Below are 254,663 nucleotides of genomic sequence, written 5' to 3'. Positions count from 1 at the left end.
CTGAGTGGCTTGCTGGGCCACTTCAGAGGGCAGTTAAGAGTCAAACACATTGCTGTGGGTCTGGAGTCACATGTAGGCCAGACCAGGTAAGGATGGCAGATTTCCTATTGCAGGAGGCAATCATTAGAGGAGTTCAGCATAAAACATTCACTCATGAGCTACCTAAAGTCTTGCTTTTGCAAATCATATGGATGCAACAACAACAGGAGGCTGGGAGAATAATAAGCTTGCTGCACCCCCCGCCCCCCCTACCAATGTACTCTCAGAGGTAGTCCTAGCATCCCAAATGGGGGGCGGGGGGGGGGGGAGGAGGGAGGCTCGGTGGCACAGTGGTTAGCACTGCTGCCTCACAGCACCAGGGACCCGGGTTCAATTCCGGCCTCTGATCACTGTCTGTGTGGAGTTTGCACATTCTCCCCGTGTCTGCACGGGTTTCCTCCGGGTACTCCAGTTTTCTCCCACAGTCCAAAGATGTGTGGGTTAGGTTGATTGGCCATGCTACATTGACCCTAGTGTCAGGGGGATTAGCAGGGTAATTATGTGGGGTTACGGGAATAGGGTTTGGGTGTGATTCTGATCAGTGCAGATTCGATGGGCCGAATGGCCTCCTTCTGCACTGTCGGGATTCTATGATTCTATGTGAAGCAAGAACCTACATTTATTAAACGATATTCCAAGGTGCTTCACATCCAATGAAGTCCTTTTAAAGTGCAGTCACTTGAATGGAGGGAAGCCCATCAAACAATGTGCCGCAAAGAGCAGTGAGAAATGACCAATTTCCCAGTGTTACTGGAAAGAGAAATGCTGGCCAGGACACCAGGAGAGAACTCCCTTGCTCCTCTTCAAAAATGCCATGGGATCTTTCATGAAAGGGTGGAGAGGGTTTCTCTTTAACTTTCTGAAAATATAAATCACAGAATTCACCATGTCAGCCAGCTCGCTAAATCTGTAGGGAGCACAATTCCACAATTGGCATTTTTTTTACTTTTACATAACTTTTGATTTGCTTTGATTTGATTTGATTTATTTTTGTCACATGTATTAGTATACAGTGAAAAGTATTGTTTCTTGCACGCTATACAAAGTATACTCTACATAGAGAAGGAAATGAGAGAGTGCAGAATGTAGTGTTACAGTTATAGCTAGGGTGTAGAGAAAGGTCATCTTCATGCGAGGTAGGTCCATTCAATAGTCTGATAGCAGCAGGGAAGAAGCTGTCCTTGAGTCGGTTGGTATGTGTCCTCAGACTTTTGTATCTTTTTCCCGACGGAAGAAGGTGGAAGAGAGTGCGTGGGGTCCTTAATTATGCTGCTTTTCTGAGGCAGCGGTAAGTGTAAACAGTGTCAATGGATGGGAGGCTGGTTTGCATGATGGATTGGGCTACATTCACAACCCTTTGTAGTTTCTTGTGGTCTTGGACAGAGCAGGAGCCATACCAAGCTGTGATACAACCCGAAAGAATGCTTTCTATGGTGCATCTGTAAACGTTGGTGAGAATCGTAGAGAGTGGGACATGGAACCATGCAAACGTCCGTTGACCTTGGGCGGATCTTCCGGCTTTGGGGCGAGTGTGGCCAGAAAATCCCGCCAAAGGTTTTACAGCACAGAGACTGGCCCTTTGGCCCATCGTGTCTGTGCTGGCCACCAAGCACCTATCTATTCTAATCCCATTTTCCAGCACTCAATATGTAGCTTTCCTTGTTATGGTGTTTCAAGCACTCATCTAAATGCTTCTTAAATGTTGTGAGGGTTCCTGTTTCTACCACCCTTTCAGGCAGTGAGTTCCAGATTCCCACCACCCTCTGGGTAAAAAGGTTTTTCCTCAAATCTGGTGGTGACCAGAACTGCACATATTACTCTAGCTGTGACCTAACCAGTGTTTTACACAGCTCCATCATAACTTCCCTGTTCTTATATTCTATGCCTTGGCTAATAAAGGCAAGTACCCCATATGCCTTCTTAACCACCTTATCTACCTATCCTGCTGTCTTCAGGGATCTTTATACATGTACCCTAAGGCCTCTCTGGTCCCCTGTACTACCTGGCATTCTCCCATTTATTGTGTTCATTATGTATTCCCAAAATTTCTATCCCATTGTTTATAATACATTGACCCAGTCACAACATTAAGCGCTCCATTAGCATCTCCAGTATCCCAATTACTGGGATGGACATCGGTACCTTCACACACTCCTTCTCAAATTGGAAACTATTTTTCTCATATGTGTCTCCTTCAAGTGCTCCTTGTATATATTATCCATGACCTCATTCCTCTATCGAACCTCATCCACGCTTTCCATTCCTCTAATTCCAGCTCATTGATGCCCATTAAGCATGCTATTGGTTGTCTATGTAGACCATTCCCTAACGCCCTTTACCTCTTGTACTGCCCCTCCTTTGTTAAGGACCTTCCTTAAAACCATTTCCTTTGACCAAGTTTTAGTCGTCCCTATTAAAAGCTCCTTTGCTTCCACATCATTTTGTCCTCACGCTCCCACAAAGCACATTTTGACTTTTTCCTCTCGCTATAAATGATTGTAGCTGTTCTCTGTGATGTTGCTCTGGTTGTTATACCATTATTAGTGCTGCTGCCTCACAGCGCCAGGGATTTGGATTCGATTCCCGGTCATTGCCTGTGTGGAGTCTGCACGTTCTCCCAGTGTCTGCGTGAGTTTCCTCTGGGTGCTCCAGTTTTCTCCCACAGTCCGAAAGACATGCTGGTTAGGTGCATTGGTCATGCTTAATACTCCCTCAATGTACCCAAACAGGTGATGGAGTGTGGTGTCTAGGGGATTTTCACAGTAACTTAATTGCAGTGTTAATGTAAGCCTACATGTGACACTAATAAATAAACTTTAACTATAATGAAAGGTCAATTGTCTCTCCTGGGTACACAATCCCAATCGCAAATGCATCAGGGCACAAGCTTAATTTCACCAGCGGATTTGGCCTGCTATGCCTCACTGCTCTTTTGCCCAGATAACATTTAAAATATTTGGCAAGAAGCTTAAATCATATTCTTCAATAATATCCTTTGGAGCCAAAGCTTGAATCAAAGTCAGACTGATGGATGAAAGACTCCTCTTGGTCACCTGTAAGGGCCTTTGTTGAAGTAAGTTTGGGGCTGATAGATGTGGACTCTCAACAAAGAAACAGTCCGTGAATGACGCAAACTCAGTTACATTGGCAATCTCAGCAAATGAGACTATTACAAAACTAAGTGATGGGGAAATCAAAAACTTTCTGCTGGGAGACCGGTTTATTTGCTGTTGAGATTATGATAGAGCGAAAGGAAATTTACTCTTGATTCAAGAAGATCTGACCTGTGATTAATGACGGATGTTGTACACGCTCCAAAAAGTCAAAGCACTTTTTATTGCTTGGCACTTTGAACTTGATGAGAAGTCAGAAGAAGGGTTAGGCACAGCACATCAATCTATCCTTTCTCCTTTCCAGCTGATTGAAGTGCATTGTACTTCCAGCATTTCCTTGTTAAAAAGAAGTTTAAACATAGCTGGAGCTGGTGTATTCCTGTGTCACTTGAATGCTGATCGTGGGGCAGGTTCAACATCTGGCCATCATTTCACCAAGGCGTCTTTCAACAGACATTACTCCTGCAGTTGACATGTTTATGGGTCCTGATGCCTGTTTTAAGCATTTGGGGCACTTCAAAAAAGGGCCCAATGGGACCAGTGCTTGAACAGATTTTCCATCGGCAGCACCGGCGCTTAACATTTGTATGATAAAATTGACGTACTAATTTCAACCCCAACGTTATTCCAGCTCCAAAACACATGGATTGGAATTCTCCGAACTTGCCCACGGCTGGGATTCTCCACCACTGCAGTGAATGGAGATTTGGCTGAGCGTCAAGTTCTCCGTTCTCGCTGACAATGGCGGCGGGGTGTGTGAGACTGGTGAACTTTGACCAAGTTGAATAAGTATTATCAAGAAATGTGAGAAATGTCTCCATCGAACATTGTATAGAACATTCAATGTTTTGGAAACCTTTCCCACTAAACATAGAAACATAGAAACTAGAAGCAGGAGTAGGCCATGCAGCCCTTCGAACCTGCTCCACCATTCACCTTAATCATGGCTGATCACCGAATTCAATATCCTGATCCTGCCTTCCCCCATACCCCTCGAGCCCTTTAGCCCCAAGAGCTATATTTAATTTCTTCTTGAAACCAGACAAGCCTCAACTACATTCTGTGGTCGTGAATTCCACACATTCACCACCCTCTGGATGAAGAAATTTCTCCTCACCTCAGTTCTAAAAGTTTTATCCCTTATCCTCAAACTATGACCCCTAGTTCCGGACTCCCCCGCCATTGGGAACATTCTTTCTGAATCTACCCTGTCTAACTAACCCTGTTAGAATTCTACAAGTTTCTATGAGATTCCCTCTCACTCTTTAGCGTCAAGTGGGCGGCACGGTAGCAGAGTGGTTAGCACTGCTGCTTCACAGCTCCAGGGTCCCGGGTTCGATTCCCGGCTCGGGTCACTGTCTGTGTGGAGTTTGCACATTCTCCTCGTGTCTGCGTGGGTTTCCTCCGGGTGCTCCGGTTTCCTCCCACAGTCCAAAGATGTGCGGGTTAGGTTGATTGGCCAGGTTAAAAAAAATTGCCCCTTAGAGTCCTGGGATGCGTAGGTTAGAGGGATTAGCGGGTAAATATATGTGGGGGTAGGGCCTGGGTGGGATTGTGGTCGGTGCAGACTCGATGGGCCGAATGGCCTCCTTCTGCACTGTAGGGTTTCTATGATTCTATGATGATTCTTCTAAACTCCAGTGAATATAATCCTAACTGATTTAGTCTCTCCTCATAAGACAGACCTGCCATCCCAGGAATCAGCCTGGGAAACCTTCGCTGTCCTCTCTCGATAGCAAGGACATCTTTCCTCAGATAAGGACAGCAAAACTGCACACAACATTCCAATATTAGTGAGAAGAATGCTTTGAAGGAGAATTTTACAATGAACAAATACTTGAAAGTTCGACTTGTCCCAGTTGGTTCAGAGATCAAACCTGTAATTTTATTTTTTCCCACAATGTTTAAAATGTTTGTACTTTTACACATCCTGTCCTCTTGCGGGTGTTTATTTAGTAATTTAGACACATTTCCTGTTCCGGTTATCATATTCTAAGCCAAGCGTTTCTTTGCTAGATAACATTGATATAGAGAGGGCACAGAGTTGCACGTGTGCTTGACATCTTAGTTCAGTTTATCAACAACAACTTGCATTTATATTGTGTCTTTACCATTAATATGAAACATCGCAAGGTGTTTCTTAAAGGAAAATTTGATACTAAGTTACATAAAGCAATATTGGGACAGATGGAAAAAATCTTGGGAAAAAAAGGGGGTTATTGAAGAGATAGAGAGAAAGAAACATTAAGGAAGGGAATTCCAGAGTTTAGTGCCAATATAATTGAGGACGCTAAAGAATCCAGAATTAAATAGAGGCAGCTGTGATCCTGGAGGAGATTAGAGACATAGGGAAGAGTAAGGCAATGGAAAGATGTGAAAACAGGAAGCAAGGATGAGAATTTTGAAATCAAGTTGTTGTTTTACTGGAAGCTATTTAGGTCAGCTTGAGCAGGGGCATGGGCTTTTGGCAACATGAAGTTTACAGAAGGTTTAATGTGGCATGTTAGCCAGGCATACATCGGAGGAATTAAGAGCAAAGAACGAAGGAAAGTACAGCGCAGGAACAGGCCCTTCGGCCCTCCAAGCCTGTGCCGATCGCGATGCCTAATTAAACTAAAAAAAAATCCTCCTGTCCTTACTCGGTCCGTATCCCTCGATTCCCTCCCTATTAATGTACCCATCCAGATGCCTCTTAATGTTGTTAATGTTCTGTTTCCACCACCTCCTTTGGTAGCGCGTTCCAGGCACCCACCACTCTCTGCATAAAAAACATCTCCTGAGCATCTCCCTTAAACTTTCCCCCTCTCACCTTGAACCTATGCACCTTGTAATTGACACTTCTACCCTTGGAATAAACCTCTGACTATTCACCCTGTCTATGCCTCTCATAATTTTGTAGCCCTCTATCAGGTCTCCCCTCAGCCTCTGTTTTTCCAGTGAAAACAATCCTAGTTTATTCAACCTCTCCTCATAGTCAGCACACTCGAACCAGGCAACATACTGGTGAACCTTCTTTGCATTCTCTCCAAAGCTTCCATGTCTTTCCCGTAGCATGGTGACCAGAACTGCATGCAATACTCCAAATGCGGTCTAACCAAGGTTTTATACAGCTGCAATATGATTACCCAACTTTTGTACTCAATGCCCCGGTTGGTGAAGGCAAGAATGCCATGTGCTTTCTTAATCACCTTGGCCACCTGTGTTCCACTTTTAGGGAACTGTGGACCTGTACGCCCAGATCCCTCTGTATGTTAATGTTCCTAAGGGTTCTGCCATTTACAGTGTAATTCAGACCTAAATTGGATCTTCCAAAATACATCACTTCACATTTGTCCGGATTAAACTCCATTTGCCATTTCAGTGCCCAAGTCTCCAATCTATCTATATCCTGTTGTATCCTCTGACAATCCCCGACACTATCAGCAACTCCTCCAATCTTCATGTCATCCATAAACTTACTAATCAGACCACCCACAGTTTTCTCCAGATCATTTCTATATACTACAAACAACAGAGGTCCCAGCACTGATCCCTGCGGAACACCACTAGATGCAGATCTCCATTCTGAAAAGCACCCTTCCACTGCTACTCTCTGTCTTCTATAACAAAGCCTACTGGTGACAAAGGCTTGGGTAAGGATTTTAGCAGATGAGCTGAGGTGGGCAATGTTATGGAGATCAAAATAGATAGTCTTATAGTGATGGCACAAATACGTACTTTCAACAAATTTGTTGAGTTTTAACAGGAGATTGCTTGCATTTGCATCATATGTGTGTGATGAAGGACAATTCTTTGAAACAGGGCAGCATGGTGGTGCAGTGGTTAGCACTGCTGCCTCACAGTGCCAGGGACCCAAGTTCGATTCCCGGCTTGGGTCACTGTCTGTGTGAAGTTTGCACATTCTCTCTGTCTCTGTGTGGATTTCTTCCGGGTGCTCCAGTTTCTTCCCATAGTCCAAAGATGTGTGGATTGGCCATGCTAAATTGCCCCTTAGTGTCAGGAGGATTAGCTCGAGTAAATACCTGGGGCTATGGAGATAGGGCCTGGGTGGGATTATGGTCAGTGCATACCAGATGGGCTGAATGGTCTCCTTTTGCACTGTAGGATTCTATGATCTATGATCTGGCCTATGAATTAATTATTCAGTATATTCCATTTCATGCACAGTACAATTAGTATTCAGATCACGCTATTCTTATATCTTATTCATTAGTTCATTATTTATAATCTTAACAGGAGTGAAACAAAAATGCCACAAAAATACAGCAAGCTACAAAACACTTTCTGCTCATGTTAACTGCACAACCACTGTTTTTACAGGACTGGGCAACAATTAAATGTGATTCAAAAAGGAAGACAGGAACAGGGGGAGGGCATTCAGTTCCTCAAGTTGTTTTGCCATTCAATTAGGTCATGGCTGTTCTGTATTGTTGCCATCCCCAGTAACTGATGGAAAGAATGACAGGACAAGATTTTACATTTTAAGGATGGAGTTTCTCATGGCAGCAGAGGCAGCTCGCCATTGGCTGATAGCAGGATCTTTTGGTCCCCCCTCTGTCAATGGGTTTCCTATTTTATGTACACCAGGCCCATGGTGGGGGTTCGCCATTGACCGGGCCATTATAAGGTATACATGAGGTATACAAGTTGCCGGGTCCGAATGGGATGTACCCCAGGTTACTGTGGGAGGTGAGGGAAGAGATTGCAGAGCCTCGGGCGATGATCTTTGCGCCGTCGATGGAGACGGGAGAGGTGCCGGAGGATTGGAGGATTGCGGATGTGGTTCCTATTTTCAAGAAGGGGAATACGGATAGCCCAGGTAATTACCGACCGGTGAGTCTAACCTCAGTGGTTGGTAAACTGATGGAGAAGATCCTGAGGAACAGGATATATGAGCATTTAGAGAGGTTTAGTATGCTCAAGAATACTCAGCATGGCTTTGTCAAGGGCAGATCGTGCCTTACAAGCCTGGTGGAGTTCTTCGAAAATTTGACTAAACACATTGACAAAGGGAAGGCGGTAGATGTGGTTTATATGGATTTTAGCAAGGCGTTCGATAAGGTCCCCCATGCAAGGCTTCTAGAAAAAGTGAGAGGGCATGGGATCCAAGGGGCTGCTGCCCAATGGATCCAGAACTGGCTTGCCCAAAGGAGGCAGAGAGTGGGTATAGATGGGTCTTTTTCTAAATGGTGATCGGTCACCAGTGGTGTGCCCCAGGGATCTGTTCTGGGACCCTTGCTGTTTGTCATTTTCATAAATGACCTGGATGAGGAAGCGGAGGGATGGGTTGGTAAGTTTGCCGACGACACGAAGGTTGGTGGGGTTGTGGATAGTCTGGAGGGATGTCAGAAGTTACAGAGGGACATAGATAGGATGCAAGACTGGGCGGACAAGTGGCAGATGGACCTCAACCCAGATAAATGCGTCGTGGTCCATTTTGGTAGGTCAAATGGGATGAAGGAGTACAATCTAAAGGGAAAGACTCTTAGTACTGTAGAGGATCAGAAGGACCTTGGGGTCCAGGTCCATAGGACTCTAAAATCAGCCTCGCAGGTGGAGGAGGTGGTTAGGAAGGCGTATGGTGTGCTGGCCTTTATCAATCGAGGGATTGAGTTTAGGAGTCCGGAGATAATGATGCAGCTATATAAGACCCTCATCAGACCCCACTTGGAGTACTGTGCTCAGTTCTGGTCGCCTCACTATAGGAAGGATGTGGAAAAGATTGAAAGGGTGCGGAGGAGATTTACAAGGATGTTGCCTGGATTGAGCAGCATGCCTTATGAGGATAGGCTGAGGGAGCTCGGTCTTTTCTCCTTGGAGAGATGAAGGATGAGAGGAGACCTAATAGAGGTGTATAAGACGTTGAGAAGCATAGATCGAGTGGACTCGCAGAGGCTTTTTCCCAGGGTGGAAATGTCTGCTACGAGAGGACACAGGTTTAAGGTGCTGGGGGGTAGGTGCAGGGGAGATGTTAGGGGTAAGTTTTTCACACAGAGGGTGGTGGGCGAGTGGAATCGGCTGCCATCAGGGGTGGTGGAGGCGAACTCAATAGGGTCTTTTAAGAGACTCCTGGATGAGTACATGGAGCGTAATAGGATGGAAGGTTATAGGTAGGTCTAGAAGGTAGGGATGTGTTCGGCACAACTTGTGGGCCAAAGGGCCTGTTTATGCTGTAGTTTTTCTATGTTCTATGTTCTATGACTAGTGTGGATAGGTTTTACTGGCACCCTTCATTCCCAAGTTTTACTGGTCTTGCTTTTTGGGAATGTGAAACCTACCACTTGGTTTTCTATAGACTTTGGTCACAGGTCACATGGGCTTGTCTCCGGGCAGAGTTTAATATAATATAACCCTGCCCCCTCCCTATTCCGGGTACTCTGAATTACCTTAAGTTAAAACAGACATTTTAAAACATAACCATCTCATAAAGTCCCACATTTGTAACAGCATCTTAACTTTACATATGCACCAAATAGATTTGATAGGTCAATGTGTTAAAAGTCTGAGAGACTTAAATGACCCCTTAACACTCAATTAATGGATTTGTAATGTGTATTCGAAAGGTTCTACAATTTAGGGGCTATAACAAAACAGGGGTCATAGTGAGAAAATACAAATATGAGAGGGTGCTTTAATTATGCCTTGTCAGGTAGTGATAGTGTCCAGTTGTTCAATTAAGTTATTTCTTCCAACCTAGTATCTAGGTTGGTGAATATGAATGTCTATGAGATTGAATTTGGTACAAATTTAAAGTTTATTAACGATGTATTTGGGATATGTAAAATTAAAATTCTGGAATGTGATAAGAAAGAATGGGTGTCTTGTGCCTGGAACTACACTTAGCAATGCAGGAACAGGAGTAGGCCATTCAGGCCTTGAGCCCACCTTGTCATTCAGTTAGGTTCTGGCTGATCTGTACCTTAACTCAATTTATCCAGCTTGGATTCATATCTTTTAATACCCTTAATAACAAGATATCAATCATAATCTTAAAGTTTTCAATTGGCCTAGGCTCAAGGCAGAGCCTGATGAAACAGGCCTAAAAATGTATAGCTATGGTTTTACCCTTAAGGGTACGGGTGGGATTTTCCAGCCCTTCCTGCTGGCAGGATCTTCCAGTCTCGCCAAAGCCAATCCCCGCCATGGGGTTTCTGGTGGCAGGACAGCAAACCATGCAAATTGTCATTGACTTGGGCAGATGGAGTTTAATCTGGACAAATGTGAGGTGATGCATTTTGGAAGATCAAATTCAGGTGTGAATTATACGGTAAATGGCAGAACCTTGAGGAATATTAATACACAGAGGGACCTGGCTGCACATGTCCACAGATCCTTGAAAGTGGCAGCACAGGTGGATAAGGTGGTCAAGAAGGCATACGGCATGCTTGCCTTCATCGGCCAGGGCAACAAGTATAAAGGTTGGCAAGTTACGTTACAGCTGTATAAAAGTTTAGTTTGGCCACATTTGGAATATTGTGTGCAGTTCTGGTCGCCACACTACCAGAAGGATATGGATGCTTTGGAGAGGGTGCAAAGAAGGTTCACCAGGATGTTTCCTGATCTGGAGGGTTTTAGGTATGAGGAGGAGTTGAATAAATTAGGATTGTTTTTACTTGAAAGACGGAGGCTGAGGGGCGACCTGATAGAAATCTACAAAATTATGAGGCAGAGATAGGGTGGACGGTCAAAGGCTTTTTCCCAGGATGGAAAGGTCAACTACAAGAGGGTACAGGTTCAAGGTGAGGGGAGGGGGGGGGGGGGGGGGGGGGGGAGTTTAGGGGAGACGTGCAGAGAAAGTTTTCCACATAGAGGGTGTGAGTGCCTGGAATGCACTGCCAGTGGAGGTGGTGGAAGTTTAAAGTTTAAAGCTTATTTATTAGTGTAACAAGTAGGCTTACATTAACACTGCAATTAAGCTACTGTGAAAAGACAAGTAGCAGGCATGTGAAGTAGGCACGTTAGCAACATTCAAAACATATCTTGATAGACACACGAATGGGAGACGAATTGAGGGAGAAAAACCGTGTATGGGCAAAAAGTATGAGTCTAAATAAAGATTAGGAATCGGCATAGGCTTGATGGGCCAAAGGGCCTGTTCCTGTGCTGTATTGTTCTTTGTTCTTTGATTTTGGTGGGACCGGAAGATCCTGCCAGTGGCCAATGGCGAGCATTCCCTGTCGCGAAGGGGCTGGAAAATTCTGGCCTATGTCTCAACAATTGGCAGTTCACATCATATTCCATAGTGGGTGCTTTCCCTGTACCTCACCAAACCTCACATCAAAATTCCAACTGCATGCATTACCATTCCATTCATCTGATATGAACACTGCTAATTTTACTGTGTAAATGCCATTAAACTTGTCATGTTTTTATTTGTTCATGGGAAGTGGGCATCGCTGGCTGGGTCAGCAAATATTGCCCATCCCTAACTGCCCTTGAAGAGGCAGTTACGAGTCAACCACATGCTGTGGACCTGGAGTCACATGTTGGCCAGGCTAGGTTAAGAAGGGAAGATTTCCTTCCCTAAAGGACATTAATGAACCAGATGGGTTTTTACAGCAATCGGCAATGGTCATCATTAGACTTTTAATTCCAGAACTTTATTAAATGCAAATTTCATCATCTGCAGTGGCAGGATTTAAACCCAGGACCCCAGAGGATTACCCTGGGTCTCTGGGTTACTAGTCCAGTGACAATACCACAATGTCATCGCCTGCCATGTTTCTATTTGAAGGTCCTCTCTTCTGCTAATTATTGCTTTCTATGAACATCTGATGAGCCTCTTGTCATGCTTTAATTCGATCTTCCAAAAATGATGTTGCATTTCCATGCTTTGGCCACCGGTTGGCTCTGCTGAGAAATCCTTGGGCCAAGATATTTCAGATGATGGTGTTTCCCTTCTCGCCAACCAAAGAGTCGGCGGGAACACACATTCGTGCCGTCTCCGCCTGCCCCACAGCCATTTCACCCTAAAACGAGCGTCAATTGGCTGCAGATGGAACTTCCACCCCTCACTTGGAAGGAAGTCCCACTTTAGAAAGCTGTTGGTCAATATGATTGGCTGGCAGCTCTCTTGCCACTATAGCGCCAAGAACTGCAGTGGACAGAAGAAGAATTGCATGAAGGTGACAGAGCATTCGTCCCAGGACTGGATGGAAAGGTATGTTTTCATGGTTGCAAGGCGAGGAGGGTAGATGAAGCCTGGGGACTGAAAAGTGGACAGTTGGGGGTTTGCAGGAGAGGCCAGTGGGTGAGGAGGGATAGCCAGTGGCCACTGGCAGGAAATGGCTCTTGAGTGGCCAATAATTGGTCACTTAAGGACCTCAATTGGGGAAAGGGAGGGCGGCCGATCTGAGCCCTTGCTCTCCCCAGTGTAAAATCTCGACAAGGCCGGAATGGGTGGAAATCCAAAGGGAAGCCCATTCCTTCTACCTCATGCCACCCGCCCATGTCCTCCCCCAACAACATGCCGGTAGGGAAGCGGGAAATTCAGGCCTTGGTCTTGTAAGCTTTTCCAGCAACTATATTCATGGAAAGTGAGATGTTTAGACTCCTCGACTGTTACAGTAATTTGTGGAACTGGTTTTCTTAACACAGAAGCTTTTTCTCCTGAGCAATTGGCCCTGAATTTGAAAAATAGGAAACAACCTGAGAACAGGAGGGGTGGGAACCAAAGCAAAGGTGAATTAACTGAAGGTGAACCAGTGAGTTGGGCCAGTAAGACTCAGAGAAAGAGCAGGCAGGGTGGGATTGCTAATCAAAGAGGGTCTGGTAGACTGAGGTGCATTTGTTTCAATGCGAGAAGTGCAGGGAAGGCAGATGAACTTAGAGCGTGGATTAGTACTTGGAACTATGATGTTGTTGCTATTACAGAGACTTGGTTAAGGGAAGAACATGATTGGCAGCTTAATGTTCCAGGATACAGATGTTTCAGGCGGGACAGAGGGGGATGTAAAAGGGGTGGGAACTTGCACTAGTGGTTAAGGAGAGTATCACAGCTGTACTGCGGGAGGATACCTCGGAGGGCACATACAGTGAGGCAATATAGGTAGATCTCAGTAATAGGAGGGGTGAAGTCACAATGTTGGGTGTTTACTATAGGTCGCCTAACAGCCAGTGGGAGATAAAGGAACAGATATATAGGCAGATTTTGGCAAGGTGTAAAAGCAACAGGGTTGTTGTTTTCATAGAATCCCTACAGTGCAGAAAGAGGCCATTCGGCCCTACAGTGCAGAAAGAGGCCATTGTTGTGGTGAGGGATTTTAACTTCCCCTATATTGACTGGGGCTCACTTAGTGCTAGGGGCATGAATGGGGCAGAGTTTGTAAGGAGCATCGAGGAGGGTTTCTTGAAACAGTATGTCGATAGTCCAACTAGGGAAGGGGCCGTACTGGACCTGGTATTGGGGAATGAGCTCAGCCAGGTGGTCGACGTTTCAGTAGGGGAGCAGTTCGGGAACAGTAACCGCAATTCAGTAGGTTCTAAGGTACTGATGGATAAAGATAGGTGTAGTTCTCAAGTTAAGGTGCTAAACTGGGGGAAGGCTAATTACAACAATATTAGGCAGGAACTGAAGAATGTAGATTGGGGGCAGATGTTTGAGGGCAAATCAACATCTGGCATGTAGGAGGCTTTCAAGTATAAGCTGATAGGAATTCGGGACCGGCACATTCCTGTAAAGATGTAGGATAAGTATGGCAAGTTTTGGGAACCTTGGATAATGAGAGATATTGTGAGCCTAGTCAAAGAGAAAATGGAAGCATTTGTCAAGACGAAGAGGCTGGGAACACACAAAGCAAGTGTGGAATACAAGGAAAGTAGAAAGAAACTTAAGCAAGGGGTAAGGAGGGCTAGAAGGGGTCATGAAGAGTCATTGGCCAGCAGGATTAAGGAAAATCCCAAGGCTTTTTATACATATGTAAAGAGCAAGAGGGTAGCCAGGGAGAGGGTTGGCCCACTCAAGGACAGGGGAGGGAATCTGTATCTGGAGCCAGAGGAGATGGACAAGGTATTAAATGAGTACTTTGCGTCAGTATTCACCAAAGAGAAGGACTTGGTGGATGATGAGTCTGGGAAAGGATGTGTAGATAGTTTGAGTCATGTTGAGATCAAAAGGAGGAGGTATTGGGGTTCTTGAGGAACATTAAGATAGACAAGTCCCCAGGGCCTGATGGGATATACTCCAGAATACTGAGAGAGGCAAGGGAGGAAATTACTGGGGCCTTGAGAGAAATCTTTGTATCCTCACTGGCTACGGGGGAGGTCATGATGTGGAGATGCCGGCGTTGGACTGGGGTAAACACAGTAAGAAGTCTCACAACACCAGGTTAAAGTCCAACAGGTTTATTTGGTAGCAAAAGCCACTAGCTTTCGGAACAGGCTGTCCCTTCGTCAGGTGGGTGGGAGTTCTGATCATAAACAGGGCACAAAGACACAAACTCAATTTACATGAATAATGATTGGAATGTGAGTCTTTACAGCTAATCAAGTCTTAAAGGTACAGACAATGTGAGTGGAGGGAGTATTAAGCACAGGTTAAAGAACAGACCATTGTCCGCAGCAAACTACCCAGCCTTCAGGAGAACAGTGACCACGGCACCACACAACCCTGCCACAGCAACATCTGCAAGACGTGCCGGATCATCGACACGGATGCCATCATCTCACGCGAGAACACCATCCATAAGGTACACGGTACATACTCTTGCAACTCGGGTCTGGGTGGGATTGTGGTCAGTGCAGACTCAATGGGCCGAATGGCCTACTTCTGCACTGCTGGGATTCTATGACTTTCACACCGCTCCCCTATCCCAAAGCCAATGCCAGCTTTAAACTCAGGTGGCATGTTGCGAACCTACCGAATGCTATGCGCACTGACAATGACAGTTAGTTCACTCAATATGCAGTGAGGTCACTTTTAACTGAGAATCATAGAATGGTTACAACACAGAAAGAGGCCATTCAGCCTTGTGTATCCATGCTGGCTCCAAAGCCTATCATTACAGCTTCTGTAGTAGTTGGGAACCCTCTGAAACATGTTTTGATCCTAGTAAGGTTTCCTGGCAATCTAACTGTTATTTTCACATGTTAACTATTTCTTGGTTTATCCTTTGGGAATGAATGTTTGATGTGGAGATGCCGGCGTTGGACTTGGGTAAACACGGTAGGAAGTTTAACTTCTTACAATGAATGTTTGGCCAGTGGATTACAAGTGTAAAATTTTTCCTGATCCACTATGGTATAAAGATAATCCATACAGAAGACATTGGAAATAGGAATTCACAGTAGGATTATTTAAAAAAATATTTCTAAGCTTCATTCAATCCTTAGATGAATCATTGTGAAATTTTTTATTGTTACTTTGCATTGTTATTGGTATCAATATGCTACTCGCGTCAGTTCAACATTCACTAATGCGCACAATTTGATCTGGTGGGTGTGGGATGGTGCACAATGCTAAGAGGAATTATTGCTGCAGTTAGGATTATTCAATTAAACTACTTGCCGTTGCACAATCCCAGGATTGCTGATACTCATTATGCCTCTTCATCCTCATCTCTTTGAGCACCCACCTTCTCCAATGTCTCCAATTCTCCGGTGTCAGCTGGCTCCAAGTGTTGACTCTGTTTTTTCAGGGCGACATTATGTAGATTACAATTTGCCACCACAAATCTAGAGAGTCCCCTCAGGCCTGCACTGAAGGATTTCTCCAAAACAGCAAAACTTTTACTTTAGTGTGCCAATCATTAGCCCAATCTGAGCTTTGCTTGAAATGCAGTACCTAGCATCTGTGTGTGTGTGTGCTCCTGTTAGGTACAGTCGATGATGGCTCAGCATTTAACCCGCAGGGGATATCAGTTGAAACCAGGTGAAGATCTCAACTGTATCCAATCGGCATCTAACCGGAATAACTGGTGCACACTGTGAGCAATGGACCAACTGGGAAATCCATTGGGAAATCAGTTGGCATCCAGTTTTGACAGCCAGTTTTGGCTGTGGCTGGTTGTGATTCACTGGGAACAGTTGACTACACTGGGAATTGACTGGTCGAAATCTAGACACTGTCATTCCACATATGGTTCTCTGCATGCTATGGGTCACAGATGTCTGATGGGAATCTTGCCGTTCTATAACTCTGCCGTTCTATGACTTTGTTTAAGAAGGGTAGCAAGAATAATCCAGGTAATTACAGGCCGGTGAGCCTTATTTCAGTGGTAGGGAAATTATTGGAGAGGATTCTTCGAGACAGGATTTATTCCCACTTGGAAATAAGTGGACGTATTAGCGAGAGGCAACATGGTTTTGTGAAGGAGAGGTCGTGTCTCACGAACTTGATCGCGTTTTTCGAGGACATGACGAAGATGATTGATGAAGGTAGGACAGTGGATATTGTCTCCATGGACTTCAGTAAGGTCTTTGACAAGGTCCCTCATGGCAGACTGGTGCAGAAGGTGAAGTCGCATGGGATCAGAGGTGAGCTAGCAAGGTGGATACAAAACTGGCTCGGTCAAAGAAGTGGAGATGCCGGCGTTGGACTGGGGTAAGCACAGTAAGAAGTCTCACAACACCAGGTTAAAGTCTTGGAGATCCTCTCCACTTGGAGCCGGCAGTTTGCGATGTCGATGGTAGTCATGATGTGGAGATGCCGGCGTTGGACTGGGGTAAGCATTAGTATTCTGTAACTTGATTTCTGTGTCTCTGTGCACTGTTGGAGAACAGATTTTCACTCCATCTGACGAAGGGGCAGCGCTCCGAAAGCTTATGGTATTTGCTACCAAATAAACCTGTTGGACTTTAACCTGGTGTTGTGAGACTTCTTACTCGGTCAAAGAAGACAGAGGGTAGCAGTGGAAGGGTGTGTTTCTGAATGGAGGGCTGTGACAAGTGGTGTTCCTCAGGGATCAGTGCTGGGACCTTTGCTGTTTGTAACATATATAAATGATTTGGAGGAAAATGTAACTGGATTGATTAGTAAGCTTGCGGACAACACAAAGGTTGATGGATTTGCGGATAGCGACGAGGACCATCAGAGGATATATCAGGATAAAGACCAGTTGGAGACTTGGGCGGGGAGATGGCAGATGGAGTTTAATCTGGACAAATGTGAGGTAATGCATTTTGGAAGGTCTAATACAGATAGGAAATATACAGTAAATGGCAGAACCCTTAAGAGTATTGATAGGCAAAGGGATCTGTGTGTACAGGTACACAGGTCACTGAAAGTGGCAATGCAGGTGGAAAAGGTAGTCAAGAGGGCATGCTTGCCTTCATCGGCCAGGTATTGAGTTTAAAAATTGGCAAGTCATGTTGCAGCTTTATAGAACCTTAGTTAGGCCGCACTTGGAATATAGTGTTCAATTCTGGTCGCCACACAATCAGAAGGATGTGGAGGCTTTGGAGAGGGTACAGAAAAGATTTACCAGGATGTTGCCTGGTATGGAGGGCATTAGCTATGAGGAGAGGTTGGAGAAACTTGGTTTGTTCTCACTGGAGCCACGGAGGTTGAGGGGAGACCTGATAGAAGTCTACAAGATTATGAGAGGCATGGACAGAGTGGATAGTCAGAAGCTTTTTCCCAGGGTGGAAGAGTCAATTACTAGGTGGCATAGGTTTAAGGAGCAAGGGGCAAGATTTAAAGGAGATGTACGAGGCAGATATTTTACACAGAGTAGTGTGTGCTTGGAACTTGTTGCCGGGGGAGGTAGTGGAAGCGGATAAGGTAGTGACTTTTAAGGGGCGCCTTGACAAGTACATAAATAGGATGGGAATAGAGGGATATGGTCCCCGGAAGGGTAGGGGGTCTTAGTTAAGTCGGGCAGCATGGTCGGTGCAGGTTTGGAGGGCCGAAGGGCCTGTTCCTGTGCTGTAATTTTCTTTGTTCTTTGTTCTTTGTTCTGAAACTCAGAGCTCTTCATAGAATCTCTATAATGCTGAAGGAGGCCATTTGGCCCATCAAGCCTTTACTGACAATAATCTCACCCAGGCCCTATCCCTGTAATCCCACAAATTTACCCTGCCAGTCTCCCTCCTGCCTCTGGTTGGAGTCTGATAAATTCATTCTGTTGATGGAGAGGATATCTACGTGCATCCTGATGCAGCAGTGGACTGCAACCAGACTAATGTTACTCTAATATTGCCTGTTGGGACCTGGAGACTGAGACACTTAGGGCCACAGGTTCCAATATCATAGAATCCCTACAGTGCACAAGAGGCCAATCGGCCCATTGAGTCCGCATCGATTCTTTGACAGATGGTCTTACCCAGGCCCTCTCTCTGCCCTATCCCTGTAACGATGTGGAGATGCCGGCGTTGGACTGGGGTAAACACAGCAAGAGTTTTAACAACACCAGGTTAAGGTCCAACAGGTTTATTTGGTAGAAAATGCTATTAGCTTTCGGAGCGCTGCTCCTTCGTCAGATGGAATGGAAATCTACTGACTCCTTCTGACGAAGGAGCAGCGCTCCGAAAGTTAATGACATTTGCTACCAAATAAACCTGTTGGACTTTAACCTGGTGTTGTTAAAACTCTTACTGTGCTAATCCTGTAACCCTAGACATTTACCATGAATAATCCATCTAATCTACTCATCTTGGGACACTAAGGGGCAAATTGCGTGGGTTTCCTCCGGTGCTCCGGTTTCCTCCCACAATGCAAAGATGTGCAGGTTAGGTGCATTGGCCATGCTAAGTTGCCCCTTAGTGTCCTGGGATGCGTATATTAGAGGGATTAGTGGGGTAAATATGTGGGGTTACAGGGATAGGGCCTAGGTGGGATTGTTGTCTGCGCAGTCCTTCTGCACTGTAGGGATTCTATGGTTTACCGTGGCCAATTCACCTTTGGAGTGTGGGAGGAAACCCACACAGACGGGGAGAATGTGCAAACTCCACACAGACAGTGACCCAAGGCCAGAATTGAACCCGGGTTCCTGGCACTGTGAGGCAGCAGTGCTAACCACTTTGCCACTGTGCCACCCATATAGCTGCACCCAGTGTGCGTGTGTGTGTGTGCGTGCACCCTGCTGATGGGCAACAGCAGAAGCTACAGCAGCTGGAAGTAGCTGTCTCATTGCTTCTCTCAAGGAGAGATTACCTATTCTCCCTGCTGATTGTTAAATACATCTACAATGCCTGAATTATTAATAAATATCACAGCATGACGCAACAAGCTGTGAGTTTTAATTGAAAACACCCTTAAAATAAAATTCATTTCTGAACAAAGAGAAATACAAATCTTCCTGGAAATCTGTCCCAAATACAGGAAAAGGAACATCTGATTGTCAGATGCCCAAACAAAACAGTGCTATAATTTCCAAAGATACATCTCTACATTTGGTAATGCTGGTGTATATTGTTCAACATTGCCTGAATGTGTTTGCTATGTTGACGGAGTTGTCAGCCTGTTTAAATCTAATTTAAAGTTGATAAGGGGCGTTTACAAAGCAGACTGAAGAAAGTTCATAAGTTCATAAGATATAGGAACAGAATTAGGCCATTCGGCCCATCGGGTCCGCAGTACCATTGGCTGATGTGCTCCTCGTCCCCATTTTCCTGCCTTCTCTCCATCACCCTTCAACCCATTGGCAATTAAAAATCTGCCCTAACTCCTCCTTAAATTTACTCACTGTTCCAGCATCCTTTGGGGCAGTGAATTCCACAGATTCACAACCCTTTGGGGGAAGTTATGTTAGCCATTCCTCTGCTAATGTCACTGACTGGAATTTCCAGGTTATAGGTTACGCTCAAGGCTACTGAAAGGGCAGAATGTTCAGGCCCAGATGCGATGACCCTGCAGACTCCTGGGATATTGTAAAAGACTCATAGGTCACAGGTTCAAGGTGAAGGGGGGGAGGTTTAACACAGATATCAGAAGGACATATTTTACACAGAGGGTGGTGGGGGCCTGGAATGCGCTGCCAGGCAAGGTGGTGGAGGCGGACACACTGGGAACGTTTAAGACTTATCTAGACAGCCATATGAACGGAGTGGGAATGGAGGGATACAAAAGAATGGTCTAGTTTGGACCAGGGAGGGGCACGGGCTTGGAGGGCCGAAGGGCCTGTTCCTGTGCTGTATTGTTCTTTGTTCTTTGACTTGGTCAGGTAACGGAACTCAGCCTGAGAGCCTGTGATAAATGAGCGCACTGAGTATGTCACAGCTGAGAATCACTCGTGGGAACTAAAAGCACAATGGGGTAAAACAACATTGTGCCTATTTTACAGGCAAATGTTTTGGAAGCAAAAATGACCAATTTCAGGGTGCAATGCCCCATCTTGTATTGTGCCTGTATTACGGGCACATTTAGGTTGTCACAGTTCAACAGGCATCCTGTGTGGTTGCCTCAAGATGGCAGCAAGCTCCTTGACTATGTTAACGACAGGCCTATTAATCATTTACAGACCTGTGCAGCAATTTGTTGGTGTTCAAGGAGCAAGAGTGGGGAATTGGGCCTGCTTGCAGGCTCGATGGGCCGGATGGCCTCCTTCTGCACTATAGGATTCAATGATTCTACGTGCAACCTAGCAAGCGTTTCCTGAAGCACGCTTTTAAAAAAAATTACACTTAGAGAACAGAATTGCTTAAGATGACTGTTGACCCTCGCTCAGTTCTCCTCCATTTCCGCCTAAACAGTCCAAAATTTTCCTTCATGTCACTAGTGAACTGCCTGAGAATACAGGGGTGGTGTTGGCAGACCATAAATGAGAGCTAAGCATGAGAGTAGACCTGTGCATGCATTCTGTCAGATCCTTATTAGGGTGGCATGGTGGCACAGTGGGTAGCATTGTTGCCTCACATCACCAGGGAACCGGGTGACTGTGTGGAGTTTGCACGTTCTCCTCGTATCTGCGCGGGTTTCCTCCGGATGCTCCAATTTCCTCCCACAGTCCAAAGATGCACGGGTTAGGTTGAATGGCCATGTTAAGTTACTCCTTAGTGTCGGGGGATTAGCAGAGTAAATATGTGGGGTTACGGGGATAGGGCCTGGTTGGGATTGTTGTTGGTGCGGGCTCGATGGGCTGAATGGCCTCCTTCTGTGCTGTAGGGATTCTATTATTCTATAATATAAGCCATACTTGCTCAGGTCGGTGCCAGCCTACTGACACCAACAAATTTCCACTCAAAGTTGTAATGTTAAAAATTGGCTTTTCCATTGGGGTTTGCTTGCTCTGAGAGGAAAATGGCCGGTTATGGTAGAAGATTGGCTGATGCAGTGGACAAAATACTGGACATTTGCCTTCAGGGACCGTCCAAATTGTTGAACGTCTCCTCCATGTGCTGGACTGCAGTGATGGCACATGACGTTAGCTTGGGAAGTTCCTTGTAAATATCAGTCACAGCACCAAAGCTTCTATTTTGGCACAAGTCGTCAATCCACCTCTGGCATTTGGGTTATGGAAAATAGGAACTGTTTGAATTGGGAATTTATTGAGATTCGGGTTAAGGCAGGTTGCTGGAGCAGAGCAGAGGACACTTTGCTCTGCTATAACTGACGGTGGGATTGTTTGATGCCGATACTGAATGCCTGAAATGGAAAAGTGTTGAGTTCCCTCAAAAAAGTCATAATTAAATAGTACAATATAACTAAAATCAAAGGTATGTGAATCGGTCGAGTCATTAACAGATTCAATCTGAAGACAACACTCTTGAATTCGTGAAAGATAGATCTTTTGTTCTGGCACATGTATTCTAACATCATCCACCTGTTCACTATTTTCAAACACCAGATCACTGCAATTCTTGAACTAAGAAGCAAACTAAGTTTTATTACAGCCATTACACTTTAACTGCAAGCCAAAGTTAGGAATACAAATAATAAAAAGAACATTACCACATGAATACAATTCACACACAGTAGGATTAATGCTTGTGCTGTGCAGAAACGTTATGGTCCTTGATACATTAAACATTTATAAAGAAAATCCTGATCCAAGAATGACACTACATCACGGAGTTATTTATTTTAATGAATGCCTGCGTTCAAAATCAGGTCCCGAAAGTAAATCTAGCATTTGTGTCCAAAACACAGCTCCAGTTAAAAATCGATTCAGCTGCAGTGGTGAAGAAGTGGATAACACCATGAGTTACATTTAGAACCTTCCCTCCCAATTCTGAAAACAACTTTTAGCATCAGGCGAGTTTGTATATCTTTAGGCAGACAGTGAAAATCTCAAAGGTGAGCCTGAGAACCTTTATACCATAGAACCATCGAATCTCTACAACACAGACAGAGGCCATTCAGCTCACTGTTAGACAGTTACATGGGTAAGATGGGTATAGAGGGATATGAGCCAAATGCGGGCAATTGGGACAGGCTTCGGGGTTTACAAAAAGGGCAGCATGGACAAGTTGGGCCAAAGGGCTTGTTTCCATGCTGTAAACCTCTATGACTCTATAAAAGCGCATCCCAGCCAGGCTGTCCTCTCCGCTCTATCCCCATAATCCCATGCATTTGCCATAGTTAATCCACCTAACCTACACATCTTGGGACACCAAGGGGTAATTTAGCAAGGACAATCTAACTTGCACATCTTTGGACATGTGGGAGGAAACCAGAGCATCCGGAGGAAACCTACGCAGACACGGTGAGAACGTGCAAACTCTGCACAGTCACCCAAGGCCAGAATTGAACCTAGATCCCTGGAGCTGTGAGGCAGCAGTGCTAACGATTGTGTCACCTTGCCCCATGTTCTCAATGTTCTGATTATTATCGTTGTCTACAACACTCCTGGATGCATTGGGAATGCTGCCTTTGGCTATCGTTTCTTGGTGTGCACATGTTTCTATTTGAGAATTTTTGTTTGGTTAGACTGGCAGTTATTAAAGATTTAAAGTTCGTTTATCTTGTCCAATCATGCGATTTGAGGATTCTAAAGTTATTATTATAACATGGAACTGACAATCTTATACTTTGATGTTTTATATCAATAAGTTGGGTTCGAGTAACTGATTCCCCATTTATCATGATCTTAACCTATGCCGTTAGACAGAGGTTCAATTACCCGTCACTGTCTGTTATTTCCTCTCAGTTCACTAATTGCACACAGCTTCAAACTTGACTTGCCATGAACTGAGCATCAATATAATTTTCCCTGAGCAAGATTCACCATTTATGAACAAAGCTAATTTAACTCTGTGATTAACAGGTGGGACTATCGATATATTTTTTAGCGAGTTGCCCAAATGTGTAGCCTTTCTGGACCATCACTGGGCGGCACGGTGGCACAGTGGTTAGCACTGCTGCCTCATAGCGCCAGGAACCCGGGTTCGATTCCCGGTTTGGGTCACTGTCTGTGCGGAGTCTGCATGTTCTCCCCATGTTTGCGTGGGTTTCCCCTCACAGTCTGAGAGACGTGCTGGTTAGATGCATTGGCTGTGTTAAATTCCCCCTCAGTGTGCCTGAACGGGTGCCTGAGTGTGGTGACTCGGGGATTTTCACAGTAGCTTCATTACAGTGTTAATGTAAGCCTACTTGTGACACTATTAAGTAAACTTTAAACTTTTACTATCAAATTCAAAAAATGCTAATGATCTATATCCATTGTTCGAGAACAGTCATTCTCAGTGTCCCCTCTATGAGCTAAGAATTACTGTTGGTGAAAGCGGATGGACATTTCTTGCATTCACATGGCATTTACTATTTTAACAAAGTCAATCACCGGAATTCTACCATCCCTTAGTAGGGTAAATTGCCCTTTAGTAGGGTAAATATGTGGGGTTATGGGGATAGGGGCGGAGTGGGATTGTTGTCGGTGCAGGCTCGATGGGCCAAATGGCCTCATTCTGCACTGTAGGGATTTTATGCTTCTTTTCTATGATAAATACCCAGACGTTTTTGCTATTATCCTTGTTAATCTTCCCTGCACCCTTTCTATATCCTTTAAATAATTTGGTGACCAGAACTGCACACAGTACTCTAAATGTAGTGTAAACAAGGCTTGACACAGATTAAGCATGGCATCCTCACTTTCAATTCTATCCCTTTAGAAATAAAGCCAAAAGCTGTATCTGCTATTTTTGCAGCCTTCCTAACTTGTGACGCAACATAACTTTACTGCTATTTCAGAGCAACTGTCTTACAGGAATTGAAAGGTCAACAATCTGGCAATTGCCAACACATGTTCTCATCTTGCTAGATAATCCTAGGCCCAATGTACAGGGAAGCTGGTAAAAGAGGTGGAGAAGTAGCATTGTTAATCAAGCATAGTTTAACGGCTGCGGAAAGGCACTTCGAGGGGATCTGCATACTGAGGTAATGTGGGCTGAAGTTAGAAATAGGAGCGGTCACGTTGTTAGGAGTTTACTATAGACCCCCAAATAGTAATAGAGATGTGGAGGAAGAAATTGCTAAGCAGATTATGGATAGGTGTGGGGGTCACAGGGTAGTTGTCATGGGGGACTTTAACTTTCCAAATATTGATTGGAGCCTTTGTAGGTCGAATAGTTCGGATGGGGCAGTTTTTGTGCAGTGTGTGCAGGAGGGTTTCCTGACACAATATGTGGATAGGCCGACAAGAGGTGGGGCCACATTGGATTTGGTACTGGGAAATGAACCGGGCCAAGTGTTAGATTTGGTTGTGGGAAAGCACTTTGGAGATAGTGACCACAATTCGGTGTCTTTTGTTATTGCAATAGAGAGGGATAGGACCGTACAGCAGGGCAAGGTTTATAATTGGGGGAGAGGTAATTATGATGCGATTAGGCAAGAATTAGGGGGCATAAGATGGGAACAGAAACTGTCAGGGAAAGGCACTAATGAAAAGTGGAACTTTTTCAAGGAACAAATACTGTGTGTCCTTGATAGGTATGTCCCTGTCAGGCAGGGAGGAAATGGCTGAGTGAGGGAACCATGGTTCACAAAAGAGGTGGAATGTCTTGTAAAAAGGAAGAGGGAAGCTTATGTAGGGATGTGGAAACAAGGTTCAGATGGTTCAATTGAGGGTTACCAGTTAGCAAGGAATGAGCTGAAAAGGGGGCTTAGCAGAGCTAGGAGGGGGCATGAGAAGTCCTTGGTGGGTCAGATCAAGGAAAACCCCAAGGCTTTTTACTCTTATGTGAGGAATAAAAGAATGACCAGGGTGAGGTTAGGGCCGGTCAAGGACAGTACTGGGAACTTGTGTATGGAGTCAGTAGAGATAGGAGAAGTGATGAATGAATACTTTTCTTGTGTTCACCAAGGAGAGGGGCCATGTTTTTGAGGAAGAGAAGGGGTTACAGGCTAATAGGCTGGAGGAAGTAGATGTTCGGAGGGAGGATATACTAGCAGTTTTGAATAAACTGAAGGTCGATAAGTCCCCTGGGCCTGATGAAATATGTCCTAGGATTCTTTGGGAGGCAAGGGATGAGATTGCAGAGCCTTTGGCTTTGACACTATCCCCGTGGACAGTGAGGACCCAAAGATCAGAGGACTGGAGAGTGGCGAATGTTGTTCCTCTGTTTAAGAAAGGGAATAGAAATGACCCTGGTAATTATAGGCCGGTTAAACTTACTTCGGTGGTTGGTAAGTTGATGGAAAAGGTCCTTAGGGATGGGATTTACAACCATTTCGAAAGATGTGGATTAATCCGGGATAGTCAGCACGGATTTGTGAAGGGCAAGTCATGCCTCACAAATTTGATAGAATTTTTTGAGGAGGTAACTAAGTGTGTTGATGAAGGTAGGGCAGTTGGTGTCATATACATGGATTTTAGTAAGGCGTTTGATAAGGTTCCCCATGGTCGGCTTATGATGAAAGTAAGGAGGTGAGGGATAGAGGGAAAGTTGGCCGATTGGATAGGTAACTGGCTATCTGATCGAAGACAGAGGGTGGTGGTGGATGGAAAATTTTCGGACTGGAGGCAGGTTGCTAGTGGAGTGCCACAGGGATCAGTGCTTGGTCCTCTGCTCTTTGTGATTTTTATTAATGACTTAGAGGAGGGGGCTGAAGGGTGGATCAGTAAATTTGCTGATGACACCAAGATTGGTGGAGTAGTGGATGAGGTGGAGGGCTGTTGTAGGCTGCAAAGAGACATAGATAGGATGCAAAGCTGGGCTGAAAAATGGCAAATGGAGTTTAACCCTGATAAATGTGAGGTGATTCATTTTGGTAGGACAAATTTAAATGTGGATTACAAGGTCAAAGGTAGGGTTCTGAAGACTGTGGAGGAACAGAGAGATCTTGGGGTCCATATCCACAGATCTCTGAAGGTTGCCACTCAAGTGGATAGAGCTGTGAAGAAGGCCTATAGTGTGTTAGCTTTTATTAACAGGGGGTTGGAGTTTAAGAGCCGTAGGGTTATGCTGCAACTGTACAGGACCTTGGTGAGACCATATTTGGAATATTGTGTGCAGTTCTGGTCACCTCACTATAAGAAGGATGTGGAAGCGCTGGAAAGAGTGCAAAGGGGATTTACCAGGATGCTGCCTTGTTTGGAGGGTAGGTCTTATGAGGAAAGGTTGAGGGAGCTAGGGCTGTTCTCTCTGGAGCGGAGGAGGTTGAGGGGGGACTTAATAGAGGTTTATAAAATGATGAAGGGGATAGAGAGAGTGAATGTTCAAAGACTATTTCCTCGAGTGGATGGAGCTATTACAAGGGGGCATAACTATAGGGTTCATGGTGGGAGATATAGGAAGGATGTCCGAGGTAGGTTCTTTACTCAGAGAGTGGTTGGGATGTGGAATGGACTGCCTGCAATGATAGTGGAGTCAGACACTTTAGGAACATTTAAGCGGTTATTGGATAGGCACATGGAGCACACCAGGATGATAGGGAGTGGGATAGCTTGATCTTGGTTTCAGATAAAGCTCGGCACAACATCGTGGGCCGAAGGGCCTGTTCTGTGTTGTACTGTTCTATGTTCTATGTTCATTGGTAGATGGGGACAATTATTAAGTTCTTGGCCGAATTAATATAAATAAAGTAGGCAGCTGTTATGCATGGTTCTAAATCTCTGCTGCTAATGACTTCAATAACATTGGGATTTGGGTTTGATTATCTTAAAGCCTCCTTTTTAAATAGTTCAAAGTGCATAATTTTTAACAAACTTTCACATGAATTGAATGCTACTTTCAAACCATCTCAGGGTATGTTTCTTTCAAAAAAAATGTAATTCAATGACCCTTTAAAAATTCTGGTTAGAATTAAACTTATGTGGTGTCACCAATATCACAAATGTTAGCATCGGTCACTAGTCAAATGATATGCAAGGCATGAAGTGAACATAATCAATACTTCAGTGATGCATTACTGAAGAATAATTAGTAAATCAGTGAGCCACGATGGCACAGTAAATAGCTACAGTGCCAGTGTCCCGGGTTCGATTCCTAGTTTGGGTCACTGTCTGTGCAGAGTCTGCACATTCTTCTTGTGTCTGCGTGGGTTTCCTCCGGGTGCTCCGGTTTCCTCCCGCAGTCTGAAAGATGTCCTGGTTAGGTGCATTGGCCATGCTAAATTCTCCCTCAGTGTACCCGAACTGGGGTCGGAGTGTGGCGACTGCGGGATTTTCGCAGTAACTTCATTGCAATGTTAATGTAAGCCTATTTGTGACACTAATAAATAAACTTAAAGACTTTGTACTGGTGTGCCTCTAAGTACAACGCTTGCAATTAAAAAAACAATGCCAGTTTACGGTTGAATTATTCAATCATTGTTAAGATGCCGTGCAGTTTTATATCAATTCACTACCGCACATCTCAACTCAATCACGATTAAGATCCAAAATCAAACTGGAATAAGCAATCCAGAATTTTCTAATATGTAACTTAGCATTTTCCTTGATCAACGAGTTACACAAGATTATTTCTTCCCTTCATTATATTTTCACTAAATGAAGATGTCGGCACTGCTACCAAAGTTTAATTTTTAAAAAAAGATGCAAGATAAATATCTTCAAGATAGAACCAAACTATGCAAATTCCAATCCAAAGCTGCAATTCTCCTCCGGGCTGACAACTTGGAGACCATCATGTTTTTTGAGGCTGACTTCTTTACTGTCATGTCTGCTATCTTATAAATTAAAAGAATGTTCTGCTTTGAAGTATTCGCAACTATTCTTAAATCTAAACTAAAAAGTTTGTTTGCAAGATTAACAACACAAAAAACAACGTTGAATACAATTACAATAATAGTAGTCATCATCGATTCTCTATGCGAAGAAGTATTATATTCTGTTTTTTTGTCTCATTTATTTTCTTTCCTCTCTTCTTGAAGATATCTTTTGGAAACGCAACTTCAAGGGAGCTGGCCACCATTCATGCATGGGTCTTGGGAGTGAGTGTTAATAGGCTATTTGACTATGGCAGGAGCAACATTAGAACTGAGCCCCCACCCAATGTCCATTCCATTCCCATGATCAGGAGCAGAAATCCTTGGCTGGTGTTCCCATCTGGTTTACCCTCAGGGTCTTTAACCTCAGCCTGGGATATTCCTCTTCTGTGTCATAGACTTTCCAAATCATGAAGGGGTTTTGACAGAGGGAATAAATAGAAACTGCTCCCAATGGCATACAATTTGGTAACCGTCAGACTTAGATTTAAGATAATTGGCAAAACAACCAATGGGGTAGAATTTCTTTTAGCAGCGAGTTGTGACTTGAAGTGCATTATCTGAAAGGGTGGCGGAAGCTGATTCAGCAATAAGGTACAAAGAAGAGTTAAATAAATACTCAAAGAGAGAATATTTGGATGGCTATGGGGAAAGGACAAGTGAGTGGGACTAATTGAATAGTTCTTTTAAAGAGCTATCACCGATGTGATGGGCTGAATGGCTTCCTTTAGTGCTGTATCATTTCATGATGGTTGCAAAGCTACTTACAGATCCCTCAGGAGTGATGACTGAAAGAATTTCACTTGGAGAATGGAATTTCTGCCCAAACCAGAGAGTTTGGTGAATATTCTTCTTGGGTTACAAAGACGTTGGGTGGGATTTTCCGGCCTTTCCTGCCAGTGGGATCTGCCAGTCCCGCCGAAGGCGACTCCCCCTCCAGTAGTGGGTTCCCCGGCAGCAGGGGCGGGTGAGCCACACAAAATGCCGTCGATATTGGTGGGACTGCAAGATCCCGCCAGTGGCCATTGGTGAGCCACCTTCGCTGCTGGAAACATGCCACGGGGACAGGGGAGGGCTGGGAAATCCAGGTGTTTGTGCTTTCATGTCATATTGTGAATTACAAATGAACAAAAGTATGCTGAGAATTCAAAGAATGCCATCAAACTGGATCCTCAAAGAAAGGCACAGAAAATGTTCCAGTTGTGGAACTTTTATGCATGAGATTCCTTAGCGACCATTGGAATCTTAAAAAGCAGTTGTAATTTTATTACAATTTTGAGATCATGAAAGATTATTTGTGGTTTCAAAAGGTTAATTGCGTCATTGGTATAATATCAACAATTCATTAAAAGTAAGAGCCTCATTGGTATCTGTCTACTGTCGAACAGGTTGTGCTGACAGACAATTAACTTGCTATTTGTAACAAAACTAGCGATAGTGATATTTAAACTCGTCTCAGCCTTTCAGAGGACCATATAGTTTTGTGAATTGTTGCTGACGTTTCTGTACAGATGTTACTGGAAATTGCATCAGTTTCTGTTAACAATTTTGGAGGTTAAGTTTTCATTCAAAGAGTATCTGTTCCATTTTTGAAGAGTAAAAACTAACAGCATTGTCCTTTCATTAAAGCATAATGAAGTAATTTGGAGTGTGATCTAAATGGCTCACTTTAGCTAATCTTTGCCAATATGATTTGTGGACCAAAATCCCAATCCTCAATATATGTGAGGAAAGTAAATGTTACCACGGACTTCAAAGGAACAGAATTCATGTTGAGCCTTTCATGTCAGTAACTTTGTAGCACCATGCCAAATGAAATTAGACTATAATTTTAAGCAACTTTCTTTTTTTACCCATGACTTGATCAGTGGAATGGTTCTTTCACAAAATGTTTCTCGGTCGGTGAATTAATTAAAGTTGCAACTTAATTACTTGAATACTAAAGACTAAATGTCTGCCAAAGGAACACAACACTGCATCTGGTTTTTTTCTGGGCCTAGTTTCTAATGCTACCTCATTATGTTCCAAAGTTATACAGTTACATTTATTTAATCTTACTTATAAAATATGATTCAATGTGACTAAAAAGACTATAATTCGACTGTTTATTCTTAAGCACTGATGAAAAAAAGAGAAATGCTATCAAAATTTTCCACCTTCCACTCATCAGGACAGCTCACAAGATAAACCAACAATAAAAGGAACAACTATTTACACTGTGTGACAAGAGATTGGTTGGCAAGTGGGCTCCGACTGGTTGAGGTACTCCCATGGAGAATGTAGCAGGGAACAGTTAACTGCCCAGTTTCTGTTCAAATTCAAACCAGGCAGGTCATTATTGATTGGTCAAGGCACTGTCATGGGGAATGAACCAGTATAACTGAATGAACGCAATACAACTTGTTGTTCCCTTTATTGTTGGTTTACCTTCGAGGTGCCCTGATGAGTTCAGGATGAAAAACTTTGATAGCATGTCTTTTTTTTCAACAGTACTCAAATTCTATATCACATGTTTATTCTTACTCAATCTTTTCTTAATGCGCATCAATGAATTTTACTAACAACGCACTTACATTCTTCTTCAATTGCTACTTAAGCATAGTAAAAATGGTCTGGATATTAGCTTGCTTTAAGCTAGTTTTGTCAAACTCATCTACTTCTGAAAAACAATGAAAAGTCAAGATGTTAGACTATAACCTCAGTTGGGTGCATTCCACACGTAAATAACTACAATGCTATATACGACCAGTTTTGGCATCTCCTATTGCTCCCCACACATCGAAAACAAATTCATCTGGAAATGCAAAATCACCAAGGACTGAATCCAATGCTTCTGCAAACTCATCTGGATTCTTCTTGTCTTTTCCAGTCTCCACCATCGTGGCAGCTGAATGAGAAAAGAATAAAAACGGGGGTAATATGTTACATATCGTGGATGCAGTGGCACTTCGTACCTTCAACATTTTCTCTGAATTCTTAGGGACTGATACATACCAAAGAGGAGCCTAATACTTTGGAATATCTACGTTTTCTTTTGATTCTATTTACGATGATAGAGCAAGATTCCAGATGCCTTAGCAACAGCTGGAATCCATAAAGTGCAGCTAGGGTTTTATTAGATTGGAGATGTTTAAAGGTCAGAAGTGGTTTTAAAAGGTTCAATGCGTCATTGGTGTAATATCAGCAATTTGCTCAAAATAATAGTTTCATTGTTACCTGTCTCCTGCCAGAATAGCAACATTTCCTATTGCTGATTGACATGTGATTAACTTGCTGTCCGGGCTATAATTAGCGATAGCAATATTTACACTCGACTCAACCTTTCAAAAGAGCACTTGTATAACATTGTGGATTTTTAAGGGCATCTAAAAAATAATCTAATACTCGATCTGCTGTACACCCATGTAAACGTTAAATGATTGCTTTCAAACTGGCTGCATCAGAAGGCAATTAGTTGTCAAGGTGAGACCGACAACATGAAGGACGGGACTTTCTGTTTTTAGGGCCAGCAGGACCGGAAAATCCCGTCCAAGGTCAACGGAACTCTGCAGAGTCTGCACCCCCTCCGCCCACCCCACCTCCCCGCTGCCCCCCCCTCCCCCACCCCCCCCCCCCCCCCGCACCCCGCTCACTGCATTCCCATGGCGAGTAGGATGGGAAAATTCCCCCCGAAGTGTCCAAACTTGCTACAGGCAGAATTTTATGGTTCCCCCAACAGTGGGGTTGCAGGGGGCATAAAATTCTACTTATAGAGTCATAGAGATATACAGCAGGGAAACAGGCCCTTCAGCCCAATCCGTCCGCGCTGACCAGGTTTCCTAAACTGAACTAGTCCCATTTGCCTGCATTTGGCCCCTATCCCTCTAAACCTTTCCTATCCATGTACCTGTCCAAATGATTTTTAAATGTTGTAATTGTACCCGCCTCTATGACCTCCTCTGGCTGCTCATTCCATGTACGCACCACTCTCTGTGTGAAAAGGTTGCCCCTCAGGTCCCTTTTAAATCTTTCCCCTCTCAGCTTAAACCTATGCCCTCTAGTTTTGGACTCCTCTACCTTGGGGAAAAGACCTTGGCTATTCACCTTATCTATGCCCCTCATGATTTTATAAACCTCTATAAGGTCACCCCTCATCCTCCTATGCTCCAGGGAAAAAAAGTACTTGTGTCCTTTCTGCCATCTACCCACCTGCCCCTGACCAAGCAGCAATTTAATTTGCGTGGGCACAGCCTAGGGAGGCCCTGCCTCCTCTTGTCCCAATTGAGGTCCTTAAATGGTCAATGAATGGACACTTAATTAATTATAGATCATAGAATATAGAATTCTAAAGTGCGGAAGGAGACCATTCAACCCATCGAGTCTGCACTGACCACAATCCCACCCAGGCCCTATCCCCATAACCCCATGACTTTACCTTAGCTAGTCCCCCTGACACTAAGGGGCAATTTAGGATGGCCAATCCACCTAACCCGCACATCTTTGGACTGTGGGAGGAAACTGGAGCACCCGGAGGAAATCCATGCAGACACGGGGAGAACGTGAAAATTCCACACAGACAGTAACCCAAGCCGGGAATCGAACCTGGGTCCCTGGCACTGTGAGGCAGCAGAGCTAACCACTGTGTCACCATGCCGTCCAAAAAAACCTCTTCCTCAGTTCCTGTTGCTTCGTTTGCCAATCACCTTAAATCAGTGTCCTGGTGCAATTTTAGGCCGACCAAAGAAGAATCGGTGTAATCCCAGCAGGTTATTAGTGCCTAGCAGACTCCCCCTCCCAGGTGTCCCCTCCTCTGGCCTTTATGACCCAGCCCCACACAGCCACCCCCCCGACCCAACCTCCAGGGCGTCCTGTCCTGGCCCACATAGAGGCCCCTGACTAACCAGCACCCTGGAGTCCCAGTGTTTGTTCAATGGGAACTCGGTGTAATCCCAGCATGTATCACCGCTCCTGGGAGTACTCCTGCGACCCAAGAGCTGCTGGCCAATCAGATTTTCAGCAGCTCTGAGGCATGGGTCCCTTACCAGAAAGAGCAGGAAGCCCATTCCCAGTCAATTGGATGCCCCGCAGAGCATTAAATAGCTGCGGGGCAGCCGTTAGGTGGCTTTGGTGGCAGGACCCACCATCCAAAAAACCCTACCCCTAAAAGTTAGGACTCTGTGGAACTGAATGGAGTGTGATTCTGGCTTTCTTAGTATTATCCAAATTCTTTCTCAGTATCAAGAAAATGATGAGTTCTTTTATCACTTAGAAATAGCAAGAGATGACGGAATAAACTGTGGTTACATGTATTCCCCAAGATTGTTTGTTAGCTGCTCATATTGCTGCCCTCAGCTGTGAGTCAGAAGTACTCCTGCCTTGGAGTCAAAGACTGAGTTTGAGTCTCACTCCAAGCACTTAAATGCAAAGTTTAGGCGGATAGTTTACTGCAGTGCTGAGGGAGCCTGCTGCCATTGGAGGCGGCATCCTTTGGATGAGATGTTCAATCCAGCCCTAGTCTCCCCTCATCTCAGTTGAATGTAAAAATTAACAACGTGGCAGTATTTGAAGAGAAGAAAGGGCATTCCTTTCGGAGTCCTGGACATAAACCCTCCTGCACCAATCATAATAGAAACCCTACAGTGCAGAAGGAGGCCATTCGGCCCATCGAATCTGCAAACTGATAACAATCCCACCCAGGCCCTATCACCGTAACCCCACATATTTTCCCCACTAATCCCTGTAACCTAAGTATCCCAGGACACTAAGGGTCAGTTTAGCATGGCCAATACACCTGACCTTCATATCTTTGGACAGTGGGAGGAAACCGGAACATCCGGAGGAAACCCACGCAGACACAGGGAGAACGTGCAAACTCCACACAGACAGTGACCCGAGGCCGGGAATCGAACCCTGGTCCCTGGCGCTGTGAGGCAGAAGTACTAACCACTGTGTCACGTGCCGCCCTAAAACATCACTAAAGCAGGTGATCTGGCTGTTATCCCATTGCTTTTTGTCGGAGCATGCTGTGTGTAAATTGACTGGGGTGTTTCCTACATTACAACAGTGACGACACTTCACAAGTATTTTATTGGCTGTAAAGTACTTTGGGACATCCTGAGGTTGTGAACGGCACTCTGCCTTTAATCTTTTCATACATGTTAGCCAGCTCTCCAATTACTATAGTATCCAACCGCAGCAGAGAGTTTAAGTTAAGTTTAAGTATTAGTGTCACAAGGAGGCTTACATTAACGCTGCAATGAAGTTACTGTGAAAATTCCCTAGTCGCCATTCTCCGGCGCCTGTTCAGTACACCGAGGGAGAATTTAGCATGGCCAATGCACCTAACTAGCATGTCTTTCGAATGGTGGAAGGAAACCGGAACACCCAGGGGAAACCCACGCAGACACGGGGAGAATGTGCAGGCTGCACACAGACAGTGCCCCAAGCCGGGAATCGAACCTGGGTCCCATTTATATGTGTAGTAGAAGGGTCTGGCATCTATAGGATTAATGTAGCACTGAGTACAGTACCACCCACACTGTAATGTAAGAAGGCACATGACCTAGACCTAGCGGTGTTGGCTGGAGGTGTGTCAATGCCTTGGTTGGAGATAGTTCTACATTGGAAGACTTTAGTGGAAATGTATGTATGATATCACAGCAATCCAGAAGATACTGTACAATCAGATTGGCCAGCAGCTGTCTGAGGCAGGACACCCACCCCAATGAGGGGCAGGAGCAGGATCAATAGATTCAAAAGATAATTGGATAAATACTTGAAGGGGAAAAAAATGACAGGATAATAAGTCACATGAATTGGATAGCTCAACCAAAGAGCCAGTGCAGGTGTGATGTGCCGAATGGCTTCCTTCTTTGTTGCAGCATTCTATGGGTGGGATTTTCTGCACCCCCCCCCCCCCGCCCCCCCGCCCCCTCACCCCGCCCCCAACCCCGGTGTCTTATGGCGGCCTGTCATTGGCCAGCAATGGGATATTCCAGTCCTGTTGCTGTCAGTGGGGTCTTCCATTGTTCGCACCTCCCATGGGTTCCTACCATCTGTGGTAGAAACGGAAGATCCCACCATTGGAAACAGTCGGAAAATCCCGCCCTATGATTCAATTCCAACTCTCTTTTCACATCTTGCGCTGCACTAAAGCAGACTTTTGTCTATTTCCATAGATAGTAATTCCTGGAACAAGTCGCTAGTCTGTCTCCAGGGGCTTATGGTTTGAGGGTGCCACTCCACATAACATGTGGCTGAATTCTCTCCCGCTCTTACCACTATTGGCGTGTTTGGAAGGATTTACAGGTGGACCTCATTATGAACACATCATCCTTGGCCATCAGGTCCTGGGATCTGGGACTCGATCCCAGAGCTTCTGGCTCAGAGGCAGGGATGCTACCCACTGCGCCACAAGCCCTCATCTCTGATTCTATACTTTTCAAACAATAAATTAAAGAAAACATGAGGAAGCTTGCTGAAATGTTCTGTCTTGTTCATTGCTTGCTGGTGCACAGAGAAAAACCCAGACAATTTTCCGACAGTCAATAATGTCCTTTTGACTCCTGATCCACACTTTACCATATTAGGACTCATCAATCTTCAAATTCCTCCAGTTCATGCCTCAGTGGCAGAAGCTTTTAACATGAGAAATAGCTGTTAGCGAGCCATTTCAATTCAATTATTTCCACAGTAAAGCTGATTTGCAGGTTGACTTTGAATGGGCATGCAACAAAGTTTAAAGTCTATTTATTAGTCATAAGTAAGGCTTATATTAACACTGCAATGAAGTTACTGTGAAATTCCCCTAGTCACCACACTCCGGCGCCTGTTCAGCTCAATGCACCTAACCAGCACGTCTTTCAGACTGTGGGAGAAAACCCACATAGACATGGGGAGAACATACAAACTCCACACAGACAGTGACCCAAGCCGAGAATCGAACCCGGGTCCCTGGCCCTGTGGGGCAGCAGTGCTAACCACTGTGCCACTGTACTGCCCATATGCAAATACAAATGTTCACAAAGGCGTTTCATGAACCAAGGCACTCCACTGCATTCTTAACTAAGCTATTCGTTAACCTGTTTTGGATCATGATAAAACATTAGCTAAGAATGAATTGGAACAAACTGGATAGAATAATCCTAACTGGAACAATTTTCATTTGAACCTCACTGTTCTTTGTGATGGGACGTCTGCACAGATATTTTTACTATTTATTTTTGTCCTGAACACGGTGTACCAAAGATTGTCTCCATAAGCTCGGCCCATTCACAACCATAGGGCAGAGTAATTTTACATTACCTGGATCTTGCAACTGAAGGAGAATGTTTAGCTATGATTTAGCTACGAGGAGAGGTCGGATAAACTCGGCTTGTTCTCACTGGAATGACGGAGGTTGGAGGGGGTGACCCCCCAGGATTATGAGTGGCACGGACAGAGTAGATAGTCAGATACTCTTTCCTAGGGTAGAAAAGTCAAGTACTAGGGGACATAGCTTCAAGGTGCGTGGGGAAAAGTTTAGAGGAGATGTGCAAGGCAGGTTTTTTGACACAGAGGGTGGGTGAATGTCTGGAATTCGCTGCCTGGGGAGGTGGTGGGAGCAGATACGATAGCTGCATTTAAGGGGCAACTAGATGAATAGAACATAGAACATAGAACATAGAACAGTACAGCACAGAACAGGCCCTTCGGCCCACGATGTTGTGCCGAGCTTTATCTGAAACCAAGATCAAGCTATCCCACTCCCTATCATCCTGGTGTGCTCCATGTGCCTATCCAATAACCGCTTAAATGTTCCTAAAGTGTCTGACTCCACTATCACTGCAGGCAGTCCATTCCACACCCCAACCACTCTCTGCGTAAAGAACCTACCTCTGATATCCGTCCTGTATCTCCCACCACGAACCCTATAGTTATGCCCCCTTGTAATAGCTCCATCCACCCGAGGAAATAGTCTTTGAACGTTCACTCTATCTATCCCCTTCATCATTTTATACACCTCTATTAAGTCTCCCCTCAGCCTCCTCCGCTCCAGAGAGAACAGCCCTAGCTCCCTCAACCTTTCCTCATAAGACCTACCCTCCAAACCAGGCAGCATCCTGGTAAATCTCCTCTGCACTCTTTCCAGCGCTTCCACATCCTTCTTATAGTGAGGTGACCAGAACTGCACACAATATTCCAAATGTGGTCTCACCAAGGTCCTGTACAGTTGCAGCATAACCCCACGGCTCTTAAACTCCAACCCCCTGTTAATAAAAGCTAACACACTATAGGCCTTCTTCACAGCTCTATCCACTTGACTGGCAACCTTTAGAGATCTGTGGATATGGACCCCAAGATCTCTCTGTTCCTCCACAGTCTTCAGAACCCTAAATGAATACAATGAATAGGATGGGAATGGAAGGATGTGGACTCCGTAAGTGCGTACGGTTTTAGTTTAGGCAGGCATCATGATCGGCGCAGGCTTGGAGGGCCGAAGGGCCTGTTCCTGTGTTGTACTTTTCTTTGTCCTTCGTTATTAATCAAATCTAGGTGTGAAACATCTACTTAGGTGCTGTCCTTTCATATTGGTCAATAATCATATTTCCGCAGTGCCCAGTCACTAAGGAGTTTTAATCTAAGATGGTCTTTAAATGATTCTTTAGCAGTAATATGCTGCTCTGTGTGATGCAGTTAAGGTCCATATCTTGTTCCCTTTATAGTACAGTGGTGTTCTATGTTTTTGATTTCTCTCTCGCTGCATTCTCAGCTGGTAGCAATTTTCTCAGCATTTAAATGTCACTGAGGAGCCCCCTTGCCATAAACACCATTCCTAACCTCATTATAAAAAGAACAAAAGTAAGCCTCAAAATCTAAATCACCTGAACAAGGGGGAGCGATTCTCCCAACCGGGGAGATTCAAGCGGAGGTTGTTTAGCGGGCTTTCCACAGCCTCCACGCTTCTCCAGCTGCCGAATTCCCGGTGCTGAGCTGAATAAATGATTGTAAATGGAGATTTCCAGCTCATTAGCGGGCCTGGGACTGAAGTCTCTGGGCTTGCCAGTGACTCCCACCCCACCAGGAGTGTTTCACTCCTGCGGGCATTAGAACAGCACCCCACCAGCGGGGAGTTGGCGGCCCGGCCCATGGAGTGAAGGGGGGAGGGCCACGGAGGCTCCCAAGGAGGTCGGGGGGTTAAGGGGGGGGGCTGCTCCCTGGACATTGCCAGCTTAGTCACCCCGGCACTGCGCAAGGGGCAAAGTGGCAATTCCCAGGTGGCACCTTGGCACTGCCCACTGGGCATCGGACAGTGCCAAGGGGGTGGGGCCAGGGAAGAGGCCTAATGGGGGTGGGGCCTCTGGGGTGGGATGTTGGTGGAGGCAGGGAGTCCCCTTGCCGCTCTGCACTGGGATCAGAGAGGGAAGCCAGTGATCGGGGCTGGCCATCGGTGTGGGGAGGGAGGGGGGGGGGTGCGGTGGGGTGGTCAGCCTGCCGGGGTTCGGGGTACAGGGGGGGTCAGGACTGTGTGGGGGGGGGGTCGTGACTGCAGGGAGGACTGGTCAGAGCTGCAGGTGGGGTTGGTAGGGGGCATCGGGAGATTGGGAATGCCAGGGTGGGGGAGATCGAGGTGGGCTGTGGAGGGTGTGGTATCAGGGCTGGCCCGGACACATCCAGGAGGCCAGCGATTGGGGCATGGGGAGGGGGGTCAGATGGCCAGCGATATGGGGTCGCGGAGCTGACCAGTGATCGAACTGGTCAGTGATCGGGAGGCTGGCTGTGCACGGCTACTGCGCATGCGCCAATCTCCATGCTGACAGATCAACGCATGCGCAGTTGGCCACTCAGTGTGGTGCTGTTGGCATCTTCACCGGGAATAGGCCCCGCCCACTGATCTTTAGCGGGATTCACGCTGGGGAACTCTGTGATGCACAGAGTGTGGGAGATTCATTTTGAAAATCCCACTAAAAAACCAGTGGGATTTACTTCAGTTTTTACGCAAATTTGGCACTTAGAATTTTTAGATGGGAAAGGAAAGGTTTCCCAATGAAATCAGAAATAGGGTGGCACGGTGGCACGGTCGTTAGCACTGCTGCCTCACAGCATCAGGGATCCGGGTTCAATTCCCAACTTAGGTCAATGTCTGTGCGGAGTCTACATGTTGTCCCCGTGTCTGCGTGGGTTTCCTCCGGGTGCTCCAGTTTCCTCCCACAAATGCAGGTTAGGTTGATTAGCCATGATAAATTGACCCTTAGTGTCAGGGGTAAATATGTGGGGCTGCGGGAATAGGGCCTGGGTGGGACTGTTGTCGGTGCAGCTTCAATGGGCCAAATGGTCTCCTTCTGTCGGGATTCTATGATTCTAACTTACAGGGAACATTGCTCGCAAGTTTCTTTTTGTACTCCTTTTTTTGCAACTTCAATTTTTCTTTATGTCTTCCACTGCTGTTCCTTATACATTCCCCGCATTTACACTGTTATTTGAACTTTTATATCCTCTTTCCTTTAGTTTTATGCAAGCTGTCACCTCTTTTGTTAACTGTGGCTGCTTTATTCGGTAGATAGATCTTTGTCCCCTCAAAGGTCATATATTAATCTCAATGTTTCATTAAGTATTTTCCCACTGTCCACCTGGTGTTTAACCTGATAACAGCTTTGACCAGTTTATGCTCAATTACAATTCACCAAAGTCTAGAATCTCACTAAGTGTTAATTTTCTTCGATTCAAACATAACATTGAAATTGTTCACATTATGATCATTGTCAGATAATTGAACCTTTACTGCTATATTCTAACTGATCCTTTTGCTTCTCAAACATGCTGCCTTTGACAGCTATCTTCTGAATAAACTCAGGGAAGCCATTCTGCTCTTCCCAATCCAAATGAAAATTAAAGTCTTCCATTAAAGCAACTTTGTTGTTTGGCACAAGACTCTCCAATCTCTGAATTGGGATGTACCTTACCATTTCTTCATTGTTGTTGAGTCAAAATCGTGGAACACCCGAACAGCATTGTGGGTGTACCTACACCACATGGACTGCAACAGCCCAAGAAGGCAGCTCACTATTAAGGGCAATTAGGGATGGCCTGGCCAGTGAATCCCACATCCCTCAAATGAACTGTAAAATGCCTGGGATTTCCTATCTGCCACCACTATTGGAGCACAGTGGTTAGCACTGCTGCCTCACAGTGCCAGGGACCCAGGTTCGATTCCCAGCTTGGGTCACTGTCTGTGTGGAGTCTGCACGTTCTTCCCATGTCTGCGTGGGTTTCCTCCGGGTGCTCCGGTTTCCTCCCACAGTCTGAAAGACATGCTGGTTAGGCGCATTGGCCATGCTAATTTTTCCCTCAGTGTACCCGAACAGGCACCGTAGTATGACGACTAGGGGATTTTCAAGTAATTTCATTGCAGTGTTAAGGTAAGCCTACTTGTGACACTAATAAATGAAAAAAAAACTTTAAATCATCACCACTAGGTCAACTGCATTTCAATACCAACCATCCCACCATCAGTTTCTTGAAGCAATAAATGCAATCCTGGCTGAATCACTTAAATCCCGAAAGCAAATAAGTAAATTCACTTCCCCATATCAATGTGTTGCACTGAGGCGTCATTGAGTAACATACCCTATGAGAAATATTGGAAAACTAGCAAGCACAGTGACTAAATGCTGCTCTCACTCAGCTGAGGAGTAGAACCCACTATAATGTTGCAATTGAAGATGATACATTCTTACTTGGAGATGGAACATATTGGTCCATTCACTTGAGAAGGTATTAACAAACACCAAACACAGCAGTTTAGTTGAGCTCTAATTTCTTTTAACTGCGAGCGGTGACTGAAAGGGGACAGGCATACAAAATTTATTTTTTATAACTAAACCCCAGATAGTGAATCACTGATCATCAGATTGTTGGGTCAAATTAAGATCTACACCCAAGCTATGACAACAATACTATATTCTGTGCCCTCTCCTTGCCTTTTCTCCTATGTCATTGAGTCATAGAGGTTTACAGCATGGAAACAGCCCCTTCGGCCCAACTTGCCCGTGCCGCCCCTTTGTTTTTAACCGCGAAGCTAGTCCCAATTGCCCGCTTTTGGCCCATATCCCTCTATACCCATCTTACCCATGTAACTGTCTAAATGCTTTTTAAAAGACAAAATTGTACCCGCCTCCACTACTATCTCTGGCAGCTTGTTCCAGTAAGAAGTTTCACAACACCAGGTTAAAGTCCAACAGGTTTATTTGGTAGCAAATACCATAAGCTTTCGGAGCAATGTTCCTTCGTCAGACGAAGGAGCATTGCTCCGAAAGCTTATGGTATTTGCTACCAAATAAACCTGTTGGACTGTAACCTGGTGTTGTGAGACTTCTTACTGTGCTTACCCCAGTCCAACGCCGGCATCTCCATAGCTTGTTCCAGACACTCACCACCCTCTGTGTGAAAAGATTGCCCCTCTGGGCCCTTTTGTATCTCTCCCCTCTCACCTTAAACCTATGCCCTCTAGTTTTAGACTCCTCTGACTTGGGGAAAAGATATTGACTATCTAGCTGACCTATGCCCCTCATTATTTTATAGACCTCTATAAGACCACTCCTCAGCCTCCTATGCTCCAGAGAAAAATGTCCCAGTCTATCCAGCCTCTCCTTATAACTCAAACCATCAAGTCCCGGTAGCATCCCAGTAAATCTTTTCTGCACTCTTTCTAGTTTAATAATATTCTTTCTATAATAGAACTGTACACAGTATTCCAAGTGTGGCCTTAGAAATGTCTTGTACAACTTGAACAAGACGTCCCAACTCATGTATTCATTGTTCTGACCAACAAAACCAAATATACTGAATGCCTTCTTCACTACTCTGTCCATCTGTGACTCCACTTTCAAGGAGCTATGAACCTGTACCCCTAGATCTCTTTATTCTATAACACTCCCCAATGCCCTACCATTGACTGAGTAAGTCCTGCCCTGGTTCAATCGACCAAAATGCATCACCTCACATTTATCTAAATTAAACTCTATCTGCCATTCGTCAGCCCACTGGCCAATTGATCAAGATCCCGTTGCACTCCTAGATAACCTTCTTCACTGTCCACTATGCCATCGATCTTGAAGTCATCTGCAAACTTACTAACCATGCCTCCTAAATTTTCATCCAAATCATTAATATAAATGACAAATAACAGTGGACCCAGCACCAATACCTGAGGCACACCGCTAGTCACAGGCCTCCAGTTTGAAAAACAACCCTCTACAACCACCCTCTGGCTTTTGTCATCAAGCCAGTTTTGTATCCATTTAGCTACCTCACCCTGGATCGCATGAGATTTAACCTTATGCAACAACCTACCATGCGGTACTTTGTCAAAGGCCTTGCTAAAGTCCATGTAGACAACATCAACTGCACTGCCCTCATCTACCATCTTGATTACCCCTTCAAAAAACTCAATCAAATTTGTGAGACATGATTTTCCACTCACAAAGCCATGCTGACTGTCCCTAATCAGTCCTTGTGTCTCTAAATGCCTGTAGATTCTGTCTCTCAAAATACTTTCCAACAATTTACCCACTACAGATGTGAGGCTCACTGGCCTGTAGTTCCCAGGCTTTTCCCTGCAGCCCTTTCTAAACAAACATTTGCCACCCTCCAATCTTCAGGCACCTCACCTGTGACTATCGATGATTCAAGTATCTCTGCTAGGGACCCGCAATTTCATCCCTAGCCTCGCACAATGTCTTGGGATACACTTCATCAGGTCCCAGGGATTTGTCAACCTTGATGCGCTTTAAGACTTCCAGCACCTGCTTCTCTGTTATATGTACACTCCTCAAGACAACACTATTTATTTCCTCAAGTTCCCTAACATCCATGCCTTTCACAACAGTGAACACTGATGTATGTACTCTGTGAACAGTATGTTTTGTCCATATAGCACGCAAGAAACAATATTTTTCACTGTATCCCAATACATATGACAATAATAAATCAAGTCCAATCAAAAGAAAGTTGTTGAAGTTGAAGGAGCTCATCCATGGGGAATTATGCTGTAATAAAGGCAGGAAATAGGGCAGCATGATGGCATAGTGGTTAGCACTGCTGTCTCACAGTGCCAGGGACCTGGGTTCGATCCCGGCTTGGGTCACTGTCTGTGTGGAGTTTGTACGTTCTCCCCGTGTTTGCGTGGATTTCCAAAAGACGTGCTGGTTAGGCGCATTGGCCGTGCTAAACTCTCCATCAGTGTACCCGAACAGGTGCCGGAGTGTGGCGGAGAGGCGATTTTCACAGTAACTTCATTGCAATGTTAATTTCAGCCTACTTGTGACATTAATAAGTAAAATAAATAAATGCTGGAAAACTCAGAAGATCTGACAGCATCCGTGGAGAAACAGAGTTAACATCTTGAATCAGTATGATTGTTCTTCAGAGCAGAAGAGAGGGAGAAACGCAATGGGAATTATGCTGCATGTGCTTTACATTAATGAGAATAAATGTTGCCTTTCTTTCGCAATTTGAACATGAACGTGAGAAGTACAACTGGAATCAGGCGATGAAGCTGAATTTCCAAAAGTAACTTCCCTTAGAACCCTTTTCAATCCTTCTCATCATGATGAATGAGTTTCCATTTGGCTTAATTGGACAGCTGACCTCAAGCTCAGTAGCGAAAGGGCAGTGGTCTAAATTACTGTGCTCTCATTAAAAGCCAATATGTGCTCTGTAGAATATCTGTCTTATAAAGGAATACAACTCCAAAGGGCAGTGCATGCAAGAAAAACATCTGAGTGTAATTGAGGCCTGGAAAATGGACAAATGTGAATGATCTGGGAGGTTTATTGGCATCTTTTAAACCATAAAGAAAAACATGATCAAATGTTCTTTCTACATTCTTTCTGGTAGAAGTAAGGAACCGTGGATGATTCAGGATATTGAGGCCCTGGTCAAGAAGAAGAAGGAGGCACATGACATGCATAGGTAGCTGGGATCAAGTGGATCCCTTGAAGTGTATAGAGGGTGTAGGAGTAGAGTTAAGAGAGAAATCAGGTGGACAAAAAGGGGACATGAGATTGTTTTGGCAGATAAGGCAAAGGAGAATCCAAAGAGTTTCTACAAATATATAAAGGACAAAAGAGTAACTAGGGAGCGAGGATCAACAAAGTCATCTATGTATGGATCCACGAGAGATGGGTGAGATCCTAAATGAATATTTCTCATCAGTATTCACTGTTGAGGAAAGCATGGATGTTAGGGAACTTGTGGAAATAAATAGTGATGTCTTAGAGTCATAGAGTCATAGAGGTTTACAGCAAGGAAACAGGCCCTTCGGCCCAACTTGTCCATGCCGCCCTTTCTTTTAAAACCCTAAGCTAGTCCCAAATGCCCGCATTTGGCCCATATCCCTCTGTACCCATCTTACCCATGTAACTGTCTAAACGCTTTTTAAAAGACAAAAATTGTACCCGCCTCTACTACTACCCCTGGCAGCTTGTTCCAGACACTCACCACCCTCTGTTTGAAAATATTGCACCTCTGGACCCTTTTGTATCTCTCCCCTCTCACCTTAAACCTATACCCTCTAGTTTTGGACTCCCTACATTTGGGAAAAGATATTGACTATCTAGCTGATCTACGCCCCTCATTATTTTATAGACCTCTATAAGTTCACCCCTCAGCCTCCTACACTCCAGAGAAAAAAGTCCCAGTCTATCCAGCCTCTCCTTATAACTCAAACCATCAAGTCCCGGTAGCATCCGAGTAAAGCTTTTCTGCACTCTTTCTACTTTAATAATATCCTTTCTATAATAGGGTGACCAGAACTGTACAGAGTATTCCAAGTGTGGCCTTGCCAATGTCTTGAACAAGACAGTCCCAACTCCTATATTCAATGTTCTGACCAATGAAACCAAGCATGCTGAATGCCTTCTTCACCACTCTGTCCACCTGTGACTCCACTTTCAAGGAGCTATGAACCTGTACCCCTAGATCTCTTTATCCTGTAACTCTCCCCAACGCCCTACCATTAACTGAGAAAGTCCTGTCCTGGTTCAATCGACCAAACTACATCACATTGCATTTATCTAAATTAAACTCCATCTGCCATTCGTCAGCACACTGGCCCAATTGATCAAGATCCCGTTACAATCCGAGATAACCTTCTACATTATCCACTATGCCACCAATCTTGGTGTCATTAGCAAACTTACTAACCATGCCTCCTATATTCTCATCCAAATCATTAATATAAATGACAAATAACAGTGGACCCAGCATCGATCCCTGAGGCACACCACTGGTCACAGGTCTTCAGTTTAAAAAACAACCCTCTACAACCACCCTCTGTCTTCTGCCATCCAACCAATTTTGTATCCATTTAGCTACCTCACCCTGGATCCCATGAGAATTAACCTTATGCAACAACCTACCATGAAGTACCTTGTCAAAGGCCTTGCTAAAGTCCATGTAGACAACATCACCTGCACTGCCCTCCTCTACCTTCTTGGTTACCCCTTCAAAAAACTCAATCAAATTTGTGAGACATGATTTTCCACTCACAAAGTCATGCTTACTGTCCCTAATCAGTCCTTGCCTCTTTAAATGCCTGTAGATCCTTTCTCTCAAAATACCTCCCAGCAACTTATCCACCACAGATGTGAGGCTCACCGGCCTGTAGTTCCCAGGCTTTTCCCTGCAGCCCTTTTTAAACAAAGGCACAACATTTGCCAACCTTCAATCTTCAGGCACCTCACCTGTGACTATCGATGATTCAAGTATCTCTGCTAGGGACCTGCAATTTCCTCCTTAGCATCGCACAAAGTCTTGGGATACACTTCATCAGGTCCCAGGAATTTATCAACCTCTTTGCGCTTTAAGACTTCCAGCACCTCCTTCTCTGTAATATGTACACTCCTCAAGACAACACTATTTATTTCCCCAAGTTCCCTAACATCCATGCTGTTATCAACAATAAATACTGATGAGAAATATTCATTTAGGATTTCGCCCATCTCTTGTGGATCCGCACATAGATGACCTTGTTGATCCTTAAGAGGCCCTACTCTCTCCCTAGTTACTCTTTTGGACTTTATGTATTTGTAGAAGCTCTTTGGATTCTCCTTTGCCTTACCTGCCAAAACAATCTTGTGTCCCCTTTTTGCCTTCCTGATTTCTCTCTTAGCTCTACTCCTGCACCCCCTATACTCTTCAATGGAGTCACTTGATCCCAGCTGCCTATGTATGTCAAGTGCCTCCCTCTTCTTCTTGACCAGGGCCTCAATATCCCGAGTCATCCAGGGTTCCCTACTTCTACTAACCTTACCCTTCACTCTAAGAGGAATGTCTTTACCCTGAACTCTGGTTAACACACTTCTGAAAGCCTCCCACTTACCAGACGTCCCTTTGCCTTCCCACAGACTCCCCCAATTAACTTTTCGAAAGTTCCTGCCTGATACCATCAAAATTGGCCTTGCCCAATTTAGAATTTTAACTTTTGGGCCAGATCTATCATTCTCCATAGCAAACTTAAAACTAATGGAATTATGGTCACTGGTCCAAAAATGATCCCTCACTATCATTTCCGTCATCTGCCCTTCCTTATTTCCCAGGAAGAGGTCAAGTTTTGCCCCCTCTCTAGTTGGGCCATCCACATACTGAATGAGAAATTTCGCCTGAATACGCTCAACAAATTTCTCTCCATCCAATCCTCTAATATTATGGCTGTCCCACTCAATGTTGGGAAAGTTAAAGTCCCCTACTATTACCACCACTCTTGAGGAGTGTACATATAACAGAGAATAAGTAGGTTGTTAGGAACAAAAGAGTTGTCAGGGAGAAAATCGGACCTCTCAGGGACAAAGGAGGGGAATTATGCTTAGAACCCAAGGGAATAGGGGAGATCCTAAATGAATACTTTGCATCGGTATTCACAAAGGAGAGGGGCGTGTTAACCGGGAGTGTCTCGGAGGGAGGTGTTGACCCGTTAGAGAAAATCTCCATTACAAGAGAGGAAGTGTTAGGTTTTTTAGGGAACATTAAAACTGACAAAGCCCCAGGGCCTGATGGCATCTATCCTCGACTGCTCAGGGAGATGAGAGGTGAAATTGCTGGGCCTCTGACGGAAATCTTTGTCGCTTCTTTGGACACGGGTGAGGTCCCTGAGGATTGGAGGATAGCGAATGTGGTCCCGTTGTTTAAGAAGGGTAGCAGGGATAACCCAGGAAATTATAGGCCGGTGAGCTTGAAGTCCGTGGTAGGGAAGTTGTTGGAGAGGATTCTTAGAGACAGGATGTATGTGCATTTAGAACGGAACAATCTCATTAGTGACAGACAGCATGGTTTTGTAAGAGGGAGGTCGTGCCTTACAAATTTGGTGGAGTTTTTTGAGGAAGGAAGGGCCGTGGATGTCGTCTATATGGATTTCAGTAAGGCATTTGACAAAGTCCCACATGGCAGGTTAGTTAAGAAGGTTAAGGCTCATGGGATACAAGGAGAAGTGGGTGGAGAACTGGCTTGGCAATAGGAGACAGAGGGTAGTGGTCGAAGGGTCTTTTTCCGGCTGGAGGTCTGTGACCAGTGGTGTTCCGCAGGGCTCTGTACTAGGACCTCTGCTATTTGTGATATATATAAATGATTTGGAAGAAGGTGTAACTGGTGTAATCAGCAAGTTTGCGGATGACACGAAGATGGTTGGAATTGCGGATAGCGAAGAGCATTGTCGGGCAATACAGCAGGATATAGATAGGCTGGAAAATTGGGCGGAGAGGTGGCAGATGGAATTTAATCCGGATAAATGTGAAGTGATGCATTTTGGAAGAAATAATGTAGGGAGGAGTTATACAATAAATGGCAGAGTCATCAGGAGTATAGAAACACAGAGGGACCTAGGTGTGCAAGTCCACAAATCCTTGAAGGTGGCAACACAGGTGGAGAAGGTGGTGAAGAAGGCATATGGTATGCTTGCCTTTATAGGACGGGGTATAGAGTATAAAAGCTGGAGCCTGATGATGCAGCTGTATAGAACGCTGGTTAGGCCACATTTGGAGTACTGCGTCCAGTTCTGGTCGCCGCACTACCAGAAGGACGTGGAGGCATTGGAGAGAGTGCAGAGAAGGTTTACCAGGATGTTGCCAAGTATGGAGGGTCTTAGCTATGAGGAGAGATTGGGTAGACTGGGGTTGTTCTCCTTGGAAAGACGGAGAATGAGGGGAGATCTAATAGAGGTATACAAGATTATGAAGGGTATAGACAGGGTGAACAGTGGGAAGCTTTTTCCCAGGTCGGAGGTGACGATCACGAGGGGTCACGGGCTCAAGGTGAGAGGGGCGAAGTATAACTCAGACATCAGAGGGATGGTTTTTACACAGAGGGTGGTGGGGGCCTGGAATGCGCTGCCAAGTAGGGTGGTGGAGGCAGGCACGCTGACATCGTTTAAGACTTACCTGGATAGTCACATGAGCAGCCTGGGAATGGAGGGATACAAACGATTGGTCTAGTTGGACCAAGGAGCGGCACAGGCTTGGAGGGCCGAAGGGCCTGTTTCCTGTGCTGTACTGTTCTTTGTTCTTTGAGAAGGAGGTGCTGGATGTCTTAAAGAGCATCAAGGTGGATAAATCCCCGGGACCTGATGAAATGTATCCCAGGACACTGCGGGAGACGAGGGAGAAAATTGCGGGTCCCTAGCAGAGATATTTGAATCATCGATAGTCACAGGTGAGGTGCTTGAAGATTGGAGGTTGGCAAATGTAGTGCCTGTGTTTAAAAAGGGCTGCAGGGAAAAGCCTGGGAACTACAGGCTGGTGAGTCTCACATCTGTTGTGGGTGAGTTGTTAGAAGTATTTTGAGAGACAGGATCTACTGGCATTTAGAGGCACAAAGACTGATTAGGGACAGTCAGCATGACTTTGTGAGTGGAAAATCATGCCTCATAAATTTGATTGTGTTTTTTGAAGGGGTAACCAAGAAGGTAGATGAGGGCAGTGCAGGTGATGTTGTCAACATGGACTTTAGTAAGGTCTTTGACAAGGTACCACATAAGTAGGTTGTTGCATAAAGTTAAATCTCACGGGATCCAGGGTGAGGTAGTCAAATGGATACAAAATTGGCTTGATGACGGGAGCCAGAGAGTGGTTGTAGAGGGTTGTTTTTCAAACTGGAGGCCTGTGACCAGTGGTGTGCCTCAGGGATCAGTGCTGGGTCCATTGTTATTTGTCATTTATATTAATGATTTGGATGAGAATTTAGTAGGCATGGTTAGTAAGTTTGCAGACGACATCAAGATTGGTGGCACAGTGGACATTGAATAAGGTTATCTAGGATTGAAATGGGCTGACGAATGGCAGATGGAGTTTAATTTAGATAAATGCAAGGTGATGCATTTTGGTTGATCAAACCAGGCCAGGACTTACTCAGTTAATGGTAGGGCATTGGGGAGAGTTAGAGAACAAAGAGACCTAGGGGTACAGGTTCAGAGTTCCTTGAAAATGGAGTCACAGGTGGACAGGGTAGTGAAGAAGGCATTCGGCATGCTTGGTTTCATTGGTCAAAACATGGAATACAAGAGTTGGGACACCTTGTTGAAGTTGTACAAGACCATGGTAAGGCCACACTTGGAATACTGTGTACAGTTCTGGTTACCCTATTATAGAAAGGATATTATTAAACTAGAAAGAGTGCAGAAAAGATTTACTAGGATGCTACCGGGACTTGATGGTTTGAGTTATAAGGAGAGACTGGATAGACTGGGACTTTTTTCTCTGGAGCATAGGAGGCTGAAGGACAATCTTATTAAGGTCTATAAAATAATGAGGGGCATAGATCAGCTAGATAGTTAACATCTTTTCCCAAAGAAAGGGGTGTCTAAAACTAGAGGGTATAGGTTTAAGGTGAAAGGGAAGAGATACAAAAGGGTCCAGAGGGGCAGTTTTTTTCACACAGAGGGTAGTGAGTGTCTGGAACAAGCTATCAGAGGTAGTAGTAGAGGAGGGTACAATTTTGTCTTTTAAAAAGGGTTTAGACAGTTACATGGGTAAGATGGATATGGAGGGATATGGGCCAAATGCAAGCAATTGGGACCAGCTTAGGGGTTTAAAAAAAAGGGGCAGCATGGACAAGTTGGGCCGAAGGGCCTGTTTCAATGCTGTAAATCTCTATGACTCTATGGCTCTATGACCACATACAAAGAGCCAGCAAACTGCAATCCCTTCCAGTAAATGTCTTGCTCAATCTGTGACATATATTTTAGGTTGTTACAATCACCCAGTTTATAAGATGCTAGCTTTCGTTATATTATGTTTTGGGGTTGTCTCTTTAATTTAGGATAAAATGGAGAAGTGAAGGGGGTCATGTGACCAGAATCCTGTACAACAAGCCTGAGTGGTTTGGTTGTTACATGTTAAAGGGAAGCCCGGGTTCCTTTTATAGGTGCTAGGAAAACAGAGGTAGACTTAAGGGATTCATATTTTGTATTGTTGAATATTAGAAATAAATTAAAGTGGATTTGATTTAAGGTTGCTGTGTAAGAACTGGTTAACCTATAGTTAGATTCATGCTTGACAAAAATGTTTGTATGTGTGGGTCTTTGGTCAGGTCAAACTGTGCTTCTATTGTGCTTAGAGAGGATTACAGCGTGGAAATTAAACAGGCTAGGAGAAATATAAAGTTGTTGCTTAGTAACCATTAGGGTAATCCTTTAGGGTAGAAAGATTTGTGAGTGTAGTTTTAGCAGAATAAAGCAGTTGGATATAGAAGGATGGAGAGGGAACATCTCTCTCAGCTTTGCCAGAAGAAAAGTCACACCATAGAGTAACGATTAAGAAAAGAAGTGCAGGAGACTTAAAGGAAAACTAGTTAACGAACCTAGAGCTATAAAGAGAAGTTTCCAAGGAGTTTGAGATTAGAGGAAACAGCTACTAAAACAAAGTACTGTTCTGTAAAGACAGACAGAGCCAAGAAGTTGGCTAACAAGAAGCCAGAAGGATATCTGAAGTGATTATAATGTTTGTGATATTTTGCTGCAGCTTGTGGAATGTGAGTTGAAATAATTGTGGAAATCGGTGACTAGACCTTTGAGTATATGCAGAAACATTTAAGAAAAAGGAAACCTGAAAGGAGAGTTGGAAAACCTGGATCTGGATGCCTTGTTAAAAGTGGAGCGAAAGCTTTGTTTGACAGGAATAGTTGGAAAAACTAGAGTGGATTCTTAACGCAAACAGCTGATGGAAAGCGTTGTTTGAAAGATTTTAAAGCGTGTTTTTTGGGATTGGAGTTTGGAAACTCTCATGTGACAATCCTTTGGGGGGAATTGTGAGAGAAATCCATGGAAGATCGGTTGAGTGGCATTGGCCATTTGGTTCAGTGTGGGGGTCTTATTTTTGAAAACTGTATTCATTTGTGAAACTAAGGGGGTAGTAAAGGAGTATTGTATCATAAACTTTTCATGTTTAATAAACGTTTTTTCTTGTTGTTTAAACTAATTAGCGGTCCTGTGAGTCAATACTTCCATGTTTTCTAAAGTAAAAGTTACAATCTTCTGAGCCAGGGTTTCATTCTGAATGTTCCCATCCAGCAGTTATACCAGTTGGGATCATAGCATAGGGAAGACAATGCAAGATATCCTCATTTGGAAACAATGGCCAGGGCAGTTGTGCTGACAATTGATAGACTGCTGGGGCTGAATTCTCAAACAGATGCAAAGGCTCCTCACCTTTATCAAGAACAATGACAGAGGCACAAGTCTGGAAGTCCTGTCCCCTAAAGCCAGCTCCTGTCATTTTCACAGGGGAGGAATAGCATGAGGTTCTAAGTTGCACATTTGTGGTTCGTGGAGTCAACTGCACATATTAACTGCCTCAGTCAGACTTGATTTTCATCAGGGGGATTCTCATTACATGAGTTTGGCACTTTAGCCATGGTAAGCTATGATCTAAAGTTGCCAGTGATCTTAGGAGAGGTACTCTTTTAGACATAGTCCTGGGACACCTTTGGGAGAGGTCAAGTGACCTCTGGAAAGGGAAATGAGCCCTTTGGGATTGTTAAAAGTAGATACGATTGTGCACAACAGCAATGGCACTGTCAATAGATCTGTCAAGATATTTAAATCCCCTGCCCTTTCAATATTTGGGGAAAAACGAGGATGCAGTTTTCATTTAAAAAAATCAATGCTTGTTATTTCACTCTGTCTGCTGACATAAGGCTGAGGGCTACCATTCAAGGATTTGGGCTGCATGAATGATTTCACAACCTTTCATTATCACAGTGGAGTGTCTGTGAGTTCACAGTTTGATTGAAAGCTCCAAATGGTTATAAACTGCCTCCTCACCCAACATCCTCCAATCTCTTTCCAGGGTCACAACTCCCATTTTCAGCTGTTCCCCGGGCTAAAGGTCCAAACTGCTAGGAACCTTTCTCTGGGATCAGGTTTGTGGAGCTAACAATTGTCATTGGTTTGCGTCCTGACCCAGGAGCAAAAAATCAGGCTTTATAGAACATAGAACATAGAACAGTACAGCACAGAACAGGCCCTTCAGCCCACGATGTTGTGCCGAGCTTTATCTGAAGCCAAGATCAAGCTATCCCACTCCCTATCATCCTGGTGTGCTCCATGTGCCTATCCAATAACCGCTTAAATGTTCCTAAAGTGTCTGACTCCACTATCACTGCAGGCAGTCCATTCCACACCCCAACCACTCTCTGCGTAAAGAACCTACCTCTGATATCCTTCCTGTATCTCCCACCACGAACCCTATAGTTATGCCCCCTTGTAATAGCTCCATCCACCCGAGGAAATAGTCTTTGAACGTTCACTCTATCTATCCCCTTCATCATTTTATAAACCTCTATTAAGTCTTCCCTCAACCTCCTCCGCTCCAGAGAGAACAGCCCTAGATCCCTCAACCTTTCCGCATAAGACCTACCCTCCAAACCAGGCAGCATCCTGGTAAATCTCCTCTGCACTCTTTCCAGTGCTTCCACATCCTTCTTATAGTGAGGTGACCAGAACTGCACACAATATTCCAAATGTGGTCTCACCAAGGTCCTGTACAGTTGCAGCATAACCCCATGGCTCTTAAACTCCAACCCCCTGTTAATAAAAGCTAACACACTATAGGCCTTCTTCACAGCTCTATCCACTTGAGTGGCAACCTTTAGTCTCCAAGTTCAATGGAGGTGTCAGGAATGTTAAGTTTTGTAAATAGCTATACTTTAAACTATCTATTTAATTCCAAGATAAATTAGTTTGTGTGTCTACATAATAGCTAATTCTACCTGGATACAAGGTCCATGTGATTCACAGTGTTATGGATAGGAGCTTTGAGGGGAAGAGCACAGAAGAAGTCATTGTAAGATCAGGTTGTAAGTCATCCTAATTACTGAACTTCACAAACACAGTCAGTATGCAGTAATCCAAGAGAGAGAGAAAGTGGCACAGTGGTGGGGCAGCACAGTGGCACAATGGTTAGCACTGCTGTCTCACAGCGCCAGGAGCTCAGGTTCAATTCCGGCCTCGGGCCACTGTGTGGAGTTTGTACATTCTCCCCATGTCTGCGTGGGTTTCTTCTGGGTGTTCCAGTTTCTTCCCACAGTCCAAAGATGTGCAGGTTAGGTTGATTGGCCAGAGGAAAATTAACTCCAGTGTCAGAGGATTAGCAGGGTAAGTATGAGGGGTTACAGGGATAGGGCCTGGGTGGTATTGTGGTCAGTGCAGACTCGATGGGCCGAATGGCCTCCTTCTGCACTGTAGAGATTCTATCTAAGCAGCAAATTTCTATTTTTCACCATGCAAAACATAAATCAGAGCTTAAGATCAGATTGAAGAGGTCAAGTTTGTGATGTTTTAAACAAAACTTAACTTTATCCAGAGGGAGGGATTCCACTGTAACCCATGCTGTAAATGTCAGTTTGAGGATTAGAAGTCATTCAGCTGAATAAGGAAAAAGGAGCTGAAAATCACTTTGGGCTGGCTCCAAGAGAATAGACTGCCGACTTAAGCGACCATTGAAAGAGATTTTCTGTCATTTTAAATGTTAAATGAGGATCTTAAAATATACATTGCCTACAAAAATAGTGCTTAGTCTTGTAGCTTTTGGTTTGTTACAATAAAACTCTTAAAACTTGAAATCTTGTCATCTGACCCTTCCTCGGTCATTCATTGGAACTTTGAATTTCTTTCCAAAAGTTATTGGTCTTCATGGAAATCATGACATTTACAGAACTGACATCAGCCTGAGGGCTACCAAAGGTTGTCCAAAGATGTGAGGGTTAGGGTGCATTGGCCATGCTAAATTGCCCCTTAGTGTGCTGGGATGCATGAGTTAGAGGGATTAACAGGGTAAATATATGGGATTGCGGGGATAGGCCCTAGGTGGGATTGTTGTCAGTGCAGACTCGATGGGCTGAATGACCTCCTTCTGCACTATAGGGATTCTATGATTCTAACTATACTTCCACAGTGGAATGCCATTATCTTGTAAATTGAGTTTGTGTCTGTATATGCCCTGTTTGTGAACTTAAGTCCTCACTCGCCTGATGAAGGAGCGAGACTCCGAAAGCTCGTGCTGCCAAATAAATCTGTTGGACTTGAACCTGGTGTTGTGAGACTTCTTACTGTTCTTGTCATCTACCAGTGAAGAAATATTTATCCTGTCAATAACTTGCCAATGATGAGGGCTGTTTTTTTTTTGTTTTATTCAATTTGTTTCCTAGCTTCAAGTGCCAGAGGCTGGTCTCTTCATCCAGAACAAATAATCTAATCCAGATCATCATTACTGACTCCAGATCCTCAAACAAACATTTTCCATGCAGGCGCCGACAAGAAAAATAAACAGCTTCATGTATTCGGCAAACTCATTGTGATTAGTACAAGACTCACCCAGCTCTGTATCTCTGATGCCCATGTAACTTTCCAGTAAGTCATCCACCTTTTTAGTTGCTCGTTCTTCATACTCTGTTGGCTAAACAAATGGAAACTTTGATTATTTTCCCAAAAAAATGATAGATTTCCTTTGAAACCACAAAGCACATTGGCGCTGGATTCTCCTGTAAGCTCAGAGTGGGGCACTTTGCACTTTCGAAAATGCACACACGACTGATGAGTGATTCTGCCTAGAAACTTCTCGTTTTATACAGGGGGTAAGATTCGCTTTGACTGGTTGTGGGAGAATAGACTGCCGACTTAGTGACGAAGTATAATCATTGAAGGATGTTTTCCATCATTTTAAATGTGAATCACGATGGAGTGAGTGAGAAATGTGGTTGTGGTGGACAGCCAGTTAGAGGCGCACTTTGGTTCACCAATATATCACCCAGCTCCCAATATTGTTTGAAGGCTTCCAAATCTCACCCCTCGCCTCGTCAACCCTCCCATCCATCCAATGGCCCCCGAAATTGCTCATGCCAATTTCATATCCCCTCCATGCCCCATAAATCCTCCATAGTCATTCACCTCATATCTACCAAACACAGTGCTCAGCAGCCATGCAATGGCAACTGGAATTATTTTCAAATCATTGGAAAAAATTCAACATGTAACAATCTAATAAGATCATGAATTCAAACCCAGTATCATTGATACTGGAAAGAATAAAAAGAAACTATTTCAATGTTAAAGAGCATGTAATCCTTTAAGTGACTACTGGGTTTATAAACAAATAAGAGATCATAGCATACGCATAATCTGTTATTATAGCTTCTTAAAAGTGCCAGTCATTCTTGGATTAATAGACCACTTGCTGAGCTGAAGCAATTATTAGCTTTGGAAACTCAGCCAAGCATTCATAATGGCTACAGCTGTCATAGCAAAAACTTCCAGCTACATTTCTTGAGACTGACGGAAAAGAATGGTGTCCCATTTCCATTTCAAAGCAAAGTGCCTGCTATTCAGTGGAGAAGAGCAGATGTAGACTTTTTTCAACTTTCAAAAGTATTTTTTTAAAACAACCAAAGGCAGTCAATTTCATTCACAGAACTGAACATGACAACAGAGGCTGGCAGACCACTTTCTTTAAATATTTTATGCATAATGGCACTTTCTTCAATTGAAAAAGTACTATAATGTATGACAACACTTAGACAATGGTGGCCAGCCTAAAGGGTAACAGGATGGATGCCTATGACTCTGCATTATAAGCACATCTAGATCTAGGGCGGCACGGTGGCACAATGGTTAGCACTGCTGCCTCACAGCGCCAGGGACCCAAGTTCAATTCCCGGCTTGGGTCACTGTCTGTGTGGAGTTTTCACATTCTCCCCGTGTCTGCGTGGGTTTCCTCCGGGTCCTCCGGTTTACTCCCACAGTACGGGTTAGGTGGATTAGCCATTCTAAATTGCCATTGAGTGTCAAGGGGACTGGCTCGGGTAAATGCATGTGGTTGTGGGGATAGGGCCTGGGTGGGATTGTGGTCAGTGCAGACTCGATGGGCCAAATGGCCTCCTTTTGCACTGTAGGATTCTATGATTCTAAATACAGCATCTAACAGTGACACTTGAAGGTGTCAAAACATTTTACATTTGTCTTTCAGAATGTTTCCGACTGCTCAGCAGGCTTCCCTGGTAGCCACTAATTCTCCAAAGGGGAGTGTTTTCTAGGGCTTCCAAAACCCACACCAGTACAAAACAGTGCTTCAACTCTCCCAGATGTGTCCCTGGTTCCATCCAAAAGGTCACCCTCCCTCTTCAAGTGGGTACCCCAACGATCAAAATAGCTCTGGCAGCTTTGGACTTCTCGTGAAATATCCAAAGCCGGATTTTGGACATCCCACTAACAAAATTGGATCTGACTGCAGGCAGCTGCACTTTAACTTGTGCGGTTGCCTGCATGAACCATGGATGTGAAAACTACAACCCTCCCCCATGCCCCCAGTGAATATTACGGATACCAGGTTCAGGACTTCTGGACTGGGGCCTCCTGTGCTTTTTTTCTATAAACTAGAGACCTCTCCATTGTGGGGAAGATTCAGGCCTTCATTTCCTGGCTTCACATTTTCTGAGTTACCCCCTTCTTTTAATCCTTCACAGCCTTACAGACTAACACAAGAAGTTCTCTGCAAGCTTCCATTTCACTTTAAATGCCGCATCACAAATTCTTAAAGAGATGATGATGCAGGTTATTTTACATTCATCTTTTTGGCAATCCAGGCCAACAATTTGCTTTGTTCATTAAGCCTATCTTGAGAGTTCCAACAGTATTGATCATTGCTGACTCACACAAGCGGCAGGCTTTCTGTTTCACTGCCAGGCTGGACATTCACGACAAGAAAAGAAACTGCATGAAGCTTGTTCTAAAATGCCATGACCTGTGGGATCGGGAATCTGCTTTATTCAACATTTACAAATACAGCCATTCCCAATTTCAACCCATCCACTCCCTCCACCACCGACGCTCAGTAGCAGCAGTGTGTACTATCCACAAGATGCACTGCAGCAATTCATCAAAGATCCTTTGACAGCACCTTCCAACCCACGACCACTTCCATCTAGAAGGACAAGGGCAGCAGATACATGGGAACACCACTACCTGCAAGCTCCCCTCCAAGCCACTCACCATCCTGACTTGGAAATATATCGCCGTTCCTTCAGCGATGCCCATGTCCCACAAATGAATTTTAAAAAATTCATCTCAAGATCTAAAATGAAAGATATAGAGCTTGCTTTCACACCCTCAGATGGGGCAGGCTTACGCTTATGTAAAATATGGCATAATGATATCTGACCTCATCCTGCCTGGGGGTAGGTGATGGCCTACTGGCGTTATCGCTAGACCATTAATCCAGAAACTCAGTGAATGTTCTGGGGACCCGTGTTTGAATCCCAACAGAGCAGAAGGTGGAATTTGAATTCAATAAAAATATCTGGAATTAAGAATCTACTGATGACCATAAAACTTTTGTCGATTGTCAGAAAAACCCATCTGGTTCACTAATGGTCTTTAGGGAAGGAAATCTGCCATCCTTACCTGGTCTGGCCTACATGTGACTCCAGAGCCACAGCAATGTGGTTGACTCTCAACTGCACTCCAAGGGCAACTGGGGATGGGCAATAAATGCTGGCCAGCCAGCAATGCCCATGTCCCACAAATGAATAAAATATATGTAAGGCGAGCGGGTGCTAAACTCAGAAGCCTGCCTGCCCTTTAAGTAGAGCAATAAACCTATTATTGAGCTTGTTAAACAAAGAGCAATTGACTGCAATTGTTTTTTTGCCCACTCCTTTTTTGTTGCTCGTCACAAGAAAAACATTGGGAGGAGTTATACCAGGTATGAGGAAGCCGCACAATGGTGGATGAAAAGGTCTGCGAACAGGAAGCTGGCTGCCTTTGGCAGTATTTGGTTGTTAGTGGACTCTATTTGTTCAGTTTTTATGGACTGATGTTACAATTAAGGAGAGATAGAGAGAGCGAAAGGAGCATTTAAATTGGTGGCCGGAATTGACTTCCAGTGCACGGTCTGACACCACTCCCACTGAACCCGATTGGATACAGAGCTGCTCTGCAGGTTAATTGGCCGACATTTCCAGCAGCCGGCTGTTAATTGGCCAACATTCCCACATGCTGAAATGGAGGGAGTGGGAGCAAGCAGATTGCGCACTTTCAGTTCTGCCTCCTTTACCCACTAGTAACCCTAAAATCCATCACGTGGTTAAACATTTTTGCGCTGCATTTTTACAACAGGACATAACTTGCTGCTACATGGATTTGAACCCCTTATCACCTGATTCCTATTTATCCAGCCATAACTAGAAAATCAATGGTTTCTCCTCCCACTCCCTCACCATTCCTTGGGAGTCTCCCCAGTATCTAGCCTTAAACTCCTTCTATTTCTCATGAAAAGCTGCCACTCAGTGACATCCCCGGAAAAGATGTTCTACAAAGATGCTGATGACACCCAGTTCTTACCACCAGCTCTCTCAGCTACTTTGCTGTTTGTGACATGTTGTATTTGGTCAATTCCTAGTACTGGATGAATTGACATTTCTTCCAAGTATCATGAACCCCATTCCCTAGCCACTGATTCAACCCTCCCTGCTGGCCACACTGTGAAGTTGAACCAGACTGTTCACAACTTTAACATTGGAATGACCCCAAAGTGAGAATGTGATCCCAATACCCTCTTCATTACCAAGACCACCTTTTACTTCCATAAGATTGTCTGACTATCCATAACTTGGCTCACCTGCGGCCAAAACCTTTATCCAATTGATACCCCTGGACTTGAATATTCCAATCCTTCACTGGTCTGACTCCCATCTTGCACCCTCTGTCAACTTCAGCTCATCCCATTCTCTGCTGCTTCTTTCCTAACTCAATCACCCAAGACCGCAAGAAACTACAAAAGGTCGTGAATGTAGCCCAACCCATCACGCAAACCAGCCTCCCATCCATTGACACTGTCTACACTTCCCGCTGCCTTGGAAAAGCAACTAGCATAATTAAGGACTCCACGCACCCCAGACATACTCTCTTTCACCTTCTTCTGTCAGGAAAAAGATACAAAAGTCTGAGATCACGTACCAACCAACTCAAGAACAGCTTAACCAACTCAAGAACAGCTTCTTCCCTGCTGCCTTCAGACTTTTGAATGGACCTACCTCGCACTAAGTTGATCTTTCTCTACACCCTAGCTATGACTGTAACACTACATTCTGCACTGTCCTTTCCTTTTCTATGAACGGTATGCTTTGTCTGTATAGCGTGCAAGAAACAATACTTTTCACCGTATACCAATACATGTGACAATAATAAATCAAATCAAACCAAATCAAATCAAAATCGAATCACCCAGCACCCTATACTTGCTGGCCTACAATTGCTCTTGGACAGGCAACACTTGGATTTTAAGATCCTCATCCTTGTTTTCAAATCCGTTCATGGAACACACCCTTCCCAAGGTGCCTCCTCCAGCCCTACAACTAGATCTTGAGAATTCTTCCCTTTTGTGCACCCTCAATTTTCTTCATTATGGGCAGCCAGGCCTTGTCTGCCAGGGCCCTGAGCCCTCTCCAAACCTTTCCACCTCTATTTCTTTCATTAAGACACTCCTTTGACCAAGATTTTGGTCACCAGTCCTAACATAACTTTTGGTGTCAAATTTCATTTGACAATGTCTCCCGTGGAGAACTGTGGGATGTTTTGCTATGTTAAAGGCACTATCTAAATGCAGCGGTTGAAAAAATACATCATATCACTGAGAAGATGGAAAAAGCATCTGACTTAATTTAAATTTGAACTTAAGTTCTAGTTTTCATTGGAACTGCAGGCAATGAGGAAATTGACTTTTGTGTTCATTTTCTGTGAAGATAGACATTAGCCAAATGGTGAACAAAATCTAAAGCTTTACTTACAGCCTCTTCCACAGTTGCAGCACCTTTTGACCTTAAACGCAAAGTTTCCCTTCCACTTCCAACCTTGCCCTCACCTGTAGACTTGCCACATTTTGTCCTCTGAGCAATCATGTCTGTAAAATTCAGATTAAGAAGTTATTCATAAATTGAAAGAAGGATAGACAGTGGCCCTCGTACAGCATCAAGACTCAATTCTGTCCTAGAAATGTAGCCAATATAATGCTGAGGTGACTGTACATCCTATTCAGCCTCCGCAGAGTCAGTGGAAATTAAAAACAGGAGGGTAGAACATGATTCACCTTCACCCATTTTACACTCACACAAAGTCAAAATTACCCTGAAGACTTTTAAAATGAAGAAGTGCAGATTGAAGAGATCATGGAAAGGCTATTGGGGAAGCCTCCAGCATCATCCTCATGGGGGATTGTCCCCCCCACCCTGAGTAATGTGGGGCATGGGGGGTGTGCCTGGGTGGGTTGCTCTTCAGAGGATCGGTGCAGACTCGATGGGCCAAATGGCCTCCTTCTGCACTGTAGGGGTTCTATGATATAGGTGCATTAGCCATGCTAAATTCTCCCTCAGTGTACCCAAACTGGCACAGGATGAGGCGACTAGAGGATTTTCGCTTCATTGCAGTGTTACCTACTGGTGACACCGATAAATAAACTTAAACTTAAAAACAATGTGTTGTTCTTGTGAAAAATAATGGATGGGACTTTACAGCCACGAAAGACCAGAAATTCCTGTCCCAGGTCAATCTTTAAATGGTCCACCAAATTTTCTGTCCCGTCTGTTACAATACCTGCAGCAGGCGGGACCAGAAAGCCTCGCCAAATATTTCTTTCTGTGTTGAGATGTCAACGCAAATTAAGTTCACATTTCCTTTGAATGCTTTCAGACGTCAGTGCATCCAATTTAATATCTGTACCACAGAATGACCTCAACATCGTCTCCACCAGCACTGACATATTTAGATATAAACTTCCAAATATGGCTAATCTGCTCTGCATGCAATTGATTAAAAGCCGTAAGGACAGTTCGTCAGAAATTCAAAATATAATTTTTTTAAAAATAAGTTGGGAACAGTTCCCAATGCATGAGTTATATTAAAACTTGAGTGTTGGGTCTCCAAGGTGTCCTGTTTTCAATTATGAGTAAATTCAATCTGTGATATGCATTGCAAATCCAAGAATCTCTTTGTTTTGATGCAGGGAAGAAAATCTCAATTCCTGGAACTGCTTCGAATCAGCAAAGCGTCTGCAACATCAACCCTGGTTCTTATTTCATTCCAGGTCCATACAAAGCAATGCCTTAAGACAGCAAAATCAATAATATTTGACTGGGAGTGAAACAAGAGACTGGTAAAGATTCTGAACTCCAAGGCACTGATGAAAATATCAAGGAAAGATAATGGAAAATTTGAGAGGAAAATCATAATGTAGGAACCATCTGGGAGGCTTGAGTTCATTTAAAAAAACTATGGTTCATCCTTAAATGGTTTAAACTTCGAGGGCTGAAGGGCCTGTACTGCGCTGTAATGTTCTATGTTCTATGTTCCAATAAAGGTTATGGTGGGAATCTTCCTTCCCCCGTGGGAGGGACAGCAAGCAAAATTTGAAACTTGAGTGTCGGAATCCCCTTCCCAATGTTGTCCCGCTTCCAAGTGATCTTGTCTAAGGTGAGGATCAGTGGCTCGGTGATTAGCACTGCTGCCTCACAGCGCCAGGGACCCGGGTTCGATTCCCAGCTTGGGTCACTGTGTGGAGTTCGCACGTTCTCCCCGTTGGATCACTGTTGGATTGCTGTTCAAACATTTCCACATCTAGACACTGCTTCCACATTTCTTGCCAAGTCATCTGGGCCTAGCTTCCCTGGCAATGGAGAATGGAGCGTCCATCAGAGAGATCCATTGCAGCGGACAAGGGTCAGAGATGGTGGGGTGAGGGGAGGGTGTGGGGGAGGCTGAGGGTTGGGGAGAGTGGGAACAAGGCACTTCCCCTTTTTCCGGACTAGCCGTCCTATGGTAAGTTCATAGGTTTGGTATGGATGGGTGAATAGATGAATTTTTGTGAATGAGTGAATGGATAGGGAAGGTGAGGTAATTAGTAGATTGGGGGAGGTAAGTGGGTAGGGTGGCATGTGATAAGGTGTTGGTGGGTCTGGTAGTAGTCAGATTGGGTGAAGAGGGGCAGTCAGATTGGGAGCTCGTCAGGTCAAATTGCGGGGGTAAATGGGTGGTGGGGGTAGTTAGATCTGGTCAGGGGCGTAGGTGGGTCAGGTCGGGGGGGGGGTGGGAGCTGTCTGGATAATTGAGGGATGAGTCAGGGGGACAGTGTGAATGATTGGGGAGGACCAGTTCTTTAGCTATCCAGGAGTTAAACCACAATTGTTCTGCCTAATATTTCCTGAATAACTATTCGGGTAGTCTCACGGGATTGTCCAAAATCTCTGACTCTAGCTCAGAGTTGGAGACATTCGCAAAGGTCCCATGAAGCAGAGGATTTTCCCATCAAAGGTTCAAACTTCCTGGGCAATTCCCATGGAGATCAGCGCATTGGGAATTCCGCAGGGTCTCAATGCAATCTTGGGGCAATCTGGAGACCAGAAGATGTGGGCCAATAAAATATTCGGAGGCCCCAGAAGTGATATAACAAGTGGTAATATTTTCATGCAGTTTTATGAGTGGAGGCTTAACAGCCAACTGAATGATATTCCACCTCTATTGTATATGATATAAAGATGATTGATGATGAAGAAGATTGACGAGAGCGAAACAAAGGTGTGACGTTAGTGTACCTTTAATAATATTTTAAAAATCATGTTCTCTGCAGCTATCATAGCTTCAGTTTTTTTCATCGTGGCACCGACTGTCTGTTAAATGTCCTTTTGTTGCTGCTTCAATGGCTTAAGTAGGGTTTTGTTTATTTTTCCTCTGGGCCTCTGGTACTGTCTGGGATTTGCTTTATGACCCTGCATTGTGAGAGGGAAGACTGGTTGGCAGGTCATCTGTTTTGGACCCTTTTTGTTTCTTCATAGTGAATTCAAGGTTTCACTTTTAATTTGGCTGCTGGCTGCGGTTTTAGTTTAGAGGGGGGTGGACATCAGATCGAAAGCAGTGTTTCTCTCTCTCGCTCCCTGGTATGATAGAATCTGCTGGCTAGCTGGAGGCAGGTCTCCTGGCCTTCTGGGAGTGGAATCTGCTGTTGGTGGTTGGCTTGCCTGGAGTCTCTCCCTCCCTGGTGTTTTGGGAAGTTGTCCTGACTTCAATCTGTTCTGTATGTATATTAAGAGGGCTGCTGGAAATGACAAGGTTGGGGAGTCAGGGTTTCAATTCTCCAACCAAAGGACTAAGTTCCAGCATCACGTAAGCATTCGTATTTTCCATATTAAACCTGTGGCAAGGGTTTTGTTTATGTGATTTGTTTGGTTGGAAAGGTGTTGAGCTGTTAAGGTTTATACAATATTATCATTGTTTTTTTCTTGCTTGTAAAAGTTATTGCTAATTTTCTTTCCATACATGTTAACTGTATACTTAAATAAACTTTGTTTGATAAAAGCTCCCCAGTGGGTCAGTTGAGTCATACCAGAAAGGAAATATCTCCTGCTTACCCTAGACAAATTCAAAGTGCAAAACATATGACCCAGGCGGACTTCATAAACACTTTGGAGCTTCTGACGTGAATTATAACAATGGATTCATACAGATGAGGTTAAATAGTGGATCTTTGTTTATGGTGTGTCAATAATAGAATCATAGAATCTCTACAGTGCAGAAGGAGGCCATTCAGCCCATTGAGTCTGCATCCATTCTCCAACAGAACATGATTTCCAGGCATATCCCTGCCCTATCCCTGTAACCACACACATTTACCCCACTAATAAAATAAGCACTCTTAGTTCTTAATCTTCAGGTTCAAGTCCCACTCCAGGGCTTGAGCACTCCAATGCAATATTTTGGGGGCATTGCACTGTCGGATGTGCTGTCCCATGGATGGGATGTTAGTTAAACCGAGGCCCCATCTGCTAGCTAGGGTAGATGGAAATGATTCCTTGGCACTACTTCGAGGAAGAGTGGAGGAGTTATCACCATGTTCTGGCTAATATTTATCCCTCAATCAACAACATAACAAAAATGGTCCTTATCACATTGCCATTATTGGGAGCTTGCTGTGCACAATTTGGGTGCCACATTCTGGCATTAAAAGTTTATTCATTTATTAGTCACAAGAAGGCTTACATTCACACTGCAATGAAGTTACTTTAAAAACTCCCTGGTCGCCACACTCTGGCGCCTGTTGGAGTAACTGAGGGAGAATTTAGCATAGCCAATGCCCCTAACCACCACGACTTTCGGACTGTGGGAGGAAACCGGAGCACCCGGAGGAAACCCGCACAGACATGGGGGGGAAACATGCAAACTCCGCACAGACAGTGACCGGAGCCGGGAATCGAACCCGTTTCCTGGCGCTGTGAGGCAGCAGCCCTAACCACTGTGCCACCGTGCCGCCCATTACAACAGTGACTACACTTCAAAAAGTACTCCATTGGCTGTAAAATACTTTGGGGGAAATCTTCCCGTCCTGCCCACCATGGGAATCGTAGTGGGCAGCGGGCGGACAAGTTCTGTTGACCTCAGGTGGGATTTTCCATTTTTGGGGTGAGCGCGGCTGGAAATTCCTTCCCTTGACACATCTGGTGGTGACGAGCAGGGCTATATAAATGCAGGTCTTTCCTTTCACGATTAAAATATTCAGAACCATTCAACAACTCAATATTAGCCACGATACACACAGCGCACTCACTGAATTCTTTTGCCCTTGCTTGGTGTGTGTGTGCGTGAGTGCGTGTGTGTGTGTTTGATGGAAAACTTCTCAGAAGTACAGGGGCTTTAGATAAAGATCCATAAAGGCACAACACCATTAATTGATTGTCTCCATTGTCTCCCTCTGTATTTTGTTAAACATTTTTTGAGAATCTCTGCCTTTGACTGGGATACTGCAGTGTATTGCTAAGCCAGACACAGAGCAGGACATCTGAGAAGAGAAATACAATGAAAGTAGAAGGCAAAAGAGTAATAGCTTAATTGCTTGATCTGGCATTCCGCAAAAGCCGCCTTGAATCTTGTTATGAATTCACATTCTTCACACATAAACAAACGAGTCAAGTTAAAATATATTGTTTAAACTGAAAAAAGTGTTCTTGCAGCAGGCTCCAAAGCCAACAGCTTAGTGCAAAACTGGTTTAAACAGACTAGTTAATGCACCAGAAATTTCTCCACCCAACCCCACTGATCCCCCTTCGGGCGAGGGAGAAAAATCATGGGTCCTAGTGCTTCTCCTGTTTTTACACCCCTTGTTACCCTCCTTTTAACCCCCTCCCCTCATTTCGTTCAGATGTCCAGATTTGGGAATATTGTCAGTGTTAAGCAAAACTTCTGAACTTTTGGACTCTGATATGCCTCTATTGATAAAGTCCATCGAGATGTTTCAGTATACTTTACAGCCATGGCTTTGTCAGACAATTACATACAACTTGATCATTCGTTTGACGCAATCAGCAATGCTTCTTTGAACTTGGCCAAGTGCACTATCTGGCAGAAACATCTAAAAGAATTGAAGCTCGCAAGCACTGCAAACAACAATCCTATGTACAAATGAGGATATCTTGAACTAAGGGTGACATATTCAATTGACGCATGCTCCTGGCTTCATTTCCAAGTTTAAAAATGGCAAAACATTCCAGTAAGTTAGGACCAACCAATTCACCTGCAATAATTGTGGGTGACACGGTGGCACAGTGGTTAGCACTGCTGCCTCACAGCCCCAGGGACCTGGGTTCAATTCCGGCCTTGGGTCACTGTCTGTGTGGAGTTCGCACATTGTCTGTGTGGGTTTCCTCCGGGTGCTCCGGTTTCCTCCCACAGTCCAAAGCTGTGCAGGTTAGGTGGATTGGCCATGCTAAATTGTCCCTTAGTGTCAGGGGGAATTAGCAGGGTAAATATGTGGGGTTCTGGGGATAGGGCCTGGGTGGGACTGTTGTCGGCGCAGACTCAATGGGCTGAAAGGCCTCCTTCTGCGCTGTACGGATTCTACCATTCTACATGCTATTTCTAACCACAAAAGCCTATGTTAGCAGAAAAATTATATTTTGCATTAAATGATAAATATCTTCTCATTTTAAATTAAAGCTAATCACACCTACAAATAATAGGAAAGTAAAGTGCTGCAGATGCTGGAAATCTGAAATATAAACAGAAAATACTGGAAATACTCAGCAGACCAGGTAGCATCTCTGGAGAGAGAAAGAGAGCCAATGTTTGGAGCCCACAATCTGCTCGGGTTCTGATGAAGGGTCACTAACTTCTGTTTCTCTGCACAGATGCTGCCAGACTTGTTGAGCGTTTCCAACAGTTCCCATTTCCACTGGAGCAAAAATAGCTCCTTCATCCAGCCCCTCCAAAAAGCAATCAAACTCTTGTGAGCCTCTCATTCCCCTTCAGTAAGAAACACAGCAACAGCTGCCTGAGATCTGGTTTGGTGCAACATTAAACATGAATTTTAAAAAGAAGCAAACACATGAAGAAAACACAAACAGATTGCTGTGGAAAAATAATTTCAAAGCAATAAATTGATAATTTTTTTTAAAAAGTGTAAATCATAAAAAATGACCATCAAAAAGCACCCGCCAGGACAGTGTGTTGACTTTGATCAGGCAATTGAGGTTGGCATGCTTGAGTATGAACTCCCTGATTGAGAGCCATAAGACCATAAGACCATAAGACATAGGAGCGGAAGTAAGGCCATTCGGCCCATCGAGTCCACTCCACCATTCAATCATGGTTGATTTCAACTCCATTTACCCGCTCTCTCCCCATAGCCCTTAATTCCTCGAGAAATCAAGAATTTATCAATTTCTGTCTTGAAGACGCTCAACGTCTCGGCCTCCACAGCCCTCTGTGGCAATGAATTCCACAGACCCACCACTCTCTGGCTGAAGAAATTTCTCCTCATCTCTGTTCTAAAGTGACTCCCTTTTATTCTAAGGCTGTGCCCCCGCGTCCTAGTCTCCCCTGTTAATGGAAACAACTTCCCTACGTCCATCCTATCTAAGCCGTTCATTATCTTGTAAGTTTCTATCAGATCTCCCCTCAACCTCCTAAACTCCAATGAATATAATCCCACGATCCTCAGACGTTCATCGTATGTCAGGCCTACCATTCCTGGGATCATCTGTGTGAATCTCCGCTGGACCCGCTCCAGTGCCAGTATGTCCTTCCTGAGGTGTGGGGCCCAAAATTGCTCACAGTACTCCAAATGGGGCCTAACCAGTGCTTTATAAAGCCTCAGAAGTACATCCCTGCTTTTGTATTCCAAGCCTCTTGAGATAAATGACAACATTACATTTGCTTTCTTAATTACGGACTCAACCTGCAAGTTTACCTTTAGAGAATCCTGGACTAGGACTCCCAAGTCCCTTTGCACTTTAGCATTATGAATTTTGTCACCGTTTAGAAAATAGTCCATGCCCCTATTCTTTTTTCCAAAGTGTACGACCTCGCACTTGCCCACGTTGAATTTCATCAGCCACTTCTTGGACCACTCTCCTAAACTGTCTAAATCTTTCTGCAGCCTCCCCACCTCCTCAATACTACCTGCCCCTCCACCTATCTTTGTATCATCGGCAAACTTGGCCAGAATGCTCCCAGTCCCGTCATCTAGATCGTTAATATATAAAGAGAACAGCTGTGGCCCCAACACTGAACCCTGCGGGACACCACTTGTCACCGGTTGCCATTCTGAGAAAGAACCTTTTATCCCAACTCTCTGCCTTCTGTCTGACAGCCAATCGTCAATCCATGTTAGTACCTTGCCTCGAATACCATGGGCCCTTATTTTACTCAGCAGTCTCCCGTGAGGCACCTTGTCAAAGGCCTTTTGGAAGTCAAGATAGATAACATCCATTGGCTCTCCTTGGTCTAACCTATTTGTTATCTCTTCAAAGAACTCTAACAGGTTTGTCAGGCACGACCTCCCCTTACTAAATCCATGCTGACTTGTCTTAATTCGACCCTGCACTTCCAAGAATTTAGAAATCTCATCCTTAACGATGGATTCTAGAATTTTGCCAACAACTGAGGTTAGGCTAATTGGCCTATAATTTTCCATCTTTTTTCTTGTTCCCTTCTTGAACAGTGGGGTTACAACAGCGATTTTCCAATCCTCTGGGACTTTCCCTGACTCCAGTGACTTTTGAAAGATCATAACTAACGCCTCCACTATTTCTTCAGCTATCTCCTTTAGAACTCTAGGATGTAGCCCATCTGGGCCCGGAGATTTATCAATTTTCAGACCTTTTAGTTTCTCTAGCACTTTCTCCTTTGTGATGGCAACCATATTCAACTCTGCCCCCTGACTTTCCTGAATTGTTGGGATATTACTCATGTCTTCTACTGTGAAGACTGACGCAAAGTACTTATTAAGTTCCTCAGCTATTTCCTTGTCTCCCATCACTAGATTACCAGCGTCATTTTGGAGCGGCCCAATGTCTACTTTTGCCTCCCGTTTGTTTTTAATGTATTTAAAGAAACTTTTACTATCAATCCTAATGTTACTGGCTAGCCTACCTTCATATTTGATCCTCTCCTTCCTTATTTCTCTCTTTGTTATCCTCTGTTTGTTTTTATAGCCTTCCCAATCTTCTGACTTCCCACTACTCTTTGCCACATTATAGGCTCTCTCTTTTGCCTTGATGCATTCCCTGACTTCCTTTGTCAGCCATGGCTGCCTAATCCCCCCTCTGATAACCTTTCTTTTGTTTGGGATGAACCTCTGCACTGTGTCCTCAATTACTCCCAGAAACTCCTGCCATTGCTGTTCTACTGTCTTTCCCATTAGGCTCTGCTTCCAGTCGATTTTTGTCAGTTCCTCCCTCATGCGCCTGTAATTACCTTTATTTAACTGTAGAACCTTGGCGGGCCTTGTTGCCGCCGGGCGGCGGAGGTCCCCAGTGGAGGTCCCTCTATGGAGGGATCTCCCCCAATTATCTTGGGGACCTGGGGTGGAGGGTGTTGCACACAGCAGTTCCGTACAACCGTAGGTTTTTCCGATTCACGGGCTCCCAAGCTTGCCCCTCCTGTGGCCTTGTGAAGTCCGTGGACCATGTCTACATTTTGTGTCTTCAGATGCACTCCCTTATTGTTTACCTGAATAACCTTTTATTGATGTTTTGTTTGCACTTCAGCCCCACGCTCCTTATCTATGGGCACCTGGTGCGGAGAGGGGCGGGGCGGGATGGCAACCTCCTCGCGAACCTGCTCCTGGGCCTGGTGAGGCGAGCTATCAACACGTCCAGGCAGCGGGCGATCGATGGGGTTATCCATCCATCCTGACTGCCCCTCTACCGCGGCTATATTTGCGGCCAGGTGTCCCTGGAGAGGGAGCATGCAGTGTCCACGGACACAGTTGACGCCTTCTGCGCCCGCTGGGCACCGCAGGGGCTGGGGTGTATTATAAACCCCGAAAATCACATTAGGAGTTCACGTTTTAAGTTTCCTTTCGACTTTGTTTTTTGTTCGGGCTGTTCCCCCTCCTTTTGGGGAGCTGCCCCTTTTAATTTGTCCCTCAGTTAATTTGAGTTTGTTTATTTGGTTGGTATTGAAAGATATCCCTGATTGAGAGCTAATTAATGGCCCAATCAGGGAGTCCCACGTCCTGTATCATATTATTGACCCCTTTAATCAGATTCTAATTTGATGTTTTAAGTTTCCTTTCCGCTTTGTTTTTTGTTTCGGGCGGTTCCCCTCCTTTTAGGCAGCTGCCCCTTTTGAGTTGTCCCTCAGTTAATTTGATTTGTTTATTTGGTTGGACAAAAAGAGTTCCCATGTCCTGTATTTAAACAGAAGTGTCAGTCCCTCTGGACTGCTAATGCACATAGCACACTGTGAGCACTCTGTATGGTATGGTGGGATCTTGTAAATAAAGGAACTTTGGTGATGAGACTTTTGCCTCTGTGGACTTATTACAGACAGCTAACTAATAAAGCCTCAGGGGCAGTGCTGGAGAGAGATAGACAAGGCCCCAAGTCCTGGTCACCAGGAAAGTGTGAGGGGACTGAAGCCAAGCTAAGGTTATCGAGCACTGAATTAGCATCTGCCTCTGATGGTGCACTATCTGGATTGTCCTCAGCGGAATTCATGTGAAAGTGGTGTTTGAAAGCGACTGCTTTTCAGCATTGGTTTTCCTTTCCTCCTGACCCGGTGTGGATAGGTTTTTAAGGAGGGAGGAAGCAGAGGAGGGTGAGAGTGTGTGTTCCCACATTAAGTTCGATGTGTGCTCCTCTGAACATATGAATCAGGAGCAGGAGTAGGCCACTCGGCCCCTCGAGCCTGCTCCACCATTCAATATAATCATGGCTGATCTGATTGTAACCCCAACCCCACGTTCCTGCCTATTCCTGATAACCTTTCGTCCCCTTGTTAATCAAGAATCTATCTACCTCGGCCTTAAAAATATTCAAGGATTCTGCTTCCACTGCTTTTTGAGGAAGAGAATTCCCGAGATTTTCTGAGAGAAAAACTTGCTCCTCATCTCTGTCTTAAATGAGTTAACTATTATTCTGAAACAGTGACCACTAATTCAAGATCCTCTGACAAGATAAAACACCTTCTTCACATCCACCCTGTCAATACACCGCAGGATCTTAAAGACTTCCTCTTACTCTTCTAAACTCTAGTGGATATAAACATAACCTCGCCAATATTTTTCCACATAAGACAAGCTGTCCATTCCTTGTATTATTTGTATTATCCTAGTAAACATTCTCTGAACTTTTTCAAATGTATTTGTTTCTTTCCTTCAATGTATGTGTGTGTTTGTGTGTGTGTTTAAAAGTTTACTTATTAGTCACAAGTAAGGCTTACATTAACACTGCAATGAAGTTACTGTGAAATTCCCCCAGTCGCCACAGTGCGCACCTGTTCGGGTTAATGCATCCAACCAGCATGTCTTTCAGAATGTGGGAGGAAACCAGAACACCCGAAGGAAACCCATGCAGACAAGGGAAGAACGTTCAAACTCCACACAGACAGTGACCCAAGCCGGGAATTGAACCCGGGTCCTGGTGCTGTGAAGCAGCAGTGCCAACCACTGTGCTACTGAGCCGCCCCGCGTGTGCGCGTGTGTGCTTCTGCCTGTGTGCGTTTCTGTGTTTACGTGTGTGTGTGCGTGTCTTTGTCTGTGTGTGTGTTTGTGTGTGTGCGTGTGTGTGCATGTGTGTGTTTCTGTGTGTCCATCTGTGTATATGTGTATGTGCATGCGTGTGTGTGTTTCTGTGTGTATGTTTCTGTGTATTTCTATGTGGATGTGCGTTTGTTTCTGTGCGTGTGTACGGCTCCCTGTACGCCAATCAGGTATGGAGATCCGAATTGACATTTTTCTCCTTCCTAATCAGTGACACTGAAGCAAATTGTCAAGTTTACTTTTACTCCGACAGATTAATTGAGTACACATCAATGAATGAACTGAACTTCCCTGATGTATCATGCCAAGCAGTCTAACTACCCACAGGGTAGTTAGGGCACAGGTAATCTGTCCAGAATGATTGTCTAAACTGAGATTAGAGAATGGATTTTCGTCCTGTTTCCTGCATGGGGGTTGCAGTGTTTTTATTTTATTTATTTGTGCAACATGGGCGTCGCTGGCTGGCCAGCATTTATTGCCCATCCCAATTACCCGAGGGCAGTTTAGAGTCAACCACATTGCTGTGGCTCCGCATTCACATGTAGGTCAGACCGGGTAAGGACAGCAGATTTCCTTCCATTAGTGAACCAGATGAGTTTTTTTCACATTAGTGAACCTGTTGGGTTTTTTCAACAATTGGCAATGGTTTATGGACTTTTTAATTGCAGACATTTTTTATTGAATTCAAATTTCACCATCTGCTGTGGTGGGATTCGAACCCAGGTCCCCAGAATATTACCTGGTTTGCTGGATTAATAGTTTAGCGATAATACCACTCGGCCACTGCCTCTCCGTGTGTGTCTGTTACTAACCTAGAAGGAAGATCTGTATCTAAAGAAGATTTGAGAGGGCCACTGGTCTCTAAAGAGTCCAAGAAGTCATCTATGATGGCAATAATTGAGCCTGAGCTCTTAAGGACCTAAGATAAAGTGACAAATTAATTTCACTGTGCCCTTCATCTCAGTCTGGGGTTTTCTGCTACTATTCCAGCCTTACCACCTGCTAATTCCTGGGAATTTAGTGGGAACCGTGTTGGATGGGAGAGGAATGCATGGTCGGGTAGAGATGGAATGTTCTGGCAGAGAGACAGGGATAGCAGAGGCAGTTTCAGCACTTAAACTTACATCAGGCAATTTAACTTCAGAGAAAATGGCAGCACAGAGTGGAAAGCTCTTTTGTAGTTGAATCTAAACATGGACCCACAATTGAAGGGGTCAAATAGTATTCTGCTGTGTAAAGAAACCTGACGTCATGATTTAACTCAGTGACTGAATATGTGGCTGGCCATTTTAATCTCGATGCAGACATCTGTACTAAAGGTTTACAGCATAGCAGCAGGCCCTTTGGCCCAACTTGTCCACGCCACCCTGTTTTTATCACTCAGCTGGTCTCAATTGCCCGCATTAGGCCCAAATCCCTCTACACTCATCTTGCCCATGGAACTGTCTAAATGCTTTCTAAAAGACAAAATAGAGTCATGTACTGTAAATTTCTATGATTCAGTTTACAAGGCAGACACGTGTTGGCAAGACACTATCAACAGAATGTCATAGATAACAAATTTCACTGTTCACCATTTGGCGCCAGGGCATAAGACTTTTGGAACAGAACTACAAGAATATTATGGAGGCCAACAACTTGTGTGTCAACTAGCGCAGTCACATTGGAATCAGAACACAAGAAACACAAGGCAATGGAAAGCCTAATGCAATGCTGTTGAGTTGCTAAAGTGATATTACAACCCCCACTCCAATGATCCATCAAGCAATTACATGTTTACAGAATTTTTAAAAAGCATTTGGATAAGTACATGGATGAGAAAGGATTAGAGGGAGATGGGCCAAATTGCGACTAGCTTGGGGGGCACCATGGTCAGCATGGACCAGTTGGGCCGAAGGGCCTGTTTCTGTGCTGCATCGCTCTATGACTCTATGGCTGGAATTTTACCTCTCCGTCTGCTGCAGGAATCAGAGTGGGTGAGGGGCGGACAATAGGAAGATTCGTTGATGTCGGGCAGGATTTTACGGTTTTGGGACGAGTGAGGCCATAAAATCCCGCCCAATATATTTAAAAATACCAAATCCAAATTACAAAACCAACATCACTGTATAGTCAAAATATTTATCTATCTCAACCTACATGGAATTCAATGGCAAATGTAGGAGCCTGGTAGCATTCATTTTGATTTATTTTTAAAATTCTCACTTTCCTTGGGAAATTTTGGTAAATGGAATGTCTGGTATCAAATTCATTTTATGAGCGCTTTCTTATCCAATTAGTTTTCTTTTTGACAATAATAATGGTTTTCAGGTGGTACCCACTTTTCTCGAAATCCTGAGAGCAGCCATTGAATTGGCTGGCTCCCGCTTTTACATAGAATCTTACATAGAATCCCTACAGAGCAAAAGGAGGCTATTCGGCCCATCAAGCTTGCACCAACTCTCCAACTGAGCATCTTACCCAGGACCCCCCAGCCCCATCCCTGCAAAGCCCATACATTTATCCCACTATCTCCCTAACACAAGAGAGCAATTTAGCATGGCCAATCTAACTAACCCGCACATCTTTGGGCTGTGGGAGGAAACCGGAGCACCCGGAGGAAACCCACGCAGGCACGAGGAAAATGAGCAGACTTTACACAGTGACCCAACCTGGGTCCCTGGCGCTTGTGAGGCAGCAGTGCTAACCACCATGCCTCCCATCATTTAATGATAAACAGAGACAGGTGGAGGTGTAAAATGGAGAGGGCTGCAGGCCGATGTCGAAATTACATTTATGAAGCATCTAAATGAGCTTTTGAAACAGCAGACACACAAGATTATGGACCAAGTACTGGGAAATGGGATTAGAATAGATAGGTGCTTGATGGATGGCACAGACATGATGGGCCGAAGGGTCTCTTTCTGTGCTTTTAAGTTTGGTTACTCAACTCTATCAAGTGTCTTGAACTGAGGGATTTTACGTGCTGTTTTTCACACAGCAATGACCAGGTTAATGTTAACTTTGTGGCTGTTACATTTTAACATATATGTTTAAAATAAATCACACCCTCCTCCATGTGGGCCTCCGAACTCGCCTGCGGGTGGCATTAGATGATGCCCATGAATGCATAACCTCAGCTTGAATGTCCCTTGGTGGATTATATGCACTGAGGGAAAGCTACACTGCTGGGAGTGCTGTCCTTCCAATGAGATCTTAAACTGGGGATCTCTCTGTCAATTTGAATCCAATATCAGCTTAAACTGGTGCAGGGAGAATTAGAGGGACTCAATGAGTACAATTTACATAAAGGGCTTCAGGCTAGTTTGCTATTCACTTCAGCTATTACAGATTCTTGGAGCAGTTCAGGTGGAATCAGTAAAGGTAACTGAGTTTTTCAAGTTCAACTGGAAACGTTCCAATTTAATTTGTACCCCTGAATTATATTACCCTGTGTAATTGTTTACTGTAAAGTTGTTCCCTGGAACATTCGTTTTTTAATGCCATCACTGCAAAGGAAACCCTGGAATGAGAATTAAATGAACAGTGGTCTGTGCCTGAGAACCGGGAACCCACTGTAGCAGTGAAAATTAGAAATGTGAAAGAACTCGTTTCGCTTTCGACACCAACAGGCAGGGATGAGGGAGTTACCCTTTTAGATGTGAGGAGACATTTTCTTCTCTCCGAGGGTTGTGCGACTTTGAAAGTCTCAGGGCGGAACTGTCCCGTCCCGTCCCGCCCACGACGGGATTTGTAGTGGGCGGGATACGGACCATTCGTTAACCTCGGGTTGGATTTTCCAAGCTTGGGGGCGAGCGCGGGCGGAAAATCCCACCCTCTGCCTCAGAAGGCGGTGGGAGTGAGTTATCAAATATTTTTAAGGTGGAGGTGGATAGATTCTTGTCAGGTAAGGGAAGGAAAGGTTATCAACGGGTGGGAGGGGGTGGTCGGAGGGGGGTAGATTGGGAATGTGTAACCCAACATGAACAGATCAGTCATGATCTTATTGAATGGCAAAGCAGACTCAAGGGGCTGAATGGCCAGTTTCTGCTGCTATTTTGTATGTTTGTATGCGAGAATGTAAATATTGGGTACTACTATCAATTATTGTTCACTGTCTTTCTCTAGATAATACAAGCAACGGTTTGCTTCACAGTGCCAGATACCCGGGTTCAATTCCGGCCTCGGGTTACTATCCGTGTGGAGTTTGCACGTTCTCCCCTTGTCTGCGTGGGTTTCCTCCGGGTGCTCCGGTTTTCTCCCACAGTCAAAAGATGTGCGGGTTAGGTTGATTGGCCATGCTAAAATTGCCCCTTAGTGTCAGGGGGACTAGCTAGGGTAGATATGTGGGATTACGGGGATAGGGTCTGGATGGGATTGTTGTCAGTGCTGGCTCGATGGGCCGAATGGCCTCTTTCTGCACTGTAGGGATTCTATCATTCTATAAATCTCACAGTGTTTCTATCTTTCTTTCCTCCTTTAAGTTTTCCTTAAAAGCTACCTCTCAGATCAGGCTATTGGTCATCAGTCCTAAGACCTCCTTATTTGACAATGTCAAATGTTCTTCGGTGACACCCCTATGAAGGAGACATTTTACTATGATAAGGTGCTATATAAATACAAGTTGTTGTTGCAGGCAGTTCTTTTTTTGCTTTGGCCATGAGTTCTATTACTTACAGCAACAGGAAGGGATGATGTAGTTGAGGGTTCAAGGCCAAATCTATTTGGTTCGAATCAAAGAACAATGAAGGAGTCATTACACTGCTGGGTGTGTATGACAGACCACCAAATAGTGGTAAAAGAGGAGTAAATCTTGAGGCAAGTTGCAAGAACTTGATAAAGTTATTCTATAATAGACTGGGGAAATAGCAACCTAAAGGGGGAAAGGGGGGAGGAATTCTTGAATGTGTAAAAATAGAACTTTTCTGATCAGTTCGTTTCCAAACCACTACGAGCACATGAGAAGGGGTAAATGTTGATGCCACTAATTTACCACTCCAGCACTGTCTGTTGTGAATTTAGTGAGGATCTACACCGCTAGTAATGGAGGAATCCCACTATGCAAACGTACAGATTATGAAGAATTGATCAGACAGGTTTTCTGAGTTCAAATCAAATAAAGAGATAAGACTATTGACCCTACTTCCCAAATTTAAAAAAAGGTAAATCGTAACACTCATTCATGCATCATGGGCGGCATGGAGGCACAGTGCTTATGACTGCTGCCTCACAGCGCCAAGGACCTGAGTTCAATTCCAGGCAATAAAGGCTGGCCAGCCAGCGACGCCCATATCCCGTGAATGAATAAAAAAAATCTGTGCATAGCAAGGTCCCGCAAGTAGTAATGAGATAAATGACCAGATAGTTTAGTCTAGGTTTTAGCTCGGTGGTGAATTCTGTTATGGGTGGGTGGTTGAGTGGGTGGGGGGGAGGGGGGAGCAGCAGTGGGGGTGGGGGGGGGTGCGGCGGGGGGTGCAGGGGGCGGAACCAGTTGCTGTTGTGAGGGTGGTAAACCCAGAAGAACTTGACTTCCTGAATATCCTTCATTGTTTAACAGAAGGATGCCCCTGACTGTTTTCTTTCTGTCAGACTTGAAGCTTGTTGAACAGGAAGCCTGCAACTCAAGGCCGCAGATGTGGAGAGCAGGAGGTGGAGTTGGGTGTGGGGGGGGGGCGGAGGGGGAAGGGGTTGCAGGGAGGAATGGTGGGATCCTGAAGGTGCAGGGACAAATGTTTCAATTGCAGGGAATCCTTGCAGGCGATGTCCAAAACAATCCAATCGAGGAGGGGGCCCCGACCACGTGAGGTGTTCCATTGTGTGGGCAAGAAGTCCAGCATACGTTGGCGGTGGGGGAGGGGGGTGGGGGAGATGAGTGGAGGGGGGCCCAGCATACGTTGGTGGTGGGGGGGTAGGGGGAGAAGAGTGTAGTGGGGCGTTGAGTGACAGACAGTGGTTGGGGGTAAGGGCTGGGGATCTGATGATGGGACAAAGGGGGCAGACAGGTTGTGAGTGGCAGTTTACTGGGTACCTTCCTGGCCCACAAGCAATGAACCTTAACTCATGGATTCAGCCCTTCACGCCAACATACTGGGATTTCTGAGCCTGGAAAACATGAGTTCAAAATAGAATAACTGTTAAAATGAAAGCACGCAGCCTTAGATGGTCAACTTTCTTCCCGCAACTGCTCACTCCCCCTGAAAAATAAATCTAAAAATCTAGGTGTGGCTTTGTTGGACCAGTAATGCTCATAGCTGTGCGGCCAAAGGTAAGTTCAAAACAAGGTTATGGTATTCCACTGGATTTGCAATATGCAGGCTAAAATACCCATAGATTCCATTGTGGAATATCACATTATTATTTATATTTACATCATACAAGTCCCGTCCCTCAGACTGACAGGAGTTACATTAGTGCGAAATCCCAAGTTATAACAATAAAGGATCATTACAAAGGTACACATGAAGGTGTGGGACCCTGTGTGTATGTGTGCCTGTGCAATGTTTCAGAGGAAGGATCCTGTATGTTTCCCTTCCACAAAATAATAGGGACAGCGGTATGGTGGCACAATAGTTGGCACTGCTGCCTCACAGCGCCAGGGACCTGGGTTCAATTCCGACCTTGGGCGACTACCTGTGTGGAGTTGGCACGTTCTCCCCATGTTTATAAATAAACTAAACTATCCTTCCCCATAATAGTAGGCACGGCAGTACGGTAGCACAGTGGTTAACACTGCTGCCTCACAGGGCCAGTGACCTAGGTTGAACTCCAGCCTTGGGTGATCGTCTGTGTGGAGTTGATACGTTCTCCCTGTGTCGGTGTGGGTTTCCTCCGGGTGCTCTGGTTTCCTCCCACAGTTCAAAGATGTGTAGGTTAGGTGGATTGGCCATGCTAAATTTCCCCTTAGTGTCCCAAGATATGTAGGTTCGGGGCATTAGTGGGGTTACGAGGATAGGGTCTGGGTAAGATGCTCTGTCGAAGAATCGGTGCAGACTCGATGAGCCAAATGGCCTCCTTCTGCACTGTAATGATTCTATGAGTCGGACTTGTGCTGTCATATGAATATAGTAAGAAGTTTAACAACACCAGGTTAAAGTCCAACAGGTTTATTTGGTAGCAAAAGCCACACAAGCTTTTGGAGCTCCAAGCCCCTTCTTCAGGTGAGTGGAGAAGGGGCTTGGAGCTCTGAAAGCTTGTGTGGCTTTTGCTACCAAATAAACCTGTTGGACTTTAACCTGGTGTTGTTAAACTTCTTACTGTGTTTACCCCAGTCCAACGCCGGCATCTCCACATCATATGTATATAGTAACAGCAAAGTATAGAAATGCCCCAAACTCAACAAATCTGCTCTTCATTATGATACAGAATCAGGCCTAATAATAACACTTCCAAAGGTGTGCAGGTTAGGTGGATTGGCCATGCTGAATTGTTCCTTAGTGTCAGGGGAATTAGCAGGGCAAATATGTGGGGCTATGAAGATAGGGACTGGGTGGGATACTCTGTTGGAGAGTTGGTGCAGAGGCAATGGACCGAATGGCCTCCTCTGCACTATAGGGATTCTATGATTCAATGATTTGAAGATCCCAGTCCCTTAGGGCTAATATTTAATTGTGAAGACTGATATGTAGCAGGTGGCACAGTGGTTAGCACTGTGCCTCACAGTGCCAGGAACTTGGGTTCGATTCCCAGCTTGGGTCATTGACTGTGCGGAGTCTGCACGTTCACCCCGTGTCTGCGTGGGTTTCCTCCGAGTGCTCCACTCTCCGCCCACAGTCCGAAAGACGTGCTACTTAGGTGCACTGTGTTAGAATGTAACCAGTGACAAGTTTGTGTTTGATGTGATGTGACCAATGGCAACAAGATGTAAGGGTCAGCTGGCCCAGTAAAACATGGAACCAATCACAGAGTGATGTAATAGTCAGCTGACCAGCTGATTCACTATAAATAAGGAACTATGTAGAATTGTGGGAAGCTTGGAGTGGCCCAGAGCGAGGCCCCAAGTTTGGAGTAATGATGTTTCTTTATTAAACCCTTTCCTTGATTTATAAGTTAGAGTAAGTTTTGTTGTTGTTTCATTTGCTGCATGAAGAGACACAATTGGCCATGCTAAATTTTCCCTCAGTGTATCCGAACAGGTAGACCAGAGGATTTTCACAGTAACTTCATTCCAGTGTTAATGTCATAGAGTCATAGAGGTTTACAGCATGGAAACAGGCCCTTCGGCCCAACTTGTCCATGCCGCCCTTTTTTTTAAAAACCCCTGAGCTAATCCCAATTGCCCGCATTTGGCCCATATCCCTCTATACCCATCGAACCCATGTAACTATCTAAATGCTTTTTAAAGGACAAAATTGCACCCGCCTCTCCTACTACCTCTGGCAGCTTGTTCCAGACACTCACCACCCTCTGTGTGAAAAAATTGCACCTCTGGACACTTTTGTATTTCTCCCCTCTCACCTTAAACCTATGCCCTCTAGCTTTAGACTCCCCTGCTTTTGGGAAAAGATATTGACTATCTGGCTGATCTGTGCCCCTCATTATTTTATAGACCTCTATAAGATCACCCCTCAGCCTCCTACGCTCCAAAGAAAAAAGTCCCAGTCTATCCAGCCTCTCCTTATAATTCAATCCATCAAGTCCCGGTAGCATCCTAGTAAATCTTTTCTGCACTCTTTCTAATTTAATAATATCCTTTCTATAATAGGGTGACCAGAATTGCACACAGTATTCCAAGTGTGGCCTTACCAATGTCTTGTACAACTTCAACAAGACATTCCAACTCCTGTATTCAAAGTTCTGACCGATGAAACCAAGCATGCCGAATGCCTTCTTCACCACCCTGTCCACCTGTGACTCCACTTTCAAGGAGCTATGAACATGTACCCCTAGATCTCTTTGTTCTGTAACTCTCCCCAACGCCCTACCATTAATTGAGTAAGTCCTGCCCTGGTTCAATCTACCAAAATGCATCACCTTGCATTTGTCTAAATTAAACTCCATCTGCCATTCGTCAGCCGACTGGCCCAATTTATCAAGATCCCATTGCAATTGGAGATAACTTTCTTCACTGTGCACTATGTCACCAATCTTGGTGTCATCTGCAAACTTACTAACCATGCCTCCTATATTCTCATCCAAATCATTAATATAAAATGACAAATAACAGTTGACCCAGCACTGATCCCTGAGTCACACCACTAGTCACAGGCCTCCAGTTTGAAAAACAACCCTCTACAACCACCCTCTGGCTTCTGTCAAGAAGCCAATTTTGTATTCATTTAGATACCTCACCCTGGATCCCATGTAATTTAAGCCTACTTGTGACAGTAATGAACGAACTTTAGCTTATCTTCTACGTTAAATATGTAAATTGTCAGAAATATCTGCCTTACTTAAATCTGCAACACGCAAGAGATAAACAAGTGTAGGAAGTTGATGGGGGCAAAGGGTAGGTGATGGCATGACCAATCTTACACAAAGAACAGCATCAAAGATCTGAGGTGCACAGAGAAGCTTTTCGGTGAATTGCAATTCTTCATAAATAAATGAGAAGCTGGCGGTGATGAATAATGAAACATGTTTGTGCTCTGCTGTTACCAGTTGAAGCTACATTTAGGATATTTAGGACTTTAAACCTAACAATAAGAACTATCATCAAATCCACACTGCAGCTGGGAGACCTCTGAGGCCATCTTGAAGCAACTGTGAATATTAATCTACAATGAAACCTTTAGCAATCAGCAGCTAAAACCATTTTTCACTCTATTTTTAACCAACCCAAATTAAAAATTTAGATGCCTGAGCAATCGCCTTTCAAGATATCAGGTTAGGGTTTCACATTTATGCAAATACCGGTAGCTCAAATAGACCTAATGAGGGTCACAATTGGGCTGCTGAAGGCTGCTATAGGATGACAAAATATTTTATTCAGGAGAAGGAGTACTCTCTAAATCATTAAAAACTGTTAAATAAGAACAACTTTATGTTGCTGGACTGGTAAAGAATGAGAATTACATAACATCAATCAACAGTAAAACAACAACAAACCACGATTACATAGGACCCTGTAAAAGGCCCAAGGTGCTACGCAAGGACCTCATTTAAGCCACAATTTGACACTAAAGAGGTATTACAGCAGATGGCCAAAAGCTTGAACGAAGTGGTAGATTTTAAGGAGTGTTTGAAAGGAAAGAAAGATGGAAAGATTTAACCTGTCCCAACACAGTCAGCAATGCTTTAACTTCCTGCCCTAGGCGACATGGTGGCACAGTGGTTAGCACTGCTGCCTCACAGTGCCAGGGACCCAGGTTCGATTCCCGCATTGGGTCACTGTCTGTTAGATTTTGCATGTTCCCCCCGTGTCTGTGTGGGTTTCCCCCGGGTGCTCCAGTTTCCTCCCACTGTCCAAAGATGTGTGGGTTAGGTTGATTGGCCATGCTAAATTGACCCTAGCTTTGGGGGGATTAGCCAGGTAAATATGTGGGGTTATGGAGATAAGGGGGGGATTGTTGTTGGTGCAGACTTGATGGGCTGAATGGCCTCCTTCTGTACTCTAGGGATTCTATGACTTTCCTTGAAGTCTTACCTCCAGAGTTCCACAAGGATTTGTCGTTGGCCCCAGAGTAAGAAGGGTCACATCATCAAAGTCATATTCTCTTAAGGTTAACTTGCAGGTTGAATTGGTAGTTTGGAAAGCAAATGCAATGTTAGCATGCATTTCAAGAAAACTAGAATACAAACGCAGGGATGTACCGCTGAGGCTGTATAAGACATTTGGAATATTGTGAGCAATTTTGGGCCCTGTATCTAAGGAAGGATGTGCTGGCCTTGGAGAGGGTCCAGAGGAGGTTCACAAGAATGATCCCTGGAATGAAGGGTTTGTCATATGAGGAGTGATTGAAGAGTCTGGGTCTGGACTCGATGGAGTTTAGAAGGATGAGTGGTGATCTCACTGAAACTTACAGAATACTGAATGGCCTGGATAGAGTGGACATGGGGAAGATGTTTCCATTAGTAGGAGAGACTGGGATCCGAGGGCACAACCTCAGGGTAAAGGGACAACTCTTTAGAACCAAAATGAGGAAGAATTTCTTCAGGCAAAGGGTGGTGAATCTGTGGAATTCATTACCACAGAAGACTGTGGAGGCCAAGTCATTGAGCATATTTAAGACAGAGATAGGTAGGTTCTTGATTGGTAAGAGGTTCAAAGGTTACGGGGAAAATGGGGCTCAGAAACTTATCAGCCATGATTGAATGGCTGAGCTGACTTGATGGGCTGAATGGCTTAATTCTGCTCCTATATCTTATGATCTTTTGGTCTTATAGACTCGAAACGTTGTTTCCCTCTCCAAAGATGCTGCCAGGCCTACTGAATTTTTCTAGTATTTTCTGTTAATATTTGGGATTGGTTATGCATGCTCATCTTCTAAAAGATGCCCATTAAAGTCCTTATCGGAGCCCTCTGCAGTGTAACCTGTGTGTGGCCTCACCCACCGGTAGGCTGGCATTTATGCTGCCCTTGCCCCCTGCGCTGGCTGCCGCCTCCTCATGCCCAATGTCTTACCACGTGCAGACTCTGCACCTAATCTATCCTCTAAGATACAGTGCAGTGTCAGCTGGTAGCTCTGAGTATGAGATCAAGTATCTTCCTCATGAACTTCTTCTTTGTGTTACTTCACTGCCTGGCCAGGTTGTGTGAGTTGGGTATCTGAAAGATACTCAAGATCAAAGACTGTCACGCAGGGAGTGGGGAAGGTAACAGGTACATGCTTACATCACCTTCAGCTCTTAAATCAGGAGTGACTCTGGGGTGAGGGGGAACTGAGATGTGACAGAGAAGGATTGGGTATGAGGATACTATCATCTTCAATAGCTTTAGCCCCACCCATTGGGTCATGGCCTCAGCATTGGCCATCCCAATAGGTCAGTAGCATTTCCTCCAGTAGGACACACAAGGATGCCTGCCTCCTGTTCCCCCCAATTGTTCACCACCTTGTCCCACAAGAGAGAGGGTGGGTATGCCAGTGAGTGTGGCCCCATCGGTTCAGATGATAGATGGTGTGTTTGAGTAGCTGCAGTGTGAGTAGGCTGTGAGATGTGAGTGTAAAACTGCACAGCAACTTTATTTATTAGTCACAAGTAGGCTTATATTAACACTGCAATGAAGTTACTGTGAAAATCCCCTAGTCGCCACACTCCGGCGCCTGTTCGGGTACACTGAGGGAGAATTTAGCATGGCCAATGCACCTAACCAGCGCGTCTTTTGGACTGTGAGGGGAAACCAGAGCACCCGGAGGAAAGCCACGCAGTCACGGGGAGAACTTGCAGACTCCACACAGACAATCACCCAAGCTGGGAATCGAACTTGGGTCCCTGGCGCTGTGAAGCAGCGGTGCTAACCACTGTGCCGCTGTACCGCCCCCCGCGTTAATGAGTGTGGGTGAGATGAAGTATATGGACATCAGGGAAATCTGACTGAATCATGGGATCCCTACAGTGCAGAAAGGTAGCCATTCGGCTCATTGAGCCTACACCGACACTCCGACAACAATTCCACCCAGGCCCTATCCCTGTAACCCCATGTATTTATATAGCTAATCCCCCTTCCCTACACAACTTGGAACACTAAGAGACAATTTAGCATGGTCAATCAATCTGACCTGCATATCTTTGGAGCGTGGGAGGAAACTGGAGCACATGGAGGAAACCATGCAGACACGGAGAGAATGTGCAACCTCCAGACAGTCACCCTAGGCCGGAATTGAACCCGGGTCACTGGTGCTGTGACGCAGCAAAGCTAATCACTATCATGGAGGTGTGATGATTTAAACTGTGATTACTGGTGCAGAAAGTATGACGTGGCAATTGAAGATGCATGCACTGATCTTGGCCACTGTGTGAGGTCATTGAATTTCTTGCGGGATTGCATCCACTCCCTCTTGGCGTTGACATCCACGGCCATCTGCTCCTCCTGGTTTTTGGTGCATATCTGAAGATCCTCCTGCTTCCTTGGAAATGCTGCACTCCACCCTCCCGTCTCCATCACCAAGGCCTCCACTGCAGCATCGGAAAATCGTCAAGCCCACTCTCTTTCCTCAGCTGTGCCATTCATCACTATTTCCCCCAAGTCAGATTCTTTTCAGCCATCAATCTCAGTTCCAGCCTTTAAACAGTGCAGGCTGGGGGCTTAAGTGGTGCTCGCCACTCTCAATATTTGTCCCTGAGGTCCAAGCAATACTTTTTGATAGGGATGAGGTAGAGATCTTGCTGCAGAAGATGCAGCAAAAGGCTGAATTGAAGAATGTCGTCCAGAGTAACCACAGGTACCAGTTGGTTTATACAACACGGCCAGATTGCTGTCTTGTACTTGGCTTAAATGAGAAATTCGCTGGTACCAGGAGGAAGGCAGAGATTTCTCAGTGTAGCTTACTTCTTGGGAGACCAATCAAGTAAGACACAAACCTAAGTTGAAAACTGCCATATTCAAGGAACGCATGGGGGAACTGCAACAACTGTTTATCCCTGTCTGGCACAAAAGCAAAATGGCCAATCCATGGCTTACAAAGGAAATTAGAGAGAGTATCTGATCTAAGGAAGAAGCATATAGATTGGCCAAGAAAAATAATAGGTCTGAGGATTGGGAGCAGTTTAGAATTCAGCAAAGAATCAAGGGATTGATTAAGAAGGAGAAAATACAGTACGAAAGTAAGCTTGCAGGGAACATAAGGACTAACACTAAGAGTTTCTATAGATACGTGAAAAGAAAGAAGTTGGTGAAGACAAATGTAGGCAATGAAGACAAATGACAGAAATGGGGGAATGTATAATAGGGAACAAAGAAATGGCCGAGCAACTGAATACATGCTTTGGTTCTGTCTTCACAAAAGAGGATGCAAATCAGATGCCAGAAATGTTGGAGAATGCAAGATTTAGTGAGAGGGAAGAACTGAGGGAGATCAATATTAGTAGAGAAATGGTGCTGGGAAAATTGATGAGATTGAAGGTGAATAGATCCCCAGGGCCTGATAATCTAAATCCCAGAATACCAGAAGTGGCTCTGGAAATAGTGGATGCATTGGTGGTTATCTTCCAGGATTCTGTAGACTCTGGAACAGTTCCTGCAGATTGGAGGGTAGCGAATGTCACTCTAATATTCAATAAGGAAAGTAGGAGAAAACGGGGAATTAAAGACCAGTAAGCTGAACATTGGTAGTGGGGAAAATTCTCGAATCCATTAATCAAGGACTTTATGGCAGAGCATCTGGAAAGCAGTGGCAGGATCAGACAGAGTCAGCATGGATTTATGAAGGGGAAATCATGCTTGACAATCTGTTGGAATTCTTTGAAGATGTAACTCGTAGAGTTGACAAGGGGGAACCAGTCGATGTGGTATATTTGGACTTTCAGAACGTGTTGACAAAGTCCTGCACAAGAGACTATCGTGCAAGATTAAAGCACATGGGATTGGGGGAAGTGTATTGAGATGGATAGAAAACTGGTTGGCAGAGAGGAAACAAAGAGTAGAAATTAATGGGTGCCTCGATTGAGTGGCATGCCTTATAAGGATAGGCTGAGGGAGCTCGGTCTTTTCTCCTTGGAGAGATGTAGGATGAGAGGAGACCTAATAGAGGTATATAAGATGTTGAGAGGCATAGATCGGGTGGACTCTCAGAGGCTTTTTCCCAGGGTGGAAATGGCTGCTATGAGAGGATACAGGTTTAAGGTGTTGGGGGGTAGGTACAGGGGAAATGTTAGGGGGAAGTTTTTCACACAGAGGGTGGTGGGCGAGCGGAATCGGCTGCCGTCAGTGGTGTTGGAGGCAAACTCAATAGGGTCTTTTAAGAGACTCCTGGATGAGTACATGGGACTTAATAGGATGGAGGGTTATAGGTAGGCCTAGAAGGTAGGGATATGTTTGGCACAACTTGTGGGGCCGAAGGGCCTGTTTTGTGCTGTAGTTTTTCTATGTTTCTTTCTATGTTTTCAAATTGGCAGGCAGTAACCAGTGGGGTGCCACAGGGATGGGTGCTGGGACCCCAGCTATTCACAGTATATATTAATGATTTGGATGAGGGAACAAAATGTAACATCTCAAAGTTTGCAGATGATACCAAGTTGGGTGGGAGGTTGAACTGTGACAAGGATACAGAAATCCTTCAGAATGATTTGGACAGGTTGGGTGAGTGGGTTAATCAATGGCAGAAGCAGTATAATCTGGATAAATGTGAGGTTATTCACTTTGGAAGCAAAAACAAGAAGGCAGATTACTACCTGAGTGGCTGTAAATTGTGCACCGGGACCTGGGTGTCCTTGTGCACCAGTCACTGAAGGTACGCATGTCGATGCAGCAGGCGGTAAAGAAGGAAAATGGCATGTTGGCCTTCATTGCGATAGATTTCAAGTACAGGAGCAGGGATGTGTTGTTGCAACTGTACAGGGCCTTGGTGAGGCCACACCTAGAGTATTGTGTGCAGTTTTGGTCTCCTTTTCTGAGGAAGGATGTTCTTGCTCTCGAGGGAGTGCAGCGAAGGTTTACCAGGCTGATTCTGGGGATGGCGGGACTGATGTATGAGGAGAGATTGACTAAGTTATGATTGTTTTCACTGGAGTTCAGACGAATGAGGGGGGATCTCACAGAGACTTATAAAATTCTAACAGGTCTAGACAGGATAGATGCAGGGAAGATGTTCCCGATGGTGGGGTAGTCCAGAACCAGAGGTCACAGTCTGAGGATTCAGGGTAGATCATTTAGGATGGAGGTGAGGCCGACATTTTTTTACCCAGAGTCGTGAGCAAGTGGAATTCATTACCACAGCAAGTAGTTGATGCCAAAACATTGAATGCATTCAAGAGGTAGCTAGATATAGCACTTGGGGCAAATGGGACCATAGGTTATGGGGAAAAAGCAGGATTAGGCTATTGAGGTGGATGATCAGCCATGATCGTAATGAATGGCAGAGTAGGCTTGAAGGGCCAAATGGCCTCCTCCTGCTCCTATCTTCTATGTTGCTATGTTTTTTTCTAACGGATGTCACTACAAGCATTGTACATCATCATTACTTTTTGACATTGTTCCAAGACAGCACGGAATGCTTTCTATGTAAGACCATAGACCATAATTAGGCCATTCAGCCCATCGAATCTGTTCCACCATTCAATCATGGCTGATATGATTCTCATCCCCATTCTCCTGCCTTCTCCCCATAGCCCTTGATCCCCTTTTTGATTAAGAACCTATCTATCTCTGTCTTAAAGACACTCAATGACCTGGCCTCCACAGCCCTCTGTGGCAATGAGTTTCACAGATTCGCCACTCTCTGGCTGAAGAAATTCCTCCTCATCTCAGTTTTAATGGAGTGTCCCTCCACTGTGAGGTTATGCCCTCAAGTTCTAGTCCCTCCCATTAGTGGAAACATCCTCTTCATGTCCACTCTATCTATAAGCTTCATTTAGCTCCCCCCCACCTCATCCTTCTAAACTCCATCGGGTATAGGTCCAGACTCCTCAACTGGTTCTCATATGACAAACCCTTCATTCCTGGGATCATTCTTGTGAACCTCCTCTGGACCCGTTCCAAGGCCGGCACATCCTTCCTTAGGTTTGGGGCCCAAAACTGCTCACAATATTCCAAATGTGATCTGACCAGAACCTTATATAGCCTCAGCAGTACATCCCAGCTCTTGTATTCTAGCTGTCTAGAAATGAATGCTAACATTGTAAGCCGCAGAAGGAGTTAGACATTAGCATTGCCAAGCTGGGGGTACTCCTCCAGTGACAGGTGGCATGGAGCCAGCTAGCACAGGCAGCCTTTAAAATTCACCCCCCCCACACTCCTCCCCTGTACACTGCAATCAGCTATGGGCAGCTTCATGAATTAAAATAAGCTATGAATTAACCTTTTTGTATTTCACTGTGTTTGTTATGAGTGCGTTATCCCTCACAAAAATAACAAGCCCAGTTACCTTATATCTTACCCATGGTGGCACAGTGGTTAGCACTGCTGCCTCACAGCACCAAAGACCCGTGTTCAATTCTGGCCTCGGGTCACTGTCTGTGCGGAGTCTGCTGCACATTCTCCCCGTGTCTGCGTGGGTTTCCTCCGGGTGCCCCGGTTTCCTCCCACAGTCCAAAAATGTGCAGGTTAGGTGGATTGGCCATGCTAAATTGCCCCCAAATGAGTAAATGAGGTACCAAAAGAGAAAATGCTGGAAAATCTCAGCAGGTCTGGCAGCATCTGTAAGGAGAGAAAAGAGCTGACGTTTCGAGTCCAGGTGACCCTTTGTCAAAGCTAAAAGACATAGAAAGTGGGAGATATTTATACTGCAGAGTGAGGGAATGAAAGATGAGTCATAGCCACAAAAACCAAGGGAAAAGGCTACCAATGGCAGTCCACAGAGAGAATGAAAAGTGTGAATGGCCAAACGGCAGAGAAGCTAAAATGAGAGGTTAAGCTGTGCCTACCCTGAAGAAGTGCTGCTCTTCTCTCCAACAGGATTTCCGTAAGTCTCTCCCCTCCATCCACCTTCACTGCTTTCCATTTCTCTCTTAGTGTTGGCTTCCTTAATTTTTCTTTCTCGCTCCACTCTTTCCTCCTACTTTATCCCCCTTTCCCTTACCTTTTTTTCCCCTTTTACTTCCCCTTTTCTAAATGTTACCTCTGTCCCATCCATCCATCACCCCCCTGCCCCCCTCCACCACCCTTCCCCAACATCTTCATCTGTCACATCTTACCCTCTGATTTCAGCTTCTCTGCCGTTTGGCCACTCACACCCTTTATTCTCTGTGGGCTGCCATCGGCAGCCTTTTCCCCTGGTTTCTGTGGCTATGACTCATCTTTCATTCCCTCCCCCTGCAGTATGAATATCTCCCACTTTCTCTGCCTTTTAGCTTTGACAAAGGGTCACCTGGACTCGAAACGTCGGCTCTTTTCTCTCCTTACAGACGCTGCCAGACCTGCTGAGATTTTCCAGCATTTTCTCTTTTGGTTTCAGATTCCAGCATCCGCAGTAATTTGCTTTTATAAATGAGGTAGATTGGCCATGGCAAATGTGTGGGGTTACGGGCATAGGGTGGGTTGGAGGGAGTCGGTGCAGGCACGATGGACGGAATTTTCCCGTCCCACTCACCATGGGACATGAACTACACAAAGGTCCGTTGACCTCGAGTGTGCTTTCCGCGTCTTGGGGCGAGCGCGGCCGGAAAATCCTGCCCGATGGGTCAAATGGCCTCATTCTGCACTGTAGGGATTCTATGCTTCTATGGATCCCTCCAACACAGCCATCAGCAACAGATTCACAACTAAGAAAACAAAACATTTATCTATTGGCTAATGTGGAGTATCTGACCCTTTGCACATAGTGTCATAATGGAATTGCGTTCAAAAGACAGGGCAGTTTGAACCCAACCTTGAAATGGATGGTCACTCCAAGAGTAATGAAGGGAATTTAATAAATGTTACAATTACAAAGGCTTTTCCAAGTCATCCATTAATGGATGGTAGCACATCAGATGTTGGATTTTGTTTCTTGAGAATAGATCAAGAATGTTGTCTGAAAATAAATATTGCCTGATATGGAAAATACTAAAGGCATTTGATCTGAATGTGGGCTGTTTTCTGATTGACTCACCAAAAGCCTTTCTGGGTTCCACTAATCCAAGTATGAACGGTTGACCTTTGGGCAAGTCTTTCAACATCTTGGCAACTTCGTAATGTCGACAACCCACTATTGTTTGATTGTTTATTCCCTCTATGTGGTCTCCAACGCAGACGGTTTTGATTCTGTCAATGGTGCTGCCTTCCTTTATCCGCTGAGAAATCAAAAATTATTGTTTAGTTAAAAAAAAAAGTTTAATTCGCCTTCTGAAAGAAATCATTCTTTCATAATGATCAGCAAATTAAGAGAGGCACAATTTATGCAATTTATCAAGTTACGTAACAACATCTGACTTTAGCTGGCAATTAAGCTCGAAGACTATCCCTTTACATGGAAAAGCAAAATTCAACCTCACCCAGCGATGAGATGATGGCTTTGCTTAATGATTGCTTCATGCTCACATTGGAAATGGTCTCCATTGTAGGGTGGCACAATGGCACAGTGGTTAGCGTAGCTGCCTCACAGCACCAGGCACCCGGGTTTGATTCTAGCTTGGGTCATTGTCTGTGCAGAGTCTGCATGTTCTCCCCATGTCTGTGTGGGTTTCCTCCGGTTTCCTCCCACAGTCCGAAAGACGTGCTGGTTAGGTGCATTGGCCATGCTAAATTCTCCCTCAGTGTACCCGAACAGGTGCCCGAATTTGGCGACTAGGGGATTTTCACAGTAACTTCATTGCAGTGTCAATGGAAAGATGGAGGCTGTAGGGTGACCTGATAGACGTCGACAAAATTATGAGAGGCTTAGACAGGGTGGATAGTGTGGTAATATAAACAGGGCCTAGTTTTAAGGCTGATAAAATTGGATATCCTAAATTAAAGAATTGGGCATATTAAAATCAAACACAGTCAAACCTCGGGCAGGCCAATTGTACAAATACGCAAACATGTCTGGGCCTTACCCATCAATCACCCATCAAAGGTCGTTGCACTCTACTGATACTTAGCAGGAGATCATTGCCCATTGAAATGCACCGGCCTATTGTTAGAAGCCCAGATCGGGCCAGACTTTCTGTCACTGAGAGTTCCTGCAGTTAGCTTATCTGATAACAGGTTACATGTAAGCAACAGCATGGAGATGGACACCTGGGGCGGACCCTGGTGTCCTGTCAGGCAGACATCAAGAAACCCACTGGGTATTGGAACCCCCTCCTGGGACCTCATTGGCCGGAAGCCAGAGAAGATCTGGATTATAATGTGGTAAATTGGATCAGCAAATTTGCTGATGATACAAAGATTGGAGGTGTAGTGGACAGTGAGGAAGGTTTTCAAAGCTTGCAGAGGGATTTGGACCAACTAGGAAAATGGGCTGAAAAATGGCAAATGGAATTTAAGATGTGGAGATGCCGGCATTGGACTGGGCTGAACACAGTAAGAGTTTTAACAACACCAGGTTAAAGTCCAACAGGTTTATTTGGTAGCAAATACCATTAGCAAATACTAATGGTATTTGCTACCAAATAAACCTGTTGGACTTTAACCTGGTGTTGTTAAAACTCTTACTAAATGGAATTTAACGCAGACAAGTGTGAAATATTGCACTTTGGAAGGACAAACCAAAGTAGAACGTATAGGGTAAATGGTAGGACTCTGAAGAGTGCAGTTGAACAGAGGGATCTGGGAATACAGGTGCAGAATTCCCTAAAAGTGACGTCACAGGTGGATGGGGTCGTAAAGAGTGCCTCTGGTACATTGGCCTTTATAAATTGGAGTATCGAGTATAAAAGTTGGAGTGTTATGGTAAGGTTATATAAGGCATTGGTGAGGCCGTATTTAGAGTATTGTGTACAGTTTTGGTCACCTAGTTACAGGAAGGATGTAAATAAGGTTGAAAGAGTGCAGAGAAGGTTCACAAGGATGTTGCCGGGACTTGAGAAGCTGAGTTACAGAGAGAGATTGAATAGGTTGGGAGTTTATTCCCTGGAGCGTAGAAGAATGAGTGGAGATTTGATAGAGGTGTATAAGATTTTGATGGGTATAGATAGAGTGAATGCAAGCAGGCTTTTTCCACTGAGGCTAGAACATAGAACATAGAACATTACAGCGCAGTACAGGCCCTTCGGCCCTCGATGTTGCGCCGACCAGTGGAACCAATCTAAAGCCCCTCTCATCTACACTATTCCAATATCGTCCATATGTTTATCCAATAACCATTTGAATGCACTTAATGTTGACGAGTCCACTACTGCTGCAGGCAGGGCATTCCACGCCCTTACTACACTCTGAGTAAAGAACCTACCTCTAACATCTGTCCTATATCTCTCGCCCCTCAATTTAAAGCTATGTCCCCTCGTGCTAGCCATCACCATCCGAGGAAAAAGGCTCTCACTATCCACCCTATCTAATCCTCTGATCATCTTGTATGCCTCTATTAAGTCATCTCTTAACCTTCTTCTCTCTCACAAAAACAACCTCAAGCCCCTCAGCCTTTCCTCATACGATTTTCCCACCATACCAGGCAACATCCTGGTAAATCTCCTCTGCACCCTTTCCAACACTTCCACATCTTTCCTATAATGCGGCGACCAGAACTGTACGCAATACTCCAAGTGCGGCTGCACCAGAGTTTTGTACAGTTGCCGCATGACCTCCTGGCTCCGAAACTCAATCCCTCTACCAATAAAAGCTAACACACCGTACGCCTTCTTAACAACCCTATCAACCTGGGTGCCAACTTTCAGGGATCTATGCACATGGACACCCAGATCCCTCCGTTCATCCACACTACCAAGTATCTTAGCATTAGCCCAGTACTCTGTATTCCTGTTACTCCTTCCAAAGTGAATCACCTCGCACTTTTCCCCATTAAACTCCATTTGCCACCTCTCAGCCCAGCTCTGCAGCTTATCTATGTCCCTCTGTAACCTGCCACTTCCCTCCGCACCGTCTAGTATCATCCGCTCGGGGAGAAAAAAACCAGAGGGCATGGGTTAAGGGTGAAAGGAGAAAAGTTTAAAGGGAATATTAGGGGGGGCTTCTTCATGCAGAGAGTGGTGGGAGTGTGGAATGAGCTGCCAGATAAAATGGTAAATACTTTTAATATTTAAGAAAAACTTGGACGGGTTCATGGATGAGAGGGGTGTGGAGGGATATGGTCCAAGTGCAGGTCAGTGGGACTAGGCAAAAAATGGTTCGGCACAGACAAGAAGGGCCAAAAGGCCTGTTTCTAAGCTGTAATTTTCTATGGTTCTAAGTTTCTGGAAAGGCAAGAAGGCAGGGAGATAAAGAGACATATTTTCAGACACACCAGCAGCGAAGACTCGACGAAGGAGGCAACCTTGACCATCCGGAAGACTGACCAGAGAAGGAAGGAAGGAGGAAGCTGCCATCGAGATTCACCTTCGTGACAACAGACCAGAGTGACTCAGAGATTCGGGCCTGCAGTTTAACCAAACCATCTTTGCGGGTAGTATACTTGAATCTGGGGTATCCCCTTGTTTTATGTGGGTAATTTAAGGGTTTATAGTGTTATTATTAATAAACTTGTTGAACCTTTACTTGTGTTTGTCCTTTGTCCATCTTGCAAATAAGGGCACCGGGGTAAAACCTTGGAGTAAGCAAACTGGTCGAAAGTATCTGAGAATTAACAGGTACAACATTTGACACCCCAGACGGTCCTTCGATAAAAAGTGATACGTTGCTCCGAAGTCGAACCTTCAACCCGGTATTCTCCAACACTCCGTCTGAGCCTGAATTAAGAGGGCAAGTTGCCCCACGTGACGGCCAGTCTTAAGTGAGTGAAGGACTAATACAGATTCGACCAGTAAATTGGGCCATAAACCTGGTGTCTGTAACACAAGGTGGACAAACTGTGTAGTTAGAACTGGGGTAGTCAAGGGAATTTGGGTAAAATCGACAGGAGGGAATTTAGTGAAAACCGGACCCCTACCCCAATCCCTTACCTACACTCAAGTGACGAATCCTAAAAGGAAATAATTATAGCCAGTAATGCCGAATGGGAGGAAGTCCTCCGTTTATATTTGAACTATAAGTGGCCCAAATGGGTGCAGTGGGGTGACGCCCCGAAACTGGATCTGGGATCCGAGGGAGAGAATTGTTGGGATCGTGCCCGTAAGGAAATGGGTAAAAGGGCTCCCAAGCTTAGGAAAGCGATTGCAATTGCCAGTTGTCTAGAACAGCTCCTTGGTAGGGAAGCAGAGATTATCCGGGTTAAATGGGACAGAGAGGCCCAGATAACCCAACTAAAGCAGGACTTAATGAGTGCTACCATGCACATACAACAATTGGAAGCGGAGGTAGACACACGAGAGGAAAGGAACCAAATTAATATGATACACATGAGCCAGTTCCAGGCTCAATGTGATAAAGCCTACCAAAAGGCACAGCGTGCTGTCAGTGAGAGAGAGGCTGCGCTGCAACAGGTAGAGGGAGTTAAACGTAAATGCAGCGACCTGCAGGCTGCAGTAAAAGTTTGCACCAAGCAGGAAAAGCAAATACAGCCCGCGCAACAGACCACTCCAAATGCCTGCATGAGATTGCAGATTTAAAATCACAACTAGCCATAAAAAGGGATGTAATGTGTGCAAACACCTCCGAAACAAGGGATAGTGACCCAGGGGTAGAGTGGGGGGATTTAGAAGAGGATGCAACAGCTAGTGTCATTGCCGACTGGGGACCCCCCACTTCCGTTCCCGGTGATGGAACCAACGGTGCCACCTAATCTGGCCCCCATCCTAGAAAACTCAGTCTCAGCCCCTAGTCCAGTTCCCATTCCGATAAGTCCAGTCACTAATTCGGTTCCCGTACCGATGAATCCGGTCACCACCCAATGACAGGACAGACAGCACCACAATGTGACTTATGTAACTCCATACACCATGACACAGCTCACTGACATAGCTGAAGCGATTCGAGTATTCAAACCCTCCGGGGATCCACATGCTCTCTTTGACCAGGTTACCCAATAACGTGTTTTAAATGGCTTAGACGAGGCAGAAGAGGTTAAACTTATTCTGTTATGTTTAAGTCCTGCCATCCGTTCCGCCCTACCCGAACCCCAGAACGTGGCCGGGGGAACCCTACCAGAAATGAAAGCAGTCGTTCTGGCCGCCATAGGCTACAATAGGGATGACCCGGTACAAGGCTTAAACAACTGCCAACAAAAGAGAGGGGAGCACCCGACAGCCTATGCTGGCCGACTATGGAACCAATTTGTTGCGGTTTTCGGCCAATTAAATCGAGTCCAATTAAATGCACACCACCGGCCCACATGGATCCGGACCCTGATAGCACACGCCACCGAGGGGAATCAGAAAGCCTGTGAGAATTTTGATCCCGATGATAATACACACACAAAAGCCTGGGCCATGTGCAAAATGACTCATGTGTGGGAACGGGAAGTCAGACAAACAGACACCCCCAAGCCCACAAAACACGGAAAGATGAACCCAATCCACACAGACCCAGCCCCGGTTTGGCGTAACGAAGGGGGAGATGGAAACAGGGGACAGGGAAACTCGGGGCACCCACCCCCATATACCCCTGCCAATCATCAATACAGAAACCCGCAGCCCCGCGCAGAACCCCGATATATTCCCAACCCCAGGTACAGGGAACAAGACAAAGCCATTCCAGATATCTACCCCCACAAGCGCAGTGTTGCAACTGTGGCCAGATCGGCCATTTTGCCAGGGAATGTAGAGCCCCGCCCAGCCAGACCCCACGACTGCCCCAACGATTTCACAGAGGAGAACCCCGACCTATGTCATTAGAAGGACCTGCCAGACAATACATCACAACCCCGGTGGATGCCTCCAACACTCCTTTCAGCCTCTACCCCCAATTAGACTACGGACTGGAAGCATGAGTCAGACCTCCCCAACTTGGGTTTGCAACACTGAATGGGATAGTGTAGGGAGACCCCTTGTAAAAGGCAAAGTAGGAGGCCGCCCCATCGAGTTCCTATGGGACACAGGGGGATCCCGTACCACTCTTAACACATCCCATGACCTCAGCTGTACTTGGCCTACAGGAAAACAATAATGTTAAGTGGCTTTACGGGACATTCACAGGAAGGCTTGGAAACAGACCCATTAGAATTTCGACTGGGTAATATAATATGTCAGCACCCAGCTATCTTGGTTAAACTCCACCCAGAGGCAGAGCACATTCTAGGGTCCGATCTGATGAGGAAGTGCAACCTATCGTTTGACCCCGCTAATTGTTGCCTTTGGCTAATGCCAACCACCTGTCAATCCCCAGTCGAGGTGGCCACCGGCAGATACGTAGACCAAATATCTACTTTTGGAGAATTGTGGATCAGGCCCACAGAAATGACGGAAGACCCTGAAGCACAGGGTATATTAGCCAAACACACACAGGCATTCGCCAGTCACAAGCATGACTGCGGCCGAATAACAGGGGAGGTAATCATAGAAGGTCCCGACCCTAAACCCCAAAGACAGTACAGCTTCCCTAGGCAAGCTGAAAGGAAAGTGGCCAAGGTGATTAGCAGTTTATTAAAACAAGGAGTCCTGCGCCCTGTTGCTTCCACTAACAACTCCCCCATATGGCTGGTAAGGAAACCGGACGGTTCCTGGAGGCTCACAATTGATTATCGAGCCCTAAATCAGACCACCCCCATCACAGCTCCCACAGTGGCGACGAGCCCAGAAGCCATGATGAAACAAGCCCCACACGCAAAACCTTTCAGTGTTGGACATCAGTAATGGCTTCTGGTCAATTCCCTTAGATCCCCACTGTCAATACAAATTTGCCTTCACATTCCAGGGACAACCTGGATGTATTTACCACAAGGTTTTCATAACTCCCCCTCCATATTTCACCAGTGCTTAGCAAAAGGCTTGGAGGGATTCTCCAAACCAGAATGTTTGGTACAATACGTAGATGATCTCCTCTTACAGACTGAAACAAGAGGGGAACATCTAAAGTTATTGGATGAACTGCTGAACCTCCTCACTACATTAGGGTTAAAGGTAAATTCCAAGAAAGCCCAGATCATGAGACGACAGGTCTCTTACTTGGGTACAGTAGTGACTGAGGGAAAGCATGAGATAGAAAGGAAGCGAATCGAATCTGTAACACGCCTCCCCTTACCAAAGGACGTGAGCTCCCTGCGCTCCTTTCTGGGCTTAGTGGGGTACTGCCACAACCACATAGACGGTTTCGCCACTAAAGCCGCTCCCCTTTCCGAACTTTTACGAAAAAACACCCCGTGGGTCTGGACTGCGCGACACACACAAGCAGTCTCAGACCTCAAACAATCCCTTGCACAAGCCCCTGCCTTACAGGTACCCAACCCTGAACTCCCCTTTGCCCTTGAAGTAGCGGCCACTGACAGCACACTAGCTGCCGTGCTCCTCCAAGAACGGCACGGACAACTCGGCCCAATTGCTTACGCTTCCCGCATACTAACTCCAGTTGAACGAAGATTTTCGGTGTGCGAAACACACTTATCAGTTTGCTGGGCAGTGCATGGCTTTAACTACATAGTCAGCTTGAACCCCCTCACTATACTTACAGAACACATCCCCATACAACTACTGCTGAATGGCCGAATTAAAGATGGGACGGTTAGTCAAAACCGTATTGCACGGTGGACACTCATGTTACAGGGTCGAGACATTGCGGTCAAACACACCCGGGTCCCTACATTCCTGGCAGACAACCTAACCTACGGTGGGGAGCCCCATGAATGCCAGATTCCGGCAATAAAAGACCCCAAGTGGCCATTTTTGCCAAAACGAAAGGGGGGAGGAGCCAGGGGAATTGGCCAAACCCAGGCTCAGGACAGTTTAAAAAGTTTTGTAGATTGGTCATCCATGGTGGAAGAGGGAAACAGGAGGACAGGATGTGGGATATACGTGGAAGACCAAGAAGGCAAGCCCCTGAGGGAGATGGCCTTAAAACTTCCAGCACACATGAGTGCACAAGCTGCAGAACTGGCAGCGATAGCATCCTGACCTGTTCCCCACACCCGCGGACATACACTCCGATAGTATGTATGTCTGCAACAGTTTAACAGACTTTATGCCCCTGTGGGAAGCAAGGGAATTCATATCAGCAGATGGGAAACCTCTACCATCAGCCCCACTGTTAAGAATTATTCTCCAGGCTGCCCAAGACCGGGAGTATGGCATAATTAAAGTAAAGGCCCACCACCACACCTCCCCACTTGGGAACATAAGGGCGGATGAATTAGCCAAACAGGGTGCTAGAGAGGGGGAATTTTGGCAACCAATAGTTACAGAGCGAATTGAAGCTGTGACTGTTAGCCAGACCAAGGTTGAAGACCTAAAACAAGCCCAGAGCAGTGACCAGGACCTGAAACAAATTCAGGAAGGGGCAAACCCCGCTTCCTTTGAAAAATGGCGGGACGCAATATCGGTACAGGGTGGGCTTGTCCTTAAGGACGGCCTATATGTGGTCCCAACCAGGGACCGTAACCAAATCATTTTCCAAAACCACGATGTCCAGGGCCATCAAGGGGCAGGAACCACAAGTGAGCGAATCAAAGGATTGTGTTGGTGGCCAAACCTAGAACAGGATGTGCGGCATTACGTCGATAATTGTATCATCTGTGCACAGAACAATCCTGATAAATATGCCCACAAAGGGGAACTGAGGCATACTCGCCCTGTGGAAGGTCCCTGGACAAATCTCCAGATTTACTATATTGGTCCCCTACCGCCCGGAGTGGGAGGTTACAAATACATCCTGGTCATCGTAGACACTTTTAGTAAATGGGTGGAAGCTTTTCCAACCCGCACTAACACAGCCAAGGTCACGGCTGACATCCTAGTGCAGCATATATTCACTCGGTGGGGCCTTCCCCGCAGCATCGACTCGGACCAGGGCACTCACTTCACTGCCCAGGTAATGCAACGCGTAATGGAATTGTTCGGGATAAAGCAACAATTCCACATTGCTTACCACCCCCAATCTAGCGGTGTAGTTGAGAGGATCAACCGTACCCTCAAAGATATGATCCATAAGACCGTTCAGCAGAACAATCACTCCTGGAACAAAGTCTTCCCCTTCATATTAATGATAGTGCACAATTCCGTATCTAGTTCCACCGGATTCACCCCCCATGTCCTCATGACTGGGCGACCTATGCGAGGAATTGAACCTTTACTCGGGCTGGATCTGTCCGGCCCTCACCCATGAAAATGCCGTGAGAGCCATCCTAGAAAACATACAGGCCGCACAACAGGCTGCAGCTGTTAAGATAGGCAAACGGAAGCAGCAAAGTAAGGCCTATTTTGATGGTAATGTAAAACCCATCGAATATGAGGTTGGGCAACAGATAATGCTCAAGAGTCTTCCAGCCAGGAACATTCTTGTCCCCCAAATATGCCGGACCCTATCCAGTGGTAGATAAGGCCAGCTCCTCGGTATACAAGGTCATGGTAGACCACAAGAAAGCCGGGTGGTATCATGTGAACCAAATGAAGGCATTCGGCTCCCAGCAAAATTTTCACCAATACCATGTCACCCTGGAAGGAGTCTTTGAGTCACAAGGAAGCCCCAACCCTCACCCCACAGCACCTGACCTAAACCACGGTCCACAACCTGTACCCCAGGTTATCAACCCCCACCCAGTATCCCCAGGACCAGCACACGCAACCTCGGTCCCCACCCCAATTTACAGGGCTTCAGGAATAAAACCCCAGCCCAGGGGACCCCAATGAAAAGGATGGGGAACCCACAAACCTTACACCCTATGGTGCCCCTGGTACCGGGACTCCCAGAACCATTTGACCCGCGCTCACTACCAGAGGTGGTAATGCAGTGGGTACCTGTCAGCCAAAGCCCGCCCATATAGGTTCCCTCCACTGAGAAAGAATCAGGACATCATAGTCCAGATTGTAAATAGCTTTATCCATGCACTCCACGCATCACCCAATTGAAAAGGGTTTCTTATCTGTCCACATTATACTGCGTCATAATCTTCCGACACACCACAGTTTGGGTGTGGGATGAAGAATCTATTGTTATACTGTGCCATAGTCCTCCAACAACAAGGACACATACCCAACATTTTATTTTCACGCTCTGCAAGCTCCTTACCCCACTCAACCCCATTAAACGCTGATCGCCGACCAACTCTTCATATGACTCTATTGGGCCTTTATTATTCATTTACTTATTTCTTTGTTTTTTTTCCTTTTTTTAAAAAAAAGAGGGGAGTCATATGACATTCTTGTAATGAAATGGAAAAGAGAATCAGGTATTAATAAGAATTAACAGGTGCTACCTTGATCTCCCCCAGAATGAACTACATACTTCTCTGCTATCTGGGACTCCTCGTGTCAGACCAAACCACAGACACCACATCAACCAAAGATCAGAAGATTAGCCTACAATACCCCGGAAGGAATTTCTGCAAAACTTGGACTCTGCAAGGGCCATCCGACATCAGGAGAGGCTCTACAATCAAGAGCCTTGATACTCTCCCATCTATACTTAATATGTATAGTCACTTGTCATTGCTTTGCTTTGTTTTGTATATACCTGATTGATGTATTGTTTTTTTTAAATTATTTTACTTAATTTAAATTTGTTGGTATTATTGTGGGTTTGGGATGATACTATCAACCCTAGATTCAGGGTACTTGCTTGTTGAGATGGTTTGGTAAGAATGGTGTGATCCGATTCGCTGATGCTCATTGGATCAAGAGGAGGGAATGTGGTAATATAAACAGGGCCTAGTTTTAAGTCTGATAAAATTGGATATCCTAAATTAAAGAATTGGGCATATTAAAATCAAACACAGTCAAACCTTGGGCAGGCCAATTGTACAAGTACACAAACATGTCTGGGCCTGACCCATCAACCACCCATCAAAGGTCGTTGCACTCTACTGATACTTAGCAGGAGATCATTGCACCCCATTGAAATGCACCGGCCTATTGTTAGAAGCCCAGATCGGGCCAGACTTTCTATCACCAAGAGTTCCTGCAGTTAGCTTATCTGATAACAGGTTACATGTAAGCAACATCATGGAGATGGACACCTGGGGGCGGACCTTGCTGTCCTGTCAGGCAGACATCAAGAAACCCACTGGGTATTGGAACCCCCTCCTGGGAGCTCATTGGCCGGAAGCCAGAGAAGTTTCTGGAAAGGCAAGCAGGCAGGGGGATAAGGGGACACATTTTCAGACACACCAGCAGCGAAGACTCGACGAAGGAGGCAACCTTGATCATCCGGAAGACTGACCAGAGGGGGAAGGAAGGAAAAAGCTGCCATCGAGATTCACCTTCGTGATGACAGACCAGAGGGACTCAGAGAATCGGGCCTGCTGTTTAACCAAACCATCTTTGCGGGTAGTATACTTGTATCTGGGGTATCCTCTTGTTCCATGTGGGTAATTTAAGGGTTAATAGTGTTATTATTAATAAACTTGTCGAACCTTTACTTGTGTTTGTCCTTTGTCCATCTTGCAAATAAGGACACTGGGGTAAAACCTCAGAGTAAGCAAACAGGTCGAAAGTATCTGAGAATTAACAGGCACAACAATAGTCAGAGGCCTTTTCCCAGGGTGGAAGTGTCAATTACATGGAGGCACAGGTTCAAAGTGAGAGGGGGAAAGTTTAAGGGAGATGTGCAGGGGAGGTTTCTCATGCAGAGCGTGGTAGATACCTGGAACGCACTGCCAGAGGAGGTGGTGGAAGCAGACACACTAGCAGCATTAAGAGGCATCTGGATGGGTACATGAGTAGGGAGGGAATAGAGGGATATGGACTGAGTAAGGGCAGAAGGTTATATTTTAGTTTAGTTAGGGCATCATGATCAGCACAGGCTTGGAGGGCTGAAGGGCCTGTTCCTGTGCTGTACTTTTCTTTGTTCTTTGTTGTTCTTAATGGAAGCCTGCTTGTGACACTAATATAAAACTTTAATTTTTTTAATTGTTTTTTTACAATCATGTTTTACTCAGAAATCTATACAATGCATAATCAGGGCAATTTAGTCCCAAAAGAACATAAAACCTTTTCTCTGATAATGTAGAATCAATTTATACAAAACAGTGTCAGCAAGACCCAGGAAAAAGAATGAGAAAAGATCAGAAGAGTTGCATAAAAGTCTATGAGGATGTGTTCCAAACTACTGGAATGGAGCACATTGCACTAAAATGAGCAGCAACTTTTCCACACCTTCTTGCCCTGGTGCGGACTAAAGTTATTAACCCAAGTGTTCTAGCAGTAATTTAGCATCCACTGCTCATTAAAACCACTTCAGCAGTTCTCTTTCCTGTTCAATGCAATACTTACTCACATAGGAAACATGCCAGTGATCACATTGGGTGTGCAATCTAATGAAACAGCTGAATGAGCAAGAAAACTGGAAAGTTTCTGGCCTATTTTTGGGTGAGTTGCATTCTTATGGCAAAAAACGGGCTGGGGGGGGGGGGGGGGGGGGGGGGGGGGGGAGGGTGGTAGTGACTGGAGCCTGAGCATACCAGGGACAGCGGCTGCTGAGCTTCATGGGTGCCATTGCGCAGGGGCCCCGATCTCCCAGTGTGCTGGGAGATTTCCTGTCACCGCCCCCACCTGCCCCACATGCATCAGGAACCCCCCACCCCCCCATGCAGATCGCGTCCTGGGCCAGTATACCCCCCCCCCCCCCCCCCCCCACCACCCACCCATCCCACACACATCTGTAGATGGGGCCGATCACCCCGTCTGCAGGGCTCCCCCTCCCCATTGCCGATGGGCGGCACGGTAGCACAGTGGGTTAGCACTGCTGCTTCACAGCTCCAGGGACCCGGGTTCGATTCCCAGCTTAGGTCACTGTCTGTGTGGAGTTTGCACATTCTCCTCGTGTCTGCGTGGGTTTCCTCCGGGTGCTCCGGTTTCCTCCCACATTCCAAAGATGTGCGGGTTAGGTGGATTGGCCATGCTAAAATTGCCCCTTAGTGTCCTGAGATGTGTAGGTTAGAGGGATTAGTGAGTGAAATATGTAGGGATATGGGGGGTAGGACCTGTGGTCGGTGCAGACTCGATGGGCCGAATGACCTCTTTCTGTACTGTAGGGTTTCTATGATTTCTATGATCTCCCCCTCTGCAGCATTCCCTCTCTCCACCCCAATCGCCGCCTCCCCCCCTCCAGGAGAGTACTCCTTTCTTCCCACCCTGGCAGAGTTCTCCCCTTCCCTGCCATCCCTGCAGAGCTCTCCTTCCTCTCTCTTGTTATAGCTCCACTGCACAGGCCCCACCCCCCACTCAGGCCCCACCCCTTTGGCAATGCCCTAGACCAGTTATGGTGCCCTGTGGTCAGTGCCAGGGTGCCGGGGGGGCACTGCTAGGGTGCCAGGTGGGCACTACCAGGCTGGCAATGCCCCATGGGCACTGCCCGATCTTGCCCCTGACCACCTAGGTGGGCTCCAATGGCCCCTGGCAAGGTCATCACGTCTGGTTTCCGCTGGTGGAGACCATCCATGAATCTCGCCAAGGGAGAAGCTCGACCGGCGAGGTGGTAAAAATAGATGGGCCTGGGCATGAAGCCGAAACAGGGCCGGTACAATCGGGGGAGGCGAGAAACCAGGCGCGTTTCTCGGTTTTCGGCTCCTGCCTGATCTTACCACCTCATCTTGCCGAAAGTCGGGCTGGACGAGGTCATAAGATTGCGCCCATTATGTTACATCTGCTTCAACCAGCAGCACTTTAACTTTAATCAGTTATGTGTTTCAAAATGTTGGAGTACTGAGATTGGTTGTTAACTTTGGTGCCTTTAGGAGATTATTTTGCAGAGAGATTTAGTGCAAAACACTTTCTTCTGGTTCATTCTCATAATCAAAATCCATTTGTTCAGTTTGTTCAGCTGTGAAACATAGAAACATAGAAAACAGGAGCAGGAGTAGGCCATTCAGCCCTTTGGGCCTGCACCACCATTCAATATGATTAAGGCTGATCCACTATCTCAACCCCACACTCTCGCACTCTCCCCATGGCTCTTAATACCTTTAGAGTCTAGAAATCTACTTCCTTCTTAAATATTCAGTGGCTTGGCCTTCACACCCTCCCATGGTAGAGAATTCCATAGGTTAACGACCCTCTGTGTGAGGAATTTTCTCCCCATCTCCGTCCTAAACGGCCAATCCCATATACTGAATCTGTGACCCTCGTTCTAGATCCCCCATAGATGGAGAAGCAATATCTCTGCATCCAGTCTGTCCAGTCCTGTTAGAATTTTATACATTTCAATTAGAACGCCTCTCAATCTTCTAAATTCCAGTGAATACAGGCACAGTTGACCCAATCTCTCCTCATACGACAATCCTGCCATCCAAGGAATCTGTCTGATGAACTTTTGCTGAGCTCTCTCCATGACAAATGTATCCTTTCTTAGAGAAGGAGACCAAAGCTGCTCACGATACTCCAGGCGTGGTCTCACCAAGGCCCTGTACAGCTGTAGTAAGACATCCTTGTTCTTGTGCTCAAGAGCTCTTGCAATGAAACATACCATTTGCCTTCCTAACTGCTTGCTGCACCTGAATGCTTGCTTTCAGTGATTGTTGTACCAGGACACCCAGGTCCCTTTGTACATCAACATTCCCCAATCTATCACTATTTAAATAGTACTCTGCCATTCTGTTTCTCTATTAAAGTGGCTACCTTCACATGCATCCATGCTATACTGCATCTGCCATGTATTTGCCCACTCACTCAACTTGTCTAAATCACCTTGAAGCCTCTTAACATTCTCCTCACCCCCAACATTCCCACCAAGTTTTGTGTCGTCAGCAAACTTGGAAATATTACATTTGGTTACCTCTTCCAAATCATTGACGTGTATTGTGAATAGCTGGGGCCCAAGCACTGTTCCCTGCGGACCCCACTAGTCACCGCCTGCCACTTCAAAAGAGAGTGCCCCCTGGCACTGCCCTTTGACACCCTGGCAGTGCCACGCTGGCAGTGTGAACCTGGCAGTGCAAACCTGTGCCAGTGAGCGGGTGCCAGTGGGAGCCTCATGGCGGGGGGGAATTCATGCAGTGTGGTTGTGGGCCACCAGTGGTCCGACGAGCAAGGGATGCCAGAATGGCCATTGCGCGGGAGGCTGTCAGTTCTGACTGTGGGGAGGTAGCAGCCAATGATTGTATTGGGGAGGTGGGGGGGGGGGGGCGGGGGGGCAATGATTGCAGGGGGTGGGGGTGTCAGAGTGAATGCTCACTCCCATTGGGGGAGGGGAGGGGAACCCCTGGGGCCTCAGTGGTGGGGTAGGTGATGCGCATCAATTGGACACGAGGCACAAAGCTTCGGTAAAAGAAGGCTTTTATTAACTAACAATGGAACTATCAGAACTTTAACACACTATCCCAGACTGAAGGGGTCCCGCCCGAGCAGGGGGTCTTATACCTCTCCCAGGAGGCGGAGCCCGACTGGGATGTGCCACAACAGTAACAACCACAGGTGTATCAATCCCACCCTAGCCCAACAACAACATTAGAACAATCCCACAGTGGGAACCAACGATGGTTCACCACAGTAGGTGGGAGGTTAATTGCAGTTCTGATCGGGACGCCCTTTAAAGATGGCTGTCCGACCTCTGAGCAGTCGGGTTTAAGCCCCACCCCCCCCTCTATGACTGCATGAATCGTGCCCTCTTGATTATTTTTGGTAGAACCTGGAGAGAAAACCGACCGGTTTCTCTGGAGAAAAACACACTTTTCTCTCACCAGAAACAACACTCTGCCATTTTTTGATAAGATTTCACCCGATACAACTCTGTGTGTTTTCAATTGTCTTTCAGACAGCTACCTTTGCTCACGGAATCAGTGGTTGTGATTCTTCATTGGGTTTTCCTTTCAATTCACATGGCTCTTGTAATAAGTCTGCAGAGGCAGAAGTCTCGCCATCAAAATCCCTTTATTTACGAGTACACAAAGTGTTACTAGTTAGCAGTCTCTATCCGGGGTGTCAGAGGAACTGACACTCCCAGTTAAGTACAAAGCAAACACTCCCTGATTGGCCTATCAATTGGATCCTTAATCAGGTAGTTCATACTCCAATAGGCCAACCTCAATGGCCTCATTGAAGTCATTCCTCTTCATTCCTGAACCCAGGCTGACTGGCAGATATCTGAAAGTACTGTCGAAGCTTCATAATGCTGTAACAACTACTTGTTGCCATGCTGCCAACTTCCTTTATTTAAACACATCCCTTTAAATTGGACTTGCCAGCGATACACCACCGCACAGGGCCAGCTTGTGCCAACCTGCGACATAAAAACCCTGTCCCGCATCATGGGCACAATTCAAGGTTGAGTTATTTTAAGTTTCTTACCCACTTTGTTTAGTTTCTGTCGAACATTAGGGAAGAGCTTTATAACCAAAGGCAGGATTTGCCGTTCTCCCCCCCCCCTCCCCCGTTCCCCCCCAGGGTGTTTTCCAGCAGCAGAGGTGAATTGCCATTGGCCGCCGATGGGATCTTCCAGTCACGCCAAAGTCAATGGCATTTTGCGTGGCTCGCCCGCCCTTCGCCAGAGAACCCACCACGGGGGAATCGCCTTCAGCGGGATCGGAAGATCCCCTGCCGGTGGGAAGGAAGAGAAAATTCCTCCGCCCGACCCTCCACGACTGTAATCCTCTTTTTATCTCCCTCATCCTTTACATTCCTTCTGACCTCCCAACCCCCAACACGTGATTTATTGAGCCATACTCGCAGGACAGTGTCCACAATCTGGTACCTTAATGAAGGCATAGCCCGTTCCATTGTCCGTGATGGTCAGACCAAGAGCATCCTCTGATTTTGTCACCTCCACTTCCTTCATTTGTCCTTTCACATGGGCGAAGATAAAGTCCTCCAGCCCAATCTGGCCTCCCAATAACTTTTGCATGTCGACTTTGTGAGTATTTAATGTGCAGAAGAGAATCTGCTGGGACAAGTAAAAGGAAGCACTTAAAATACGTCATAAACACGGTGGAAATGTTCAGTGTTCATCAGAAAGATAAAGGTTTGTGTTGCAGCTGCAAGATTTATATGATTACAGGCTTGATTATAACAGGCATCTGCATATTTATTCAGTCAGACTGAGCTGGAGATTTATCTCTGTTTTTATAATTATTTTCTGCAGAACCAGGACAGGACAGGTGGAGAGAGCAGGTTAATAACACATATAGTATCCTGGGTTTTATTAATAGGGGCATAGAGTAAAAGAGCAAGGAGGTTATGCTAAACTTATACAAGATGTGGAGATGCCAGTATTGGACTGGGGTGGGCACAGTAAGGAGTCTCACAACACCAGGTTAAAGTCCAACGGGTTTATTTGGAATCACAAGCTTTCGGAGCGCTGCTCCTTCATCAGGTGAGTGAACTTACACAAGACACTAGTTAGACCTCAGCTGGAATATTGTACACAGTTCTGGGTGCCGCACTATGGAAAGGATGTGAACGCATTGGAGAGAGCGCAGAAGAGGTTTCCAGAATGGTTCCAGTCATGAGAAACTTCAGTTATGAAGATAGATTGGAGATATCGGACTGTTCTCCCTGGAGAGAAGAAGGCTGAGAGGAGATTTGATAGAGATGTTCCAAAGCAAGAGGAGGCTGGACAGAATAGATAGGGAGAAACTGTTCCCCCTTGGAAAAGAATCGAGAATGAGAAGCATAGATTTAAAATGATTTGCAAAAGAAGCAAATGTGATGTGAGAAAAATACTTTTTCACACAACAAATGGTTCAGGTCTGGAATGCACTGCCTGGAAGTGTGGTGGAGGCTGGTTCCATTGAGGCATTCAAGAGGGCATCAGATGATTGTTTCTATTCAAGTAATGTGCAGGGGTACAGGGAAAAGGCAGGGGAATGGCACTAATTTATGATGCTCGTTTGGAGAGCCGGTGCAAACATGATGGGCCAAATGGCCTCCTTCTGTGCCGTAACAATTCTGTGAACTTCCTAACTTGCCCTTCCCAACAGCACTGTGGGTGTACCTACACCACATGAATTGCAGTGGCTCAAGAAGACTGCTCACATTCACCAAGGGCAATTAGGGATGGGCAACTAATGCTGACTTAGACAGAGATGCTCCACAGTCTGTGAAAGAATAAACAAAAGCACCTGAAAATAAAGATGAGAGTATCATTGATGGCACAGATTGTAATAAGAACATTAATAATATAGTGTTACATTATCACCAAAATAATACCACAATGAGCACTATTGTTTCTGAGACACAAAAGAACAGCCGGTTGGTTAATATTGCTGAAGACATAACAGAAATTCTTAATTTTTTAAAATTCATCCATGGGACATGGGCGTCACTGGGTACCCTGCATTTATTGCCCATCCCTAGTTGCCTCTGAACTGAGTGGCATTTCAGAGGGCATTTGAGAGTCAACCACATTGCTGTGGCTCTGGAGTCAGATGTAGGCCAGACCAGGTATGGACGGCAGATTTCCATCCCTAAAGAACATGAGTGAACCAGATGGGACAATCGACAATGGTTTCATGGTCACCAGTGGACTCTTAATTCCAGATTTTTTTTTTATTGAACTGAAATTCCACCATCTGCCGTGGTGGGATTCGAACCCAGGTCCCCAGAACATTAGCTGAGTTTCTGGATTAATAGTCTAGCGATAATACCATAAGGCCATCGCTTCCCTTAAATATGTTATGTAGGTTTATCATGAAGTTACTTAGAGAGGGGGGGGGGAGTTTACCCATCCCGCTTGCCACGGGAATTGTTAGTGGGCGGGACACGGACCATGCAAAGGTCCGTTGACCTCAAGCGGGATTTTCCAGTTTTGAGGTGAGCGCGGCCGGAAAATCCTGCCCGTAGTATTACCATTCCCATTTTACTAATACTTTCTCCTGAATCTATCATATTGAGCATCATAAACTGTCCTACGTCCCTCAGCAAGTGACAATTATCCTGAGTTCAATAAGCAAGCATACGTAAGAGTAACTTTGACCTACATTTTAATTTGAATCCCATGAACACATTAATGTGCAACCATATAGGTCATTCTGAAATCACTTTGCCTTTGTTGCTGCAGGATTGGACGCACACTTTTATCCTAACTCCCTTACCCCTTTACCATGATTTCTGTACCTTTTCATTTTTGTGCTGCTAGTTCCTCTGGGTGTTAAATAAATAGGTTGATCAGTCTGTTGAAACACCCACCACAGGAATTTTATGCTGACATGTTACGGCTGACAGTTAAAACTGGAAATACCAAGCCACTTCGACCATTTCATCTCACAGTTCTGACAATATTGAGTCTCTCGCTGAGTAAGTAAATAACAGGGTGCAGCTGTTCCTTATGAGTTAACAGAAACTATGCACATTTATATCACAAACGAGCCCATACCAGGGCAAAACAAAATGAAAATGCGTAGGGGTTAGTACTGCTTCACCTTGATCTTTTCAACATATAATTGTGGTTAGCACAACCAATAGTTAGAATTCACTATTATTATTGTGTAGTGATGGTTCAGCGGCATTTAGGAACTGCTGTGAATTATGACATTATTTAAAGTCCTAATTTTGCCATTTCTGCATAATGTCATCCAGCGCATTAATTATTCAAACATGACAAATTCTAATTACACACTTTAATAAAGGAATATGTAAAAATGTCAATGATATTATTTTATTGGAACTGATATCCTTTCTAAAGAAGTCTTAGGGGCAATTTTCTTGTTTTTCTTTGGCAGAATGGCGCAGCGAGCATAACAAATGGTGTTAAAGCTGTCGACCCAATGGCGGCTTTCTCCAGTGTATCATAGAATCCCTACAGTACAGAAGAAGGCCATTCGGCCCATTGAGTCTGCACCGACAACAATCCCACCCAGGCACTATTCCCGTAACCCCACACATTTACCCTGCTAATCCCCCTGACACTAGGGTCAATTGATCTTTCTCTACACACTAGCTATGACTGTAAACACTACATTCTGCACTCTCTCATTTCCTTCTCTATGAGCAGCATGCTTTGCCTGTATAGCACACAGGAAACAATACTTTTCACTGTATGCTAATACATGTGACAATAATAAATCAAATCAAAATCAATTTAGCATGGCCAATCAACCTAACCCGCACATCTTTAGAGCATGGAGGGAAACCGGAGCACCCGGAGGAAACCCACACAGACACAGGGAGAAAGTGCAAACTCCACACAGACAGTGACCTGAGGCCGGGATTGAACCTGGGTCCCTGGCGCTGTGAGGCAGCAGTGCTAAGCACTGTGCCCCATTGGTAAAACAAATTGTCTTCCTTTCCTCACACTTTCTTCAATATTTTCTAATTGTTTTATTCTCTTTCGGCTTTTAGTACCTCTGACTTTGTACTCCTTTATATCTGCCTGTCTCTGTTTTTCTTTTCTTTCCTGTTTTCATTCTTCCTTCTCTCTCTTCTACGAGTCATTATTGCTCTTTCACTTAATTTAATATTCAAGTATTTTTAGGTGAATACCTCTGCCTTTCTGTTGTCTGCCCCAGTGTCACATTTGATGCAGGTAAAACCTAAATGAAATAGATGAGTGAACAGATAACATTGACCTGGGACTTCCTAAAGAAGTGAGACTTATGTTTACCTTTGTTATAGCTTGCAGGAAATAACTCGTTGGTGGCCTGGTAACAGTGTGAGCACGGTGACACAATGGTTAGCACTGCTGCCCGACAGCACCAGGGACCCGGGTGCGATTCAATTTAATTCGATTCAATTCGACTCAAGAACAGCTTCTTCCCTGCTGCCATCAGACTTTTGAATGGACCTACCTTGCACTAAGTTGATCTTTCTCTACGCCCTAGCTATGACTGTAACACTACATTCTGCGCTCTCTCCTTTCCTTCTCTATGAACGGTATGCTTTGTCTGTATAGCGCGCAAGAAGCAATACTTTTCACTGCATACTAATACATGTGACAATAATAAATCAAATCAAATCCCAGCTTGGGTCACTGTCTGTGTGGAGTTTGTGCATTCTCCACCTGTCTGCGTGGGTTTCCTCTGGGTGCTCCGGTTTCCTCCCACAGTCAGAAAGATGTGTTGGTTAGTATATTGGCCATGCTAAATTCTCCTTCAGTGTATCCGAACAGGCACCGGAGTGCGACGACTGGGGGATTTACACAGTAACTTCATTGTAGTGTTAATATAAGCCTACTTGTGACACTAATAAATAAACATTAAACTTATTGCTCTTAGATCAATCCCTTTAAACATCCACCCAAAGTACACCTGAAATATTCATCATCAGTATCAGCAACAGCAGTTGGACTGGAGGTCTGGCACCTGTGGCTAAAATACTTGCCCAGCGCACACTTGGAAGAACAATGTTAGCTTTATCTAACATTATTGCCGATTCTTGCATACTCTGGAAGCAGAGCAAGCGTCTTCCGTATCACTAAGAAGCTCTTATCTCTGAAATTTGATCATCCCAACTGTTATCTTCCTCTTCTCAGGTGCTCCCATGTGGCTATATCTGAGGGGGAGGATCTAAAAATCGTTGCCTCCCCTGTAAGATCTCAAGAGAGTTGAAGATGAAGTTCCGTGCATCAAATATCCTCCAGATGTTGGCCTAGAAGCTGATGTGCGACGTAAATGGCTGTTGACTTTGGCAGGTCTGCCAGACCCTACAGGCAACCAAGAGTGAGCCACCTCCATCGCCGGAAACAGCAGTGTGGGGGAAGGGGTGGGGGGGGCCTAGTTTCTACATTAACCACAAGTTTTAGTGTTCCGAGCACCTGTACCCGTCAGTCTCTCCACTCATCCACAGTACTGAGCTGTCTTCCATTCAGAGTAGAATTATTGCTGTCATTTTTCTTTTCAAACCAAAATAGGTCATTATGGACACTGAATCCCTCCGGCCACTTTTGAGCCAATGGTGTCTTATCAATAACTATCTGTACCTCCAATGTTTGGATCATCTGCAAAATGACGGAAGAGAAACTCGAGAAAGCCAGGGTTTGAGATTTTAAAGAGAGAGAGGAATGCAAAGGAATTTTGGATTGGTGGGCAAGGGAAAGAGTTGGAGGGAGGCAGCTGGCAATAGACACTTTGGACAAGCTGGTCTCCATGTTGGTGACAAAGAAATCTGTCAGCCCCTCTCACTTGCTGGCGGTAATGGATAAAGGGACAAATGAGAGGAATTTAAGGCCTTTGTTAATGGTCATTTGTTAGTGCAGAACTGGAGTGTTGCTGAAAAAAGAGACATTTTGTCAAAGCTTTTCATCTTGTACTCATCAGAACATTCACATGTCAGGGGAAACAACAAAGCTCTACTACACGCTGATTGGTAAAGTCCACTTACCAGCCAATCAGCACTCTCTTCTCATACAGCATAAGTTGTTCATTTCCTTTACATTGTATTCTTGCGAATGTCCTGATGAATGCATTATGAAAAGCTTCGACACATAATGCCTCTTTTGCAGCAATGCCACTGTAGATAGTGGAGAAAAAAACAGGACCAGTCGAGGATGTGAGCTGTTTTGGCAAAGGAGAGGGAGGCCTGATGGCACTTGTTCTGTACCAGCTGGATCCTGATGACAGATGCCCAAGTTATAGTTGCTAAACGAGCTGAAGTGACATTTTGAGTGGCAAAGCAACATTTATGCAACCAGTGGCCTTAACTGACCACTGCACAGTCTGGACTTTGTTGGTATCAATGTGATACTCTCTCTATCAGAAGCAAATGCAATACGCAAGTGTAGAGACTACTATTGAAAATATTACTATATTATCACATAATGGCCATTTAGCTATGCAGTGCCATTTTGGGGTATTAATTGTCTCCAATATGGTGGCCAGGAAGTGTAACTCCAAGATGAACTGGAAGTGCACTGCCCACAATATTGGGAAAGGCCAAAATATAGCTGAGCAGTGCCCATGACTATAACATGTTTGCACATGAAAATAAGGGCCAGATGCCTGTTTTAGGTGCTCACTCCATGACTGTTAACCCTGAATCACCTGGCACTGATACGTGGCCTCGGGCAAACCAGGCCCCAGTTAACAAGGTAAATTTTACCAAATACTCACGTGAATATAGGACTGGAAAGGGCAGGAGTGAACCTCCCAACACCACAGTAAAGCTACATGAGCCACCTCTGCTCCTGCTGTCAAAATTCCTACCACCCTTCATGACTAATCCTGCCCCACTGCCACACGCCATTCCCCACCCACCATCCCCACCCTCCTCTGCTTGTGAAGGTCTTACAGTAGCGCAATTTTCAAGCCGGCTTTGTGAGTAAGAGGTATCTTTCCCTCACATTAGGAATGAACCCCCGAGCCTAATATTAGGGGGAGAGAAGCCTCACCCTTCAGGCAGAGGGATCAGGATGCCTCTTCCACCAGCCCCCAAAATAGGAATCCCAAAGCTAATGTGTTCATCCAGCATTTCTCTCACATTCCGTTAGTCTGTTTACTTTTAACCATGGCAACCTCTCCACTGAAATCATGGAGAGAGAAACATCATCTAAAACCGCTGGCAGTATTCAAAGTTAACGTTTATTTATTAATCACAATTCGGCTTACATTAACACTGCAATGAAGTCACTGTGAAAATCCCCGAGTCGCCACACTCCGGCGCCTGTTCGGGTACACTGAGGGAGAATTTAGCATGGCCAATTCACCTCGTTAGCATGTCTTTCGGAAGGGAGGAAACCGGAACACCCGGAGAAAACCCAGGGGTAACACGGGGAGAACATGCAGACTCAGTGATCCAAGCCAGGAATCGAACCCGGATCCCTGGCGCTGTGAGGCAGCCGTGCTAACCACTGTGCCACCATGCCACCTCAAGTCAATGTGTAAAAATTACAAATAAAACAGACTTTGAAACCTATGTGAAATATTCATAAAATATCTACTATAACATCTGGTGCTTGGTCTGACATGTAACTAGCACACAATTACACAGCGGTCTCCAGAAAGAGCCCTTCATTAAAACCTTTTGGAGCAGCATCGAACAAAAACGAATTTTCTTTTTTCTCTCCAACAATATCCCGGTATTGAAGCCAGGAGATTAATCCACAACTGATAAAGGGTACCAGAAAATGTCGGCTTGCTCTCCCTACGGGTACGCACCTCTGTCGGTGAGATGTCAAAAACCTCTGCAATTTTGGCATACAGTTCCTTAACGTTGGTGAAGCCTTCAATCCTGCCGGTAGGACTGCCGTGAGCCAGCTGTGTGTGAAATATCAGCCTGGGCCTAATCCGTGGAGCAGGAGGGGGAGGAGGAGGGAGGGGAACCCCGGAGTCTGCAGTACCCTGCCTCTGTCCTTGCACGGTGGGACTCATTTGACTTTCATCCGTAACTCCGTTCTCCATCAGTTTGTTTTCTTCTGACTTTGTTGCCTTTTTACATTTTCTCCTAGATCCACGCAGCATCTTGGTCTGGAAAGTAGAATTACCTGCATCTGAATTAAAGATGACTTTGCCACACGTTGGGAGCTTACATGAGTAATACGAGACCTCACCTCATACATATCTTACTCAGTAATCTCATTAATGTAAAAAGAGATGCTACAGTATCCTTTCATTAGAATGTCAACCACAGTACTGACTGTCAAAAGATAAATTCTAAGTATTTGTTTTTAGAGTCTAAAGTCTTTCAACTCCATATCGATTCAGAAGCAACACCCAAATTAATGCATTGCTCTACAAAGGCAACTTCTGGGATGATAGAATCATTTTCCACAGGATTTTTCTGTGGCAGTGTCCATACAAGTGCGTATCAACGCCCTGCGCATATGATAGGGGTAAAAAGGGCTAAGAGGCAGTTGATCTAATTAGGATTGGTTAATTTGTGGTGGCCAGTTTTCAAAGGAGAAAATAAGTGTGGCAGGCAATCCTTTCAATTTAATGGCTGGAATTCTCCGATGTTGTACTGCAGCCAGCGAGAATGGAGAATTTGGCACTCGGCGCTGTGCCACAGTGTAGTCACCGTGCCACCTCAAGTCTGGTATGGTCTAATATGTGACTAGCACACAATTACACAGTGGTCTCCAGAAAGAGCCCTTCATATTAATTCCAGCCGCGGGCGAGGTCAGAGGATTCCGGCCCATCTTTTCCATTTAATGGGGACCACAGCCAAGTAAGGTCTTCTGAGTTTTCTTTTTATCTTTTGACAATATCATGTCAAGTTGACATGTTATTGCCCGAGATTATATCTGTTTCCATCGTAGTTTCAAGATTCAGAACAAAACTCACATCCAAGCAGACTTTGAGTGAGTGGGTAGCAGCTCATCCCTTGCAATAGAGAGCAGGCTCTGGCTATATTAACTAGGCCTCTTTGTAAATGCTCCAGCCCAGCTCACCCTGAATGTGAGGGAAGTGGGTAGGAAGTGGTCACCAGCCTGTACGGTGAAGGATGGCATTCCCGGAGATTCTTATAAGAGGAAAGGGGCAGAGTCCAGGGAAGTAAAGACCTTAACATCTTGTGAGTTTGCAGAGGAAGATTCCTGCTCCTCATGGACCCTATAAAGGAAGTTTTAAAACAATTAAGTAAGCCACCCTCTTCTCTTTCACCATCTTCTTCTCACTCAACTTTACCTGGTGGAAAAGTGAAACTTCCTTGCCCAGGTCAGTGCTAAAATAGCACTTGAGGCCCAACAGTGGAATCAGACCATTATCTACTTATGTCAGTAAGGACCCCCACTGGTGGCAGATGGCTTAGTCGTTCATTCAGAAGCCTGAGTTAAAATTGCAGATGGTGTGAACAGGGCAGCATCAGGATGAATAAGTATCGCAGGCATTTTAATTTCTCCCCCCTTCCTGGTTTCTGTTAGGAAGGTAGGGTGGAATTTTTCGGCCTCGCTCATCCCGAAACCATGAAATCCCGCCCGAGGTCAGCGGACCTTTTCATTGTCTGCCCCTCGTCCACTCCGATTCCCGGGTGGGCGGGGTGGTAAAATTCCAGCCATAGAGTTAAAATTACACTCGCCCCACCCTCCACCACCCCAACCCTCTGTCAAACACTACATTAAAGCTGTTACATAAATGCATATCGTTCTTGTGTAATTTTAATAAATGACAAACAAAGGGAGAATGAATTCCAGATGAATGCATCCTATAATTAATTAATTATTATCAAAGTTCGCACTCATACTCTACACTTCTATCATAATAGCTAATCAATAATTAATATCCTGCAGTGCAGAAGAGGCCATTGGGCCCATCAAGTCTACACCGACTCTCTGACAGAGCACCTTACCAAGGCCGTCTCTCCCGCCTTATCCCCATAACCCCACACATTTCCCATGGCTAATCCGGCTAAACTACACATCTTGGGACACTGAGGGACAATTTAGCACGGCCAATCCACCTAACCTGCACATCTTTGGAGTGTGGGAGGAAACCGGAGCACTCAGAGGAAACCCACGCAGACACGGGGAGAATGTGCAAACTCCACACAGATAGTCAACTAAGTCTGGAATTGAACCCGGGTTCCTGGAGCTGTGAGGCAGCAGTGCTAATCACTGTGTCACCGTGTCACTGTGAGGCAGCAGTGCTAATCACTGTGTCACCGTGTCACTGTGAGGCAGCAGTGCTAATCACTGTGCCACCGTGTCACTGTGAGGCAGCAGTGCTAATCACTGTGTCACCGTGTCACTGTGAGGCAGCAGTGTTAAACACTGTGTCACCGTGTCACTGTGAGGCAGCAGTGCTAATCACTGTGTCACCGTGTCACTGTGAGGCAGCAGTGCTAATCACTGTGTCACCGTGTCACTGTGAGGCAGCAGTGTTAAACACTGTGTCACCGTGTCACTGTGAGGCAGCAGTGCTAATCACTGTGTCACCGTGTCACTGTGAGGCAGCAGTGTTAAACACTGTGTCACCGTGTCACTGTGAGGCAGCAGTGTTAAACACTGTGTCACCGTGTCACTGTGAGGCAGCAGTGTTAAACACTGTGTCACCGTGTCACTGTGAGGCAGCAGTGCTAATCACTGTGTCACCGTGTCACTGTGAGGCAGCAGTGCTAATCACTGTGTCACCGTGTCACTGTGAGGCAGCAGTGTTAAACACTGTGTCACCGTGTCACTGTGAGGCAGCAGTGTTAAACACTGTGTCACCGTGTCACTGTGAGGCAGCAGTGTTAAACACTGTGTCACCGTGTCACTGTGAGGCAGCAGTGCTAATCACTGTGCCACCGTGCCGCCCAGCTGCTTTGTCTTTACCTTTCCTTTTCCATTTTACTATTTTCCTGATGATTGCAGTTCAATTGTATTTTGTCTGGAAATATGTATGTCAATAATACATTTTTTATAGACTTCCTGTTTATAAAATCCTACTTCCTGTTTCATATTTTTGTCGTGCATTTGTGTCAACCTTTTTTTGCCATTAGAAATTTGTATAATACATGATGGACAGAGCACAAACAAAAAATGAGTTGTGGAATGGACAGTTCCCTCACAAACCCAAATAATGCAGGTCAGTTTAGTTTATCTATTAGTGTCACAAGTAGGCTTACATTAACACTGCAATGAAGTTACTGTGAAAATTCCCTAGTCGCCTCACTCTGGCGCCTGTTCGGGTACACTGAGGGAGAATTTACCATGGCCAATCCACCTAACCGCATGTCTTTTGGACTGTCGGTATCTGCAGAGGCAGAAGTCCCTTCACCAAAATCCTTTTATTTACAACTCTAACAGCTGTACACAGAGTGCGAGCAGTTGGCAGTTTACCTCCGGGGGTGTCAGAGGAACTGTCACTCCCGGACAAGTACAAGGCAAAGACTCCCTGATTGGCCCATCAATTGGATCCTTAATCAGGGAGTTCATATTCCAATAGGCCAACCTCAATGGCCTGATTGAAGTCATTACAGGGAGGAAGCCGGAGCATCTGCAAGAAACCCACCTAGACCCGGGGAGAACATGCAGACTCCACACAGACGGTGACCCAAGCTGGGAATCAAACCCGGGTCCCTGGCACTGTGAGGCAGCAGTGCGAACCACTGTGCCACCATGCCGCCCCTAGGTCAATGGGTGAGAAACATCAATGACTTCGCGAAACGAAGCTTTCGTCTTTCGTGCTGATTATTTACACCAACGTAGAGTTGCCATGCCGGACTGACGAATCATTCACTGGGACTTTTGGAGAATAAAGTGACTTTATCAACCGCTTTTCTCAGAATTGTTCTGTGATCGTATCAACGCAAAAAGCTTAATTGGACTGTACCATAAGTCATTTGAGGCCATTCTTTCCAACAAAATGGCAGCTAGGTAACACAATATGAAGCTTGTTTTAATATTGTGCTGCTCACTGGTCATGGCTATAATATTATTGTAATAGGATATGATAATGTTAGAAAATCTCCTGATAATTATTTTCAGTGAATAATTTTCGAACTGTTATTGGAATCTGGGTTGTATAACACTGATGTTTCGAGCAGAGCACCCCTCACAATAATCACAAATGAAAATAACACTCTTGTGTTGAACTTTAATTCTTTCTGTACTAATTCCAAGGAACTTAGTACAGCAGGAACTACCAGTGCAATTCAATTCATTCCATTTGGACCATGCCGTTCATACTAAATGGGATATGAATAATGCACGCACAGATTTGTACACTTACTTTGGCATTCCTCCTGACATCATTAAACTTTTTTCTTAATTGTGCCTGGAACCTAAGGATACGCAATACCCCATACAACCTCTCCACTACTTACATGAATGCAGGTTCATTCACTAGAGGGTAGCAAACCATCTAAAGCATCCTGCCCCTTTGCAACTTGCACGTTGACAATTTGGTATGAATTTGTGAGTTTAAGTTTATTAATTAACGTCACAAATAGGCTTACATTAACACCACAATGAAGTTACTGTGAAAATCCTCCAGTCGCCACACTCCCGCACCTGTTTGTGTACACTGAGGGAGAATTTAGCATGGCCAATGCATCTAACCAGCACATCTTTAGGAATGTGGGAGGAAACCGGAGACCTGGAGGAAACCCACAGAGACACCGGGAGAGCGTGCAGGCTCCACACAGACAGTGACCCAAGCCAGGGATTGAACCTGGGTCCCTGGCACTGTGAGGCAGTAGTGCTAACAACTGTGTCACTGTGCTGTCCACAGCTTTCACTATTTACCATTTTTGCTACAAGGACACATGAATTAGGAGCTGGAGTAGGCCATTTGGCCCCTCAAGCCTTCGATAGGATCCTGGCTAATCTGACCATGGCCTCAGTTCCAACTTCCCATCTGCACCTCCCCCCCTACCACCCACCCACTCCCCGCCCTCACCTCCCCTCCCCCTCCATTGCTTTCTTGGGGCAACAGGTTCCACAGGCCATCAACCCTAAGTGAGAAAAAATTCTCCTCAACTCAGTCTTAAATAGGAGACTTATTATTTCATAGAATAATATTTTAGGATATAGTACATGGGTATCTGGAAACATCATGGTACATTTGGCATGCTTGGGAGAAACAGTGGACTTTGTGCCTATGGTTCTCACAGCTTTCCAGCACTGGAGTTTCCATACTTCATATTGTAGACTTGTTGATACAGATTGAGTGCTATGGCTAGTTTACAACTTCATTATTGTTGTATCATGTCACTGATAGCATGGTGGAAGGCAAACTAGACGGACCTTTTTATGTACCCAAAAACTCTTTTGTTCTTATTCTACTTCACTGATTATAATTGTCATGACTACCGACATAATGCCAGAGTGTGGACAACCCACAACCTACACCGACCTACAGACATATTAAACTGTCTAGAGAAGACCTGATTTTTAAAAAAAAGACATACAAGAAAAGATACTGATCAAAAGATGGCTGATACGGACAAAGGACCCCTACTGGAAAATTCCTACATGAATTGTATCTTCAAATTTCCTGGGACAACATGGAACTTGCACCTGGAGAGGTGTTGAGGCCCCACTTCAAACAGAGACATTTGGCACAAAGGTATGGAAAATGCTGGAGTAATCTCCTGGATTTGGGAGAGGACACCATTTCATACATCTCATGAGAAATCCAAAACCACTCATGATTTGGATGAGAATATAGGGGGCATGGTTAGTAAGTTTGCAGATGGCACCAAGATTGATGGCATAATGGACAGTAAAGAAGGTTATCTCGGATTGCAACGGGATCTTGATCAATTGGACCAGTGGGCCCATGAATGGCAGAAGGAGTTTAATTTAGATAAATGCGAAGTGATGCATTTTGATAGATCGAACCAGGGCAGGATTTACTTAGTTAATGGTAGGGTGTTGGAGAGGGTTATAGAACAACGAGGTCCAGGGGTGCAGGTTCATAGCTCATTGAAAGTAGAGTCACAGATGGACAGGGTGGTGAAGAAGGCATTCGGCATGTTTGGTTTCATTGGTCAGAATACAGGAGTTGGGACGTCTTGTTGAAGTTGTACAAGACATTGGTAAGGCTACACTTGGAATACTGTGTACAGTTCTGGTCACCCTATTATAAAAAGGATATTATTAAACTAGAAAGAGTGCAGAAAAGATTTACTAGGTTGCTCCTGGGACTTGATGGATTGAGTTATAAGGAGAGGCTGGATAGACTGGGATTTTCTTTCCCTGGAGCATAGGAGGCTTCGGGGTGATCTTGTAGAGGTCTATAAAATAATGAGAGGCACAGATCAGCTAGATAGTCAACATTTTTTCCCAAATGTAGGGGAGTCTAAAACTAGAGGGCATAGGTTTAAGCTGAGAGGGGAGAGATACAAAAGGGTCCAGAGAAGCATTTATTTCACACAGAGGGTGGTGAATGTCTGGAACGAGTTGCCAGAGGCAGTAGTAGAGGCGGGTATGATTTTGTCATTTAAAAAGCATTTAGATAGTTACATGAGTAAAATGGGTATAGAGGGATATGTGCCAATGCGGGCAATTGGGGATAGCTTAGTGGTAAAAAACTGGGCGGCATGGACAAGTTGGGCCAAAGGGATTGTTTTCATGCTGTAAACCTCTATGATTCTATGACACTCATCTCCTGGTGATTTAGATTTCAGAATGTGTAAAAAGTTCTGAGATGAATACAAGACATGACTATTTTCCTGCAAAGTGAGTTAAAAACTGGCAGATCACCAGTGAGTGAGAGACGCAAGAACAAGTGTGTGTGTGTGTGTGTGTGTGTGCGCGAGTGTGTGTGCGTGTGTGTCTGTGTAATAAGCTTGCTCTTTCTTGAACTGAAGAAAGCCTGGTAGCACAGTGGCACAATGGTTAACATTGCTGTCTCACAGCGCCAAGAACTCAGCTTCAATTCTGGCCTTGGGTCACTGTCAGTGTGGAGTTTGCACATTCATCCGTGTCTGTGTGGATTTCCTCTGGGTGATCCGGTTTCCTCCCACAAGTTATGTGGATGGGCCATGCTAAATTTCCCTTTAGGGTCTCAAGATCTGTAGATTAGTCGAGTAAATTAGCCCCCCTGTAGAAAGTAAATACATTTGGATTGGGAAAAAGGTGTCCACTGGGAAAGTATTTCAAACAAACCTTTCTCGCGACCAACCAAAAAGATTGGAAAAATAGGAGTGCCAGCTCATTCCTCCTCACACAGTCATAACATAATTTATATTCTATTCATTAAACCATAAAATAAAAGCTTATTATTACGTCTTGTTTAATATCTATGCATAATGAATAATGCTTTTGAGAAGAAAATTCTGCATGTTATATATAGATTTAACCAAGGATATTCATTATTCGATAAATGCATGTTGAAAATAAAGCAGACGCCTACCCACTGATAGAAAGGGCGCAACACCTGCAATGCTTAGCACTCAGTTTCTGTGGTTTAAGATAATTTTGCAAAGCTTTGAAAGTAATAAGTTTTATATTTTCCGCTGGGAGTTGGCAAAATAATGAAAACTTCAGGATTAAGATATCTACAGATGTGATGCAAAGACGTTGCATCCTCACAACTCAGAGCAGATAGATTTTATGAATGTGAGGCATACAGGAAGGAGCACGTTTGATTTTACTGACGGTAGTCAATATTGTAGCAATGACACAATAAAGAGGTTTCGCTCATAATCTCAAAAAGTATATTCATTGGATGCCCTAAAAACCACTGCAACCAGAGCACAGGAAGCTTCCGCACCGGCAGAAACTTTGTTCAGGCTGGTTAAAAACAGGCCTTATTTTGATGGTACAGGAAGAATGTCGTCTTTATAGAACAGCAGACAACATGGAACATGGTGAGTTACTGTAGGAGCGCCGCAAGAGATGAAACAACTTCTATGGAGGATTTAACTTAAGAAGGACTACCGCTAAGAGTTAGAAAAAGGCACTGAGAAGATGGAACACAAGGCTACAATCATAGACAGGAAGCAAAAGGATAACAGAATAATTGGCCCAATTTGTACTTGATTCTCCCCCACCTCTGTGACAATCCTGTCCAAGAATACGCATTTGTACACAATGAATGCCACTGTTACGAGTATTGCTCTTGAAACTTTAAATTAGAAGATGGTCTTCAACTGTTCCTGTTAATCTACTCACCGCAGCAAGAATTATTTACAATCCTAATCACCTTCAATTCAAAATTCTAATGTTTTAAAGGAAATAGCGTCAATGTAAGCAGGCATGCCATCATTTCTGCTTTAAATGGAAGTAGGCATCGATTGAAGGGATTTTAAAATGGAAGATGATTATTGCAATCTTCCTTCACAACATTGCAGGACCTCGGCAAGGAAAGCAGCAGATATACAAAGCGGAGGATTATCCAGTAACTCCTCCAGGTCACAGAGAATGGTGTCTTCCAAAAGCCGACCACAAGGAGGTGAATCTCACAAGGTGGCAATAAACGGTGCCGTGTGGAAAAGGCAGCAATTCTTTAGTCACCCTAACCCTTGGAAAGGTAAAAGGAACAGCTCCGAATCTCCAACCAAGGATAATAGGAGACCCTGTCACACTGTGCAGTATGTCAGCTCTCAACGAATTGTGTTAAACACGAACCAAAGCTGCAGAGGAGTATTCATCGATAATAAGGCCAAACATTCTGAGCAGATGTCAGATGAGGAGAATGTGTATGAGAATTTGGATGCGTATTGGCACCGGGCACACTATCAGAGATGTAATGGTAAAACGATCACCTACACAACCCCATCTGAGCTCTTTGTTAGTGCCGACAGAAGAATGACACTGAGCAAAACCCAAATGCAGATGTCCGATTCTTCAAGCGTGCAGCCACCACCATTGCCTGCAAAGTTGAGAAGGTATTGTGCTCATGCTGAAAGCAAATATCACACCATAGATACCGAATAGATATCTGGATTGAAAAGCATAATGTAGTGCATGCTCTTAAATGCATGGTGCTCCTCACCCTTACCCTTTAGTTCCAAAATAGCCTGTCCAACCTCAGATAGTATCTGTTAGCCGTGATATTACATCTGTACCATTTATTGCATGAACACTGTAAGTTATTCTGAAGTTTGGAATGGCATGGAACAAGCTTTGACCATTCCCAATGGAATGGATATTTATTAATAGATTGTTTTTGTTTGACATTTTGATTTAAAGGGAATATTTAACAGTCTTGGCTCACTGATAGCAGTTGGGTTCCTGAGTCAGAGATGTGGGCTTAAGCCATACTCCAGAGATTTGTGCACGCAATCTCGGCTGATACATAGTACCCGAGGAGTGAAACACTTTCAGAGGTGAAACATTTAAACTGAGGGCCTGTTTACCCAATGAGAGTTTTGATTTGATTTATTATTGTCACATGTATTAACGTACAGTGAAAAGAATTGTTTTGTGCGCGCTATACAGACAAAACATGCCGTACATAGAGGAGGAAAGGAGAGGCTACAGAATGTAATGTTACACTCGTAGCTAGGGTGTAGAGAAAAATCAATTTAATGCAAAGTAGGTCCATTCAAAAGTCTGATGTCAGCAGGGAAGAAGCTGTTCTTGAGTCGGTCAGTACGTGACCTCAGACTCTTTTTCCAGATGGAAGAAGGTGGAAGAGAGAATGTCCGGGGTGTGTGGGATCCTTGATTGTGCTGGCTGCTTTGCCGAGGCAGCGGGAAGTGTAGACAGAGTCAATGGATGGGAGGCTGGTTTGCGTGATGGACTTGATTCTTGGGATGTTCACTTGACATTATTTGAAGAAGAATTGGGGGGGGCTTTCCTGATCGCGGTCAACTAAGATCATTAAAACATGTATTTCATCGAGGTCGGTGAGACCTTTGCTGCGTGCAATTTGATTATGATATTAGGTTTGAGGTACCCTGAGATTTGATTGCTGTGATATTAACTTTGGTTTTTTCCTTTTCCTTTCATGCTTTAAGAACATTAGAACAGAGGACATGGAATTAAGAATAGGCGATGCAGCCCCTCAAGTCAGCACTGTCATTTATAAGACCGTGACTGATTTGATCTTGTTCTCAGCGCCGCTTTCTTGCTTGTTCCCCATAACCCTCGACTCCCCTACAGTCCAAAAATCTGTCCAACTCAGCCTTGAATATGTTCAGTAACTCAGCTGTTCTCTGGTGTATAGAATTTCAAAGATGTGAGAGAAAAAATTCCCCCTTGTCTCCATTTTAAATGGAGGATGCCTTATTCCGAGGCTTTGCTCCATAGTTCTAGATTCCCCGACGAGGGGAATTGTTGTCCATAATCTGTGTATACAGAGCCGTGGAAATTCCCATTTCTGCAAACTGTTTAAAAATGCTACCCGCACTTCTGATTTTCAGTGCAGAGGGACAGGCTAGCTTAGGGGTCGAGGCGGCTGACCCTGGAAATAGTGGGGAGGATGCCATGTGCGGAGGCAGGCTTGGCAGAAGGCCTGCCCTAGGGCTCTGGCATTGCATCCAAAAATAATTTTAAAAGAAGAAATCATAAAACATCAGTCCAGCTCTTACCCCTCATCCCCCCCAGACACTCCCATGCCAATCCACCCCACTTCATGCCCTGTATCCACACCCCATGGCCCATCATATCTTCCATGCCAAGCTATACCCTCTACCAATTCCTTATGGAACTTCATACCCTCCATACCAACCTACTTCCCTGACGCTATGGCCTTTCCTAATCCCCTTGCCAACTTAGAACATCTCATGCCAACCCATGTCCTCTACACATGACCATTTTGTCCTTCCACGCTAACTCACCCAGTATCGACATGGGAGGACCTCAGGACCCATGCAAGATCAGATCAAATAAAGTTTGATCAAATAAAGTTCAAAGTATCTATTGCAGACTTCACTATATTGAAAATAAAATTCTCAGCGATAAGAGTAGGCCATTCGGCCTTTCAAGCCTCCATTGCCATTCAATAAGATAATGGCTCATCTTGTTGTGGTTTCAGCTCCATTTTCCTGTCTACACCCCCTGCAACCCACCCTGCCCTACAAACATCCGTCCAACTCTGCCTGAAATAAATTCAAAGACCCAGCCTCCACAATGTTCTGTGGAAGAGAATTCCACACACCAACAACACTTTGAGCAAAGGTTTCTCCTCATCTCTGTATTGAAAGGGAGACCTCTTCTATTTAAACCATGCCTGTAGTTCTAGTCTCCCACATAAGAGGAAACATCCTCCGGGTATCCATCCTATCAAACCCCCGTAGGATCTAACGTGTTTCAATAAGGTCACCGCTCATTCTTCTGAACTCCAATGGACATAGGCCAAACATTTTCAACCTTTCTTCATAAGACAAACCTCCTCATCCCAGGACTGATCCAATTAACCTTTTCTGAACTGCTTCTAAAATAAGGAGACCAAAACTGCACATAGTACTCCAGATGTAGTTTCACCAAGGCCCTATACAGCTGAAGAAAAACTTCCCTACTTTTATATTCCATTCCTCTTGCAATAAATGTCAACATTCCATTTGTCATCCTAATTGCTTGCAATATCTACTTATTAACTTTATCTGATTTATGTGGACGGCACGGTGACACAGTGGTTCGCACTGCTGCCTCACAGCGCCAGGGACCCAGGTTCAATTCTGGCCTCGAGTGACACTCTGTGTGGGGTTTGCACATCCTCCCCATGTCTGCGTGTCCTTTGAGTGCTCCCAGTTTCCTCCCACACTCCAAAGATGTGCAGGTTAGGTGGGGATTGGCTGTGCTAAATTGCCCCTTAGTGTCCCAAGATGTGTAGGTTAGGAGGATTAGTGGGGTAAATACTTGGGGTTACGGGGAACAGGTCTGGGGTTACAAGGATAGGGCCTGGGTGGGATTATTATTGGTGCAGACTCGATGGGCCAAATGGCCTTCTGCACTGCAGGGATTCTATGGCACCCAGATCCCTCTACCACCATGTTCTTCATCCAAGTTATAAAGATCCATTTAATAAATTTATATTCCTTGAAGACAGATAATAACATTTCATTTAAGTGCACAATCCCTTATAACTACAAGCATTGGAATTCATAGTCCTACTTCAAAGAGTCCTTAACCACTTGCAACTGTCAAACTGAAATGGCAGGCACCTGTTTGTGATGGTGGATGGTTGTGAAACCAGTCATGCAGCAGTAATCTAACAATGGAAGCCCTCAGTCTTACATCAACAGACAGGGTGAAATTCACCCCCATCTCCTCAGAACAAAACTTGGGTCTAACAGCACCGTTTAATCTGTGGGTGGGTCTTTCAAGTAAGAAATTTCCTGATTCAAGCTATCTGCCTTGATGGTGAAAATCCTCCCTTTGTGTCCTCCCCACAACTTGCTTTCCACCTATCTTTGCATCGTCAGCAACAGTCTCTTCATCCAAATCCAGAGTGGATTATAAATACTTGAGGCCCCAGTCGTGATCCCTGTGGCAGTTATGGTAAGAAGTCTCACAACACCAGGTTAAAGTCCAACAGGTTTATTTGGTAGCAAAAGCCACTAGCTTTCGGAGCGCTTGCTGCTCCTTCGTCAGGTGAGTGGGAGTTCTATTTACAAACAGGGCACGTGTGATCGCATTCCAACCATTATTTTGTAAATTGAGTTTGTGTCTTTATATGCCCTGTTTGTGAACAGAACTCCCACTCACCTGACGAAGGAGCAGCAAGCGCTCCAAAAGCTTGTGTGGCTTTTGCTACCAAATAAACCTGTTGGACTTTAACCTGGTGTTGTTAAACTTCTTACTGTGTTTACCCCAGTCCAACGCCGGCATCGCCACATCACAGTTATAGTATCCCAGTTATGGTTTTCCAGCCTAAAATTACCCAAACTTTGTTTTACATAAGAACATAAGAAATAGGAGCAGGAGTAGGCCATCTAGCCCCTTGAGCCTGCCCCCCCCATTCAATAAGAACATGGCTGATCTGATAGTGGTTTAATTCCACTTACCTGCCCGCTCCCCATAACCCTTAATTCCCTTATTGATCAGAAATCTATCTACCTGTGACTTAAGCATATTCAACGAGGTAGCCTCCACTGCTTCAACGGGCAGAGAATTCCAGAGATTCACTACCCTCTGAGAGAAGAAGTTCCTCCTCAACTCTGTCCTAAACTGACTCCCCCTTATTTTGAGCTTGTGTCCTCTCGTTCTTGTTTCCTTTCTAAGTGGAAAGAATCTCTCTGCCTCTACCCTGTCTAGCCCCTTCATTATCTTATATGTCTCTATAAGATCTCCCCTCAGCCTTCTAAACTCCAACGAGTACAGGCCCAATCTACTCAATCTCTCCTCATAAGCTAACCCCTCATCTCCGGTATCAACCTGGTGAACCTTCTCTGTGCTCCCTCCAAGGCCAATACATCCTTCCGCAAATAAGGTGACCAAAATTGCACACAGTACTCCAGTTGCAGCCTCACCAGTACCTTGTACAATTGCAGCAAGACCTCCCTGCCTTTATACTCCATCCCCTTCTGTTTTCTGTTAATCGTTTTCTGTTAATCGTACTAATATATAACTCCAAATGCCATGAACTCTTAATATTACATAGTAACCGTGGCATCTTATTGAATGGAAATCCAAATATACTACATCTGCTGGTTTACCTTTATCTACCCTTTTGTTACATCGTCAAAGAACTCTAAAACAATTGTCAAACACAAATTTTCTTTCATAAAACCAGGTTGACTCTGCTGGGGAATATTAGGATTCTCTAAACATCCTGTGACTAATTCCTTAATAATGGATTCCAGTATTTTTCACAATGACAGGTGTTAAACCAACAGCTTTCTGTCTCCTTCCTTTTATGAATACGGGGATTACTTTTGCAGTTTTCCAGTCCACTGGGACTTTTCCAGAATCAGGAGAATTTTGGAAGATTAGACGCAGTGCATCCACAATCTCTTTTTGTTTTAAGACCCTAGGATGAAGGCTATCAGAGCCAAGGTACTTGTCAGGGTTTAGCCCCATTAGTTTGCCTCGGAATTTCTCCAGTGAAAGTGACAGGGGCGGCACAGTGGCACAGTGGTTAGCACTGCTGCCTCGCAGCACCAGGGACCTGGGTTCGATTCCCGGCTTAGGTCACTGTCTGTGTGGAGTTTGCACATTTTCCCCGTGCCTGCATGGGTTTCCTCCGGGTGCTCCGGTTTCCTCCCACAGTCTGAAAGATGTGCTGATTAGGTGCATTGACACGAACAGGCGCCAGAGTGTGGCGACTAGGGGAATTTCACAGTAACTTCATTGCAGGGTTAATGTAAACCTTACTTGTGACTAATAAATAAAACTTTTAAAGTGATTGTTTTAGGTTCCTCCATTTTGCCTCCTGATTTTCTGTTACGATTTTGTTGATTTTGGGAAAATGTATTGAAAGATAAGCTGACACTTAAGGAGATATTTTGTTATTTTTACAAAAACATATTCCATTGAGAAAGAAAGCCCCTACAAGAAGGATGACCATCTGTAGCTAAAACTAAGCAAATTTGTCTGTAACTGCCATGAAGCCAAATATAAATGTTCAAAAGCCTGGCTATTTCCTTGGGTCCCAGTATTCATTCCCATGTATCATCCTTTACAGTACCAATACTTATTTCAGCTGATTTCGTCCTTTTTTTTGGATACTTGTTGAGGCTCTAACTGTCTTTTAAATATTCTTTTCTAGTTTAATCTCATAATCTATTTTCTCCTGTGTTATTATTTTTAGTTATCCTTTGCTGCTATCTAAAACTTCCCCAGTCGATTTGCCGACCACTAATTTTGCAGCCATCAGGCCAATTTTCAGCCTCTGTTCGCCGTCAGGGAGAATGGCGATGTAGGCTGAAAATCCAGATAGAATCGGGAAACACAATTTTCTCCACAAAGGGTGAGAACCTCATTTCACCGGGCGAAACCTCACCAAAAAATGGCAGTTTCATTTCCGGCAAGAAAATCGGTGTGTTTCTCTCCAGAGAAACCAATCAATTTTCTCTCCATATCCTACGACACTCTACCAAAAAATATCAAGGGGGCGTGTTTCACGGAGGGGGGGGGGCACGCTGGCAAAACCCCGCTGCTCAGAGATCAAGGAGCCATCTTTAAACTGCACCCTGATCAGGACCTGAGTAAACCCACCCCCCCCCCCCACTGCCCACCATGGAGGTCTCAGGGGGCCCCCTCCCCACCCCTGAAAGGAGTTGGCACTTGTCTACAACCCGACCCCAACAATCACCAGCACCTTCCCACCTTCTCCACCCCCGTTCACAGTCTGCGCTGATACCCATTTCCTTGGCACAGTGCCAGCCTGGCAGTGCTAACCTGTGCCAAGAGGCTACCTAGTTACCTAGCCATATCCCTCTGCCCCAGGGGCTATATTTACCTTTATGACCCGGGGAGACCCCCTCGACAGCATCACGTCGAGTCAAACCTGTTGTAAATGGCCCCGGTCTGATAGCACGCCAGTGCCCACAGAATATCCAGTGACGGGGGAGGTTCCAGAGAGAGCGCTCACTATTGACATGCTAATGTATTGCAATGAGCTTTCTGTGGTTGTGTATGACACAAGTCCGCCGGCGGGGGGCCGGTAAGAATGGAATGCTGAAACTCGCTGGCACGAATCGCACTCTACGGTTTTGGAGCACATGCCACCGCTCCCGCAGAGGGCGAGTGCCGACTCAAAATCACCCACATTGTATTTGAATCAATTTTAACATAATTATCTGCCCCCAACCTGCCATATTATTCCCCCTCGCCAAATTTTCAAACCATCCCGACATGACATCACGCCAGCGAGGTTGACAAAAGGTTCACTCAAGTGTTAAACTGTCAAGGGGATTCCCCTGGGGCAGCAGAGGTAAGTATATCCCCGGGGATAGGGCTAACCCTGGGAGTGCCAACCTGTGCCAGGGGCAGTGGGTGGATGCTAGTGGGAGCCTCATGGGGAGGGGGGGGGGGGGGGGGGGGGAGGGGGGGGGCGGTGGCTCACGTACGTGGAGAGAAACAAGCCAGTTTTCAGTCAACTTCCGACACTTTGCTTTTTTTTTGGTAAGGTTCCGCCCCATGTCTCACTGCCATATTAATCTCATCCTTTATTAGTAGAGCTACCTAACCTCCTTTCCCTTCTTCCTATCCTTCCCAAATGTCATGTACCCTTGAATATTTAGTTCCTAGTCTTGGTTGCCTTCAAATCATGTCTATGTCATCACGATCAGATGATACTCTATTTTTATGTGCACCATCTATCTTATTATAAATGCTGCTTGGATTCAGATAGCGGACCTTTGTCTTTTTACCATTTCCTCCCCCCCCCCCACTACCCTATTTGCTAGTGCAGAGAATTGTATACTCCATCCCACTGTGTCACACCCTGCTCCTCTTTATCCATATTGATACCCTGATCCATGTCCTTGTCTTTTCTTGGTAATTTTCTAAATATCCAATCACCTGAACCCTCCTCCATTTGAACTGTTTAGTTTAAAGCCCTAACCACAACCCTAGTTGAGGGAGGTCTTGTGACACAGTGGGGAGCGTCCCTGCCTCTGAGCCAGAGGCTTCGGGTTTGAGTACCCCTCCAGGACTTGACAGCCAAGGAAGGTGCATTCATAACGCGGTCAAAGAGGCTGAGTGTCAAACTGCAAATCCTTCCAACATGTCAATGGCAGGCGGTAAGAGTGGGAGAGACTCCTGGTCAGCCACGCTTAATGTGGAGGGGTTTCCCTCAAGCTATAAGACTCTGGTGACAGACTAGTGAGCTGTTCCGGGAATTACTTGCTATGGAACTCTTTTCCACAGAAGACTGTGGAGGCCAGGTCATTGAGTGTCTTTAAGACAGAGATAGATAGGTTTTTGATTGATAAGGGGATCAGGGGTTATGGGGAAAAGGCAGGAGAATGGGGATGAGAAAAATATCAGCCATGATTGAATGGCGGAGCAGACCCAATGGGCTGAGTGGCCTAATTCTGCTCCTATGTCTTATGGTCTTATGGAAAAGTCTGTCTCAGTGCACCACTAGGCGCTGGAAGAGAATTGGAATGAACAACCCCAGTTATTTGATTCACTAAGACACTGTTCGCAGCACAGTTCAGCTGAAGACCATTCCAATGGTACATCTCCCTGTTGACCATTCCAATGGTACATCTCCCTGTTTGCCCAGTACCATTCCTCCCACATCAGTCTTTCAACCACGCATTTAACTCTTTAATCTTATTCACCCAATGCCAATTTGCTCATGGCTCAGGTAGCAATCCAGAGATGATTACCTTTATGGTTCTGCTTTTTAATTTAGCCTCTAGCTGTTCAAAAGAGAAAATGCTGTAAAACCTCAGCAGACCTGGCAGCATCTGTAAGGAGAGAAAAGAGCTGACGTTTTGAGTCCAGATGACCCTTTGTCAAAGCCTAGTTATTCATATTCCCCCAGCTGAACAGCAATGTTTTGGCAGTGGAGACGGGTGATCTTGATGATGATTTGTGTGCAAGCTCTGAAGCTCAGCTCAGGGTTGGGAACAACTCGACACTCCCAAATTCAGCGGGTATCACTCGCAAGGCCAGCACTTGTTGCCCAGTCCTTGATATCCTTGAACTGACCTTGCTAGGACATTTCAGAGGGCAGTGAAGACTCAACCACATTGCTGTGGCTCTGGAGTCAAATGTAGGCCAGACCAGGTAAGGGTGGCAGTTTTCATTCCCACAGGACATTAGTAAACCAGATAGGTTTTTACAATAATCGATTATTGTTTCATGGTCACCATTACTGAGACTAGCTCTCAAATCCAGATTTATTAACTGACTAACTGGAACACAGTGGCACAGTGGTTAGAACTGCTGCTTCACAGCGCCAGGGACCCAGGTTCGATTTCCGGCTTGGGTCACTGTCTGTGTGGAGTTTGCACGTTCTCCCCGTGTCTGCATGGGTTTCCTTCGGGTGCTCCGGTTTCCTCCCACCGTCTGAAAGACGTGCTGGTTAGGTGCATTGACCCGAACAGGCACCGGAGTGTGGCAATTAGGGAAATTTCACAGTAACTTCACTGCAGTGTTATGAAAGCCTCACTTGTGATTAATAAATAACCTTTAAGCTCTCTGACTCAGAAGGCGGTGCAAGTGGGGTCACTGAATGTTTTTTTTAATTAATTGTGGGATGTGGGCATCGCTGGCTGGCCAGCATTTATTGCCCATCCCTAGTTGCCCTTGGAGGGCATTTGAGAGTCAAACACATTGCTGCGGCTCTGAAGTCATACGTAGGCCAGACTGGGTAAGGATGGCAGATTTCCTCCCTAAAGGCTGTTAGTGAATCAGGTGGGTTTTTCCAACAATCGACAATGTTTCATGGTTATCAGTAGATTCATAATTCCAGATTTTAAAAATTGAATTTAAACTCTACCATGGCAGGATTCGAACCTGGGTCCCCAGAACATTAGCTGTGTTTCTGGATGAATAGTCCAATGATAATACCACTAGGCCATCACCTCCCCTATTTTTAAGGCAGAGGTAGATAGGTTCTTCTTGGGCAAGGGAATCAAAAGTTATCAGAGGTAGATGGGAATTTGGAAGTCAACACAAACAAATTAGCAATGATCTTATTGAATGGTGGCGCAGACTTAAGGGGGAGGCCAAATGGTCCACTTCTCCTCCTATTTCTTATATTCCTATTATTTCAAATTCCACAAGCTGCCATGGTGGGTGACTCACCTGATGAAGGAGCAACGCTCTGAAAGCTCGTGATACCAAATAAATCTGTTGGACTTTAACTTGATGTTGTGAGACTACTTACTGGTGGGATTTGGACACATGCCCCCAAAACATTAGTCTGGGTCTCTGGATTACTGATCAAGCAACAATATCATTATTCCACCATCTCCCCATTGACTGCATAGGGTTGGGTAGGAATAAAACCATGGGCCCCATATAAAATAAAAATAAATTTTAAAATATGTTCAAGCCTATGCTGTTTATGTGTTACCATGGAACTTGGAACGCTTTATCTCCCTGGTGCTTCCTCCATGGCAATGTCTTAGCCAATCAGAGTCAACTTGCCAACAAATCAGCCCCTTCGCTCCTGTAGTATAAATTGTCGCAATCGTTTGAAATTTGGTATTCTTGCATTTGTCCTGATGAGTGCAAGACAAAGAGTTTCCGTAACATGTCTCTCTTTTCAGGAATATTCAAAATTAGATCTGTTTAAAATAAATTGTTGAAGGACATGAGTGTAGCAAACCAGATATATCTTTACAAATGGATTAACTGTTCATAGAGTATGGTTATACAGTGCTTTCTAGAGTTTGTCACCTTATAATTTATTTCCTAAGCATGGCTGACTGCATCATACATTGTTGGAGTCTCTTACTTTCCATCAGCGTAGCAAAGTCTTTCCTTATCACACCATTTTGACCACCAAAAATTAATGCACATCTTTATATTGTGGCAGGAAGTTTTTTTTAACCTGATGTTAACAGCAGATGAAAGTTTATCAGTGGAAAATAAACCCTGCGTGAGCACATAACAGGAAATGATAGTTTGACTGAAAAATCATACAAGTTCTTTTAGGAGACTGTAACATCACAAGGCATCTTCTACAGTCACCAGTTGTCGAACTGGCTGATAATGCTAACTATCACTGCTGCACCATCTTCAACTTCCACCACATTGCTTATGAACTGTGTGTTAGCAGTGATGATAATACAAGCTTACTCGCCCTCAGTCATCTCCAAACCCATCAGTGGAAACAAGAAAGTGTCTGTTTCACTGACTTATCTTGCTCCTGATTTTTGTTCTGTGAAGGGTAGGTCGTGCCTCACAAACCTTATTGAGTTCTTTGAGAAGGTGACCAAAGAGGTGGATGAGGGTAAAGCGGATGATGTGGTGTATATGGATTTCAGCAAAGCGTTTGATAAGGTTCCCCATGGTAAGCTTTTGCAGAAAATACAGACACATGGGATTGAGGGTGATTTAGTGGTTTGGATCAGGAATTGGCTAGCTGGAAGAAAACAGAGGGTGGTGGTTGATGGGAAATATTCATCCTGGAGTTCAGTTACTAGTGGTGTACCGCAAGGATCTGTTTTGGGGCCACTGCTGTTTGTCATTTTTATTAATGACCTGGATGAGGGCGTGGAAGGATGGATTAGTAAATTTGCGGATGACACTAAAGTAGGTGGAGTTGTGGACAGTGTGGAGGGAAGTGGCAGGTTACAGAGGGACATAGATAAGCTGCAGAGCTGGGCTGAGAGGTGGCAAATGGAGTTTAATGGGGAAAAGTGTGAGGTGATTCACTTTGGAATGAGTAACAGGAATACAGAGTACTGGGCTAATGGTAAGATACTTGGTAGTGTGGATGAACAGAGGGATCTGGGTGTCCATGTGCATAGATCCCTGAAAGTTGGCACCCAGGTTGATAGGGTTGTTAAGAAGCCGTACGGTGTGTTAGCTTTTATTGGTAGAGGGATTGAGTTTCGGAGCCAGGAGGTCATGCTGCAACTGTACAAAACTCTGGTGCGGCCGCACTTGGAGTATTACGTACAGTTCTGGTCGCCACATTATAGGAAAGATGTGGAAGTGTTGGAAAGGGTGCAGAGGAGATTTACTAGGATGTTGCCTGGTATGGTGGGAAAATCGTATGGGGAAAGGCTGAGGGGCTTGAGGTTGTTTTCGTTAGAGAGAAGAAGGTTAAGAGGTGACTTAATAGAGGCTTACAAGATGATCAGAGGATTAGATAGGGTGGATAGTGAGAGCCTTTTTCCTCGGATGGTGATGGCTAGCATGAGGGGACATAGCTTTAAATTGAGGGGTGAGAGATATAGGACAGATGTTAGAGGTAGGTTCTTTACTCAGAGAGTAGTAAGGGTGTGGAATGCCCTGCCTGCAGCAGTAGTGGACTCGTCAACATTAAGAGCATTCAAATGGTTATTGGATAAACATATGGATGATATTGGAATAGTGTAGATTAGAGGTGCTTTAGATTGGTTCCACTGGTCGGCGCAACATCGAGGGCCGAAGGGCCTGTACTGCGCTGTAATGTTCTATGTTCTATGTTCTATGATGCTGCTACAATGTCAGAATGGTGCATCACTTAATAAGAATGTGACATGCTACAATGATTTGTGGCAGTAAAACTGATAACAGCATCGAGACAAATGTGCGACTGCCTAAGCTGGAAAGAAGAGGGATCGGAGAGGAGCTAATTAAGTATATCAAACCCTCATTGTATCAGTAAAATGTGATTGTGGCTGGTAATATAAGAAATGGGGACTGCACTGGAATTAATTTGCAATTAATTAATGCTGGCCAGCATTTATTGCCCATCCCTAGTTGTCCTTCTCAAGGTCAACTAGGGATGGGTGATAAATGCTGGCCAGCCAGTGACCCCATGTTCCATGAACAGATTTTTAAAAATTGGAATTACCAGCTGCAGTAACATGCGGACTGTCCAAAATTGAAATCCAAATTGGACCTGATCATCACTTCTGTTGCCAAAGGCTATTTTTTCACATATTTTCATGAAACCTAACAGAGATTCCCAGATAAAATCAAATCCATAAATCTTAAGATGTGGCCCTGTTGAGTATCAGTTAATAAATTTGATTACCTTCGCCTGCTAGCAGTATAACAGTGCCAGGGACCGAATAAGTTCAAAAAAGGGAATAAAACAGCAAAGTTAAAAATAATGCACAGGATGCAGACTTCTTTTGAACCTCCAAGTCAGATTGAGCAAAGGAGAACATTAGTGTTGAAGTGGTGGAGGTAATAGAAGTGTGAATGGCACTGGACAATTGTGAAACATAGAAACTAGAAGCAGGGGGAGGCCATTCGGCCCTTTGAGCCAGTCCCACCATTCATTTTGATCATGGCTGATCATCAAATTCAATATCCTGATTCTCCCTTTCCCCCCATATCCCTTGATCCCTCTAGCCCCAAGAGCTATGTCTACTTTCTCCTTGAAATCGCACAACGTTTTGGCCTCAACAGAACTACTTTCTGTGGTAGTGAATTCCGCAGATTCACCACCTTCTGGGTGAAGAAAGTTCTCCTCACCTCAGTCCTGAAAGGTTTACACCTTATCCTCAAACTAGTTCTGGACTTCCCCACCATAGGGAACATTCTTTCTGAATCTCCCCTGTTAGAATTTTATAAGCTTCTATGAGATCCCCTCTCACTCTTCTAAACTCCAGTGACTCTAATTCTAACTGACTTAGTCTGTCCTCATATGACAGACCCGCCATCCCTGGAATCAGCCTGGTAAACGTTCGCCTCCACAGCAAGGACATCCTACCTCAGATAAGGACATCAAAAACTGCAGGTGTGGCCTCACCAACGCCCTAAACAATTGCAACAAAATATTCCTATCCCTATATGCAAATCCTCTCGCAATGAAGGCCAACATACCATTTGCCTTCTTTACAACCTGCTGTACCTGCGCGCTTACTTTCAGCGACTGATGCACGAGGACTCCAGGGTCTCGTTGAGTATCCACCTTTCTCAATTTACACCCATTCAAGTAATAATCCGTCTTTCGATTATTGCTACCAAAGTGGATAACCTCACATTTATTAGTCTGTGAGAAATTCTCTTTCTCAGAGAGGTTAAGGCTGCATCATTTTTCTCGCCAGAAACAACACTCTACCATTTGTTGGCAAGATTTAGCCCCACAATCAGATCAGCCATGATCTTATTGAATGGCAGAACAGGCTCGATGGGCCGAATGGCCTATTCCTGCTCCTGATGCTTGTGTTATTGGTAAACCTTAACCAGAATTTAAAGAGCAATCAGCAGAGAGGGGCATTTGGGGACCTGTTTGTAACTGGATCCAGACCCACTCTTACCATATTGTAGTGCAACCTACATACTGTCAGTTATGGCAGTAAGCTGAACATAATGAAGGCTAGAACTGCTTGTTACAGCTTCAACTTTCTCCTGTTGTACTCTGTGGAGGAGGTACTGCTTGCTAACACGAAAACAAGCAGCTGTGAAGATGATCTGCGAACACACCCATCATTTTTCAACTGGCCTCATTTGGAAAGTTTACAGGTGCACAGAGAGTATTATGAGATTCAATGCAGTGGCTGTCTTCTGTCCAAATGCACAATGCTGTTAGTTGGAATCTGAAATAGCTTATTTGAATGAAACTGCGCTGTTTAAAACAAGTTGACAGGGAATTGACCAAACTGCAAACCAACGGCTGTGGTCATCAGACGACCACAATATCAGTCAGGTCAAACAGAAACCGAGGTGACCACAAGCACTGATACCTTCCAATATTTTCTGCTGACATTTAATTACTGTGGTCACATTTCTGCATCGAGGTGGCTGAAATCTGTCACTTAATTCAGTAAATAACCTAAAAAAATAAAAAATGTGTATTTTTTTATTCATTCGTGGGATGTGGCGTCGCTGGCTGGGCCAGCATTTATTGCCCATTCCTAGTTGCCCTTGGAGGGCAGTTGAGAGTCAACCACTGTGGCTCTGGAGTCACATGTAGGCCAGGCCGGGTAAGGACGGCAGATTCCCTTCCCTAAAGGGCATTAGTGAACCAGATGTGTTTTTCAGACATTCGGCAATGGTTTCATGGTCATTAGTTGATTCTTAATAGCAGATTTCTTTCTTTGAGTTCCACCATCTGCCATGGCAGGATTTGAATCCGGGTCACCAGAACATTTGTTGCATTAATAGTCGAGCAATAATACCATTAGGCCATCGCCTCCCTGACTCTTATGGGGCGGAAATGCGTGTATTGTCAAAACTGCAATGGGGAATCTGAGAGTCTGTTTTGCTGGTTTTGAACAGGCAATCATTATTGTGATTTTTTAAAAAATATTTGTACTTGTACGCATGGATGTCATGTGTACAGGTCTGTATCGTGATCCACATAGAGACAATCGATTCTTCAGCCATTGGCAGTTCCTCAGAATGTCCCCAAGTAATCTGTAAATTGCTTCTTCACACTCATGTCAACTTTTTCCTAACAGCGCAGTTTCATTCAAAGAAACTATTTCAGATTCCAACTAACTGCATTGTGCATTTAGACAGAAGACAGCCACCGCATTGAATCTCATAACACGCCCTGTGCACCTGTAAACTTTCCAAATGAGGCCAGTTGAAAAATGATGGGGGTGTTCGCAGATCATTTTCACAGCTGCTTGTTTTCATGTTAGCAAGCAGTACCTCCTCCACAGAGTACAACAGGAGAAAGCTGAAGCTGTAACACGCAGTTCTAGCTTTCGTTAGTGTAATAACTCCACGGAGGCGAAAGTCCCATCACCAAGTTACTTCATTTACACCATACAGTTGTACACAGCCAGCTGTCCAGTTGCTCCCTGCTGAATGCAGGCTGGGTGTATGACACATCTGCTTTAAACAGGAGCATGAGGCTCTCTGATTTAACCATCAATTAAGACTCATCAGATAGTTCATACGCTAGCAAGCCAACCTCATTAGCCTGTCTGAAGTCATTACAGTTAGATTCAGCTTGCTGTCATAACTGACAGTATGTAGGTTGTATTACAATATGGTAAGAGTGGTTCTGGATCCAGTTACAGACAGGCCCCCAAATCCCCCTCTCTGCTGATTGCTCTTTAAATTCTGGTTAAGATTTACCCAATAACACAATCATTAGGAGCAGGAGGAGGCCATTTGGCCCTTCGAGCCTGTTCTGCCATTCAATAAGATCATGGCTGTTCTGATTATGGGCTCAGTTCCGCTTTCCTATTGGTTCGGGTTGTAATCTAACCCACCTGGCTGAAATAGGCCACTTCCAGATCTTTAACCTCTGTCCAATTTCATTTACTGCTCCAGTCAATGGTGACTTGAAGCCACCATGTTCCTGCCAGGAAGATTAGATTGTCAGATTGTAAAGCAGGAACAAAGGGAACTCCTTAGACTGCTAGTAGATTCAGAAAATGCACATTCCCAGACTGAACTGATCTCTTTGTTTTCCTCTCAGTTTGTGAGTGGCACGGTGGCACAGTGGTTAGCACTGCTGCCTCACAGCGCCAGTGACTTGGGTTCAATTCCTGGCTTGTGTCATTGTCTGTGCGGAGTCTCCCCGTGTCTGCGTGGGTTTCCTCTGGGTGCTCCAGTTTCCTCCCACAGTCTGAAAGACGTGCTGGTTAGGTGCATTGGCCATGCTAAATTCTCCTTCAGTGTACCCGAACAGGTGCCAGAGTGTGGCTACTAGGGGATTTTCACAGTAACTTCATTGCAGTGTTGATGTAAGCCTACTAGTGACACTAATAAATAAATCTAAACATAAATAGTTCACATTAACAATGTGGTAATAACGTGCCTCAAGCAGTAATATCATGAACATAGGAATTAGGATTAGGAGTAGGCCACTCGGCCCATGATCCTGTCCTGCTATTCAATACGATAATGGCTGACCTGATTGTAATCTCTGCTCCACATTCCCACCTACCATTCCATAACCTTTCACCCCTTACTTATCAAGAACTTATCTAACGCTGCTTTAAAAATATTCAAAGATTCTGCTTTCACAACCTATTAAGGAAGAGTGTTCCAAAGCCTCACAACTCTCTGAGAAAAGAAAATTCTCCTCATCTCTGTCTTAAATGACCGACCCCTTATTTTTAAACAGTGACCCTTTGTTCTAGATTCTCCCACAAGCGGAAACATCCTCTCCACAGCCACACTCTCAAAACTCCTCGGGATCTTAAATGTTTCAATCAAGTCGCTTTTTGCTCTTCTAAACTCCAATGCATACAAGCCTCGCCTCTCCAACCTTTCCTCATAAGACAACCCACCCATTCCAGGCACGAGTCTGGTAAACCTTGTCTGAACTGCTTCCAATACATTTACATCCTTCCTTAAACAAGGAGACCAATATTATGCACAGTAATCCAGATATGGTCTCACTAATGCATAACTTTCCTACTTTTGTATTCAATTTCCTTCCCAATAAACAATAACATTCTATTAGCTTTCTATTAACTTGCTATACCTGCATATTAACCATTTGTGATTCATGCGCAAGGACACCCAGATCCCTCTGCATCTCAGAGTTCTGCAATCTCTCATCATTTAGAAAATAAGCTTCTCTTTTATTCTTCCTGCCAAAATGAACAATTTCACATTATACTCAATTTGCCAGAACATTGCGCACTCAGTTCACCTATCTATATCCCCCTGTAGCCCCATATATCCCCTTCACAAATTACTTTCCTGCCTATTTTTTTATCATCAGCAAATTTGACAACCATGCCTTCAGTCTCTTCATCCAAGTCATTTCTATAAATTGTAAAACATTGAGGCCCCAGCACTGATTCGCATAGAATACCACTTGTTACATCTTGCCAACCAGAAAATGATCCATTTATGCCTACTCTGTGTTTCCTGCTAGCTAGCCAATTCTCTTTCTATGCCAATATGTTACTCCCTACAGCATGAGATTTCATTTTCCATGAGAACCTTTGATATGGCAGCTTATCAAATGTCTTCTTGAAATCTAGATACATTATACCCACCACTCCACTTAATCCATAGCACATGTTAGTTCTTGAAAGAACTCCAATAAATTGGTTAAATATGATTTCCCTCTCACAAGACCATGTAGACTCTGCCTGATTACCTTGAATTTGTCTAATGCCCTGCTATAATGCCTTTAATAAGAGCTTCTAACATTTTCCCTATGACACACATTAAGCTAACTGGCCTGTAGTTAGTTTCCCACTTTCCGTCTCCCACCCTTTTTGAATGAAGGAGTTACATTTGCTATCTTCCAATCTAATGGAACCTTCCCCAAATCCTGGGATCAGATGGGGAAGGTTGAAATCGGGGAGCGGCAAATGGCTGGATGGGTGGGGGAAATGGGGGTGGCGATCAGCTGGGGGGGGGGGGGCAGATCGGGGGCGGTGATTGGCTGGGGGGTCGAGGAATCGGTGGCAGCGACCGGCCAAGGAGGGAGTTGGGGATGGCAATCAGTTAGGGTGGGTCACGATTAAGGAGGTGATCGGCTGGTGAGGTGAGGGGAGGGGGAATCAGGGGCAGCGATCATGGGGGGTGGGGGGAGCAATCAAGGCGGTGGAGGCGCCAAGTCGGGGGGATGGGCGGAGTCACAAATTCCCAGTGTACTATGTACTCTTGTACACAGTGCACTGGGAGATCAGGACGCATGCATAATAGTGCCCTCTAGCAGTCTGCAGTGGGCTACCCGGCATGAGTAGGCTCCGCCCACTCCTCCTACTGGCGAGAATCACATTTGGGATCCTTTTTTTCTAAATGCCATAAGATAGCGTATGGAAGCTCGCCCAAAGTTGGATACAATCAGTGATTTTTGGCAATTACCTTCCAATTAGGAACTTACATTCATTACACTGGGAGGGAGGGATTACTTTAATCGACTATCCCTCGGAATTACTTCAGCACAAGAGATTTTTTCTGGAATGATGAAACATTTTTAAGGGATTAGAAGGGGTCGTCTGCAAGATGGATGACATCCAACATCCACTGGAGAGGGACAGTGTCGAGGGGAGTACTGAGATGCAGGCTGTTGGACTGGATGGGATTGAGGTTCATAGGGAGGAGGTGTGAGCAATTCTGGAAAGGATAAAAATAGATAAGTCCCCTGGGCCGGATGGGATTTATCCTAGGATTCTCTGGGAGGCTAGAGAGGAGATTGCAGAGCCTTTGGCTTTGATCTTTGGGTCGTCATTGTCTACTGGAACTGTACCAGAAGACTGGAGGATAGCAAATGTTGTCCCCTTGTTCAAAAAGGGGAGTAGGGACAACCCTGGTAATTATAGACCGATGAGCCTTACTTCTGTCATGAGCAAAGTATTGGAAAGGATTATAAGAGATAGGATTTATAATCACCTGGAAAGGAATAATTTGATTAGGGATCATCAGCACGGTTTTGTGAAGGGTAGGTCGTGCCTCACAAACCTTATTGAGTTATTTGAGAACCAAAGAGGTGGATGAGGGTAAAGCGGTTGATGTGGTGTATATGGATTTCAGCAAAGCGTTTGATAAGGTTCCCCATGGTAAACTTTTGCAGAAAATACAGACACATGGGATTGAGGGTGATTTAGTGGTTTGGATCAGGAATTGGCTAGCTGGAAGAAAACAGAGGGTGGTGGTTGATGGGAAATATTCATCCTGGAGTTCAGTTACTAGTGGTGTACCGCAAGGATCTGTTTTGGGGCCACTGCTGTTTGTCATTTTTATTAATGACCTGGATGAGGGCGTGGAAGGATGGATTAGTAAATTTGCGGATGACACTAAAGTAGGTGGAGTTGTGGACAGTGTGGAGGGAAGTGGCAGGTTACAGAGGGACACAGATAAGCTGCAGAGCTGGGCTGAGAGGTGGCAAATGGAGTTTAATGCGGAAAAGTGCGAAGTGATTCACTTTGGAAGGAGTAACAAGAATACAGAGTACTGGGTTAATGGTAAGATACTTGGTAGTGTGGATGAACAGAGGGATCTGGGTGTCCATGTGCATAGATCCCTGAAAGTTGGCACCCAGGTTGTTAGGGTTGTTAAGAAGGCGTACGGTGTGTTAGCTTTTATTGGTAGAGGGATTGAGTTTCGGAGCCAGGAGGTCACGTTGCAACTGTACAAAACTCTGGTGCAGCAGCACTTGGTGTATTGCGTACAGTTCTGGTCGCCGCATTATAGGAAGGATGTGGAAGTGTTGGAAAGGGTGCAGAGGAGATTTACCAGGATGTTGCCTGGTATGGTGGGAAAATCGTATGAGGAACGGCTGAGGGGCTTGAGGTTGTTTTTGTGAGAGAGAAGAAGGTTAAGAGGTGACTTAATAGAGGCTTACAAGATGATCAGAGGATTAGATAGGGTGGATAGTGAGAGCCTTTTTCCTCGGATGGTGATGGCTAGCACGAGGGGACATAGCTTTAAATTGAGGGGTGAGAGATATAGGACAGATGTTAGAGGTAGGTTCTTTACTCAGAGAGTAGTAAGGGCGTGGAATGCCCTGCCTGCAGCGGTAGTGGACTCGTCAACATTAAGAGCATTCAAATGGTTATTGGATAAGCATATGGATGATATTGGAATAGTGTAGGTTAGATGGGCTTTAGATTGGTTTCACTGGTCGGCGCAACATCGAGGGCCGAAGGGCCTGTACTGCGCTGTAATGTTCTATGTTCTATGTTCTATAGGAGCAAGAATGAGAGCAGCGTTGTAATGGTTGGAGGAAACAGGGCTAACTCTCAATAATAAACCAAACAACCATTAAATTTGTGTGACATTTCGTTCATGCATCAGAGCTGATCCCCAAAAGACCAAGGCAATCAAAGAGTTTTTACCATCCAAGATGCTCCCTTAATATGTTTTGGGAGTTGGTTTAGCTCAGTTGGCTGGACGGCTGGGTGGTGATGCAGAGCGATGCCAACAGCGCTGATTCAATTCCCGTACCAGCAGAGGTTATATATTAAGGCCTGTCTTCTCAACCTTGCCCTTCACCTGAATGGTCATCCTCAAGTTAAATCACCACCAGTTAGCTCTCCCCGCCAAAGGAGAGAGCAGCCTATGGTCATTTGGGACTATGGCGACTTTATCTTCCTACTCCACAACGTTTGTAGCTTCAGTGCTTCATGGAACTGGTCAATTAAGAAGGGAATTTCTGCTTAATATGGCACAGTCGATGAATCACTACCATAAGGCTTTTTGCAAGACCAGGCATGGAGTTTGGGGAAAATATCAACAAATCCCATTCCAAAAGGTAAAAGAGATGCTCATTTCTCCAGACACATCAGTAACTGGGCTAGGAGCAGTCGTCTTTCAAATCCAGAGAGATAGGATATGCAGACCAGTATATTACGCATCTCAATCATTGACTGAAATGGAATAACGCCACAATGAACTCGAATACGAGGCATTCGCAGCAAAATGAGCCTTTGAGAAGTTTGCCAACTATGTCTTAGGTCTACAGTTTACTATTGAGACAGAACATAAGCCAGTGGTTACCTCATTAAATGCCAAAGAACTAACAGATGCCATCAGGAGACGAGTGATTCCAGTTGAGACTCATCAGATTCTATGTCGCAACTGAGTATGTTCAAGAAAAATAACAAACAACAGCAGACACATTGATTTGATTTGATTTGATTTATTATTGACACATGTATCGGGATACAATGAAAAATATTACTTTGTGCGCGCTGTTCAGACAAAACACACTGTTCATAGAGTATGAAGGGAGAAGGAAAGGTGAGGGTGCAGAATATAGTGCTGTGGTTACACATAGGGTGAAGAGAAAGATCAGCTTACTATATGATAGGACCAGCAGGGAAGAAGCTGTTCTTGAGTCAGTTGGTATGTTGGTACATTGTTGGTACATTGGCAAACATTCCTATTAAAAAACCTGAACAGGAGGACATAAATCTCATTGAGGACGTACAGTCATTACCTCATTGACCACAAAGTTTCCACCAGCAACAACACAGAGGCTAATTGAGATCCAAGAGGCACAACAAGCAAGTGAAGACAGTGCTGAAACTCAGGAATACTGCACCAGTGGCTGGCCTGAATACTTTCCACATAATCTCGTCCTGAAACAATATCTCGAGCAACCAAATCATCTCAGTGTCGTGAATAACTTATAGATTTAGGATGGTCATTACTCAGACTCGAGATCCTTCAGAAAATACAGCAGCGATACTTAGGCACTACAAAGTGTCGTGCTAGAGCTTGAAGTTCACTATTTTTATTTATTCGTGGGACATGGATGTCGCTGGCTGGCCAGCATTTATTACCCATCCATAGTCACCCTTATTTAGAGGGCAGTTGAGAGTCAACCACATTGCTGTGGCTTTGCAGTCACATGTAGGCCAGACCGGGTAAGGATGGCAGATTTCCTTCCCTAAAGGACATTAGTGAACCAGATGGGTTTTTCCGACAATGGCTTCATGGTCATCAGTAGATTCTTAATTCCATTTTTTAAAATTGAATTCAAATTCCACCATCTGCCGTGGCGGGATTCGAACCCGGGTTCCCAGAACATTAGCTGAGTTTCCAGATTAACTAGTCTAGCGATAATACCACTCGGCCATCACCTCCCCACTTTGGTGACCATGGATCTCAAAATCATCCGAGGAAATGATTTCAAGCTGTATCATCTGTTCCATCCATTCCCAGCAGCAAAGGGAACTCCAGATGATAACTTCATTTCCATCCAGACCGTGGGAATATCACCGAATGTATCTTTTTGAGCTAAAGGGGAAGATATTCCTCAGAGATTTTGGCGATTACTCCATATGGATTGAAGTTAATGTCTTCATAGTCCGACCTCGTACGCAGTCAGTAGATCACAAAAAGAAACTTTTGCCACACATGGCATTCCAGATCTAGCTATTTCAGACAACAGCCCAAAGTTTGCAAATGAATGTTTTAGGAAGTTAACAAATACAAACATGGGAGGAAGGGTAGGCCATTCGGCCCTTTGAGCCTGCTCTGCCATTTGACCTGATCATGGTTGATCCTTGATCTCAACGCCATACTCCAACACTTTCCCCATACCCCTGGACACCCTTAGGGTCCACTGGCACGATTTTACCTGCCGTTCACGTCACATTCCCGCTGCAGCGAAGTCAGAGAATTTGACGACTAGACAAATCTCCATGCACTGCAGCGGGATGGGAAAATCCCATCGGCATGAACGATGGTAAGAGTCCGGCCTATGAATTTGTCCATCCAACTAGTTCACTCAAGTGAACCTAATGGAGAGGCCAAAGGGGGAATAAGACTGGTCATAGCTTTGTTAACAAGAATATGATGTCAACTTAGCACTGTTGAGCTACCATTCCATGCTACTTCAGAATGGCTTGTCTCCACAGTGCTGTTGATGGGAAGACAAGTATGGTTTCAAATTCCTGATCTTCCACATATGCTTTGCCACATCTCAAAGCAGCAGATACAACGAGATTGAGGGGGAAGGAGGATGAGTAATGCAAATCAAACCAGAAACTCAATTTAACACCATAGAGCACATGATTTACCACTAGTGAAGCCAGGTGAATGAGTCTGGATTCACAACCAGAATCTCAAAGGCCAAGTTCTGGAACAAAGCGCAAAATCTACAATCTTATCTTGCAGAGACAACAAATGAGGAGAAACAGAAAATCTACAAGAAGAAGACCTTCAATAGAATGGATTAACTACCCATCTGATCAGGAAGACAATCTGAACAAAGAACCAATAGTCTCTGATGAATCACATACAACCCTGCAGAGTTCGAGAGAGGACATGGAGAACTTGAATCCTATCCAGCCTCTGAGAGAGCTGAGAACAAGGTGGAGGACATAGGTGAAGATAGGAGGAGATAGGAGGAGATAAGCAAAGCCATCTCAACGCTTATCTCTGTGAACCAGGGGTGGAGGTAGAGGCTTCGGGGAAGATGTAGGAAAATGTAAATAATATTGCAATGGAGTCTGTGGCCGTGATTTTATGGCCTTCTGCCGCCTGACTTTCGGTGAGTGAAGGGGGTAAGATCACATTGAGGTGAAAAATCAGGTACGCTCATGGTTTTTCACCTCCTCTAATCTTACCGGCACTATTGTGCCAGCAGATCAACTTCACCCTCAGAAAGGGCCAGGCAGTGCCCATGGGCAGTGCCAGCCTGACAGTGCCCACCGGACACCCTGGCACGACCCACCTGGCACCCTGGCACCGCTGACCAGGCACCATTACTGTGTCAGGGGCAGTGCCAAGTGAGCTGAACCAGGGTGGGATAGAACCAGAGAGCAGAGCCATGGGGGGGTAGACAAGCAGGGAGCTCTGCCTGGGTGGGAGGGAAGGGGAACTGTGCCGGGGGTGATTGGCAGGGTGGGGGGAAGGGGGAACTCTGCCTGGTAAGGGCAGGTGGGGAGATTGCATTTTCAAACTCATCCAAAAAATGAGTTTGAAACTCCCCCATTACTCGCTCCTTCGGCACTTAGAATTTTTTTCGTAAAGCTTCACCCACGGAGACTTGTGGGGAGATGTACTCATGGTTGATGTTAAATATGTAATAGATGGTTTACATCATCAGTGATTTAAGATTACAAGACAACAGAGTATGAAATCATAGAAACCCTACAGTACAGAAAGAGGCCATTCGGCCCATCGAGACTGCACCAACCACAATCCCACCCAGGCCCTACCCCCATATCCCTACATATTTTACCCGCTAATCCCTCTAATCTACGCATCCCAGGACACTATGGGGCAATTTTTAGCATGGCCAATCAACCTAACCCGCACATCTTTGGACTGTGGGAGGAAACTGGAGCGCCCGGAGGAAACCCACGCAGACACGAGGAAAATGTGCAAACTCCACACAGACAGTGACCCAAGCCGGGAATCGAACCCAGGTCCCTGGAGCTGTGAAGCAGCAGTGCTAACCACTGTGCTACCGTGCCGCCCCATGCTGAGGGATAGTTCCATGTAGTACCTCAGGCTACATCTGCACTACCCATAGTTAGTATAATGTTCAATAAAAGGCAAAGTTTCCCAACAGTCCTGCCTCGAGCAGTATCTGTGCATCCAGACCATGGGCAACCCCACTGCTGCCTCACAGCAGCAGGCACCTGGGTTCGATTCTGGCCCTGGGTCACTGTCTGTGTGGAGTTTACACGTTCTCCTCGTGTCCGTGTGGATTTCCTCCGGCTGCCCCTTTTCACTCCCACAATCCAAAGAGGTGCAGGTTAGATTGATTGGCCATGTTAAATGTGCAGAGTTACGTGGATAGGACGGAGGGAAGGGCCTGAGTGGGATGCTCTTTCGGAGAGTCAGTGCCGACTCGATGGGCTGAATGGCCTCTTTCTGTACTGTGGGGATGCTATGGAAACACTGACAATAAAAACACAAGGATATTTAATCAGGCAGAAACGATGGAACCCTCAGGGGAATATTCAAAATGGGAAGAAATGACCCCAGGAGATGCCACGCACTTCAGAGACAGATGAATACTTCCAAGAGCTGGAATTTTACCGCCCAGCCTGCCATGGGAATCAGAGCAGGCAAGGGGCAGAACATGGAAACGTCTGTTGACCTCAGGCAGGATTTTACAGTTTCAGGATGAGCGAGGCCGGAAAATCCCAGTGAAAGTGTGGGCAATGCTACAATATAGGGAAATGTGATATGTACAAAGTCACACAAACAGCAATGAGATACAGGCCAGGTTCTCTGTCACTGAGAGGGCTTTGATTTAACATCTTGTCCATGGGATGGCATTTATTAAGGTTCTGCACTGAAGTATCAGCCTAGGTTCCTGTCAAAGGCACTGCATAAATACAAATTGCTTTTACATAGTATTAGATGAAGCAAACTGTACAGAATCCAGCCATCTGTCCCAACTGGTCTGTGTTGGTGTTTACACTCCGCACAATACATTCCATCCATCTCACCAGCCTTTCTGAATGTCTTTCTATTCCCTTTCCTCTTTACATCCTTGTCCCGTTTCATTTTGAAAGCACCTCAGGTATCTGCCTCAGCCGCCTCTTGTGGTACTGAGATTCGCAATCTAACCATTCTCTGAGTGGAGACACTTCTCCTTATTTCCCTGTTGTAATTGTTAGCAACTATCTCTTATTTATGGTCCTTTGTTTTGGACTCTTCCAAATAGTGAAAATATTCTCTCCACATCCACGCTGTCCAACCCATTCTCATCATTTGAACAACCTCTATCGAGTCACCTTGGAAAATTCTCTATTCTTAACGAAAAAGCCGAAACTCATTCAATCTTTCGATTCTGGGACCAGTCTTTTTTGTGCAATTTTGCCACTGCCTCCAGACCTTGGATTATTTAAGAAGAAAATAGATGGATTTCTAGATTCTAAAGGCATTGAGGGGTATGACGAAAGGGTGGGAGTATGGCCTGAGACAGAGGATCAGCCACGATAACGTTTAATGGTGGAGAAGGCTCATAGGGCCAACTGACCTATTCCTGCTCCTAGTTTCTCCATTTCTATGTTTACTAGACATCTGGAGATGGGTTGGGAGGTAGGAAGCCTCATGAGGAAGGTATTGAGAAGGTGACCCAACATCCACCCATTCCCAATAGAGGAAACAGCATCTGCCCACTGATCTATCAGAGCCTCTGACCTATCAGAGCAGGCTGGCAGAGTTCCGGCCAATTAAACTAATGAGTGACTAATTAACAGTACCTTTCTGCCCCCCCCACCCCCCGCCGTCCCCCCCCCCCCACCGCCCCCGCCCCCCCACCCCCCAACAGCGATGTTCCAGATTTGGAAATTTCCTGATTCAACCATCTCACCTCCTCCATGAAAATCTGGCCCCGGGAAACGCCTCCCTCACAGTGTGTGTGTACCTCAACCCCATGGGCTGAGGAAAGATGCTCACCATCACCTTCTCAAGGGCCATTAGAGATGGGCAATGATGCTCAAATCCCAAGAAAGAATAAAAGAAAACTCAGCTCCGAGATCTTGAATTGTTCTGTATTTCATATGCACCCCCATCTACAAAAAAAGTTAAATTTAATTAATTATTAATTAATTAAATAAATTATTCCATATTTACATATCCCTCAGTTGGCTATTAAGCAACTCACCTTAGCCAGGCGCCATGGTGGCACAATGGCTAGCACTGCAGCCTCACAGCGCCAGGAACCCGGGTTCAATTCCGGCCTCGGGTTACTGTCTGTGTGGAGTTTGCACTTTCTCCTCGTGTCTGTGCGCGAGCTTCCTCCGGGTGCTCTGGTTTCCTCCCACAGTCCAAAGATGTGCAGGTTAGGTGGATTGACCATGCTAAATTGACCCTAGTGTCAGAGGAATAGCAGGGTAAATATGTGGGGTTATGGGAATAGGGCCTGGGTGGGATGTGGTCGCGACAGACTCGATGGGCCGAATGGCCTCCTTCTGTAAGGCAGCAATTCTATAATTCTAGGTAGCAGGCTCTGGTTAGCAAGAGTTGAAGTTACCAAATCCTAAATGTTTGACCAGGATAACGTCAGCTAAACTACACAGCTTATTGGCAGTAAGTACTCGTAACCTTTCTGCTCATTATCCCGCTATCACACTTAACTATTAAAGCATTGAATTCCTACATTACAGCAGCGACTACAATTCAAAAGTGGTTCAGTGCTCTCAAATGATGCTTTGCCACTCATTTTTACTAGGCAGGGTGTAGACCAGGCACTGGAGGGCACTCTTGGACTTCAGAATGCTAAAAGCTGCATGTTTTGACCATCTCTAAAGGAGAAGTCCACACCCACAGAGAGATAAGCGAGACTGAATGTGAAGAGTCAGCCTTACAAATAGTCGATGTGGATCCGACGGGGTTATGGCTAAAGGAAAGCTTGATTTCAGCTGGATGAGGCAGGCAACCTTTATTTGCTTCATTATCAAACTCACTGGGTCAGAAAGACTCAGTCATATTCTCTATGGCGAGCCGTGACCACGTGTCACACTCCCCTAATTGTTTAAGCACCAGCTCCAGAGACCTCCACCTGACGGATTCACTTAGACAGAGTCAGGAAGTAACACCACAAACGGCACAGCAAATGTAAGGAGCAAATAGAGGGGGTAGCAGAGTGGAGAGACCAGCTGAATGGATACCCAGGGGGTCAAAGGTATCAAACACGTGCAGCCTGTAGAGGAATATTTTTATAGAGTCTAAGTGCTTCATACAGTCTTCTGACAATCTTAATAACAGGCTGCATGTTAGAGACTGCGGAAATGCAGACCAACCCTCGCTCAAGCGATGGGTGAGGGATTAAGTGAAGCCTGCTACCCATCACAAAGTGAGTAGTGGCTCCATAGACTTCGTAAGAGTTTTAACAGCACCAGGTTAAAGTCCAACAGGTTTATTTGGTAGCAAATACCATTAGCTTTCGGAGCGCTGCTCCTTCGTCAGATGGAGTGGAAATCTGCTCTCAAACAGGGCACAGAGACACAAAATCAAGTTACAGAATACTGATTAGGATGCGAATCTCTACAGCCAACCAGGTCTTAAAGATACAGACAATGTGAGTGGAGGGAGTATTAAGCACAGGTTAAAGAGATGTGTATTGTCTCCAGACAGGACAGCCAGTGAGATTCTGCAAGTCCAGGAGGCAAGCTGGAGGGGGGTTACTGATAGTGTGACATAAACCCAACATCCCGGTTTAGGCCGTCCTCATGTGTGCGGAACTTGGCTATCAGTTTCTGCTCAGCGACTCTGCGCTGTTGTGTGTCGTGAAGGCCGCCTTGGAGAACGCTTACCTGAAGATCAGAGGCTGAATGCCCGTGACCGCTGAAGTGCTCCCCCACAGGAAGAGAACAATCTTGCCCGGTGATTGTCGAGCGGTGTTCATTCCCCTCCGTTGTCGTAGCGTCTGCATGGTTTCCCCAATGTACCATGCCTCGGGACATCCTTTCCTGCAGCGTATCAGATAGACAACGTTGGCCGAGTTGCAAGAGTAGGTACCGTGTACCTGGTAGATGGTGTTCTCACGTGAGATGATGGCATCCGTGTCGATGATCCGGCACGTCTTGCAGAGGTTGCTGTGGCAGGGTTGTGTGGTGTCGTGGTCACTGTTCTCCTGAAGGCTGGGTAGTTTGCTGCGGACAATGGTCTGTTTGAGGTTGCGTGGTTGTTTGAAGGTAAGAAGTGGGGGTGTGGGGATGGCCTTGGCGAGATGTTTGTCTTCATCAATGACATGTTGAAGGCTCCGGAGGAGATGCCGTAGCTTCTCCGCTCTGGGGAAGTACTGGACGACTTCTGAGGAGGTCGGTGCGGTTTTTCGCTGTGGCGCGTCGGAACTGTCGATCAACAGCTGTAGAGATTCACATTCTAATCAGTATTCTGTAACTTGATTTTGTGTCTCTGTGCCCTGTTTGAGAGCAGATTTCCACTCCATCTGACGAAGGAGCAGCGCTCCGAAAGCTAATGGTATTTGCTACCAAATAAACCTGTTGGACTTTAACCTGGTGTTGTTAAAACTCTTACTGTGTTTACCCCAGTCCAACGCTGGCATCCCCACATCATGACTTCCATAGACTTCTGCAGGGGAACACCTGAGAGCAGAGATCCAAAATACAGACACCGACCGGAATTTTGCCGGCACGCTGCTCCATGGCTCGCAGAAGGGAATTCTCCATTGGCCTCGGGCAGGATTTTACGAGCCTCGCCCAAGTGAGGTGATAAAATACCAGCCAGGGATCTCTGTCCCTCCCATTTACAGAATCTCACATCTGGATTAGAGATGGAAAGCAAGACTTGCATTTATATAGCACCACTCATGACCTCAGGCCTTCCCAAAGCACTTTACTACCATTGAACTATCTTTGAAGAATATTCCTTGTTATAATGTTAGGGAAATGTAGAAGCCAATTTTACACTGAAAGCTTTCGCCATCAGCAATGTGATAATGAGAAGATAATCTGTTTACTGATGTTGTGAGAGGGATAGATATTGGTCAGAAAAAGGCCTGCTCTTCCTTCCTGCTGGTCGTCTGAATAAGTTCAGCTGTAGAAGGCGAACAAACAGGTGCCGCAGTTTGGAGTGAACGACGACGATGTTACCCAACTCCCATCAGCCATTTAAAGAACACAATTATCAGCTTCATTTAGTTGCCTCATGAGGGAGAAGGCTGTGAACTCAAGTCCTACTCCGAGGCTTAAAACACCTAAATCTGACACTTCAGCGCAATGCTGCATTGTTACAAAGACGTGAAACTCTGTCAGCCTGCTCCGAGAGATGTTAAAAATTCTACGTTACTATTCAAAGAAAATTGGGGTCTTCTTCAACTAAAAAGGGCGGCAGAGTGGCACAGTGGTTAGCACTTCTGCCTCACAGCGTCAGGGACCCAGGTTCAATTCCGATCTCGGGTGACTGTCTGTGTGGAGTTTGCATGTTCTCCCCGTGTCTGCGTGGGCTTCTTCCGGATGCTCCAGTTTCCTCCCACAGTCCAAAGATGCGCAGGTTAGGTGGATTGGCCATGCTAAATTGCCCCTTTGTGTCCCAAGATGTATAGGTGAGGGGGATTAGTGAGGTAAAAGCAGATTAACTGATCATGTGACTCATTATTGCAGGTGGAGTTTTGCTGTGCGCAAAATGAGAGTTATATTTCCCCACATAACAAGAGCGACCATACTTCAAAGCAATTTGTTGCGTTTTGTGAGATTTTGGACTATGTGAGAAGGCGGTATATAAATATGAGTCCTTTTCAAGGACCGGTCAAATGCCCCTACTGTCAACAGAGAACAAGTTTTCTGTGTACGTAGAACAGGTGCCACTAAAATCAGACAAATGTACTGTAGCTAAATGGGGTTAATATTAAATGAAATATATTTCCTGCATATTTAAATAATCACAAACTGGTTCACTCAGAATTCTGCATTGCCTTAGAACAAGTGTTCAGTGTAATATTGCAATGAGCTAAAAATCCATTAGTGGGAGTTCTTCACCAAGAACATTAGGTTTATTGAGAAAACATAGCGAACAGCAAAGTGTCGAAATAGAATTTCTAGAGGCAAGTTGATTGAAGTACAGAAAGGGGTAATACTCTATCTATACCAGCGCAGAGGATTTACTCAAACATTTCACTGGAAACAGAACTCGATAACATTTGCAGGATTGTAACTTCCTAATTTTGTTACTTTAGTTCCACAATTTCTGTCTGCTTGAAAGAGGCAAAGATTCTCAGAATTAACAAAAAAAAACCACTAGTCGACATATTGAGCTTCTGGTTATTTCAACTGCAGACACAGTGCACAAAGAGTTAACGAAAAATTAAATATAAGGGGTGGGATTTTACAGCTCGTCCCGAAACCGTAAAATCCCGCCCGAGGTCAACGGACCTTTCCATGATTCACCCCTTGCCCGCTCCGATTCCCGTGGTGGACAGGGTGGTGAGATTCCGGCCAAGATGTCCAATTGGTGATTTTGAAAGCTCTTCCAATCGATGGTGAGGAGCTTTGGACCAAAGAAACATTATGAATTCTTTCATTATGCTTTTTCGATAATAATTTTACAAAGATACAAGCAAAGAATGACACAAAGCTTCATTCTGTTTCAAGGAATGAATTGCCAATAACGGGAACCCACATGCAAGCCTTAAATAAATTGAATCAACCAAGCAACGAGGAAAGGCTGAAGAAATGAAACCGGAAATCGGCGGGAAAGCGGGGCTAGCATTTAAATGATATTTTAAATATCATTTAAATGCTATTAGCAGGCCTGGAACTGAATTTTCTGGGTCCGTGTTTCACTCCAACGGGGTTTACAGTAGCTCCCCACTTTTGGGGAGCTGGCGACTTGATCCTGCTGGAGTGAAGGGAGGGCAATTGGGGCCCTCCAAGTGGTCAGGTGGGGGAGCGGGGTGCCTCCTGTATATGGGCACCCTGGCAGTGCTAGCCTGTGCCCCCGGCACTGCCCAATGGCAAAGTGCCCATATCCAGGGGGCACCTTGGCACTGCCCACTGGGCAGTGTCAAAGGGGTGCATATGGAGGGCGATCGATGGGGATGGGGGTCATAGAATCCCTACAGTACAGAAGGAGGCCATTTGGCCCATCGAGCCTGCACCGACAACAATCCCCATAACCCCACATATTTACCCTGCTAATCCCCTCAAAACTAAGGGCAATTTAGCATGGTCAATCAACCTAACCTGCACATATTTGGACTGTGGGAGGAAACCGGAGCACCCGGAGGAAACCCACACACACAGGGGGAATGTACAAATTCCACACACACAATGGCCGGGAATCGAACACAGGTCCCTGGCGCTGTGAGGCAACAATGCTAACCACTGTGCCATCATGCTGGTCCTGCTCTGCCACTGGGATGGATGGGGGGGTCAGAGGGAGGCCAGCGATTGGGGTGGGCTGGGAGGAGGGTCTGCCTAGAGGGGGTCACCTGCAGGGGTTGCTGCACTGTGGAGGGTGGGGGGGATTGGCACTGCGGGGGGGTGGGGGGTGGCGTGCTGGAGATCAGGGTGGTCCAGGACAAGGGGGGGTCTAGGGATGGTCAGGGGGGCCGTGATTGGGCTGTGGGGTTTGCGGGGCAGCACTGCAGGTGTCTCGAACTGGTCAGCGATTGAGCTGACCAGCAAACAGGAGGCTGACATTTCGAGGCCACTGCGCATGAGGCCCGCTGGTTATAGCCTCCCAGGCAGGAATAGGCCCCGCCTGCTAAAACCTAATGATATTCGCACTGGTGGCCACTGCACTGCACAGAGGGCCCTATTTGACCATTTTGATTCTAAGTGCTGGGCGGACTTGAGACTGGAAATGTTTCAGATCTGACTTTTAGACCCATTCTGAGGCGCTCCATACACACTGTGCCTGAAGAAATATCATTGATTCTGAATCGTGCTACACAAGCCCCACCCACTGATCTCAAGCAGAGAGCCATCGACTGCTCGGCACTTACCTCCTCACTAACTGGAGTGCCCGAATCGGACTTCTATGGAGCATGTCTGTTTCGTGCCGATTCTGGATGGGCGAATGTGGTGGTAAAGGGGGAAGCGCGGGTAAAGTTGGGCGTGCAACCCATTAAGTCACTTTAAATGCATGCAAATGAATTTAAATGGCCGTCGTGCCCGTTTTGGGCGTGGTCCCGATCATGCCCATTTTCGGGCCTTGGTAAAGGGGGAACCGACGCGGGGGCGGGCACAGGTCACACTACTCGCCTCATGCCCGACTTTACCAAGCTTTCGTGCCTGAAAACAGGCGCAAAGCAATCGTAAAATTGGGCCCAGAGTGTGGGATATTCTAGTGTGAACTCCAACTGAAAAAACCAGCGTGAATTACTCCAGTTTTCCTGCAAATTCAACACTTAGAATTTTTTTGGGAGAATTCCGCCCACTATCTCTAAGTTGAAATATAAAAACTTTATATTAGCAGAAGTAAAGGACAAGTATAAGTGTTGGGACTGCTATCGTGCTGATCCGGGTTCCTACTCTATTCAGATCAAGATTAATCGCACCATCTGCTGCTCTAGAACCACAGAACTGAGGAAGTTTAACCTTCCTCATTCTTCCCTTCCTCCTTTCAAATGTGGGGGTGAGGAATTGAGCTCAGTAACGTCCATTCTCTGGATGTTGCTGCTGCCCTTGGGATTTCTAAATGACATCCACAGCATTTGTGGACACTTCTGATGCAAAACGCACCAAATAGCATCTTGGTAAAGGGGGCAGGTGAATGTTTTAATGTCTGCTGGAAACACACAAGGCAGGCAGATCGTGACATCAGTCGGAGTGCTGCGCTGGTTTGATTTGATTCCCTTGCTGCCAATTTTGGAGCTCTGCATTACAGCTGATGCACTCTCCTAATCTGGCACAGCTGAAAGTGGGCTAAGCAGCATGAAGGTCCCTGGCGCTGTGAGGCAGCAGTGCTATCCACTGTGGAGGGCAGATCGCGAGACAGCTGTGACACATTGAAAGCCCTGTTGAACACTGGTGTCGACAAAAATAGCAATCTGACTGAACATAGAATCATAGAATCACAGAATCTCTACGGTGCAGAAAGAGGCCATTTGACCCATCGAGCCTGCACCAGCAACAATCCCACCCTATCCCCGTACCCCCACGTAATTACCCTACTAATCTCCCTGACACTAAGGGGGAACTCAGCATGGCCAATCAACCTGCACATCTTTGGACATAATGGGGAGGTAGTGGCATGGTGTTATTATGGGTGGACTGGTAATCCAGAGAACCAGGATAACTCTCTGCGTTCTCGGGTTCGAATTCAGCCACGCCAGGTGCTGGAATTTGAATGCAATAACAAAGGAAATCTGCAATTAAAAGTCCAATGATGATCAGGATGTCGACTGTTGCAAAAACCCTCTGGTTCACTAATGTCCCTTAGGAGAGGAAATCTGCCTTTCTTACTTGGTCTGGCCGACACCTGACTCCAGACCCACAGCAACGTGGTTAACTCCGAAATACCCTTTGAAATGGGCTAGCAAACCACTCAGTTCAAGGGCAATTAGGGATGGGCAACAAATGCTGGCCCAGCCAGAGATGTTCGGATCCCATGAAAGAATAAGGAATAAAGGAACTTCATATTGAGCTTCCATTGCAGAAGCTGCTTGTGCTGCACCATGAGACATTATCATAGAATCATAGAATCCTCACAGTGCAGAAGGAGGCCATTCGGCCCATCAAGTCTGCACCGATCACAATTCCACCCAGGCCCTATCCTCATAACCCCATGCACCTACCCTAGCCGGTCCCCCTGTCATTAAGGGGTAATTCAGCATGGACAATCCACCTAACCTGCACATCTTTGGACTGTGGGAGGAAACCGGAGCACCCGGAGGAAACCCACGCAGACACGGGGACAATGAGCAAACTCCACACAGACAGTGACCCAAGCCAGGAATCGAACCCGGGTCCCTGACGCTGTGGGGTAGCAGTGCTAACCACTGTGCCACCATCCCGCTCCCAAAGCTGCTGTCCCATTTTGTGCAGTAGCAGAGAAAGCTATAAACCCCACACCATGTTGGGTCCACATGTGGATTGAGGGAGGTGGCTATCAGCTCCATGCTAGAAAGCTATGGCTCCAAGCCACATGTAAAGCCAAGTTTGTGTCAGATCTCTCCACACTCATTGACATGATTACCATGGGAAGCTTCCCAATCCATCAATCATCCATCAGTCTTCATCCGTAGCCTGGCCCGGTGAAATTCTCACCGGAATCCTCCACAGCAAAGCCTTGTCCTCCGACAAGTTGGCACCTATCCTTTGTGCTATCCTTTGTCCCTGCCCAGGCTGCAGAGATCTAGTACCCTGTGTTCACCATGTGCAGATCCCACTACCATGTTATACAAAGATACACACAGAGTCAGTGTCTGAGCTAGGGTCTCCAATAATCAGGTGATAGTCTGTCTCCATCGTCATTGTAATCTTGCTCTAGCTCCACTCCCTGGTCATTTTGCAATTCTTAGGCATCTGAAAGGACAAAGGTACAAGGGTAGGTTTAGGTGAACGGAGAGGGGAAAGTAAGCATGTTTACACCCTCATCACCCTCTAACCCAGAAGAGATTCTGGGATGAAGGGAACATGGAGTTCTTTTTATCCATTCATGGGATGTGGGCATCATTGCAGCATGGTGGCACGGTGGTGAGCACTGCTGCCTCACAGCGCCAGGGACCCAGGTTCGATTCCCGGCTTGGGTCAGTGTCTGTGTGGAGTTTGCACATTCTCCCCGTGGGTTTCCTCCGGGTGCTCCGGTTTGCTCCCACAGTCTGAAAGACGTGCTGGTTAGGGTGCATTGGCCGTGCTAAATTCTCCCTCAGTGTAACCCGAACAGATGCCGGAGTGTGGCGACCAGGGGATTTTCACAGTAACTTCATTGCAGTGTTAATGTAAGCCTATTTGTGACACTAATAAATAAACTTTACTTTATTTATTGTCCATTCCTAATTGCCCTTGAGAAAGTGGTGAGCTGCCTTCTTGAACCATTGCAGTGAGGAGGAAGATTGGATTCTGAGGAGACTGTCATCTGTCAATGGCCACGACCATCTCCTCCATGAGTATATTGGCATTCCTCTCCCCCTCCAATTAACCCCTATTGCCAGCAGTTATGTGCCACCTTTCCCTGCCAAAGAGAGGGAAGAGTGTCAGCGAGTGCAGTGAAATCTGTTTGGGTAATGTGGTTGTCAGCTGGTGGCATGTGCAAGCTACAAGATGTGCCTCTCTGATATCCTTTTGCACAGACCAGCAGGGTGAGATGCTGAGATGTCCAAGTGTGTAACGATTACTTGTTGCTGTCTGAAGTCCAGTTCACTGCGTAAGCACAGGGAGCTTCTCAATTTCAATATAGATTCATAGTGCACTGTATACCTGACTAGCTTTTTAAGAAAGAGCTGATTTATAAGTTTGATTTCAGCCTGAGAATTAGGACAGAAGGAAAAATGGAACAAAAAAAGGCCATTTGGTCTCATGAGCCCACCCCCTTCATAGACTTTACACAATTCACCCATTCTGATATGCAGCAGGTGAGTTTTGAAATGTTCCAGAGATCCACTGCTATGCTGTGCTCACGATGCCATCTGACAAAGCTTTCTGAGTCTGAGATTATCAAACCACAGTGAGTTATTTTCCACTGCTTATTAGAACAAACAAAGAACAAAGAACAATACAGCACAGGAACAGGCCCTTCGGCCCTCCAAGCCCGCGCCACTCCCCGGTCCAGGATTGAATCCTGAATCCAGGATCCCCGCCCAATTTTCCAGCCTATCTACATACCAATATCCTATCCACCGAGCTGTCCCTCACAGCTACGATGCTTTGTTCATCACAACCTATTAACTCACCCCCACCCCCCCATTCCAGACCATGTGATCTCCAGGGAGAGGCGAAAACCCAGAGTGAAAACCCCAGGGCCAATATGGGGAAAAAAAATCTGGGAAATTCCTCTCCGACCCCCTGAGGCGATCAAAACGAGTCCAGGAGATCACAATGGCCCTGATCGGAAAATGCTTCCCAACCCTAGTCATTTCCACTTCCACGAACACCATATGAATTCCCTGCCCCCGAGACAGGTTCCCAACTATCCACAGTCTCGCTCTGTACTGGCACCAGCAAGATGATCATAGAATGAAGCCTTGAAATGAGAAACAAGGAACAATTAGCCCGCGCCGCTCCCTGGTCCAAACTAGACCACTCTTTTGTATCCCTCCATTCCCACTCCGTTCATATAGCTGTCTAGATAAGTCTTAAACGTTCCCAGTGTGTCCGCCTCCACCACCTTGCCCGGCAACACATTCCAGGCCCCCACGACCCTCTGTGTGAAATATGTCCTTCTGATATCTGTGTTAAACCTCCCCCCCTTCACCTTGAACCTATGACCCCTCGTGAACGTCACCACCGACCCGGGGAAAAGCTTCCCACCGTTCACCCTATCTATGCCTTTCATAATTTTATACACCTCTATTAAGTCTCCCCTCATCCTCCGTCTTTCCAAGGAGAACAACCCCAGTTTCCCCAATCTCTCCTCATAACCAAGCCCCTCCATACCAGGCAACATCCTGGTAAACCTCCTCTGTACTCTCTCCAAAGCCTCCACGTCCTTCTGGTAGTGTGGCGACCAGAACTGGACGCAGTATTCCAAATGCGGCCGAACCAACGTTCTATACATCTGCAACATCGGACCCCAACTCTTATACTCTATGCCCCGTCCTATAAAGGCAAGCATGCCATATGCCTTCTTCACCACCTTCTCCACCTGTGACGTCACCTTCAAAGATCTGTGGACTTGCACACCCAGGTCCCTCTGCGTCTCTACACCCTTTATGGTTCTTCCATTTATCGTGTAGCTCCTCCCTACATTATTCCTACCAAAATGCATCACTTCGCATTTATGAGGATTGAACTCCATCTGCCATTTCCTTGCCCAAATTTCCAGCCTATCTATATCCTTCTGTAGCCTCTGACAATGTTCCTCACTATCTGCAAGTCCTGCCAGTTTTGTGTCGTCCGCAAACTTACTGATCACCCCAGTTACTCCTTCTTCCAGATCATTTATATAAATCACAAACAGCAGAGGTCCCAATACAGAGCCCTGCGGTACACCACTAGTCACAGGCCTCCAGCCGGAAAAAGACCCTTCCACTACCACCCTCTGTCTTCTATGACCAAGCCAGTTCTCCACCCATCTAGCCACCTCCCCCTTTATCCCATGGGATCCAACCTTTTTCACTAGCCTACCATGAGGGACTTTGTCAAACGCTTTACTAAAGTCCATATAGACAACATCCACGGCCCTTCCTTCGTCAACCATTTTGGTCACTTCTTCAAAAAACACCACCAGGTTAGTGAGGCATGACCTCCCTCTCACAAAACCATGTTGACTATCGTTAATGAGTTTATTCCTTTCTAAATGCGCATACATCCTATCTCTAAGAATCTTCTCCAACAACTTCCCCACCACGGACGTCAAGCTCACCGGCCTATAATTACCCGGGTTATCCTTCCTACCCTTCTTAAATAACGGGACCACATTGGCTATCCTCCAATCCTCTGGGACCTCACCTGTGTCCAGTGGCGAGACAAAGATTTGCGTCAGAGGCCCAACGATTTCACCTCTCGTCTCCCTGAGCAGCCTTGGATAGATTCCATCAGGCCCTGGGGATTTGTCAGTCTTTATATTCTCTAACAAACCTAACACTTCCTCCTTTGTAATGGAGATTTTCTCCAACGGTTCAACACTCCCCTCAGAGACACTCCCAATCAACACATCCCTCTCCTTTGTGAATACCGACGCAAAGTATTCATTCAGGATCTCTCCTACTTCTTTGGGCTCCAAGCATAAGTCCCCACTTTTGTCCCTGAGAGGTCCGATTTTTTCCCTAACAACCCTTTTGTTCCTAACGTATGAATAAAATGCCTTGGGATTCTCCTTAATCCTGTCTGCCAAGAACATTTCGTGACCCCTTTTTGCTCTTCTAATTCCCCGTTTGAGTACTTTCCTACTTTCATTGTACTCCTCCAGAGCTCCCTCCGTTTTTAGCTGCTTGGACCTAACATACGCCTCTCTTTTCCTTTTGACCAGTCCCTCAATTTCCCTGGTTATCCACGGTTCTCTAATCCTACCCTTCCTATTCTTCTTTTTTACAGGCACATGCTTGTCCTGTAGCCCTAACAACCGTTCCTTAAAAGACTGCCACATACCAGATGTGGATTTACCCTCAAACAGCCTCTCCCAATCAAGAGCTGCCAATTTCTGCCTGATTCCAATAAAGTTAGCCTTCCCCCAATCCAACACCTTACCCTTGGGACACCACTCATCCTTTTCCATCACTATCCTAAAGCTAACAGAATTGTGGTCACTATTTGCCACATGTTCCCCAACCAAAACTTTGAAGACCTGACCGGGCTCATTCCCCAGTACCAGGTCCAGTATAGCCCCCTCTCTAGTCGGGCTGTCCACATATTGTTCCAACGAACCCTCCTGTACACATTTTACAAATTCCTCCCCATCCAGAGTCCCTGCCCTCAGCGATTTCCAGTCTATACCAGGGAAATTGAAGTCTCCCACTACAACAACCCTATATTTCCTGCACCTATCCAGTATCTCCTGACATATCCATTCTTCCACTTCCCTTGGGCTGTTGGGGGGCCTGTAGTACACCCCCAACATAGTGACTGCGCCTTTCCTGTTTCTAAGCTCCACCCAGAGTGACTCGCTACACGACTCCTCCGAATTGTCCTCCCTCTGCACCGCTGTAATATGCTCTCCAACCAATACCGCTACTCCCCCACCTCTTTTGGCCCCTCCTCTGTCTCGCCTAAAACACTTGTACCCTGGAATATTCAGCTGCCAGTCCTGTCCCTCTTTCAACCAAGTCTCTGTCACCGCAACCACATCCAAATTCCTCGTGCGCATTAAGGCCCCAAGTTTGTCTGTTTTACCTGCTACGCTCCTTGCATTGAAGTATAAGCACTCCAGACCCCCAGGCTCAGTGAGGTCGTCCTCCCCCAGAGTGCTCTTCTTCTTTGCCAGCCTTGTCCCAGCCCCAAGCTCGTCCCCAGCCACCACACTTATAGACCTAATAGTTTGATCCCCACCCCCCTGCCATGCTAGTTTAAACCCCCCCGAACTGCACTAGCAAAGCTCCCAGCCAGGATATTTGTGCCCTTCCAACTTAGTTGTGACCCCTCCCTCTTGTACAGGTGCCATCCTCTCCTGAAAACCTCCCATTGGTCTATGAAAATAAAGCCCTCCCTCCTGGACCAGTCCTTTAGCCAGGCATTCATTTGAACCAACTCCCTATTCTTAGCCTCACTGGCACGAGGCATTGGGAGCAGCCCAGAGATGGCCACCCTAGTGACCCTACTTTTTAACCTATTTCCCAACTCCCTGAATTGCTCTCTTAGGACCCCCCTACTCTTCCTATCTACGTCATTTCCACCAATGTGTATAATGACATCCGTTTCTTTATCTTCCCCTTTTAATATGCCTCCTATCCGCTCGGAGACATCCGTGACCCCAGCACCAGGTAGGCAGACTACCATCCTGGAGTCCCGTTCGCCCCCACAGAATCGCCTGTCTGTGCCTCTAACTGATGCATCCCCCACCACTATCGCTCTCCTAACCCCTCTCTTCCCTTTCCGGGCCACAGAGCCTGACTGTGTGCCAGTGACCTGGTCACTGTGTCTTACCCCTGGAGAGGCACACTCCTCCACACTATCTAAAACACTATTACCTGATGATCTTCTTCAGAGTTGCTGGCAAATTAGTGAATTTTCACCCAATTGTGAATTTTTAAAAATATTTATTCATGAGATGTGGGCATTGCTGGCTGGCCCAGCATTTAGCATCCGTCCCAACTTGCCTTCGAAATGGATGGTTTGCTAGGTCATTTCGGAGGACATTTATATTTTTTTATCACTTCGTGGGACATGGGCGTCGCTGGCTGGCCAGCATTTATTGCCCATCCCGAGCTGCCCTTGAGAAGGTGGTGGTGAGCTGCCTTCTTGAATCGTTGCAGTCCACGTGCTGTGGGTTGACCCACAATGCCATTAGGGGAAGAGATAGAGTGGACAGGATAAAATTGTTTCCCTTGGTGGAGAATTCTAGAACCAGGGGATATAGATTCAAGATAAGTGGCTTTAGGTGTAGAGAGGACATGAGGAATAACATTTTTACGCAGAGGGTGGTGGGTGTCTGGAATTTGCTGTCTAAGTTGGTGGTGGAGGCAGAGACACTAAATTATTTCAAAAAGTACCTGGATCTGCACCTTAAGTGCAGGAAGGTGGGTTTAGAAAGGGCACCTGGGCTGGCATGGACAAGGTGGGCCAAATGGCTTCCTTCTATGCTATAACTTTTCCATGGCTCCATGGCATTTTAAGAGTCAACCAACTTTCTATGGGTCTGGAGTCACATATAGGATAGACCAGGTAAGAACAGCATATTTCCTTCCCTAAAGGTCATTAGTGAACCAGATGGGTCTTTATGACAATCAACAATGGTTTCACGATCATCAGTAGGCTTCTAATTCCAGATATCTTTTAGTTGAATTCAAATTCCCCCATCTGACGTGGCGGGATTCGAACCGAGGTGCCCAGAGCATTAGGTTGGATCTCTGGATTACCAGTCCAGTGATAATACCACTACGCCATCATCTCCCCATGAGCAATCATACTTAGAGACAGACATTTCATAAACAAACATACCATTAGATAAGATATAGGAACAGAATTGGGTCATTTGGCCCATCAAGTCTGCTCTGCATGTGCAATGGACTGTGTGAAATATTGTGTAAGATGCAGTCATTGTGAGGTGGAAATGCTGTGAGATTAGTTGTATTTTCCTTCAGTCAATCTATGCTAGAAACCACTCCGCATTTTGCTCAGGTAGCTGTTTCATTGATGAAATGAGCATAACAGTCTTTTCATCTGGTTAACACCTAAGCACCAATACAAGAACACAAGTGCATAAGAAATTGAAGTTGCATTTGGTCATTTCCCTTTGAGTCTGTCAATAATTCAACAAAATCAAGGTTGATCTTCACTCTCAACTCCAGCTTACCACACCATCCCCGTATCTCTAAATTCCCTTAGTACTCAAAATTCTATCCATCTCTGTCTTCAATATATTCAATGCCTGACTATCCTTAACTCTCCCGCATAGAGAATTCGAAAGATTCACAACCCTTTGAATGAAGACATTTCTCTGCATCCTGCTGACTCCCATGTTTGACCTCATGTCCTAGATTCCCTATCCAGGGGAGATATTTTCTCAGCATCTGTCCTTTTAAGCCCCTTATGAATCTTACGTGTTAGACAATCGCTCATTCTTCTCAACCCTGAGGGTATAATCCCCCTGCTCAATTTCTCCTCACAGGACAACCCCTCATCCCAGAAATCAGCCAAGTGAATCTTTGTTTCACTCCCTCTCGGGCAGTTAAAACTGCACACCAGATTCCACATCCATGGGAAATTTAGGCCAGGGTGGCACATTGATTTTGACCTTTCAGCATTTGATCTGCAAAAATTCCCTAGATTCTGGAACAGTTCCCAAGGCGTGGAAGACGTTGGCACAATGGTTAGCACTGCTGCCTCTCAGCGCCAGGGACCCAGGTTCAATTCCAGCCTCGGGTGATTGTCTGAGCGGAGTTTGCACATTCTCCCTGTGCCTGTGTGGGTTTCCTCCGGGTGCTCTGGTTTTCTCCCACAGCCCAAAGATGTGCAGGTGTGGCTTCGCTAAGGCCTTTATTAATCGTTTGAAGACTTCTTCACTCTTGTATTCCAATCCCATTGTAACAAAAACTAATTTACAATTTTGGGGAGGCGGAAGCATTGTCACTGGACTAGTAATCCAGAGACCCAGGGCAAGATCTGGAGGACCTGGGTTCAAATCCCACCACAGTGAAATTTGAATTGAATAAAAATCTGGAATTAAAAGTGCAATAGTGACCATGAAACCATTGTCGCTAAAACCCAATTTGTTCACTAATGTCCTTTAGGAGAGGAAATCTGCCGTCCTAACCCGGTCTAACTACATGTGATTCCAGAGACACAGCAATGTGGTTGACTCTCAAATGCTCTGAGATAGTGGACAGTTAGGGATGGGCAATAACTACTGATCCAACCAGCAACTCCCACATCTCATGAATGAATTTTTTAAAAATACCATCCTAAGTGCTTGTTGTGCCTTCATGTTAACATGATGCGAATCATGTACATCGGGTTCCTTTGAATGCAACATTTCCCCGTCTCTCACTATTCAAATAAAATTCTGTTTTATTTTTCTCCTGTGAATAACGTCACACTTCACCACGTTGTATTATATCTTTCAGCTCTTGCCAATTGCCCAACCAGTCTACATCCCTCTTCAGCTTCTCTGTTTCCTTCTCACCGCTTACTTTTCCACTTGGTCACCTCACCTAAGTTATTAAGATAGGTGCTAGCTAGCTGAGGCCTAAATATTGATCCACGCAGAATACAGCTTTGTTACAGTTGCTGGCCTGAAAATCTCCCATTTATTCCAACTCTCTGTTTTCTGTGCATTAACCAATCCTTTATCCATACTAATATATTATGATTCCCAAATGTCCTGTTACCACATCCTTAATAATAGATTCTACAATTTTGCCTCCAACTGCTAACTAATTTACAGTTTCCTGTTTTCTTTATCGGTTCATAAATAACTTCCACGCCTTGGGAACTGTTTTAGAATCTAGATCATTTTTGCAGATCGAATGCTAAAAGGTCAAAACCAATGTGCCACCCTGGCCTAAATTTCACACTCTGTCAGGTGCAGCCTGGTGAGCAGGCCCAGATGTAGGAATCTGTTCCAGGTGACAGGACCTTGGCGATGCAATTTCACACTGGCTGGCCAATGAAGGCCCACCTCATGAAACATGTCCCTTGAATGGTTGGGACATCTGGGCTGGGAGGAGGGGGGTGGGGGGGGCGGGTGCGCAGTCCGTTGCCTGGCCCAGTGGTGACTTGGGAGGGGCTTTCAAAGGTTGACATCTCCCTGAGGGATGAGTGGAGTTGGGGAGGACCTATAGGGAACTGTCAGGAAGAGAATTGGTAACCTTCTCAGCAATTCACGACCTCACCCTGTGGGCACAGCAGACGGAAGGGCACGTCTGGTTTGCATTCTGCCCTCCGGCATTTGGGCGAATATCTTGGTGTACTGGTGGAGGAGGTCAATGCCAGGCAGGATATTCTGATGCCATGAGATGGCAGGAGGTGGGCACTGGACCAAAGAGGCCTGGACAGAGGTGGCAGCCCAGGTCAGCGGCCATAATGTGGTCCAGCATCCATGGCTCCAATGTTGCTGTCAGCATTAGAGAGGGAGAGGTTGGGGAGTTGTTGGGGAGTTGGGGGCACAAGACACTGCACTCACAGAAGTAAGTTTAAATCACCGTGAACATGAGAAGGACTTTTCATGAGTGATCTTCCATCCTGTCATTATTTATTACATTGTTTACTGGTGCGACTGTTAACACTTTATAATGCTCTGTTCACTATCTGTAAGTGCCAAGAGCGTATCGATTTCACTTTTGTGTTAATGGCCAGAGTATGCGTCACTTGTTTTATAGTTGCTGCCAGTGTCTAATGTTGGATGTGAGGGATTGTAAAGTTTATTGCTCAGATACTGAGCGGACTTTGGGTTCGATGGAACGGCTCATTGCAAACTAAGGAAGTGGTGCACCTGGCATGAGATGGCAGCAGTGCCTTGGCAGCCTAGCTGAAGGTGGGCTGACTGACAGCCTCCCTGGTGTCCATGCCTCCCTGAAGGTTCTAGAAGTCTGTCTCCATGTTCTCATGGTGTTCTTCCCCGGGTTCCTCATCTGATCCACAAGTAGAGTTATCACCTGCGGCCTGTGGAGCTGCCTTGATATCTTCATCCGCGAGTAGGTCCCCCCCTTACCAGAGCCAGACTGTGGACAGCGCAGCATGCAGCGACTCTAAGAGACACACACTGTGAAGGATATTGCAGTGCTCCCCCTGAATGGTCCAGTTATCTGAATCTCATCTTCAGCAGTCCAATGGTCCTGTCTTTGAGGAGGTGTGACTGCGATTATTCTTCTCCTCCACTTGGGTGATGGAGAGGTGTTGCAAGCCTCCTTTTCAACGGATAGCCCTTGTCACCCAGCAGCCAACCATCCAGCCCAGCTGGAGCGATAACCAGCCTTGGCACTCGTGTGTCGGAGAATGTTTGCATCATGGGAGAGGCCAGGGTACCTTGCATAGACTTGCAGAATCTGAGCCTTGTGGTCACAAACTAACTGCATGTTCGTGGAATGGAAACTTTCCCTTCACAAAGGCACCAGTCTCACCTGCTGGCACCTTGATGGCCACATGAGTGCAGCCGATGGAACCCTGGATGCAGGGGAACCCAGCAATCCCAGTGAAGCCTCTGGCCCTCTCAGCCTGGCTGGCCTCATCTTTCCAGTAATGAATAAATGTCACAACCCGTCTGAACAAAGCATCAGTAACCATCTTGATGCAACTATGGGCGGCAGATTGGGACACTCCACATAGATCCCTCACTCACCCCTGGAGCAATAGAAATTGAGGGCTATTGTGACTTTTAGAGTCACTGGCATGGAATGGCCACCCACACAATTGGAGGTGACCTCTGACCCTATCATCTAACAGATGGAGATCACAGTCTCCCTGGAGAGGCTGCACCTCTGACATGGTGAGGTAACTGGATCCCTGCCTGTATATATACTCTGGCAGCAAGACAGTGGTGTCTTCTGCGGCCCCTTTCACCTTGCACTCTGCTGTCCCTGCACCCCCTGTGCCTGCACCTTTCCTCCAGCAGACCACCCTCTTGGATGCTGCTTGCAGGGACCTGGCCTCATTTCCCGTCAGCCCCTATCTCCTTCCTCAGAGAAGCTCCCTGCAGTGGAGTAGATAATCGCCCTTACCAGAGAAACAGAAAGCTGCCTGGTGACCGTAAGGCTCCCCACAGCATAAATCCAACAGGGACCTTGGAGACGCCAACGAGTCCTGAAAGGAAGGCTAGCAAATCAAAGACTGAAGCTAAGAACAGAGGCAAAAGAGTCAAGTTTCACTAAACAATCAGCAGCAAATGATCTTAACTCCTCACTACTCACAATGGCAATGCTGCAGGCTCCTTTTCATCCGATGTAATACTATCAATATCTCCTCTTGCTGGCCAACTTTTACTGCGATGATTCTCTGCCTTAAAGAAATATATATTTTTCAAATCATGCGTTAATTCTTCAAATGCTAACCATCCCTTGTCTAACTTACACCTTTTAACATCGTTTCCCAATCTACATCAGTCGATTTGGCCCGCTTACCTACATTGCTTACTTTGTTTAGCACCAGGCACCCGGGTTCGATTCCCGACTTCGGTCACTGTCTGTGTGGAGTTTGCACATTATAGAACATAGAACATAGAAAGCCACAGCACAAACAGGCCCTTCGGCCCACAAGTTGCGCCGATCACATCCCCGCCTCTAGTCCTATCTATAGCCCTCAATCCCATTAAATCCCATGTACTCATCCAGAAGTCTCTTAAAAGACCCCAACGAGTTTGCCTCCACCACCACCGACGTCAGCCGATTCCACTCACCCACCACCCTCTGAGTGAAAAACTTACCCCTGACATCTCCTCTGTACCTACCCCCCAGCACCTTAAACCTGTGTCCTCTCGTAGCAACCATTTCAGCCCTTGGAAATAGCCTCTGAGAGTCTACCCTATCCAGACCTCTCAACATCTTGTAAACCTCTATCAGGTCACCTCTCATCCTGCGTCTCTCCAGGGAGAAGAGACCAAGCTCCCTCAACCTATCCTCATAAGGCATGCCCCCCAATCCAGGCAACATCCTTGTAAATCTCCTCTGCACCCTTTCAATGGCTTCAACATCTTTCCTGTAATGAGGTGACCAGAACTGCGCGCAGTACTCCAAGTGGGGTCTAACCAGGGTCCTATAAAGCTGCAGCATTATCTCCCGACTCCTAAACTCAATCCCTCGATTAATGAAGGCCAGTACGCCGTACGCCTTCTTGACCGCATCCTTCACCTGCGAGGCCGATTTAAGAGTCCTATGGACCCGGACCCCAAGGTCCTTCTGATCCTCTACACTGCTAAGAATGGTACCCTTCATATTATACTGCTGCTTCATCCCATTGGATCTGCCAAAATGGATCACCACACACTTATCCGGGTTGAAGTCCATCTGCTCATGTCTGCGTGGGTTCTGCGTGACATTCTACTCATGTCTGCGTGGGTTTCCTCCGGGTACTCCAGTTTCCTCCCATAGTCCAAAGATGTGCGGGTCAGGTGGATTGGCCATGCTAAATTGTCATTTAGTATCAGGGGGACTAGCGGGTAAATACGTGGGCCTATGGGGATAGGGGCTGGGTGGAATTGTGGTCGGTGCAGACTCGATAGGCCGAATGGCCTCCTTCTGCACTGTAAGGATTCTATGATTCTATAAGAGTTAATGTTTCGAGTCTGTATGATTCTTCTTCAGAGCTGGAGAGAGGCAGAAATGTGATGGATTATATAGTTGGAGAGGAGGTGGAGAAGGTGGAGCAGAATAGAAGATTAGAGTGACTGGGAGCTCAGGAAATATTGACAAAGATATCATGGACACAAGACAAAGGGAGTGTTAGTGGTAGTGATAAAGACTAAAGAAGGTGCAGATTATAGCAGAAAGGTAAGGTAGTGGAACGTGCTCAGAAAATGAATACAGCTGAGGTAAATTATGTCATCACCTAAGGTCAGGTAGTTCTCTTACCGCACCTGGGTGGAAACATAGGATTATGTGGGATATATGGCACAGAAACAGACCATTCCGTCCAACCAGTCCATGCTAGAGTTTATACTCCACTGGAGCCTCATCTCATTATTCTCATCCAAAGGTTAGCACCACTGCCTCACAGTGCTAAGGACCTGAGTTCAATTTTGGTCTCGGGTAACTCTGCGTGTGGAGTATTCATGTTTGCCCCTTGTCTGCGTGGGTTTCCTTTGGGCACTCTGGTTTCCTCCCACATTCCAAGGATGTGCAGGTTATGTTGATTGGCCATGCTAAATTGCCCTTTAGTATCAGGGAGATTAGAAGAGGGTAGGGTTACGGGGATAGGGCCTGTGTGGGATTGTTGTCACTGCAGGCTTGATGGGCCTGCACTGTGAGGATTCTATAATTCTCTGATTCTATGAAATCTACCACTGTAACTTTCTATTATCTTCTCTTCCAAATGCCTGCCTAGTTTCCCCTTAAAAGCATCTTGTCTATTTACTTCAACCACTTCCCGTACTGGTGAGTTCCACATTCTCACTGCTCATTGAGTAAAGAAATTTCTTTTGAATTCCCCATTGGGTTTCTTGGTGACTATCTTATATTAACGGTCTCTAGTTACTCCATTCCCCACAAGAGGAAGATTTGGGTGGGACTTTGTTGCAGCAACGTCTGACCTCCCCCCCCGACCCAACCCATGCCTGTTGAAGAACTGGTGGGAACCCACCTCCCCCCCCCCCCCCCCCCCCCCCCCCCCCCCATTCCCTCCCCACCAAGGGAAGGCCTGACGCGATTAAATGGCCGTCAAGCTCTTCATTGGTTAGTGTTGAGCATCCCATGCAAAACTCCCGCCCCTGAGAGCTGCTGGCCAATTAGAGGTTGGGAGTGGTGGCTGCTTTTGGTAGTCCCCCGAAGCCCAGCCCCAGGATTGATGCAAGAGCCCAGCGCACAGGTGAGTGAGGGCAGAATGGAGGCCGGGGTGGGGGGGAAGGTTTGATGGAGAAGAGGGGCAGAGTGTTCAAAGGGAAAGGCCGGTGCTGCTTTTCCGTGCCCCTCCCCTATGCCCCACACCCCCCCTCCACCCCCCCTCCCCCCCCAATTCCCGATGCTGTGTCCCTCCATTGGGAACATGGTGGCTGTCAACAAGGAACCCCGTCTCCTTTGCTGCAAGCAAACACAACTAGGTTTGCTGGGCGACCTTTGGGATGCACAGGAAAACTGTGCAACTCCCATTTGAGCCACCACTAAATTCCGGTTGGTTTAGGAATAATAGGCTTTAATTGGCTCATTAATGAGCCTCGATGCCTTCCAACCTCAGCAGGCAGCTTCCCCACATTGGACCTTTCCTTCCCCCAACTTAACTAGGGCCACTTTTCCCAATGTTGGGAACTTGAAGCTGGCACTCCATTCAATTCTCCCGACACTCCTGCCATCATTCCCACTCCAGCGATCTTCACTAAATCCAACCCAATCTCTGTACCCATTCCGTCAAAACATTTCACAATTTGAGAAACCTCTTTTATGTCACCCCTCAGCCTTCTTTTTTTTTGAGATGCCCAGCGTGTCAATCCTTTCCTGATATGCATACACACACAATTCTGGTATCAACATTGTAACTCTCTCCAGTGTATCTAATCCCTTTTATAATGTGTCAACGCATTACTGGAAGTGCGGTCTAACAAGGTTTGATACACGTTTAGCATAACTTGCCGACTTTGCAATTCTATCCCTCTGGAACTAAAGCGGATGGCTTTCTTTGCTTTTCTTTAATGGCCTTGATAATCTGTGGTGTGGCTTTCAGTGATTTAGTAAAGGATCACTTTTTGGCACAACATGTGGTAGGGTTGTTAAGAAGGCGTACGGAGTGTTAGCTTTTATTGGTAGAGGAATTGAGTTTCGGAGCCAGGAGGTCATGTTGCAGCTGTACAAAACTCTGGTGCGGCCGCACTTGGAGTATTGCGTACAGTTCTGGTCACCGCATTATAGGAAAGATGTGGAAGCATTGGAAAGGGTGCAGAGGAGATTTACTAGGATGTTGCCTGGTATGGTGGGAAGGTCTTATGAGGAAAGGCTGAGGGACTTGACGTTGTTTTCGTTGGAGAGAAGAAGGTTAAGAGGTGACTTAATAGAGGCATACAAGATGATCAGAGGATTAGATAGGGTGGATAGTGAGAGCCTTTTTCCTCGGATGGTGATGGCTAGCACGAGGGGACATAGCTTTAAATTGAGGGGTGATAGATATAGGACAGATGTCAGAGGTAGGTTCTTCACTCTGAGAGTAGTAAGGGCGTGGAATGCCCTGCCTGCAGCAGTAGTGGACTCGCCAATATTAAGGGCATTTAAATGGTCATTGGATAAACATATGGATGATATTGGAATAGTGTAGGTTAGATGGGCTTGAGATTGGTTTCACTGGTCGGCGCAACATCGAGGGCCAAAGGGCCTGTACTGCGCTGTAATGTTCTATGTTCTATGTAGACAGTTATAGTCTGTGTTGAATGTAGATGATGCGGTATGCCCAAGCACAGTTATAAAAAAGTCTACTCTCTGGTGCAGGACACACAAGAGCACACGGCCACCAAGCCTTCAAGCCTGCCCACCATTCAATTCGATCATGGCCGATCTATGCCGACCTCAACTCCTTTACTGTGTCATTTCCCCATGGCCCTCTATTCATCGATCTATCAAATATTTATCCACCTCCGCTTTAAATACTTCTAATGATCCAGCCTCCACTAACCTTTGGGGCAGATAATTCCAGAGCTTTACCACTCTCTGTGAGAAGAAATCTCTACACACCTCAGTTTTAAATGACCAGCCCTTTATCTTGTAGCTCTGTCCCCCTGCTCGAGGCTCTCCCTCTCGTGAGAACATCTCACCATCTACCCTGTCAAGTCTCCTTGGGATCTTATATGTTTGAATAAGGTCACCCCTCACTCTTCTAAACTCCAAGGAATACAGACCCAGACTATTTAGTCTCTCTTGATAGGGCAATCCTCTCATCCCAGGAATTATCCTGGTGAATCTCCTTTGGACTGCCTCCAATGTTACTATGTCCTTTTTAAGTTAAGGGGACAAAAACTGTACGCAGTATTCCAGGTGAGGCCTCACCAATACGCTGTACAATTGCAACACATACTCTCTGTTTTTAAACTCCAACCCCTTTGTAAAAAAAGGCCAAAGTGCTGTTTGCCTTCTTAACTACTTGTTGGACCTGCTTGCTAGCTTTTTGTGATTCATGCACATGAACACCTAGGTATCTCTGTACTTCACAGAGGGTACCGTACAGGTATGGGAGAGTGGTTGGGAACAGCTGTGTCAGTAGCACACTTGCTTCTGTGTCACAGGTTCTGGGTTCAAGTCCCACTCAAGGGCTTGGAAACAAAAAATGACACTGACTGTAATAAGTCTTTGGAGGCAGAAGTCCCTTCACCAAAATTCCTTTATTTACAAGTCTGACAACAGCATACAGAGTGCTTTCAGTAGCCATCTACACTAAGAGTGCTACAAATACGCCATTGACAGTAACGTGCTTTGAGATGTACAGTGGTTGTGAAAAGTGCTTTATAAAGTCTTTCTTTTTTTAAAACAAGATGAGAGGTCACACGACACCAAGTCATAAGTAGCCTGAGCTGAATCTGATCAAAAGAGGAACTCATTACAGAGGAACTTGACAGTCCTGGTTAAATACGGAGCAAGAGGCTCCCTGATTGGCCCATCAATTTGGCCCTTAATCAAGGACATCTTTTGTTGTCCAACTAAATAAACAAAATCAAATTAACTTAGGGATAACTCAAAAGGGGCAGCTCCCTAAAAGGAGGGGAACCGCCCGAAACAAAAAACAAAGCAGAAAGGAAACTTAAAACATCAAATTAAAATGTGATTAAGGGGGTCAATAATACACCCCAGTTCCTGCGGTGCCCAGCGGGCATGGAAGGCATCAACTGTGTCCTCAGGGCCCTTAATCAAGGAGTTCATATTCTAACAGGCCAACCTTAATTGCCTGACTAAAGTCATTACAATGACCCTCTAGCACAGTACTGAGGAAAGGCTGCACTGTTGGAGGTGCTGGCTTTCAGGTGAGATGTTAAACCAAAGCCCCATCTGCCTACTCAGGTGCCTGTTAAAGTTCCCATGGCATTACTTTGCATGACAACAGGGGAGTTATCTCTGGTGGCCTAGCCAATATCTATCCCTCAGTCAGCATCACAAACAAAAGGCTATCTGATCATTGTCATGTTGCTGTTTTTAGGGCTTTGCAGTATGCATATATTGGCCGCCGCAGCTCCTACAGTGACTACAAATACGCCATTGACAGTAACGTGCTTTGAGATGTACAGTGGTTGTGAAAAGTGCTTTATAAAGTCTTTCTTTTTTTAAAACAAGATGAGAGGTCACACGACACCAAGTTATAGTCCAACAGGTTTATCTGAAATCACAAGCGTTCGGAGCACTGCTTCTTTATCAGATGAAGTTTTTAAACAGGAGTTCCTAATTCTTCTTGCTACACGTGGGATTCTGCAGTCAATTATTGCAACCCCGGAGCTCGAGCTTATCGCCATTCAGATCACTGAAAAAACCCTCACGGTCAAAATAATTCCATTCCACAACAAGCAGCAAATGTTCTAACTGAGCACGGCAGGAGTCAACTTTGCGAGTTGTAACGCAAAGGCCAAGAGCCACATGTCTCACAGTTACGTTTCCATTCAACGTATCAGCTTCTTTTATTTGCGTCTGCAGTCATAAGTAGCCTGAGCTGAATCTGATCAAAAGAGGAACTCATTACAGTGAGGAAGTACTGCAAGTACTGAGAGATCTGAAGCAACAAAAAAAACACACACGCACGGGAAGTTCCGCCTCTGAGAAAGAAAGCACAGCATTTCCAGGGAGACCCTTCATCCAAAAGGGGCAAAGTCTCCTGAGCCAAAGATTCACTTTTTTCAGATGCTAACCATCTCCAGTATTTTCTGTCTGAACCCACGTGCAGATAGGGATTTTCACAGTAACTTCAATGTGGTGTTAATGTAAGCCTGCATGTGACACTAATAATAAATAAACTCAAATAAATTTTGCCTCGGACAGCTGCTGCCAAGAAAGTGTGAAAATCCGAAATCGCAAAGCACCAGAAGTCCTAAATTGCTTTGGAAATAAAACTCTTTTGTAGACTCAAAATCCGAAAGGGGTTTTAGCAGCCTGGGAAGCTGCGCCTACACATGGTCCCCTCCATGTGCTTCTTGCCAGCTGCGCTCTCTGCAGAATGCGGTCAATGTCTTGCAGAAATGGAGGTCGTCTGGCATTTTCAGATAACAATTTAATAACCTCATACAGGAAGCTTCCAACAGCTCTGGTTTATGACGCTTTCCTAACACCTATGTTCTTGCTGATCAGATAACTGCAGAGCAAAACCTCAACAAAATCCAGCAGCTTCATAGAATCTGTACAGTGCAGAAGGAGGCCATTCGGCCCATCGGGTCTGCACCAACTCGCTGATGGAGCCACCCGCCCAGGCCCTATCCCCATAACCCCACATATTTACCCCGCTGATTCCCCCTAACCTACACATCTTGGGGCACTAAGGGACAATTTAGAATGGCCAATCCAACTAACCTGCACAACTTTTGGTGTGTGGGAGGTAACTGGAGCACCCGGAGTAAACCCATGCAGACACAGGAAGAACATGCAAACTCCATACAGTGACCCAAGGCTGGAATTGTACCCAGGTCCTTTGTGTTATGAGGCAGCAGTGCTAACCAGAGTGCCACCATGCTGTCCCCTCACTGTTACTAGCTCTCTAATCAAAAGATATGAAGGTTGAGGATGCGCTGCACATTATAGCTTTCAAGAACCATCAACATGAGCGATCAGAATATTTTTATGACATTTTATTCAATTATGTTGATAGGGCAACAATTATACTTAAATCCCAGCAGAAGCAATGGACAATTTCATAATACTTCAACATCCAAATGTATCTGTCATATGCATATTGAGAAGAGAGACCTTGCATTTAGAACTGGTTTTCATGACCTCAGCACGTCTCAAAGTGCTTCACATCCAACACGTTTCTTTTGAGATAGAGTCACTACTGAAGTAGGCAAAGATGGCAGCAACTTGCACACAGCAAGATCTTATCTTCAGCAGCGAGATGCGTTCATCTTTGTTTTTCAGAGGGATGGCAGTTGTCCAGCACATTCAGAGAACTTTCTGGTCTTCTTCAGAAACATGTCGAAAGATCTTTCAAAGTCACTGGCAAAGCCTCAATTCAACGTCTCACCAGAAAATCCTCACCTCTGCCCGAGTATGGGGTTTGAACTGACAGGAAACAAAATGTTAGCTGGGTATGAACTAGTTCCAAAAGAAAGAGTTCTGCAGAAGAGACATATTTGTCTCGAAACACTAACAGTGCAAAAAGTAAAAGTAAAGTTTATTTATTAGTCGTAAGTAAGGCTTACATTAACACTGCAGTGAAGCTACTGTGAAATTCCACTGGTCACCACATTCTGGTACCTATTCGGGTCGATGCACCTAACCAGCATGACTTTGAGACTGTGGGAGGACACCGGAGCACCTGGAGGAAACCCACACAGAAACAGGGAGAACGTGCAAACTCCGCACAGACAGTGACCCAAGCCGGGAATCAAACCCAGGTCCCTGGCGCTGTGAGGCAGCATTGCTAACCACTGTGCCAACATGTCACTCACAAGGGCCAGGACGCACCCCAATTCTAAGAAGGGGCATTGCGAGGAATGGAAATTTGGGTAGATCTTACCTTACAATGGGCGGCAGTGACCAAAAGTCTGACGTCATGGCATTTCATTGTCTGGCTCGCCACCCCTCCCGTAATGCTGTCAGTCAGGATGGATTACAAAGGCAGCATCAGGGCGGTCATAAATCAGCAACCGCACCAACCATCCAATCCACAGCATCTCAGGGGTGGGCTGCTTCGAATGGGCACATTCATACCTTGTACCACATCTAAAGAGTAATGCTGTTTTGAAGCACTATAAAAAACAAATTCCCATCAAAAAGAAATGTTAAAAATCCAGACATACAGTAAAATGTCTATTAAAATATCGGGGGAGGTGGTGGCCTAGTGGTATTCTTGCTAGGCTATTAATCCAGAAACTCAGCTAATGTTCTGGGGACCGGGTTCGATTCCCACCACGGCAGGTGGTGGAATTTGAATTCAATAAAAAATATCTGGAATTAAGAATCTACTGATGACCATGAAACCATTGTCAATTGTCGGAAAAACCCATCTGGTTCAATGTCCTTTAGGGAAGAAAATCTGCCCTCCTTACCTGGTCTGGCCTACATGTGACTCCGGAGCCACAGCAATGTGGTTGACTTTCAACCACCCTCTGAAGTGGCCTAGCAAGCCACTCAGTCCAAGGGCAACTAGGGGTGGGCAATAAATGCTGTAAGAGTTTTAACAACACCAGGTTAAAGTCCAACAGGTTTATTTGGTAGCAAATACCATTAGCTTTCGGAGCGCTGCTCCTTCGTCAGATGGAGTGGAAATCTGCTCTCAAACAGGGCACAGAGACACAAAATCAAGTTACAGAATACTGATTAGAATGTGAATCTCTACAGCCAACCAGGTCTTAAAGATACAGACAATGTGAGTGGAGGGAGCATTAAGCACAGGTTAAAGAGATGTGTATTGTCTCCAGACAGGACAGCCAGCAAGTCCAGGAGGCAAGTTGTGGGGGTTACTGATAGTGTGACATAAACCCAACATCCTGGTTTAGGCCGTCCTCATGTGTGCGGAACTTGGCTATCAGTTTCTGCTCAGCGACTCTGCGCTGTCGTGTGTCGTGAAGGCCGCCTTGGAGAACGCTTACCCGAAGATCAGAGGCTGAATGCCTGTGACCGCTGAAGTGCTCCCCCACAGGAAGAGAACAGTCTTGCCTGGTGATTGTCGAGCGGTGTTCATTCATCCATTGTCGTAGCGTCTGCATGGTTTCCCCAATGTACCATGCCTCGGGACATCCTTTCCTGCAGCGTATCAGGTAGACAATGTTGGCTGAGTTGCAAGAGTAGGTACCGTGTCCCTGGTAGATGGTGTTCTCACATGAGATGATGGCATCTGTGTCGATGATCCGGCACGTCTTGCAGAGGTTGCTGTGGTAGGGTTGTGTGGTGTCGTGGTCACTGTTCTCCTGAAGGCTGGGTAGTTTGCTGCGGACAATGGTCTGTTTGAGGTTGTGCAGTTGTTTGAAGGCAAGAAGTGGGGGTGTGGGGATGGCCTTGGCGAGATGTTCGTCTTCATCAATGACATGTTGAAGGCTCCGGAGGAGATGCCGTAGCTTCTCTGCTCTGGGGAAGGTTCCTCGCACTATCCAGAGATGTGTGGACTAAATGGATTGGCCATGCTAAGTTGCCCCTTAGTGTTCCAATATCTGTAGGGGGATTAGTGGGGTAAATACGTGGGGTTACGGGAATAGGACCTGGGTGAGATGTTCTGTCAGGGAATCAGTGCAGACCGGATGGGCCAAATGGTCTCCTTCTTTAACCTGCATTAAGCACAGGTTAAAGAGATGTGTATTGTCTCCAGACAGGACAGCCAGCAAGTCCAGGAGGCAAGCTGTGGGGGTTACTGATAGTGTGACATAAACCCAACATCCCAGTTTAGGCCATCCTCATGTGTGCGGAACTTGGCTATCAGTTTCTGCTCAGCGACTCTGCGCTGTCGTGTGTCGTGAAGGCCGCCTTGAAGAACACTTACCCAAAGATCAGAGGCTGAATGCCCGTGACCGGTGAAGTGCTCCCCCACAGGAAGAGAACAGTCTTGCCTGGTGATTGTTGAGCGGTGTTCATTCATGCTGGCCAGCCAGCGATGCCCATGTCCCATGAATGAATAAAAAAAACATGGTACTGTAACTATTGCAGAATAGTTTCTGTTTAAAAGTGCCATTCCAAATGGATATTGGGAGGAAAAAAAAGAGCATATTCTGTCTGGTAGAAAATTAATTCCTGTCTCCAATTCTTTAATCCCCTGTCCTGGATGTGAAAATGTCCTCAGTGCACAGTACCAATGATTTTGCTCCAACATATTGTTCAATAAGATGGGAGATCTTGAATTGTGAAAGCCCAGTGTTAAATTGGACGAAGCCATTATGGGAAGTAGGTATATACATAGAGTTGCAAAGTAAGGCTGAGGCCTGTCATTGCTTTTCTTGATGTGGAGATGCCAGCGTTGGACTGGGGTGAACACAGTAAGAAGTCTCACAACACCAGGTTAAAGTCCAACAGGTTTATTTGGTAGCAAATACCATAAGCTTTCGGAGCACTGCTCCTTCGTCAGATGGAGTGGAAATGTGCTCTTAAACAGTGCAAACAGACAGAAAATCAAGTTGCAGAATACTGATTAGAATGCGAATCCCTACAGCCAGCCAGGTCTTAAAGGTACAGACAATGTGGGTGGAGGGAACATTAAACACAGGTTAAAGAAGATGTGTATTGTCTCCAGACAGAACAGCTAGTGAGATTCTGCAAACCCAGGAGGCAAGCTGTGGGGGTTACTGATAATGTGACATAAATCCAACATCCCGGTTTAGGCCGTCCTCATGTGTGCGGAACTTGGCTATCAGTTTCTGCTCAGCGATTCTGCGCTGTCGTGTGTTGTGAAGGCCACCTTGGAGAACGCTTACCAGAGGAAGCCTGTTTCCTTCCTGAGGCGACTGTACCTTGAACTGTACATGTTTCACTCTGTCACTAATACATCTAAATTCCATGCACTACCAAACTGAGGTCAGAGAATAAAAGCACGAAGAGTATATGCTCTGTAAGTTGTACTGTTAACCTTTTTCAGTGATGTGCAAATGCAGACTGGTCGGGTTGGAAGTCTGCTTAATGTATGGATCTTGAAAGGCCAGCGAGTGAAATAAACTCCCCATAGTGCACAGTGCACAGTAAGTACAACTGGAAACATAGAAGCCCCATAGCCCCTCTCTCACGCCATTAGGTTAAAACAGGGAGTTCAGTTACTCCTGTGGTGCTGTGGTTTAACAGACAAAAATTGCACATCCGTTGCGCAAGATAATTAGATTGTGCTATACATTTATGTGTCTATTTATATATGTCTAGGTAGGGAAAGCCAAGTTTCACCATGAGCAGAAATACTTTAGTCGTTCATTTTGTACGAGTGCTTTGTTTTTGCATTATCGCAGAAAACGGAACGCATAATTCACCGGTACATGTCCGTTGCATCTCGCAAGGTAGCTTGCATCAGGACTTCCTGATTTTATAAAGTCTGCTCAGTATTAACGCAAGACAGAGAGAGAGATTTTTTTTTAAAAACCACTCCTGCCTTATTTTGTCACCCAGGCAAAGGTTTGCAGAGGGGATGAGTGACAGTATATCTGATGCGGACTCGAGCAGTACCTGCTCACAACAGCAGACCTCGACTTCACAAGACTCGGCAATATTCACCTCCGAAGAATCCAGCAGCAGCATAGATTCAGACAGCAGGATGTATGTCAATCTGGGTAAGTTTGGACTGAATTACAAATACAAGTCTTGTGCACTGTAATCTATACTTTTACAGAGCTGGATAATAAGGTGATCACGGGGGAAGGATACAGATGAAATGTGATTTTTAATTCAATAAACTTCTGTTTTTCAATTGCATCTTACTTTAACTACAATATTACTTCAACACTGCAGTATTGAAGTGTAGATTAGCAGCTAAAATATTAAAATAAACAATATTTCACTCTTAATTTTCCAAAACTTGATCCCAGTTGCATAAAATAGCAAGTGGACTGTAACTGATTAGAAATAATTAATTAATATAAAATTGTTATTCATCTAGTACTGTGTTGTACGCTGTACTGAATGAAACTGAGAGACATATGCAGAGATCCTACTCTCTGGAGGATCGCTGGTCCTATACAAATTAAACCAGTGCAGAAATAATGGATTTTGTGCTCTCCTATCAATGGGTTTGAGGGTGAGGGGTGGGGCGGGGGGGGGGGGGGGGGGGAGACATGTAAATTACATCAGGTGGCTACCCTCCGCCCACCCATCCACCCCTGCCCCCACCACAATTATAACAGCGGCTGGGATGGCAGTGGGGCAATTGGGGCCCATAAGTGGGAAATTAATGCCCACCGCAAACAGCATTTAATCGGCAATGGGGAAGGCCCATGCCAAGCCACCAGCTGGCAAGTTATCCTGCATGGGTATCCCAAAGGTAGGGGAGTCTAAAACTAGAGGGCATAGGTTTAAGGTGAGAGGGGAGAGATACAAAAGTGTCCAGAGGGGCAATTTTTTCACACAGAGGGTGACGAGTGTCTGGAACAAGCTGCCAGAGGTAGTAGTAGAGGCAGGTACAATTTTGTCTTTTGAAAAGCATTTTGATAGTTACATGGGTACGATGGGTACACAGGGATATGGGCCAAATGCGGGCAATTGGGATTAGCTTTGGGGTTTAAAAAAAAAGGGCGGCATGGACAAGTTGGGCCAAAGGGCCTGTTTCCATGCTGTAAACCTCTATGACTCTATGACTCTATGGGCTGGAGATAGCTGAGTGTGGCCCCTTCCTTAACTGGTCCCCTGGGATCATTAGAAGACCTGCCCAAGTGTCACTTCTCTGCCCCACCCATTGCCCTCCCCCCATGATTTTTCAAACCAACGTAGGAACAGGAGTAGGCCATTCAGCCCTTCAAGCCCACTCCACCATTCAATAAGATCATGGCTGATCTGTGGCCTAACTCCATGTGTCTGCCCAAGGCCCATATCTCTTGGTCAATAAAAAAAACTGTCTATCTCAGGCTTAAACCTAACAATGGAGCCAGCATCCACCACCGTGAGAGGAAGAGGGCGGAATTTTCCCATCCCACCCACGGCACAGGACCAGATAAAGATTTGTTAACCTTCGGAGGAATTTTCTGATCGTGAGGCGAGCCTGGCCGGAAAATCCCGCCCAGAGAGTTCCAAACTCCCGCCACGCTCTGCGTGTAGAAGTGTTTTCTAACATCTTTCCTGAATGACTTGGCCCTAATTTTTAGAATATGGCCCCTGATTCTACAGCCCTCAACTGGTGGAAACAGTTTATCTTTATCTACCCGGTCGTTCCCTGTAAATATTTTGTAGACTTCTATACGTCCTGGCCCACCCTTCTAGCCAACCACCCTCCCCTCACTAAGCCCCAACACACCGACAAAGTTTCGATGCATTGAACTCATCTCCTCCCTGCCCAACAAAGTGAATATAATTTACCTCCGTGATTTACAGATGGGACCATCGATATATTTTTTACCGAGTTGTCCAAATGTGTAGCCTTTCTGGACTATCACTGGGCGGCACGGTGGTACAGTGGTTAGCACTGCTGCCTCATAACGTGGAGATGCCGGCGTTGGACTGGGGTAAACACAGTAAGAAGTTTAACAACACCAGGTTAAAGTCCAACAGGTTTATTTGGTAGCAAAAGCCACACAAGCTTTCGAGGCTCTGAGCCCCTTCTTCAGGTGAGTGGGAATTCTGTTCACAAACAGAACTTATAAGACACAGACTCAATTTACATGAATAATGGTTGGAATGCGAATACTTACAACTAATCCAGTCTTTAAGAAACAAAACAATGGGAGTGGAGAGAGCATCAAGACAGGCTAAAAAGATGTGTATTGTCTCCAGACAAGACAGCCAGTGAAACTCTGCAGGTCCACGCAACTGTGGGAGTTACAAATAGTGTGACATAAATTCTGATTCTAGGATCGCATGATAAAGACTCAGGAGGAAAAAAGCAGAAATATTTATGTGAAATAGTGTGACATAAACCCAATATCCCGGTTGAGGCCGTCCTTGTGTGTGCGGAACCTGGCTATCAGTTTCTGCTCCGCGACCCTGCGCTGTCGTGTGTCGCGACATAACGCCAGGGACCCGGGTTCAATTCCGGCCTCGGGTCACTGTCTGTGTGGAGTTTGCACATTCTCCCTGTGTCTGCGCGGGTTTCCTCCGGGTGCTCTGGTTCCCTCCCTCACTCCAAAGTTGTGCGGGTTAGGTTGACCCTAGTGTCAGGGAGATTAACAGGGTAAACATGTGGGGTTGCGGGAATGGGGCCTGGGTGGGATTGTGATAGGTGCAGACTCGATGGGCTAAATGGCCTCCTTCTGCACTATAGGGATTCTGTTCTTGATTCTCCTGGTGGGGCTACCAGTACATCAAAAGCCTTCGGCCTGTAACTAGATTTCTTACCCCTGAGGGACTGAAATCCCGCCTCCAGCCTACTAATGGCCAATTGGCCATTAAATTATTGCAGGGCAGCCATTCTTTTCCTGAAAGGGTTTTCTACCAACATTTTAGCTGGGGGAGCGCGGAGGCGGGGTGGGGAGGGGGAGGGTAGAGATCATGGTGCTCCATAAAACTCAGCCCGTAGACATCTTCACATTGGTGATAATTAGGCAATGGTTGAGATATAATTGTTTTTCCTCAGATATATCCTCATTCACTGCCACCTAACATTTGCTGATCCATCAAATGAATTGTTTTGTAATCCTAATGAATTATTTGTTAATTATTGCTCCATTTTAATCCTTCCTAACGGGTGTCATAGAATCATAGAAACCCTACAGTGCAGAAGGAGGCCATTCGGCCCATCGAGTCTGCACCGACCACAATCCCACCCAGGCCCTACCCCACATATTTACCCGCTAATCCCTCTAACCTACGCATCCCAGGACTCTAAGGGGCAATTTTTAACCTGGCCAATCAACCTAACCCGCACATCTTTGGCCTGTGGGAGGAAACCGGAGCACCCGGAGGAAACCCACGCAGACACGAGGAGAATGTGCAAACTCCACACAGACAGTGACCCGAGCCGGGAATCGAACCCGGGACCCTAGAGCTGTGAAGCAGTAGTGCTAACCACTGTGCTACCGTGCCGCCCCGTGTCCTGCTCAAATCAGCTTTTTTGATCAGTGACGTGTCGCTTTTGAATGGGGCTTTAATGTGCCAGTTCCCCAGATCCTTTCGGGCTGGAGAAAGCCCTGATATGTCAGACAAGCGACCGTGAGCAATAGGGCAGAGGAAACTCAATTCCTTCATCATCGCACCAGACGGTTCATTTGAACAAGTCTTCGCCTCACGGTGATATGGTGAAGGACCCAGCAAGCAAATTTTCATTATGTGAAAATAATGTAAATGTGGGATTGGACCGCAAGCCATATTGGTCAGGCTGCAACTCCACATCGTAATCAGCATTTCCAGCTGCACATCAGCGAAGCCAGGAATCGCTGAAGGCTGCCATGTAAGAATGAAGTTTCAACTTCTTGCCTTAATGAATGTGGTGCCAAGAGGGGCAGAAATACTCCTCTCAACACCTCATTTAAACCACGGCCTTCTGCCGGTGAATACTCACCTTCCCCACCCCCCCACCCCCCCATACCCCCCCCCCCCCCCCCCCCCCAGCCCCTGCCCTGCCCCAATGACCCTCCTAATGCCTCCCTCCCAGAGTCACCACGAATGGCAGAATAACCCCCTCCATGGGATGCCACAGAGTCCATTAGTGACGCTCGCAGTTCCTCGATGCCACCTTAATGAGGCTGGCAGACCAATGTCCTTGTGATAGATCGAAGGCGACTTGATGTGGTTTGAATCAATAAAGGTTTTATTGCCAAATAAAGAATAATATATCGACAACAAGGTCAGACTAAATTACAATGCGACTGTTCTGTTTGACTCCCTGGCTCCAACTGCAAGTCTCTCCTTGACCTGTGCTACGCACCCTCCTGCTAATTGGTTCAGCTTCCCACTGGGGAGACACATTGGGTGAAAGTTTGAGCCAACATTCGTCGTCTGCAAGGTTGCCGGCAAGGCCTCAAGTTCCGGAAGTTGCCGTTCTCGCCAGCCGCATTGAATCTTTCCCGTCCCTCGCCAGTGAAATGATCAGGTTCATGACCACAGTGGGTGTGAACCTGCTTTGCATGCATTTTAAATCATTGAAACACCCTCCACCCCTGCCCTATCTTGACCGCTTGCCATATCTTCAACCCGCGCCGATGTGATGTCACATTAGTGCGGTTTACAACAGGTTCACACAGATGGGAATCTGTCATGGAGATCTCTACAGGGGTGCAAAGTTACGTATAGGCCCCGGTGGACGAGGGAATTGGTCAGGCAGTGCCCTGGTAATGCCCCCATGGCACAGGTTGGCACTGCCAGGTTGGCACCATACCACCCTGGCAGTGCCAACCTGGTGGTACCAACTTGGCAATGCCAACCTGTGACAAGGGGTGGGCCCCTGTGGGAGCCTCACGAGAGGGGATTCATGCAGCTGTGGTTGTGGGCTGGGAGTGCTCCAACAAGCTGGGGATGCCAGTAAGGGTCATTGCAGAGGGGGGAGATGAGGGGGAGCATGCTGGCTCCGACTGTGGGGAGGAGGGGACTGATGATCATGGGGAGTGACTGCTGGCTCCAATCAGAGATGGGGAGGGGAGACCTTGAGGCCTTCCTGGTGGGGGCCTTTCTGACGCGTTTAGGCCCCACTTCCCTCCAGAAACAACACTCTGCCATTTTTTGGTAAGATTTCACCCATAGAGTCCTCGCCGATCATGTGGCCCTCAGAAAATGCCCACCCTTAAAGGACCATGCTACTACAGTCCTACTACCAGGCTCATTGGGGTGTACCGCACTCACTACACTGCCCCAATTAAGATACAATGTTTAGGCCTTATAAGACAACCATTCGTCTCATTCTCTATTTTTATAGTTCTGCTGGAAAGTTCACCCTCTCATTTTTATTTCTTAAACATAGCACTCAACTACATGAAAATGTGTTTGCCAATGCTTTTTCTTGCTAATAGAAAGGAGAACATGAAAAAAGACGTCATTTTCTAATCAAATGATATCATGTATAAAGGACACAATAATGTGTTTCCACTTAATTTATATCATTTTTCTCATGAATATATTACCCCTTTGAAAGCTTTCTTTCTTATCATAACTTTTAGTGCAGCAAAAAGATATGTGTGGAGATTATTTTATATCCAGAAACAAAATTTGCCTTTGTGGATCTTGACATCTGAGTTAGAAGGTTGTAGGTTCAAGTTTCCTCCATTGAAGCTCTATGCTGACACTCTAGCATTATGCCGAGGGAGCACTGCACTGCTGGAGGTGCCATCATCATGCCATGGGTCGCATGGCGGCACAATAGTTAGCCCAGCTGCCTCACAGCCCCAGGGACCTGGGTTCGATTCCCGGCTTTGGCCACTGTCTGGGCGGACTCTGCACATTCTCCCCATGTCTGCGTGGGTTTCCTCCAGGTGCTCCGGGTCTCCTCCCACAATCCGAAAGACATGCTGGTTAGGTGCATTGGCTGTGTTAAATTCTCCCGCAGTGTACCCGAACAGGCCCCGGAGTGTGGCGACTAGGGGATTTTTACAGCAACTTCATTGCAGTGTTAATGTAAGCCCACCTGTGACACTAATAAATCTAATCTAATCTACATTCAGATGGCACATTAAAATATCCTGTCTATCAGGTAGATATAAAAAGCATCCCATCGCACTATTTGAAGAAGAACAGGTGCTTTCGTCCCTGTGTTGCGGCTAATATTATTAAAATAGATTATCTGGAGATTTATCACATTGTGGGTAGAGTGGGGTAGAGTGCTGTGCTCAAATCAACTGCTCCATTTCAAACATTACAACAACACTGTTCAAAATTAATTGGGAGAATCATAGAACACTGTGGCACAGAGGAGGCCTTTTTGTCGTATCTGTGTTGTTTCTTTAAAAGAGCAGCTGAGTTTCGTCCCAGACATTCCCATTTTTGCCATAACCCCAAAAGTCTTTATCCCTAAATACCTGTCCAAATCCCTTTTAAAATTATTATTTTTTAATTAATCCATGGGACATGGGTGTCACTTGCTGGCCAGCAATTGTTGCCCATCCCTAGTTGTCTCAGGACATTTGAGAGTCAACCACATTGCTGTGGGTCTGGAGTCACATTTCAGCCATACCAGGTAAGGATGGCAGATTTCCTTCCCGAAAGGGCATTGGGGCATTGGTGAACCAAATGTTTTTTTTCTGACAATCAGCAATGGTTTCATGGTCATCAGTAGATTCTTAATTCCAGATACTTTAAATTCAATTCAAATTCCACCAGCTGCCGTGGCGGGATTTGAACCCGGGTCCCCAAAACATTAGCTGAGTTTCTGGATTTGAACCCGGGTCCCCAAAACATTAGCTGAGTTTCTGGATTAATAGTCTAGCGATAATACCACTAGGCCATCGTCCCACCCCCAATCACCTCCCATTATTTACGGAATTGGCTTCCATCATCATTTTCAGGCCGAACTTTCAAATCCCAACAGTTCCCTAGTTGAAAAAGATTGGATTAATTGAATGTTAAAGTGCTTTGGGATTCATGATGTTGTGAAAGGAACTACAGGTACATAAAATGCAAGTTCTTTCCTGTGTAAATTGTCACTTGTTGAAATTTATTTCTTTATAGAGAGGACTGAGATCACTAAGTGTTAGGTTGATTGGCCATTCTAAATTAACCCTAGTGCCAAAGGGATTAGCAGGGTATATATGAGGGGTTACAGGAATAGGGCCTGTGTGGGATTGTGGTCGGTGCAGACTCGATGGGCCAAATGGCCTCCTTCTGCACTGTAGGGATTCTATGATTCTATCAATGTTAGCCTTGACTCAGCGGCAGTATTCTGGCTGTCCTCCTGTCAATAGACAACACCAGATATCCCAGTTGACTGAACATAGACTTCGCCTGTTCTTACCCTGAGTGTTCACTGCTGCTGCAGTGTATGAATGTTGTGCATTTTAATATCTGGGAAGAGAGTGGGAAGCTATACAGACCACCTTTAAAGTTTTTAAAGTTTACTTATTAGTCACAAGTAAGACTTACATTAACACTGCAATGAAATGACTGTGAAATTCCCCTAGTCGCCACACTCCAGTGCCTGTTTGGGTCACCTACACCTACAGTGCAGAGGAAGAGGTAAAGCTATATTAGGGTGACATTTACATCCCCACGAGTTGCACTCCTGAATTACCACAATTTTATGCAGTACATCTACTTCCGCCATGAACTTCCCCAGATTCAATTTACAAAACTACTTGCGGCAGGCAGAGCCAATAGACTTTTATTTCCACTCATTCCATTTTAATTCTAAAACAAAGGTGAAAGTGGCCAATTCACCGCTCCATCGAGACTTTGTTTAACCAAGCAGCCATTTAAAGGATTTTGATAGGAGACGAATTTGCAAGAGAGAGACAGAGGGAGATGCCATCAACCAGGATATTTCCAAGATTTTAAATGTTCTTTCACAGGAGATGGCCACCACTGGCTCGGCTCGCTTTTGTCGCCCATTCCTAATCACACTTGGGGAATGTGGGGCTGAGCTGCCTTCTTGAACCACTGCAGTCCATGTGGTGGTAGGTACACCCACAATGCTGTTAGGGAAGGAGGGATCTCCACGTCCTGAAATGAAGGTGTGGTGACAGCGACTTGTGAACATCTGTGTACTTAAAGGAGAAATTGTGTAGGTGCGTGAAAGTAGCTGCTTTTTCATTGCACCGATATTGACCATCTTACATCTGTGTACATTTCCTCTTTGAAAAAGCTTAATTCCTGATCATAGAATCCCTACAGTGCAGAAGGAGGCCATTTGGCCCATCAAGTCTGTACCGACCACAATCCCACCCAGGCCCTATTCCTGTAACCCCACGTACTTACCCAGCTCACCCCCCTGACACTAGGGTCAATTTAGCATGGCCAATCAACCTAACCCACACATCTTTGGAGGAAACTAGAGCACTCTGAGGAAACCCATGCAGACACGGGAAGAATGTGCAGATTCTGCACAGACAATGGCCCGAGGCCGGAATTGAACCCGGGTCCCTGGCGCTGTGAGGCAGCAGTGCTAACCACTGTACCACCGTGCCGGCCCTGATGTCCATTCTATATTTGCTTTTGTGATGTAGATAATACTGTCAAAGCCCATCCCACCTTACGTCAATGTATTTCAAGTCTGGCCTATTGTGAACCCACTTCCTTTATCACTGGTGTCTTCAAATGTTTAGACCCCAAACTTGGAATTCCCTCCCTAAACCCCTTCATCTCTTCAACTTTCCCTTCTCTTTACAACCCTACCTCTCTGAGCAAGCTTTCTTTTTACTAGCAAATGTGTCCCATACAAACTGTATCGTTTTTTAATCCTTCTATGGTTTTTCAAGTTGCATTCGATCTAAGAATTCTTTTCACATTCAGTTTGTCTTTATTTTTCAGCCCTTTTAACTTTTTGTCACTTCCACTGCTTTTCTTTAATGTTTATTCCATTCTGGCCAGTTACATCTGTCTGCGGTATTGCACAAAGCAGGAAAAGTGAAGAAACTGCTTGCAATTGCAGCAATAGATTCCTGTACATGTTGCCATCTGATATGTGATGTAATTTCATAGCTTCATCCTTCCATCCACAGGATATCTTTTTCTCATTTCATCTCAGACGTGTTGACTGCCTTCACATGTCCGTGCATGACTCTCTCCCATCAAGTGTGCCATTTGCTTTAGCCTTGCTGAGTGAATTTGTGTTGCATGTGGGGAGCGCGCAGGAGAGTGGAGTTGAAACCCAAGATCAGCCATGATTGTATTGAATGGGAAGCAGGCTCAACAGGCCATGAGATCTAGTCCTGCTCCTAATCCTTGTGTTCTTCTTGTGTTGTCCCTTACAGGGATGTTAGTGCCTCATCCAAAATGCACTTTTGGAGGAGCTTGGAGTAAAGGGAAATGACTCCAGTCCCAAAACTGTACAAAAGTATGGGTTTAGCAAGTATTGAGTGGATGAAATGTTGGAAGATACAGTGCTGATCTCCAATTCTGTCGCCAACAACCAGAAATATTAACACTTGTTGATGTAAGGTGGCCAATATCATAGCTATGAAGAAGCAGCTACTTTCACACACCTACACAATTATCTCCTTCTTTAAGCACGTAGATATTCACGGGTACCTGTCACCACACAATATCTTCATTTCAGGATATGGAGATCCTTCCCTCCCTAACAATTTAGAAGTCTCACAACACCAAGTTAAAGTCCAACAGGTTTATTTGGTATCACGAGCTTTTGGAGCGCTGCCCCTTCATCAGGTGACTCACTTGATGAAGGAGCTGCGCTCCGAAAGCTCGTGATTCCAAATAAACCTGTTGGACTTTAACCTGGTGTTATGAGACTTCTTACTGTGCCTACTCCAGTCCAAAGCCAGCATCTCCACATCATGCCCCACAAGTTATAAGCCCCTGGCAACAGACTAGTGACCTACTCCTATCTAAGGAAACAGACAAAAATCTGCCTTAGTGCCCGTCTAGGTATGGGGAAAACAACTGGACATTTGCCTTTAGAATTATAACGGAAATAAAAGTCTGTTGGCTCTGCAGGCCACAAATATTTTTTTTTAATGATTTTGGGGAAGTTCCTTTCAGAAGTGGACACAAGATTGTGGCAATTTCGTTCAGGAAGGTAACACGTAAGGAATGTAAATGGCCTCTACTTTAGGCTAGGACATGCTGTAATGGCAAAATGGGCAGAGTCTCACTCTGTAGCTGGTTGTGCTACATTGGTCTGACACTTCTTGATGCCAACACTGGGCTCCTTGAATATCAGTGTCTTAGTCTTTAACACTTATTATTAAACTAGAAAAAGTGCAGGAAAGATTTACTAGGCTGCTACCGGGACTTGATAGTCTGAGTTGTAAGGAGAGGCTGGATAGACTGGGACTTTTTTCCCTGGTGCGTAGGAGGCTGAGGGGTGATCTTACAGAGGTCTCTAAAATAATGAGGGGCACAGATCAGCTAGATAGTCAACATCTTTTCCCAAAGGTAGGGGAGTCTAAAACTGGAGGGCATAGGTTTAAAGTGAGAGGGGAGAGATACAAAAGTGTCCAGAGAGGCAATTTTTTCACTCAGAGGGTGGTGAGTGTCTGGAACAAGCTGCCAGAGGCAGTAGTAGAGGTGGGTACAATTTTGTCTTTTATGAAGCATTTAGACAGTTACATGAGTAAGATGGGTATAGAGGGATATGGGCCAAATGCAGGCAACTGGGACTAGCTTAGTGGTAAATACTGGGCAGCATGAACAAGTTGGGCCGGAAGGCCTGTTTCCATGCTGTAAACCTCTATGACTCTATGACGAGCCCAAGAAAACAGTTCAGATACAGATTTGCTACTTGGAATCTATGAAGAGGAGAACCATCACAAACTCATTAAATCCAATGCCAGGCGAGAAACCACTCACTCTTTTACTGTGTTTTACTGTTTCAGTTGTTGTTTTACTGAAATAGTTAAATTATGATAAAATTTACTATTGTAATTGCTATGCAATTATTCATGTTGTATTTTACTTGGGCAGTTTTAAATTTTAAAAAAAAAATTGTTTTGAATCTTTAAGTCAAATTCAGTCAGCTTTTTTTTGATCAGATAATAATGCACTAAATTATTTTCCATCCTGTGGCATTGGTAGTTTAGAGATACGATCTCTAAAAAATTTAAAGTTACTATCTCTCACAAGAACATTTTGAAACATGGCTGGTAAAAAGGAATTTGAAATGTACATTTTCTCACATATTTTCAGAAATCAAGGTTTGAACTTATCGGTAATATGGAGGCTAAGTGAGGACAAAAAAGGTTCTCTTTAAAGATATAAGCCTTAAAATGTAAAGGTTTTGCGGGTGCTTGGTTTAGATAAGATAAGTCTCTGATGCCAGCAGAAAGCCATCACTGTATTTAAGAAGCTAAAGGCACTCTCCTGAGAAATGCACAAAATAGAGCTTTTAGTTACCCAATTTCCTTCAGTATATGCCCCTTTTACCCAAACTCAGAGAGCTTAAGGATAGGTAAAGCCAAGGCTTAGGGATTCCCTTTTGTGCACAGGAGTAGCTGGACTTGACCAGGCAGACTAGTTGAAGATGTCAATTCTCAGTCTTGTTCTTCAAATAAATCTGTGTGCTCCTGTGCCGATTGTAGGGTAGAGTTCCCAGTGAGTGCAAAGGGCAGGACTGCGACGCAAAGCAAAACAGGAAGGAATCTCAATGTGGATCCACCAGGTTTCTCTTCTGGTACCTGAAGCTAAACATCGTGATTTCGAAAGTGGAGACTATTTCATAGGGTCCACCTCTGTTAAAACAAAAGCCGGATCTGAGAGTATAAAGAGAACAAAGAACAGTACAGCACAGGAAACAGGCCCTTCGGCCCTCCAAGCCTGTGCCGCTCCTTGGTCCAACTAGACCAATCGTTTGTATCCCTCCATTCCCAGACTGCTCATGGGCCGGGATTCTCCGACCTTGTCCCACAGCTGGGATTTTCCGTTCCCGCTGTAGTGAACGGATATTTGGCCGAGTGGCAAATTCTCCACTCTCGCTGGCTGTGGTGACACGGCGTGAGCAGCCGGAGAATTCTGGCCCATGTGTGAGATATTGATTATTAATTAAGTCACCATGGATGGCAGGGCCAGAGTGTTTAGAATTTTGTTTTCCCTCACCTTCTTTTTGGTCTGTTTCTAGTGCCCCCTTCCAGAGCAGCTCGATGCCACTTTCCGGATGGGGCAGAAACTTCTCTGCAGTTGCACGCACCTACCTAGAACTTGGAAATGACCTGACCCACATGATTCAAGACAGGGTCGATCACAGGACATAGCAGCAAAGAAAAGTCCGACTCCACCACACTTCCATTCCCTTAAAAACGTCTGCTTTCATTTTAGCTCATATTTTTAAATGAGAATCTTTTGGTCTCACAAAGCCCTTCTAAATTGACATTGCCGACAGACTCATATCACCACATTGTGCCTATCCGCAGATACACATTGCTGGCAACCAGCCTCATTTAATCCATCAACTGTTAATAAGTAATGAGAGAACTTTATTAGTGGAAAAGCTGTTATGACCAGTCCCGGGGCAAGGTCTCTGCTGAAATTGGGTTGCTCCCATCACAGAAACAGAAATTAATCTCCCCCCTTCCACCTCCACCTCCATGATGGAGGTATCTGCGGCCTTCTTCCCCTCTTGAATCATCCCCGGCATATTCCCATCCCTGCCCCAACCCCATTCATCACCAGCATCAACCCCCCCCCACCCCCCCGCCCCCTCCTTCCCCCACCAGCATCCCCATTGCTCTCTTGTGTCTTTTCCGCCCTAACACAAATAGAAGAATCCCCGCATGTGAGGTTCCCCCTTGGGCCCACCCCTGGCCCTGCCCCTGGCACAGGTTTGCACTGCCAGGTTGACACTATCTTAATGCTCAAGGCCCATGTGGGGCATTTTACAGCCAGTCTAGAGGTTATCAGCCCACACTGAAACAAAGAGGAGACTGTTTCAAGATGCCGAACAGAGTCCCTACACCAACATTGGCTGGCACTACCAACCTGGCACTGTTAACCTGTGCCAGGGGGCAGTGCCAGGGCACTGCCTGGCCATGTCCCTCTCCCCCAGGGGCTAGAATGACCATTGCACCCTCCTGTCTGGGGTGGGGGAAATCCCCACATCAGGTTCATGCCTGTTGCAAACTTTATAGAATCATAAAATCCCCATGGTGCAGAAGGGGGCCATTCAGCCCATCAAGTCTGCACTGACAACAATCCCACCCAGGTCCTATCCCCATAACCCCACATATTTACCCCATTAATCCCTCTAACCTACACATCCCAGGACATTAAGGGGCAATTTAGCATGGCCAATCAACCTAACCCGCCCATCTTCGGACTGTGGGAGGAAACCGGAGCACCCGGAGGAAACCCACTCAGACACGGGAAGAATGTGCAAACTCCACACAAACAGTGACCCAAGCCGGGAATTGAACCCGGGTCCCTGGAGCTGTGAGGCAGCAGCCACCGGGCTGCCCGACACGAGGCTTGAAAATCTCGCAAGGGGGGGAGATCTGGCGAGAGGGGTCTTTAATTGGATTCAAATGTATTTAAATGAATGGAAATTAGGTGCTCGCCCATTACTGGCGTTAACCTGATTTTGCCGCCCGAGATGGGTGGCAGAAATCAGAGATCGCGATGGACGACGAGATTTCCGGGTTTCACCAGATATTGAGCCCCACCAGCAATCTCACGGACGGAGTGTGCGGGCTCAAGACCCTGCCCTGGGTGTAGATCCTGCCCTGGGAGTAGAGTAGGCCATTGGGGCCTCAAGCTTGCTGTCATTCAATAAGATCATGGCTGATTCAATCGTGGCTTCAAGTACACTTTCTTTCCTAACCCCTATATCCCTTGTCAATCAAGAAGCTACCCAATTCAGCCTTAAAAATACTTAATGTTCTCTGGGGAAAGAGAGTTCCTCAGACTTGTGACCCTCTGAGAGAAAGATCCTCCTCATCGCTGTCTTGAATGGGAGACCCCCTATTTTTAAACAGTGTCCCTTAGTTCTGGTCCCTCCCACAGGAATAACATCCTGTCAGCAGCTAGTTTGTCAAGTCCCCTCAGGAACCTATATGTTTCAATAAGATCACCTCTCATTACACTAAACTCCAAGAGATACAAACTGTCCAACCTTTCCTCATGGGATAACCCCCTCCTTCCAGAAATCAGTTGACTGAGCTTTCTCTGTATCGCTTCTAATGCAAATATGTCCTTTTGCAGGACCACTAGGTAGGCCATTCACCATCTGCTGACACACGTGGGGTATCCACTCTTCCCATTTGTAATGGAAAATTGCAATCGGGGTCCTACACCTGGTGTAGGGACTCTGTTTGGCATCTTGAAGCAGTCTCCTCTTTGTTTCAGTGTGGGTTGATAAACTCTATACTGGCCTGTCTATAAATTGCACCAAGTGGGCCCTGAACATTAATGTGGTAACCAAGATATTCCCCCTCCCCCACTCCTTCGTCACAACCCCTCCTCCCCTCCCGCTCAACCGCCAACCCCAATTTTCAACTGCTTTCTGCTTATTTTGGGGGCAAGAGAACAGATGGCTAGCAGTTGAAAATCACCCGCTCTTTTTTTTCTGAGGCTGTTACGCAATAATAGTTTCAAGAAATATAACTAGACTTCTGCCAAAGAACAAACTCACACCACAAACCATAATCCCACAACTGCCCTTTGGAAACAGAACTTACAAACTGAATTTTTTTTTCAAAGATTATTTTTACAACAATGTGGACATTTTACAGAAAGAGTTCCTTCAGACTGGGATTGGAACGCAGAGGGAAATGATGAGTTGCTGGACCTCTTTTAGTTGCACACTGGAACTCAAAATGTGATTTGATCCGAAAGAATCTTCAGCTAAATGCACAGTAATATTAATGCATGTGGCCTTAGTTCAGTGCATGTAGCCTACAATCGCAGTGGCATGAAATGCCAGCATGGTGGCACAGTGGTTAGCACTGCTGCCTCACAGCGCCAGGGACCCGGGTTCAATTCTGGCCTTGGGTGACTGTCTGTGTGGAGTTTGCACATTCTCCCCGTGTCTGCATAGGTTTCCTCCAGGTGCTCCGGTTTCCTCCCACAGTCCAAATATATGCAGGTTAGGTGGACTGGCCATGCTAAATTGCCCCTTAGCGTCCCAAGGATTAGTGGGATTAGGGGGAGTAAATACGTGGGGTTATGGGAATAGGACAAGGAAAGATGCTCTATTGGTGTAATGACTTCAATTGGGCCATTGAGGTTGGCCTATTGGAATATGAACTTCCTGATTAAGGAGTCAGTTGATGGGTCAATCAGGGAGTCTTTTCCTTGTATTTAACCGGGAGCATCGGTTCCTCTGGCACCCCCGAAGATAGACCGCTCACTACTAGCACTCTGTGTACTGCTGTTGGGATTGTAAATAAAGGGATTTTGGTGAGGGGCTTCTACCTCCGAAGACTTTCAATTGGTGAGACTCGATGGGCCAAATGGCCCCCTTCTGCACCGTAGGGATTCTATGTTTCTAAAAGTAAAACTTGCATCTTTCAAAGTATAAGCATGGATTAATTTGGGCATTGACCTTGCAGAATGAAATCCAGGAATGCTAACTTTCTTCAAATCAACTGGTTAATAAGTGTAACTTATTGCTTGACCATTGTTGGAGAAACATCACCCCTGCTCTGCTAACACTGCTTATCCGGTTTAAACTGAACAATATCGACTAAACGGCAAGCAATTAAATTGTGCAGCAATCATTTGGAAAAGCGCAAACACAGATGTAAAACAGGGAAGGAATGCTATAGTTTCCAGATTAATAATAGTAGCCTTTTGATCAAGAATACTAGCTGCATGAGATGTCAGATCTTATCTTAAACAAATGTTACTTCTGACTGACAAAGACAGTTGGTCATATCTGATAACGTTTGAAAGAATGTGCAGGACTGACCATAAATAATAATAGTAGCCTTTTGATCACGGCACGGTAGCACAGTGGTTAGCACTGCTGCTTCACAGCTCCAGGGACCTGGGTTCGATTCCCAGATTGGGTCACTGTCTGTGTGGAGTTTGCACATTCTCCTCGTGTCTGCGTGGGTTTCCTCCGGGTGCTCCGGTTTTCCTCCCGCAGTCCAAAGATGTGTGGGTTAGGTTGATTGGCCACGCTAAAATTGCACCTTAGTGTCCTGAGATGCGTAGGGTAGAAGGATTAGTGGGTAAATGTGTAGGGATATGGGAGTAGGGCCTGGGATTGTGGTCGGTGCAGATTCGATGGGCCAAATGGCCTCTTTCTTCACTGTAGGGTTTCTATGTTTCTATGAAATGGTTGCCACTGAACAAGAGTCATTTCATGATCTGAAACTAGGTACAATCATTGGGTATCACCCTGATCTCATGGAATTAATTTACTGGTTTCATTGATTTAAGAGCACAGTCCAACCCATGTTAGACTCCAAACAAACCTAAATGTGGATCATTTCAGAAAGATTACATTAACTTAGCGTTATCTGACAGAAATCAGCTTCAGCCGTGGTTATTCTGCAAAAGAAGTCAGATGTTAAAAGATTAATAATGCAAAACAAACGGATAAATATGTTGATCAACAAAAGTACATGGCATAAATGCCATTAGTGTTGTGAGATTCCTGAATTGATACGATGCTGGGACAGAGTTGGACTTGGGGAAAATTGGCCTTGTCAGGTTCTTGCCCCGACAACTGACCCACTGCTGTTTTGAAAGAGATTCCTCCCCCACAGCTGCCCCCTTCCCTGTCCACCGCCCCCCCCCCCCCCCCCCCCCCCCCACCCACCCACCGGCCTCCCCCACTCCATGCCTACCTGTTTCAAACATTAAATCCCACTTAATGTGCTAACTGGATCCCATGACTTACATAGAATCTGGTTAGGACTTGAGGGGAGAACTGATCGAAAGGTGCACTCTCTGATAAGCTCTAGAGGAGAAGAGGTCCAGTTTTATAGGGCCAGGAATGTTCCTGTAAGCACCATAACAAATAATTTCCTAGGGCGGCACAGTAGCACAGTGGTTAGCACTGCTGTCTCACAGCACCAGGGACCCGGGTTCAATTCCAGCCTTGGGTGACAGCCTGTGTGGAATTTGTACATTCTCCCCGTGTCTGTGTGGGTTTCCTCCAAGTACTCCAGTTTCCTCCCACAGTCCAAAGATGTGTAAGTTAGGTGTATTAGCCATGCTAAATTGCCCCTTAGTGTCCCAAGATGTGCAGATTAAGGGAATTAGTGGGGTAAATTAGTGGGGTTACAGGGATAGGGTGGGGAGCCTGGGTAAGATGCTCTGATGGCCTCCTTTTTCACTGTGGGGATTCTTCTATGACTATATGACACTGCTGCCCCATGCCCCCACTGTTTCTTGTTGGTCAGGATATTGCCCAGCCTTAATCCAAAGGTCTGCACTGAGGCACCCATTTGGCAGCCACAGTTTGCTCATGAGATGCACATGAGCACAATAATTCCATTATTTGGAAGAAATAATGTAGGGAGGAGTTATACAATAAATGGCAGAGTCATCAGGAGTATAGAAACACAGAGGGACGTAGGTGTGCAAGTCCACAAATCCTTGAAGGAGGCAACACAGGTGGAGAAGGTGGTGAAGAAGGCATATGGTATGCTTGCCTTTATAGGACGGGGTATAGAGTATAAAAACTGGAGTCTGATGATGCAGCTGTATAGAATGCTGGTTAGGCCACATTTGGAGTACTGCGTCCAGTTCTGGTTGCCGCACTACCAGAAGGACGTGGAGGCGTTAGAGAGAGTGCAGAGAAGGTTTACCAGGATGTTGCCTGGTATGGAGGGTCTTAGCTATGAGGAGAGATTGGGTAGACTGGGGTTGTTCTCCCTGGAAAGACGGAGAATGAGGGGAGATCTAATCGAGGTGTACAAGATTATGAAGAGGATAGATAGGGTGAACAGTGGGAAGCTTTTTCCCAGATCAGAAGTGACGTTCACGAGGGGTCACGGGCTCAAGGTGAGAGGGGCGAAGTATAACTCAGATATTAGAGGGATGTTTTTTACACAGAGGGTGGTGGGGGCCTGGAATGCGCTGCCAAGTAGGGTGGTGGAGGCAGGCACGCTGACATCGTTTAAGACTTACCTGGATAGTCACATGAGCAGCCTGGGAATGGAGGGATACAAACAATTGGTCTAGTTGGACCAAGGAGCAGCACAGGCTTGGAGGGCCGAAGGGCCTGTTTCCTGTGCTGTACTGTTCTTTGTTCTTTGTATGAGGCTACACCTCAAAAACTTGGAATACTGTGTCCAATTCTGGTCACCCTATTGTAGGAAGGATATTATTAAACTAGAAAGAGTGCAGAAAAGATTTACTAGGATGCTACCGGGACGTGATGGATTGAGTTATAAGGAGAGGCTGGATAGACTGGGACTTTTTTCTCTGGAGCGTAGGAGGCTGAGGGATGATCTTATAGAGGGCTATAAAATAATAAAGGGCACAGACCAGCTCGATAGTCAATATCTTTCCCCAACGGTATGGGAGTTTAAAACTAGAGGGCATAGGTTTAAGGTGAGAGGGGAGAGATACAAAAGCGTTCAGAGGGACAATTTTTTCACACAGAGGGTGGTGACTGTCTGGAACAAGCTGCCAGAGGCAGTAGTAGAGGCGGGTACAATTTTCTCTTTTAAAAAGCATTTAGATAGTTAAATGGGTAAGATGGATATAGAGGGCCAAATGTGGGCAATTGGGACTAGCTTAGGGGTTTTTTTAAAAAATGGACGGCATGGACAAGTTGGGCCGTAGGGCCTATTTCCATGCTGTAAACCTCTATGACTCTAATAGCTTTCACTTCTTCACCACCAGCCTGGTTAGTGAGACAAAACTCAAAGTCAAACCCTGTTGTTCCTTAATGTTGCTTCTCCTTATGCTGGGTTTTCGCTTGTTGACTGAATTAAATTCAGTTCCATACATTTGTCAAAGCCTACTTAAACTGTTATTTAGATTGCTAGGAAAGGAAGACCCGTTTCAACCCTGTGTAGAACAGTCAGTGGAATCAGTTCTTCTCTTCGTCATTGTAGGGTCAGTATATGTTGCCACAATGCAAATGACGGAATGATATGCAGGAGGGAACCTGGAGGTAGAATGACCGGATAAACCAGTTACTGACAATTTACCAAAAATTAATCCGTTGAATAATTGGGCGGGAATTTACGGCCTCGCTCGGGCGAGACTGGAAATTCCCACCCGAGGTCAATGGAGATTTCCGTTGTCGGATCTTCGCCCGCGCCGATTCCGTGGTGGATGAGGTGGTAGAGTTCCGGCCATTGTCTTAGATATCATAAGAAAGTCATAAAATGATAGCGAGAAAAGGCACAGTCAAGATTACTCTTAAAAATAGGACAGTGCAAGACTGAGGAACTAATGTTTGCAGTAGTTCGCTAGATTACAGAAGTATAAACTATACTATTAAATTGTAAACTCTTAATGGTATACTGCATTATTTGGGGAAAACCTTTTCAAAATGTTTCAAATAATTGTACCATTGTACTCCGTACAAATAATTGTAATGGGGAGTGCAAGAGGGGATTTAAGAAAGCAATTGGAAGAGCAAAAAAGGGGCATGAAAAAGGACTTGAAAAATATCAGCCATGATTGAATGGCGGAGAAGAGTCGATGGGCCGAGTGGCTTAATTCTGCTTCTATGTCTTAAGGTCTTATGGTCTTGTGAACAGGATTAGGGAGAATCCTAAGATATTTTATGAATACATTAAAGGGAAGAGATTAATCAGGGAAAGAGTAGGGCCCATTAGAGACCAATGGGGCAGGCAATTTGTATGTGAAGCCGCAGGATATGAGAAGGGTGTTGAACAAATACTTCTCTTCAGTCTTCACTCTGGAAAAGGAGAATGTAGGTGCAGAATTCAGGAAAAGGGACTGTGAGGAACTTGCGCAGTTTGACATCGGAAATAGGGAGGTATTGAAGGCTCTCACGGGCTTCAAAACGGACAAATCCCCTGGCCCGGATTAATTACATCCCAGGTTGCTGTGGGAGGTGAGGCAGGAAATTGCAGGCTCTCTGACACAAATTTTTAATTCCACTCTGGCCGCGAGGGAAGTTCCAGAGGACTCGAGGGCGGCTAATGTAGTTCCACTTTTCAAGAAGGGTGGCAGCGATGAAACAGGAAATTACAGACCAGTGAGTCTCACGTCAGTGGTAGGGAAACTATTTGAAGGAGAGAATTAATATCCACTTGGAAAGGCATGGGTTAATCCTGGATAGTCAGCAAGGCCTTGTCAGAGGGAGGTCATGCCTAACAAATTTGTTACAATTTTTCGAAAATGTGATCAAGGGTGTGGCTGAGGAAGTTCAGTTGATGTAGTTTATATGGATTTTAGCAAAGTTTTTGACAAGGTCCCACATGGGAGACTGATTGAAAAGGTTAAAGATCATGGAATTCAGGGAAACTTGGCAAGATGGATCAGAAACTGGCTTAGTAATAGGACGCAAATGGTTGTGGTAAAAAGCTGTTCGAGTGACTGGAGGCTGGTGCCCAGCATTGTGCCACAAGGATCAGCGCTGGGACCCTTGTTGTTTGTTATTTACATATATGATATAGGTGAGAATGAGGGGGGAATGTAAAGCAAGATTGCTAAGGTGGTTAATAGTGAAGAAGATATGGATGGGTTGGTTGGATGGGCAGAGAGGTAGAAGATGGTATTAACCCTGATAAATGTGAGGTGATTCACATTGGAATAAGAAACAAGATGATGGAGTACTTAATGATTATAGAACATAGAACATTACAGCGCAGTACAGGCCCTTCGGCCCTCGATGTTGCGCCGACCAGTGGTACCAATCTAAAGCCCCTCTAATCTACACTATTCCAATATCATCCATATGTTTATCCAATAACCACTTGAACGCTCTCAACGTTGACGAGTCCACCACTGCTGCAGGCAGGGCATTCCACGCCCTTACTACTCTCTGAGTAAAGAATCTACCTCTAACATCTGTCCTATATCTCTCACCCCTCAATTGGCAGGACACTGGATAGCTCAGAGGAACAGAAGGATCTTGGGGTACTTATTTACAGATCCCTGAAGGCGACAGAGCACTTGAATAGGATAGTTAAGAATTTATATGGGAAACTTGCTTTCATCAGTCGTGATATGGAGTATAAGAGCAAGGAGGTAATGTTGGAGTTGTACAGTGCATTGATTAGGCCACAGTTGGAGTACTGTGCGCAGTTCTGGTCACTTCACTATAGGAAGGATGTGATAGCACTGGAAGGAGTACAGAGGAGGTTCACCAGCATGTTGCCTGGGATGGAGCATTTGAGCTAGAAGGAGGGACTGGATAGGCTTGAATTGTTTTCTTTAGAGCAGAGAAGGCTAAGAGAAGACACAATTAGATATATAATATTATGAGGTGTATGGACAGGGTGAGCAGGGAGCTTGGTTCCCCGTGGTTTAGAGGGTCAATCATGAGGGAGCACAGTTTTAGGGTGAGGGGCAGGAGTTTCAGAGGGGATTTGAGGAAAATCTTTTCACTCAGTGGGTGGTGGGAATCTTGAATGTACTGCCTGGGAAGTTAGTGGAGGCCGGAAACCTTACAACCATTAAAAAATATTTAGATGAGCACTTGAAGTATCAAAACATTTAAGGATATGGGAGAAGTGCAGGAAAATGGGATTAGCACACCTTTAGTGGTAGTTAATATCGGTGCAGACTCGAAGGGCCCATTAGGGACCAAGGGGGCGCTCTGTATGTGATCACACACCGCAGTCCCGACGTGCCCCCACTGCAGCCCTGACCCCCCCCCAGCAGCCCTGACTCCCCCCCCCCCCCCCCCCCCCCCGCCACTCCCGCCCCAACCTCACCCAGATGGCCAGCCCCTGACCACCCATTTCCCTCCCTCTGCCCGCGATCCACTGATCCCGAGTGCAGGGTGGCAGCAGGACCCCCCCCCCCCCCGCCAACGATTGCCCTCCCTTATAGGCCCCACCACCCCGGCTCTGTCCCCTTGGCACTGCTTGATGCCCAGTGGGCAGTGCTGAGGTGCCCCTTGGGCAGTGCCAGGTGGCCAGGCTGGCACTGGCAGGCTGGCAATGCCCAGGGGTCACCCCCCTTACCCCTGACTTCATGAGGTGGCCTTCATGGCCTCCTTTCACTTCAACAGGATCGACCGCCAGTTCCCCTTTAGTGGAGAGCTGTTGTAAACCCCGCTGGAGTGAACCGTCCTAGCGCTGGTGGGGGGGTGGTCGGGTAGATGCTAGCCGGCCGGAGAATTCAGTGCTGGGCCCGCTCCAGAGGTATTTGAAATCATGAGGGGTCCGGATAGAGCAGATAGGGAAATAAATGTTCATATTGGTGGAAGGATCAAGAAGAAAGGGGCACAGATTTAAGATAATTGGCAAAAGAAGAAATGGTGACATGAGGAGAAACTTTCATGTAGAGAACGGTGAGGGAACGCCTGAACTTGTGGAGATAAAGGCAATTGAGGTACTCAAGGGGGAGTTGGATTGTTATCTGAAAAGGAAGAATGTGCAAGGTTACAAGGAGAAGGCAGGGCAGTAGCACAAGGTAAATTGGCAGCACCGTGGCACAGTAGTTAACACTGCTGCCTCACAGCGCCACGTACCCGGGTTCAATTCTTGTCTGCGACTGTGTGGAGTTTGCCCATTCTCCCCGTGTCTGCATAGGTTTCCTCCGAGTGCTCCAGTTTCCTCCCACAGTCCAAAGATGTGCGGATTAGGTTGATTGGCTATGCTAAATTGCCCCTTAGTGTCAGGGGATTAGTGGGGCTAGGGGGATATAGTCTGGGTGCGATTGTTATCGGTGCAGACTCAATGGGCCAAATGGTCTCTTACGCGCTGTAGGGATTCTGCAATTCTATTAATTGCTCCTATAGAGAACAGCACACTCAGGATGGGGGCCAAGTGGCCTCTTTCTGTGCTGTAATAATTCTGTGATTCTGTGATATCTCTGCAAAGACAACTGTATTAACTGGAGGTGATTTGTTCTTTTTTGCTTTGAAGCAGAGGTCTGTTCCAGCATACCTACAAAGACTCTCAACAGTGTGAGTGAAGTGTTAATGTCCTCCCAAGGAAAGCCAGCTGAGCAGAGGTACCCGGACAAATCGCAGCCACCCCCTCTTCCAAAGAAGACACTCAGCAGAACAAACTCAGCTCCCGGTGGGAGTCAGCTTGGTTTAACAAGAAGCCTTCCAGGCTCCCCTGGCTTTCAAATAAGTAACCCACTGTACGGTATCTATGAAGGGAAGACAAGTGTCAGCACTCCTTGCAGTCCATTGAATGCCGATGAAAAATTCAATCTCCCAAGTTCTTCCAGTGGCAGAAGGTCAGGGATGGTAAAATCCCGGAGTCTCGATGGATCTTGCAGTTACTATCATGCCAGCAATTCTCAGATGAATATCGAGAAATTGAACTTTTGCATTTCAGATCAGGAACTACGGAATTGGTTTAACTTTGAAAATCAGGTGGACATTTTCCGAACCCTCACCAATCGATGCGTGACGTCTCTGAAATGCATTTGTGCAAATTACAGCACATTCTTCACGGATGACAAGAAAGCCAAGATAAAGTTTAGCGAGAAAGATTGGCCAGATCTCAAGCTGTCAGGAGACAAGGCTACTTGTGACTCCAGAGATGCCATTTATTACAGAGTCCAGTACACTCAAAAGCCACAACATGAGTTCGCTTTAAAGGTAAAAGTGTTTTTCTTTAATAGAATTTATAAGAAAGGAGAAATAATTTGGATTTAAATCGCGCAATCAAAATCTCAGGACATCCCAAAGCTTGCCAGCTGTAGAATTACTTTTGAAGTATAACCATTGTTGAAATGAAGGGAAATGGGGCATACTCCAAAGTCCCACAAAGAACACTGAGGTGGAAGATATTTTTGTGGTGTCGACTGAGGGAGAGAAGTTGATCCTGGCATCAAGGAAAAATCCTTGCTCTTTGCAAAATTGTGCCCTGAGATCTTTTATGTCACTCGAAGGGTGAGGATAGGGCCATATAGTGTTAAGCATTGCATCCAAATGATGGCATTTCTGATAGGAGCAACAGAACCCTCTGGAAAAAAAGAGCATAAAGAGGTTTTCTGCCGTTGAGATGTAGAATGGTTGGGATTGCAAAGATTGTGCCGGTTAGGTTGATTGGCCGTGCTAAATTGACCCTAGTGTCAGGGGGATTAATAAGGTAGATATGTGGGGTTATAGGAATAGGGTCTGGGTGGGGTTAGGTGCACACTCGATGGGCTGAATGGCCTCCTTCTGCACTGTAGGGATTCAATGATTCTATTAACAAATAACGCAAACTAAAACTGAAGCTTTGAATGGGGCAGCTTCAAGACAAAGAGGGAAGATTAAACAAATTGATTAAAAGGTAATACATATGAAATAAAGTTGAGAGCAAGCAGAATACCTTAAGGGACTTTTGCAGACTAATGCACAGACCTCCACATGGATCAGTCAGACATTACAATGCAAAATAGATAAATATATTGAACGTGTAGGTAGCTAGGATGTATTAATAGATGCCTGGGCCTGAGCACCATGATGTCATGGAGGAGGGGAGAGGTGGGAAGCATGTCCGTGAGACCCTCATAGTTGAAAAGTTTCAAAAGGAGTAAAACTAAATCCGATCATCAACAGGGCGGCATGTTGGCACAGTGGTTATCAGTGCCTCACAGTGCCAGGGACAGGGTTCAATTCCAGCCTTGGGTCACTGTCTGTGTGGAGTTTACACATTCTCCGCATGTCTGCGTGGGTTTCTTCCGGGTGCTCCGGTTTCCCCCCACAGTCCAAAGATGTACAGGTTGGGTGGATTGGCCATGCTAAATTGCCCCTTAGTGTCCAGGATGTGCAGGTTGGGTGGACCGGCTATGATCAACATGCGGGGGTTACGGTGATAGGGCAGGGGATTGGGCCTAGGTAGGGGGATCTAGCCGGAGGGTCGGTGCAGGCCCGATGGGCCGAACAGTCTCTTCTGCATTGTAGGGATTCTGTGATTCTATGAGATATCATCTCTAGCCCTCCAAGCCATTTTATGACTTCTGAGGGAATAACTGAACCATCACTGAGAGGACAAGTCCTGTATTCACACTCGGACCTTAAGTGCTCATTGGGGTCAGATCTTAGAGCTGTGATCATTGGTGTCCTGATAATGTGTTCACTCTGTCACCTTAAAATCCAGCAGGAAGAACAGTGATGTGAGTTAAGGCTGGACTTTCCCACGCCTTGTAAGGATGTAAACACTGCCGTGAACCAGTGCGGACCGGCGTAGGACTCTCACCCTAAAGCACGTGTCTTGTTTGGGACCCTATCAGTTTGGAAACCCAGTTATGCAGAGAATCACATATCTGATGATCTTCCTCAGCTATTGCTATCTGTTGAGACTAATGATTGAGAACTCACCCATCATGCAGCACAGCGGCACGGTGGCACAGTGGGCGGCACGGTGGCACAGTGGGCGGCACGGTGGCACAGTGGTTAGTACTGCTGCTTCACAGCACCAGGGACCCAGGTTCGATTCCGGCCTGGGGTCACTGTCTGTGTGGAGTTTGCACATTCTCCCCGTGTCTGCGTGGGCTTCCTCCGGGTGCTCCGGTTTCCTTGCGCAATCCAAAGATGTGCAGGTTAGGTTGATTAGCCATGCTAAACTAACCCTAGTGTCAGAGGGATTAGCAGGGTAAATATGAGGGGTTATGGGAATAGGGCCTTGGTGGGATTGTGGTTGGTACAGACTCGATGGGCCAAATGGCCTCCTTCTGCACTGTAGGGATTCTATGATTCTATACACTCTGAATAAATCTCCCTGACAATGCCCAAGGGTCCGGTATAAGTGGCACTGAGGTAGGCATCACATGAACGTAAATCTTAAAAGGGGGCACTCTGAGTGAGAAATGTTGAACCTTGGAATAAAAGGATTGCAAAGATACAAACCACAATGCCTACAAACCACCTGACTATTACAATCACATTCCCATGGAACGGTTTTCAAAGCGTGCAATTTATTCACAGCGAAAGAGCACCTTTGACCCTGAGGTGACATTAAAACTTTCCTAACCTTACCCCACACTACACTTTAGACCACCTGGTCCCCATGTGGCCTCGACGCCTGCAGCAGAGGTGCAGGCAGGCTGTAGATTGCTATGTCCTGATGTTTGTGATGACCTTGGCGGACATTCTCTGGAGACCCGAGCCTGGAGGCCCCCGGTCTCATAAGGGTCTCCTGCTTATGGGCAGAAACACCCTCGGCAGCTTGCGCTGCTGGAGTTGGTGCAGTCACAGGGAAAAGGGATTGTGGGTTATTGCACACTCTTGGGGTGTCCTGAGAGGAGGCCTTTGGGGTATTTGGTTGATGCGCATCCTCCCTATGGGTGCAAGTGGGCACCAGCATGATTCCTAGAGGAGATGGGGCACCTGGAGAGAGGTCAAGGTGTCTGCTCCCCATGTGGCCTACATCCTGATGGTGCCAATCAACGTGTATTGCCATCGAGTGCATGACCGAGTGCCAATCTGACCTGCTGGACCAAGGTCTCCAGGGTGGTTGCCAACTACCCCATGGTGGCCAGGACATCAGATAGAAAGCAGATGGACTCCTCCATCGTGCACTCTAGCCTGCTGAGAGAATCTCGAAGCTCATCCAGTTGTCTCTCTGCCTGCCATTGCATCTCCACCAGTGAGCTGGCAGCCGCTTCCAGAGACTCCACCTGCCCATTACATCAGCTTTGTCATATAAGCTCAAAGCACAATCCCTGAATTAGTTAGATCGATGCATTTATTACTGATTCTTTTCTTTGTGTTAACTTTCTGTCAAGCACAAAGTGGGAAAATGGGAACGAGCGTCAGTGCAATTTTGTTACAAGTAGCAAATGGGGGACTTTGGGCTACAGTTTTTATGAGGTGTAAGGAGGTGGATCCAATTTCTGTCCTTGTATCTGTACTTTAATATTTACCTCTATCCACTTATTCATTATCAGAAAGGTCAGAAATGGTCAAAAATCTACTGCATCTTACTCTGAGAATCTTATTTTACCAACATAGCCTAACAGGAATACTGAGCAAAAAAGACTAAACATGACAGATGGCAGAAATCGTGAAAGGACATTGACCTGAATTAAGTCAGAAATAGCAATATATTTTGTTTGTGACTTTATAATGTCACTCTGCACTGTTCATTGGTTACTCTGTGCGAAAGCTGGTGATTGAAAAGAAGTTTATTTTTATGTACCGGCTGTGGTACTGGCAAACTGTCTCACACTTTTTAACCAACTCTTCCTGTCATTTATTAGATTCTGTCACAAATGAAGTGGCCTAAATTCCTCCATGTGCAGCTGTCCATTACATTATTTGCGCTTTTTTCCAAGACAGGTGCATAACTAGTCATAGCGCTGCCGTCTGGGCACTCACCCTCTATCACTGTCAGTATAGCCACAAAGAATTTAAACACTTTGATGGGTATTTGCATATTTAAAACAAGAAGGGCAACATTTTTCACAATGCAGGATTTCCTGCCCTGCACCACCCAAGGAGTTGGCAAGGAATGGATATTGGCCATTCCTGGAAGCCCCACAGCCATTGTTCCACGGAGTGTTAATTGGTTGGAGACAGGACTCCCATCCCTCACTCAGTGGGAATTCCCATCATGTGGACAGCAGGATTGGGACTACAAGCAGTCCCTGGATTCTAAGCCCTGAGTCCTGACTCGGTAAAGGAGCAGGCGAGAGGAGAGTGGGGGGTCTGGATGGAGAGGCCAAGGGAGGGAAGGAGCACCTGTGGGGGCAGACCTTGGGTGGGTGGGTGGGGGGAGGGGCCGATGTGGAAAGTGGAAAGAAGGCTCTTTTGGGAGGCGTGTCCCCCACCCCCACCAACCCACCCCCTTCTATCCAACTCCTTCCTGTTTTTGCCATCTAAGTGGATAACCTCACATTTATCCACATTATACTGCATCTGCCGTACATTTGCCGACTCACTCAGCTTGTCCAAATCACAGGGAAGTATCTCTGCATCCTCCTCACAGCTCACACCCCCCCCCCCCCCCCCCCATCCAGCTCTGTGTCATCTGCAAGTTTGTAGATATTATATTTAATTCCCTGATTAAACTCATGAATATATATCATGAATAGCTGGGGTCCTGGCACTGATTCCTGTGGTACCTCTCATTTGGAAAAAGACCCATTTATTCCTATTCTTTGCTTCCTGTCTGCCAGCCAGCTTTCTATTCATCTCAATACAAGACCCCCAATCCCATATGCTTTAATTTTACATGTTAATCTCTTAAGTGGGACTTTAACGAAAGCCTTCCGAAAATCCAAATCAATCACATCCACCGGCTCCCCCTCATCAACTCTACTAGTTACATCCTTGAAGAATTAGTCTACTAATTACATCCTCGAAGAAGGATGTAACTCGACTCATTAAGTGAAGAAGATATCAGGTGGTGTTTAGTGTGGGGAAGTGTGTTTCTCCTATTACAGCCACTTCTCTATTCCAAAACCCTTTGAACAGATACTTTCTTCTCAAAGATTTCTTTGCTGCAATAGCTGCTGTTAACATTCCATTGATTCATCCTCACCCACCCAATCAGAACAACGTTAATGTTATGCACCTTAATGTGGTAACTGCAAATGATCAGATAAGATATTGAAACTCTGCAAAGCTGAAGGCAGGGCAATAAAATATCTTTCCTTTTGGGGCTACCCTGATGGTCTAATTGGTAAAAGTACTGTCTGATTATTATTCCTTAGGTAGCATATTCCAAACTCATGACCTCCACCATCTAGGACAAGGGCAGCAGATATTCCACCATCTGGAAGTTCCCCTTCGAGCCATGCACCACCCCGATTTAGAAATCTGTCAGCGTTCCTTCTCCGTCACTGAGTCAAACTTCATGACTCCCACCCTAACAGTACTGTGGGTGTACCCACACCACGTGCACCACAGCGGTTCACGAAGGCAGCTCACCATCATCTTCTCAAGAGCAACTAACGATGGGCAATGAATGTTGGCCCAGCCAGCGAAGCCTACATCCCATGAATGAATGTTTTAAAAAAGCACTAGGGCAAGGACATACACGCCAACGTTTTACAGCCTGGCTTCTGCCCTGTGTTGATGCACCTGGGGCCACAACAATTGGTTGCAGTGCCACAATGCCAGTTGTTTATTTATCAGTGTCACAACTAGGATGCGACCGGGACTTGATGGATTGAGTTATAAGGAGAGGCTGGATAGACTGGGACTTTTTTCTCTGGAGCGTAGGAGGCTGAGGGGTGATCTTATAGAGGTCTATAAAATAATGAGGGGCATAGATCAGCTAGATAGTCAATATCTTTTCCCAAAGGTAGGGGAGTCTAAAACTAGAGGGCATAGGTTTAAGGTGAGAGGGGAGAGATACAAAAGTGTCCAGAGGGGCAATTGTTTCACACAGGGGGTGGTGAGTGTCTGGAACGAGCTGCCAGAGGTAGTAGTAGAGGCGGGTACAATTTTCTCTTTTAAAAAGCATTTAGATAGTTACATGGGTACAGTGGGTATAGAGAGATATGGGTCAAATGTGGGCAATTGGGATTAGTTTAGGGGTTTTAAAAAAAAGGGCGGCATGGACGAGTATGGCCGAAGGGCCTGTTTCCATGCTGTAAACCTCTATGACTCTATGACTAGGCTGCAATGAAGTTACTGTGAAAATTCCCGAGTCGCAACACTCCGGCGCCTGTTCGGGCCCACTTAGGGAGAATTTAGCATGGCCAATGCACCTAACCAGCACGTCTTTCAGACTGTGGGAGGAAACCAGAGCACCCGGAGGAAACCCATGCAGACACGGGGAGGACATGCAGACTCCGCACAGACAGTGACCCAAGGTGGGATATGAACCTGGGTCCCTGGCGCTATGAGGCAGCAGTGTTAATCACTGTGCCATCCTTGCATCAGTACATCATAGAAGGCAGTTTCTCTTCGGAGCGATGGCAGTCTGTCAGAGTAATATTGATACATTATTTCAATTCCTTTACTATGCATTCAGGTGGCAGCTATCTTGCCAGTCACACCTCCTCAAGACACATATTTTGTTTCTTTACTTGTTCCATTACCACTCCTTTTGCCATTGCACTTTGCAATCTTTGGTTGTTTATTTTCTTCTGCTGTTCACCCTATCACAGTACCTCCCTTTTGTTCTTCTTCCTACCCTCCTTACCACCTGCACCCTCCTGTCTAACCCGCCCCTCATCCGCACCCCACTTTCACCTGGAATATTGTGAACAGTTCCCCTTACCTGAGGAAAGAGATATTGGCATTGGAGGCAGCCCAGAAAAGGTTCACTCGGTTGATCCCGGGTATGGAGAGATTTTCTTATGAGGAGAGGTTGAGTAGGTTGGCCTGTACTCATTGGAGTTTACAAGAGACAACCTTATCGAGACATATAGGATTCTGGAGGGCCTTGACAGGGTGGATGCTGAGAGGTTGTTTCCCTTTGTAGGAGAGTCTAGGACCAGAGGGCATCATCTCAGAGGAAGGGGCACCCATTTAAGACAGAGATGAGGAGGAATTTCCTCTCTCAGAAGGTGGTGAATCTGTGGAGTTTTTACCAAAGAGGGCTGTCGAGGCTGGGTCATTAAGTATGTTGAAGGCTGGGATAGGCAGACTTTTAATCAGTAAGGGAATCAAGGGTTATGGGGATAAGGCAAGGAAAGTGGAATTGAGGGCTTCAAATCAGATGAGTCATGATTTTATTGAATGGTGGCACAGACTTGATGGGCTGAATGGCGTGCTTCTGCTCCTATGTCTTAAGGTCTTATGATCATTTGCTCAAACCTACTACATTTCTAGCTTCTTTCAGCTCTGATTATAAGTTTCTAAGAAATAGGAGGAGGAATAAATCCCTCGACCCATGGAGCCTGCTCTGCCATTCGGGAAGATGAGGACTGATATGATTGTGGCCTTGCTTTCACTTTCCTGACTGTCCCCCCCCAAACCCTTGAGTCCCTTGTAGATCAAAAATCTGTCTAAAGCAGCCTGGAATATATTCAGTGATAGAGCCTTCACCGATCCCTGGGGAAGAGAATTCCAAAGAATGACAACTCTCTGAGAGAAGAAATTCCTTCATATCTCAGTCTTAAATATGGGAGACTCCTTATTTTGAAACAGTTCCCCCAGTCCACGAGGGGAAGTGGTCTTTCAGCATTTACCCTATCAAGCCCCCTCAGAATCTTACATATCTCAATATGATCACCTCCAATTCGCTCCAATGAATATCGACCCAACCTGCCTAGCCTTTCCCCGTAAGAAAATCCCTTCATCCAAGGAAGCTGCCCTAGTGAACCTTCTCTGAACTGCTTCGAACGTAAGTATACCCTTCCTAGACCAAAACTAGACACAGGACTCTAGGAGCTGTATCACCAAGATCCTGCAGACCCAGTTGTAGAAAGTTTTCCCTCCTTTAATACATCATCCCCCTTGCAATAAACATTGTCCAGAAACTTCCAATGGCGGCACGATAGCACAGTGGTTAGCACTGCTGCTTCACAGCTCCAGGGTCCTGGGTTCGATTCCCGGCTCAGGTCACTGTCTGTGTGGAGTTTGCACATTCTCCTCGTGTCTGCGTGGGTTTCCTCCGGGTGCTCCGGTTTCCTCCCACAGTCCAAAGATGTGCGGGTTAGGTTGATTGGCCAGGTTAAAAATTGCCCCTGAGATTCGTAGGTTAGTGGGATTAGCGGGTAAATATGTGGGGGTAGGGCCTGGGTGGGATTGTGGTCGGTGCAGACTCGATGGGCCGAATGGCCTCCTTCTGCACTGTAGGGTCTCTATGATCTCTATGAAATTCCCACCAGAAAGTCAACGGACATTCTGTTGGTTTGCCAAATGTTCCGTCCCGTCAACATCAAGTCCCATAGGGCCAGAAAAATCCTGGCCATTAATTCCATTTCTCTTTCCACAGATGCTGCCAGACCTGCTTTCCAGCATTATTATTTTATTTTGTTTTCGATTTCCAGAAGCATTTTGTTTTTGTAATAATGACTTATTCTGTTATGAATTGTGAAATATTCCTTTGGCCTGTAGGAATTAAATTTTGCAATCGGCATTAGGAAATTGAAGAAGCATCAATTTAGCTCTTGTGTGTTGTACACATACGCATGAAGAATGAGAAAAGGGCACTCAGTTCTGAAAGACTAAAGTGCTTCAGAAGTCAAATCTTTAAAACTTTTGCTTCTATATTTACATATTTAAAAATCCCCTAAAACAATTCCAGTCCAGAAAATGTACCAATGCAGTTCTAAACACTACAGTAAAGCCAAAAAAAAAATTAGTTTATCTAGCAGTTGTGAGAGGTCACTCTGCCAAACAAAAAAAAAGTTTATTTATTAGTCACAAGTAGGCTTATATTAACACTGCAATGAAGCTACTGTGAAAATCCCTTAGTCACCACACTCCGGCACCTGTTCGGGTACACTGAGGGAGAATTTAGCATGGCCAATGCACCCAACCTGCATATCTTTGGACTGTGGGAGGAAACCAGAGCACCCGGAAGAAACCCACACAGACACAGGGAGAACATGCAAACTCCACACAGACAGTGACCCAAACCAGGAATCGAAGCCAGATCCCTGGCACTGTGAGGCAGCAGTGCTAACGACTGTGCCACTGAGAAGTTAAGGGGATGCAGTGTCGCAGTGGTATTGTCATTGGACTAGTAATGCAGAGCCCCAGGGCAATGTTCTTGACACCCGAGTTCAAATCCCACCGTGGCAGATGGTGAAATTTGAATTCCATGAAAGTCTGGATTTAAAAAGTCTAATAAACACCATGACTTGATTGTTGCAGAAACCCATCTGGTTCACTAATGTCCTTCAGGAAAGGAAATGTGTCATCTTTGTCTGGGTCTATATGTGACTCCAGATCCACAGCAATGTGGTTGACTCTTAACAGCCCATGAAATGGCCTCTCATTTCAAGGGCAACTAGGAATGGGCAACAAATGCTGACCCTGCATACAAAATTAAAGCACATGGGATAGGGGTAGTGTATTGAAATGGATGGAAAAGTGGTTGGCAGACAGGGAACAAAGAGTAGGAATAAATGGTTCATTTTCCAAATGGCAGGCAGTGACTAGGCAGATGACGCAAAGCTGGGTGGGAGGGTGAGCTGTGAGAAGGATCCAGAGATGCTTCAATATGATTTGGACAAGTTGAGTGAGTGGGCAAATACACTACACAGTGGTTAAAGATGAGGTTATCCACTTCGGCAGTAAAAGTGGCTGTAAATGAAGAGAAGGGAATGTGCAATGAGACCTGGGTGTCCTCATACAGTAGCAGGTGCAGCAGACGGTAAAGAGAGCAAGTGGCATGTTGGCCTTCATAGTGAGAGAATTCAAGTACAGGAACAGGAGGTCTTGCTGCAATTATCCAGGGTCTTGGTGAGGCTACATCTGGAATATTGGGCCTGATTTTACCAAATGTTCGGTGCCCGTTTCCGGGCGCGAAATCGCGGTAAGGTTGGGCGTCGGGCCTATACTGCGATCTGCACCCGATTCCGAGCAGATCGCGGCTTTACCGACACCCGATTCGGGCGCGGGTCCGGCCCACGCCCGAATCAGGCAGCCCGACGATTTAAATGCATTTGCATGCATTTAAATCGACTTAGTGAACCGCGCGCCCAACTCTACCGCCAAATCCCACTTTACCGTCTTCTGGCCCGTTTCGCATCCGCGCTTTTAGCGACCTGCAAAATAAAAGTCTGAAGTCGTCACTGCAGCTTCCGAAGAGCGGGGTCAGAGGCTGCAACGGCTCTCTGACCCAGGCCATCCTCTGGTCGGGGGGGGTTCCGCTGCCAGTCTGCGACCGATGGTGGGGAGGGAGGGGGCATGGGGGTCCGCCGCCACTCTGCGGACGATCCCTCCTCCCCACCGGAGGAACGAATACCTCCTGCCGGAGTGGACGTGCGGCCATGCCATCCCACAAAACCTTCAGGATGAAGCGATTCCTCGCTAAGAAGATGAAGCAGAGCTGGCCGATTCCACAGTGGATCCGCATGAAAACCGGCTCCAAGATCAGTACAAGTCTAAGAGGAGACACTGGAGAAGGACCAAGCTGGGCCTGTAAAGGGATACACCATCACTGGTACACTACCAGCCACAGCCATCTCTCCCGCTCTCTTGCCCCTGCAGGGAAGAGTAATCTGTGGCTGGTAGTGTTCCAGTGATGGCGTATCCCTTTACAGGCCCAGCTTGGTCCTTCTCCAGTGTCTCCTCTTGGACTTCTACTGATCTTGTAGCTGGTTTTCATGCGGATCCACTGTGGAATCGGCCGGTTCTGCTTCAGCTTCTTAGCGAGGAATCGCTTCATCCTGAAGGTTTTGTGGGATGGCGTGGCCGCACGTCCACTCCGGCAGGAGGGATTCGTTCCTCCGGTGGGGAGGAGGGATCGGCCGCAGAGTGGCGGCGGACCTCCCTGCCCCCTCCCTCCCCACCGATCGGCCGCAGACTGGCAGCGGAACCCCCTCCCCGACCAGAGGATGATCTGGGTCCCACACCCCCCTCCTCCTCCTGCCCCCCTCCTCCTCCCACCACCCCCCCTGCCCCCCCACCCCTGACCAGAAGATGACCGTCAGAGAGCCGCTCTCTCCGCTTCCTGCTTTTTTTTCTCTCGCGCCCGGGCACGCTCTGTCAGATTTTTTTCGATCTGCACATGCGCAGTTCAGAGCTCCGATCGGTCCGCCAACGCTAAGCCCCGCCCACAGCGCGAATCGGACCGGAGCCGGCAAAACGCGTATGAGCGCGCTGGAAAGAGGATTCCAGGCGCGGATCTATTTGACTCCCAGATTCGGCACTTAGACTCAAAATGGTAAAATCAGGCTCATAGTGTGCAGTTTTGGTTTCCTTATCTGAGGAAGGATGTTCTTGATATAGAGGGAGTGCAGAGAAGGTTTACCAGACTGATTCCTGGGATGGCGGGACCGGTGGATGAGGAGATTGAGTTGGTTAGGATTATATTCGCTCAAGTTTAGAGGAATGAGACCGGATCTCATAGAAATCTATAAAATACTAGTAGGACTAGACAGGGTAGATGCAGAAATAATTCTCCTGATGGTGAGGGAGTGCCGAACCTGGACTCAAAGGCTAAGGATACGGGGAAAACCTTGTAGGACTGAGATGAGGAGAAATTTCTTCACCCGGAAGTGGTAAGCCTGTGGAATGCACTGCCACAGAAAGCAGCTGAGGCCAAAATGTATGTTTTCAAGAAGGAGTTAGATATAGCACTTGGGGCAAAGGAGATCAAGGGATATGGGGAGAAAGCGGGAACACGTTACTGAATTGGATGATCAGCCATGATCATAATGAATGGCAGAGCAGGCTCAAATGGCCTATTCCTGTTCCAATTTTCTATGTTTCTATGTCTACATCCAATTAATAAATAAAACTGTTTGTGAAAATTTTCCTTCAATAACAGTAACTACCAGGCACCAACAAGAAAATAGTTTCTTACTTATTTGTGTAGGTATCCACGATAGTTAATAGTTAACTAATTCAAGTAATGTCCTTTAGAGAAGGAAACCCGCTCTCCTTACATGGACCACTAAGTCCCGCATCCGCATAGCTAATTTGATCTACCCTCTGAAGCAGCCTCTGAGGGAATTTAAGGGTGGGCAATGCATGATGGTCTTGCCAGTGAGAGCACATCTTGAAAATGAAGAACAAAATATCACAATGGTCAGTATTTTATATGTCCTCCCTCGTGGTGGGTTTGGAAGCAGGAGAAAGCATTTATTTGGGTGAGATGGTGTGGGTACACACCCTGTGCCCTGGTTAAACTATTGGCAGGAAGGCCCAAAGATGGCCTTCCTGCCCCACCATCAAATGAGGCCCTTAAGGGGCAAGTAATTCCCAATTAGGTTCCTGGCACAGCTGGTATTAACCGAGTGGCAAACGGGACTGTCACCATGCAGGGAACATGACATGGAAACCTCTACAGGTTCCTTGTGGTGTCTCGGGGACTCCTTTGTTCATAGGCACTCGGTGCCCGATTGAGGGACCTGGCATCCGAAAAGAGGGGACCTAGTGGGTGCCGCACCATTCCCTTGCTGCCAATCCTCCTACAACTGCCTCCCCCACGGCCCCCACACCACGAAATCCCGCCCACCATCAATTACCTCTGAACTGGGTCACTCTGTGATCCTAAGCTTCTGGTGGGTGTCATTCTGCCACTGGCCACCATCACCCCAGTGGTGCTACTGAGCAAAGCAGCTGCTCTGGGATCCTGATCAGTCGAAGATTGCTGGTGACTTCTCAGCTGCCTGATTGGTATATAATACCAACAGGCCTTCCCAGAGGAGGCCTGAGATCCCCCATCTCCTCTATAAAGATCCCCCCAATAAATATGGACCATGGAATATGTCTAGTTTCCACAACAAAGAAGAATATAATTTTCTGCAATTATTGGTGAATTTTGTTCTTTTCCCAAAAAACTACAAACAGCTGGAAAATAAGTTGATTCAGTCATTAGTGTGGTGGGGGCCTGGAATGCGCTGCCAAGTAGGGTGGTGGAGGCAGGCACGCTGACATCGTTTAAGACTTACCTGGATAGTCACATGAGCAGCTTGGGAATGGAGGGATACAAACGATTGGTCTAGTTGGACCAAGGAGCGGCACAGGCTTGGAGGGCCGAAGGGCCTGTTTCCTGTGCTGTACTGTTCTTTGTTCTTTGTTCTTTAGTTTCTAGCTTTATTATTTAAATTGTCAAATGGAAATGCTCACAATCCAAATGGAAGGGTGTCTATAAAGGGGAGAGTCGTACTGTCAATGGTTTAGCATCTACAGCCATCACAATTACACCTTACTTACCTGGTTCAGTTTGCCACACTATCCTTGATTGCTAATTTTTACCTCTGTGGCCCTTTTATCTTCATATACCCATGGAAATAAATCTAATTTCTGACTGAGAGTCACATTAACAGTGATATTATAAAATATTTCTTCTTAATGACACATTCCTTTTTACTTTTTTATCAACTGTAGATCATCAAAACCCTGAACCAAGAATCTCTGCAAATGGAACCCTGTGGCCTTTCATTGCAGGAAGGCCTCCCAGTCCATTTCAACGTTCAGCTGGTGTGTGGACACTTTATTGCCACAATCCCAACAAAGCTCTTACCTCCTGAAGATGTGGCCTTGAGTTCTGGTGATTCGGAGACAGAAATGAATGATTCTGAGCCAGAGACTGTGGCAGAATCCTCCAAAATGCAGTCAAATGGCAACACAAACCAAAGGCCTCAGATTGTGATCATCACACAGGAGGTTCCCTACCAAACAATGGCAGATTTTGTAAAAGAGTCAGCTGCCCTGCATGAGTCCCAGCCAGATGTCTACGAGCGTCACATAAGTCTCCTTCTTCTGCAGTTGTGTCTAGGCTTGGAGCACCTTAAAGACCACGACGTTACGCATTGTGACCTCCGTCTGGAAAATCTGCTGTTGGTCAAGGTTCCGGAGCCAAGAGGCAAAGAACAGGGTCACAATCTTCAACTGTCGAGACTTATTATCAGCAACTTCTCCAAAGCTAAGCAAAAGAATACAGGCCTTGATCAAAAGCTGCACCCAGATCAGACCCGGTTAGCACCTGAAATGATGTCAATAACCCAGTACAAGAAGGTCGATGAGTTTCAGTTGGGCATTTTGCTCTATGAAGTTCTGCACATGTCAAATCCATTTGAGAAGATTTCAAACCAGAAGGAATACGAAGAGTACAAAACAGAAGATCTGCCTCAGATTCCCCAGCTTTCTGTTTATTCCAAAGGGCTTCAACATCTTGCCCACTTACTCTTATGTGCAGATCCTTATAAAAGAATACATATCTACCAAGCAAGGAACATCTTACAAGTTTTACTTTGGGGTCCAAGCAGTCTGAACACCGGATCCAAAGACCCACGTCATCTGCTGAAAAACTGGTTGAATGTTAAACGCTTTCTGCTGATGCTGAAGTTCGGAGAAATGTTTCTCGATGACGTGAGCCAAGCAGACCTGGAAGACTGGCTTTGCTGCCAGTACTTTGCTTTTGTTACTCCCGACTCAGTGCGTCATGCGGTAGAAGGGTTGCAGTCCCTATTGGAAGAAGAGTGTTGACTGAGAAATTGAAATCAATGCAAGTATCCATTGACAAATGCAACTCTTATTGCATATAATAGACTGCCACCTGTACCAGAACAACAGCAACAACAAATATTTATACCGTATCAGATTGTATAACATATTATGGTCAGAATAATTTGATTCAGCTGCCTCAAGCTTTATTTACGGACTTATTTTCCATGAAACTGGAATTAACCAGTTCTATTAGGGTGATGAAACATAACTATCATTACTCTAACATGTTAAGCAGTAGTTCCCAAGATTTTTGAGTCTTCCGCCCATAGTTTAGTACGTTATATCCATCTTGTGTGGTATTGATCCATCTAGGTCTCAATTTTCACTAACTTGGACTGAGTTAGTTGATCTCAGTTCTGGCTATGGTCAGGGCTCGAGAAGGAGCTCAAGGGGATAGGTTAAAATAGGATGATGTTCCTAGTGCTATGAACAAAATTCTGCTGGCAATTCAGTGAGTATGTACATTGGGGAAGACCAGTAACAGACTTGGCTACAATGTCTTCAACCAGCTAGCCCACCAACATTCACTCTGTGGGCTTATTTATGAAAAGTGTGATATACTCAGGGGAATTAGAAGAATATAATGCTCACTCAACCAAGTGCCAGAATGAATGTACATGCATCCAGGAGAAGAGTGAAGAAAAGCAGCAAAGTAGATTATATTCCAAGTACTCAGGTTTATTCACATAAAATTAATTACATAGAAGCATAGAAAATAGTAGAAGGAGTAGGCCATTCAGCCACAAAGCCTGCTCTGCCTTTCATTCTGATCAGGGCTGATTATCTCAATGCCATGCCCCCACTCTCTCCACATATCCTTTGACACATTTAGTGTGCAGAGATCTATCTATTTCCTTCAGTGATTCAATGATTTGCCCTCCACAATCTTCCACGGTAAATAATTTCACAGGTTCACCACCCCCTGAAATTTCTCAACATTGACATTACTGTGGTGGCACGGTAGCACAGTGGTTAGCACTGCTGCTTCACAGCTCCAGGGTCCCGGGTTCAATTCCCGGCTCGGGTCACTGTCTGTGTGGAGTTTGCACATTCTCCTCGTGTCTGCGTGGGTTTCCTCCGGGTGCTCCGGTTTCCTCCCACAGTCCAAAGATGTGCGGGTTAGGTTGATTGGCCAGGTTAAAAATTGCCCCTTAGAGTCCTGAGATGCATAGGTTAGAGGGATTAGCGGGTAAAATATGTGGGGGTAGGGCCTGGGTGGGATTGTGGTCGGTGCAGACTCGATGGGCCGAATGGCCTCCTTCTGCACTGTAGGGTTTCTATGATTTCAGTCCTAAATGGCCTAAACCATATCCTGAGACTGTGACCCCCCCCCCCCCTTGTTCTAGACCCCACAACCAGGGGAAACATCATCCCTGCAACCAGTCTGTCCAGTCCTGTCAGAATTATATATGTTTCAATGAGATCCCCTCTCATTCTTCTAAATTCCAGTGAATACAGGCCTGGTTGACCCAATCTCTCCTCATACGATAATCCTACCATTTTTGGTTGAGGCCACAAAAATTGGTTGGTCCTCTTGCCAATGTCAAAAGACAATGGAACAAATCTCCTTCCCATCGCGTGTTCACCCAACCTACGCTCCAACATAACGCACTTGTAAATATTGGCCTTTACCAGATGGGATGTTCGTGACTGTTGCTTCACGCCTTCTATGTGAACTAACAATGCAAACTAACAAATGCAGTTTTGTAGAATTATCAGGCTGTCTGTAATTTTCACTATAACCCGTTGCACATGGATAACAATTATAGTTATGTTTTTGCACGAAAGAATTGCACTGTCAGCATAATACTAGTAAGTACAATTTTGTCTTTTAAAAAGCATTTAGACAGTTACATGGGTAAGATGGGCATCGAGGGATGTGAGCCAAACGCGGGCAATTTGGACTAGCTTAAAGGTAAAAAAGGGCAGCATGGACAATTTGGGCCAAAGGGCCTGTTTCCATGCTGTAAGCTTCTATGACTCTATAACCCTGTCACAACTGATCACAGCAAAGTGAAAATAAGTGATGATAAAGTATTGATCAAAAAGACTTTCCCAGTTACTTGCACATTTCCTCAACTTGCAGTTTGAAACATTGTTCAGTTTTTAAATACATGCTCTTAGGATGTGAGTGTCACTGGTGAGGCCAGCATTTGGTGCCCATGACCAATTGTACTTGAGAAGATGACGATCCAGTTGGTGCAGGAACATCCAATGAGGTTAGGAAAAGAGTTCCGTATTTAGACCCAGCGATAGTGAGGAAACAGTGATATAGGAGTCATACCGACTCGAAACATTAACACTGCTTTCCTCTCCACGGATGCTACCAGAACTGCTGACTTTATCCAGCATTTTCTGATGTTAGTTCCAAATCAGGATGGTGTGTGGCTAGGAGGTTGTTCGCATGTCTCTGCTGCCTTTGTCCTTCTAGGCGGTAAAGGTGCATCTTACCTATGGTGCACATTCCTGCCACTGTGCACTGGTGGTGGAGGGAGTGAATGTGTAAGGTGGTGGAAGGGGTGCCAATCAAATGGGCTGCTTTGTCTTGGATGGTGTCAAGCTTCCTGAGTGATGTTGGAGCTGCACTCATCTAGACAAGTGAAGAGTATTCCACCACACTCCTGACTTCTGTCTTTGTGGATGGTGGTCAGGCTTTGGGAGTCAGGAGGTAAGTTATTCTCCACAGAATTCTCAGCCTTTGTCCTCATGCCCCTTTGTGCCCTCAAGGAGTTTCAAAAACACCAATTTTTGAAGGCTAATGGAGACGTCTTCCCATCATGGGTACGCTGTCAGGGACAGACAGCGTGGGAATCCTCTTGATTATGTCATTAGGGGAGACGCACTGGTAACATTGCTGGACTAACAATCCACATTCAGGGTAATGCTCTCGGGACATGTGTTCAAATCCCACCATGGCAGATGGTGAAATTTGAATTCAATCAGAAGTCAATTAAACCATTACCAGTTGTCATAAAGACCTATCTGGTTCGCTAACATCCTTTAGGGAAGGAAATCTGCCAACCTTACCTGGTCTGGCCTACATGTGACTCCAGACCCACAGCAATGTGCTCAACTCTTAAAATACCTCCTGAAATGTATTTAGTTCAAGGGCAATTAGGGATGAATGGGCAATAAATGGGCCCAGCCAGCAATGCCCACATCTCATGAATGAATCGTTATTTTATTGTCTGTTATTATATTACAGGTATAGTTGTACCAGCTCCGGGTTCAAGACAATTCCTATTTCTTGTTTTAAGTTAGATGAGATAACAATTTTAAAAATTGCAATTGTTTTTTAAAAATGTATTATTTCATGGGATGTAGGCATTGCTGACAAGACCAGAATCTATTGCCCGTCCCTAATTGCCCCTGAACTGAGTGGCTTGCTAGGCCATTTAAGAGGGCGGCTAAGAATCAACCACATTGCTGTGGATCTGGAGTCACTTGTAGACCAGACCGGGTAAGGATGGCAGATTTCCTTCCCTAAAGTTAGTGAACCAGATGGGTTTTTTATGACAATTGAAGATAGTTTCATGCTCACTTGTTTCAGTGTCCTTAACAACTGACTTTCCACTCAGACAATGGATCTAGTTCCTCAACACTTTCTGCTCGGTTAACTGCAGGATGGAATGCATTGCCCGAAGGGGTGATGGAAACAGACTCAATATTAATGTTATGGGAATTGGATCACTACATGAGAAAATTGCAGGACTATGGAGAAAGAGCAGGGGAATGAAGCTAACTCACTAGCTCTTCCAAAGAGCGGACACGGGCATGATGGATCAAGTGGCCTCCTTCTGTGCCATCTATGATTTTATAATTCTGAAATGATAATGCCGCACAGTAAATCTGGATATCAAATTTTCCACAGCAACCAATTCTTTCAGCAGCATTGTAAAATAATCATAACCTGACCATTTTACTGTCAAGTGATTGCAGAATGGAGATCTTGGTTTCTACTGAATATTCAGTGCTTACCTATCCAGGAATATTAAAGCCTACGCTTTGACAAGTCCCATTAATCTTAATTCAACCCTGAAATTCTCCTGAAGTTAGAAAGGCAGACGAGTTGATGTGAATTCAATGGAAAAGTATCAGGCACCAGAAGCCAATGGGGGAGGCGATGGCCTAGTGGTATTATCCCTGGACTACTAATCCAGAAACTCAGCTAATGTTCTGGGGTCCCAGGTTCAAATCCCGCCAAGGTGGAATTTGAATTCAATAAAAAATATTTAGAATTAAGAATCTAATGCTGAACACGAAACCATTGTTAGAAAAATCCATCTGGTTCACTAATGTCCTTTAGGGAAGGAAATCTGCCACCCTTACCTGGTCTGGCCTACATGTGACTCCAGAGACACAGCAATGTGGTTGACTCTCAACTGCCCTCCAAAGGCAACTCGGGATGGGCAATAAATGCTGGCCAGCCAGTGACGCCCATGTCCCATGAATGAATTTAAAAAATCATTTCCATAAATTAACTCTGATTTGAATCTTTTCTAGAATGTTCCACTGGTACAATGACTTTACCATTCTGTCTCTGTTTCATTAATTGTGCTATGTACGAGATTGTTGATGTTCATTGTTTTCATCTATTTCAAATAAAAGTCACAAGCATCATAATGATTTAAGAATATATTATATTCACAGTTCAGAGTCGACTACATAGGTGTTCAATTCTGGCTTTGGGTCACTCTCTGTGTGGAGTTTGCACGTTCTCCCCGTGTTTGCGTGGGTTTCCTCCGGGTACTCCGGTTTCTTCCCACAGTCCAAAGATGTGCGGGTTAGGTGGATTGGCCATGCTAAATTGCCCCTTAGTGTCAGGGGGACTAGCAGGGTAAATGCATGGGGTTATGGGGATAGGGCTTGGATGGGATTGTGGTTGGTGCAGACACGACTTCTGCACAGTAGGGTTCTATGATTCTAAGAGGTGGGGGGTGGGGTATGAAGGTTGATAAATCTCCAGGTCCTGATAATCTTCATCCCAGAGTACTTAAGGAAGTGGCCCTGGAAATAATAGATCCATTAGTGATTATTTTCCAAAATTCTTTGGACTCTGGAATAGTTCCTACAGAGTGGAGGGTAGTTAATGTAAACCCGCTACTCTAAAGGAAGGTAGAGAGAAAAAAGGGAACTATAGACCAGTGGGTCCCTCGTCGGTACTGGAGAAGTTACTAGAGTCTATTGTCAAGGATTTCATAACTCGGCATTTGGAAGGCAGTGGTAATATCAGACAAAGTCAGCATGGATTTACAGAAGGGAAATCAAGCTTGACAAATCTATTGGAATTTTTTGAGGATGTAACTAGTAGAAGAGGACCACAGATGTGGTTTGTTTAGACTTTCAGAAGCTTTTCGACAAGGTTTCACATAACAGACTGCTATGTAAAGCTAAAGCACATGGGATTGCAGGTGATGTCTTGAGATGGATAAAAAGCTGGTTAGCAAAGGATAGGAAGCAAAGAGTTGGCATAAATGAGTCTTTTTCTGATTGGCAGTCAGTGACTTGTGTGATCTGTGCTGGGGCCCCAACTGTTCACATTATATATTAATGATTTGGAAGTGGGAACTGAATGTACTATCTTCAAATTTGCAAATGATACAAAATTGGGTGGGAAGGTGAACTCTGAGGAGGATGCAGAGATGCTTCAGCATGATTTGGACAGGCTGAGTGTGTAGGCATCTGCATGGCAGATGCAGTATAATGTGGATAAATGTGAGGTTATCCACTTTGGTAGCAAGAACAGGAAGACAGATTATTACTTGAATGCGCGTAAATTGAGAGAAGTGGATACTCAGCAAGATCTTAGAGTCCTCGTGCATCAGTCGCTGAAAGTAAGTGCGCAGGTACAGCAGGCAGTAAAGAAGGCAAATGGTATGTTGGCCTTTGTAGCAAGAGGATTTGAGTATAGGGATTGGGATGTTTTGCTGCAATTGCATAGGGCATTGGTGAGGCCACACCTGGAGTACTGTGTGCAGTTTTGGTGTCCTTATTTGAGGAAGGATGTCCTTGCTATAGAGGGAGTACAGCGAAGGTTTACCAGTCTGATTCCAGGGATGGCAGGTCTGTCATATGAGGAGAGACTAAGTCAGTTAAGATTATATTCACTGGAGTTTAGAAGAGTGAGAGGGGATCTCATAGAAACGCATACAATTCTAACAGGGTTAGACAGGGTAGATTCAGAAAGAATATTCCCAATGGTGGTGGAGTCCAGAACTCGGGGTCATTGTTTGAGGATAAGGGGTAAACCTTTTAGAACTGAGGTGAGGAGAAATTTCTTCACCCAGAGGGTAGTGAATGTGTGGAATTCACTACCACAGAATGTAACTGAGGCCAAAACATTGTCTGCTTTCAAGAAGAAATTAGATATAACTCTTGGGGCTAAAGGGATCAAGGAATATGGGAGGAAGAGGGGATCAGGATATCGAATTCAATAATCAGCCATTTTCAAAATGAGTGGAGGAGCAGGCTCGAAGGGCCGAGTGGCCTATTCCTGATTTTAGTTTCTATGTTTCTATGATGCAGACGTATTGGAGGCTTTCAGTAGGGTAGCACATGAGGCAGAGGAGTCTGTCTGCCTGCTGTCTAATGAAGTGGTGCCAACATGTCCACACATGGAAGTCTCCATGGATGCTGCTGTGTTGAGAAGATCCACATCCCGGATGAAGATCCACATGGTTGATGCTCCAGCCAGCCAGTGCTGCATGTGGTGCTCCAGGGCCTGGTTGCTGGAGGCCTCCAACTTCACATCGGATCTCAGCGAGATGGCCAAGGCATTCTTCAGATAAATCCCAACTTTTACATGATGCGTTGATCCAGATGTGTCTGGGCCGGAGCGATTTTTCGCTAGCATGGCAAACAATCGGGCACGGGAGGTGCAGCGATTCTAGTCGGGCCTTCATCTGCAGCTCATTAACGGGATACAAATCAGTTTCATGCCAGCCTCTGGCAGGAAATGCGACCCGCCGTGATGGGCAATGGTGGAAGATCCTGTCATTATTTCATGCTGGCGTGAAACTGATTTTTGGATCTCCTGACGCATTCTCCCTCCCACCCGCCATTACTCTGCTGCACTGGGGCATTGGGAAAATGCCCCAGTGCAAGACTGTTCTCTTCCTGTTGGGGAGCACTTCAGCGGTCACGGGCATTCGGCCTCTGATATTCGGGTAAGCGTTCTCCAAGGCGGCCTTCGCGACACACGACAGCGCAGAGTCGCTGAGCAGAAACTGATAGCCAAGTTCCGCACACACGAGGACGGCCTCAACCGGGATATTGGGTTCATGTCACACAATTTGTAACTCCCACAGTTGCGTGGACCTGCAGAGTTTCACTGGCTGTCTTGTCTGGAGACAATACACATCTTTTTAGCCTGTCTTGATGGAGGTGGATGGGGGCAAGGCAGTGGACGTGGTATATATGGATTTTAGTAAGGCGTTTGATAAGGTTCACCATGGTAGGCTTCTGCAGAAAATGCAGATGTATGGGATTGGGGGTGATCTAGGAAATTGGATCAGGAATTGGCTAGCGGATAGGAAACAGAGGGTGGTGGTTGATAGTAAATATTCATCATGGAGTGCGGTTACAAGTGGTGTACCTCAGGGATCTGTTTTGGGGCCACTGCTTTTTGTAATATTTATTAATGATCTGGATGAGGGTATAGTTGGGTGGATTAGCAAATTTGCTGATGACACCAAAGTCGGTGGTGTGGTAGACAGTGAGGAAGGGTGTCGTAGTTTGCAGGAAGACTTAGACAGGTTGCAAAGTTGGGCCGAGAGGTGGCGGATGGAGTTTAATGCGGAGAAGTGTGAGGTAATTCACTTTGGTAGGAATAACAGATGTGTTGAGTATAGGGCTAACGGGAGGACTTTGAATAGTGTGGAGGAGCAGAGGGATCTAGGTGTATGTGTGCATAGATCCCTGAAAGTTGGGAATCAAGTAGATAAGGTTGTTAAGAAGGCATATGGTGTCTTGGCGTTTATTGGTAGGGGGATTGAATTTAGGAGTCGTAGCGTTATGTTGCAACTGTACACAACTCTGGTGCGGCCGCACTTGGAGTACTGTGTGCAGTTCTGGTCCCCACATTACAGGAAGGATGTGGAGGCTTTGGAGAGGGTGCAGAGGAGGTTTACCAGGATGTTGCCTGGTATGGAGGGGAGATCCTATGAGGAGAGGCTGAGGGATTTGGGATTGTTTTCGCTGGAAAGGCGGCGGCTAAGAGGGGATCTTATTGAAACATATAAGATGATTAGAGGTTTAGATAGGGTGGATAGTGATAGCCTTTTTCCTCTGATGGAGAAATCCAGCACGAGGGGGCATGGCTTTAAATTGAGGGGGGGTAGTTATAGAACCGATGTCAGGGGTAGGTTCTTTACCCAGAGGGTGGTGAGGGATTGGAATGCCCTGCCAGCATCAGTAGTAAATGCGCCTAGTTTGGGGGCGTTTAAGAGATCCGTAGATAGGTTCATGGACGAAAAGAAATTGGTTTAGGTTGGAGGGTCACAGTTTTTTTTTTTAACTGGTCGGTGCAACATCGTGGGCCGAAGGGCCTGTTCTGCGCTGTAATGTTCTATGTTCTATGTTCTATGTTCTCTCCACTCACATTGTTTCGTTTCTTAAAGACTGGATTAGTTGTAAGTATTCGCATTCCAACCATTATTCATGTAAATTGAGTCTGTGTCTTTATAAGCTCTGTTTGTGAACAGAATTCCCACTCACCTGAAGAAGGGGCTTAGAGCTCCGAAAGCTTGTGTGGCTTTTGCTACCAAATAAACCTGTTGGACTTTAACCTGGTGTTGTTAAACTTCTTACTGCATTGGGAAAATCCAGACTATGACATTCCCTGCAGTCAAGGAGATAAATCATCGATTCAAACATATCTTGTATCTATAAATGTGATATTTGGATATTGGATGGTGAGAACACAGTAACCACAATAGTAGCTCTGGTTTAAATACAACTAAAGACATATCTTTGTCTGTGCTGAGTGAGCAGATCTTAGCCAGGTCAAAATGGGGTACCCCATTGACCTCATCGTCTCTGGACAATGGCAAAATAAAACCATCCAAGGTTTCATTCCCTAACCATAGTCCATTGGAACCCAGGGGAAAGTGGATCAGGCTAATCTGTGATCCCATCCATGATTGAATAGTCTGACATTCCTTGTTCAGGATCACAGATGAAGAATAACTATTGAGTCATGCTGCCAGAGATCTACGGGACTACATCCAATCACAAGTCAGTACATTCAGCAGAGGAAATGAGGAGAAAATTGGAGTGGAATAAAAGTTGCTACATGGTTGTTGTTTCTCTTCCCACATCTAGTGGTGCACAAGACAGACTTTCATCTGTTCCCATAGCTAGTTTTACCTGAAACAGGTCGCTGGACTGTCACCCAGAGGCTTATAGCTTGAGGGAGCGCCACTCTGCATCAAGCATGGCTGACCAGGAGTGTCTCCCACTCTTACCACCAGCCATTGGCATGTTGGAAGGATTTGTAGGTTGATACTCAACCTGCATGGCCACGTTATGAATGCACCTTCCTTGGGCCATCATGTACTGGGTGTGGGACTCAAATCCGGTGCTATTGGCTCAGAGGCAGGGAGGCTAACCACTGCAGCACAAGCCCTACATTAGTATGTTATGGTAAGATTAGCCATGAGGTGGAGATGCCAGCATTAGACTGGGGTGGGCACAGTAAGAAGTCTCACAACACCAGGTTAAAATCCAACAGGTTTATTTGGAATCATGAGTTTTCGGAGCGCTGCTCCTTCACCAGGTGAGTGAATAGTATGGTTATATTAGTAACCAAGCAGATTGCAAATTTGGTCAACCTGTGTGCAAACCAACAAGTGAAATACAGTCTTGATGGACAAAATCCACTCACTTGTTTTGGTTGGCTTTGAATGGGCAAGTAATGAAATGTCTGCAATTATGATCGTTCGAGGTGTTTTGTTGCAATGTTGCGGTGGAGAGTCTGAGGTTTCCCACTTCTCAAAATTTGTCTGACACCTAAGTAAGCAACATGAGCAACATCAAGACTGAGCAGTACCTACACTCCTAATCATTTTACATTTTTAAATACAGCTGATTTTTTAAAAATTTGTTTATGGGATGCGGGCATCACTGGCTGGGCCAGCATTTATTGCCCTGAACTGAGTGACTTGCTAGGCCATTTCAGAGGGCATTTAAGAGACTGCCACATAGACGGCAGATTTACTTCCATAAAGGACGTTAGTGAACCGGACGGGTTTTTATGACAATCGACAATGGTTTCATGGTCATTGTATGACTACAATGGGGCAGCATGGTAGCACAGTGGTTAGCACTGCTGCGTCACAGCGCCAGGGGCTAGGGTTCGATTCCCGGCTTGGGTCACTGTCTGTGTGGAGTTTGCGCATTCTCCCCGTATCTTGCTCCGGTTTCCTCCCACATTCTGAAAGACGTGCTGGTTAAGTGTATTGACCCAAACAGGCGCCGTAGTGTGACGACTAGAGGAATTTCACAGTAACTTCATTGCAATGTTAATGTAAGCCTTATTTGTGATTAATAAATAAACTTTAAACGATTATAGTCTTCCGAGAACATAGTCAAACTTCACATTTGCCCACCTCCAGTTTTGTGGAGAAGGGTTTTACTTGATAGCAGGATCTCACAATCAGGTTCCCAAGGAGTCTCCAGGAATTAAGGGTCAGTACAGGCACGATGGGACAAAAGGCCTCTTCCTGTGCTTCATCATTCTATGGTTACATGAGTCTATAATTAATTTCCCAGAGACTACAGTCAGAAACCAGGTTGAAAACCGCAGGAGTTTTAGAGAATAAATGCTATACTTTCTTTGAACCCTTGTTTAATTAAGTGATTAAAATATTCAAGGCAGGGACTTTCCAATTGGTTTGTGAAGATAGTAAACTGGACATGGTCAGGTGATCAATGGTGGGTGAATGGAGAAGCTGAGATTGGAGGTGAGAGATCATGTGATAAAACATCCTGGAATGAGTCCAACCGAATTTGGCAACCTTGTGCCGAATAGGAGTTTGTGAAACTCCACCCATGCAAAAAAAAAGCAAGAAACAAGGGAGCCATTTTAACCCAGAGTAAGTGATTTGAGCCAAGGCATGCATCCCAAATTATATTTACTTCCGGGCCTCAGATTTTTCCAAACATGTGTCGTTATAATAGATTTGGGGCAGCACGGTGACACAGTGGTTAGCCCTGCTGCCTCACAGCGCCAAGGACCCAGGTTCAATTCCAGCCTCGGGTGACTGTCTGTGTGGATTCTGCATGTTCTCCCTGTGTCTGCGTGGGTTTCCTCCGGGTGCTCCGGTTTCCTCCCACAGTCCAAAGGTGTGTGGGTTACGTTGATTGGCCATGCCAAATTGCCCACTTAGTATCTGGGGGATAAGCAGGATAAATACATGGGGTTATGTGGATAGGGGCTGGGTGGGAATTTTGTCAGTGGAGGGTTGATGGGCCGAATGACCTCTTTCTGTACTGTAGGCGTTCTATGATTCTATGATGGTTCAAATTTGACTTGACATAAAGTGCAATACAGATCAGTTTTTGTTCCAGTGCAGTACATGAAGTGCCCCACCACACTTACCATTACAGACTATATACACAGTGTGCATTTACATTTCATATCTTACACTATCTGGTGCACACAGCCCAAGGTTTTTTTACATTGTTTCCAACCCCTCGGTACACTATGGCTGGAGGGTCTTAGACAGTGCCATTCCTCTTTGAGCCTTTGCAATAGCTGCCCCAAGCTGTGATGAATCCTGCAGTTCGGAGTCCTGGATACTAGAATGTGCCAGTCTGTTCTCAGCTGTGGGGAACCTCCAGGGCCTATCTCCATTTTGTCAACATTATGCCAAATAATGGAGGCAAACCCAGCCAAAAATGCAGCTAACTGACTGACTTCAGGAAGGTCAACATCATGTCGCTCAGTTTGATCATTGTCGGAATGTAAGCCTTGGATCAGGAATGTCACTGGGGGACGGGGGGGGGGGGGCGGGGGGGGGTGGTTTGCAAGGGGATAACAAATTTATTTTGGGAGTGACAATGTGGGCAGCATAAGGCAGCAGGTATCCAGACTTTCCTTGTGGAACCTGGTTGAGAGCGCCTATTTTTCTGGCCACATTAAGGAAATTATTTGAATTGCCCTCTTCTCTCATTGAATCCCTGCAGTGCAGAAGAGGCCTTTCAGATCATCAAGTCTGCACCAACTCCCTATCAGAAGAGTATCTGACTATCCCCTGCCCTATCCCCATAATTTCACACATTTACCATGGCTAATCCATCTAAGCTATTACACATTTTTGGACACTAAGGGGCAATTTAGTATGGACAATCCTTCTAACCTGCACGTCTTTTTAAAGTTTATTTATTAGTGTCACAAGTAGACTTACATTGACACTGCAATGGAGTTACTGTGAAAATCCCTCAGTCGCCACACTCCACGCCTATTCGTGTGCACTGAGGGAGAATTTAGTATGGCCAATGCACCTAACCAACATGTCTTTTGGACTGTGAGAGGAACCCGGAGCACCCAGTGGAAACCCACGCAGACACAGGGAGAACATGCAAACTCCACACAGACAGTCACCCAAGGCCGGATTCGAACCCGGGTCTCTGGTGCTGTGAGGCAGCAGTGCTAACCACTGTGCCACTGTGCCTCCCACTTGCCTCTTTGATCAATTAAGTGTTTGTTCACATATTCTATCGATTCCTTGGTCTGAATTTCTTTCTGACCACACCCCTTGGAATGTTTTACTTCTAAAAGGCACTATATAAATGCAAGCTATTGTGGTTGTTGTTTCTGCCCAGAGGTATTCAACCATTCAAAATCGATGGTGGCAGATTATCATTAATTCCGCAAGATTCTATTGGATAGTTCCTTATGAAAAGCTTTCTGAAAGTCCATGTAATTGATGCCTAATGGATTATCCTCAACCACCAAGCTTATGAGTTTTTCAAAAGTTGAATTAAATTGATAAAAAGAAGGAAAAAGGGTAATATAGCACCTTTCATAACCTTAGGATGTTCCATAGAACTTTTGAAGTACAGTATTGTGATGTAAGGTTAGGTCCTTTATAAGCTGCAGCTGGATCTCATAGAATTATAGAATCCCTCCGGTGTAGAAGGAGGCCATTCGGTCCATTGAGTCTGCACCAGCCACAATCCCACCCAGGCCCTATTCCCATAACCCCACATATTTATCCTGTCAATCCCCTGACAACAGGGTCAATTTAGCATGGCCAATCAACCTAACGCGCACACCTTTGGACTGTGGGAGGAAACCAGAGCACCCAGCGGAAACCCACGCACTCACGGGGAGAACGTGCAAACTCCGCACAGACAGTGACCTGAGGCCAGAATTGAACCAGGGTCCCTGGCACTGTGAAGCAGCAGTGCTAACCACTGTGTCACCGTGCCCTATCTGTTTCTGGTTGAAGTAGAGATCACCCCTCACAGTAGGTAGGTACTGAAAAGGATGATCAAGGGCAAAGGGATATTATTTTGATTGCTGATTAAGAGGGGGCGGGTAGTTTGGAACTTACCCAGTTTTTTTCCCCCAAATTAATCAGGGTTTTTATCTTTATCTTCACCTTCCCCAGGAGATCATGGCCAGAATTCTCTGACCTCATCCCTGAATGGAGATTTGGCTGAGCACCAAATTTTCCATTCTCACTGGCCGTGGTGGCGGGGTGAACGAGATTGGAGAAGTCTGGTTCATATGTTTTGGGTTTGAGATGGAGAGGGTATTTATTAAGATGCATAAAGTACCGCAATTGTGAGGGACAGGCTAGATAGACCAGAGGGATTTTCACTGTCCATCATTTGGTTATGTGAAACACAGCAGCCAATTTGCAAACAGCAATGTAATAATAAGCGGATAATCTGTTGCTTGAGGTAAGGCACCACCTTGATTTCTGGAATCCTATGTTGGGTGACTCTGATGTGGGTGTCCCTTCTGTACCTTACTCAGATGCTGCAAAGGTATCTGTCACGGAAATCTTGAATTATTGTCACAAAAATTGGCAGAGTTGCTGATAGTGCCAGAGATTGTCAAAAGATACAGTAGAATATAGATAGATTGCAGACTTGGGCAGAGAAATGGCAGATGGAGTTTAATCCGGACAAATGAAAGATTACGCATTTTGGAAGATCAAACTCAGGTGCGAATTATACAGTAAATGGCAGAACCCTTAGAAGCACTGACATACAGAGGGATCTGGGCATAAAGGTTCATGGAACCCTGAAAGTGGCAACACAGGTGGATAAGGGGGTCAAGAAGACATACAGCATGCTGCCTTCATCAGCCATAGCATTGAGTATAAAAGTTGGCAAGTCATGTTACAGCTGTAGTCCACATTTGGAATATTGCATGCAGTTCTGGTCGCCACACTACCAGAAGGACATGGATGCTTTGGAGAGGGTGCAAAGAGATTCACCAGGATGTTGCCTGGACCGGAGTGTTTTAAGTATGAGGAGAGATTGGATAAACTCGGAATTTTTTCACTGGAAAGACAAAGGTTGAGGGGTGATCTGATAGAAATCTACAGAATTATGAAAGGCATAGATAAGGTGGATAGTCAGAGGTATTTTCCCAGGATGGCAGGGTTTACTACAAGGGGGCACAGGTATAAGGTGAAAGGTGGTAAGTTTAGGGGAGATGTGCGGGGAATGTTTTTCACACAGAGGGTGGTGGGTGCCTGGAACTCACTGCCAGTGGAGGTGGTGGAAGCAGGCGCATTAGCAAAGTTCAAGGTGTATCTTGATAGACACATGAATGGGAGGCGAACAGAGGGATAGAAACGGCATATCGGCGCAGACTTGGTGGGCCGAAGGGCCTTTTGCTATGCTGTATTGTTCTTTGTACATCTGTGTACAAAGTTGCATTCCCAAAGCAATCTTCCAACAAAACATAAGTGCAATTGCATGTTTATTGGTTCACACATCATTCTGGATTGCAGAAAGAACTTTAGGGGAATCATAGTCTATGTTTTTCAAACCTGCGATATCTCTAGACTCTTTACCCATCAGCAGGAAATGGGGTCACACAACAGGAATAAATTAAGGCAGATGAGGTGAGGGCTTTGCAATGTTCAGACTGCAGCTACAGTTCTCCAAACCCATCCAGATTCAACGTAGAATCCTACAGTGCAGAAAGAGGCCATTCGGATCATCAAGTCTGCACCAACCACAATCCCACCCAGGCCCTATCCCCATAACCCCATTCATTTACCCTAGCTAGTCCCCCTGACACTAAGAGGCAATTTAGCATGGCCAATCCACCTAACCCGCACATCTTTGGACTGTGGAAGGAAACCGGAGCACCCGGAGGAAACCCACGCAGACACGGGGAGAATGTGCAAACTCCACACAGACAGTGACCCAAGCCGGGAATCGAACCAGGTTCCCTGGTGCTGTGAGGCAGCAGTGCTCACCACTGTGCCATCGTGCCCCCTAATGAAAAGATCTGATCCTGCTTAATTGCCGACAGAGCATTTATAGTTCTTGCCAGTAGCCATGTTAAGGAAGCTCCCAGATGCAGGAGTCTGTGTGCAGCAGTCACAGATGAGACTACGTTCACCCACTGTACCACCCTGCTGAAAGGACTCAAGGAAGTAAGCAGGACTAAGTACTTACCACAGCATCAGACGCATCCTAGCCAATTGCAAAGCCAGATTGTGACGAGGGATAAGGAAATACAGAGCCACCTCCATCGCCAGAGACACAACCACCAGGCAGCTGCTTTACCTGTCAGACTTGATGAGGTAGTTAGGCCCCTTTGTGACTCAAGTTACGAACACAAAGCATGTGAGAAAGATGTGGGTGACGGATATAAAAAAAGACTGCGGAGGAAGAGAGAAAGTGAAGTTAGGATAGAGAAGGTGAGAATGCTGGCAATTAGAAAGATTTGTATAAACAAAACAAAGGAACACAGGTTAAGAGAGATGGCAATGGTTACAAAGGGGTAGAAACCACAACCAGCAAGTTGATTCTTAGTGGCAGTGTGGACATTATAATGTTTTCCTTAAGAAATGAATGTTGGTCACTAGTTCCATCTACAGGCGTACTTCAGTTGTGAAGTGTTTCCTTTAAGAAGCTACTAAATCGCTTAAATTCCTTCATTAGTTCTTAGTAGTAAAATAGTTTGTTTTGCTCAGAATTAATTTGTCAAAATACAATTTATAGCTCACATCCATACAGGGTTGTGACTTGAATCTCAGGTGAATCTCTTTGCACCCTCTCCATAGCTGTGGTTTCAAGTCACAACCCAGAGACTTGAGATAATAATCTGAGCTAAATTGTTGTACTCTTATTTAACTGCTTTTGGATGGGATGTTAAAGCAAGGCCCCATCCGCTCTATCAGATGGGCACTATTTGAAAAACATGAGAGTTATTTTGGTGTCCTAGCAAAGATTTATCCCTCAACTAGCATCATTAAAAGGAAGAGTTTCTTCTCTTTGTTGCTTGTGAGATCTTGCTGTTACTTCCTGGCTTTTTCTACATTGCAAAACTGGGTACAGTTCTGAAATAGATGCTTGTAAAGCAATGCTGGACATGCTCAGACTATAAAGGGTTCTGCAATTTTTTTTATTATTAATTTATGGGAGCTTGGCATCGCTGGCAGGGCCAGCATTTATTGCCCATCCCTAACTGCTCTCCATTTCCAAGGGCACTTGAGAGTCAACCACATTGCTGTTGATCTGGAAAATCATGTCTCACAAATTTGAGTTTTTTGAAGAGGTAACCAAGAAGTTAGATGAGGGCAGTGCAGTTGACGCTGTCTACATGGACTTTAGCAAGGCCTTTGACAAGGTCACGCGGTAGGTTGTTGCATAAGGTTAAATCTCATGGGATCCAGGATGAGGTATCTAAATGGATACAAAATTGGCTTCTTGACAAAAGCCAGAGCGTGGTTGTAGAGGGTTGTTTTTCAAACTGGAGACCTGTGACCAGCAGTGTGCCTCAGGGATCAGTGCTGGGTCCACTGTTATTTTTCATTTATATCAATGATTTGAATAAGAATATAGGAGGCATGGCTAGTAAGTTTGCAGATGAAGGTTATCTCGGACTGCAATGGGATCTTGATCAATTGGGCCAGTGGGCTGATGAACGGCAGATGGAGTTTAATTTAAATAAGTGCAAGGTGATGCATTTTGGTTGATTGAACGAGGGCAGGACTTACTCAATTAATGGTAGGGCGTTGGGGAGGGTTACAGAGCAAAGAGATGTAGGGGTACAGGTTTATAGCTTCTTGAAAGTGGAGTCACAGGTGGACAGAGTGGTGAAGAAGGCATTCAGCATGCTTGGTTTCATTGGTCAGAACATTGAATACAGGAGTTGGGACGTCTTGTTGAAGTTGTACAAGATATTGGTAAGGCCATACTTGGAGTATTGTGTGCAGTTCTGGTCACCCTATTATAGAAAGGATATTATTAAACTAGAAAGAGTGCAGAAAAGGTTTACTAGGATGCTACCAGGAGTTGATGGTTTGAGTTATAAGGAGAGGCTGGATAGATTGGGACTTTTTTCTCTGGAGCATAGAAGGCTGAGGGGTGATCTTATAGAGGTCTATAAAATAATGTGGGGCATAGATCAGCTAGATAGTCAATATCTTTTCCCAAAGGTAGGGGAGTCTAAAACTAGAGGGCATAGGTTTAAGGTGAGAGGGGAGAGATACAAAAGTGTCCAGAGGGGCAATTTTTCCACACAGAGGGTGGTGAGTGTCTGGAACAAGCTGCCAGAGGTAGTAGTAGAGGCGGGTACAATTTTGTCCTTTAAAAAGCATTTAGACAGTTACATGGGTAAGATGGGTATAGAGGGATATAGGCCAAATGCGGGCAATTGGGATTAGTTTAGGGGTTTTTAAAAAAAGGGGGGCATGGATAAGTTGGGCCGAAGGGCCATGCTGTAAACCTCTATGACTCTATGATCTGGAGTCACATGTGGGCCAGACCAGGTAAGGATGGCAGATTTCCTTCCCCAAAGAATATTACTGAGCCAGGTGGGTTTTTATGATAATTGACAATGATTTTATGGACATCATGGACTTTGAATTCCAGAGGTTTTATTAAATTCAAATTTCACCATCTGCCATGATGTGATTTGAACCCAGGTCCCCAGATCTTGCTCTGGGTCTCTGGATTACTAGCTCAGTAACAACACCCACTGCCTCCCCGTGCAAGTAAGTTCTTTCTTTCCGTCCTTTCATTTCCTCTCTTGTGTATAAGAGGGGCTGCTTTTGCTGGCAAATACATGGAAATAGCATCATAATATCTGGAAATGAATTGATTGTTCTTTCTGACAAGACCGGCTTCCTTATCGCTGACAATTGGTGCTCCAAAATGATGTGCCAACCTCAGGTTTACAGGTAGTGACACATCAGGGGATGATGTCAAGCATTTTGTTAACGGAGAATAGAATTTCTCCCACCAAATCCATCAGGACATTCGAAAATCTGGGTTGGAACAAAAAGCTGAGAAAGGCAGCACAGTTACTGGCACAGATGCAGTTCAACAGCCTTGAAAAGGCAACTGCTACATGGATAACTCAGGAAATAGGCAAAAAGTAAAGCTGTGCAGCACATAAACAAAGTTGATACCCTAGAATAGCTTCCACTTTCAAAACTTTAAACAAAGAAGGCACAATTTAACAAAGTCTGCTTTAGTTGGAAATTGAATTTGCAATATATATCTTCTCCTTAGGCAGTGCCTCTGTCTGGGCGGAGTCTGCACCTTCTCCCTGTGTCTGCGTGGGTTTCCTCCGGGTGCTCCGGTTTCCTCCCACAGTCTGAAAGACATGCTGGTTAGGTGCATTGGCCATGCTAAATTCTCCCTAAGTGCACCCAAACAGTAACTTCATTGCAGGGCTAATGTAAGCCTACTTGTGACTAATAAATAAACCTGGGATTGAGAATGACTTGCTTCCACTATGGCTTGATAGGTCCTGAGATAGCTGATTGACAAGCTATACAAACATGAGGGTGTGTGTGTGTGTGTGTGTGTGTGTGTGTGTGTGTGTGTGTGTGTGTGTGTGTGTGTGTGTGTGTGTGTGCGTGCTCACTCGCACACACACACACACTTGTGGAAGGTCATACTAATGACTAAAGTAAAGTAAAGTTTATTTATTAGTCACAAGTAAGCTTACATTCACACTGCAATGAAGTCACTGTGAAAATCCCCTAGTCACCACACTCTGCCACCTGTTCGAGTACACTGAGGGAGAATTTAGCATGGCCAATGCACCTAACCAGCACATTTTTGGACTGTGGGAGGAAACCAGAGCACCCCAAGGAAACCCACACAGACACGAGGAGAATGTGTAAACTCCACACAGACAGTAACCCAAACTGGGAATTGAACTCGGGTCCCTCGAGCAGTGAGGCAGCAGTGCTAACCACTGGTTGAGTGGACAGGTGGTATTGAAGTGGCTGAGATTTAGGCGATTGAGTGGGTTCCACAATCATACGTAAGAAATAAACATACAAAATCAGGGCAAGAGTAGGCCATTCAGCCCCTCATGCTTGCTCCGCCGTTCTATAAGATTATGGTTGACCGATTTGCGTTTTGAATTTTACATTCCCATCTACCCCCTGATAACCTTTGGTTCCCTTGCCTAAGAAGAATCTATTTACTTTTCCTTAAAAATATTCAATGACCCCGCCTCCACCATCTTCTGAGGCAGAGAGTTCCAAAGTCACACAACCCTCTGAGAGAAAGAAAATTCACCAAATCTCTGTCTTAAAAGGGTGACCCACTAATTTTAAAAGAGTGCCCCTTAGTTCTGGACTCACCCACAAGAGGGAACATCCTTTACTCGTCCACCTTGTCAAGAAGTTCAGGATCTTATACACTTCACTACAGTCACCCCTCCCTTTTCTAAACTCCAATGGAAATAAGCCCAGTATGTCCAATCTTTCCTCATAAGCCAACCGACTCATTCCAGTGGTAAAGCTCCTCTGAACTGCCTCCAAAACATACACTCCCCTCTTAAATGAAATTCAATGAAGAGTGCAGGAGGGCACTACTGGAGCCACACCAGGCAAACTCACAAATGAGGGATCAACCTGGTAAAGCTACAACACAGGACTACTTGTATGCCAAACAGAATAAGCAGCAAGTAATAGACAGCGCTATGTGATTCCACAACCAATAGATCACATCTAAGTTCTGCAGTCCTGCTGTATCCAGTGCAACAACTCACTGGAGAAGGAGGCTCCACAAATATCCCCATCCCACAATAATGGGGAACCCAACACATCAGTGCAATAGATAAGGCTGAAGCATTCGCAACAATAGGGTGGCACGGTGGCACAGTGGTTAGCACTGCTGCCTCACAGTGCCAGGGACCCGGGTACCATTCCGGCCTCGGGTCACTGTCTGTGTGGAGTTTGCACATTCTCCTGCGTGGGTTTCCTCCCCACAGTCCAAAATGTGCGGGTTAGGTTGATTGGCCATGCTAAATTGACCCTAATGTCAGGGGGATTAGCAGGGTAAATGAGGGTTACGGGAATAGGATCTGGGTGGGATTGTGGTCGGTACAGACTCGATGGGCCAAATGGCCTCCTTCTGTACTGTAGGAATTCTATAATTCAGCCAGAAGTGCCGAGTGGATGATCCAACTCGATCTTCTCCAGAGGTCGATCTTCTCCAGGGGTTGGATGTGGAAGCACTAGAAAGGATGTGGAAGTGCTGGAAAGAGTGCAGAGGAGATTTACCAGGATGCTGCCTGGTTTGGAGGGTAGGTCTTATGAGGAAAGGTTGAGGGAGCTAGGGCGGTTCTCTCTGGAGCGGAGGAGGCTGAGGGGAGACTTAATAGAGGTTTATAAAATGATGAAGGGGATAGATAGAGTGAACGTTCAAAGACTATTTCCTCGGGTGGATGGAGCTATTACAAGGGGGCATAACTATAGGGTTCATGGTGGGAGATACAGGAAGGATATCAGAGGTAGGTTCTTTACGGAGAGAGTGGTTGGGGTGTGGAATGGACTGCCTGCAGTGATAGTGGAGTCAGACACTTTAGGAACATTTAAGCGGTTATTGGATAGGCACATGGAGCACACCAGGATGATAGCTTGATCTTGGTTTCAGATAAAGCTCGGCACAACATCGTGGGCCGAAGGGCCTGTTCTGTGCTGTACTGTTCTATCTATGTTCTAGGTCCCCAACATCACAGATGCCAATCTTCAACCAATTCAATTCATTCCACATGATATCAAGAAATGGCTGAAGGCACTGGATATTGCAAAGGCTCTGGACCCTGACAATATTCTGGTTTTCACAGTGACTTCATTGCAGTATTAATGTAAGCCTACTTCTGACACTAATAAATAAACTTTAAAATTTTAATAGAACTGAAGACCTGTGCTCCAGAACTTGCCGTGCTCCTTGCCAAGCTGTTCCAGTTCAGCTACAGTACCATATGTGGCAATGTGGAAAATTATCCAGGTAGGTGCTGTACACAAAAGGCAGGACAACCAAACCAGCCAATTACCAAAACAAGGACAAAAGAACTGAATTCCAGTGAGGAGGTGAGGGTGACTGCCCTTGACATCAAGCAGCATTTGACCGAGTGTGGCATCAAAACTGGAGTCATTGGGAATCAGGAAAACGCTCCACTGGTTGGAGTCATACCTAGCATGACAAAAGATGGTTGGGGTAGTTGGAAGTTAATCATTTCACTCCAGGAGTTCCTCAGTGTAGTGTCCTAAACACACCAGCAAAACTTGGCTACACAGAGATTGGGCACCCTTTATAAACCATCTCCCAGCCCACCCCCGATCGTCAGCCCCTTCACCCCATCCCAGGCCATCACAGTATCTCCAGCTCCTCCGTCCACCCCCGGCCACCATCACATCTAAATGAATCCCACCCCCTTCTGGCATGTGGCTCCCTCTGTGGCCTACCACTTGGCAAAGGTTGGTACTGCCAAGTTGGTATTGCCAGGTTGACACAGATATGATGCCAACCTGTGCCAAAGGATGGTGCTTGGGGACATTGCCAGAGCACTGCCTGGCCACGCCCCTCTCCCTCACAATGGTGAGGTGTCAATATCTGGCAAGGGGGCGGGAGAATAACATTCAAATATATTCAGATTAATGTAAAGCGGTGTGGTAAACCACTGTTATCTGTTATCGGTGGTGGTTAACCACCATTAGTTAGTATTTATTATTACCTGTACTACCTGTATATGTGGCACGTCCCTGTCGGTTCTGCCCAAGACTCCTCCCCCTGGTCCGGGTATAAAGGCGGTGGCTCCTCCCCCTAGCCTTCAGTACAGACCAGATCACCGACAGGGATGGCTCCAAGTTCTTGCTAATAAAAGCCTATTTGTCTTGCTCACAACTAGTCTTGACTCGATTGATAGTGCATCAATTTTATTAGCAAGTTTTTTTTTAAAATGGAGCAGTTACTAAAACCCGACAGGCTGAATCTAGACCCGCAAGCTGCTGGAGCATCAAACACGTTTGATCACTGGCTGAGATGCTTCGAAGATTACATCGAAGCCTCCACTGCCGTCCGTACAGATGCTGACAGACTACGGGTGCTCCGCGGCCGGGTAAGCGACGTAGTATACGCTACGATCCAAGATGCGGAAAATTACACGGCCGCTATCGAACTTTTAAAGGGCCAGTATAATAAACGGCCTAATGAAGTCTACGCGAGACACCTCCTCGCTATGCGCAGATGGCAGCCAGGTGAATCAGTTGATCAGTTCCTGCGCGCGTTGCGACTGCTTGCCCGGGACTGTAACTGTAAGTCTGTGACTGCCACCCGATATACTGACGACTTAATCAGGGGATGCCTTTGTCACGGGCATCGGAACTACTTATATCCGGCAACGGCTGCTGGAACAGGGTGCGCTGGACTTAAAGAGAACAGTGGAACTGGCTGAATCCTTAGAGGTGACCTCACGATACCTCGAAGCCTACTCACCTGACCATGTGGGCGCATCGTGGACACCGCAGCCGTCGCTACCGGGGGGACCACAGACCTACGCCGCCCACGCCTCACCGGTGACCTGACGACTGCAGCAACCTCTGGAGGCCCGAAATGCTGCTTCTGCAGCCTGGGTAAGCACCCCCGACAACACTGCCCGGCAAGGGAGTCATTCTGCTCCGCGTGTGGGAAGAAGGGGCCAAAGTCTGCCATAAGTCTACCTCCAAATCCACGAGCGCCGCGTGTGACCCGCGGGGGCCGCCATCTTGGACGACCCCAGCCGCGTGCGACCCGTGGGGGCTGCCATCTTGGATGATGTCATCAGCCGCCGGCAACCCGCGGAGGCCGCCATCTTGGACGACAACGGCCACGAGTGACCAGCAGGGGCCGCCATTTCCTACCTCATCAGCCCCCTTCGGCTATCTGCAGGATTCAAGGGTTACCCTGGACCAGACCAAGCCTCATCGTCTCGCCAAGTCCATGATGGACATTGAGGTAAACGGCACAGGGAGCATTGTTTGTTTGACAGCGGGAGTACGGAGAGTTTTATTCACCCTGATATGGTGCGCCGATACGTCTTTTCCGTCAAGCAAACGATCTCCATGGCATCGCAATCCCGCTCTGTAAATGTCCGCAGCTGCTGCGTGGTGACCCTGACGGTGCGGGGCACAGTATACGATAACTTCAGGCTCCTCGTGCTGCCACACCTCTGCGCTTCTGTGCTCCTGGGGCTATATTTCATGACCCATCTGAAGAGTGTCACTATACAGTATAATGGGCCTTTTCCCCCGCTCTACGTCTGCTATCAGCAGCGCCTAAATTGCCCACCGCGCACCACCTGCAGTCTTTCGACTCTTAAGATCGCCCCTCCCTCCTTGTTTGTGAATCTCACTCCCGATTGCAAGCCCATCGCCACCAAGAGCAGGCGGTATAGTGCTGGAGACAGGGCCTTTTATCAGGTCCGAAGTCCAGCGGCTCCTCAGGGAAGGGATCATCAAAGCCAGTACCAGCCCCTGGCGAGCACAAGTGGTAGTCGTTAAGTCCGGGGAGAAACACAGAATGGTCATTGACTACAGTCAGACCATTAATCGATATACGCAGTTGGATGCGTACCCTCTTCCCCGCATATCTGACATGGTCAATCAGATTGCACAATATCGGAGGTTCTCCACCATTGACTTGAAGTCGGCATACCACCAGCTCCCTATCCGCCCGGAGGACCGCCAATATATGGCGTTCGAGGCGGATGGTCGTCTTTACCACTTCCTTAGGGTCCCTTTTGGCGTCACCAACGAGGTCTCGGTCTTCCAGCGCGAAATGGACCGAATGGTAGACCAGAACGGGCTGCGGGCCACCTTCCCTGGATAACGTCACCATCTGCGGCCATGACCAGCAGGACCACGATGCCAACCTCCACAGATTCCTGCACACAGCTAGTCTCCTTAACCTGACTTACAATAAGGAGAAGTGTGTATTCAGTACACACCGCCTCGCCATCCTCGGGTACGTAGTGGAGAATGGGGTCATCGGCCCCGATCCTGACCGTATGCGTCTCCTCCTGGAACTTCCCCTCCCCACTAGCCTCAAAGCACTGAGACGATGCCTGGGTTTCTTCTCGTACTATGCACAGTGGGTCCCCAACTATGCGGATAAAGCCCATCCACTTATAAAATCCACCCTTTTTCCCTTGACGGCGGAGGCCCGTCTGGCCTTCGACCGCATCAAAGCTGACATCGCGAAGGCCACGATGCACGCTATAGACGAATCCATCCCATTCCAGGTGGAGAGCGATGCGTCTGACTTCGCCCTAGCCGCCACCCTTAACCAGGCGGGCAGACCCGTGGCCTTCTTTTCACGAATCCTCCAAGGCCCCGAAACTCGACACTCCTCTGTCGAAAAGGACGCCCAAGCCATAGTGGAAGCTATACGGCACTGGCGTCACTATTTAGCAGGTAAACGGTTCACCCTACTCACGGACCAACGATCCGTTGCCTTCATGCTCAACAATACGCAGCGGGGCAAGATCAAGAATGACAAGATATTACGGTGGAGGATCGAACTCTCCACCTACAATTACGATATCTTGTATCGGCCCGGGAAGCTCAATGAGCCACCTGACACCCTGTCCCATGGAACATGCGCCAGTGCGCAGGTGGACCGGTCACAGGCTCTCCACAACGACCTCTGCCACCCGGGAGTCACCTGTTTTTTTCACTTCATTAGAGCCCAAAACTTGCCCTACTCAGTTGAGGATGTCAGGTCTATAACTCGGAATTGCCAGGTCTGCGCGGAATGCAAGCCGCACTTCTACCAACCAGACAGGGCACACCTCATAAAAGCCACCCGCCCCTTTGAACGCCTAAGCATCAACTTCAAAGGCCCCCTCCCCTCATCTGATCGCAACATGTATTTCCTCAATGTCATTGACGAGTACTCACGTTTCCACTTTGCAATTCCCTGCCCAGATATGTCCTCGGCCACAGTCATTAGGGCCCTGCGCAGCCTCTTCACTCTGTTTGGTTTCCCCAGCTATATCCATAGCGACCGGGGATCCTCCTTCATGGGTGATGAACTGCGACGGTACCTGCTCTCCAAAGGCATAGCCTCAAGTAGCACTACTAGCTACAACCCCCGGGGTAACGGGCAGGTGGAGAGAGAGAACGCCACTGTCTGGAAGACCGTTTTCCTAGCACTACAGTCTAAAGGCCTTCCAGTCACCCACTGGCAAGAGGTCCTACCGGAGGCACTACACTCCATTAGGTCCCTCCTGTGCACGGCAACCAATGCCACACCCCATGAACAGATGTTTGTGTTCCCCAGGAAGTCTCCCTCAGGGACTTCACTACCGTCGTGGCTGGCATACCCGGGCCCTGTCCTGCTTCGGAAGCATGCCAGGACCCATGAGTCTGACCCCTGGTCGAAAGGGTACAACTCCTCCACGCCAACCCCCAGTACGCCTATGTGCTGTACCCCGACGGGCGGGAGGACACGGTATCTATCCGTGACCTAGCACACGCAGGTGACTCAGGGACCTCTATAGCCCCCAACCCCCCACCCCCAACCCCCGACTTTGTCCCTACCACATCAGAACCACTATTCACTCCTCTCGCCCCCGTATACAGCTCGCCTGAGCCCCAGGAGTCGTCGCCACGCACCCGACGGGCGGTCCAGACTACGGATGACAGCAACGTTCCGGCGCTTGAAACGACACCGCGACCTGAAACTACATCGGAACCGGCACTGCGGCGATCGCAGCGGCAGAGCAAGCCCCCGGATAGACTAAATCTGTAAATATTGTAAATATTGTTCACTCTGCCTCACCCCCGACCAACTCTTTTTTTAAAAAGGGGGTGAATGTGGTAAACCACTGTTAGCTGTTATCGGTGGTGGTTAACCACTGTTAGTTAGTATTTATTATTACCTGTATATGTGGCACATCCCTGTGGTTCTGCCCAAGACTCCTCCCCCTGGTCTGGGTATAAAGGCGGTGGCTCCTCCCCCTAGCCTTCAGTACAGACCAGATCTCCGACAGGGATGGCTCCAAGTTCTTGCTAATAAAAGCCTATTTGTCTTGCTCACAACTAGTCTTGGCTCGATTGATAGTGCACGGTAGCACAGTGGTGAGCACTGCTGCTTCACAGCTCCAGGATCCCGGGTTCGATTCCCGGCTCGGGTCACTGTCTGTGTGGAGTTTGCACATTCTCCTCGTGTCTGCATGGGTTTCCTCCGGGTGCTCCGGTTTCCTCCCACAGTCCAAAGATGTGCGGGTTAGGTTGATTGGCCAGGTTAAAAATTGCCCCTTAGAGTCCTGAGATGCGTAGGTTAGAGGGATTAGCGGGTAAATATGTGGGGGTAGGGGTAGGGCCTGGGTGGGATTGTGGTCGGTGCAGACTCGATGGGCCGAATGGCCTCCTTCTGCACTGTAGGGTTTCTATGATTTCTATGATCAAGCGGGTTCATGCCTATTATGGCCACGAGCCTGATGATGTCGCTGGCGAGGGTTGAAGAAGATCTGAAATCGCATTCTCGCTGACGAGAACTGCGACTTCCGGGGACTTCCGCGCTGGCATTCACATGGGTGGCAAACTCAGGCTCAATATCGCCCCCTATATCTTTACTTGGATGGGTTTTTAGCTTAACAAAAACTCACCTCTTTATGTCCAAACTCAAGAAAACCTATTGGACTGAGCTCTTTGCAATCAGTGCATAAATAGTTGAGTTGATACCCACATCATCACAAAAAACCCTGTTACAATCAATCGGGCAGTGGGAAAGAAAGGCAACGTCTAACATGTGTCCTCACCAGTTTTAACACTGCAATATGGTTAAAGTATTCTCATGAAACTCCCAAAAACATCTCTAAGTTCCTGAATGCAATGACAAAATATATTATATCTTCTGTATGAGTTCACATTTCCATCATTGCTTTCAGTTAGAGTTTGCTGCCTCACAAATCTTGCAACTCTTTTATTTTAAATTATTCTTTTGTGGTGAACCATTGTTGGTTCCCACGAGGTATTGCTGAGCCATGGTCTGGCCAGTACTATGAGTCTGTATATATGTTACTGTTGGGGTTAGGGTTCGGCTGTTCTACCTGTTAATATAGTTGTTATGGTACACCCCAGTCGGCTCCGCCTCCTGGGAGAGGTATAAAGGTCACTGCTCTGCCTGGTGACCCTTTAGTCTGGGATCGTGTACTGTATATGGTAGCTCTGTTATTGTTGGCAATAAAGCCTTTATTTCCCGAGTACATCACGCCTCTCGTGTGTTATATCGCGCATCATCTTTCAGGGCACGTGCGCCTTGCTGGAGAGGCCAGCATTTGTTATCTATCCCTAATTGCCCTCGAACCATTTCAGAGGGCAGTTAATGTAGGAGGATGTAAATGTGATAGGGATGAATCACATTAGAAGCATACATGGTGCTGATGTAATATTGCTGTCAGATCACAGTAAGCGAGATCTGCAAGATGGAGAAACACCAACCACGTGCAGAGGTTCAAATCATAGAATAGAATCCCTGCAGTGGAGAAGGAGGCCATTTGGCCCATCAAGCCTGCACCAACAATCCCACCCAGACCCCACCCCCGCAATCTCACGTACCCACCCTGCTAATCCCCCTGAAACTAAGGGGCAATTTAGCATGGCCAATCCACCTAACCTGCACATCTTTGGACTGTGGGGGGAACCAGGAGGAAACCCACGCAGACATGGGGAGAACATGTGAACTCCACACAAACAAGTCACCCAAGGCCAGGAATTGAACCTGGGTCCCTGACACTGTGAGGCAGCAGTGCTAACCACCGTGCCACTCTGTGCAAACACTTGCTGTAAATGTTTTGAGAAATTACAGATGCGAGAATTACACTTTGGGAGAATAGGCAATCCCTAAAACTCCAGTCTAATCACACAACAAAACAGTTGAAGAGTCAACATCACTGTCGGTCTGGAAGACCAAGTAAGGACAGCAGAAGGGCACTGTCTCCAAACAGTGATAATCCTCTATTGCCATTTCATTTTGAAAATGAAACTCCTGGTCCAGCAATTTAATTTTATATATAATGAAGTGTTACCCAAATCATTCCTTTATGCATTTTGCTGGGATACAGTTATATCCAGTTTATAGTTTAGGAGTTCATTTCAAACCGTCATAAAGCTGTTTCACTTGGAAACTTTCCAACTTGAACGGACAGATAGCATCTTTGTTAATTCATTGTGGATGGCGTTGCTTGCAGGGCCAGTTAAGGTGGATCTTCTTCCTCACCCACTGCAAGGGGCTTGATGCGATTTGGAGACCATTCAGGCCACTTCAGAGAGGCAGCCGTTACAAGTTAGCTTCCCTGGTTTGGGATTTGAGTCACTTTTTAAACCAGCCTGAGTAAGGACAGCAGCTTTTGTTCCCCAAAAGCCACGAGGGAACAAATTGGTCTTTAATGACAAAACTGATAGTTTCACAGGCGTATTTACTAATACCAGTTTTTATACTTCCATTTTGTATCGCCATGTTCAAATTTTCAAACCACCAAGAAGAAGGTAAGGGCAACATTTATCCTTGGGTTAGACATGGAGGGTTAAGAATTCAAAAATAGGAAACCATAATGTGTCATTTCTAATTTTAGCGGTGGCAGGTTGTGGGATCTGAGGAGGGTAATGAGCCGTGGGGCGGGGGGGGGGGTGCGGTGGGCGGGGAGAGTGAAACGTCCTGGTCTGCAGAGGTGGCTTCTTAATTTAAATATTTTAATGAGACTGCGTGCTTCAAATTTTAGTTGATTTTATATTTAACAGTTACAGGCTCCCAGGACTGGACAAGCCAGCAGCTGAGGGAAGCTGAAGAAAGCTCAATTGTATGTCGTTACGGTTTAAGATCTGGTAGCGTTGACTTCAGCAAGCAAATAGTTGGTTTTATGATCCCTGTGTTCTGCAGTTTGGCAGAGAAGCCACTTTTTTTTCCTTTCGGCGGAGGTTGCTAACTTGGTTTACTTCAAAGATCGGAGAACACGATGGATACACACGCGTGTGCACACACGCTCACACATGTGCACATTTACATTTTATCATTTATTACAGAATCACAGCACTGTTTATAGTGTAGAAGGAGGCCATTCGACCCATAGTGTCCGCACCAGCTCTTCAAGCAAGCATCATGACTTAGTGCTATTCCCCTGCCTTTTCCCCATCCCCTGAACATTATTTTTATGCAAGTAACCATCTAATGTCCTCTTAAATGCCTCAAATGAACCTGCCTCCACCACACTTCCAGGTAGTGCATTCCAGACCCGAACCACTGGCTGGGTGAAAAAACTTTCCTCACATCACATTTGCTTCTTTTGCAAATCACTTTAAAATCTGTGCCCTCCCATTCTTGATCCTTTTACAAGCGGCAACAGTTTCTCCCTAGCTACTCTGTCCAGCCCCCCCCTCATAATTTTGAACATCTCTATCAAATCCCCTCTTAACCTTCTTCTCTCCAGGGAGAACAGTCCCATCTCTCCCATCCATCCTCATAACTGAAGTTTCTCATCCCTGGAACCATTCTCGGAAATCTTTTCTGCGCTCTCTCCAATGCGTTCACACCCTTCCCCTAGTGTGGCATCCAGAACTGTGTACAATATTCCAGCTGATGTCTAACTAGTGTCTTGTATAAGTTCTGCACAACCTCCCTGCTCTTTTACTCTATGCCCCCTATACCCTATTAATAAAGCCCAGAATACTATATGCTTTATCAACTGCTCTCTCCACCTGTCCTGCCCCTTCACATATACACCCACATCCCTCTGCTCCTGCACCCCTTTTAAAATTTTACCCCCTTATTTATATTATCCCTCTATGTTCTTCCTACCAAGATGCATCACCTCACACTTCTCCGCATTAAATTTCATCTGCCACCTATTTGTCCACTCCACCAACTTGTCTATTACCCTTTTGAAGTTCTACGCTGTCTTCTTCACAATTTACAATACTTCCAATTTTTGTACACAGGTAATAAGTCCAAGCAGAGTAAAATAAATCATAAAGCAACAATAACATAAAAGCAAACTGCTGCAGGTGTTGAAGATTTACTCTAGCTAGCTCCCCTGACACTAAGGGGCAATTTAGCATGGCCAATCCACCTAACCCACATGTCTTTGGACTGTGGGAGGAAACTGGAGCACCTGGAGGAAACCCACGCAGACATGGGGAGAATGTGCAAATTCCACACAGTCACCCAAACCGGGAATCAAACCTGGGTCCCTGGCGCTGTGAGGCAGCAGTGCTAACTAACTACTGTGCCACCGTGCCTCCTGTGGGAAAATCCAGTCCTATATACAGTCTGACCCTAAAGGACAATCTATGATCCAAGAGAAAAGCTTTATAACTAGATCTCATTCTTAGTTCCAGATGTCTACCCTGGCTCATTTGTTCTGAAGGTTAACCATTTACAAAGAAACCACTGTTTCGTTCATTACTTTCAAAACCTTCCTTAAACAGTGGAACGAGTATATATGATTTTACTTCTATCCCCCTAACACTCCAGTCTGTTACTCTCTGCATTGTCTAGGACAGAATGTTCTTAGTATGCCAATCACGTACTTTGACCTTGCATTTCTATCTCACTGTTCTATGCTAGGTCTTCAGACTCAAACACGCATTGTTAAAAAAGATCTACCACATTAACTTTTCACCTGTACAGCGCTACTAAAAACAGACACTCCTTAGTCAATACCAGTCACAACCAGTTAATCAGTACAGCAACATCAAACAGCATCCTAGAATTTGTAAAACAATGCATTGCCATTAAAAAGGACATCTCCCGCAAATATCTAGTGCTTCTTTCCTGTAAAAAAACTGTCTCTAATCTTGCTATAAACTCTGAACAGGGAAGCATGGGCTCTGCAGAATTAACTGTATTCAATTCATGTTAAAGCCCCACAGAGTAAACAGCACTAACTAAAAGAGAATGGAGCTGATCTAGGTTTTGTACAATAATTCAAACCTGATGATAGAGTGTTGGAAACCTGTTTTACGTATCGCCGGATTTTAATTCCATCAAAGTTGTGATGTAACAAGGACTGCTGACTTGTCATCACTTGTTGTGACACATCATAGAAATCATAGAAACCCTACAGTGCAGAAGGAGGCCATTCGGCCCATCGAGTCTGCACCGACCACAATCCCACCCAGGCGCTACCCCCACATATTTTACCCGCTAATCCCTCTAACCTACGCATCCCAGGCCTCTAAGGGGCAATTTTTTTAACCTGGCCAATCAACCTAACCCGCACATCTTTGGACTGTGGGAGGAAACCGGAGCACCCGGAGGAAACCCACACAGACACGGGGAGAATGGCAAACTCCACACAGACAGTGACCCAAGCCAGGAATCGAACCCGGGACCCTGGAGCTGTGAAGCAGCAGTGCTAACCACTGTGCTACCGTGCCGCCTGTACCACATACAGACTAAATATAAGTGAAATAGAAGAAAAATAGGAACAACCTCAAAAACTGACTGAAAAATTAAAATGATTTATGTTTCCGAATTATACTAAAACTGACCCTTTTTTTTAGTCTAAAAGGGATCGGATCAGGAAGCTGTTGTCTTGGAGAAAGAATTGTTCCATAAACAAAGAGGTGGAAGAAAGCACAGCCAACAATGCAGTAATAACATTGTGGAGGTGAAATTCAATCGCAACTGGAAATGGGCGGAAAAATGGTACAACATGGGAGAGAGAAGGCTTCAAGTTTTTTGAATGCTGGATGAGAGGCCTTCAAAAGGAGGTGCAAAGGAGAAGAGATGTCCTGTGCCATAGAGAATCAGGAGCCTTCCCCGGTCTCATGTTTAGAAGGCAGCGGGAGTAGTTAGATGTCACGAGGGGACATAGCTTTAAATTGAGGGGTGATAGATATAGGACAGATGTCGGAGGTAGGTTCTTCACTCAGAGAGTAGTAAGGGCGTGGAATGCCCTGCCTACAGCAGTAGTGGACTCACCAACATTAAGGGCATTTAAATGGTCATTGGATAAACATATGGATGATATTGGAATAGTGTAGGTTAGAGGGGCTTTAGATTGGTTTCACTGGTCGGCACAACATCGAGGGCCGAAGGGCCTGTACTGCGCTGTAATGTTCTATCTTCTAAAAGTCAAGATACGGTAGCACTACAATGATTAGTGCCTCACAGCACCAGGGATCCAGGTTCAATTCCGGCCTTGGGTGATTGTCTCATAGGAATATGGAGTTTTCACATTCTCCCAGTGTGCATGTCCTCCGGGTGATTCAGTTTCCTCCCACAGTTCAAAGATGTGCGGGTTAGGTTGATTGGCCATGCCTAATTGCCCCTTAGTGTCAGGGAGATTAACAGGGTAAATACGTGGGGTTACGGGGCTAGGGCCAGGATGGGATTGTTGTTGGTGTAGGCTCAATGGGTCAAATGGCTTCTTTCTGCACTGCAGGGATTCTATGAGTACCTGGATGCAATACCATAAGAAGTTCAATGACCGCACATGGATGGTCAAGGTCAGTGAATGCATCTTCAGGTGTCATGTCCTAGTAAATGTGCCACGAACCTCTGCCACTCCTCAATTCACCGCATCGCTATCACTTACCAACTAACAATCTCTACCAATCAGGACTCATGCCTGACATTTATATGCTTCACCACACCCTCACACACTCAGCACTGCTGCTGGCATTGCAGCAACCACTCACAACTTGCACACAATTCCAGCCGTTCAACCATGACAACCACAATACCCGACAGATTATACCTGTCAGGATCTGCATAACAACAGCAGTAAGAAGAATTTTAAAAAGCATGATAGGATGCAATTTGCCCAGCAACAGTTCAAAATTTCCCTAACAACAGAAGCAGCCACCATTCCAAAGGCATGATCAGATGTGATTTGCCCAGTAACAGGCTTAGCAGGCATCTGGACAAAATCAGGTGTAAATTGCCCTATTCAAAGAAACAGGTTACCTAGGCAACTGAGAGATTAGTAGAGGTAAATGAATGCTAATTTCGAGAGTCAAGAAATTTGAGAGGCACAGACAGCAAATCCACAGAATGAAAAATCAAAGAGGCTAAATGGTAATTGCCAGCGCCCTCAGAGGGGAGGGGTCTAGTAGTACATCCAACAGCCCAGAGGCTAGTTACACCCAACAACCCACGATAGTTTCCATCCAGCAGCCAGGTTGGCCAAAACCTTCCGAGGGGCCTGTTCCATCTAACAATTAAAGCCATAGCAAATTGCAGATATTCTCCTCTACAAGGTGCTGTTTTGTACTTTTGCTGAACCAACAATAGATGGTTTTTCAGGCCTGATCATCTAAGCTGTATTGTGTGGTAACAATGACCTGGATTTGACTTGTAGAGTTAAAAGATTGGATGTTGTTTGGGAAAAGGAGTGTCTCAATGAGTTCAGAGAATGTGGGTATAGTTTGGACAGAGAGGCAATCTCAGAGAAACTGCGTATTTAATCATTCATATATTTAAGTGTCATAGTGTATTAAAGTCTTTCTTGGCATGTATTTTTCTTCTTTCCTTTTACTTTAATAAATACTCTTTATTAATTGTTTACGTAAGGACTGGACTGTTTTCTCACTGGGTCCCACATTAATCCAAACAAATATATACCACAACGAACCAATATTTCAATTTGGGACACCCTTGTGTAAAACATCAGCAGGGTTCGTAACATAGCAAATTCGCTGACGCACAAAGGTGGTGTGTCACCTGCATTTCAAATAGTGGATATGGCTCATTAGCATCACAATTTCCAGACTCATGTTTAAGGGTTATTCAATTTACTCCCTACTTGTCTGCTAAAAATATCTGTCTCTGGTTCTAATTTGAAACATGTTATTTTTTCATTAATAACTTGCCTTACAAAGGATTCTACCTTGTTTTGTGCTAGTGCATAGCCTGCTCTTTCTGCTTCTACTGTTACCTGAATTTTAGTTTTTTTCCTATTTCCTAGTGGCTTCAGGTGAGAGAAGAGCTTTTTGTACTGGCACCATAAAATTCATTAGTCAATGACCATTATGCTGGAAATTTGAAGTGTCGGAATGAAATTGTGGCCATCATCATGCTTTGAATTTAATTTGCACAACTAAAAGGGTAATGACTGTCATGTAATGAGAGCGGTTGAAACCCAGAAGAGTTGGAATTTCACATAAGATGCACACAGATTCCAACAAATGAACGACAACATGTTATGTTTGATTATGAGAGCTGGGGCAGCACGGTGGCCCAGTGGTTAGCACTGCTGCCTCACAGCGCCAGGGTCTGGGTTCATATTTGGGTGACTGTGTGGAGTTTGCATGTTCTCCCAGTGTCTGTGTGGGTTTCCTCCAGGTGCTCCAGTTTCCTCCCACACTGCAAACATGTGTGGGTTAAGTAGATTGGCCATGCTAAATTTCCCCTTATTGGCAGGGGGACTAGCAGGGTAAATATAGGGGGAGAGGGCCTGAGTGGGATTGTTGTTGGTGCAGGCTCGATAGGCCGAATGGGCTCTTCCTGTACTATAGGGAGTTGGTTGAGTGTCTTTAAGATCTGTCCAGGATATGTCATTCCTGCTTCAATCTAATCCATGGCAGATTGCATTTCAGTGGTTTGTGCCTTAACCCAATTTTTGCTTGCCCCTTAAACAGTTCTTGCCACATGAGAACAAGCCCTGTGAGCTGATCCTCTCCCTCTTGAGGGGTAGGGACAGAGTGAATTGGAAGCATATGTTACCTTTGGTTGAAGAGTCAATCACAAGGGGGCATAGTTTTAGGGTGAGTGGCAGGAAATTCAGAGGGGACTTGAGAAAAAAGGGTGGTGGGAATCTGGAATGCACTGCCTGGGAAGGCAGTGGAGGCTGGAAATCTTGAAACCCTTAAACATTTTTGGATGAGCACTTGAAATACCATAACATTCAAGGATATGGGACAAGTTCAGGAAACTGGGATTAGCGCTCCTTTAGTGGTAGATAGCACCGCTACCTCTCACAGCGCCAGGGATCCGGCTTGGGTCACTGTCTGTGTGGAGTTTGCACATTCTCCCCATGTCTGCGTGGGTTTCCGTCTGCTCCAGTTTCCTCCCACAGTCCAAAAGACGTGCTGGTTAGGTGTATTGGCCATGCTAAATTCTCCCTCAACATACCCGAACAGG

General features: G+C 45.7%; 2 protein-coding genes across 2 annotated transcripts; one reads left to right on the top strand and one right to left on the bottom strand.

Moving 5' to 3' along the window:
* Positions 1-30,905: 30,905 nt before the first annotated feature.
* Positions 30,906-114,619, bottom strand: LOC144479545 (PDZ domain-containing protein GIPC3-like). Its single transcript, XM_078198369.1, has 6 exons — positions 114,317-114,619; positions 106,984-107,169; positions 90,293-90,473; positions 60,454-60,566; positions 54,989-55,070; positions 30,906-31,057 (listed from the first exon to the last, which is right to left on the bottom strand). Exons 1-6 carry the CDS (start codon positions 114,617-114,619, stop codon positions 30,906-30,908), a joined length of 1,017 nt encoding a protein of 338 aa, XP_078054495.1.
* Positions 114,620-122,835: 8,216 nt separating this feature from the next.
* On the top strand, positions 122,836-220,200 carry LOC144479692 (inactive tyrosine-protein kinase PEAK1-like). The gene is made up of 4 exons (XM_078198720.1): positions 122,836-123,413; positions 180,941-181,101; positions 203,980-204,668; positions 217,965-220,200. The coding sequence occupies exons 1-4, from the start codon at positions 122,836-122,838 to the stop codon at positions 219,063-219,065; spliced, it is 2,529 nt and encodes an 842-aa protein (XP_078054846.1). The 3' UTR covers positions 219,066-220,200.
* The last annotated feature ends 34,463 nt before the right edge of the window (positions 220,201-254,663 follow it).

This window comes from Mustelus asterias, chromosome 26 (genome assembly GCF_964213995.1).
Source record: "Mustelus asterias chromosome 26, sMusAst1.hap1.1, whole genome shotgun sequence".
NCBI lineage: Eukaryota > Metazoa > Chordata > Chondrichthyes > Carcharhiniformes > Triakidae > Mustelus > Mustelus asterias.
Note: the sequence above shows the minus strand (reverse complement) of the source record. Positions and strands in the feature narration are given on the sequence as shown.

Bases quoted from the DNA above. Each gene is read 5' to 3' on its own strand.
- LOC144479692 (XM_078198720.1), top strand. From the start codon at position 122,836: ATGGAAGATGATTATTGCAATCTTCCTTCACAACATTGCAGGACCTCG. The intron at 181,102-203,979 runs GTAAGTTTGGAC...TTTGCTTTGAAG, and splicing joins CAGGATGTATGTCAATCTGG to CAGAGGTCTGTTCCAGCATA. The intron at 204,669-217,964 runs GTAAAAGTGTTT...TATCAACTGTAG, and splicing joins AACATGAGTTCGCTTTAAAG to ATCATCAAAACCCTGAACCA.
- LOC144479545 (XM_078198369.1), bottom strand. From the start codon at position 114,619: ATGCTGCGTGGATCTAGGAGAAAATGTAAAAAGGCAACAAAGTCAGAA. The intron at 107,170-114,316 runs GTGCGTACCCGT...TTGTCCCAGCAG, and splicing joins TTGACATCTCACCGACAGAG to ATTCTCTTCTGCACATTAAA. The intron at 31,058-54,988 runs GTGAGTCTTGTA...TTTCTCATTCAG, and splicing joins CATCAGAGATACAGAGCTGG to CTGCCACGATGGTGGAGACT.